General features: G+C 45.2%; 5 protein-coding genes and 1 long non-coding RNA gene across 60 annotated transcripts in view; 5 read left to right on the top strand and 1 right to left on the bottom strand.

The window, feature by feature from the left end:
• Positions 1 to 2,984: 2,984 nt before the first annotated feature.
• On the top strand, positions 2,985 to 118,141 carry ULK1 (unc-51 like autophagy activating kinase 1). The gene is made up of 28 exons (XM_083476420.1): positions 2,985 to 4,350; positions 5,744 to 5,836; positions 5,943 to 5,984; positions 29,632 to 29,664; positions 31,573 to 31,609; positions 41,654 to 41,827; positions 42,322 to 42,395; positions 54,423 to 54,524; positions 64,735 to 64,793; positions 73,212 to 73,294; positions 74,541 to 74,591; positions 83,099 to 83,187; positions 84,482 to 84,635; positions 87,114 to 87,174; positions 88,658 to 88,747; positions 89,812 to 89,940; positions 95,664 to 95,821; positions 96,875 to 96,961; positions 97,066 to 97,328; positions 98,182 to 98,363; positions 101,398 to 101,501; positions 101,744 to 101,887; positions 103,333 to 103,520; positions 106,810 to 106,988; positions 107,124 to 107,242; positions 109,668 to 109,825; positions 111,413 to 111,548; positions 113,557 to 118,141. Exons 1-28 carry the CDS (start codon positions 4,261 to 4,263, stop codon positions 113,610 to 113,612), a joined length of 3,135 nt encoding a protein of 1,044 aa, XP_083332546.1. The 5' UTR covers positions 2,985 to 4,260; the 3' UTR covers positions 113,613 to 118,141.
• A 3,810-nt stretch (positions 118,142 to 121,951) lies between these two features.
• LOC310693957 (uncharacterized protein) lies at positions 121,952 to 133,033 on the bottom strand. 4 transcript variants are annotated; one of them, XM_083476500.1, is made up of 10 exons: positions 132,747 to 133,033; positions 128,313 to 128,392; positions 128,167 to 128,198; positions 127,901 to 128,017; positions 127,682 to 127,761; positions 127,453 to 127,561; positions 127,286 to 127,369; positions 126,945 to 127,049; positions 126,584 to 126,635; positions 121,952 to 126,481 (listed from the first exon to the last, which is right to left on the bottom strand). In XM_083476500.1, exons 1-10 carry the CDS (start codon positions 132,755 to 132,757, stop codon positions 126,456 to 126,458), a joined length of 696 nt encoding a protein of 231 aa, XP_083332626.1. In that variant the 5' UTR covers positions 132,758 to 133,033; the 3' UTR covers positions 121,952 to 126,455. The 4 variants fall into 4 exon arrangements, with proteins under 4 accessions (XP_083332626.1, XP_083332625.1, XP_083332623.1 ...); XM_083476499.1 differs by having other exon boundaries at positions 132,279 to 132,750; XM_083476497.1 differs by having other exon boundaries at positions 128,167 to 128,392; positions 132,279 to 132,750.
• Positions 133,034 to 137,978: 4,945 nt separating this feature from the next.
• On the top strand, positions 137,979 to 146,257 carry PUS1 (pseudouridine synthase 1). Its single transcript, XM_083476882.1, has 6 exons — positions 137,979 to 138,283; positions 139,063 to 139,302; positions 140,034 to 140,171; positions 140,550 to 140,652; positions 144,550 to 145,247; positions 145,486 to 146,257. The coding sequence occupies exons 1-6, from the start codon at positions 138,191 to 138,193 to the stop codon at positions 145,531 to 145,533; spliced, it is 1,320 nt and encodes a 439-aa protein (XP_083333008.1). The 5' UTR covers positions 137,979 to 138,190; the 3' UTR covers positions 145,534 to 146,257.
• A 1,673-nt stretch (positions 146,258 to 147,930) lies between these two features.
• On the top strand, positions 147,931 to 151,603 carry LOC310694122. Of its 3 annotated transcripts, none has more exons than XR_014519552.1 (3): positions 147,931 to 148,353; positions 148,476 to 148,724; positions 150,713 to 151,603. It is a non-coding gene; the product is annotated as an uncharacterized lncRNA (long non-coding RNA). The 3 variants fall into 3 exon arrangements; XR_014519553.1 differs by having other exon boundaries at positions 147,932 to 148,370; XR_014519554.1 differs by having other exon boundaries at positions 147,932 to 148,374.
• A 2,413-nt stretch (positions 151,604 to 154,016) lies between these two features.
• Positions 154,017 to 231,863, top strand: EP400 (E1A binding protein p400). 50 transcript variants are annotated; one of them, XM_083476305.1, is made up of 56 exons: positions 154,165 to 154,298; positions 156,857 to 158,196; positions 162,148 to 162,258; positions 165,345 to 165,432; positions 165,787 to 165,894; positions 166,746 to 167,140; positions 168,822 to 169,124; positions 171,096 to 171,281; positions 175,717 to 175,857; positions 176,384 to 176,465; positions 177,047 to 177,099; positions 177,843 to 177,900; positions 180,436 to 180,525; positions 182,036 to 182,137; positions 184,205 to 184,398; positions 185,066 to 185,243; positions 185,379 to 185,515; positions 189,332 to 189,501; positions 190,272 to 190,446; positions 190,577 to 190,713; positions 191,645 to 191,831; positions 192,746 to 192,912; positions 193,678 to 193,835; positions 195,403 to 195,660; positions 197,193 to 197,357; positions 197,761 to 197,925; positions 198,765 to 198,850; positions 199,982 to 200,280; positions 200,501 to 200,703; positions 200,830 to 200,999; positions 201,741 to 201,937; positions 202,510 to 202,621; positions 203,438 to 203,581; positions 205,194 to 205,355; positions 206,331 to 206,414; positions 207,602 to 207,736; positions 208,532 to 208,576; positions 209,168 to 209,321; positions 210,746 to 210,987; positions 212,724 to 212,897; positions 213,381 to 213,428; positions 213,824 to 213,859; positions 215,833 to 215,969; positions 216,654 to 216,710; positions 217,359 to 217,437; positions 219,369 to 219,560; positions 220,692 to 220,737; positions 220,839 to 220,948; positions 221,874 to 222,078; positions 223,219 to 223,373; positions 225,053 to 225,262; positions 226,326 to 226,521; positions 227,900 to 228,033; positions 228,491 to 228,649; positions 228,882 to 228,959; positions 229,141 to 231,863. In XM_083476305.1, the coding sequence occupies exons 2-56, from the start codon at positions 156,883 to 156,885 to the stop codon at positions 229,408 to 229,410; spliced, it is 9,441 nt and encodes a 3,146-aa protein (XP_083332431.1). In that variant the 5' UTR covers positions 154,165 to 154,298; positions 156,857 to 156,882; the 3' UTR covers positions 229,411 to 231,863. The 50 variants fall into 50 exon arrangements, with proteins under 50 accessions (XP_083332456.1, XP_083332431.1, XP_083332468.1 ...); XM_083476342.1 differs by having other exon boundaries at positions 217,359 to 217,476; positions 223,216 to 223,373; XM_083476300.1 differs by having other exon boundaries at positions 198,753 to 198,850; positions 223,216 to 223,373.
• A 2,658-nt stretch (positions 231,864 to 234,521) lies between these two features.
• The window catches only part of NOC4L (nucleolar complex associated 4 homolog), a 23,053-nt gene continuing 13,781 nt past the window's right edge, over positions 234,522 to 243,793 (top strand). Inside the window, exons 1-5 of the mRNA XM_083476461.1 lie at positions 234,522 to 234,715; positions 235,896 to 236,016; positions 238,477 to 238,583; positions 239,489 to 239,590; positions 241,620 to 241,769. Coding sequence (XP_083332587.1) covers positions 234,587 to 234,715; positions 235,896 to 236,016; positions 238,477 to 238,583; positions 239,489 to 239,590; positions 241,620 to 241,769 — 609 coding nt within the window. The 5' untranslated portion in view covers positions 234,522 to 234,586. The remainder of the gene's footprint in view (positions 234,716 to 235,895; positions 236,017 to 238,476; positions 238,584 to 239,488; positions 239,591 to 241,619; positions 241,770 to 243,793) is intronic.

Below are 243,793 nucleotides of genomic sequence, written 5' to 3'. Positions count from 1 at the left end.
GCAAGATTCCAAAGGGTCTTGACACTAAATCAAGATTTGTGTTTCCTTTGGAAAAATAAGGCACGGTGCAGCAGAGACTGTAGTGTCTTTAAGATGCATGGTTTTATTTACATATACAGTGGTACCTCGAGTTACAGATGCTTCAGGTTACTGACTCCGCTAACCCAGAAATAGTACCTCAGCTTATTAACTTTGCTTCAGGATGAGAACAGAAATTGCACGGCGGCGGCTGGAGGCTCCATTAGCTAAAGTGGTGCTTCAGGTTAAGAACAGTTTCAGGTTAAGTATAGACCTCCCGAACGAATTAAGTTCTTAATCCGAGGTACCACTGTATATACACCTGAGCCTTGATAGGGGGAGTGCAGAATATTTCACCTCAAGAGCAGAAGCCAGCCATGCTCTGGGTATAGCCTCTCCCATTCAGCCTGCATGCAGTTCTGCCTCACCTTTCTTTTTAGTCTTGCCAAAAACCTTCTGAAAATGACACTTTTTCCTGTGATGACATCATACCCCCTGCAACCTCCCAGGGGAAGGATAGTATTTGCCTTGTCAATCGCCCTTAATGGCCCAGAACTCTGCTCTCTTTGTTTCTTAATGTCACCTGTATCGGCTGATTTCCTGAACACGGAAAACCAGTATAGTCTGTATTTTTACACTGCTAATTTCAGTATCTGGCACCTTTCCTTAATACTCCAAATATTAGCTAAATTCTAACACTTACTACATTTAAGAGTTTGGGGGAATCTGCCCCACCTCACAAACTGATAGCCTCACTTTTTGAAAGACACATCTGCTTCCGGATGTACTATTAACAAAAATACTTCTCCTATAGAAAAATAGCAGAATGTTAATAAAGACATTTCGTAAAGCACAACTACACATTTCTCCCAACCCAGCATGGTGCTGATTCCTTTTACTATTTCTATCTATTTCCTTAGGGATCTTCCAGCCTCTTCCTTCCTTCTGGGCACACACTCCAGACACATCTGCATTTCAAAGACAACTTTTACACACAATGATTATCTGAGCAATTTTAATAAAATATTAATAATTAACCAGTTCTGACCATGAGAAACATGTAAAAAGTACAATTTGGCAGCATTACAATACCACTGCTAACTTGCAGGAAAAGCAAAGAGCCCCCATAGACCAAACCCCTCACCCACTCCTCCAGGCAGCTGCCTGAGTGGTCCATTGGCTTGGGGTTTCCACAGAGTTTTTTGTTTAAGTAGTTTAACACAGAATTCCTCTTTCGTTGGATCTTCACACTGTTCACAGTGGAAGCAAATTAAGAAGCAGGCTGCGCCCAGTCCCTGTTGGAGGGAAACTTCTTCCAAACAGATTGATCCAGACCACCCCCAACACCCCTGTCCTTGGAGGCCAGAAATTTCTCTCTCTGCCTACTCCCAACTTCTCTGAACCCTTCAGGGGGCCCAACCAGGGCCAGATTTAGGTTTGATGAGGCCCTAAGCTACTGTAGGTAATGGGGCCCTTTATATGTCCAGCTAGGGACATGGGTGGCGCTGTGGGTAAAACCTCAGCACCTAGGACTTGCCGATCGCATGGTCGGCGGTTCGAATCCCCGCAGTGGGGTGTGCTCCCGTCGTTCGGTCCCAGCGCCTGCCAACCTAGCAGTTCGAAAGCACCCCTGGGTGCAAGTAAATAGGGACCGCTTACTAGTGGGAAGGTAAACGGCGTTCCGTGTGCTGCGCTGGCTCACCAGATGCAAGCTTGTCACGCTGGCCACGTGACCCGGAAGTGTCTGCGGACAGCGCTGGCTCCCGGCCTATAGAGTGAGATGAGCACACAACCCTAGAGTCTGTCAAGACTGGCCCGTACGGGCAGGGGTACCTTTACCTTTTTATATGTCCAGCTGTCCTTTGTCAACAACAAATTCTCACTGTTTTTTGTGTTGAATATATGCTATATGGTAATTTATGGACCCCATAGATCCATACACAACACAAAACACTGTGCTGTTGTTGCTGTTTAGTCGTGTCCGACTCTTCGTGACCCCATGGATTAGAGCACACCAGGCACTCCTGTCTTCCACGGCCTCCCGCAGTTTGGTCAAACTCATGCTGGTAGCTTCGAGAACACTGTCCAACCATCTCGTCCTCTGTTGTCCCCTTCTCCTTGTGCCCTCAATCTTTCCCAGCATCAGGGTCTTTTCCAGGGAGTCTTCTCTTCTCATGAGGTGGCCAAAGTATTGGAGCCTCAGCTTCACAATCTGTCCTTCCAGTGAGCACTCAGGGCTGATTTCCTTAAGGATGGATAGGTTTGATCTTCTTGCAGTCCATGGGACTCTCAAGAGTCTCCTCCAGCACCATAATTCAAAAGCATCAATTCTTCAGCAATCAGCCTTCAGCTCTCACTTCTATACATCACTACTGGGAAAATCATGGCTTTAACTATACGGACCTTTGTTGGCAAGGTGATGTCTCTACTTTTTAAGATGCTGTCTAGGTTTGTCATTGCTTTTCTCCCAAGAAGCAGGCGTCTTTTTAATTTAGTGACTGCTGTCACCATCTGCAGTGATCATGGAGCCCACGTAAAATCTCTCACTGCCTCCATTTCTTCCCCTTCTATTTGCCAGGAGGTGATGGGACCAGTGGCCATGATCTTAGTTTTTTTGATGTTGAGTTTCGAAACATATTTTGTGCTCTCCTCTTTCACCCCAGGGGTAGACCCATCGAAACCCATGCGCCTAAATTGCCACCGGCCATCCATTTCTTCTGCAAGCCCCGCCCCTCTTTCTTTCCTGCTGACCTTGCGAACTTCAAGAGGCAGGGAATACCACCGATCGTTTTCTCATCGCCACACAAAGCGTGGGTTAAAACAAGAATCTCCTTGGGCTGGGGAGGGGGGAGGGACTTGGGACACCCTCCCTCTTCCAGCTCCGGCATGTGGTGTCTCAGGTGATGCTCGAAGCTGAGCGATCCCTGACTCGTTGCAGAATGCCCAACTGCAACCACTTGCGCGCGCGCGCGTGTGCCTGCGCGCTTCGCTCTGCGTGACTCACGACATCTTTGCTGTGCCTTTAAAAGCCGCCCGGCTTATCCCTCCTTTTTGCCTTTAGGTGGCTGCTGCTGCTGCTGCTGCTGTCTCCATTTATTTAGTCTCTCTCCGGTCGCAACGGCGCCTGCGCTCCCAGGGAAATAAATAAATAAGGCGGAGAGGCAGAGCTCAGCTCTCCTGCGCCCTGAGCCTCGCAGGTCTTTTGTCTGAAGCTGGAAACAGCAGCGGCTGCTCCGCGGATCCTCTCCTCCGCCAGCCAAGCCAGAAGGGAGCCTCTGCTTGGACCCCCCCACACACTTAATTCTTCTCCTTCTCCTGCGAGAGACAACAAAAAAGGGATTTCCCCCCTCCGCAAGAATCCCAGAAGAAGAAGAAGGAAAGAAGGAAGGGCATCCCCGGCGCGCATCTGGGCAGCTGTTTGTAGAAACAAAAAACTGGTTGGAAGAGGAAGGGGGGGCAGAGAGAGGGTGAAAAAACACAACAACAACTCTTAAGGTGGACTTGGTCTTAAGGTGGATGGTGGTCTTTTTGCTGGGTCTTTCTTTTTAAGGTGGATTGGACGTCAAGGTTGGAGAGGCTGGTGTGTTTTTTTGGTGTGGATTTACGCGTCTTGCATCAGCTTGCGTTTTTGAGCTCCGGATGGCCGGAGATGGGTCGTTCTTCGTAGCCGGGCGGCCCAACGGAACGAGCTCTTTCTAGTGCTGGGGCTCATTCACAAGGTCTTTATTTTGGAGACTTGATACCTATTCTATCTGCACATTATATACGCGTTTTAAATATTGGTTTTAATTCTCTCCCCCCCACCCCACTTTCCTGGCTGCAATAAAAATGGGGAAAGTTTGGTAGCCGGGACTCGAACTCCCTCCCCTCCCGTCCCTTCGTAACAATGACTAAATCCCGGCCTTTTTACAGAAAAAGACAGCCGATGGCCGAAGAAGAGGTGGGAGTCCAAAGCCAGAAATTTAACTGCCGAGAGCTGGACAGGAGAGAAGTTTTGCTTTTTCAAGTTTCTAGTTCCTCTTGATTGTCCTTGAAAGAGAGGGCTTCGGTGTCTTTCAAAACTTTATTATTATTTTTATTGTGTGTGCTTAGGGTCCCACCCCTGCTTTAATAAAGAGGGTTTGGGGGAGGCCTTCGACTCGCCTTCCCACCCCCACCCCCTTTTCAACTATACATATATTGTTGCTGTTGCTACCAAGCTCCTTCTCGCCATTCACACTTGAGGCCCAAACGTGGAAAGGCATGGAGACGGTTGGGAAATTTGAGTTCAGCAGGAAGGATTTGATCGGGCATGGAGCTTTCGCCGTCGTTTTCAAAGGGAGGCACAAAGAGGTAAATACAATGTTTATTCTTCTTTCCAAACTTTTTTTTTAGTGGCTCTACTCATCTGTACTTGGGAGATAAGTAGCAGTTTAACACACACACACACACACACACAGCCCTCTCCCCCTCTCGGGGTTTTATATTAAAACTATTTTGTTCCTTTTTGTAATATGTATGCCACACACACACCTTCCCTACTGCTCTCTTAGGCAATACACGTATCTACTTTTGGAAGAGCCTAAATAAACACACAGCTGAACTAGATCACTTTGCTTGCTCGTCCTGTGGGTCCAGGCAACACTCTGTTGTAATAAACAGGACTCTTGGCCATGCAAATCGGGTCAGGATGAGACCAGTTCTAAACTAGTCAACTCAGAAGACAGACTCACTTGACTTCAAGGGATGCACTTCCAAGAAAAGGAGCTTAGAAACTCCCAAGTTGTTGCTGTTGCTGTTGTTATTTTATTTGTTATTATTATAACAATTTGGATCTATTGCTACTATGCTGCAAGTTAACTTTCGCAGGGAGTTGATCAGCTTTAGGTTCGATGCAATTTATTCTCAACATGCCAAGAAGAAATCCGAGACTTTGGATAGGCAAAATGAAAACAGGCCTTATCGGCTTGGCAACCCTGCCTATCTAAAGCGGCCACAAGCTAACAAACACATTTCAGTACTGGAGGAACTATAAATACTCGGCTATGTGGCTCTGCAGCTTTGTATTTAAGGCACACTAGCCTGGTAGTCCATAGGCGACAGAATAACTGCATTCAGGCTGGAATCCAAACAGGGTGGCGGAGGAGGGAAGGCTCTCGGACCGGTAACCTTGTCGGCTTTCTTTACCAGGCCATTGTACTGTCTTGTTGAACAAGGGGGTGAAAGTTCCTGGGAAGCTGGACTGACTTCTGTAGCATGGTTGCTGTCTGGCTTCCTTATCCCTAAAGATTAGCCCATGTCTCCAAAATGTCCTTGGCATTGTTAAATATGTCTCCTACATCACTTAATGATTAAACGAAAGAAACACACAGTCCATTGGTGGGCACCTTTTTTCACATCATCCGTAAAGCTGGGGATAAACTTCTACAATCCAAATATTTGTATTGCTTAAATTAAGAGGATAATGGCAGTGTAAAGAGCCATTTGAAATGAATATCTCTTCCCCCTCTTCCCGGTGCCGGACAAATGCAAATTCAATAAAGGGCAAGCCTGGGCATGTGCTCTATATGGTTTGGGATAGTGAAACAGGGTTTTCTGAACACTTCTCTTGTGGTTTAAAGCATATGGACTCATTAGAGAGACGCGCATGTGTGTTTCTGAGCATGTGAAAATAAAATGCGAGCTTCGCCACTTCCAACTTACATTCTGCATCTGTTTTATTATTATTATTATTATTAACTTTCAGAAACCTGAAGTGGAGGTAGCAATAAAATGCATCAACAAGAAAAACTTGGCAAAATCCCAGACTCTCTTGGGAAAGGAAATCAAAATACTCAAGGTAAGGGGCGGAAAATGTTTTTGCTGCTATTGACATTTCGATTTAAGGCGACTGTTTGCGATTTTATAAATGCTTATACCACCATCTCCTCTCTCTTTCCTTCTAGGAACTGAAGCATGAAAATATCGTTGCCTTGTATGACTTCCAGGTATTAGTTTACTTCTATCTTGGAAGGATGTTGTAGGGAGGGGGAGGGGTTAAGGTGTGATACTTTAAAACTTTGCTGAGAGCTGTGGATTATTGGAGGTTTTGGAGAGTGACGGGAGAAAAGTCTGTACACTTTGTAAAAACTATATATAACCCAATATAAGCAAGGGAGCACACAGGCTTAACTGCGGGGCAGAAAGCTTTAACTGTAGGCCAGGATCTCATCAGTGGGGCAGTACCTTGAAATGAAGGAGGGTTCTTCATCTTCAAAATATGGACATTGCAATGGAGTGTGCGTCCAGTAGATGTGCTTAACCTAAAGTCATCTTGTTAGGCTGGCTGTTTGCTTTTGCTCCCTTTGGCATGTTCTGCTACACAGTTGGATTGTATTTTGAATGTACAGTATATGCAGACAAAAGTTAGGAAGGCTTGGCTGAATCTCACTTTTGATCCATTTGGCCTTGTTGCTGTCAGTCTGCGATGTACTATGCAAATACTCATATGCCGGATTCTTTTCTGTCTTTGGGGTTTAACTTTTCCTCTTGTGATGCTTCCCAGACTGAGAACTAGCTCACTCTACAAAATCTGTAGGGACATTTGTCACTTTACTGCTGAAATTAGTTAGCCCTCCTTTCCTATCCCCCCATCATGAAATCTCCCTTTGATTTTTTTAAGCAGGTTTTATTTATCTATTTACATGACAATGGCACCACTAAGTTGTGGCAGACCAAGGTGTGTGCCCAGAAATCCTGTTTTGAACTGGATCACAATTTCCACCTTGGAGTCCTCTTGTTGTTTGGGTACGAACAGCCTTCAGTTGCTTTTATAGCCACAGGAGGAGGAGTTCCAGCTCTGAACCCTGGTTCTCCCTGTTGCTTATCTGAGCTTTGTTGCTGTCTGGTGTCATGTGGCCTCCAGACCTCCTTGTTTGTTGACATTCCTCCTGCGCTCTGGGATTGGTTGAGTCAGGGCTTTGCATCATCAGTGCAACCAAATTCCTGCCTGTGTGTTTGGCGCAGGCTGCGTGCAATGCTTTCTGGGAGCCGTAGTCTCTAGTTCTGGCTTCTGTTTCCTTTCGGTTCTGGGTTTCTCCGGTGCAAGGACTCTTTTTCCCAGTGTACCTCTGCAGTCTCAAAAATAGGGGCTGGATGTTGCTGGGGGTGGGGTTATCTCAGGTCAAATAATCAGGAAGCAGATCGGTTTTGCACAAAGCAGCATGTTTTCCCCCACCCCACCCCCAGTCTTTAATTCTCTCTCCTCCCCTCCCGCCCTCCAGTTGCCCTAAGGAAATGCAGCAAGGCCTTTTCTCTTGCAGAATCAAAGGATAAATATTCTGATTTTGTTCCCTCGAAAGCCTTGCGAAAGTCAACACCCTTGCTTTTGTTACCTTGGTGTGGCAAAACACCATGCTATGCATGCAAATTCCAGAGGCCAGCTCTTGTGTGTAAAAATCTGCACATGAGCTACTTTTCTTTCTGCTTAGTGTTAAGGAAACCTCGGTCACCCATCTGCAGTCCAGAATTTACACTTTGTAGTAAGACCCCGTTTATTATTATTATTACAGTGGTACCTCAGGTTAAGTACTTAATTCGTTCCGGAGGTCCGTTCTTAACCTGAAACTGTTCTTAACCTGAAGCACCACTTTAGCTAATGGGGCCTGCCACTGCGCCGCCGGAGCGTGATTTCTGTTCTCATCCTGAAGCAAAGTTCTTAACCCGAGGTAATATTTCTGGCTTAGCGGAGTCTGTAACCTGAAGTGTATGTAACCTGAAGCCTATGTAACCTGAGGTACCACTGTATTATTCATTCCCTTTTGATAGATGCACCCATGTGGATTAGGCAGATGGAATAGGTGGGAACATAGGAATATGATTTATACAAGGGTCCATGCAGCTCAGTATCGTCAACACTGACTGGCAGCAGCTCTCTAGGGCAGGCTTCCTCAACCTCAACCCTCCAGCTGTTTTGGGACTACAATTCCCATCCCAAACCACTGGTCCTGCTAGCTAGGGATCATGGGAGTTGTAGTAATAATAATAATAATAATAATAATAATAATAATTTTTATTCATACCCCGCCCTCCCCAGCCAAGGCCGGGCTCAGGATGGCTAAAAAGCAATAATAAAAACAAGTTGAATGAATACAACTTAAAAACAAGATTAAAATACAACAGTTAAAATATTGAAACATTACAATATTAAAATGCAGCCTCATCACAGGAGGAGAAAGGAAAAAGAAAGAGGGGGAGGGAATCAAATTGGCTCCAAGCCAAAGGCCAGGCGGAACAACTCTGCCTTATAGGCCCTGCGGAAAGAAATCAGATCCTGCAGGGCCCTGGTCTCATGAGGCAGAGCATTCCACCAGGCCGGAGCCAGAGTTGAAAAGGCCCTGGCTCTGGTTGAAGCTAATCTAACTTCCTTAGGGCCCGGGACCACTAGGGTGTTGCTACTTATGGACCTTGAGGCTCTCCGTGGGGCATACCAGGAGAGGTGGTCCTGCAGGTACGAGGGTCCTAAGCCTCGTAGGAGGGCCGAGGTTGAGGAAGCCTACTCTAGGGTTTCAGGTGAAGTCTCTCTCAGCCCTACCTGGAGATGATGATGATGATGATAATTTATTCCTTATACCCCACCCATCCACTCAGGGTGTTTTCCAGAAACAGTACCTTGTGTGATGCATCAGTTTGGCTATTTGTGAGTTATCTACACCTGATGTGGGATGCTGCCAAAATCTGCCTCCAGGGGAGAACCTGACTAGTGCCTCCAGCATTTAATCTGAATCTTAATTGAGCCCCATTGGGTGGTGTTCAGTTAAATTTTACTCAGACCAGAACCACTGAAATTAATGAACTACAGTTAGTCATGTTTGTTGATTTCAGTGGGCCTACTCTGTGAGTAGAGCTATGAGTTAATAAACATGTGTCTCTGGAAGGAACGGACACGTTGGTTCTTTCGCACCAACAGTTAATCCTTGCATGTAGAAAATGAGCATGTCAGGGATGGTTCCAGCCCAGCTTATTTTTCTCCCTGCCATGTTAGTTCTCTAGTTTTGGGGATATCCTGTATCTTAACTGGCATGAAGGAGCATTCCATCATGCGAACTCTGGAGCGGCACAGCCAAGACTCGTGCTTTTGTTGGCAGGAGCTAAGCCCAAGTCTGTAGACTTGGTTCAAGGACCTTGGAGGTGGACAGCAGTTTCTGTATCTTACCCCACTGACAGATAGGTAGCCGTGTTGGTCTGCCATAGTCAAAATAAAAAAATTCCTTCCAGTAGCACCTTAAAGACCAACTAAGTTAGTTCTTGGTATGAGCTTTCGTGTGCATGCACACTTCTTCAGATACACTGAAACAGAAGTTGCCAGATCCTTCTATATAGTGAGAAGGTGGGGAGGGGTATTACTCAGAAGGGTGGTGGGAATGGGAGATTGGCAGATAGCTGAGATGAACCTGTTGACAACTCTTATTCTTATCTCATTATACATGACTAAGCCATTTTTCACCTTCTCACCCCTTGCCTTTTCCTGTAAGACCTATTGCAGTCGTTAAGAGTCGTCAACAGGCTCATCTCAGCTATCTGCCTATCTCCCATTCCCACCACCCTTCTGAGTAACACCCCTCCCCACCTTCTCACTATATAGAAGGATCTGGCAACTTCTGTTTCAGTGTATCTGAAGAAGTGTGCAAGCACACGAAAGCTCATACCAAGAACTAACTTGGTTGGTCTTTAAGGTGCTACTGGAAGGATTTTTTTTATTTTTACCCCACTGAGTCCTGCTTAGCTAGTATCTTTCCACACCAACTATGTTGTTTTACTAGATGAGGTGGCGGTCATATTTCTCTGTGTGCATCTGTGTGCATGAATGTCAAATCACAAGATGCATGGATCTGCAACATCATGAGATTCTCGGTTTTCATTTTGGGGTGGGTCTCAGTGGCACTTGGGCTTGGATTCCTTGGAAGCCACAGTTTTGGAGGGCCTTTCACGTAGCAGGTGTTGTTATGTAATTCAAGACTCTGGTCTTACAGCACACCAGCTGAACGTGGTAACGAATATTACTTCAGAATGCAATAAGTATTTGTTTGTTTGTTTGTTTCACAAGTTTTCCAAGCTGCTTGATTGCAACAAAACCTCAAAGCTGGCTTGCAAAAAGAGCAGAGCAAGAAAATGATCAGTCAAAAACAGTTTAAATCCACCATTTTTAGTTCAAAAAATAATAATTAAAATCAACAGAAAGCTAAAAGCCAGACTAAAATACACGTTGACGTTCCACATGTCTTCAGAGTCACGTCCGAACAAAAATGTTCTTAGCAGGTGCTGAGAAGAATACCGTGAAGGTGCCTGTTTGATTTCACTAGGCAGGGAGTTTCAAAGTATAGCTTTGCTGTGTATCATACTTTATAGAGGACAGTCCTTTATTTCAGGGGTGCAAAACCTTTTGGGGAGGGGTGAAGGGCCTTATTATGGACAAACATACCAGGGCCAGAGGCAAAAAGTAGGTGAAAGGATGGATATAGCTCTCGCCTTTGCACACCGGGCTGTATTTCAGTAATGGAAAAGCCAGAGGTCTCTTCATTCTACATGCAGTCAAACAAAAGGCATTATCAGAATTCCAGTATATGTCCCAGCTAAGCCAGAGCACATGAGTGACCATGGGTAGGGTGGTCTTGGGAGCAGGTGAGGCCTTGGAGAAAGCGACAGAGGTGAGGCAGAAGGCCTGGAAAGGCCATGTTGGACCCTTGAGCAAGTAGTTCCCCATCTCTGCTCTATTTGCAGGGCTGCCTGGTCAACAAAACCAGAAAGAGAAAGATTTAGAACCCATGAATTTTGCTTTCATATTTATGAAGAGGATTTTGAAGGGTCTTTGTGACCTGTTTTGGCTGGGCGAGATCTGCCAGACCTGCATTTTATTTGTGGAAATGAAATTGTTTGTTTGTTTATTTTAAAAAAGGCTTTTATGGGTTGTGTTTATTGTAGTTGGTTTCAGTGTTTCGGTTTGTGAGTTGCTTCGAGCCATTTTTTTAAAAAATAAGTAAAGCAAGTAATAAATATTAAGAGTAATATTTTTGATATTGTGGTGAAACCTCACAAAGGCTTTAAAAAACATTTTCAACGTTTATATAGCACGATCAATGTGCATGGCTCTGTACAGAATTAAAGTGAAAGGGACTACCCTGAAGGGTGCAGAGTCTAAAAAATTAACAAGTGTTTGAATTCCATAATAATCCAGAACAGGATTAAGTGGGCTGTGTACACCCCCACCCCCACCCTTGCCTTGAGCCTGAGGCCCTGCTGGGCCTCTTTCTGACACACACACAACACACAACATGTGAGCACTCCCACAAACCACACAAAGCCTGCATCAGTTGTGTTTTAGCATCTGAATGGGACCTTTCTGCTGTTGCTTCCTACTGGGGTCTTTCAAGAGCTGCTGCTGGTGAGCTATCAAATGGCTTTTGTGGGTTGCCTCTTGGCCAAGACTGCCTTGCAGCCATTGCCCAGTGAGGACAAACCAGTTTGAGGGAATCCTAATTCCTTTCCTGAAGCCAGATCTGCCAGGGTGCTAAATGTGTCACCGGGTCTCCGTTCTGCATCATAAAGCATCTGCCTGGGTGTGTCTATGTGACAAAACGTAAATCACTTTAATGGTTCTTGGCTTCCTTGTTGTTTGGAATTCCGGGAACTATATCTCAGGAAGCTGATGGAATTATCCCTTTCGATTTCTCTTATAGTTTCCTGTGATGTAGTCTTCTCTAGAGCACCGCTTTTGAAATGCATAGTATTGCAAAATAACTTAGGTAGTCAAGTCTATTAATCTCAGTGGGCCTACTCGCCTCACATTTCGTACGACCCTTGTGCTTTTATTGTTTTGTTGCTGCGTTGTGATTTTTAAACATAAAGCTGCAGTCCCATGCACGTTGAACTTGAAAGTAAGTTGCATTATATTTGGTGAGGTTTGAATTGCAGCATTAAATCTGTCTCTGATACACAGAGCTCTTACGGAGAAAATGATAAATAAACCTGTTAGGCTGTGGTCTGCAGAGGTTCATCTTATGGCAGTTTGAAGGGCCCTTTCCGTGGTGGCCCCCGGTCTGTGGCCTGAGCTAGGCATCTGCCAGGGTGAGCTTCCATCAGCTTTTAAAAGCATATCTATGTACTCAAGCTTTCCCTTGGCCTCAGATACCAGTGGAGTGATTCGAGGCTGCTATATTTGTGATACGTTCTTTTTTTATTAGATTGGGGTTTATCATATTTGGGATTCTTTTGTCTTGAATTGTGTTATTGTACACAGCCTTGGTATTTTAAGAGGCAGTATATAAATTGGAGATGTTTTGAGCGCCCTCGCAGGACTGAAATTCAGGCTAGTTTGTGGGCTTGTTTGTGTCTGCTTGTATGTGCATAGTAGCTGCAGCAGTGTCAGCCCTGGTACTTAAATCGAAAGTGAACCAGTTGTAAACCGTAGGCCAGGGATGGACACTGTGTGTCGGGACAGATGTTGTCAGTCCACAGCTCCCATGATCCCTGACATTCAGTGCCCCCAAATCTTGTTCTCCCACAGAGATGCCGGGATGGTAGTAATTCAGCTGGTTCAGAAAGCTGTTTGGTTTTTTTAAGTGGCAAGCTCCTTGTTTACCTTTTTCTTTGTTCAAATGCAAAAGAGAACCCCTTGCAGGTCTTATTGTTTTGCCTTTGAAAGCTGTTGCATACACTTTGCTGTTAACGAGATCCTTTTAAGTACAATTTGGTGCGACTCCCCCGCTCCCAATCTTTTAAGATTGATTGTCGCCTAAACTCTCCCACCTCCCAACTGGATAAGCAGATACCACCTTAAAATATTTTGCTTTTTCTGTGGTGCTGAATGCTTTTAATCTGCTGCAGCAGATACAACACAGCTGCCACCCTGGAAGCTGTAAACATCATAGCTTCTTTTGGAGGGCTGATGCTGCTACCTGTTTTGTGGTTTCTTCCCTCCCTCCCCCTCCAAATCTTTCTGTTTCTGGCTTTATTGGGAATCTCTCTGTAACTCTCCCTGCCCCCCACCACACAAAGGAAATGGTTGATGAAACCACAGTGACTGTAGACTGGTGTGTGCAAGCCTTCAGGCTTGTTGTGTTTATGACCTTAACCAATAGAATTAGACTGGGGTACATCTCAGCACATTCTGATCCTTGGAATTTGTTTTCAGTGTCCAAATGGAGCTGAGCTTGCAGTCCTTTTACACACCAGCCAAGCTAACCCGGTTAGCTTTCTTCCCCAGCTTAAGTGGGGAAAGTAGTTTTGCTGTTGTCCATTAGGAAGTCAGCCTTGCAGATCTACCTCATATCAGTCAGCAGTTATCTCCATAGGTTCAGGGGTGTACTTCTTAACCTCCCATGCTTGTAGACCAGTCTCAAGACCACCCTTGACTTCCAGCTTGCGTCATGGGGAGAGAGACCCGTGAGTTGACCCAAACCTGTTTCAGGTTAAAAGAAGTGAGGTGATCCTGATGTGGAATTCCTGCTCCCTCTGAGCGCTCTCACTGCCATCGCTAATCCCAGGACCCTCATTGCTGCCCTGGTGGGCAACCAAGCTAATCCTAACTAACCCACCGCAGCTGAAATTTCCGCATGCCAGTCCCCTCTGCAAAATTCCATTTAAGGAGAAGCCTGGAAAACGATAGACATAGACTCAAAAGTGAACAGAATGCCCCTGCTCCAGAGAGAGCCCCCTCCCTACAAGCCTAGCTATAGGAAAGAGGGGCATATGATTAATTAGAAATATGTATCCTATTGAAAAGGGCTCGTGCCTTTTCCCTGCCAAGTTGCAGCGCTCATGGAAATAGACAAAAGGAGTGTCTCATCGGAAGAATGCTTCTCAGCCCAGTAATGGCATATGCTGCTCCTTTGGTTCAGTAAGCCTTAGCTAGAGAGCCATATGGTGGCAATAACTTGGCTGCAACCCACCTGGAATGGCCACTCGCTGAGGACCTATGCTGTAGACCACCACACAGCCACTACTTGCCTTGCATTTAATTTCTAAACGGGGAGTTTTTTATTTGTTCGTATGATTTATTTATTTTTTAAACAAGCCATGAACTGACATAATACTAGATTTAATTTGGTAATAGAACATCGGAAGATGCAATACCCAGTCTGCCATTCTGTTGAAATGTTGCTGTTCTGTGCCGCAAGAAGTTGCTTCCTCTTCCATTCCCAGGAACATCAACAACAACAAAAGTTTTGTATGCGTTCTTCCACTGTGTTGTAGTTTCTCTCTGTCTTATGCAAGTCAGACTCAGGCCATTGGTCCATCTAGCTCTTTATCATCTGCCAAAGATGGAGAAGCTATAGGCTTCTGTAGTCTGGCCCAGCCAGAATGGCCAATGCCCAGGGATGATGGGAGTCCAACAGCTTCTGAATGGGTAAAGGTAAAGGGACCCCTGACCATTAGGTCCAGTCGTGACCGACTCTGGGGTTGCGGCGCTCATCTCGCTTTATTGGCCGAGGGAGCCGGCATACAGCTTTCGGGTCATGTCGCCAGCATGACTAAGCCGCTTCTGGCAAACCAGAGCAGTGCACGGAAACGCCGTTTACCTTCCTGCCGAAGCGGTACCTATTTATCTACTTGCACTTTGACGTGCTTTCAAACTGCTAGGTGGGCAGGAGCAGGGACCGAGCAACGGGAGGTCACCCCGTCGCGGGGATTCAAACCGATGACCTTTTGATCGGCAAGCCCTAGGCTCTGTGGTTTAACCCACAGCGCCACCCGTGTCCCTTCTGAATGGGTACATGTTGCCCAATCCTGGCCTGCATAGAAGCAGTTCATGCTCTCAGGGGTGGGAGTCTTTCCCAGCCCTATCTAAAGAAGTGAGGGTCAAAACCCAGCAACTTTTCCATGCACAGGGTGTGCCCCTCCCCATTCCACCTGTCCACACAGCTTTGTAAAAATTGCAGAACTAGACCTGCAGCTTGACTTGTGGGCGGAGGGAGAAGGGGGTGTGTCATGTGCTTTGCCCACTCCTGTTAACCCTGTGCTGCCCAGGTGTCCATATTATGTGCAGTAAATACAATTTAATAATTGGCAAGCTTTTATGCAAATGCATTTGCCTGATTTGCAGCGATAAAGTGCCCTTACATGTCAAAGGTATTATTAATCCAAACTTGTATTTAAGCACAGGCTTGGTAGCCATAGGCAATAAGGAATTAACATGTGGGTGAGTGTACCCAGTGTAAAAAGCAGAGCAGGCTGTTGTTGAACGGATATGGTTCACTATCAGGCTAGTAACTTTTGTGGGCTTATTTGCAAGGCTGCAATACTCTGAGCACAATCTGCGCATGTGAGTGAGCACTCCTTTTAAAGGATTTCTTAGAGCAGGGATGGGGAACCCTTGTCAGATGTTGCCAAACTGCAATTCCCATCATCATCATCCCTTGTCCACGGCCATGCTGGTTGGGGCTGATGGGAGTTTGTTGTCCAACAGCATCTCGAGTGGCACATGTTGCTACCTGAGAGGAGTGAATGATTTCATAGCAGGAAGCTATGTTTGAATTTCGTGAGAGTTTACAAAATCTAAATAGTGTTGAAACCAGGATGGCATGAACTAGCTGTCCGCTCACCACAAATGACAGCAACAACTTTACCGCAGCCAGAGATTGAAATAATCTTGAAACCAGAGAGCAATGCTATCGCAAGATCTCAAAGGAACTCTTTCCCTAATGACCTGCCTGCTTCTACACTGTAAATTCTGTAACTTCCATGTCTACCTCAGTTCATTAACTTACAAGACCCTTTCTACAGTTTCTTGCTTTCTTTCCCATCAGAAGTATTCATCCCTTTTTTGTCCTTGAGGACATTTGCAAAGTGGCTCTCTCGTTTTAAGTTGACCTTTCCCTTTCCTCACAGTTGCAGTTCTGTTTGTCAACATTCCATGGCCATTACCTTCGGCAGCTTGAGGGCTTGTCCACACTTCTTCTGGTCTGCTGCTCTACCCAGGGGAAAACTGCTCTTTAGTGCTCAATCAGAGCAAATGACAATTCTGGTTTTCTCCAGATTGAAATTTGCTCCCGTTTAGAGCTTCAATGGTGGGGTTTCCTTGGGAAAGATGCTGGGCAAGGGGAGAACCACTAGGGCAGGCATAGGCAAACTCGGCCCTCCATATGTTTTGGGACTACAACTCCCATCATCCCTGACCACTGGACCTGTTAGCTAGGGATTATGGGAGTTGTAGTCCCAAAAGATCTGGAGGGCCGAGTTTGCCTATGCCTGCTTTCTAGGCATGAGAGAGGCAGAGTGTGGATTGAGCCCTGAGCATCCAAACAGTCCCTTGACATCAGAGATTTTAAGCAAGCGACTCTAGGATAGCTGGTTGCCAGTGTTAGAAACTCAGCTAACAGCTAAATGGTACCTTAAACCAAGGTTATGGTCACCACAATGGAATGTCTAGGTTTCTGTTCCCCCCAATGGAAAGAAATAATAATAATAATAATAATAATAATAATAATAATAATAATAATATCTATACCACTTTACATTTTAAAGAACAATTCTCAAAGCTGTTTACAGCACATTAAAACATCAAATAAGACAAGCCCAGAATAAAATAAATCCTAGCTTCAAAAAAAATATTTCAGATCTTTTTAACCGGCTTTTTGCTTTCCTCAATCTCCCAGCCCTGCTTAGGGATGGCGGCAGATGGAATCTGGGACCTTCTGCATGAGAAACAGGTGTTCTCCCACTTCGCTGGGGCATGTTAAAGTTGTGTTAAGGGGATGAGATACAAGAGCCAGCCCACCCGTGTCTTGTTTCCTATTACAGTGGTACCGCCGGTTTTGGCTTTAACATGAGGCACGCTTTCGCTAATGGCGCCTCCTGCTGCTGCTGCTCGTCTTCCACTTGCATCCCAGGGCAAAGTTCATAACAAGGGGCATCTACTTCCGGGTTAGCAGAGCTCATAACCCAAAGCGTTCTCAAGGAGGACGTACAGTGGTACCTCGGGTTACATACGCTTCAGGTTACAGACTCCGCTAACCCAGAAATAGTACCTCGGGTTAAGAACTTTGCTTCAGGATGAGAACAGAAATCGTGCTCCGGCGGCGTGACAGCAGCAGGAGGCCCCATTAGCTAAAGTGGTCTTCAGGTTAAGAACAGTTTCAGGTTAAGAACGGACCTCCAGAACAAATTAAGTACTTAACCCGAGGTACCACTGTACGTAACACGAGGATCCACTGTAACAAGTCTTCTACATGATCTTTAATGGTGTTTCAAAAGCTTTGGAAATCTACCGTGTCCCAGTTAGTTTGTAGCTATGTATTATTGAGTAGTGCTAATGGGGCCAGCAGTGCGCAGAAGACCTAGTGAGATTGACCCCGATGAGGGTGGAATCGAGTATTTTTAGAAACTGTTTTCAAGCTTGCTGTGAATGAGTTTGTGCTGCAAACCTGCATCAAGGGCAAGGCGGGAAAGAGAAATGTTGAAGGTAAAAGGCTGTAACTCGGCAGTAGAGCACCTGCTTTGAACTAGGAACGTCTTAGATCAACCTAAGGCCCAGGGGCCGGATGCAGCCCAATCACCTTCTAAATCTGGCCCGTGAATGGTCCAGGACTCAGCGTGTTTTTACATGAGTAGAATGTGTCCTTTTATTTAAAATGCGTCTCTGGGTTATTTGTGGGTCCTGCCTGGTGTTTTTACATGAGTAGAATGTGTGCTTTTATTTAAAATGCATCTCTGGGTTATTTGTGGGGCATTGGAATTCGTTCTCCCCCCCCCCCAAAAAAATAGTCTGGCCCACCACAAGGTCTGAGGGACGGTGGACCGTCCCACGGCTGAAAAAGGTTGCTGACCCGATCCAATCTCTGCCGTCGCCAGATAGGGCTGGGAGAAACCTTGAAAAGCAGCTGCCAGCCATGGCAGGCAGTACTGAGATAGATGGACCATGGATGCGACTCTGTATAAGGCAGCTTCCTGTTTTCCTAAGGCTGCCATTGTAAGCATAATTTCCAGGGCTCAGGCTCCCACTTAATTCAGTGGGACGTGACTTCTCAGTAGAAACTGTAACTAACTTTGGTCTAAACCATTTCAAACACTGTTGATGCAAGGTTGTCTTCCAATAGGGCTAGCGAACTGTGGTGGTCTGATGTAGTCCCTGAAAGCCATGTACCGTATACAGTGGTACCTCGGGTTAAGTACTTAATTCGTTCCAGAGGTCCGTACTTAACCTGAAACTGTTCTTAACCTGCAGCACCATTTTAGCTCATGGGGCCTCCTGCTGCCGCCGTGCCACTGGAGCACAATTTCTGTACTCATCCTGAAGCAAAGTTCTTAACCTGAAGCACTGTTTCTGGGTTAGCGGTTTCTGTAACCTGAAATGTATGTAACCTGAAGTGTATGTAACCCGAGGTACCACTGTACCTGGTCTCTGTGCACCCGCCCCAACAACCCAACCAGCTTTTTTCATTGAGACATGCTTTTAAAAGCTGGCTGGGTTTCTCCTGCTATAAAGAAAAGAGAACTGTTTTGTCAGTCTGTAAAAAGGAGGGAGGAAGCAATTTGGGTTTCCTGTGCAATGCACTGTTTACAGGAAGGGCTGTAACTCTGTTGCGGAACATGTGCATGGCATCCAGAAGGGTCCCTTCTTAGTTCCCAAGTATCTACAGGTAGGGCTTGGAAAGACCTCCGCCTCAAATTTTTGGCGAGCTGCTTAAGGTTCCACACTAGATCTAGAAAGAGTTCAGACTTGGTTTACTTAACTGAATTGGGGTGGGGAGAACAACTTACACTCAGGGGTCAGCAAACTTTTTCAGCAGGGGGCTGGTCCACTGTCCCTCAGACCTTGTGGGGGGCTGGACTATATTTTGAAAAAATAATAAATGAATGAATTCCTATGTCCTACAAATAACCCAGGACGCGGGTGGCGCTGTGGGTTAAACCACAGAGCCTAGGACTTGCCGATCAGAAGGTCGGCGGTTCAAATCCCCATGACGGGGTGAGCTCCCGTTGCTCGGTCCCTGCTCCTGCCAACCTAGCAGTTCGAAAGCACGTCATGTGCAAATAGATAAATAGGGACCGCTCTGGTGGGAAGGTAAACGGCGTTTCCGTGTGCTGCTCTGGTTCGCCAGAAGCGGCTTAGTCATGTTGGCCACATGACCCGGAAGCTGTCTGCGGACGAACGCTGGCTCCCTCGGCTTATAGAGCGAGATGAGCGCGCAACCCCTGAGTCGGTCACGACTGGACCTAATGGTCAGGGGTCCCTTTTTACCTTTACCTTTACAAATAATCCAGAGATGTATTTTAAATAAAAACACACATTCTACTGATGTAAAAACACAAGGCAGGCCCCACAAATAACCCAGAGATGCATTTTACATAAAAGATGCATTTTACATAAAAACACACTGATTCCTGGAACGTCCGCGGGCCGGATTTAGAAGGCGATTGGGCCAGATCTGGCCCCCGGGCCTTAGCTTGCCTACCCATGACTTACACTGCTTCTGCAAAGCAGCGGTGATTTTGATGAACTCCTAATAGTGGCTGCTTTCACACACAACATAAAACCGTGGCTTAGCACTAATGCGCGAATGTGCTGGCTCTTGGAGATGAGATTGCTGGCTGCTTTGCTCCCCCCTGGTTTTTTTAGGTTGGTGTGGTGCAGCAGGTAAACTCTGTTTCGGCTTAGGGTGTTACCCAAACAGTTAAAGCTTTTTCTTTCTTGACCACAATCTGAGCTTAAAGGTTGGAGAAGGAAGAAAGTTGGTTTAACTCCTCCCTCTCTTTGTGAGCTAGCATGTTCTTGTGGTCCCAGTAATCCAGATTTTTGGCTTACTGTTTACATTGAACCACGCCATAGTCTAAGAGAGGTTTGTTTGATGCAGTCTTAGGCTTCCTTTATTCACCAGGTGGCAGAATGGATATGTCACCATTTTAAGACTTCAAGTGGGAGGGCAGTTTTTAAAAATGTTTTTCTTGTGCCATGAATGGGCAAACTTTGGCTCTGCCAGATGGTGTTGGACTCCAGCTCCCATCAGCCCCAGCCAGAATGGCCAATGATCAAGAATGCTTGGAGTAAGAGTCCAGCAACATCTGGAGGGCCACTTTTAGCTCACCAAGGAGCGGGTGGTTTGAGCCCAGGCTTGTCCTTGTTTGCTGGTTTTCTCCTTGCGGGGAGAGGATGTTGGTGGGTTTGTGTTCCTGCAAAGGAGAGCACTATGCGTTCTCATGAATGAGTTGGGAGAGCCATACTCAAATATTCACTCTACCTAACCTCCCTCACAGCTTTGTTGTAAAGATAAATCGTGTGTATGGGAAGAACCATGTAAGCGAGTTTGAATCCTTTGAGGAAACAAATAGCATAAGCAAAACTTATGGGATTATTAAATCAATTCTGTGGGGGTTTTTTTAATGTGATTACCCTATAGTCTGAAGTGCAATGCCTTATTCCACCCCGTCTTTAAAAAATGTTTTAAAATACATTGAAAATGAATGTCAAAACGTTGAGCGAGGGAAGAATTTAACATCAGCTAAAGTCTCATTGAGTGAGCACATCCTTCTAAAATCTAAATTATCTCACGAGGGCAACGTGACGTGATGATTTTGGAGGGTGTGTCCATTTTGTCATTTTCAAAATGGTGATTGTGCTCTTAGTCAGGGTTGTGGATTTGTCATGTTTGCCTTAGCAGGCCTCATATTTCTCTCCTCGTCACCTGATGGTACATTGGAGAAGGGGGTGGTGACATGGGCTATTTACCATCCTCTAAAACTTCCTTCTGGAGCCGAGGGCAGCATTACTCAGAGCTCTTAGTAAGGTGGCTTCGTGGCTGTTTCCCAAGAGTAATTGGAGACTGGCATGTGGTTGTGCTTCTCTGAATGCAACGGTGGATCATCTCCAGTTACTCGTGTGTTGTTCACACGGCTGTTTTCTCCAGGCCCTGTCAACATCTCCATTATGAAAGTACCCACTTCAGAAGCTATTTTATGACTTGCTTCTTGTCTCTCTCTTTCTCTCTCTGCCCAAAGCTGGTCTGCGTGGGGTTTTGAGGGATGACATTTGCCCATGGTGTAAGGTTTCTGGGCTGGGAATAAAAAAAAGAAGAAAAGTGGGGGGGGGGAAGAGTTCACCCTTATTGAGAGAGCCGTGAACTCATGTGCAGTCAGTCTCTCGGTGTCTTTAATAGCATTTACGGTAACTCCTGCTTTCGTTGTGTCTGAATAGTATTTCCTCACCCCTCTATGCTATGGTCATGCAACTTTTGGTTGGTTCACATCTAACATGAAAATCATGGTTTGGCATTTGCGTAAATAAACCCAGTCCTCACATATTCCTGGCCTTCAGCCTCAGATGCTTGCTTCCTTAATGAGTTTCTTATGCTTTTCGCCGGAAAATATGGATTTGCTGTTACGTGCAAACTTGCAAACTCTGGTTTTGCAAGCTTGTTATGCTAGTCGTTGTTCAGTGCTTCAGATATTATAGGATGACCACGTAAGCATTGGACACTCAAGAGAAGAAGTACAAATGGGGGTACCAGGTTGCACAATATCAGTATATGGTGATTTCAGTGTAGAAGAGGAAAAGCAAAATTGCTATGTTTTAAACAGAAATGCATTAAATTTCACTGTATAGTTAGCCGTAGTGTGTCTTGTGTGCCTGCTCACTTTGCTTTTTACAACCCCCACCTGCTGTCCCTTCCTAGGGTTCCCCCCCTTTAAATTGGACTTGGACTGGACAGACCTTCCAAGCAGAAGACTCTTAGAAACAGGAGACTGTCCTCAGGAAAACCGGACAGATGCCCTGCCCCCCCCCCCGCAGACTTTGGTCGCTTCTGTAACAGTGGAAGCAAATCACAACAGTGAAAGAGGCTTGCTCACCTGTGACTTTTGTGTTGCCCATGAATTCACTGTTTGTGTTTGTGCGTATAAACTTGAGTTGGCAATGGCAAATGGTCAGGGATGATGGGGAATTTTAGTTCTGACCGCATCTGTAGTGCCGCAGGTTTGCAATCTCTGTGCTGCCCTATAGTTTAAGCCAGGGGTGGGGAACATCGGGTCCAGGGGACAAATGTGGCCCCGCAACCAGACTGGCCCCTGGGGGCTTTCCCTGTGCCAGGGCGTCCCAAACCGTGGTCCATGGACCACCAGTGGTCTGCGAACTTTATTTAGCATGGCCACGTTAACCGTTCATATTGATTTCTAATTGTATTTCAACTGTATGGAGTGCGGATTGTAATGCAGTAAAATAAAATGAAAGAAATGAAAGAAGCCATAGAGATGCATGACTGAAAACCATGCAGTGTCTATTGCAGTTGCTGTAACCTGTGGAAAAATACATTGGTCCACTAAGAGCACCAGCAATTTTCAAATGGGGAGAGAATATTTGGGAACCACTTCCCAAACTGTTCTGCTCACTGGTCCAGCTCCATGTTGTCCTCAAGCGCTTTTTGTCTGCTTGAAATGTGTCTTGGAATGGTGAATGCCTTTTCTTTCCTGAATGGATATCTGTCTGTCTAATTTTCTCTGTGCACATGGAAACCCAACTTATTTTTGCATGGCTGGAATGTAGCCTACTGTGCAAAGGTAGGCTACCCATTGTGCCACCCACTTTTGCCTTTACTCTGCCCATCTCTGGGATGTGGCCCCCTGGAAGACCCCTCCCAAGGGAATTTATTTGGCTCTCAGATGGAAAATTGGTTCCCCTCGTTTAAACTGATGTTCAAACACAGCCTGTGTTTCTCTGCCCTGTCCTTTCTCCTTTCCCAGGCACTCCAATCTTGCTGCAGTCCTTGTGTGTGGCAGGTATAGATTAGATTAGCTGAGAAATCCTGGACACCTTTCATGCAAACAGCTAGATATTCCATATCTTGGAATATTGGGTTCTTTTCAGTCTGGTGTAATATGGCGCCTTTGTACCTTATTTGGCTCGATGTAAAGCTAATCCACGGAATGCAGAATGTCTTGTGAGCCTAATCTAGGTCTTGCAAAGCAGGCAAGGTCATTCTGCCGCTGCTCTAAAAATATTTTTCTTTCTCCTCCTCTCATAAGATTAATTTTGACCTGCTTCCAGGCTTCATAATTGTGCAAAGAGCCTTCATTGTGTGGTCTACTGAAGGTTAAATATCCCTGTTTCTTTTTCCCCCCTTTGCTTTTACTAGAACCGCTTATGGTTTTAAAAATAGCAGCAGCCGTTTGTTTGTATTTCCCTGTGATCCCCGAACAAACGCTGTGTTTGCAAAAGCCAAGCGGATGAAACGAAAGCACACAGACACAGAAAGCAGTCACCTCTGCTTCGGAACAGTTTTTTTGGTTCCCTAGACAGAGCGGCAGGCGAGTTAGCATCAGGACAACAGGCAGAATTAGGTCATCGGAGCTGGCAATCCCTTGATCGACCAGACGTTAAATATCACGCATAAATAGTGAGGGGAGCTGAATTTAATGCCTCCTGGGATCCAATTAGCAAAGCGTCTTATAACTCCCAAGAAAGGAAGACCTTTGCAAATCCACCTTGGTCTGTCTCTGTTGCTGTGAGATGCTGACGCCGTTTTTGCTGCAGGTGTTGCGGAGAGACACACCATAGCTGCATTTTCATGGGCAAGGGAATATGGCCTAAGAAGTTGGCTTGTGCCTTCGCACGGCCGGTGGTTTGTTTCCAACAAAACAGGCACGTGCCATCTTGTGCAGCAAGCTTGTCAAATATGCCACAGTTGTGTTTTCTTCATTATTTAAAATCTTAATAAATAAATTAAAGTAGGGAAGCTGCCTTATTATGCCAGTTGACTATTTCAGTCTAGCCCCAATATTGTCCGTTCTGACTGGCAGCAGCACCCCAGGGCGTTGGGCATGGTTCAGTCTGTCCCTTTGCCTATCTGATTCCTTCGAAAAAGGAAAAGAAACGAAACATGAAAATCTGTTTGCCTCTCACTTTGGGACACAGCTGGAGATTGGAGCCCAACAGATTTAAGTGTCATCAACAACAACCTGTGCTAAAAACTATATTTCAATTACAGTATTGTTTATTATGGTTGTATACCTCCCTGTTAATTGCAGTGTGTTCAGTGAGGCTAACTTCCTGCAAATCAAAAGGCCTTTCCAATTAATTGGGTAGCACATTATTTAGTACGAAATGTTAATTTTTAAATATGATTATTTATAAAGAAAATTACAGGCAGGAGGCAGCGTCTGAGAAAAAGCATTCCGCCTTCGCTGTCACATAGGAGGTCATGGTTTTCCAAGCTTTGGGGCCTGCCATGACATCAGTAAACAGGAAGTGTTGAAATTAAAGCAACAGAAGTATCTGCTCTTCGCTTCCGGTATTATTTCTAAGCTTATGCTGAGTTGATCAAACAGGCTGATTTAATATGCCTTATTTCATTGGGTGGCGTTGGAAAGGCAAGCTTAAGAAACCCAACGTGGTATCCAACACCCAACTTCTGTGACAACTGCTTTTCTTGGTTTACAGCATGCATGGCCAAACTTGGCCCTCCAGATGTTTTGGGACTACAGTTCCCAGCATTCCTGACCACTGGTCCTGTTAGCTAGGGTTGATGGGAGGTGTAGTTCCAAAACAGCTGGAGGGCCAAGTTTGGCCATGCATGGTTTACAGTATTAGGGCAGGGGTAGCCAGCTTGGTGATCTCCAGATAGCGTTGATCTTCCAATTCCCATCCAGCGGTCAGGAATGATGAGAGTTGTTTTACGATGACATTTGGAGAGCACCACATGGGCAGTGCTGTCAAGTGTGTTCAAAAAGCGCTTTGTATACATTACCGAGTTGGAATTCCTAGCTGCTCTCCTTTATGGGATATCAGGATTATTATCCCACACATTGCAGTAGGGTTGTGAACAGAGGCTGAAAGACTGGTTTGCTTAAGCCCACCCAATGAGTTTGTGGTAGAGCCAAGATACTGGGTTCTTCCTGATTTTCTCCAGCCCATCTCTTAGCCACTGTGTTTATTTGTTGTTGTTGTTTAGTCGTTCAGTCATGTTCAACTCTTCATGACTCCATGGACCAGAGCATGCCAGGCACTCCTGGTTATGAACCTCTCACCTTGCCCACGTACCCTGAACTCTGTTTGTGCTTTCACTATGTTTTATATATGCTGTAAGCATCCCAGAGTGGCTGGGGAAACACAGACAAGATGTTGTTGTTGTTGTTTAGTCGTGTTCGACTCTTCGTGACCCCCAGGACCAGAGCACACCAGGCACTCCTGTCTTCCACTACCTCCCGCAGTTTGGTCAAACTCATGCTGGTAGCTTCGAGAACACTGTCCAACCATCTCATCCTCCATCGTCCCCTTCTCCTTGTGCCCTCCATCTTTCCCAACATCAGGGTCTTTTCCAGGGAGTCTTCTCTTCTCATGAGGTGGCCAAAGTATTGGAGCCTCAGCTGCAGGATCTGTCCTTCCAGTGAGCACTCAGGGCTGATTTCCTTCAGAAAGGATAGGTTTGATCTTCTTGCAGTCCATGGGACTCTCAAGAGTCTCCTCCAGCAACTGTGTTTATACCAGTTCTCAATAAATAATGGTGTCTGCCTTGCAGTGGCTGTAAGCCCAATCCCTAGCATTTCCGAAGTAGTGCCTAGCAAGAACCCTCTCTGAAATCCTGCCAGTCAGTGTAGACAGTACTGAAGTAGATGGACCCATGGCTTGACTCCACATAAGGCAGCTTTGTATGTTCCTACTTCAGTGGCGTCAACCCATGCTGCCATTTGAATCCCACCCCTCTCCCCATTTGTTGGTAGAGTCAGTGGTTGTCCTAGATCCATTCTATAGCCACAGGTGTTGAAAAACCTGGTTCCTGTTTGGCTTCAGTACATTTTTCCCACCCCCTCCACCCATCCTATTTACGTGGGTAGCAGAAGGCCTGAACGAGCAGTCAGGAATCAGGATGGCAACAATCATCTTGTTATAGGGAGCCCAGACAGGAAATGTTGCTTTGGTGTTGGAGGGGGGGGGGAGAAAAAGAAAAACAGGTTGGACCACCTTTTCTTATCATAGCAGTCATAGCTCAGCAGCTAAGCACCTGCCTAGCAGCCAGATTGGTCACCACAGGCTTACTCACTGTCTAAAGTATTGGTGATGGGGAAAGAGCTCTGTCCCAAGAGCAAAGAGAGTTATTTCCAATTGAATACTGGGTTAGATGGGTGAATAGTCTGTCCTGGTCACAGCCACTGAGCCTCTTGGGCTTGCTGATCGGAAGGTCAGCGGTTCAAATCCCTGCGATGGCGTAAGCTCCCGTTGCTCTGTCCCAGCTTCTGCCAACCTAGCAGTTCGAAAGCACACCAGCGCAAGTAGATAAATAGGTACCGCTGTGGCGGGAAGGTAAATGGCGTTTCTGTGCGCTCAGGCACTTGTCACGGTGTCCCATTGCGCCAGAAGCGGTTTAGTCATGACCCGGAAAGCTGTTTGTGGACAAACACCAGCTCCCTCAGCCTGAAAAGCGAGATGAGCGCTGCAACCCCATAGTCACCTTTGACTGGACTTAACCGTCCAGGGGTCCTTTACTTTTACCTTACCTGTTCATAAGGCAGCTTCCGATGGTCTCATAAGAAGAGCCCTGCTGGATTAGGCCAAAGGCCTATCTAGTCCAGCATCCTGTTCTCACAGAGGCCAGCCAGATACCGTATTTTTCGCTCTATAGGACGGGGAAGAACAGAAAAAAAAATTCTCCCCCTCTCTGCTCAGTGCCCCTTCAGCGAAGTGGCAGGAGAAGCGGAGTCCCTTCCATTTCTCCTCCCGCTTCGCTGAAGGGGCACGGCGCAGAGAGGGAAAACTGTGAAGCGCCTCTCCAGCAAAGCGAAGCCTGGAGAGCAAGAGGGATTGGTGTGCAACGACCCCTCTTGCTCTCCAGGTTTCAGGCGGCTATCCGCAAGCCTTCGGAGTGCAGCGGGAACTCCTGCTGTGCTCCGAAGGCTTGCGGATAGCTGCCTGAAGCCTCCAGAGTGCAGTGGGAGTTCCCACTGCGCTCCGGGGGCTTCAGGCGGCTTCAGCGAAAGCAATGCGAAGCCTCTGGAGCACTTGCCTCCGGCAAGGCTTGGGGACAGAGGAAGGGGGGCTGTTTTTGTGGGGAGGTGGGAGAGGGTGTCTTTGCCTCTTCCCGGCAACAGATCCTCCAGGCTGGGGAAACTCCTCCTGCTGGGGAGCGACCCGCTTTGTGCTTTGCCCGCTATCCCATTATAATACAGTACCAGGGTGCATCCGTGCTTCGCAAGATGAAAAAATCCGCAAGACGAAGAAACTCGCAGAACGGATTAATTTCATCTTGCGAGGCACCACTGTACTTAGATAGGTGAAACTGATACTTTTCAGCCGCTACAGACAGTTCTATCGGCTCAAGGGTTTTTGCTTTAAATACCTGACCATTGCCACTGTTGTCTCCCAAAGAACCCTGGCGCTAGCTGTGCTTTTGGGAGAAAGGAAGACTTATTATTATTTTTGCAAACTTCTCCCAATCTCTGCAGAAGAGGCAGGAAAAACATATAAAGCCTCTTTCGCAGAGAGTGGAGATTTTCATGCATAAAATAAAATAAAGTAGGATTTGGCAATGACCCCTGCTGAGAAAGCACATTTGCCCTGCTTTGTCTAGATTCATAGAATATTATCTTCAGAAATTGGGAGAAAACTGATTGTGTGTGTTTGCGGCAGAAGCTCTGTGCTCAGCAATGAGTGGTTAAAAACAGTGACGTTACTAACCCACTTTCTGCCTCCTCATCGAAACAGGGTTACAGTAGTTTTAGAACCTTGATTCTGTCTTTCTTTTTTTTTAATGACTGGGGTGGGGGGTTGCTGGGAAGTTGGCGTGGTGGGGGTGAGTAGGGCAAGCCACGGTCCATTTGTCAGAGGAAAAACAAAACCCCAAACTGTATGGATGTTTTGGATACACGCAAATTCCTTTCCTAGTCTCCTTCCCTATGAAACAGCAGCTGCAACAGCTAAGCTGGCCAACAAACCATTTATTCACCTGATTATCAGCTCATCTTCCTCCTGTTTCTTTCTACCCCTCACCCACAATGTTTTCTAGAAGAATAGAGGAGAAAGCCTCTTCTAATTCTGTGCAGTAGACACCCTGGCTGATTAATTTTCAGTTAGTAAATGCAATTCAGATTTGTCTGACTCACCCATCCTTCTGCACTTTAGCCCCATCTCGGGTTCCCTTGCCACAACCAAACAGAACTACAGTGATTGCCAATATCCCATAACCCACATTTCTCCTTCAGCATCCCGGTTGCTTGAACTTTCTGTGCAATCACAACAGCTTGGCTAATGGCTGGTGGAGGGTCTCTGGCTGCTAGCTGGCAAGTAGTCCATTATCCGCCTCCATCACCTGAGGTTCTTATTATATTTAATGGTCCATAAAAGAACTGTGTTAATCTTTATGCAACATTCACTTCCTGAGAGATGCCCTGGCAACTTGGGGGAAGATATAAGGAGCCATAGAACTTAACGGCATGCAATTTTGGATTTGTGTCAGAATCCGTTGTATGCAAAGCAGTTGGCTTCCACATTTGCATAGTACTTTGACTGCATGCTGACAGTGTGACTTTAGCTGGTCGGTGTCGAATGTGATATTTCAGGGATATACACAATTCCTGCTCTGTGATGACGGCCACTCTATCAATAAATATTGAGCAATCACCTGCAAGCTACCTGCAGTTAGTTAAGGCATAATGTGATAGGCGCTTAAGCCTAAATGCAATTTTCTATTATGTTTTTTTCTGCCCAAATGCAGACTAAGTAACTTTAAAAAAAAAGAGTAAAAATGAAGCAGAATGAGAATTGGTAAAAGGAAAGACAGCACACACGGACACACACCTTGCAAAATTTTAACAGGAAATAGCGCTACCCCTCCAGAGAATTCAGGATGGGGGTCTAAGGTCTCTCCAACCTGCTTCCCTCCCCCTTCCTACAATTATAACAACCCTGTGAGTTTTTTTCTGCTAAAAGATGGTTATTGACACATGCTTATATATACCATAGGAACAGGGAATTGTTGGCGATCTAGATGTTTCTGGCCTCTGGCTCCCATCGCCTCTGACCATTGGAGGTGCTGGCAAGGGGTGATGGGAGTTCGACAACATCTGGGGGTGGGGCACAGGCCCCGTCTCTCCCGAATATTAGGGGTCAGCCTTGTGTAAGGTGCAAAATTCATGTGTGTTTATTTTTCGTTGAAAGCAACTACTAAACTAGTCCTGTTATAGATTCACTTTTATAAATTGTAACTGAATTGCGCCCCCCCTGCAAAAAAATAATAATGTGGAGGTTTAGAAGTTTTCCAGTTTCTAGTCCTAGTGGTTTGGTTTTTCTGTCTCTCCCAATAATCCATGGTTTATTTCTTAAAAATCTCCCACCCTCAGTTTCCAGCGCACACGTTACTTTTACAGGAATTGTAGTTATGAAGCCTCAGAAGGCTGTGTTAAATTGGAAACGGCAAAGGCTTTTGATACTGCACTCGAGCAAGTGTGTTTGTTAAATGTGCAGCTAGGAGTACCCAGGAGCCTCCAAGGAATATGGAAGGGGGCCTAAATGATTTAGATTTATTAAAAGGGAAAGGCATGTAGAATTGAACGCCTTGGTAAACTCTGCATTAAATTCTCTGGCACCCACAGTGTATTCTGCTTTGTTGACTGGATCCAAACCTTTTTTTAAAAAATAATAATAACTGATTCTCCCCCATCCCCTTTCTTTTCTTTTAGGAAATGGCCAACTCTGTTTACTTGGTTATGGAGGTGAGTAATTCTGAACTCTTATCAAAGGTGAAGGTTATTCTTAGGTCTCATCTGCACTAGACACTAGACATCAGCATTCCACTTTAAACTATAACGACTTCGTCCAAGGAATCCTGGGTGCTGAGAGTTGCCAAGTGAATCATGTTCTGCTCAGAGAGTCCCCTGGGAAATGGGATTGAGTGCAAAACCATTCTGGGAATTTTAGCTCTGTCTGCGAGGGGTATAGGGGTCTCCGAACAACTCACAGCACCCTCAACAAACTATGGTCCCCAGGATTCTTTGGGGGAAGCCATGACTGTTTGCAACAAGATGTCAGAAGCAACTGATGGAGAGCACTCCAGAGTGCAAGAGCAAAGAAGGGAAATATTACTATTTTTTGGTGACCAGCGTGATACTCTGTAGGGTATGGTTCTGTAAGTAAAAAATTCTCAAAGTGATCTATGTCATCTCAGATGTCCATACAGTGTCCTGAGTTGTCCAAGCATCTTGGGAGTACAATAATACATGAAGAGTCACAGTTTCCCATGCCTGTATGTAAATAATTAGTCAATGACCTATATTTTAAGTGTAAGAGTAAAATATGCCTCTGGTTTTAATTCAGAAAAAAGGATGCACTCACATTAAAAAATCATCATGTTGCCTGCAAGGCTATTGTATTAAAAACCACTATTTGGGAAGGGAGAACAGGAAGCCAACCTATTGCCTGGGTTCAGCGGCGTAGCGTGGGTTGTCAGCACCTGGGGCAAGGCAAGTAATTTGCGCCCCCTAACCCGGGGCAAGGCAAGTAATTTGCGCCCCCTAACCCCGAACCTGCCGCCGCTGCTTCTTCTTGCTGCTGCCTGGGCTGGTGTGGTTCTCTCCCGCGCTCAGCGCTGTGCTGGGCGGCCGCTGCACTATCCCTCCCCCAGATAGCCCCTCGCTCTCTCTCCGCACCGCACGCCTGGCACCCACCCCCTCCACAGTGGGCGGCGACCCAGCGGCTCGGATCGGATTCGCACAGCCAGCACTGCAGTGAGAGAGAGTGAGTGAGCCAGGTAGGGGCAGAGAGGTGCGAGCGCGCACCCCCCCCCGATGTTGCGCCCGGTGCGGCCGGGCCCCCCCCCCTGCACCCCCCACACTACGCCACTGCCTGGGTTACTATCTTGGTGCCAGCATAGACCTTCTAAAATGAAATGCTTGGCTCTTGTTGGAAGGCTTCTGCTGTTTTGGTCTCAAGGGTCACTAAATTAGCCATGGACATCCTCTTGAAAGCAACATTGGAGAAGGAACAGGATTGGCTCATATTAGCTGGACTATGTCAGTGCGGCAGAACTTGGGATAATATATTTGCAGTAGAAGGAGGCTTTTTACTCGAAGGTAGGGAGAGAGGGATTGTGGTGGTGCCTGCTGGGTCCACCCCAATCTCTGTGAATGCATAGGCATGCAGACTTTCTGTTCAGGCCCCAGAAGCAGAGGGTGGGCTGGGGGAAGGGATCGAGTGGAAACAGTGATCCACACTCACATGTGTCCAGAAAGCCCTAACCTGAGACCCCAAACTCCCTCTATCTCTGACCATTGCTTATGCTGGCTAGAGCTGGTGGGATTTGGAGCCCAACAAGATCTGGAGGGCACTGGCTGATTACCCCTGCCCGAATGTCTCCCGCATTTCAAGAATCAATACTTGTAAGATGAATAAATGAAGGAAACAAATCTACACTGCACTTACCAGATCCTAAGCTCTGGCATTTTGCAATTAGAAAAGGCCAGTCTCCTTCGTTTATGAAGTGGCCAGAGTTCTGTGAATTGCCGCTGGAGGCAGGAAACAACTAGAGGATTGTTTCTGTGCTTTATTGTAGAGCCTTGGTGAGACAGAATTTTTAACTAAACTCTTGCTTACAGACTTCTCTTTATCTCCTTTCCCTGATCTAGTACTGCAATGGTGGAGACCTGGCAGATTACTTGCACAGTAAGTATCATCCCTGATGTCTCTTCTCTTTTTGGCAGAACCTAAATAGCATGTTGAAATGTTTGCCGCTCCAATGTGGCGCCTGGAATATGTAAGTGGCTCACTGTTTGTTTGTTTTTTTATTCTGCAAAACTTGTGCTTAGGGTTTTTGTGCTGTTGTCCCTGTTTTGGGGGAGTTCTGATCAGCTTTCAGCTCTTCTAGGGGTTTAGGGAATTTGGAAGTGTTGCTGTGATGTGCCAAGGTTGGCTTGGACCTTGCCCTGCCCCCTCACGAGGGGCGTGGCAAGATAAGCTCCTCCTACCACTTTGCCTGGTATATGGAGAAGTTCCATGCAACTGTGCTGACTCAAGCGGTAGGCTCAATGATAACAACAACTTGGAAGCTGCTGAACGCTCCTTCATTGGGTGTTTTAAAACAGAGGTTGGATGGCCGTCTGTCAGGGATTATTTACCTGTGATTCCTACATTGCAGGGGGCTTGATGAGCCTTAGGGTCCCTTCCAACTGTGCAATTCTATGACTCCATGATCCCATCCACATGCCAGAAGTACTTTTCTATGGCTTTCATGTGGAGGCATGTAATGTTATGAAGTACTCAGAGGCCCTGAAGGTTGAGACCAAATATTTGCCCAACTTTCTCCATTGATGGACCATGCTTTGGCAACGTCACTGGACTGTGACTTAGGACTGACCCCAGATACCGTGGAGATTCTGCAGAAGCAGGGACCTGACCTTGCAGATCTTGACTTTGGACCTTGCTCATTGTGTTGGACCTGGACTGGTATTTGACCATTTGCACTTTCTGACCACTCTTGGGACCGTGTGTACTATTAGGACTTTGCTTCGGGTATGCTGTGGTTCAGTATAATTAGAAGCCCAGCCTGTCACTAACAATGACCTCAAGGGAGGAGGTGGTCCTGCTTGGACATCTTTAACCTGATGACAACCCACCACAAATCAAAACCTAGTGGTGCCCCCCACCCTCCCACCCAAACACACAACTGTATGCAATGGTGAATGTGTTTAGGAGGAGTGGGTGGGTGACTTGGTGGGGGGACATAGGAAGCTGACATCTAAGGAGTTGTTGTTGGTCCGTCTAGCTCCAGGTTGTCTCCACGGACTGGTGGCCACTTTCCAGGATTTCAGACGGTTCTCTTGCAAGTTTATCTGAAGTTGTCAGAGATTGAAACTTCTGCATGCAAGGCAGATGTTCTGACTCTGAGCTATGGCTTTTGCTTACAAAGGAGGTCCACTAAAGTCTGACATGGACCCTGAAAAGTGCAGCATTTGTTGTCTTCTATTGTGAAAGCAAAGTCTGGAGTAACACTACTTATGCTAATGACTAGTTTGCAGCCTGTCATCTCTGCTCCTTTGGACATTACTTCCTCATTGATAATCTCCAAGCCCTGAGCCCTCTTTTACCGGCTGTATATAATCTAGGTCAGTAATGACTGGTTTTGTTTGGACTACTTTTCAACAGTTGGTTTTCTGTTTACAAGACCATTGCAATTAAGTCCCGCCCCCCTCCTTTTGCTGATTTGGTTGTTTGTTTTTAAATACTGCAAATGATTTGCCTGAAGCAAGGTTTAGCAATCCAGGCTCATTGAATGAAAGAAATTAGGAAATGTTTGTCTGCTCAACAACCACATCTTGCCCTTTAATCTCATGTTTTAACCTTGGAAAACCCCAAAACAAAACCCAGTTTTAATACCTCTTCCCCTACCCAATTTGGGGGGAAGGAGATAGGACTCTAGGGGTTTTTTCCCCTCCTTGCAACAAATATTCCTCTTTTATTTTTATTTTTTAAAAAACCTCTAGTATTAGCTAAAAGTCGCAGTAAGTTACATGAACCCCTGCTGTTTGACCCTAAAATAAGCCCGCAAAGTGACGTATAATAACATTGAACAAATACAGAATTAATATCCAGTTAAAGAACATTTTGAGGGACACGGGTGGCACTGTGGGTTAAGCCACAGAGCCTAGGGCTTGCCAATCAGAAGGTTGGCGGTTCGAATCCCTGCGACGAGGTGAGCTCCCGTTGCTCGGTCCCTGCTCCTGCCAACCTAGCAGTTCGAAAGCGTGCAGCACAAGTAGATAAATAGGTACCGCTCCAGTGGAAAGGTAAATGGTGTTTCCGTGCGCTGCTCTGGTTCGCCAGAAGCGGATTAGTCATGCTAGCCACATAACCGGGACTGTACACCGGCTCCCTTGGCCAATAAAGTGAGATGAGCACTGCAACGCCAGAGTCGTCTGTGACTGGACCTAACGGTCAGGGGTCCCTTTACCTTTACCTTTAAAAGAACATTTAAGAAGAGCTGTGCTGGATCACGTCAAAGGCCCATCTAGTCCAGCATCCTGTTCTCACAGTGGTCAACAAGATCCCTTTGGGAAACCTGCAGGCAAGACCTTTGGGGCAATAGCACTCTACCTGCTTGCGATTCCCAGGAACTAGCAAAACAAAGCCACATCATTGAGTTCTCCCACACCATCCAGGAGGCCCTGTCCACATCTGCTTCCTCTGCAGCAAAGCTTCATGTTATGGGCAGTACGATGATATAACCCAGGGGTAGTCAACCTTTTTATACCTATTGCCCACTAATGCATCTTTCTTGATGGTAAGATTTCCTTCCCGCCCACCAGTGCTTGATGGAAGGAGGATTCATCTTGTGCCATAGAGCCCCCTACCGCCCACCTAGAATCCTGAAACACCCACTAGTGGGCAGTAGGGACCAGGTTGGCAACCCCTGATATAACCTTTACTCAGAGGGCTGGTGGCCTCTTCCTTGTTGGAAGTCCTCAAGAGGAGTGCAGGCAGCCAAATGTCGGGGCTCCTCTGCATTTCCTGTGCAGCAACTTAGGAAGCTACCTTCTACTGGTCAGCCTGAGACCTTCTACATGCAAAGCAGGTGCTCTCCTGCTGAGAAACAGCGCTTCCCAACCCCACCTGCATGGAGAACCTTCATGCGTAGGAAGCCACCTTGTACCAAGTCAGACCACGGGCTCATCTAACTCAGTATGGTCCTCATGATGACAGGTTTCCAGTCCTACCTGGAGATGCTAGGGAGAGAACCGGGGACCTTCTGCTTTCAAAGCAGTTGTCCCACCACTGAGCTGCAGCCCTTTCTCCTCCATTTTGTGGGGAGTTGCACTAGCTCATCTGCAAGGCTCCCTCCATCTCTGATACCAGGGAGATAGTTCCTATAAAACGCCTCCAAAAACTAGCTGTCCCAGTTACCCCAAACAAGAAATGGACCTATCTCCTGCTGTTCTCCTTCATCCCAGTAAGTCTTCCTTTAGCAGTAAAAGTTTAAAAACACACGCTAACTCCAGATCTGCAAATGTTTGTGATGTCTTCCAAATGGAGACAGCCTTCTATATTTCTGGATTTTAAAGTAGCCACTCTTCTGAATGCACAGTGAATTTAGAATGTGTTTCCCTTCACTTCTTCCTCCTGCGGCTAAACACTCTTCCTTTTTAAAAGCCTTTAGTCTCCCGTGCTAACTTAAAAGATTAAAGCTGTCTCTCCATGTTTAATCATCTCTCAGAATGTTTTTTTCGGCCATGTTTAAACAAAACAATATTAATCAAGGCTGTCATCCTCCTTTTTGTTAATTTGGTGCTAAGTTGGTTCATGAGCAAGGGGAAAAAAAGATGAATTCTCCTATCCCAGCCCCACTGATCATGGCCGCTTAAACCTCTTTCATGTTGAGCTGCTGGAACGGAAATATTAAAAAAACTGGATTCTTATTTCCCCTCCGGAGCTAGCGTTGTAAATGTTTTATGAATGATGAGTTCAGATCATTTATTTGGCTTTTAGCAGCCGGAATGCAGAGGAGTCTTGACAGCAGAAGTGTGCATACCACGTGGCTTTTAAAAATATAGATAAAATTATTACTTTTAAGATCGGGCCATTATGCTCCAAAATGTCTCAGCTGTGGCAAAAAAACAAACAAAGGGAACAACACCTGTCAGACAGGGCCTTCTATATAGATCTGCACAAACCATAAGAATATTAGTCTCAGATGCCTTGCAATCTGGCATGTCCCCACTGCAAATACAGGGTCTCTCTGGTGGTGGTGCCCAAACTTTGGAATGCTTTCCCTATGGACATCAAAATAAAAAATTCCTTCCAGTAGCACCTTAAAGACCAACTAAGTTAGTTCTTGGTATGAGCTTTCGTGTGCATGCACACTTCTTCAGATATCTACTACCTATGGACATCAGTCAGGCAAGTTTCCAAAGCTCAGGTTAAGTAGAGGAAGCCTCTTTAGCTAGGGACTGAATTGTGTCTACGATTTCAAATATCAGAATGGGATTACACGAGTCCCAGACAAGATGTATAGAGGTCCTGCAAAGTGAATTAACTATTGACTTCCTTCTTCTCCACAAATTTGCCTATTCCTCTTTTAAAGTGAGTAGATCTGGTTGGTTGGGCGCCTACTACATTGAGTCCATGCCAGGGGTCAACAAACTTTTTCAGCAGGGGGCTGGCCACTGTCCTCAGACCTTGTGGGAGGCCGGACTATATATATATATATTTAAAAATGAACGAATTCCTATGGCCCACAAATAACCCAGAGATGCATTTTAAATAAAAGCACACATTCTACTCATGTAAAAACATCAGGCAGACCCCACAAATAACCCAGAGATGCATTTTAAATAAAAGCACACATTCTACTCATGTAAAAACACGCTGATTCCTGGACTGTCCGCAGGCCGGATTTAGAAGGTGATTGGGCCACATCCGGCCCCCAGGCTTTAGTTTGCCTACCCATGGTCTATGCTCTTACCTCGAGCATGCATGCATCTAAACTCCTATATGTGAACACTAAGGCACCTAGCAGTGCGCAACCTGCCTCTTCCCACACTGTAGCTGTTGAGTTATTGCTGGTCCCCCCAGTAAATGACAGCAACAGACAGAATTGAGCGTCCAGTGGGGGTGAAGGAAGGACCTTGGGTAATGATCCTTGCGGGTGAGAATAGGGGTCTTAATGTTCCCATTCCCATCTGTGGAAATGGGAGGGTTAGCTTCTGCAAGGTGATTATTTGCTGCCACTTGATGGTGTAGTTATTTTGCTTCCTGTTTCACCTGGTTACTCTGGCACGCTACATCTGGCCCCAGATCTTTGTACCAAGAATGCCCAAATACAGTGACCTGGATAAATTATGTAAATTTGCTTACATTATTCAGCTTTTGCTTGTCAATAGGGGGAGGGGGGAAATGCCTCCCTTTGAAGGTTGGAATTCTTATTTTGGCTTTCTCTCTGGGTTCTGAAATCTCCACCTTTAGACTTCTCTTTCAAGTTTATCCTTACACCAACAGGACTAGAAACTTCCTTTAAATTTAAAAAGAAAAGATGGGGGACTGGGAAGCTGTGGTTTTTCAAAAGACAGTTGTTCAGCCGAGTACCATATTTTATGTGTTTTATTCATGGACATAGTCACAGGGACACCATTCTGCAAGATTTTTGAAAAATGTCACTGATAGAGGAATTTTGACAATTGTTTTTTTAAAAGTGGTTCCTAATTTGCTTACTGTTTTGTAATGCTCTTTTGTCTGCCCCCTCACTTTCTCCATTAGTTGGTAGCTAATCTTTGGTCTTAATGGAGTTATGTTTCCTAGAGCAGGAGCCAGCCAATCTGAATAATTGGTTCTGTTCTTAGAAAACTTTCTTCTTCTTCTTAACAACAGAGACCTTTTAAAGATTAGCTACGCTTCTTCGGTGTGGCATTTAAAATGACAGCTACTACCATCCAGATTGTGTTCCCTGAGGCTGAGTGTGATAGAACAAGGTACAAAGGACTGCATTCACAATACCAATGTTAGGGGCTGGGATGCCACCTCTTTGAACATTTTTAAAGCCTGCAGTTAGAAAGTTAGCATATGAGAATGGTAAAATATGCAGGAATGATAAGTAAATTGAACCATAGAAGGAAAAGAAGGGAAGTCAATGGATATATGGCATTGTGCAAAATGTTCATTTTGAAACGTATAATTTGAAAATTTAATTAAAATTACAATAAAAAGGTTATAACAATAGCAATAATAAGAAATTATTATTTATACGCCGTCCATCTGGCTGGGTTTCCCCAGCCACTCTGGGCTGCTCTCAACAGAATATTAAAAAGACAATAAAACATCAAACCTCCCTAAACAGGGCTGCCTTGGAGCATATGAGGAATAGTTTAGGCCAGGGAGAGGGAGTGCTTTTTGTGGAAGAACAGTAAGTCTGAAATTGTTCAATTCCATAACCTACAACATTTCTCTGATGAAATTAGGGAGGTCCCCTCCTCCTCCTTCTTCTTCCCCACCCATCTGACTGGGTTGCCCCAGCTACTCTGGGTGCCCTCCAACATATATAAAAACATAATTAAACATTAAAAAACCTTCCCTATACAGGACTGCCTCAATACCCTCCAACATTTCTCTGCTGAAAATAGGGACGTCCTAAGGTAAAGTGGCACGTTCTGGGATAAAATCAGAAACCGGGGCGGCTTCTGTAAATCCGGGATTGTCCCTGGAAAATAGGGACACTTGGAGGGTCTGCAATTCCAACACCTCAATCTGTAAAAAAGATAGATCAGCTGGGAATGATAAGAACATTACATACTTGTGTATAAGAAATAGAACAGACACTCCTTGATGTTATTAGAAGGCAGGAAAAATAGGAATGAGCTGGAAAGCTGTGAGCCACACTGAAGCTTCCTTCCACTTCCCCAAATTTGCCAATAGCTCTGCCACATAGAATCCTTCATCTTCATTTCCCAGCTTTCTCTCCATAATGTTTGCTCTCTACCTGTTTTGAAGCCTTTTCTGAATCAACGAGGACTAGAAACGTGTTTCGTTTTGTTTTACAATGACACCAACACAGTGCAGTGAGGACCAGATTTTGAGCAAGCATGCTGCAAAACAACTGCAAATGTGGGATGGCATTGCTGCAGTGTATGTAACCTTGGTGCCCAGCAACCGTTTTGCCTCTGGATTTATTGGGCAGGGAGAAAACAGGAGGAGCAAGTTGAGCTAAGAAAGCTTGATTGTAATTTTCTCTCAAGTTCAAATTGATTATTTTGAACTGATTTCGCAGGGCCCCTAAAAGGTGTGGGGCCCATTGTCCGATGCCTACTCTGCCTGTTTGGTAATCCGGCATTGAGCCTGTTCTTCAGGCCCTCCGTCCTTGAAATGGCAGCAATTCGGCGCTTGTAACTTTGCCCCGATTCCTAGATTCCACTCCTGTTCTGGACTCCCTTTATCCCTCAACTGCAAGGCAATGGCAGGTTTTGAATTGTGCTGCCCCCCCCCCAGCCCAGGCACCTGTGTGTTTACTCCCTGACCCAAATGTTGAGGATGAGCTCAGCTTGTCCCTCCACGTGGCGGAAGAGGAGAAGGGTTTGCTTCTTGCCAAAACGTTGTCACGGCATTAGTCAGCATGCCTTGGCATTGAATGCCTTGGCAAGCCCTTGCAAGAAGCACCCAGGGCTGGCATTGGCTCTGTGAACAGGTGAAGGGGTTGGTGATATGCTACTGACTAAGCTTGGTTTTGGATGGCCTCTGCCCGCTCCCCTTCCTCCTCCCGTGTTTAAAACCTCTCTCTCTCTCTCTCTCTCTCTCTCTCTCTCTCTCTCTGTGTGTAATATATATATATATATATCCCAATTTCCTCAGCAAAAGGGCCTAGTCCTGTGTGTTTTACCCAGTGGGACGTGTGTTTGTTTGTGTGATGGGAAGTCCAAAAGCAGAACCAAAGTCCATCTGCAGCTCCCAGCAAGTGGTATTGAGAGGAGTTCTGCCTCCAGCAAAATGTAGTAGCCAAAATGGCAAGTCGCCATGATGAACCCGGTAGCCCTCCATATGTTGTTGGACTCCGACTCCCATCAGCCCCTGCCAGCTTGGCTGGGAGTCGGGGATGATGGGCATTGCAGTCCAGAGACATTGGTGCTTGTGTGTGTGTGTGTGTGTGTGTGTGTGTGACCCACTCAATCCTGTTCTGGATTATTGTATTGTGCTTACTGTATTTTATGCCGCTTTATGAGGCCTTTGCCTCCAAAAGTCAGCCCTAAGGAGTACATTAAAACAGGGGTGAGCCACCTTTTTCAGCCATCCCTCAGACCATGTGGTGGGGCCGGGCTATATTTGGCGGGGGGGGGGGCGGAGAACGAATTCCTATGCATAGCTGTCAACTTTTCCCTTTTCTAAAGGGAAATTCCCTTATTCCGAATAGGATTCCTCTCAAGAAAAGGGAAAAGTTGACAGCTATGAATCCTACGCCCCACAAATAACCCACAGATTTGTTTTAAATAAAAGCACACATTAAAAACACGCTGATTCCCGGACCATCCGTGGGCCACATTGAGAAGGCAGTTAGGCCGGATCCGGGCCTTAGGATGCCTACACCTGCGTTAAAGCAAAGAAAACTAAATCCTCTTAGGAGTCCTAGAGAACCGAGTTATTAGGCGGCAGGCCGGCCATTAGGCTGAGTAAGGTGTCTCCCTCGGGGATCACATCTTGAATGGTGTGAAAATAAGGCAAATCGTTGGTTAATTTATTATTATTAATAATAATAATTTTTATTAAATTTTCCTTTTACAAATTTGCCATCCCTAACAATATTCACAAATTTCAACTTTTTGGTCTTCCACTAGCTTTTCCACCAATCATCCATATTTTCTATTTTGATGCATTTTCTAATATTATATTGCCATTTAATATATCCTTTTCAGATCTACTTCTTTTTTACAATACATCTTTTACTCTCACAAAGCCTCTTTAAATCCTACTAGCGTTGTCTGTTCATCACATATGCTTTTCAGATAATCTGTAAACTTTACAATCTGTAAAGTTTACAAATCGTTGGTTAATTTGACTTTTACTGAGTGCAAGAGGGAACGTTGTCTACCGTCCGCCTGAGGGGATGGCGAGAGGGTGACTTGTGTCCGAGGAAGTGGCTAAATCCCCCATGATGTATTATGTGTGTGTGTGAGCCTCATCTCGCTCAGCTGCTCTGAGGTAAACGCAGCAAAAGCATGGCGTGCACACACACGCACACAGCTCTTTAATAGCTCTTGAGGTATTTTCTAACGCGTCATGTCTCGTAACTCGTGCCCATTTCCCCGAGGGCTTTGGGAAACGGGGCTCTGCTCACTTCTGTCACTTGACCTGAACTTGCGGCTCACAGGCTAGGACTGACCAAATGATAACAGATTCGTAGTTGATTTGTCACCTGCATTTAAGACAGTTACAAAAATAATAATGTAAATGTTCATTATGGAGCCGAGGTGGCAGGAGTGTTGGATGGTGACTAGGAGACCCCGGTCCAAATCTTTACTCAGTCATGAAGCATGGGCTAATCTCCACCTTAAGCCTACTTTTCAGGGTTGTTGTAAGGATAAAATGAAGGGATAGAAGTGTTCACTCTTCTGAACTCTGAGCCTTTTTTGGGGATGGGGGGGACATAATATGGAAACTTATGTGTTTTTATTGCTACTGCTGTTTGGGAGGGGGCTATGATACAGTGGTGCCTCTCAAGACGAAAAGAATCCGTTCTGTGATTCTCTTCGTCTAGCGGTTTTTTCGTCTTGCGAAGCAAGCCCATTGACAGATTAGCACTATTAGCGGCTTTTATCGGCTTATCGGATCAGCTGATAAGCGGCTTAGCGGCTTAGAAAAAGGGGGGGAGGGAAAAAACCCGCAGGAACTCGCAAGACGTCTTGCGAAGCAAGCCCATAGGAAATTCGTTTTGCGAAGCACCTCCAAAACGGAAAACTCTTTCGTCTAGCGAGTTTTCCGTCTTGCGAGGCATTCGTTTTGGGGGCACCACTGTATTATGCCGCAATGGCTTTTGTAAATTGCATTGACTTTGGGAGAAGCAACAATTTTAAATAAATTGTACCATGCTTATCCCTATTGGCCCTTGTGCCTCGTATGTATTCCTTGCAACGCTAGATATTTATGGGTGATATTCGCTCCTTATCATAGATGGTTATCAGTTACTATAATAGCTGGTTTTGCAGCTATTAATCTCCCCCCACCTTTCGCCCTCTCTAGGTATGAGGACCCTCAGCGAAGATACGATCAGACTCTTTCTGCAGCAAATTGCCGGCGCCATGAAGGTGCTACACAGCAAAGGGATAATCCACCGGGATCTGAAACCTCAAAACATCCTCCTTTCTTTTGTGGGGGGCAAAAAATCGAACCCCAATAACATTCGCATTAAGATTGGTAAGCCCCTGGAGCTGTCCATTGATTTCTTTAAAAAAAATTAAAAATGTTTGCTGGTAATGTGTAACAGATATTGTAGTTGAAACTGGTTTTCCAAATATTACAACTGGAATTCCAAACCAGGCCAAGTAATTAGCTTTTTTTAAAAAGTAAAAAAAGTCATGCATTTTTATTTATTTTTGTCCGCTTCACTCAGTGGATTGTTATATTGCAGTTCTGTGTGAATTTACACAGAAGTATTCAGCTTACTCTATAGTAAGTGTGTTTGACAGCTGAGTGCAACTATTTCCTCTGTTAAAATATATTCTGTGTTTTGGGGTGGTACAAAAACTATTGTCTGCGCTCAACGACAATTGTTTTGGCACATGCAAGTGCGCCTTTGTCGTCACCAAGTGGTGGTCACTCACGTACGTGTACTGTGTTTGTGAGCTGTCATTTATTTTAACCTTGCTCTTTTTCCCTTTCTTTTTGGCTTGTTTTGGTTCTGCGTGTAGCTGATTTTGGATTTGCACGATACCTGCAGAGCAATATGATGGCTGCGACTCTCTGTGGCTCCCCCATGTACATGGTAAGTCCATTCTGGTTATCATTTTGCCCGCAGTAGGAACTATTCTTTATCACTGCGGAATGTGGGGAGTTAAAAACAACCATCCGTTAATGAAGCTTATTGAACGTGAATGTAAGGCTCTGTTCCAATTGTGTCTCCTCTCACTTCCTGCTGTATGATGTTCCCTGCCATGTCCTGTTTTGTATCTCTGCTGCCATGTGCCTTTAAATGCCTGATTAAAACAAATCAACCCTGCATTTTCCTGTCAAACCACCACAGTGGTGATGAGCGGGGCAAAGAACAGTTCTTGTATTACAGCTCCCCGTTAAAGGTGTGGTGTCTCTCTGTTACTTTGCTTCTGGCAATCTCCCATTTTGTGGGATCGCGAGGAGGTAGGACATAGGGTCTGACCACTTGGCCATCTGCCGCACTGTTGTGTAGGTGGCAATGGTTCTCTAGAGTTTCAGACAAGAATCTTCCCCATCTCTCTCCCAGGGATTGAACCCAGGACTCCCCTCCCCAGTCTTGCCTGTGCTTTGTACCATAGAACTTAATGGAAGCCACTGAGAATCTAACCTGTGCTGCTCTGCATTGCCCTGTTCCACCCTGTGATTCTTTGCCCTCATTGAGTGTGATGAACTGTGCATGTGTGAGTGATTGATATTTACTGTAAGAATTCTGCACTCTCTGGGCAGCTCCCATTCAAAAGTGGGTCGTGTTGGTGAGGGGCCTTTGCACACTCCTTTGGCCCTCCGCCAATGCTCAACTGAACTGATAGCTGGCTCTGGGCCTGCGGTCTGTGCCAGTTGAGTGTGGATTGATGTATTGATTTTAGAATCCTGATTGCAAACGATGTATCTCCCCATAACTTACTATGCAAAGGGATGCTGTTCGGGGTCATAAACCAATCTTCATTGTTGCTGCTGCTTTGTGTGAACACAGGTGGTCTTCTGTTGCTCTGGCCTATTGTGTTTTCTGCTGTAGTGCAGGCAAAAAGCCATAGAGTAGTCTCATTCAGAGGTTAGCTTAGCCAGGGCTCAGCTCCAGGGCCTGTACTCCATGATGAAGCTTGGCTCTGAAATTATCAGTTGGGCGACGATTGTATTTATTTACCTAGACCTGCCTCTCTTTTGTTGTGGAACTCAAGGTGACATGAACCGATTTCGGGGGGGGGGGCGTCTCCCATCTAGGCACCAGATGCAGGCCTGTTTAGCTTCAGCAATATTACAGTATAGTGTGCCTTCAGACAGTGCTTTGTATTTGTGAAAGGGTTTTTCTTCCTGCTTTTAGGGTTTATATGCAGCAGCAGAAATTAACTTCAGTTAAATGAATCCTTGCTTGGAGCACACCTTTAATTGAAAGGTATAAAATAAGTATAAAATATATACTTGGTAGGGACGCGGGTGGCGCTGTGGGTTAAACCACAGAGCCTAGGACTTGTCGATCAGAAGGTCGGCGGTTCGAATCCCCGTGACGGGGTGAGCTCCCATTGCTCAGTCCCTCCTCCTGCGAACCTAGCAGTTCGAAAGCACGTCAAAGCGCAAGTAGATAAATAGGTACCGCTCCTGCGGGAAGGTAAACGGTGTTTCTGTGCGCTGCTCTGGTTCATGGCTTGGTCATGCTGTACGCCGGCTCCCTCGGCCAATAAAGCGAGATGAGCACCGTAACCCCAGAGTCTGTCACGACTGGACCTAATGGTCAGGGGTCCCTTTACCTTTTATATACTTGGTGTAAAATAAGAAAGCTTATGTTAAAGGAAGTATATTCTTGATAGGAAAGCATTCTGTAGTCCTAGCTAACAAAGAAGCCATGCTTGCCTCTTAGTACTCAGGAGAGGACAGGAGTGATTGAAATCTGCAGGCACAACAGCCCCTCCAGAGTAGAGAGAGCCTACCACTTTACGGACAAATAGGTTTAGGGGCTTTTCTGCTGGGCCCCATTTGAAGTTGATTTGGGGTGAGACGATCTGAAAGGGAATCACTTTCTGACTAAAAGCATTCCTTCTGATTCACTCATGAAGGAGCTCCCCCTCTCTACTCTGGACCCTGCCATGTTTTCAGCTGGAGACGGAAGTTTTGATTTTTGTAAAACTGCCCCCTCTCCTTTGGGACTCAGCTGGATTCTTTGCAAAATAATAAATAAAAAATAGCAGTCTAGGAGAACAGGCAATGAAGTCTGAGATTGAAAGCAATCACAATAAGTCTGTCTCCTTGCTCTCTTTACTTTCCATTTGATGGTAGTGTTTTGCTATGAGACAGAAATAGAGCATCCATTTGGTAATGCCTCCAGTTCTATCTCCTGTCATTAATATATAATCCTGTTCCACAGTAATAGTGCTGCATCTTCTAATGGAAAGAAGAGGAAAGAGAGAGACTTGTCTGGTTTGAACAGGATGAATTTGCGGGGTGGGGTGGGGTGGGGTGGAATCTTTCCTCATTGCCATGAGATTGGCTACCAAGCTTATGTTGGAAAAGACAGTTTGTGTATGGATGTTGGGCACTTGATTCCCACCTGAAGAGTCTGCCTTAGGACCTTTACATGTTAAGTAACAGCAAGCCTGGTCTACTTCTGAAAGTGCACTTGACAGTCCCAGCTTTACAGTTACTGTGACATGGTTCACAAGTTCTTGTGTTTCAGTTGGCAGTGAAGTGATGAATTGCATGTGTGAATAGCCTACATCAGGTGCCATGGACTTATCATGACTTGGTTTGTTTGGACTATGCCTTGGTCTTGAATGCTTCCTCCTTCCTCCTTCCACTCTCCCATCTCCCTCCTTTTTCTTTTCCTGGCTCACAAGAGCTACAGTTGATTTCTCTGTGTATATGAATCGGGCAAACTAAACAGTGGTGTCCAGTTCTGACTTGGTTTGCAGCGCTCATGGTTTGTGTGAATCGGACATAATGACAAGCCGTGGTTACGGTGGACCTGGAAGTGAGGAAGAATGTGAGTGACTCAAACCATGGCTTGGTCATGACATCCGAACCTGGACCTGCTTTTTCATAAATCCAATTTGCACATCAAGCTGCAAATCACCAGGTGTACATTAATAAAATTACAAACACACTGAGCATCATATATGTGCATGATGTGTGTGTAAATCCAGCCTCTGTGTATGATGAACACATTCTCAAAACTTCAAGTTTGTCCTCATGTGTAACTGCTAAAGACGTGCTAACAAAATGCTAACTTTACCCCCCCCCCCGCCCCCACATATCCATGCCTAGCTTGCTACCCTGTGGTGTGATCTTTAGCTCAGCCCTGGGGAGAGATGAATTCTTGTTCCATTATGCACTGCCTCAGAAAGGGAGAAGTTCCTTGAGGTCTGTTGCTGCTGCTTCTGCCAAGGCCTCATTTTCAAAGGATAGCCTTTGATGGCATCTAATTCTTCTCTCTGGCCTCTTTGTTGTTATGACTAGGTTGCCTGCAGAGTGTTTGCTAAGATTGCAAAGATCAGCAGGGGGAGGAAGTCCTGGCGAAGGACCAGGCTTAGGGGATGCAGCCAATGGCTTGTTTGTATGAGGTTAGCAAACATGCAATAGCAGCTTGGTGCACAACCCAAATAAAGAATAACGGGAATCGAGTCATGGCGACTCTTTACGTGTGTGCTTTAGTTTCATGTGGCGGTTGAAAAGAAAACAGTTCACAATCTTCCCACGCAACTCTTGTCCCTCTGTTCCAGCTAATAAGAGACCATAGTTCAGTGGTGCAACTCCTGTTTCTTGTGCAAAAGATCCCAGGTTCACTTCTTACCATCTCCCAAGTTTTTGCTTGCTTGCTTTTATAGGATCAGGTAGTAGATGATGGGAGAGACTCCCTGTCTTAAACCCTAGAGAGATGCTGCCAGCATGAGCAGACAATACTGGACTACTTTAGGTGGTGTCGGCTGGGCTAGACCAGTTTGTTGTGTTTAATGCCTCCCCCTCCCCCTGCAAAAATCAAATCAAATCTGGTTTTCAGATTAGCCTTTCCCACAGCAGTGTTCTGCCAATGAACTTCTAATAAGGCAAATAAAAACCCGGCACAGCTGCACACAGGAGATACCTGCAGGTAACCTGGCAAATGAGCAGTTGCCTTTGACGTCTAATTCACCGAGGGCATTGGATAGACCTGTCATCATGGCTCCCAGTGTGAATCAAGACCTAATCACAGCATACATGGTAAAAGGCTGCCATGTTGGAATGGAGTGTTCCACTTTGCATTGCAGGTGGAGGCAGCAAACTCCCAAGTCTCTTCTTTAAGGCATTTAAACATCTCAGTCTTCTTCCAAGGAACTCCGAGCATGGCTTTGAAGATAAATTGGCACTATGAGGGATGCAAAGCTAAGGGAGGGAGAGAGGGAGAGAATGGCTGAAGGGCTCCTGGCTGATGACCAAACTAGATGTGCTGTGTAAAACAAAGGGTTAGATAGGCTCCAACATCATACACATTTCGTCTAATGCTAAAAACTTTTTATTTCTGCAGGCTTTCCCAGAAGGAAAGCGTTGGCATGCAGGCAATATCTGATTGCTTTTAAGAAAACTGTTTCTGTCCATTTTATTGTGTTGCAGGCTACTGAGCTTGCTATTGTTTTCCTATGGCCCTCCTGATGTTTCTGGGCCTTAGTTCCCATTTGCCTTGATTGTTGGCCAATGAGGGTTGAAGTCCTATGCAGATGTGCCCACAGGTTCCCCAACCTAGATTAGTGTCAATTGCAGAAATGTTGGAAATGGAAGCACTGGCTTATGGTGGAAATGAAATGGTGGACTTCTTGGAGCTCCTTGGGACAAGGGTGGAATAAAAGTGTAAGAAATACAGTGGCACCTCCGGTTGCGAACAGGATCCATTCTGGAGGTCCGGCCGCATCCCAAGGAATTCGCAACCGGAGGACCGCTTCTGCACATGCGTGCGGGGTGAAACCTGGAAAAATACTTCCGGGTTTGCCGCGTTCACATCCTGAAGCTTATGTATCCAGAGGGATACATCCAGACTCTATAAGGAAGGATACCACCCACCCACCCACACTTAGAAAAAAAACCCACTGCAGCTTTTGTTCCACTCTTTCTCACAGCCAAATTTGCTTGGATCTTGTTTGAAGTGGGGAATATGCATGGGAGGAATTGCAAAGAGATTATTCAGGGGGAGGTGGGGAGTTCTGTAATAAATATTGGGCCCCATCCCCCCCCCTGTTACTCTGTGTGATCAGGACAAGTCTAGGTTTATGCAGACTGGTCTGTTTGCCCTCATCTGGTGCAGCCCTAAAGCAGGGAGCTGACTGTGGGTTTTTCACTGCCAAGGCCTAGGGGTGGTTGCCAGACTTTGGGGAGCTTTCTCCGCCATCCCTGGAAGCTGTCCTCACACTCTCCTTTGTAGTAGGCCATATTCTTGGGAAGCTTGTTGTAGATTGTCATTCAGGCTGTGAAGTCTGGTGTTACCTGTCCTGGCTTGACTCTCTTGTTCACCTGGGTGGCAGGTGGTAAAAGATGTTGCTGTTTTTCAAACATGTGTGCAGATTGGTTTTAGTTTTTTAGGGGAGAACTTTGCTTAGTGTGGTGACTTATGTGTGTGTGCAATAGAACAGGGGTCAGCAACCCTTTTCAGCCGTGGGCTGGTCCACCGTCCCTCAGACCATGTGGTGGGCAGGACTATATTTTGAAAAAAGAAAAAAAAATGAACGAATTCCTATGCCCCACAAATAACCCGGATGTCAGGGAACTGCCATCAGAGCATCAGGTGGTGGAGGGACTCAGGCAGGATGAAAGAGACTCAACTGCTGAAGCAGGGACCAGCAGGGGGAGGAGTGGGTCTCTGAGGGAATGCGAGCAGGAGGGAGGGCTCAGGGAGGCTTCCAGCGAGAACAGTGGGGAGGTATCGGAGTCTCCCATAGGGAGACCCACACCTCGCAGGAAACTGTCACGCCGTGAGTCCAGGAGACGCGTTTCCGTTAAGGAACTTCTTTGCTGGAAACGCTTCCGCAGACAGCCACTGTCGGACTCTACTAGTGACTAGAGCAGACATGTCTGAGGAGCTCCGTCACACACGGAGGTTTGTGGGGTCGCACAAACTCTGAGGGAGCACGTTTTCACGCACAAGCAGCTAATCAAACCCTCACAGCAGTCCGACAGTCTTTGTACGCTGCCTGTGCAAGAGAAGGCATCATGAGCGAACCAACCGGAACCGGAGGAGCAGGGGCTGGAGCTGGTCCAAGCTTGGAAGATAGATACCGAGCGTTGGAGGTTCAACTGGCCCTGCAGACGGCGAGGTTGGAGGAGAGAAGGGCTCAGGATGCAGACAAGAAGGGGAGAGCCACGCAATTCCCCAGAAAGGTACCAGGATTGGTGCAGAAATTTGGGGGGGACCCCAAGGACTACCATGCTTTTAGGACAGAGATGCAATATGCCCTTAATGTGCAGTTCGATGAGTTCCCTGATGAGGAATCGCGAGTTGCTTTTGTAATTGGGCATCTTGAGAAAGGGGCTAGAGACTGGGTTCGACCCCTAATGGCAACGCACAATGACATACTAAAGGACACAATGAAGTTCTTTCGTGCAATGGATATCATGTTTTCCAGCGATATTGAGGAAGGGGTGGTGCGCAGACAGCTAATGGCTTGTAAGCAGGGAAGTCGATCTGTCCGTGAATATTGGACTGAGTTTACCATGCTGATTCACAGACTGAGTTGGGATTTATCGGCGGCACCCGTTCAAATGCTATTTGAAGAAGGTCTTTCTTCGGGGGTGAAAGACGAGCTGGCACGGAGCCCCAGGGCGGAGTCTATGGATCAGCTGACCAAATCTGCGCTGACCATAGGAGCGCGGCAGGAGGCAAGAGCCTTGGAGAGGCGGGAAGGGAGAGGGGAACGTTGGAAGGAGTTCCGCATTCCAGACATTCCTGAGCCAGCTTTCCCGCCGGCAGAGCCGATGGAAATCGGAACAGCGCGCGCGCGCGCATTTTCAAAAACCAGCGAGGGAGCTAAGAAGGAGGGAAAGGGCCCCCGGAAATGCTATCTCTGCCAACAGCCAGGCCACTTTGCCAGAGTCTGCCCCCAGAGGAAGGAATGGCAAGGGATGGTGGGAGCTGTTGAGGGGGGAGAAGAAGGGGGAGCGGAGCAGGTAAAAGCCAACGCCTGGTTGCCACAATTGGGGCACTGCAGCCAGGCCAAAGAGCAGTGAAAGTGCCCGTGCCAGAAGCTCCTCGACCTGCTCTAGTGATTGAAGTGTCGCTAGAGCTGCAGAATGGGCACCCCCTAAAAATAAAGGCGCTATTGGACTCAGGCAGCTCCTGCAATTTTATGAGCAAGGAGTTTGCTGCTGAACACCAGATACAGACCATCCCTTTAAGCAACCCCCTGCAGGTGACCACGATTGATGGCAGGGAGTTGTTGGGAGGAGGAGTCCGCTTGCAGACTGTCCCAATGATAATGAGGGTGGCAAGGCACACAGAACTGATAGCGTTTAATGTGGCCACCCTGGGAGGCGCTCCCATTATTTTGGGAATGAGCTGGCTAGCTCTACATGATCCGCTGGTTGGCTGGCATCAAAGAGTGGTGTCCTTTGGTTCAGCACATTGCCTAGAACACTGCAAAGGGGAGAAGGGTTCAGCAGGGGCCCAAGCCACCCTAGCAGGGACTGAAGTAATGGGGAAGGTGAAGGTACCACCACAGTATGCAGATCTCAGCGACGTGTTCAGCGAGAAGGAAGCTGACCAACTACCACCTCATAGACCCTTTGATTGTCAGATCAATTTACTCCCAGGAGCACAGCTTCCCGTGGGCAAGTTGTATGCCATGTCAGACAGGGAAATGCAGGAGTTGCGAGGGTTCATTGACAAGAACCTGAAGAGAGGCTTCATCAGAGAGTCCAAAGCAGCAGGGGGGAGCCCAGTGTTCTTTGTGGACAAAAAAAATGCGGACAAGCCGAGACTTGTATGTGATTTTAGGCGGCTGAATGCAGTGACTGAACCGGTGGCGTTCCCTATGCCCAGAATTGATGATATTTTGACCAGGGTGAGGAAGGGAAAGATTTTCACAAAGCTGGATCTAAGGGGGGCGTACAACCTGATACGCATAAGGAAAGGGGATGAATGGAAAACCACCATGTTTACCCCTTTGGGGGCGTTTGAATACCTCGTTATGCCATTTGGATTACAAGCAGGCTCCGCGTGTTTTCAATCTTTTATGAACCACGTGCTGGGCCCTTTGCTCTACAAGAATTGCGTTGCCTTTCTAGATGATGTGTTGGTGTATTCTGAGAATGAGGAGCAACATGTGAGAGACGTCAGAGAAGTGTTGAGCAGACTGCAAGCCAACAGGCTGTGGGTCAAACTGGAGAAGTGTCGGTTCCATACCAAGGAGGTGGAATTCCTGGGGTACCGCCTGTCAGACAAGGGATTGGCCATGGATCCCGGCAAGGTACAGGCAGTGCTGGAATGGAAAACACCCAAAACCAAGAAGGATGTGCAGAGGTTCCTAGGGTTTGGAAACTTTTATCGTAAGTTCATCCGCAACTTCGCCCATCTGACGGCGCCCATCACTGACTGTCTCAGCAGTAAAAAGAAGTTTGTATGGACGGCGGAGGCGGAGCGAGCGTTTGAGGAACTGAAAAGGGCCTTCGCCTCTGAAGAACAACTTCTGCATGTGGATTTACGAAAGAAGCTAAGGGTTGAAACAGACGCATCTGACAGAGCCATAGGGGCGGTGCTTCTTCTGCAGCCGGGGAAGGAGGAGTCAGAGTGGCGTCCGTGTGCCTTCTTCTCGCAGAAGCTGAACAAATCCGAGAGGAACTACACGGTGTACGACCGAGAACTGCTTGCTATTCATGAGGCGTTCCGGAGATGGAGGCATCTGCTAGTTGGTGCACAACATAAAGTGCAAGTGTGCACGGACCATAAAAATCTAGAGTACTGGAGAACGGCGCGAGTGCTCAACCAAAGGCAGTTGAGATGGGCCCAAGAGTTCTCCAAATTTAACTTTGAGATTTGTTATGTGCCAGGCCCAGAGAATGTTAGGGCGGACGCTCTCTCACGCAAACCTGAATATTTGGAGGGGGAGGGAGCACCCGAAGAAACCCATATCATTCCAGAGGACCGCTGGGTGTGTGGGGCGACTTTGGTGGGGCAAAGGGAATTGGTAGAGGGTACGGTGCAGGATGCATACGCCCAGGGGAAACTCAGGGATCTCAGAGGGGAGGAAGACAAATCCGGTGGTTTTGAGGAGAGAAATGGGGCATTGTATTATAAGGGAGCGTTATATATACCTGAAGGGGAATTGAGGGAGAAGGTACTCAAGCAGCTGCACGATAGCCCCACAGCAGGGCACTTTGGGCAACACAAAACCATGTGGCTGGTTACCAGGGAATTTTGGTGGCCCAAGGTCAGGGAAGATGTGCGGGAGTATGTGAGAGGGTGTGAACAATGCCAAAGAGCCAAGGGGGAGAGGCGGGCGCCGGCTGGTTTATTAGAACCACTGCCCACACCTGAGAGACCGTGGGAAGCAGTGGCAATAGATTTCATGACTGATCTGCCAAGGTCTAGAGGGAAAACAGCCATCATGGTTGTAGTAGACCTGTTAACTAAAATGGCCCACTTCATAGCCTGCTCACATGCGGTTACAGCAGAAGAAACCGCCAAATTGTTTGTAGAGAATGTGTTTAGGTTGCATGGCGCCCCCTTGAGGGTGGTTTCAGACCGAGGGAAACAATTTACTTCCAGGTTCTGGAGGAAGCTCATGAGCTTACTGCATGTAGAGGTTAATTTCTCGACGGCCCGTCATCCCGAAACCAACGGGCAGGCGGAAAGAGCAAACGGGGTTCTCCAACAATATTTGAGGTGTTATGTTAATGACAGAGAGAATGATTGGGTGGAGAAGTTGGCGTTGGCAGAATTTGCCTACAACAATGCAGAGAACGTGTCCACGGGGATGAGCCCCTTTTTGGCTAATCACGGGTGCCATCCCAGAGCCTTCCCAGGGGGGGAGGGGGAGAACTGGAGCGTTCCAGCTGCAGAACAGTTCGTGGAAGAAATGGAAGCGATCCATCGCCAGCTCCAACTCAATTTAAACAGGGCTAAGGAGGAATATAAGAGGCAGGCAGACAAAAACAGAAGGGAAGGTGAAAGCATCAGGGTGGGGGACCAGGTGTGGCTGTCAACCCAAGGGTTGCCATTCAAAGGAGGTTGTAAGAAATTAAGACCCAAAAGGCTGGGTCCGTTTGAAGTCATACAGCAGGTCAATCCAGTGGCTTTCAGGCTCCGGTTACCGAACCACATGAAGCTGCACCCAGTTTTTCACAGGTCGTTGCTGTCACCGTATAGAGGAGACAGTGAGGGGAGGGTCACTAGGGGACCAGCAATGGAGGAGAAGGAACACAGCTACCATGTAGCGGAGATCCTCGATTCCAGGTGGAAGGGAGATCAAGTAGAGTATTTGGTAATGTGGGAAGGGGAACCGGAGTCGGAAAACACTTGGGTTAGGGCAGAGGATGTCAATGACGAGGTTTTAATAGAGACTTTTCATCAGAGGTTCCCACGTAAACCTCAGCCGGTAGCGAGGTTCCGAAGGGAATACTTTGCCACCACCGACGAGGAAGAGGAGTTGGAGGGGTTCCCAGATTCTGAAGAGGAAGAGGATTCAGCGGGTCAGGACGACGATCGATGGAGAGAATTGTTCGAGACGTCAGAAGATGAGGAAGATTCGTTTCGGGGTTTTAGCCCTTCACCTCCCAGGGGGGAGGAATTGGGAGGGGGTGAGGGGGGCCCTGGAGGGGAGGTGGATGTCAGGGAACTGCCATCAGAGCATCAGGTGGTGGAGGGACTCAGGCAGGATGAAAGAGACTCAACTGCTGAAGCAGGGACCAGCAGGGGGAGGAGTGGGTCTCTGAGGGAATGCGAGCAGGAGGGAGGGCTCAGGGAGGCTTCCAGCGAGAACAGTGGGGAGGTATCGGAGTCTCCCATAGGGAGACCCACACCTCGCAGGAAACTGTCACGCCGTGAGTCCAGGAGACGCGTTTCCGTTAAGGAACTTCTTTGCTGGAAACGCTTCCGCAGACAGCCACTGTCGGACTCTACTAGTGACTAGAGCAGACATGTCTGAGGAGCTCCGTCACACACGGAGGTTTGTGGGGTCGCACAAACTCTGAGGGAGCACGTTTTCACGCACAAGCAGCTAATCAAACCCTCACACCAGAGATGCATTTTAAAGAAAAGCACACATTCTACTCATGTAAAAACACGCTGATTCCCGGACCGTTTGCGAGCTGGATTGAGAAGGCGATTGGGCCACATCTGGCCCCTCTGCCTTAGGTTGCCTACCCCTACAATAGAACATGGGTTAGCCCACATGATGACCTCCAAATGTTGTTGTTAAACTACAACTCCCATCAGCCCCAGCCCAATGGCCAGGGATGATGGGAGTTGTAGTCCAGCATCATCTGGAAAGCACTGTGTTGGCTACCCTTGTAATACAGAATGCAGATACATAATGGATGCAAGTACATATGATGAGTGAAAATAGGCTTTATTTCACCCAGGTCAAAGACCCAATTTGGCACCCACATTTGCGTACACACATACAGAGGCTGGGAACATCAGTAACGCCCCTTTGGAGGCTTCACCCGGGACAAAAACCCTGGTTAGCATCCCCAGCCCCCCCCCCCCCGCTATGGCTCTGTATATGCAAATGTGTATTATATATTTTCACAAACAGAAACATGCATGCATGAGAAGGGCATGGACCTCTCCCCCCCCCCCCATCTCCAGCAGGTCAGGAGATAAGGTGTTAGTTTCTTTATCTCATTAAAGCAAAATCATGCCTGAATTAACATGATTAGAGTTATGAAATAACCTTCTCCATGCCTGTATAACTACATCATTCTGAGCTGGGAACAAAATCTCTAATCTCTTTTGTGGAATCTTGGCCACTCTCTGTGTGTGTATATGCTTATGCATGCTGTTTGGAAAGGGACTCACTTTCTTTCACAGTTACCAAGAAAAAGGTTTTAAAAATAAAATAAAATAAAATAAATCAGAAGCTGAGGCATTAAAACAAAATGTAATGTTCCCTTTCTTCTCCTATTGCAGGCCCCAGAAGTCATTATGTCCCAACACTACGACGCCAAAGCTGACCTGTGGAGTATTGGCACCATCATTTACCAGTGTCTGACTGGAAAAGCCCCCTTCCAGGTGAGTTACTTTGTGGTTTAGTTTCATGGCTGCTCATTAGGCCTTCTGGATTGCTCACCTGCCTCTCCTTGGAGGTTGTTTTCGTTGAAAAAAAGAATTCCAGCCTCCAACTTGAGCATCATCCATGTCACATGGGGAGAAACTTTGGGTTTGGCCCAAAGGGACACAAGCCGTCTGTTACAAATGCCACAAGTCTCGGTGGATGGTAGCACTGTTTTTCTTCCTTCATTTCATTTACTCTGTTTATTGTATCTGTATGCCGCCCTTCATCCAAAGATCCCAGAGCGATTCTTCCCTTGCTGTACTTGGAGAAAAATGAAACCAAGTGTGAGGAGATTGGGGTCAAGTAGCTGCGATTAGTGCCTGTTTCCCAGTTTGCAACTGTCTGGGCAGGCCATTGGCCTGAGGGGAAGCTTCTTTGGGGATTAGCAACTGTATGGGGTAGAGCAGGGGTCAGCAAGGTTTACCTCGCCTGAGCTGGTTCACTCCCGCAGAGATCGCTTCGTGGGCCGGATCAATTTCTGGCATCTGCGCAGACGCGATTTCCGGCACCGTGGAAGCGAGTCTTTACTCCCCACTATGCCGGTTTAGCTCAGCATATGGGGACTCGCCAAGCGGGCAGCTTGGTTCGGAGGCAGCTTGTGGGCTGTTTAAACGACCCCCGTGGGCTGCTTGTGGCCCATGGGCTGCAGGTTGCCGACCCCTGGGGTAGACTATAGAACTTCCTGCCCAGGTAGGAGGCACCATCCGCTGTGCAAGGACTGAAACGGGACACTTTCTCTCTCCCACTCTTGACTTTTAATGCCATCCTCCTCCACACCGTTTTGGGAGAAAAGGTTTTAGAAAGCCTTTTCCCATTTAAAATACGTTCACATCTCCTCTGGATAATGCAGCTTTCCAGAGTGGCTTGCATCAGAATATAAAAATACAAAATGAAAACGAGCAAACCCTAAAATCAATACCAGCTCCTCCTCCACTCTCTGAGCCCAACCGCTTTCCCCTCAGATGTAGCAGCAGTGGAATGAATCAGTAGGTAAGAAAAGTAGAGGGGGAAACCCCAAATGCTGCCACAGTTAAAGCCTGTCTCTGGTAGCCACCCACCTGTTTCTGAAGACAGGCCTTTTGATGTCCTCAGCAGGTTCCTACAGGAGAAGGCAAGCCTTCCGATAACCTTGCCTTGGGCATTGGAGCTTTTGTAGGTCAACACCAACACTGCCCAGAAACAAACCAGAAGTACTGAGTAATATCTCTTTAAGTAGTTTAGTAATCTGTTCAATACAGAGGGCCAGCCCAACCATTAGGCAAAATGAGGCAGCTGCCTTAGGCAGTTGATTTTGGATGATCGTTGCTTGAATTTATTTTTACTGCCAGGAAGTGGGAGAGGCATTTGTGAATCTTCTGCCTCAGTTGCCAAAATAACTTGACTGGCTTTGACCCTTGTGTCTGTGTCTGTGTGTTCATGTGCCATTGGCTTTTCTGTCTCTGCAGCAAAAGGTTTTGGGCTGTTCCACCAAGGTCTGCCTAACAATCTGCCCACTGTGTTCTGGATGTTTTTGAAAGGCAATGCTTGATTTTGCAATCAGATTATGCTCGGCTTTATGCTTGCATACTGTAGCTGACTTTACCAGCTACCTCTTATCACCACGTGAGGGATAGTTAACCAGGAAGTGTTACCCATTCTGCTCTGAGAGACTTAAGAATGGGTGTAGAGAATAATCAAGGGAGTGCAAGTATTCTTTTGAGCATGGCAAGTTCAACCTCAGGGAGGATTGCTGTACTGCTGAGCATGGAGAAGAGCAGGAAATCTGCCTGATGGTGTCCTAAGCACTTGGAAAGAGCATCAAAACTACCTGTTGTGTTTTTTGAGACTCTGTGCAAGAGGGGTGAGCCATCTTTCCCCCTGCCTTCTAGTACCCCAGCTGAGGAGGGCAGGGGCTTCTTGCTCCCCATCGCTTCAAGCTTTGAGCATGGCGTAACATCGAGCACATCCTTTGCCCCTTTGTCTGCAGGCTGTGTGTGTGGCAAGCATACATTTTGGCTGGATCCCAAGGCCAGCTAAGATTTGTGGACCTCCCAAAGTTTCGGCTTCAGCGAGCAAGCGAGTGATACCAGCTGCCAGTATGATTGCCATAGACAGAAAGGACCTGGCTAGGAAGGATAAAACTGATTTGGCAAGCTTTCTAGAAAATCTAGCATGGCGGCAACCACGTTATAACATTCAGTACTTTTTTAAAAGCCGCTTCCTCTCTTAGATGATTTCCCCCCAATGCTCTTTTTTTTGTGGTGGGCAAAGCTCAAATAGTGATCACAAACAAGACTTAACTTTTCTAGTCTCCTTGTCTGTAAAACCCCAGGTTTTACAAAGATGCTTGGGGTGTACATATTTAAATGTGCTGCCTCCTACCATTCCTGGCTCCACCCTGCCCCGGGATTGCTCTTTATATCTTGATCGTGAGAGAGGTCATCGGGAGCAGGAGGGAGAGGAGGAAGTGGGATTTTGTGTGGTTTTTCTTCAATTGTTTTTGTTAATTAAGTAGTAAAATGAGTTGCAAGGGCCCCCTGGAGCATTCTAAAGATAACAGGAGATCTTCAAAGGTCTTCCTAAACAAATATTCTTTTAAAAAACATAATAAAGTAGTGCAGTCAGGTTTTAGCAGATCTTGAAGATGTTTTGACTTGCACAACAGCAGTTCTCTTCCAGCCTTGAGAAACTAGAATTGGAGTTTTCATGTGGGCGTGATTTTTAATAATAACCGAGAGGTGTCTGGGACTTTCGGGTCTGATATAATGATTAATTTGGGAGAACCAGATTAATTAGGCCCATGCTAAGTGGTGATGCAACTTCCAGCCAGACCACTTTTTGAGGTCTTTCCTTTCGTAGATCAGTGACTTCCTTTCTCTCCTTTCTAAGGCGAGATTTACACCTAGAGACTTCCTGGTTCGTACACTTAATCGCACTTGCTACACCAGCTCAGTATGTTCAGGTAATGGCGACTGGTGCCGATTGGGACGGAAAGCCAGGGAGACCAACCGTAGTTGAGGCCTGACCCAACTAACTCCAGCTTTGGCCTCATCCTTCTCCCTGCTGAGTTCTACAAGGACAATGCTGAAACTGAGCAAGAGGAAACTGATAAGCAGTCCTGTCCCCTTGAACTGCTTATAAGAAAAAGGGCAAGCAGGTGGGGGCTGGCTGAGGGTAGAATGAGGTTGATAGGTGAGTGGCCCCCACAGCCTCCACTGTACACCATCCTTGGTGAGCTCTTGGAAGAGCTCCGTGTGAATATAACACACGATGGTTCTTGTTATCACAGGTCATTTTTTCTACTGTTAAGCTGCTTTATGTTTACGCATCGCTGCATTGGTCCATCGCTGGCCTTCCTTTTTGCCCAGGGCATTTGGAGTAGGTGTAGGCCCCTGGGTTGATAATCCTTCAATCTGTGTCAACACAGTTGGTGTCTGGAGTTGTGCTGATTAGACAAAACAGAAAACAGAAAGGGTGCAGAGTTGGGCCAACTTTAGATTCTGTGCAAAGAAGCAGTGAGAGTGAAGTAAAGGGGGTAATGATAATGCAAAGCTGATAGGTTTGCATGCTCCTGAACGTCCTCAGTTTGCTTCTTCATATGGTTATATTTTATTACTTACTCTTATGCAAACATTCATACACAAAAATATTCTTTTTTTAAAAACAACAACAAGGAGACCCCACAATGGACACTGAAAAGCACAAAACACTCATTATTCTGAGAAGGGCACATCTGGATTCATCATCTTTATTTATCATTCCGGAATAATTTATTTATCATTCCAGAATAGTAATAATACATTGAGAGTCTGCCTTGGCTAAAAAAAAAGGGGGGGTAACTATTATGGGCATAAACTTCAGTTGTTTCCTTTATAAAGTTATTTTGTATATTATGCCTTTCCTGAGCTTTTATATAATGCTTGAGCTTTGTCATGTAGAAAGATCCCCGTCTTGTTCTTCTGTCCAGATCTTGCCCAGAACCTTGTCCATTTTTGGCAATCTCTCATCGCTTAATTAGCCACTCTTGATTATAGGAGTAATTGTTCTGACCCCACAGTGGAAAGCAGCGATCTTGGCAGCTAATAAAAGGGTTTGAAACAAGTTAATCCAGCAGCCCGTTGAAAATGGTTGTCTAAAAAGTTCAGCAACGATGGTCAGTTGATCACGGGAGCAAAGCAAAAAAAACCAACCAGATTGAGAGACTGTGTCCCTTCAGTTAACAGGTGTTGGGGGACAAACAGATGGTGGCAGTGGGGTGGAGGTTTACTAAAGCTTCTTGGAAACACTGCTTAGCCCACAAGTCACCAACCCAGCACCACGTTGTTCCTGGACCGGTGCCTCAGACTCTTGATCTTTCATTTTGACAAAAGTCTCTATCTCTCCTAGAAAGAAAGTTATGGAAGAAAATGTGCATTTACTTTCTAAGTAATTTCTGTGGCGCCTTGTATATTTTTCCTGGTGCTGAGGAATGCTTTCTGTTATGACAACAGTTTGTGTGATATCTCAGTAGCCAGGACCAGCTACATATAGCTGACTTTCCATGTTAAGCCTAAGGTTGTCAGGGGTGGCTATCCCTCTAATTTTTAAATTATGCCATGCTTCGCCATGGCAGCCATTTTGTGACTGGCACCCCCAGCTCACTCTCAAAATTCAAAATGGGCCCATAGTCCAAAATGGTTGGTGACTCCTGGCTTAGCCAAGATTTCCTTGAAATGGGAAGCTGCAGTAGATGTACTTTAAGACTGCGAGCAAGCAGGGCTTTCCTTAAGTTCTCGAGGGAGAACCTGCAAAAATCCCTTTTTGAAATTCTCCCCTCCCAATCTTAAGGATCAATATGGAAATGTATTTGTATCTCGTTACATCCAGCACCCTCTGTAACGAGATATAGATTCCTTGCTCTCAAATGGTCCTCCTTGCATTTGAGCTGGCACAAGGCTTCCTGGTGCCTTGCAGTGATGTCTGGCAGGTGCAATATGTGTGCACGAGGATCCAGTTATCGGGGATGTGGGAACGGCGGCAGCATGGCCTTTGCAAAACTATTGCAAGGGTGTGCCTGGCTTTTTGAAAGACTGTCCTGTAAGTTGTGCGGGGCGAGTTGCAGCTGTCTTTATACTTCCAAAGCATATGAAACCTGCTGGAAGTATTTTTCCATCTGAATGGATGTGAGCTGACAGTCCATCTCTCTTTAAGCCCAAATTTTAAATCAACTAAAATAAATGTGCCCCTTCCCTTGTCCCTTCTCTCTCCCAAGCAAGGCTCAGCCAACTGTGACATTTTAAGTACAGGAGAGGCTGTCACGACTGATAATCAACAGTTGAAAGAAGTACCTCACTTCTTTAACAACAACAACAACATTAAAAACTTCCCTAAACAGGGCTGCCTTCAGATGTCTTCTAAAAGTCAGATAGTTGCTTATTTCCTTGACATCTGATGAAAGGGCGTTCCACAGGGCGCCACTACCGAGAAGGCCCTCTGCCTGGTTCCCTGTAACCTTGCTTCTCGCAGGGAGGGAACCGCCAGAAGGCCATCGGAACTGGACCTCCGTGTCCGGGCAAGATGATGGGGCATACTGGGCCGAGGCCGTTTAGGGCTTTAAAGGAAAGAGCACCACCCAGCCCATGGCTGCTACTGAAAATGGTCTCCATGAGCCATATCCTACTGCTCTCCTGTAAAATCTGCATCCACCCAGTTACTCTTTATTTAATGTCATCAGGTTGGGTGTTGCCATGCTCTGTTGGCAGCTGACAATGTGAAGCGGTGACAGCAAAGGGCACACATAGATTCCACATTAATGGGAAGAGAGAAAAGAGCATAGTCTGCTACGTTATAATGTGTAGCATGGTTCCCCCTTTTTTTTAAATAAAGGAACACACTTCCATACTTGTGCTGCGTGACACCCAGCATGTTTACCTCCCCCACCCCCCACATCCTAAATAATAGCCAGATGTCTGACAGGTCATTTTATTTTAATTTTAAGGAGCTTTTTGTGCTCACCAGTGTCTCTAAATTAAAACAATGGACCCTAACAGAGGGATGAGATTAATGGGATCCATAATCCTTGTAAACAGATTGTATGACAGTTTATTGAGTTGTTAATTCAATTTCCGACCCTGCCCCCCCCAAAAAAAGCATGCCACTGAAGGGCTTTTTAATGACGATGAGGAACGGAAGCATAGTTAATATACTCATTCTAATACTTGTGTAAACATATAAGCCATGTTTCTTGTCTTACACACTGACTCCTTAATATCACTGGTTTTGCAGTTATGATTGGCCAACCCTGGCATATTAGGGTGCAGGAGTTGGAAATACTGGAGTATGTACAGAGAGACAGAAGAAATTAATCTGTCTTCCCTCTAAAGCTTGCCTTTCATTTTAAAATTTATTTAATTTATATCCCTCCCTCCAATAACCTCAGAAAAATGGAATCTATTTTTATTCTCTGAATAAACCTGTGAGGCAAGCTATGCTAAGACCTGTGGGTTCACCCAGGGCTACTTCTTGAATTTCAGGGCTGACTAGAGATGAATAATAATAATAATAATAATAATAATAATAATAATAATAATAATAGATAATTTATTATTTATACCCCGCCCATCTGGCTGGGTTTCCCCAGCCACTCTCAGAGGCTACCAACAGAATATTTAAAATATGATAAAACATTGAACATTAAAAACTTCCCTAAACAGGGCTACCTTAACTCTGCTATCCTCTGATATCCTCAGTACACAACTCAGGATCAGTTTGGAAAATCCTTCAAAGCAATGCCAGGATTTTTACACAGCCTGCCTCCTGCTCCCCTCTTGCAGATTTGTTCTTCTGTTTCTTGGTTGCAATAACCATAGTTTTTTGCAGTGACCATCTGAGTTGGGCAAACTTAAGATAGCGTTAACTTCCAAACTAGGGTTTGGAGCAGGGATGAGAAACCTGCACATGCTGTTGGGCTCCTAACTCCCATCAGCCCCAGTCATTATGGCCAATAGTCAGGGATGATGGGAGTTGTAGTCCAAAAGGTATCAGGATCTTCATCCCTAGTGCATGGACTGTCACAGCACAGTCCAGGTTTACTCCAGAAGCAAATTCCACTATACTGAATGGGGCTTACCCTCTAGTAAGTGTGCTTTAGGATTGTAGACTCAATGACTCTTGGCAGTGGTGATTGCCTCTGATTCCCAGCACTGGATTTGGGAGTTAGCACTAAGCATAAGTCGCCATATTTTGAACTTCGTGACAATGTGTGGTTTTTGCAACCTGGAGTTGGAGGAGAGAACCCACTTGTGAGAGGAGTGGAAGAGAGTGAGATCATGCAATTGAATTGACTGTCCCATTCTTCAGGCTTTCCTTAATTGAGCTTTAGCTTCTGTCTCACCCAGCCAAGCGGCTCAGGTCATGTTTTGTAATGGTGGGTGCTGTTCTGTGGTGTTGGGTGAACACTTTACAAGCATTTGCTGCTATTATTGTGGGGCCAGCTGCCCAGCCAGTCTCTGGCTTGGTTGCCGCAGCAACAGCTTCCACCTGTTTTCTTTCTCCCTCTGCCCCTCATTTTGTGTTTTGAACTCTCTCTCAATCTCCTTTTTGGTTTGTAAGCATTTTAGCTTCACTGAAGAGCATCTTGTTTTGAAAAAAGGTGGTGTTTGGGGTCCCTGGCTCAGGCTGCACTTGGCGATAGTGATACCTGCCAAGGGGGCAATATTCTGGGCATGGAGGAAGATTGTGTCCTGGTGAATTGTATTTTTAACATCAACTATTATCCCCTTTTCACATGTGGCTCTTGGTCAGTTAATCCTCTTGTCTTCTAGAGTTGGTATATTTATGTTTCCCCTTTTTTTGCTGTCATGTTTTTGTAAGAATGTGTTTGGGGCCTTTTGTAGTTTACTTTTGTTAAAAAAATGAAGCACTGTACGAGACTTATAGGATTTAGCTTACTTATTTTTATCTGTTTTTAATTTACCCATTTCCTTGACCCTGACCCCCTGTAGACCTTACTAAAGTTTTACTCACCACTGCCAAAGCTCCCCACTTCATTTTTTGTTGTTATATTGTAAACCACCCTGATATCCTCGGATGAAGGGCTGTATATAAATTTAACGAATAATAATAATGCATTTTTAATTGTAAAAATGAACAGGGACTCTAGCACGGCGGCAGCAGTGTAAAACAATGAATGTGCTTATTTTAAGTAATAACTGTAGACTAATTAATATACTACCTCTCAGTAAACTTCAAAGGGCGCTACAAAAATAACAATTAAAAATAAAAAGTATCACTAGAAGTATCTGGGATATGTATGTTTTGGAATTCACCCTGGGGAAATTTAGCTTTGGTTTCAGCATTTGGCATCCAAAGGATTCCTTTTTTTAAAGAACAGAAGCTTCTAGTCCTCAGGGCTGTAAAGTCCAAGTATGTGAATTATGTCTGTTGCAGGGTGTGAAGCCCGATGGGGATCAAAGTGGATTTCTAGTGGCTGGACTTCAGGGCTTTCCTTACTCTTTTCCTGCCCTCCTCCACACGCCATTAGCAGAATGTACACTAGAGGCCAAAATGGTGGAAACCTTTTGGAAAAAGCATATTTCTGAGGTTTGATGGCTCATAACACCACTTTTTTGGAGTACTACCATAAAATTATATATCAGTGGAAAGATAATTTAATGAAGAGTGTAATGCAACAAAGTTTCTTCAATTATCTGTTTTCTGTTAAAAGTTAGAGCCAAATAACCAGAAAAAGGAAGCACAACTTGCTTGGGTTGATTTGCAGTAGGTTTCCTTCATTTGAATGTAGTCAATGAGCATGAGTGTTTAGAGCAGGGGTCAGCAAACTTTTTCAGCAGGGGGGCGGTCCACTGTACCTCAGACCTTGTGGGGGGCTAGACTATATTTTTTTTGGGGGGGGGGGAGATGAATGAATTCCTATGCCCCACAAATAACCCAGAGATGCATTTTAAATAAATAAAATTTTCTCATGTAAAAACCGCTGGTTCCCGGGCCATCCGCTGGCTGGATTTAGAAGGTGATCTGGCCCCCGGGCATTAGTTTGCCTACCCATGGTTTAGAGAGCCAATCGTGTTATAAGCCATCAAACCTCGGAAATACACTTTTTTCAAAAGGTTTCCACAATTTTGGCCACTAGTGTACCTGGATGCAACTAAACATGCAAATATATTCTTGATTTTCATAATTTACACATCCTTCCAAGGTGCAGCTTCTTTTAGAGCACAGTTTTAACTTGAGGCAGCCCTCAGATGATAAAATTTGGGGGCTTATAATTTTTTAAAGGAAAGATTCAGTATAACAACAGAACGTTAATGTGCGAAGAGCCCGTTCTGGGCTGTAGCCCAGCTAATTCTCCTTTCATTTCCCCCTATCCCACTAGACACTCTGCATCCTTTGCCAAGTAATCATGTTAAGTCCTTACTGAGCACTTTATTCTTTGGTGGTAGGAGATTGCACCATTGAGGGCTTTTCGCTAAAAAAAATTTTTTTTAGCATGTGTGTGATTGTGCACCTCTGTAAACATCTGAGTTCCTCCCCAGTTGTGTTTGGAGATGGCACTGCTTTAGCCGCAGAAGAACCAGGCTTTTGGAGAATTGAGATCGGATATGATAAATAAAAGAGATATGTACAAAAATATACCAGAGGTTTTTCGTCTATGGCAGCATTTAATTGACCTTGGATAAAGAAATATATGAGAAAGAGCAACGGTACGAATTGCTGTAAAACTGTATTAGAGAATATATAAAGAATAGATTGATAATGGTAGGTACATTCACTATTAGAATAAAATCATACAATGGGAATTGACGAAGTCCAAAGTCTTTATGATATTTTTGTTAATATTTTTTGTTAATAATCGCATAAAAAGTAGCATAAATACAGCTGAAGCTTAAGGTTCATAATTATGTAAGAAAAGATAAGTATATGGGTTTTTTTCTCTTTTTTGTGTGTACATGATTGAAATTTCAATTTACTTTAAGAGATGTACTATATATATGTAATGTATTGGAAGACTATTAATAAAGCTTGTTACATGTTTTTTAAAAAAAGAGATTGCTTGTGCGAAATAGATAGATAGATTGATAGATGATAGACAAATAGATGATAGATAGATGATGGATAGATAGATAGGGTTCCAGATGGCTGTATGAATTTGCTGATCACCCTTCTCCTCTTTCTCCCACTCCTTCACAGGCAAGCAGCCCTCAAGACCTTCGGCTCTTCTATGAGAAAAACAAGATGCTCATGCCCAAGTAAGCATTCTTTCGGTGCTGCTATTCTCTGCTTTCTCTCTCCCTCGAACTTCACTGCCACTTGCTCTACTCTTCTCAACACCTGTCCCCTTGTGCTCTCAGCTGGGCATGTTTAGAAATAACTTGGCAACCTGATTCCTCCGTCTGTTAGCCTGGAATGACAGAGCCCAGAGGCTGGCAAGCTGAAACTTGGTTACCTCGGTTGACCCCGTCCAGGAGCGCAAAAACAATCCAAGCAGATTCTTTTTCGCAATTGCTTCATTCTTTTTGAGGGAGGGAGGAGGCTTGGACAGCTTTAACAGGCAAAAACATCCCCAGCTGAGCTTAGCAAAATACGTCCTTTTCACCCAAGTGCCATTCGCACCATCCCTGATGAAAACAGGTCCAAACCCTTATACCTATAATATAGCATTTTATAACCATTATCTCGGGGAGAACCCTGTGTGGTTGTGGGTTAGCATTCATCATTCCTAGACAGCAGAGGCTGAGAGGGGACACAGAAGAGGGAGCATGCTTGTTTTCTCCTGATCTGGAGGGTAGGACTCGAACCGGTGGCTTTCAGTTACAAGAAAGGAGATTCTGACTAGGCATACGGAAAAACTTTCTGACAGTAAGAGCTGTTCAACAGTGGAACTGTCTCCCTCAGGAGGTGGTGGACTCTCCTTCCTTGGAGGCTTTTAAGCAGAGGGTCGATGGCTGTCTCTCATGGATGCTTTAGCCGGGGCTCCTGCGTTGCTGGGGGTTGGACTGGATGACCCTTGGGGTCCCTTCCAACTCTAGAATTCTATGAGACCAACTGTCTCCTCACTGGGAATTCCAGGGTGGGAACTGGGGCTGCCAACATTATTAGTAGTATTACTATTCACTCATTAATTCACTCATTATATGCCTATAGCACCTAAACTGTTCTAATTGATGGCTATCTGACAGGGATTCTTTAGCTGCAATTCCTTCATTGCAGGGGTCAGACTACTTTTTGAAACAGCTGAGCTTCATTAATACTGCACAGGAGCTTTGAATTCCTTCTAGTGTGATGGCTTTTATCACTGGAGAGCTGGATTTCATTATATTCTAATTTTTTGGCCGGGGTTGGTGGTGGATCCACCTGCCATTTCCAGTAACTGGCTAAGAGAGTGTTATGAATGAATTAGTGTTTCTCAAACATGGTTCCTCCCAGCTGTTGTTGGGCTACAACTCCCATCATCCCTAGGTAGCAGGACCAGTGGTCAGGGATGATGGGAGCTGTAGTTGAACAACAGCTGGGGAACCAAGTTAGAGAAACGCTGAATTAAGTGTTTGACCGTTCTTGGAAACCAGACTGATTTCTGGTTCGTTTCACATGGAATGGTGATCTGAGGAATCTGTTGGCTTTCATGGTTGTAGGAGAAAGACAACTCTGCAGGATGTGCTTCAAGTAAGCAAGGATTTCCCAGCTATGTTGAAACCCCCCAACGCATTGCTATTCAAACTGTGTTTGTGAATCCTGGGGGGTTACACAGCTCTCTGAAACCATGGTAGTAGTGAAGAAGTTTCCTTTTGCTATCATCTTCCTGGATGTACACTCATACCTCTTGTGAAGGTGACTGCCCAGTCTGTTTGGGCCTAGTCATTGTGTGTGAACCAGGGTTCACTGTAGGATACTTGCCAGAATCCTCTGCAAAGCTTAGGTGTTCCACAGTGGGCGAACCACTGACAGTGTTTGGGTGTCACAGTAAACCATGGGTTGTTGTGACACGAATGAGCCTTGGTGAGCTTTTTGTTCTCCTCCTAGACCGCAGGCTCAAGGAAGAATGTACAAGCTTTCAGTTCCATTTTTAATTAACCCTGTAGCTCATCATGTTGTCCATACTTAACAAACTGTGGCTATTTTTAACTTGGTTTCTTTGAACGAAGCCAGCTTCAAATGAAGCTAACCTGTTGGAGCAAGACATAGTTACAGTTAGCCACAGTTTGAAGTTTGGATGCAGTACTAAAGTGTGGTTAGTTGAAATTGGAAGCAAAAACTCACGGGCATGTTAGGAGAGTGACCGGGGAAGAGTGCAGAGATGTGAGACTTGCCTAGATTCACTTCCGTTACAACATAGCTCACCGCAATGCCAGAATTCAGGCAGTTCGCGGCTTGAACCTCCTTCAACCCATCCGATCCCTAGATTTGATTCCTAGGTGTCCCTTGTGAGGGGTGCAGGCCATGCTCCTTGCAGGATTCAATATACTTATGAAGCCTAAAGGTTGGGAGAAGGAGCTTCTCTTAGTTTTAGCCACTTTAGTGCCGAGAAAATATATTGTGTGTGTGAAACACAGGGATGCCGCTGGCAAATTGCATCCCTGGGTTTGAGATATCCTCCTATGCCGCCCCACTGTTGTGCCATCATCATGCTGCAAGTTTCATTTTCTTCACACAATTTCTGGTCTTAAACAGAGATAACCAAGCTTTTAATTTCACTGTGGGCGTTTGATTCAGCTTCTCAGTGCAGTGCCAGGCCAGGATGTTTGTGTTAACGTCAACATCGCTTTGTGAATGAGCCAGTGTGCTTATTTTACATACTATATTTATTTACATCCTGCATTTTTCCCAGACAGCGACTCAAGGCAGCTTACATATAAAATAGAAGCAGCCTAAAATGTAGAAAAAGCAGTCATTAAGAAGCAATTAAACAGTAATAGAATTAAAAGATATATATAAAACATGCAGATAATTACAATAAAATTTGCATCACCAGCCCTTTGCATGCATATAAGCTCTTTATATTCATTTAAGATTTAATGTAATTAGCACAATCTATACTTTTTATGCATCATTTCCTTCTGACCTCACAGCTTACAATTTCCTGCCCAGCAATTTCCATACGATTTCCATACAAACTTCTGCTTGTATGCCTGCATACCTGTTTGTATACCTGCATAACTGTGCGCACACAGATCATTCAGTAATCTTTCCTGCATTTGACTCTAGCCCATGGAAGCTGATGCCATTGTAGGTGCTTTAAGTTTTCAGGGTTGCAGCTAGTAGCTTGAAGCTTTATTGCTGCAATACTGTGTTTGAAGCTTAACATCTGTCTCACATGATTAAATCTCTCTATACACTTTATTTACTGGCCCAGTTTGCACATAGCAGTAAAACAAAGTTAATAGTTTCCTGCAAAATAAAAAAAATCCTTCCAGTAGCACCTTAAAGACCAACTAAGTTAGTTCTTGGTATGAGCTTTCGTGTGCATGCACACTTCTTCAGATACACTGAAACAGAAGTTGCCAGATCCTTCTATATAGTGAGAAGGTGGGGAGGGGTATTACTCAGAAGGGTGGTGGGATGAGATGAGCCTGTTGACGACTCTTAACGACTGCAATAGGTCTTACAGGAAAAGGCAAGGGGTGAGAAGGTGAAAAATGGCTAAGTCATGTATAATGAGATAAGAATCCAATGTCTCTGTTCAGACCAGGTCTCTCCATGGTTTTAAGTTTGGTAATGAGTTGCAATTCAGCAGCTTCTCTTTCCAGTCTATTTCTGAAATTCCTTTGTAGTAAAACAGCTACTTTGAGATCTTGTATAGAATGTCCTGGGAGATTGAAGTGTTCTCCTACTGGTTTCTCTGTTTTGTGATTTTTGATGTCTGATTTATGTCCTGCAAGCATGCCAGTCTTGGTCCCTCTGTTCCTCCCTGCTTGTACACTGAGCAAGCCAGCCACTATCCCCTAGGTTGGTGTTACTGGGGTGGGGGGCCTTGCCTCAAGACCCTGTGCTTTTTTCCTCCCCCAGCCCCACCCCAGGACCCTCATTTACATCACCATTCCCCTACAAGTGATGCAAACCTGCGTGGAGAAGGAGGGAGCCTCAACCTGGGGACGCTATTTTGGTGGCACCCCCTTGTCTCACGTAGCATGCCATTTCAAGCCTAAGATTTGCTGACACAGGTGAATGCCATTCTGAGGCGGGGAAGCCCGTGCTCTTGGCTTTGACCCAAAAGGGCGTGCTATTTTAATCAGATGGTGTGAAATAGCTCGTGCTCGCCTTCTCCCTTTGAATAAGCTGGCTTGCCTACCCATAACGCTTTGGGCGGCATGCTTTTGTTTTTAAACAAGGTGACTAGGAAACAACACTGTTCAGCAGAGACTGGAAATGTCAGATGAACTGGGTGTGGAACGGAGACAGCCTGTTTGTCAGCTCTTTTTGAGGGCTTCGACGTGACCCCTGGGTTTGCTGTGGGCTCTCCCTGTTTCTTGGCTGTGTAATACGCCTAGAAGCTGTATGAAGGAAGGGGTGGGGTAGGAGGGTGGGGAGCAGCAGATAAACAAAGCTATTTATGTCCTCTGCAGTGAGGATAATTAAATTAGGGTTGCAAGTAGGAGCTGAATACATATCACACAACCCAGAATGTGACGTCCAAGATCTATTTCAGATGTGTGTGGACAGGAATAAATTTCCTTGCACTTTAAGTCACTGGCCCAGTAAATCAGTTCTGACCACTTTGCTCCTTCCTGCTAGTACTTAGCCTGTTATCCAAACTGTTTAGAGCCAGTAAGCCATGAGCAGTCAATTAAGAACAAACCATGGTTTGTTGGGAGCCAAACCAAACCATGATCAAGTGGATTGGGATTAGTTTCTTGTGTGTGCTAGTAAAGAGGAGCAAAGTGGATAGCAAACTCAATATCAGCCGTTACCTATGTGCCTAGTGTTAATTTCATTTATAAATGCTTTTTAAATGAGAACTCCCAAAATGAATTACAATATAATAAAACTGTTACATTATATGAATCAGTTAAAACATTTGCACATATAAAAACCAACACTGAACCATTTATACAATGCCCTATTGCAAAACATCAGGATGGTGTATAGCAGGGGTCAGGAAACTTTTTCAGCAGGGGCCCGGTCCACTGTCCCTTAGACCTTGTGGGGGGCCGGACTGTATTTTGGAAAAAAATATGAACAAATTTCTATGCCCCACAAATAACCCAGAGATGCATTTTAAATAAAAGGACACATTCTACTCATGTAAAAACCGCTGATTCCCGGACCATCTGCAGGCCAGATTTAGGAGGCGATTGGGTCAGATCCGGCCCCCAGGCCTTAGTTTCCCTACCCATGGTGCACTGTACAGCAACATTTAAAAAAAAAATGCAGTACAGAATTATCTTTAAAAGGACTGGCCTCTCAAGAAAATTTTAAATAGCTGCATAGGCCTGATGTCTGGTTTAGAAAGATGTCTGGAAGTCAAAAGCGATGAAGCTTGCCAAATCTTTGCTATAGAGGAGGTGCAGCACCTTTTAGGGCTGGGAACATTAAATGCATGATGTCTGGTTTACTTATTTCATAAAATTTATATACAAACAAGCTTCAAAGCAGTTTACGAAAAGAATAAAGAAATAAAATTATTTGTAACAACTGTTTAAAACGTTCAAAAAACTAAAAATGGCAATGAAATAACGACACATCAGGATTCTAGATATCTGGGTATCCGAACAAAAATGTTTTTAGCAGGCGCTGAAAATGGTACAGTGGAGCTGCATTCCTGATAGCTATAGGCGAGGCGGACTTCCATAACACAGGGAACAACCGGTATTCTGGTCTCAAGTTGCACAAGGCTTTCTACACCAACACAGTTTAAAACAGCATAGCGCACACAGAGTCCGTTCAAATCCTATGCATGTTCCAACTGGGGAAAGGACCTAGATTTTGGCAGGTGCCAAAAAATGTTTACCATCGTGTACGAACGTCGTGTGCGAACCTGCTTGGGCTCAGGTTCAGGCATTGGTTTCACTGCATGGATGAAAAGTCCAAGTCTTCCTGTTTGGAATCCCAAGGGCTCCTATTCATCCACATTGGAAACTGTTAGCGGGACAGGATGCACAACATGTCTTGTGTTCTCTTGGGAAGGAAAAACTGCATTTGTGCCTTTTCATTGTGAGCCATTGTGGCTAGGTTTTGCAGAGAAGATAACAATCCGTGAAGCTACCGTCTTACACCAGTGCAGACTATTCGTCCCTCTAGCCAGCCTTCCAAATGTTGGTGGATTCCCCATCAGCCCCAGCCAGCCAGCATGGGTGATGGTCAGAGATGATGGGAGTTGTAGTCCAACAACCCATGGTGCGCCCCACATGTTCCTCACCCCTGTCTTGCACCAGCCCTATAAGGCAGGCCAGGTATCCCTAAACTATTTATTGGTGGCTTGCATACAGCTACCAGAGAACTTGAGCAGGGGTAGAAATTTGAACTGAAGGCTTCCTGGTTTTGCATCTCGTGATCTTAATATATTTATGGTCTTGGAGAGGACAGGAGAGGGTGAGATTATTACCGGCTTTCAACTATTTTCACTGAAAGGAGCATCCTCATTCGGAGGCGGTGTGCTTCTGCAATACATAATGCTGGGGTTCCATGCCCTGTTTGTGAAAGCAAGTAATGCATCATCAACAAAAGGACCAGGCAGCTAGCGATGCAAAAGACCGTTTTTGTCTGCCACTCACAGTAAACCAGGGACTGGGGGCCTTTCATACATGCTTGGACTTCTACAAGCCCCAGCCAGTGTGGTCAGTGGTCAAGGATGATGGGAGCTGGGCTCTAGCAGCCTATGGAGGTTACTAGTTTTCCAATCCTGCAGTATTTGAGCTAGGTGGAGAAATAGCCTGAGTTGTGAAAAATGCAGCTTCTGTGTTCCTGCAATGTTGGGACTTGATGGGATTTTTTTACCTGATTTGGGAGACAGGTCTTAATCCCTCTGCCTTACCACCTGGGGTGTTTTGATGCAGCTGTCCTTAAGGAGGACCACACAGCATTCAAAGTGCCCAGCACTTCCTGTCCTGACATTCCACGTGCCTCCAGCACTGCTTCTCACGTGAACATCCCAGCCAGCCAAGCTGGAAAATTCCTGTTTGTTGACCCGCCCGGATCAGACGTTACTTGCAGCTGCTGTTGCTTTATGATTTCTAGGAAGTGACTGTAAGAGAGGGCTGTGGATTTCGTAGAAAACCTAGATCATTTTTCAGAAGGTGCCCCTGCACAACAGCTCCTGTTTTGCACTGGGCAAGAGAGCTCTAAGGAATGTCCTGTAGTTTTCCATACTAGCCCTTTTCTTTCTTTCTTTCTTTCTTTCTTTCTTTCTTTCTTTCTTTCTTTCTTTCTTTCTTTCTTTCTTTCTTTCTTTCTTTCTTCCTTCCTTCCTTCCTTCCTTCCTTCCTTCCTTCCCTCCCTCCCTCCCTCCCTCCCTCCCTCCCTCTCGCATGTGTGCCCCCACCTTCGGTTTTACTGTTTTCCCCAGCATTGGAATTCAGCAGAAAGTTGATAGAGAGAGAGAGAGCAGTTTGGAAATGCTTCCCAAATATTAGCCCCTAGCACACAGTTGTTTACTTAGACATTTCTGAGTAGGCATCGATGTGGGGAGAGAGGGCAAGCCTGCAAAGGTAGCGTTAGTTTTAAAGATCTGGGATGTTTGCCGTGAATATGCCATTACCTGACCTGACCTCTCCAAGCAAACCTGACAGGCGGCAGGCACCAAGTTGTGTACACAGCAAATGCCAAGACGGCCTGGTTTCGCCTGTGCAAGAATTTTAAAACTGCTCTGCCAGGTTTTTCCTTCCTCTGCCCCCTCCCTTCTCTCTTCTGAATGTGTCTCTGCCTGGTATATATTACCAGGATTGGCGGGTGTGTGTGTGTGTGTGTGTGTGTGTGATCATTTTTGCTTTTTTCAAATTGCTGCTTCAAGTGTTGTGAAAAAGAAAATGGGGGACACTTTGTGTTGAAATTGAACATGTTGGAAAGAAGGTTAGATGAAAACCTTCTCCTTGCAAAGCTAGTTTTTTGTGTGTGCAAGGAACAAGTTCTGTTCACTGCAGGGAAGCTTAAGGTAGTTTGGTACCTGAATTGGAAAAGTACCTGTGGTTTCCAGTAGGGAAGGGTTAGCCAATGTGGTGCCTCCAGATGATGTTGGATTCCATCTCCCATCTCCCCCAGCCAGCATAGCTAATGGAGTAAAAATGGCATTTTCCCTCAAGTTAGGTGACGGAGTAGCTTCTCTTCCATTTAGTTTCTCTACGGACAGCACTGAGCGAGATCCAGCCAACAAGGTTGTTGGATCCATCCCCACAGCAGGATAGAATATCAGGTTTTCTATGCCTTATGGATAGAGCCCAAGTGCTTTTTCTTGAGATTATTAAGCAGTTGTAAAAGCTAATGCTTCCATTAAGCTTTTGGCTAAACTGGTTTCTCCTCACCCCATCTGGTTGCCTTTGATTTTCCCGTTTTTAATTAGCATCTGTCATTTGTGTGTTGTTTTATGACCATTCATTGTACTGCGTTTGATCTTGTAAAATACTTTGAATCTCTAGTAGGAATAGTATAAAAGTAGCTTTTTTAAAAAAATAAAAACAACAACAACAACCACCACCTGTGTGGCACAATATAAGATTTCTTTCTTTTTTCTTTTTAAGCATTCCAAGGGAGACATCAGCCCACTTGAGGCAGCTGCTGCTAGGACTCTTGCAACGGAACCACAAGGACCGCATGGACTTTGGTAAGGAATTTTGCCTTCTGAGACACTTCGTAATCAAGCCAGACCAGAACCACACCAAAGAAAGAGATGCCCTTTAATAAAATTGACTCTGCCCTTACACTTCAGACACACCGACTTTCACACTTTGGCTGTGCCCCCAGAGGGTTGACAATAGCTCAGTGCACCCCTTTGCTTGAAGGAGGTTTGTGGACATTGTTTTAAGGTATCAGCATCTCGCATGGCAAAGTTTTGCTGATTGTTCTCTTCATTCAAGTTTGATTCAAGCCCCTCCCCTCCCCCAGCACCACTGATCCTTTGCAGACATCATGCTGTCAACCCCGGCTTAATCCTAATTGGTTTGCCGTCTGTTATTCTTTCCGATTATGTTTGTCAATGAAACTGGGCTTTAGAGAACATCCCCAAGCAGCTGGCCAAATCAAGGCCAGGGATTAACTGATCCCAGTTTTAATTGTACATTTATAGATGAAGCATGGCCGGATTTAGCAAAACCATTGTGATTTATTTATTTTTGAGGGGGGTGGGGTGGATATGGTCATTGTACTTTAAACTAATAGGGTGACCTAATAATGCCATTTTGTTGGGCGGTGGTAAGCTTCTGTCAACTAGCTGTCTGTGGTTTTTCCCAGGTGGCTGTAGGATGCCTCAAAGCAAGACACTCTGTGGTCTTGGAGGAGTAAAGACATGCCACTCCTGAATGTTGGTGCTGTCTTGCATTTAAGCCTTCCTTCGCCAACCTTGGGTCCACAGCTGAAGTTGGACTACAGCATCCACCATCCCTGACCATGGGCCATGCTTGCTGTGGCTGATGACAACTGTAGTCCAATCACATCCAGGGACCCAAGGCTGGGGGAGGCTGAATTAAGGTCTAGCCTGGTAGCCACAGGCAAGAAGGAACTGCATGCAGGCTAGAGGAGAAATACTGTGTTCAGTCCTCCCCAGATCAAGGTTGGAACCACAGTAAAGGGCAATAGGTTAAAAATCTCCTGTTCTCAAGGCCTCTGTCCTGTACCTGATAGCTTGGCTCTTGAAGAAGATTGCCAGGACTGTTTTAAATGCTCTCAAGCTAGACTTGGCACATTACCCAAGAGCTTTTTGAGGGCTCAAAAGCAGGATACAAATCCTGCTTAAACAAGTAAGATCATTAAACATTGTTTGGTTTATGTTTTTTTGTTTTTTTTTTTGCATGATTGAACTTGAACTTTGTAAAACATCGATATTGACATTTTCTTTCTCTTTCTTTCTTCAGATGAATTTTTCCACCACCCTTTCTTGGATGCAAGTGCCTCTATGAAAAAATGTAAGTTTGTTTCGTTATCTCATTCTCTTTTTTGTAATATATACACGGACCTGCGCTGTAGATTTCAGCTTGCACTGTGCAAGCTTAGAAGCACATTATTGGTGGTTCTCTCTTAGGCTCATTCAGGTGTGAGAAGATGTGGCAGAACTTCCACAGCCCGACCATTCCATTCTGTAGATGACTTGGCTTTCTCTGTGCTAGAAGGCTGCCTCTCTTGAGAAGCAAATTGCACCTCCCAAGTCAAGTTACTAATAAACTTGACTAGGTGCTGACAAAATCTCAGCCTTCTAAAAACTGTGGGAGTAGCTTAGTTTTTTGGAGGGTGGGGTTTTTGTTACACTTCAAGACCCTCTTTCGAGGGACAAAATTACATGTAAGTATCCTTTCAACTGTGATAGCCAGCGAGTCGGTGAGACTAAAGCATCTTTATAAATTGACACATATCATCTCTTGCAGTGCTTCAGAAACTGGCAGTTTTAATCATGTAGCTGAAATATGTAAATCCAATTCCCTTTGGCATTTTTAAAAGATATGTAATCACTGCATAGGAACAATGTTTTGGCATTGAGTTTGTCACATTAATTCTGTCTGGGGTTTTTTTACGATGATAAAGGGAGTCATGTCATCATGACTTTGTCTGGCCGCTTTAGATTTAATCTTTATAATGGTGGTTTCTGCTTTTTGTTGAGCTCATTTTTGTGCCTGAAGTAATGGGCTGTAGCATACACTGAAACAGGACAGCAATCCATTGACTTATGAGGTCTAAGGGATGGAGAATTTTGGAGGGGTGGAAAGTGGAACAGTTCCAGAACTGAAAGTAAATAGAGGCTTTCTTACATGTTGAGGACACATCTAAATGACACCTGAGAAGTTTCTTCTTAGGAGAGAGATGAAAAATTAAGAATTTACCAAAGAACACATGCTATGACTTTTGCGGTAGAATAGATGCTTTGTATGCAAAAGGTCAAGGTTGAGTTTCCCACATGTTATCACTGAAAGAATCTTAGGGCACAAATCTGGGAGTCCTTGGAAAGCCACTACCACTTTGAGAAGAAGCAGTATTTAGCTAGCCCCAACCAGATGTCCTCCAGTTGTCTCAGAACTATAACTGTTGGCAATCGTGGGTCTAGATGGGGCTCATGGGAGCTATATTCCAAAGCATGTGGAGGGTACCAGGTTGGGGAAGAGGGGCTTGATGAACCAGTAATCTGACTCTGTGTATAAAGTGGCTTTGTACAGTGAATTTCAGAACTTAAATCAGGCATGGGGTATGCTATAGCATAATCCATCTGCAACAGGATTAGTTCAAGGGTGGAGCTAGACATTATCTCGGCAAAAATGTGGGTTCTGACATAATAGGAATGTGTGGGGTGAGAACCACGTGCAAGACTGGGTCAATGGGGGCTGGGTGCTTTTACTTTTCCAATTCTCACCTGACAAAGTGCCCCTTCACTGGAGCGGGTTTACCAAATAGTGTTTTTGGAACTACGTAGTGATAGTTGTAGCCTGTGTGTGTGTGTGTGTATGTGTGTGAGAGAGAGAGAAAGAGAGAGAAAGAGTGTGAGTGCAATTATCATGGATCAATTCTCTTATCAAGTCAGCCAGTCAGCAAACGATGGGAGACACTGGGAACTTCTACATTCTGCTTTAAACCTGTCTTAAGCCTGCCACAAAGTGTCCTAACATTGGATGCCTGTAGGGAAACCTAAGCCTTGGGTCACCATTGCTTCAAAGCAGGAGAGTTATGATTTCATTCCCTGATCGTAATTTTAAATAATACAATCCCCCCTCCCTTAACTATACTTAGGTGTCACTCCCACGGGCAGAAAAATATTCTCCTGGTTTAGGGGCGCTTCCAAGCCCTCCCGGTCCTTACCTACAACCGCAGTGTCACCCTGGGGGGAAGGCCACCGTCGAAACCGGAAAGCGTTTTCCCGACTCAAGGGCACTTACAGACCTGCAGACTTCCCTGCTCCCACCACGGTGCCCCAGTGGAGAAACATTTCTACGAAATCTGAGCCCCTTGCCAACCAGGAAGGATCTTCTGCGCCCCAGGCAGCCTGGCAGCCACCGCGAACAGTACCGCCATCGGCTCCGGCATTATGGAAGCCGAGCTGCAGCCCGCGGGGATTCCCGCAGAAGCAAGAAAGGATTTTCTTGACTTGGCCTCCGTTTCCTTCACTGCCAGCCTCCTCACAACCGCTGCGTGGGGTGACCCCGCCAAAACGGCCAAGCCAAGAGAGGCAGAGAAGAGCTCCCATCTTCCGGCCACTGTCTCCTGCATCGTCCAGCCCACTGCCTTGGGACACTGGTCCCATGAGACGCCCATGCCAACAGGCGCTTGCACGCCCCGGGTCACGGCACAGCTACATCTGGGTGTGAATCGGGAAGAAAGCTCATCAGGTCACAGCCTTCAGCCAGAAAAGAAAACTATGCTGCACAACCAAACTGAGAAGAGAAGCTCGAGTTTTTCATCTTTTGGTGCTTGGTATACGAGAGGGCTTTTGTCCAGAGGCTTGTAATCATGTACTTCAGTCCTAATACTTGTCTGTAGGGGCCCCAGGCCCAGTTCATAAAGAATAGTAATATGGTAGTCAGTCGAATAACAGAAGGCAGCTGATCATGTGACTCCAGCAGTTGTGTCCAAGTTATTCATGCTTAGGGTAGACATGACTAACTTAAGGTCCATTAATTTCAGTGGGTCCACTCTAAAAGTTAGTTGGATGTAACCCACATTCCCCCATTCCCTCATCATCACACCTGGACAGGCCCTCCAAAGATTTGTGGTGTTAGGTTTGAAAGGCTCCAGATCCATGTGGCGAGTGACTCTTGTGTGGTGAGTGGCTGCCAGGTTGATGCTTGTGTGTGTGCATTAATCAGGACTCTCGAGAGAAGAACCAGAAAGCTGAAGGTGCCTAGAGATCTCAGTGTTTAGGGGAACCATTTTGAGGAAAGAGGTGGCTTCTTCATCCTCTGATTTCTTGTTACCTGTGCTGTGATGGATAAATGACAGGAGCAGCTTGCTTGTGCTTCTTTTAAGAGTCTTATTCATACGATTCCCTGAGCACTTGCTTTATCTGTGGCTATTTGCCTGGTCTCCTGGTGATGTTATTGGAAGACACCGTAACTCAGTTAGTGCACAGTGCGGACAGCCCTCTAGTCAGAAGGGTGTCAGGACAGGAAAATATCTCTGTGAGACCTTGGAGAGATATTTGTCAGGATAGATGCAATGGAGCTGGGTGAAACCAATGAGCTTGGCAACAGAGAATGTATTGTGTTGATCATGGTACCTTCTACCAAGATATGGTCAGTAGTTTCTGCCTCATACAATTCTCTCTTTCCTTGATTTTTTTTTTAATCTTCCTTGGCCTGCCCAATAATGAAACTGGGCATGGTGCAAGTTCTTTATCTTTTCTCAGCACCACCGAGTCCTTTTGGATGCCTTCATTCTGTTAACTGGAAACTTGTTTTCTATATGTTCGTTCCAGTTTTATTTATTTATAGCCTATTTATATGCTTTGTTCCTATTTTTTTCTATTTATATATATATATCTGTAAAGTGAGACATCTGTATTTCTGAATTATGAAAAATAAATATTTTTCTAAAAACGAAACTGTATAACTTGGGCAGAAGTGTTTGTGTTTTGCCATAAAAGTTGCTTAGTGGATTTCCTCCCCCCCCCCCATTTAATGATAACTAATGATATTGCATGGCAACAATAACCTGTGTGGGGTCATATTGGTGGTACCGGCAGTGGTAAGGCTAGAGCTGCAGCTCAGTTAAAGAAGTGCCAGTTGCTAAATCATGACAGTTTTAATTCAGTTTTATCAGTTAATCTATTGGGCAAAAACAGTTTCTAAAGCTCTTGGCATGTTTCCTTTGTGTTCAGATGTATTGTAGCAGGCATCATCCTACAGCAAGGGTCGGGGATGCTACAGCCCTTTTTATGAATGCTGGACTACAACTCCCACCATCCTTGATCATTGACTATGCTGGCTGAGGCTGATGGGAGTTGGAGTCCCACAAACCTATGGAGGAACTCAGGTTCCCCGCCATTGTTGCTAGAAGTGTTCCCTACCATGTGTAAATAATGCCTCTTCTGTGATGATGCCTTCTATAAGTAGCGAGACTGCCTCTTTTAAGATAGTTCTTTCCACTTGCAGTTGTTTTTAAATAAACTCCTTTATATTAAAAAAAAAACAACCTGCACTGCTGATATAATATTTAGCACTGTGTTAGTGGATTTAAAAGTTCTTAAATCAAATAGAGTGGTACCTCGGGTTACATACGCTTCAGGTTACAGATGCTTCAGATTACAGACACTTCAGGTTACAGACTCTGCTAACCCAGAAATAGTACTTCGGGTTAAGAACTTTGCTTCAGGATGAGAACAGAAATTGTGCTCCGGCAGCGGGAGGCCCCATTAGCTAAAGTGGTACTTCAGGTTAAGAACAGATTCAGGTTAAGAATGGACCTTGGAATTGATTAGAACCCCTTTAAAATACCTCTGTGTGTGTGTGTCCCCCACAAATCCCACCCCACTATCACTTTATAAATTCACCAATGTAATTGTTGCTTAATGCAGAGCCCTTCACTAGGCAAGAACCACCGCAGCTCAACAATTCAGCTGTGGTGTTGTTCATCTAAGGAAGATTTCTCCCCCAAGTGAGCTGTGCTGCATTTTTAGAACAGACTGTGGTGGAGAGAGCTGGGACCTAATCTTTCTCAATTAAGCAAGGACTTGGAGACTCAGCAGGCCTCCTTTTGCGAGGAGAGGAATTATATAGGTAATCTGAAGATTTGTGGGTGGAGACACCTAATTCAAGTTTAATATCACTGTCTCTCCAGGCTCAAGGTGAAATAATCAGGTTGGTGGAGCTAGTTTCTTTTACAGGATGCCAGATCTTCACCTAGAGACCTTTTAAAGCGCTTTAAGGAATCAAGGCAGGAGACACCAGCTATCCCCTCTGTCTCATTGCTCCACCGATCCCTTTGCCCCTCTCTTCCCACACCTGCTTGGGGGCAAAAATAATAATCTTGTTCATCTCCTGTTCCACATGCTACTTCCTTTGATTCACCAGACTCATTCCTGTTCTGCCCAGACTCTTGCTTTTGCTGAGTCCTACTTTTTGCCTCTTGCTTGGCACTAAACGCCCTGGATTACTTTCTTCAGCCTGGCAGAGGATTTTCCTTTGTGATCATCTGCAGTGGTGCAGAGTCATATGCAACATGAATCCTCCAGTCCTAGGGAACCCTGGCAGGGGTCGAGTGTGTGTGAGCTCCTGCAGTTGTGCTTGTGAATGGCCCCTGCCCGGAGGAATATGTAACCCTGCTCATTTATACAAAAGCAGTTCCCTGGATGGTGCCCCATCTATATCCATATATACCTGCAGTGTAAATAGTTTGGCAGTTGTAATGAGCCATTTGTAAATGCTGTGTGGATTTGTGAGTCCTGGCTGAGATACCAGCAAGTCTATGCTGAATTCCCCTTAAGATTTGGGTGGGAATAGCAAGATCATTTTTGTATAGACGTGGTTCGTCATGCACTCTCAGTGCTGCAGTTTGTGTAGCAGAGTGCTTGGGCCTCCATTGCTCCATCATGTACACACAATGAGGCAAGCGCTCCGTATGCAATCATGCAAGTATGAAATCTTCAAACACTTGGTTCCCCACCACCACACATGGGTGTCACTGAAAGCAGAAGTTCTTTCCACCACATAGGAAGGAACTTACCCTATTAGCTATTTTGGCCATCTAGCCTTAAGACTGTCTGTTTGGTCCAGCAGTGACTTTGTAGAACCTCCAGAGGAGGCTGTTCTCATCACCCAGTACCTCATATTGTTTTAACTAGCGATTTCGGGGACTGGAGCATGAGCTCTACCTCTAAGCTCTGGCCCCCTCCCCTGTTCTCTTCTTTTAATTTTTTAAAAAATAATTTTCCATTTCAAATTTTCACATTCAAGCCAAAAGATAACCATACGATAGTCATTGACTTCCCTTCCCCGCCCCCCTTCCATGGTTCATTTTAGTTACCCATTGCTACTGCATATCCTGATTAATCCCTCTTTCCCTTTCTGAGCATATATCATCCAGGCTTGCATAGACAAAAATCCTGCTTTGTTTTCTCCTTCCCTTGCAGTGTACAAATAATTCCCTCCCTCTTTTTATTATTGGGTTATCCCATTGGTTTCCTCACACCAATCCAACCAGTGCCTTACCTCAGAATGGTGCTTGTCTGCCAAAATATGCTAAGCAAGCGCAGGCAGTCAAAACATGGTTTCACAGGGCAAGTGAACACCTGGCTGTTAAAACATCACCAATATGATGTCATTTTATGGTAGTCCCCAGGGATGTTTTCATTAATTAAATATGTTTTGACTTTACTGAGAACATTTTTCTTCTGTGTGCAACCACCATCGTCTTAGCCTTCTAGTTATCAGCTGGAGAAAAGTACATCATCTCATTCTTTTGGAGTAATAGAAGCGATAGCTGGACAGTAATTTTCCTGTTGCTGTTGTACAGAGAGAGAGAAAACAGCTGCAGCTGGGGTGTGTTAATTAATTACAGCTTTACACCCTTCAAAATTAATTATAGCCTTCCACCCTTCAAAACAAATAGCAATGCTTTAAAACGTTTTTCACACATGATGTGAAAATTCAGAATCAATCAGTTTCACTGTGCTCCAGCGCTCAGTTTTCTTTATATTTTCTCTCGCGCTTTATTTATTTAATTGAAAGTATTCCAGTTCTGTTTTTCTGCATCAATGTGAGCTACTCAAGGCAGCTCAGAAATTATTTTAAAAACAAACAAACAAACCATCATTGAATGCCTACAAAACCCAACCCAACCCAACACAAAACACAGAAACACAAAACAATAATAAATTCTTCAAATTGTGTGAAGAACCAGACACAGTGCTTGAGATACCTCTGAAATGTCTGATAATGGTAGGAAGCCTGCCAAACAATATCTGTCTATCTTTTCCCCACCCTCTCTTTTGCTTGGAATGTCATTCGAGGAAGCCATACCGATAGCTCTAGGGCAGGGATGGAGAACTTCACCACAGTTCTCCATGTGCTGGTAACTTCATGGGTGGATACCTGCAATGCTCTCCATGTGGATCTACCTTGGGGCTGACCCAGAGGGAGCAGGTGGGGCAGGACACCATAGCCAGGCTGCTTGTGAAGGCAAGCTGCCACCAGGATGCAGCACCTCAAAGGCTGCAGGATTTGGACTGTTTGCCCGTCCTCTACTGGGCCAAGTTCAAACATTTTGGCACTAAGACTCTAAACAGCTCAGGATCAGATTTCTTAAGAGACCAGCTTATCCACCACTGCAGTTTATGGAAGAGCTTCTCCTCCAACTTCCAAAAAAATTGGAAGCTCGCTCTGCAGTAACTTGGAGAAGTGCTTTTATTGTTGCTGCCCTTGTTCTGTGGAACAGCATTCCTGCTGAGATACAACAGATGCCCATTATCTGCCCTTTCTGGAAGCTACCGAAGGCATTTTTTATTCCAACAGCTTTCCCAACAGCATGACTAGGTTTCTGCCATTGGTATATTTGGTGTTGTTCAGAAATTTATCTGCTGCTGTTTATTTATTTTTTGGTGGTGTTTAACTGTTTTCAGCTGGTTCTGCTGCATTTGGTACATTGCCTTGAGGCATGAGTGTAAGGTGATCGATAAATTAGAATAAGTTGTGACCCTCTAGATATTGCTGGACTCCAGCTCCCAGTGGTTGGGAGCAATGGGGATTTGAGTCCCAACAAGATCTGGAGGACTCCAGATTATCTGGGTAAGGAATTCCAAAGGGCATTTAGGGAAGGCTCTGTCAAGTGTACTTGACCACTGTCTGCATTATTTTGGACCCTGCGCTTTGGCTCGGAGGACTTTCGGAGCGGCTTCCAATTAAAAACCGCCAACCACATCCTAAAAAATACTTAAAGCAACAACACCACAAGAATCTGCGCATGAGGACGGAGAAAGGACTCCTGGTTTTTTAAGAAATATATTAGACCTGAGTCATGCCACTGTTGTGGTGCTGCAACAAAAAAAGTTGTTTGCGTTCTAGAAGGCAGACAGCAGGTTGGGCCTATCTTGTGCCCTCCGAACGATGTTGGCCTGCACTCCCCCCCCCAACCATTGGCCATGCTAGCTGGGGCTGATGGGAGCTGGGAGTCCACCGTCTGCATTGACTACCCCGACAGAGACCAAAGGCATTTAGAAGCCAGAAAATGGCGCCTCAGACTTCAGAATCTGCTGCGGGGTGAAATAAACGACAGCTTCACAGACGGGGGGCAAGCGAAAGAGCACCTGCCACATTCAGTTGCACTGAATGCCAACTTGTTTCTCCCTCCCCCCTCCCCTGCCTCAGTTCAGTGACGTCGCCTGGCACCTGAGATAAATCCGTTAGCGTGAGGAAGCCAAGAAAGCTGTTCTAATCCCACTGTTGACAACCTAGAAAGCATGACCTTTCTTTCTTCTCTCCCCTCCCCCTGCCCTCTTCAGCTGCTTCTGTGCCAATGCCTTCTTATCCGAGCTCTGGGTCTGGGAGTTCGTCCAGCAGCTCTTCCACGTCCCATCTCGCATCTCCTCCCGTAAGTACAATGCACGCCTCTTAAGCGCTGTTGGTTTTCCTCCTCCCTCTTGTTTGCCACTGGGTCGTTCTGGTGGCTGCTGACTACGTCTTCCTCTGGGTGCCCACCACACCGCCAGTCCACCGTGCAGGGTGGCATTTTCAAGGGAGAGAACCACCTTAAGCTGTGTGTGGCAGATCCCAAGTCAGCCCACGTAAGAAGCACTCAGATCGAAGGCTCGTCTAGTCTAGCATCCTGCCTCCTCACAATGACCAGTCCACAAACAGGGTATGAGCACAGCAGCTTTCTGCCCACTTGGCGCCCCCAGCAGTCTGTATTCAGATGCAGGCTGCCTCTGGATCCTGGAGGCAGCATATGGGTAGCCTTATCCTCTATGAATGTGTCTAATCCCCTTTTAAAGCCACCTTAGTTCGTGGACTTTATCACATCTTATGGAAGTAGATTCCACAATATAACTGTGCGCTTGTGGGGGGAGGAGGAAGAGCCCGTCCTCTCTGTCTCTTTGGTCTGCCCTGAATCTTGCTCTATTCGGTTTCATTGGGTGAACCTGGGTTCTGGAGAGAGGAAAAACTAGTTCGCTTAATCCATTTTCTCTGTATTGTGCATCAGTTTCTAAACCTCTATCATGTCCTCCCTTGCTCACTTCAAAAACAAACCCAAAAACTCCTCCTAAGGGAGTTATTGCACCTCTTCTGTAGCTTTTCCAGCTCTACAGTATCCTTTGCTTGAGATACAGTGAGCAGAACCATGTGCACTATATTCTAATTGCGGTTGTACCATTGGTTTCATGGCACCCTCCACCCAAAGGGGCTTAGTGTGTAGGGAATAAAGGAACAATGAGTGACCCCAACTCAGAATATGGCTCTCATTTCCACCTGCAAATTTGAAGGTTTGTTCCTTCAACCCTCTAAATATCGTAAGAAAGCAGAGACTAAAAGCAAATTTGGTGGCAATTTTTGTATTGTCACAACATTGCTAGCCCCATAAGCGGGACTTCTGTAAGGTAACAATGGGATAACAGCCACCACATACTGGGGGACTTTCTGTGTCAAAGAACCGTCCCAATTCCCTGCCGACTGCACCACTCGATGGTTCTGGGGCCACTGAAATGGCATAGTTTTGTCTTGGGGCCTTTGGAGAACTGCCTTGAAAGAAGCAGCTGTTCCATAGACACCATGTGCTGGCAGAAACTCCTTTTCTGGGAGTGCTTTTTGGTGTGGAAGAGCCTGCAGAATGAGTTGCTTCCGAGGTTTGCGTTTTCACTCCTGTTTCTCCTTCCCCTTCCCTCGAACAGTCCCTTGGAGAGATGGCACATCTCCCTGAGAAGGTTTTAGCCTCTCCTACCCAGCCCGGCTTCCTTCATGGGTCGAAGGAGTCAGCTGGCGGCAGCAGCAAGAACTCCTCCTGCGACACCGATGACTTCGTCATGGTGCCAGCCCAGTTTGCAAGTAAGCAGTCTGGTTTCTTTTCGAAGCAGAGGCATGGCTGATGGTGTGGCGGAAGAGGTTGTGGGCATGCCTGAATGGCAGGAGACAGCAACCATAATCTCACGAGCCCTGCTGGTTGCCAGTTTGCATCTTGGCTGAAATCAATATGCTCACCTTAGTGTTTAAAGCCCTAAGAGACTTGGGCCCCAAATATCTGGAAAACCGCTCTCTGCTGTTGAGATCAGCAATGGCAGCCTTTTGAGTAGTTCCACCACTATCAGAAGCTCAGGGTGGCAGCAGCCCAGGAGAGGGCATTCTCTGTGGCAGCCACAAAGTTGGGGCATTCCCTCCCTACAGAGGGGCATCTGTGCCGTTTTTCTCATATGAGCCTTTACCCCGGTGTATGTTTTTAGGACCCGTCCTATTCTCGCGGTTGCGATTTGTTCTTAAGCTGTTTTTAATGTTGTATTTCAAATTGCTGTGACTTGCACTGGGACTTCGGGAGGTGAAGGGCGAGTAATATATCGTTATATTTAGGTACTCCTCTTCCGTGCTACAGCAGCGCATGAGAGACAGGAAGGAGCAGGGATGAGTGCAAGAGCTCTGCCCCTCCCCATGGGTCCTTCCTTCCATTGTTGTGCAGGGAGGGGTAACCCAAGCAGAGCAGGCAGCCTGGGACAGGCAGCTGCCCTCTAACTGCAGAAAGGGGGCAAACTAGCATGGTTAGCCCCACTCTCCCCTTTGCAAACAGATTTATTTGGGCAGATTAATGTCCAGATAGCGTTGCATGCTTTGAACAGGAGAAGGGGAACAGCTTCCCGGTTCACAAAGCTGCTGAGATTTGAAATTGGTTGTTCTTCAGCTTGGGGTTTTCTGTAGCGAGAAGCCATGGTGGGGAGATAGCTGAGCAGGCAGGCTTGTTGGGAACCAGTGTTTTAGGTCCGTGTTTGGGAGCTCCTGCCATCCAATTACATGTCCAGGAACTGGAAAAAGGCACACTGGCAGGACCCACTATTTGTAGGCAGGTGCTGGGGACCCAGCTAGTAGGGAGCACACTTCATGCTTGTCCAGCCCCCCACCCCAGTCCTTTTCCTTGTGGTGGGCCTCTATTTAAATTCCTCTCCTTGCCCCAGAGTGATGCCGTATTGGGGGTGTTTGGGGGAATGAAAATGGTGCCCCCCATGCCCACACTGATGATTCCCTGTCCCTCCTTGAAGTGCCACAGTTCTCCTCCATTCAATAAGTTCCCAAGAGGGACCAGAGATGCTGGAAGCCTTCCAGAGAACACTTTGCCCAGGGTCCCCTGAAACCAGTGTTACCGGGGAAAGAGGCACTGCAAGTTGGTCCCGTTTTTGATGTTTGAACCCTCAGTAATACTTATCCGCTGGGATGAGCTACAGGCACCAGGCAAAGGGTGCTGTGGTGTGCATATGTGTGTGTTTCAACCTTGATACATTTTCAAAGGGATGTGACACAAGCACACCATGATGCCACAGAGTGCTGGAAAATCTCCTGTCTTCTGCAAACAGAAATGAAATCACACATGTATTAAAAAAAAACAAAACAAAAAAACCCCGAGGATTTGCAAAACTGAAATTGTTTCTTTGAAAAAGACCCTACAGGCTTCCAATAGGAAGCTCATTCTCTGAATGCCAGTCTTTTATCTAGCCAAAATGAGACCCTCCACACACAAAAGCAAGGAGGTGGCAGTAGGCTTGGGGAAGTTCAAAATGTCATTGAGGGATTGTGCAGCCCACTGAGGGCTGTATATGCTCAGAGTCATAAGGAAAGGCTGTAGTATGCAAGAAAGGGGCTTGTTTGGTGCCTTGAGCAGGAGCCCTCTGCCCCTGCTGCAGGTCCAACTTTTCAGATATTACAAGCCTTGGGCCAGTGACACCTTTTGTGTTATTTGCGCAATCATGCCTCTTCGCATATGAGCAAAGTGTCTTCACTCCCATCCTATCATACAAGCTTGTACAGAAGGGCACACAAGACCTGGTTATTGCATGGCTAAGGTCTAGTCAGCCTCTCACTGTGTGAATAATGGGGTCGTCACAGGCATGAATGTCCGTACTGAATCTCTACTTGCAGCCTCCAGGTGTTGCCAAACTACAGGTCCCTTTTCCCCCCACCATTGGTCATGCTGGCTTAGGGCTGATGGGAGTTGGAGTCCAGCTATAACTGGAGAGCCACAGGTTCTCCACCCTTTCTTTTTAGCCTAATTGTGGGAAAGGTCACATTAGTGGTGTTGAGAAGAAGCCGTCGTTCCCAAAGAGAGGAAGCAAGAGAGGTCTCCGTGGCTTCAGTCTCTTTTCTAAAAAGAATTCTATAAAAGCTCACACAACATTTGAGGGCCTTCAAAGACCTCTCCTTTATGTGCAGTTCTCACATGTCCACAGACCTGGGGGGGGGGGGAATTAATAGTGCATGCACATGCTCTTTATGTATTACTGAAGCATGGGCCTGAAATTAATCTTTTCAGAACTTTTTAAAACTTAGGTGATATCGCTGTGGAGGCTGCAGGAGGAAAAACTATCCAGGACAGCCTGATGTGTAGTGGGTAAGGAACTTTAGTGTGTGTTTTCTTATTTTATTTATACTTTTTATTTAGTTATGTATTTAACTGATTTTACAATCATTTTAACATTTTAAAACTTGACTTTTCCTTCCCCCTCTTTCTGTGGTTGCTTGAATTTATTTTTAATATCTTCTGCATATCCAAATTAACTTAACTTACTCATTTATTTATCTTCTTTTAATATATACTCTTATGTAACTGCAGGTTATTACAATAATCCTGCCAGTGTTTTCATCGGTTTACAATTTATCTGTAAATATTCAATAAACCATTTCCATTCTTTTATAAAAAGTTTGTTAACTTGATTTCTTATTCTCCCAGTAAGTTTCGCCATTTCTGCATATTCCATAAGTTTTTGTATCCATTCTTCCTTTGCTGGGACTTCTTCTTTCCATTTTGGGGCAAGTAGCATTCTTGCCTCCTGTAATCACATACATGAATAAGTTTCTATACAATTTAGGTAGTTCTATCCTTATAATTCCCAAGAGAAAGGCTTCTGTTTTGTTTTGCTTTGACAAATGTTATTTTAAACATCCTTTTCATTTCATTGTATATCATTTCCCAGTAAGCCTTAACCTTACTACAAGACCACCAGATATGATAAAAAGAACTTCCTTTCTCTTTACATTTCCAACACTTATTTGATTTAGACTTGTACATTTTTGCCAGCTTACTTGGTATTAGATACCATCTTGAACAGTTTTATACTGAGGCCATTTAACACAGTATTGTCTGCTCCAGGGATGAAAACATGTGGCCTTCTAGATGTCTTTCCCCTTGTCCTTGGAACTCCCATTGGCCATGCTTGCTAGAAAGTTGAGAGTTCCTGTAACATGGTCCCTGACCTAGCAACAGCTCTCCAAAGTCTTTCCCCTTGTTGCTCTCTTGAGACCGCGGCTGGAGATACCAGCAACTGAACTCTGCAGCTTCCGTGTATAAATCATGCGCTCTTACCACTGACTTGTGGTCTTTCAGTAAAGAGCCCATGGATCCCTTGAGGTAGCCTCCATAGAGGCTCAGGAGAATCATGGGGCAAGCTGTGTACAGTGGATCCAGCCAATTCTGTTCCTGGCATGGAACAGTTGCGAATAAATCATTTGTTGCAAACAACAAATGTGACTAAGAAGCTTGCAACTTGAGAACACAAGAGCAGCCGTGCTGGATCGAGCCAATAGCCCATGTAGTCCAAAATTCTTCTCCCTCATTGGCCAATCAGGGGAAGCCCACATGAAAGATGTGAGTGCAAAAGCTCATGTTCCCCGGCAACTATGATTCAGCAGCATTGTGCATGACTAATCGCCATTGATAGTCTTACCCTCCACAATTTGTCTGATCATCCTTTCAGGCTGTCCAAGCTGGTAGCTCTCACTACAACTTGTAGTAGGCTTGGCAAGGTTCGCTGAAGTACTGGCATCTCCCTCTACTGCAAATAATGTTGCTGTTGTTTTTTCTTGCCTTTTTCCAGGAGTTCCCTGGTGGCTTCAGCAGGCTTGGAAAGCCAAGGACGAACCCCATCTCCTTCCCCTCCTTACAGCGGCTCTCCGAGCCCATCAGGGTAAGAGGAAAATCGGATGAGAGTGTTGGCACTCCTCATCCCCCTAAAAAAAGAGGAGTGTGTGACTCTGTGTGCAGATTTGATTTAACTCTCATGGAGTATCTCTGGGGCTTGGCTATATTTTCATGGAGCTTTTACTACTGGAGGAAAGGGAGAATTGAATTCCCCTACCAGCAGCAAAGAGCAACCAGAGTTGTTGAGCTTACTGCTGCTTCTGTACTCTTATAGGGGTGGAGAGAGGGCACTGAACAGAAATGAGCTGGAAAGCCAAATCTAGCAGAAGCCACATTTTTTTCCTAGGGTTGGGTGGAGGAGACCTCATATTTTGATTTGGGGGAACAGTGAGTTCCTTCAAAAAACGTTGGCAGTCCTAATGCACCACTTTCTACAACTTCCCTACCAAAATCCCTTCACTGGCACCACCACACCCTCCAGTTGCCAGCTTTCCTTCTCCCTCTCTGGGCCCAAACAGCAATCCCACTGTGTCAGTTACCATACTGTTCTCCAGTATAACTTCGTTCTCCCAGGTCCAGCATTGGGGTCAGTATTGGTGGGCATTTGACAAGGCCCACAACCCCCGGAGGTTAGGAACCTAGGAAGCTGCCTTATACAGAGTCAGACTGTTGATCTATTGAGCTCAATGGGACCTTCTTCTGCACACGGAGCAGGTGCTCTACCATTGAACTGCAGCCTGCAGGGCCACCACCCAGAGCCTCCTGGCTGCTGTTGCCTCCTTTGGTGCCCTCTCTGAGCATGCAAGCAGCGAGGCAACATTCTCCACTTGCATCAAGGAGAAGAGAGGGCAATTGGTGTCTGTATCAAGGAAGGAGTGGGAAGCCCACTGAATGTATCTTCCCTGTCCAAAACCTGCAGCCGGTGTTCTGTTTGCAAAAACAGTTCCCAGCTCCCCTGCCCCACAGCCGTAAACATTTCTGTGATCCAATTCTCCACTGCTCCCAGGCTCCTACCACCCATTTCCTAGTGTTTCCTCCTCTCAACAGACCCTTCCACTTTTCCAAGTACCCACCCTCCCCTAAAAGTGCTCTGTACTTTTTGTCCTGCAGCCGGCCTGGGCAGTTTTCATCAGGCAGCAAGCATGGGCAGTCGGTCCCCATCCCAGTCCCCACACAGATCCACAACTACCGGCGGATTGAGCAGAACCTTCAGTCTCCTAATCAATACACTTCCCCACGGTGAGTACTGAGGCTTTGATAGCACTGAGATGTCCGGAAGGCTGTATTCTTGTCTCGCTGCCAATGTTCTTTGGTATAATTGACTCGGCATCAATCAGTGTCGAAAGGTAGCAACCCTGAGGGTTGTTCATGAGCAATCTAGAGAACACCTGGGTGCAGTCTAGAGAATGTCTGGTATGCCCCATGGAAATGAAGGAGGAGCACCAGGCGGCAGGTTGCAGAATTGCATACTTGTCCAGTGGCATGCAATTAGCCTGTCTCCAACATCCTTTTCACAAGCTTGTCTGAAGGCTCATTATGATCTCACCAGGATTAAGAAATGGTCTTGCTCTGAAATAATTTACACGCAGATTAGGGATGCCTTGGGAACCTGTCTTGCCGTTTCCTCATCTGTGGGATCTCATTTTGGTGCTATGTCACAAAAGAACTTTTTAGTAAATGACTATAAACATGCTCTCAAGGCTACTCTCTCTCACTCCAGTGAAAGCTCTTAGGTTGGTGTGTACCAGGTCAGAGCCTTTTCTGTGGTGACCCAGGATCTCTGGAATACCTCCCTCCCCTAGAAATGAGTGTGGTTCATTCTTAGTTGGACTTCAGGAAAGCTTTGAAGATCTTTTTATATCAGCCTGCATTTGGGTGACTTTATGTTGGCTTTGTTTTTAAGAACTGTTTGTTTGGGATTTTCATATTATAGCATACTAATAGGTTGCGTCCTGCCTTCGGAGCATTGATGCACTAAAAGGCTAAAAATGTGTGCAATACAAACATGGGCATTTTGATAGGCTTTTTGTTCTAGTTGATTGAGGACATTTAGCCAGCTAATGGTCCGCTCTTGTAAATGACTCTGCACTTTGTTCATTGCTGTTCCTTGTGCTCAGAACTCCATCCCTGAACATCTATGCCTTTCCTTTTTTCAATCTGCATAACAAGTTAGATTAACAATAAATGGTCCTGCTGTGAGGAAACTGCTAACTAAAATTTGATACAGAGGAGACAACAGGGAGAGGAAAGGGGAGTCTAAAGGGGGGAAACTGTGTTCGTTTCACTTATTTCCCCCCTTGATGCTTCAAACTTTGTCTCTCAGTCCTCTTCCTCCTCATGTAAAATGAGCCTTACGGTGCAATCCTGCCAGGAGAGTTGCATACCAAAGGGGAGCCTTAAGTATTATACATCTCCATTTGTTCACATAATTCCTTTGTCTCTTCTATTCCTGCCGTCTCTGTTTCTGCTATCTTCACTCCTCTTTCTCCATTGTTGTCAAAGGAAGTTGCCTTATACCAAAGACAGACTTGGAGTCTGCTACAGACTGAATGGCAGTGGCTCTCCAGGGTTTTGCAAGCAGTGGTCTTTTTGAGCCCTAGCTAGAGATGCGAGAGATGGCATGCACAAGGTCCCTGGTTCAAAGCTTAGGCTGCTTAGCTACCTACCCTGTCAAAATTTGGACTGGGAGATCCTTGAGGCAGGGAATTCTTTTTAAAGCTGGTTTTACTCTGCGTTGCGCCGTTTAACATGGTTCTTTTATCAAAGTTGTTGAGCTTTTTTTCCCCGATTTTGACTTGCCTAAGATCCCACCGCCTTTCGGATATTCTGCCTTTGAAATCCCGGCAATGTCCAGGAAGATCCAGACGTATGGCAGCCCCTAGATATCATTCAGTGAACCATATCGGATTTGGGATACAATCCTAAGCAATCTTACTGCAGAGTAACAACCATGGAGCTGTGTAAGACAGTGCTTACTCAGAACAACTTGTTAGTTGATTTAATAGCAAAGTTAAATTCCTTGGAATTTGCATAATAATGTGGCAATATTTCTGAAGGAGAACAAAGCATACTTTCTTGGGGGATTTCAGGTGTTGAATACGTGTGTCACTGCAGGTGCATTCTTAAGAGAAGCCTTCCCTCCCGTGTGTGTGTGTGGTGGATAAAAGAGAGGTCGAAGTGAGGCACAAATACTTGTTTTCAGACTCTTGTTCGTCATTTGCATTTTTTAAAAATTTGCATCTGTGCATTGGAAAAGTTATAGATATGACTTCCTGATGGAACAGTGGCATTTTTCTAGTCAATCAAAAGGCTTTATGTTTATTTTAAACTCAGTCAGGGGTGAGGATCATCTGGCTTTCCCGATGTTACTGGACTCCAGCTTCCATCAACCCCAGCTTGCCTGGTCACAACCGGAAAGGATGCTGGGAGTTGTAGTCCAAATACACCTGGAGGGGCACCAACTTACCCACCCCCCCTGATCAAAGTGATTTGGCTCATCTTGCGTTTCTGTCCTGTTCGCCTTCTGCCAACAGTAGTCAAGTGAAACTTTCCGTAGGCTAGTAACGTTTATGAGCCTATTTACAAGGCTGGATTAGTTGCCTGAACGCTGCGGCTGTAATTATTGCGCGATATCGGCCCTGCCAGAGTGCTCCTTTCTTTAATGTATGTGTTTATTTACATTTGCTTATGTGCTTAGTAAGGCATCTCAGCCGTGCGTCTTAGGCCTCTCTGCCACAGTCACATGATCCAGTTGCCGCATGAGCAATCCATGCCTGTGGCTTGGAACTTCAGCTGGGGAGCAGTCAAGTTCCACCGGATGTATGGCCCCAGGCTGTGTGACTGACTCCTTCCATCCTGTGCGGGCGGATCTTCCTCCTCTATGAAATTGCTCGGCTCTCACACTCGCTGTTCTAGCGGCAGCGCTCCGGGATTCCAGGCTTCATTTCCTCCTCCATGGTTCTCCCGAAACACGAACAAGTGGGGATGGGGGAGTCATACGAGAAATACAGCCTCTCTAAAAGAGTGGAACTGAATTATTTGGGGGCCAAGTTCCCACTGATAAGTGGAAGCAAAGGAGAAAGCAAGGCTCCTCAAGGGTGCAGTCATTTGAAGAGGTGAGTTTCTCTTCAGACTTTCCGCAGCGTGTGCCTGCCCGCTAGTATCACGGTCAGCACTGGGTCTTTCTCAGGGGAGAGGAGGTGAAGCCAGGAATTAGGCCTTGGCACCAGCAGCCAGAACTGAAACATGCCCAGGCAGATTCCTAGAAGCCTTTATAGTTCTTCTAAGTCAGGGAAGCAATGGACCCCTTGAATAGGAAGAGTCACTGGTGTAGTCTCCTCCAACCTGTTGCCCTTCTGAATTCTTTTTATTTATTAGCCTCAGCCAGTACAGTCTGAAAATGTCTGTTCAGGTGTCTTTTTAAGAAACCTTGTTCTACAACATAGATCTTTTGATTGCCTAACCTGTCCTTTATTTCCTGTGTTGTTGTTTTTCCACACCTTTATTTATTTGGTTTTTCAGATTAAAGCTTTACAGTCACATATCGAACATACAACATAAAAAACAAGATTCCAAGGAATCTCTAGGACTTCCCTCCTGCCCTTTGTGGGTCCTATTGTTAATCATTTCCTCCTGCATCTTTTATGATAATCCCAATCTTTTACATCTCCATTGCGTCCAACTATAAGTGATATTCCAATCCTCCTAACGATTTTAACTGTTTACAATGGTTTTTAAGATAGGTTATAAAATTTCCCCATTCCTTATTAAAGTTTTGGTCTTCCTGATTTCTGATTCTTCCGGTCATTTTGGCATAATCCCATCAACTTGATCTGCCATTCTTCTCTGGTAGAGACTTTTATCATCTTACCATCTCTGTGTTTTCCATGTCAGCCCTCACATTCCACGCAGTCTTTGGCAGCTGTTGCATTACTGGTGTCGGGAAACCACTGGTCAGGGAAACCACTGCACACGTTCCTGTGCTGCAAGCCACCAGTGCCTGGCATCGATTGCCACCTGTGGTCAATCAACCTCCCCTTCATGCCCCTCTGCTTCTTGTGTACCTGTCTGTGCACTTCCTTGCTGTGTGGATTCCTCCCCCGCTTTCTGGTTCAGCCTCTGAGCTCTGGACAATGGTCTTCTCCTTAGAAGAGGTGTCAAGCAGTTAGACCCCAGTCCGTTGCCAGCCAACAGGCTCTTGATGGCCTCTGCTGGTGCAATGCTTCTATCCAAGTTGCCAGTGGAGTTGGGTGGACACAATGCACATCAGTCTGAGCCCGAATCGCCAAAGGGACCGCAGTGTGCTAGCTGCATTTGAACAGCAGCTTTCTGAGGCTGTGGTCTGCCTTCTCAGTGCAACCACAGAGGCTGCCAGCAGCGTGATGCTTTTCTTTTGCTGCGGTTGTGTTCCCGCTGCAGCTGTTAAAGAGTGAAGGACTTGGAAAAACAACTGAGGTTCGTGCTGTTCCCTGAAGGATCTAGAGCAAAAGCTGTCAAGAAGTGTAAACAAATAAACCAAAAGATAAACCTGTTGTGAAGAGCATCCTTTGGATTGTTCTTCCTGGTATCCTTTTCCGAGACATCAGCTCAGAGGGCTTTCGCCCTGATTCTTCTCCAGTCAGGCTGCTGCTGTTGCCACGGAACCCGTCCTGTCAGTTCCATCTTAGGTCTTCCACATTGGCCTTTATGAAAAGCATCTCATGCCGAGCAGCCGCAAAGTCTGGTGTCACATGAGTGTCACAATATTTCAGTGACTGTCTTTCATCTGGAAATAAAGAACTAAGATGGCATTTCTTGTGTCTGCTGCAAATGTCTCCCTGTCCCCCCCTTTAAAGCCTCTCTTGCACCTCTGTCATTGGTCGCGCCACTTTGTGGTGTTGCAGGTTCAATGGGTCTCAGGCCCATTTTTCCCATTGATTTGTGGATGTTATTGATATGATTCTGTAGGGGCAAGACTCAGAGGTAGAGCACATGCTTTGCATATTACTATTATTACTATTATTAATTATACCACCCTTCATCTGACAATCCCAAGGTGATTTACAGCATTAGAAAAGTTGCGTAGCAAGGTCCCACCCCACCCCCCTTAGTAGAATAAAGACACATGACTCAGATATTTAAGGTTAATGGGCTAAAAAGGCCACAACTTTATTGGTTACAGATGATGAGCGGTATTGGCTTAGGCATTAGATCTAACCAACTATATCTGACTCCAGCCCATCTGTAAGGAGTCCAGGAAGGGTTAACCACCAGTAGGGGAAGTCCTGCTGGTGCACATCAACTAGGAGCTCCCCTGGGGGTCACTGATAGGGGTCGTGCCTTAGGCCCTCACCTCCCTAGGCTTTGGACAGGGCCACACCCCCGAATCCTAATACCCTTCAATATGCGGGGGAGGTGACCGCCAAACCTTAAAAGTTGTGACAATTTGCTATGAGGTAGGCGAAAGCCAAGTGGAAAAATTCCTACCAGGCCCCTCAATGGCAACCAGCCGAAGTCCATAGCAAGCTCAAAAGAGATGAAAACCTTAAAGGGCGGGAGGGTGGGAAAACCAGAGCAGCTGGAAGCAGGAAAGAGAGAGATCTCCTGGCTGTATCCTACCTTTAATGGGCAGGCCACACCCCCAGACCAACCAGATTGGTTGGCCTGGCCAGTGATGCCAGCAAAAGCACCTCCTCCTTAAGGCAGAAGGAAGCTTTACTGTTTCTGGCCATGGAGGCATGCATTCAATCATGAAAAAGATCTCAGCTTCAGTCCCTGGCCTCTCCAGGTAATGTCCCCTGCCTGAAGCCCAGGAGAGCTGATGCCAGTCAGTACAGAAATGAGTAAGCTAGATGAGTGAACTATTGGCCTGACTCTGTACCTTCCTATGCTTCTGAGCTTGTTCACCATTTGCTTTTCTTAAAATCTTGTCTGCCTACTACGTTCCCCGTGGAATAATGAGAGATCAAATCCTTTCCCATTAGGTCTGGAACAGTCAGAAGATCAAGCAGCAGCAACAGCCCACTTGGTTTCATGAAGGCCAGCCCTTCCCCTCCTTTTGCTGCTGGGGAGCATGGAGCTGTCCCAACCTCCAGAAGGTTCTCCTTTGGGGGCGCGAAGCCTTACACGCCATCCCCACAAGGTAAATTATTGGGTTTGCTTATTCCAAATTCTAGAAACCTCAGCGATTGTGTTTGTGCGTGTGTGTGTGTGTTTGCGCACTTTCCTTAATTCCAACCAGCATTTTGTGGGTGAATGCAGATATAGTAGCATAATTAGAGCAGTGACTCTGGTTTGGAAGTGTCCTAACTATACTTGGTCCCGTATGTGCCTGTTCCTCCCCAGGACTGAGAGGGAACTGTTTGAAAATGACAATGGTTTAAGGGAGGGACTACCAGTGAGAGGTACCACAATGCTCTCCATGTTGAGGGTCCAAAATTCAATTCCTATCATCTCAGTTGAAAGGATCTCAGGAGGGGAGAGCTCAGGAAAAGAAGAAGCCATCACAGCAGACTATGCTGAGCTATTATATATGTTTATTTATCCCAGGGTTGTGGGGTGGGGGTGGGGTCTGTCACTCCTCTGTGTATTGCAGGACTCCATCTCCCATCGTCACTGACTGGGGCTGATGGGAGTTGGAGTCCAACACAAGTGGAAGGCCTCAGCTCCTATACTTTTGTTTTTACTAACACACACACGCAGAGAGAGAGAGAGGAAAAAAAACCTTTTCCAGTTACTGAGTTGTTTGCTGTGAAATATAAAGAGATAAAAATAACACAAAATGCAGCAATATCAAAGTTCCAAAAACAAACTAAACAGGTGTAAGAAGTCTTCAACTGAAACCTTGCTGGAAGAAATAAATCTTTCATTCCTTTCAAAAAGAAACCAAGAGTTGAGGTTTCTAATTAGATGTCCCAATGATTTGACTTGATATAAACCAGCTTTACTGTTTGCTTCGAACATCTGAAAGCACTCATAACCTAAGCGAGCTTATGAACCTTTGACTAATTGTGTCTTGACAAAACCTCATTGTTTCCTATGTAGGTTTTCAGAAGTTTGACTGGTATAACGGTGCCCCAATTTGATTTTAAAAACAACAGCAATATTGCTATAAGTAATCTAAACGAAATGTTTGCTATAGGGAGCATTCAATTTATTGCCTGTCAGTGCATTGATGTGCTTTTTAATTTTTCAGTTGGAACAATTCCAGAGCAGCCTGACCAGACCGTTCTCCCTTCTCCTCCCTTTGGAACAGAGATGAGAAGTCGGGTGCCCATACCTGGTAGGTTGCCCTTGGCACTATCTTGAGATTTTTGCCCTTCCCTTGCCATTCTTTCTTACTGATGCGTAACTCTGGGCATCCTACTTCCCCTTTCGTCCCTCCAGGTGCCTCAGTGCCTGACCCTTCCCCTCGAGGGATGGGCTCCCGTCTCCACAGTGCTCCCAACCTGTCAGATTTGCATTCCTGCCGGCAGAAGATTACAAAGCAGTACTCTGATCCTCTGGTTCCCCATTTCAACCAGGCCGCCGCAGGCCAGCCAGCACAGACACACGGCCTGCAACCTTGCCGCCCACTGAGGTCCTCGCCAAAGTTCTCTGAGTTTATGCAGAGGAGCCCCTTGCCAACCATAATGGGCTCTCCAACAAAGGTATTGTTTTCCCCCTGCCTTCAATGGGCTCTCGCTTGTGGTCTCCTAAAGCTGTAAATCTAGCACAGAGATTTGCAAATGAGCATCAGGTGCAGGCATATTAAGCAGTCACGTTTATGTTTAATAGCGCTTTTGTGTCCCATATTTATTGTATTGTGTTTTGTATTCTAAATGATATTCCATGGAATTCAAATTGCATTGCAATATAACGGAATATAAGAACTAAAAGACGCAATTAAAAATGCAGTTAAAAACCGTGTGTTATCTAGCGCAGCTCATGACAGTTGCCACAACAAGCAGGAAAATATATCCCCAAGTTTTAAAGTGTGTGAGGGGAGAGGTTTGGGTGCCCACTGATCTTAGGAGGTTGTGTAGAGGGCAATGTTATGAAATGGTGGGGGTCGCAGATGCAGCCCCTGTTTGTGGTTGCATTTACCGTATTTTTCGCTCTATAAGACGCACCAGACCACAAGACACACCTAGTTTTTGGAGGAGGAAAACAAGAAAAAAAATATTCTGAATCTCAGAAGCCAGAACAGCAAGAGGGATCGCTGTGCAGTGAAAGCAGCAATCCCTCTTGCTGTTCTGGCTTCTGGGATAGCTGAGCAGCCTACATTCGCTCCATAAGACGCACACACATTTCCCCTTACTTTTTAGGAGGGAAAAAGTGAGTCTTATAGAGCAAAAAATACGGTAATGCCTGTTTATGTGTGTATGGAGTGGGTGGGGGCTTTTATTAATAGCGGCACAGATAAGCCATGGTGCAAACAGTGACACTCTCTCACTGAACACTAGTGAACCACCTCTCTCCACTCCTCCCCCACTTTTTGTTTTTAATAAAAAAAAAAAATAGGTCATGCCTCCTTTTGAGTTCAACAAAACCCCAAGCTCCCAAAACCTGCTCGCCCTCCTGGCGCACCAGGGCGTCATGATCCCGACAAGGAACAAGACTCTGCCAGACTTGAAGGACATGGGTCATTTCCACTGCCAGCAGGCAGGCCTAGGATTGAGGCCTATGGAAGAAGCCAAGGGCAGGTACGAAGCTGACCAGAAAGGCATTCACAATGCACACAGGTTTTACTGTTATGATGGGCTGGGCTGGGGCGTGGGACGGATGCAGATTTGCCACTCTCCTTGCATCCACATAATTTTTAATTTCGCATCAAGGAATCTGCAAAGCGCTTCAAAATTTCCTACGTTGGTTATTTCTCAGGCTAAATAGGATTCCCAGCAAACCATATTCACAGTCCCTTTCTGGGAGTTCTGGTGGCTCCACGTGCCAGCAACCCTTTAATCTCCTCACTCCCAAGGTCAGGTATAGCAGGGGCAGGTAGAAAACTGAGTCAGCCCATTGGTTCGCCTAGCTTCATAATTGTGTGCATTGACCAGGCAGGGGACTCTCAGCCCTGCGTGGTGATGTTAAGCCTTGTACTTGGGACTTCCTGTGTGCCACTTAGTTACAGCCCTGCCACCTCCATGGCTATAGGCTCCTGTCTCCATGATTCACCTGCTTCAAACCGCCGCCTCCATCTCCATCCTTGTCTCCACCCTGGTCCCCTTTTCCTGTGCCTCATGGCTTTTGTGCAACACACCAGCTCCCACAACTGCCTCTGCTTTGCCCATGTGTCAAATAGGGTCCTGTGAAGCAACAGGATGAAGGCTCCTTTTATCAAATAATGGGGGGGGGGGAATGTCCTGTGCTGGACATGTGGGGCAAGGCAAGAGAGTGTGCTTCGGCCCACTGCCCTATATCCAGCAACTGTGGTTGGTGATGAGTAGCTTTGGCAGCAGAGGAAGCCCCTGGTATCGTCAGTTACCAAGGATAAGGTGAGGGGAAGGATCCTGATTCAGAGCCCAGAGATCTGCTGGCAATCAGAGTGGGCAATACTGAGCTAGCATGGCCGCTTTCCATATTCCTTAGGATGAGGAGCACAAGCTTAGCAGTTAGGCATGTGAGACACTCCTTGCGCAGCAAGTGCACACAAGAAGTGCTGTCTCAGGCAGGCTAAACAGGTGCATAGCTTAGTTTGCCAAAGAGATGCCACACTTTTCCTGCTTTAACTGCTGAGAGGTCCACACTAATGGCTAGCATCCAATGGAATGACTCCATAATTGCTCTCTTCCTCTCCTCCTCCTCCTCCTCCTCCTCCTCCTCCTCCTGTCATTTCCTCTGATGATATCCTGGATTGCCCAACATGGGGAGGCTTGGTCCAGCGCCAGATCTAATCTATTTATGATTCTATTCCTTGGTATTCATCTAGGCCAGGCATAGGCAAACTCAGCCCTCCAGATGTTTTGGGACTACAACTCCCACGATCCCTAGCTAACAGGACCAGTGGTCAGGGATGGTGGGAATTGTAGTCCCAAAACATCTGGAGGGCCGAGTTTGCCTATGCCTGATCTAGGCTCTCGATTCTCAGACATTTCAGGGGACGGAAATTCTTTCCTTGAAGCCATGGGAAGTAAAACAAACAAACATACATCATTTTAAAAAAATATTTTTAATAAGTTTTACATAACAAAAATTCAAACACATTATTCATCTCCTCATTTAGGATTCTCTGAATCCCTTGACTTCCCTCCGCCCTTCCGTGGTTACCATTATCAATCTTTCTTTTTCATCTGCTTATCTTATTTTCTATTTATTTATTTTTTTTAAAAAACAGCTCATTTTAAATAATTTCCCAGAATGCTTTAGTTATCTTGCACGTCCACCACATATTTCCAGCAAACATTGGAAGCAGTTCTATACATTTTTGCTAGTTTTACAGGTGTTAAATACCACCAATACATAATTTTCATGTAGTTTTCCTTCAATGCAAAGCACGCTGTAAATTTTAAGTCTTCCCTCCATTATTTTCCCCAAGATGAAAATTGAATATTGTGCCCAGTGTCTTGTGCCCACTGATTCAACTTATTCGTCCTTAGTATGCCACTTTAGCAACAATTTATACATTTTGGAAAGTAACTTCACATTATAATCCAATAATTCCTTTTCAAACCTTGAAATTTCTGTACTAAATCCATTTTTCTTATCTATTTTCAAGACATCATTTCCTTGGTGGTGTTGCAGCCAGTCTGTCACTAACTGTCTTACATCTTCAAAACTAGATACATCAATTTTGTTTACTGTTATCGAAAAACTAAGTGACGAGCTTTCTGCTTCCATTTGTTCTGAAACTACCCAGGAAAAATAGGTGGGGAGCAGTTTTTTTGAAGCCAGGAACAATAGAGAGGAAGGAAGGAACTCCGATGGGACAGGAGAATGGGATGGTTTCAGGAGGACTTTTTGGAGGTGGGCATTGCATAAAAGGAGGCTGCAGATTGCCCACCTGTGCTCTAAGAAACTGGCTTTTTTAAAAAAAACAATTGAGCAGTCTTTTCCAGGCTGGCATCCTTCAGATGTTTTGGACTACAGTTTCCATCAGGCTTAGGCTGATGGGTTACCTCATGAGTTGGAAACCCAGATCTGCTGCCTCATTGGCAGGTCTGAGGCAACCCTTGCAAATCTACCCTCTTGGGGGCTGAGGCTGAGCTCCATTTCAAACATTCAGTATAGCTCTCCCCAGCCAGCAAGCCAGCTTGCATCTGCTAGATAAGGTGGGCTCCATTTTGCCTTAAATAGAGCCCTCCCGGCCTGCAGGCTTGATGTTCTATAATAATAATAAAAATGATAATTTATTATTTATACCCCGCCACTCTAGGCGGCTTCCAACAAAATATTAAAATACCGTAACACATCAAACATTAAAAGCTTCCCTAAACAGGGCTGCCTTCAGATGTCTTCTAGAGCAGGCATCCCAAACTCTGCCCTCCAGCTGTTTTGGGACTACCAGTTCCCATCACCCCTGACCACTGGTCCTATTAGCTAGGGATGATGGGAGTTGTAGTCCCCAAACAGCTGGAGGGGCCAAGTTTAGGGATGCCTGTTCTAGAGAGGCCTTTTGTCCTTCTTTAAAGGCCACTGCGCTTTTCACTGCAATCAGCCGTTAGGGAGCAGAAATCCACAACAGCTGTGCGTCCGTCCGCCCCCTCACATTCACTTGTCTTGCTTCTCTCCTTCCTCCAGGTCGCTCAGCACCGGTCGCCTCACTGATCTCCTCCTCAAAGCTGCTTTTGGGGAAGCTGGAAGCAATGACAGTTTGAACAATGAGAAGCCCATGGAAATCACAGGTACGGGGAGATGGGAAACTCTGGGGTTCCTTTTTCATTGTGCTCCTTTTTTTAGTTACTCGAATTGGAGGAGCTATACATAGGGTTCTCTTACCTCACCCTCTCCCACAGATCCATAATATCCAGTTGGGGGATTTGAACCTTAGTCCCAGCCCAGCACTCTTAACTTCTAGGCTGACTGTGTTTCTATCTTGATATCTTTTATGGCTCTCATAAAATCTTAACTCATTCTTTCCTCGTAGCTCCTTCTGCTGTCTGTGGAGGAAACTTACACTCAGGGGCCAGGGATGGCGGCTCTGCAAGCCCTTCTCCAGTGGTCTTTACTGTTGGTTCCCCTCCCAGTGGGACAACCCCACCGCAGACCACCAGGACCAGAATGTTTTCAGGTAATGAGCGCTTCCTGCCATCTTGACACTGCTGTCCAGAAGGAAATTGGAGTTATCTTCATAGTTACTGTCCTGGCTTTGTGTCCTAATTCAGGGATGTGTGTATTCTAGGAACAAGGAATCTAGTGTCTCACATGCACATACACACACTGTGAGCCGCCTGACAGACTTGCTTCCCTGTTATGTCACAGATCTTGAGCTAGCAATTATACAGACACCTTCCTTTTTTAAAAAAAATAAATGTGAATTTTTGAGATCTAAGGAAGCTCAGGGGATTTGCCCCACCCCAAAGCTTCACTAAGTTCTGGGTACCCACTGGAGTACTGGTGCACACATGGAGACTATTTTTATTTTGGGAGAAGCACCATAAATGAGGAAGCTCCTGCTCACATGGAGCTTTGCTTACAAGCACTGCCGTTCTCATTGTCATTGGGATGATAGTCCTATGAAATAAGGCTGTGTTTGGACTTTGCTTGGTGGAAAGGGATTAATAAGGATAGCTGAGGATTAAAATGTCACAATTAAGGGCTCATCCACACTTACCTTTCACCCTGCTTTAAAGCTCCTTGTCTGAGTGCACCCCATCTAACTTTCCCCAGGAAAACCTGTTCTTTAATGCTGATTCAGAACAAGCAGAAATTCGGGTTTCCCCAAAATTCCTGAAATTCAGAAACATGGCACAAAAGGAAGCCTGGATGAGCCCTAAATTGGAGCTTAATCTGAATCAACAAATAAAACTGTCTGTCTGTTTTTCTCCTTTGGCCTGAAGAGTCATGTCTAGGTCAGTGTTTTTCAACCACTGTTCCGCGGCACACTAGTGTGCCGCAAGATGTTGCCTGGTGTGCTGTGGGGAAAATTGAAAAATTTGAAAGATTTTTTTAAAAAATAATGTCACATTTTCGCCCACTAGGCGGGCACCGGACTGTGTCCACCCTATTTTCCATCCGTCCTGGGTGGGGATCAGATCGGATGGGATCGGATGAGAGCGGACAGGTGGTCCGCTCTCATCCGATTCCCCATAGAGAGCAGCGGGGCTCTGACATCTCCCTCTCCGCACACAGTGCGGAGACGGAGCTGTCATCCGCCGGCTCAGCGGGGATCAGCGGATCGATCCCCGCTGAACAGAGAACAGTCCGCAACGTTTTTGTTTGCCATTAAAGAAAAAAATATTAAACCATGCTTGAATGTCGGAACTGGTTACTAAAATTTTTGAATCCCACCACTGATGTTAAGTGTTTGTGTTTATTTGATTTGTGTTTATTTGATTCCTATTCAAGAGAATTACTTTATATATAGTCAATATAGGCACAGAGTTAAATTTTTTAACATTTTCTAATGGTGGTGTGCCTCATGATTTTTTTCATGAAACAAGTGTGCCTTTGCCCAAAAAAGGTTGAAAAACACTGGTCTAGGTAACTTTTGCTTCTCTGTTTCAACCCTTTTAGTGGGATCTTCCAGCTCTCACAGTTCGGGAGGGTCTTTCAGCGGGCGGCACTTCATCATGAGCGCTGGCGGGGATGTGCTTGAAGCCCCATCAGGTGTCAGATACACTTTTGCCGACCCCATCACTGCCAACCTGGAGGGAGCAGTCACCTTTGAGGCACCCGAGCTACCGGAGGAGACGCTCATGGAAGTGAGTTGAAACCCACCTTCCCACCCACCCCAGAGACCCAAGATTAAAACATGAGGCTGAAATTCATTTGGTCCTCCACAGGTTCATCAGTGTTCCTCGCATTTCTCACCTTGTCAGACACAGACACAGTTTGGGTGCGGAAGTTCTTGGCCTCCCTGGGTTTTATTAAAAGCAAAATGCTGGTCCTTGTGACTGTTGGGAGGTAAAAGAACAAAAATACGTTGTCAGTGTCATGGGGGGTTCAGCAGCGCTGAGGTGGGGCTCCAGTCCCTTATGTAGCTCAACACAGCAGCTCCCCATCCTGTCCCTGTTTGCTACTTCTGCACAAATCATGAGATATGGAATCAATTGCTGGAAAAAGATTCTAGCTACCCCACTTTAAGGTGTTGTATTGTAAAGCTCTCCAGTGCCTCCGCCGCTATGTGGCTTTCCGGTGTTCCTGATCTAGGTGAATATTTAGCATCTTTGCCCTCTGAGGTCTTTGTTCAGGATTTACAACCCTATGAGATAGGTTAGGCTAAGGGAGTTATTTGCCACTTAAAAGACCTTCATGTCCGAATGGGGATTTGAACCAAGATCTCCATGGTTCTATTCCGGTATTTGATCTGCTATGGCACACTGTCATTTAGGGCATCGTTTTATGGCTGCCAGTTTGTTCTTTAACTTTTTATTATTATTAATTGACTTGTGCTTCCAGGGACTTGCAGGCAATACTTGTAGCTTAGAAATGTTAAATAAGGTCAAGTGGGAGGGAGTTCCAAAAGTCGTTTAGGCACCACATCTGGGGATAATACTCTCTCTCTCTCTCTCTCTCTCTCTCTCTCTCTCTCTCTCTCTCTCTGTGTGTGTGTGTGTGTGTGTGTGTGTGTGTAGAGCTGCAGTGTTAATTATCACTGAATACTATGTATTTGCGGTTTCTTTCCTTCCATTCATCTTTGTGATATATGCTGCTGCCACTTGACTCCCAGCTGCTTCCTTTTCCAAGCAAAAGAGGCCTTTTTAAAACTTCCCTCCTGTATTATTAGAAGGCTCTCCCTTGGCTCAATTTGGTTGCTATGGACAGTGAAGGAGAGGCAGCATCACATTGGGGCTTGTGTTCCCATGAATGGAGCGGAGGGTTGTTGTTGTTTGGCTACGGGAAGCCTCTCAACTAAGCCAGGATCTCGCTGAGGGATAAAGCCAGCCTCAGTTTTCCATCTGTATACAGGAAGAAGAGAATGTCTTTAGAGGAAGCCTGCGAATCTGGAAAGGGGAGTAGAATTGAAAGCTCTGAACCGTAAAAGTTGAGACCGTTGCTAGGTAATAAATACCTAGTGAAATGTTAGTGGAGTGTTGTCAGAATGCTGTCTCGTCAGTAGTGAAAGCTTGAATTACACCTGATATTTGGATCGCGCCGGTGCTTTCTGAAGGAGACTGAATGTCAGGCTCTTGGAGTCACAGCAGCCTGATTCCCACCCCCACCCCCAAGCGACCAGGGCATTGCATTCTTACCATTTCCAGTTCTTGAGTCAGATCTGCTCTTTCGCATTGTCTGCAAAGCTGCACGCGTGTTTAAAAATAACCAGTGATCCTGGCTGAAGACGTGGTTCTCCATGTTCCAAGCTGCTATCTCCTGAGTGTGCAAAGGAGTTGGGCTAGGGAGACAGATGAAAACAAAACCCATGTGGTTGGCTGTGTTGGTGCTCAGAGAGATGGGATTCCAACCCTTTAAATTTTTTTAAAAAACTCACTCGGTTCAGGTTGCTGTTGAGCTCAAAGACATCAAGCCCTCCCACCCACTCCTTTTGTATGTGAATTGAACAAAAACCTCTGGCAAATGTGCACCTAGATGAAAGCGATGGGAGGGAGAAGAGGGGGGAGGGGGCAGTGAAGGAAAGTAGGTCACTGTTTCATCTCTATTTATAGACTCTCAGCAGTTTCTATAGAGCTGTGCAAACACAGGCTATGCACAAGTCTCAATCCCAGCTTTTTAATTTTTAAAGTCATTAATTCCGTGAGTGGACAGGCCCGTAAAGGCGGCTGCTGATTTGGCACCGGCTCCCTCTGAATGAGAACCACAGTGGGAGCCATGGGAATGTTCCTCACCTGTGGCTCCCCTTGAACTACAGGTGAAACTCGAAAAATTAGAATATAATGGAAAAGTTCGTTTATTTCAGTAATTCAACTTAAAAGGTGAAACTAATATATGAGATGGACTCACGACATGCAAAGCGAGATATGTCAAGCCTTTATTTGTTATGATTGTGATGATGATGGTGTACTGAAATAAATGAACTTTTCCACGATATTCTAATTTTTCGAGTTTCACCTGTAGAGCTGCGTCGGGGGCCCTAGGAGCGTGCGTTCATGTTTTCCACCCATCCTGCCTCTTCCTTCCACTTTGCTTAACCGTGGCCAGGGAGAGTGTTGGTATAGGCCTTACCCCCACAGCCATTCCTTCTCGGAGCTCAGAGGGGCATTCCTAACTCTCTCTCCCTTCCCCCAGACTTATCTTCCCAATAACCAGTGCTTTTTTTAGGGTTTACTCAAGGTTATGCAGTACTGGCACCTCTTTTTTGTTTGTTAAAAAGGGTGACACTTACCATAACAACTTCATGAGTACCGGCACTTCTTTTTCTAGAAAAAGTGCACTTACAGTAACCCTATGAAGCAGCAGAAACAACAGATATGTTTCTGGCATCTTAAATGCAAACCAGTTTATTAAAAGAAGCCTGTGGACTGTATTGGATTCTGAGTGAGAGAGCAACTGGCTTGGTTAAAGGCCATAGAGCGTTGTTGTTTTTTAGAGCATTTGTATCCCTCTCTTCAGCCAAAAAGGCTCCCAGAGTGGCATGCTATCAGTTAAAGCAGGACAGTCGCTGCTCTCAGGAGTGCAATCCTCAAAACAAACAGAACTACACACAAAGGGAAATACACAGGCAGGGAAGAGGCAGGGGAAAACGGATTATTAAATAATGACCATCTGGCATAGGAACAGTTCAGGGGCAGAGGAAGTACCTGATGGAGCATGTCTTTCAGTGGTGCTGATGGAAGGAGGCCCGCTTCCCTGCTGTCCCAGTGAGGCAGCCTGATGCCAGGGGGAGGTTGAGGGAGAGAAGGCCTGCTGGAGGCCCCCTCCCCAGATGACTCCCAAGGGCATGCAGCCCTCGACAGGGGAAAGGTTGCCCACCTGTAGTGTAAAGCTCACAGCCTAAGACAAGACGTTGGTCTTTCCGTGAATCTGCTTCTTTCTGCATTCTAGAGCTGGCTTGCTAATGAAGCCTCGTCTCCCTTTGTTTCCCCCTCACAGCAAGAGCACACGGACATCCTTCGCAGCCTGCGGTTCACCCTGGCCTTTGTCCACTACGTGATGGAGATAGCGGCCATCAAAGGGAACACCAGCGAGATGAGCAGCTCGGTGGCCTCTGAGTACCAGCTCCAGGAAAGCGTCGTGGCTGACCAGATCAGCCTGCTCAGCAAAGAATGGAGGTAAAGGGTGATGTTTGGGGAGGTCCCCGAGAGAACTGCGATGGCCTGGCTTGGGCTCAAAGCAGCTTTGTGCGCCTTCCTTTGCAGCTGTGTGGATGGCAGCTCCATTCATCTGCTGGTGCTTTCTTTTTTCAGCTATGCAGAACAGTTGGTGCTGTACTTGAAAGTAGCAGAGTTGCTGTCCGCAGGCCTGCAGATGGCCATAGACCAGATCCGGGCAGGCAAGTTGTGCCTCTCCTCCACCGTCAAACAAAGTAAGCACTCTTCTTCAATGCACACACACAGGGAGATTCCTGATTGTGGGTTGTATCCCATGGTAGTCCTACTTAGGTTGGACCCACTAAAAATAGTAATAGATATGAGTCAACTCTGATTAAGACAACCATAGGCTGCAACCCACTTCTCTTTTAAAAAAAAATTATTTATGCACTTTCACAGACTTAGTATACACATCTTACGTTTTCATTCTTTAATCACACTTCTGTTAGCTTGCTATGCCCCTATATTTTTAGCATCTGTCTCCTGTGATGCTGATAGAATTGTCCGTTTCTCTCACCTTTGCAGTGAGCAATACCTGCTCAGAAAAATAATCCTTGCATCCAGTGATGGCATTGATCCATGTCCAGCCCCCCGCCCCCGCCCCCCCTCTCAGAGGTCTCGAGAGGCATTGGCCACTTCTGGCTTTTGAAACCCTGAGCCATCATACAAATACAAAATGGCAACTTGCCAAAACAAAATAAGGTATAAAACAGACAGACACCAAGAGAGAGAAAGTGGTTTGTTTATATTGAGAGAACGTGTTCATCACTGTCAACTCCTGTGCCATCAGAACTGATACATTTGGTACATATAATAAGACACAAGTGTGTTGTCATGCTGCAGTTTGCTTGGCCACAGACAGGTGGCGATGCCGACCACAGGGTGACAAGAGGTGGTGTTTAGGTGGTCCAGGCTGTGCGTGCCAAAGGTCCCCGGCACCTGAAATTAAAAGGATACAGTTGCAGAGGATGAGAGACCCTTGCCTGAGACCCCAGAGAGGTACTGCTGGTTTGAGCAGTATTCAGGCAATACTCAGAGAGGTCCTACTTCTTTTCTCCCCCGGCCCCCCTGCTATTACATTCCAGGGTGAAGTGAAAATTGAGTTAGCCAAGCATACAAGATCAATCTGTCCTGTGCGTACTTGTTTTTATCTTCCTCTATCTCTCTCAAATTAGGGACAGCACTGTTTTGCACTCTGTAAAATGTGATCGGTGCTACGGGTCTCCACATGTATTCCAGTTGCCCGTCTGGAAAACACGTTGCCTGATCTGAATGTTTCAGCTCTTAGCTATGTGCAAGGGCTTAACGATAATTGATGTGGGTGCAACTTAATAATTACATGTTGTGCCTCTGCTGTTAAATAACACACAGTCACTCAGCAGGCTGAATCATTTTGTTCCTTGGCACGGGATCCTCTGCGGGTACTGGAGGCAAAAGCAGAGTCCACAGAAAGGAATGATGTTTACATATACGTAAGCATCGTATTACAGCACCATCTAGGGCACAAGACCAGGGGTATTGGTGAGCTTGGGGAACTCAGTGCTTTGCATACGTATCAGAAGTCTTTGTGGAGCGCAGCCTTCAGCAGTAACCCTGAGTTGGCCCAATGAGGACAGGGCAAGCAAAGAATTTTGGCCACAGAATGCTGACTGGCTGTTGGGCGTGGGCAGAGGGACAAATCTTGGAAGAGTGTATGGCTGAAAAGGATTATTCCTTGCTGCAACTCTCTGGGTTCTGCTGTGGAAGAAGATTCTGCTTGAGCATGCAAATAAAATGATGATGTTGTTGTTGATGATATTTCAAGATTGCACAGCCCCATTCTCAGTTTTAAATTATGTTTCCAAAACTGCACACAAGAAAAGCTTCTGGGAGGGGGAGCTTAGCATTTTTATTTTTATTAGCAGCATTTTTAGCAGCTGCAGCAGAGGTAAGGTTTCAGATAATAAACCACAGCAAATAAAATGAACATCTGCTGTTAATCATCATCATCATCATCTTAGGCAAGTTGAAAGGTGCCTAAAATTTAAGAGAGGAGATACCCGATGGACCAACCTCTTTATGGAAGGCATCTCATAAATAGGGTATCATTATCATCATCATTGAAGTAGCCCTCTTCCCAGATGTTGCATGCTGTACCTGGGACAGTGAGGTCACTCAAAGAAGGGCCTCTAAGGATCTCAGGGCTCAGATAGGCTCAGGCACCTGGGAGTCCTTCGGATGCCCCAATTGGAAGCCATTCCCCCAATAAGCCAGTTCCCCAAACCTCCATCAAATGTTGGGCAAATGATGGGCAGTCGGATTTGCTGAATTAATAATTGGAAATTGGAATACAGAAAGGGGAGGTATGAGGAAGTCGGGGAAGTAAGTTACAAGAAAATAGGGGATTGAAACTATACTTGTTTTTGTTTTTTTGTCTGTTTGTATTATTGTTTTGTCTTGTTTTTATAAAATTTTTGAAACTTTAATAAAAACCTTTTTTTAAAAAAAACAAATGATGGGCAGTCGGTTGACAACGTTGGTCTTGGTCACCCTTTGCAAACACTGTGGCAAGAGACTGTTGATGTGGATAAGGAGTGGCCAGAAGCGGAGGCCGTCCTGTAAAGTAGTGTCATTCACCCCTTCTTCTTCTCCTTCTCCTAGTTGTGAGGAAGCTCAACGATCTGTATAAATCCAGTGTTTCCTCCTGCCATTGCCTGAACATGAGGTTGCAGAGGTGGTTATTGGACAAGCAGAAGCTCATGGATCGCATCAACAGCATCACGGCCGAGAAGCTCATCTTCAGCCACGCTGTGCAGATGGTAGGGCGAAATGCTTCTCATGTATACTGGGTTGCATGTGTGCAGTATTTGGGGGTTAGTATGGTGGCATTTGCTGAGCCCCAGGGATGGGCCTCACCTCTCTGCAGGATACGAAGGGGCCCTAATAAGAGTTTTAACACATAATCACCTTAAGTAGAAGTAGCAGCAAGGGCCGTGCAAACCGAAAGAGAACCCCACAGTTCTCTGGGAATGCGTTCTTTGCACCGAGCACAGCCCTTTTGTGGGCTGTGTGTATTCATGGTGGTAGAATGCATGTAGACAGATCAATCCTGGGCACCCACAGGGATAAAAGGGTCTCCAGTAACTTGGGGAAACCTTGGAATGGACGCAGTAGATCTAGAACTAGCCTAGATGTACCAGTGACCTGATGAGATATAAGGCAGCATCAGATGGTCACTTTGCATCCCTCTGGCGTATCTTTGGGGTTTTTGCACTCCCTCAAACCACAGAGTCCTCTTTGCACAGAGTACCCCAGAGAGATTGGAAGCAGAACTAGACGGAAAAGCTCCCTGGGTGCTCTGAGTGAAAATGGTCTTCAGGGAGGGATTTTTACCAGCCTCTGGGCTTTGGCAGGTGCTCAACTGTACCAATCCCTAGTGCCAGCCATGCCTCCCCAGTCACATCCCTCTGCTGTCTTCAGCATATTTTTAAGCATCCTTTCTGGGTGCCTCTTCTGAACGTACTGAATCCCGCTGCCCCCCCCCCCCCACGGCCAAAGCAAGAAGGAACTCCCTGCTATTATCAGTCTCCTGCTTTCTGCCTAGACCTTTTGACGATGCTCTCTGTCAGGGAACTGACATCGGAGCTAGAGGCGGAGGGAAGGCTCTCAAATGATGCTGGAGAAGGGCCCAGCAGGGAGAGAGGCAGCTCCGCAGATGGGGAAGCAAATCAGCGCAACACCAGGGATATAGAGGGGCTGATGGGGGAATCGGCGAGAGGGCTCCAGGACTCTTCACCGGACACCAGCGGGGAGAGCACGGGTCCTCCGCTACCCACGCCCACCCTGCGCAGAAGACTTCCGCGCAGAGAGAGTAGGAGGAGACTGGGTGTCAAACAACTTTTATGTTGGAAAAGATTTAAGAAACGCCCACTGACGGATTCTGCCAGTGACTGAGGCAGCCACCATGAGAAGGGGCTGTGCAGTCAGAAAGTTTTAACAAGGCAAATTAGCCGAGAAAGGCACCAGTTTACGCACGAGTAACTCATACCCATTACACTCTCCTTGGGCAACATCCACATGAGAGGCACATTCCTAGTTTGAAATAGTCAGGTGATGCTCCCCATGATGCGTCAGTGCACAGGATCTTCCTGCAGGAGTGCAGCAGAATCAGCCCCTTTTGCCCATCCCTGCTGGCAGCGAACTGGAGTCGGAAAGCCACAGCAGAGAGATGCGAGCTTATTAAGAGGGCAGTGTGAAAATGCATTCTACGCTTTTCAGCAGCCGTGCAATGCGGGGTGTGTGTGTGTGTGAATCTTTGCTTGTGTGCAGATCCAGTCTGTTGAGGCAGAGTTGCGCAAGCATTATATTCGTTGGCAGAATAACCACGGAAGGCATTCTCTCTCCAGGTTCAGGCAGCAGCGCTGGATGAGATGTTTCATCACAGAGAAGATTGTGCACAACGATACCACAAGGCACTGCTGCTCATGGAGGGGCTCCTGAACATCATCACTGAGCAAGGCGACATTGAGAACATTAATAAATGTAAGGGTCGGGGAATGCTTTTTTCCTTTTCTTTTTTTAAAGTAAAAAAGTGTAGATGTGATGGTACAATATGGCCGTGCCATCCGTATTCTTTTTGTGGGGCGTTCCCTGATGCTAATTGGTAAAGCACTGCTCAGAAATCACCTTGCTTCTTTTCCTGCATATGGGGTGTGTGTGTGTGTGTGTGTGTGTGTGTATGCAGTGCTTGTGCAGGTGCATCTATTACAGAGGGGAGACTCTGAGGAGCTGAAAAACTAAAAGGCACAGCAAACAATTCCATGTTAAATTCTCCTAGCTTAAAAGAGAATGCAGGTGGAGTGAGTGGATCATAGGCAGAGCAAATGGGAGGAACAATAAAAGAGCAGGACAGTAGAAAATCAAATGAACCGTAGCATTGTAGAGTTGGAAAGGGGCCCCAAGGCTCATCTAGTCCAACATTAAAAAAAACCCCAGCAGTTGGCCAGGCAGCCTCTGCCTAAAAACCACCAGTGAAGGAGAATCTGTAATTCCCCAGCTGGAGGCACATCAGAGTTCAGGATAGTGTAATGCAAGGAAATTTCATAACCTCGTAACACCTTTACAGTGCAGTCCTCTAGCTGCCTACTCAGAAGGCCCCTTGGACTTCATCCCAGGACAGGGTTATAAGAGTGCAGTCTTGGTTGTTACATTTCAGTTTCTACTAGATTCTAATCAACTCCGCACACCTTAGGGATTGATTTCTTATGTTCCAACTCAATCACTGAGATCTTCGGATGGAGCACTTCTAATGGTTCCCCGCATCCTTGAGGTTTTTTTGGCTATCACTAGGGACCAAGCCTTTAACGTGGCAGGTTGTGCCCCGTGAAACTCCCTGTCAGCAGTGATTCAGCAGGAACCAATCCCTGCTTTCATTGGAACATCTGTTTTTAGCCAATCAGTAATCAGTATCTGTTGGTGGTTTTATGCTGGTTTTTTTGTGTGTTGTACTCAATGTGTTAATGTTAGACACGGGTGGTGTTGTCTAAACCGCTGAGCCTTTTGGGCTTGTCAATATTAAGGTCGGCGGTTTGAATCCCCACGATGGGGTGAGCTCCCATTGCTCTATCCCAGCTTCTGCCAACCTAGCAGTTCGAAAGCATGCCAGCGTGAGTAGATAAATAGGTACTGCTGCAACAGGAAGGTAAACAGCATTTCCGTGCATTCTGGTTTCCGTCACTGTGTCCCGTTGTGCCAGAAGCGGTTTAGTTATGCTGGTCACATGACCCATAAAGCTGCCTGCGGACAAACGCCGGCTCCCTCAGCCTGAAAGCGAGAGGAGCGCCATACCCCCATAGTTGCCTTTGAATGGACTTAACCATCCAGGGATCATTTACCTTTACCTTTTCCTCTGTCTTGAAGTATGTTTATAAAAGTGTGGATTATACATCCATCCATCCATATGCATGCCTGGTTCACCAATAATGCTAAACTCCCCACCCCCAACATCTGTGCAGCTGAGACAAGGAATAAAGCCATCTTCTGTTTCACTTGTCTTGATTCCTGGCTTTATCATTAGATATGAACCAGGATTTCATGATTCCAAATGCATGCAGTTGCAAAAGAAGCTACCTTCGAGCTATGGGTTACAAAGCTGTCTAATTCAGCAAACTAGAGTTTACCTTAAACTACAAGTCTTGGTTTGCACATCACGGCAAACCAGTAACTGGGGAAAGTGAAACTGAGAGTGCTCAAGTCCAAACTTTTGCTCAGACTCCCAACAGCTCTTGCAGATGATGCTCAAACCAGCCTTCCTCAGTGTGGTGCCCTCCTGATGTTCTACTTCCAGCTCCCGTTGCCTCCAGCAAGCGTGGCTAATGGTCAAGGTAGATGGGGAGAGGACTCCATCCATGTCTGGGGGGCACAGAGTTGAGACAGCTGTGCCAAACCATGGTTTAGTGTTGTGTGTGAACAAGGACAATATTGATGTTGCTGCAAGGACAGCTGACCCCCCCAAAAAATCTCATTTTCCCCATTTGCTTTCTCTTTCCAGGTAAAATGTGTATTGAACGCCGGCTGTCGGCTCTACTATCCGGCATCTGTGCATGAGGAAAATAGCCCTTAACTCTGCAGGTGATCATTTTCCGTCTCTAAGCACCTGCTACCAAGATGGCAAAGCACGGTATGAGCAAGCCCGTCGGCAACGAATTTATCGGACGTCCATGGCGGTTTCCCTGTTTTGGCATCCTTCAAGGAGAACTTCCCCTGGGTCGGACATGGAATTGCTACAATCTTTTTTTGTGTGTGTGTATGTGGCCACAATACAAACCAGGGAAAGATGATGATCCAGAAGGCTTGTTCCCCTTGCCGCAACTCACCATCTGGTGGGAAACAGCTGGGTAAAAAAAAAAAAAGAAGGATCAAGCCCTCCTTTCATGCCTGTTTTCGGAGAGCAAGGTTGGTGCTGAGTTGGCCTTGCCTGGAGCACTGAGGTCCACTGCTGGCGGTGAATGATCCAGACGTTTCTGCTCTTGGAATGAAAGAGGTTTCTCCGGAAGGGGGAATGTCTCTGTTGGCCAGTTCTGCAATCCAAACCCTCGTCTGCTGATAGCCAATCACTTGGGAGCACTGTTCCTACTACGCCTCTCATTGCTCGCCGTACGGGAAGAGCAACAGCGGTTATGTGGCAGGCGTGGAAGCCAGAAGCTCACCTTGCTCTGAGAAATCGTGGCTTCTTACGTTATTTTCCCCCTGCTGCAGTGCTGGAAATCTTGAGTTCAGAGTCCCTCACCTACATGACAGACAGAAGCAGGGTGGGTTGGGGTGGGAAGCCGTTCCTCATTTCCTACGTGGACATGGGCAGAGCTAAAGAGAGCTTGTCTGTCCAGGCTGGAGCACTGGGACTTGGACTCCACACTCTCTTGCTTTGGTCTCAAGCAGCCAAAATGTTTTTTCTTCGCCCAAAAGGGAGTCGTTCAATAGATGCATGCTTGCAGCCCTCTCCTCCCATGGCCTGCGTCTAAGCATGAGAAAGCATCTGTGCTGCTTTTGGCTGCTGCCCAGATAAGCAATCCCTCCTCCCAGAAGGGTGGGAAGCAATATAAGAAAAACACACCATAACACGCATACTAGCTTTGTGAATCAAAGGAGCACTTTACGGACAACATGAACCTGAGCTTTGGATACTTGGCAGCCCCGCAGTGATCCAAAAACGTCGCAACTTCTAGGAATGCTGTTCCTCTGCCTTTCGCCTGCCCTCCCATTGCCTCACGCGTTGTTGGTTGTTTGTCTGTTGGGTGGTTGTTGTGGTTGTTTTAAAAGAAATTGCACTACAAGTGTGTATGTGTTTTTGTGCGCGTGTATATACATATTCATATATATTACCACGTTAATATATATTAATATGTATATGGTATATAATATATAATGTCACTCTATGTGTTAACTGTACTGTATTTTATGCTTGTGAGGAGAAAAAGAAAATTAACAATCAAGCAGTCTATGTCCTTTTCATGACCAGCGGCGCTAGCGTGAAAAAAATTCAGTACTATTTTGTCTTTTCCTTTTTTAAAAAACGGATGTGCTGTTTGGAGGTCCAGGTTTTTTGAAAACTCAAGGATGAGATCTCGATATTGTGCATGCTTCATTCCTGCCCCCTCCATTGTTTATAAAAACAAATCCCCCCCCCTTTTTTGGCTGTTGTTGTTAACCTCTTCAAAGTTTTCTCTCTCTTCCCCACCTCGATTTAAGGCGACTAAGCAGCCAAAGAGAAAGAGGAGGCACACACTGTGTGTGTGTTTCATGTAAGGCTTTGCTTTGTGTGTGTGCATTTAGGCTTGGGGGTGTTGTGGCTGCAAGCAAATGCCTGATAGGCTACCTTTTTTGAGTGATGTCCTTCACGCCCCGCCCCCCGGCCCTTGTGCATGCTTTTAATGCAGCTGATCCAGTCTGCAGCTGTATTTTGTCTGTGCTGGGCAAGAAAGCATCCTTGGCAAACAAAGCCTGGATTTCAGGCTTTTGTTTGGTTTTGTTTTTCAAAGAGTGGGTCAAGTATATCTATTTGCACATGGTTTGCTTTTCATCACTTTTGTGTATCCCCCCGAAAATATGTAAGGAACAGCCGTACTGACTTTGGAAACCCTGTTTCAAAGCTCCTTGCAATAGGTGTCGCCCAGTGGGTGGGGAATCATTTCTCACACTCACCCCTCCATGTGTTCAATCAGCACATTTTGATGGAATCTGTCGCTTGCCCCAGCCCTTCTGCATGGCTTCTCTTATCTTCCGCTTCTATGGCAACTCAGCAGTGCCTAGCACAAAGGAAAGATCCTCTGTCCTTCTGATATGATGCCAATTTCATAAAGGCGTGTCACTTTATTGTTATGGATCAGGTGGTTGCTTGTGAAAGGGGTTCTAGGCTGGTACAATTCACCCTGTAGTATTCCACACACACACAACCCAAGATGGATTTGAAGTTCCTTAGGGTTTTACTGTGCACATACAAGTCTTTCCTTAGCTTGGTAATGCATGTAGTAGGAATACTACGCGAAGTATTCCTACGCGTCCTCCTTTGCAAGGACTGCCAGTGGCAGAAGGGAGATCAGAGGCCTCACAAGTTGTCTCCCAACAGCAAACGGGCCACTTGGGCACCATCTTCCCTCTTATTGTGAGACCCGTATTGTATTTCTATTTAAATTAATCATTTCTAGATTTGCATGTATATTACCCCATGCAAATGTTATGTCCTCTATTGCCCTATTGGGTTTGGTACGGTTGGCAGTGCATTTTATCTTTTTGGCAATGCCACAGTGATCACACACACACACATACCCCCCTCTTGGGCTCCATTCATTCTGACACCTGCCTGCCAAACAAAATATTAACAAAACTGGTCACGACGAGTGCCTGCAACAATGCCAGAGGCAGATTGGGGGAACAGAACCAGTAGATAAAAGCAGAGACTCAAATCACCCCCATGATGTGTTTCTTTCTTCCTTCGCTCCTACTTTTATCATTTGCATCCTTTCCCAGGTTCTCATGTTTCCCCACTGCCTGATAATTCTGCTTTTCCTCGCAAAAACATAGGCTGCTAATGCTGGGCATTTCAAGTCATCCCAAGCTGTTGCTTGATCAATTGAGTTTTAAACCATTCATCTGTTTGCATCTGTTTTCATATAAACAGGATGGCAGTTGTGCACGCGTGTGTGTGTGTGTTGCAATTAGCACCATCTTAGAAAATGCATGCTCTTCAATTTTTTAGAAGAACTTTTTAAATAATAATAATAATAATAATAATAATAATATCCCATGTTGCCCAGTGAATTTGAGGGTGCTTTTCCCCAGTCGATCAAGAGGTTTTCAAGCTGTTCATCTAGCTGCTTGACTAAACACTGCATCCCTAATCAGCCGTCCCTCTTACATACCTTGCGACGAGATCTCTGATAGCCTTGGAGTTGGTTCTGTAGAAAAAGGTCCACTGGACCCAGGTGAGAGCGAAACAGACAAGCGGAACCATAACAGCATGGCAGCCTTAAGAGAAAGAAATTGGTTCACACCACTGGAGATGCTTGTGAACTAAGCCCAGTGCCAGCATGGAGGATCCTTGAGATGCTGCTGTGGTCCTCGCCTGCTCAGGCCTGCTCCCATCTTTCCTCCAGTCAGTGCCAGGCACTCAGGCCCTTGTGGGGGCTGCCAAGCTTAATTCCATTGGGTTCACCCTCCTGCGTAGGGACCCACAGACCTAGGAGAGGGTCCCATCACCCCAGCCATCGCTTCTTGCTCTTCCGGATTCCCCAGTACTCAAGCCAGTAGCTTTGCTCCAAGGTTCGCTTCGCAAAGAAACTACCTGTTCCTTCCCAGCTGTTTCTGAAAGGCAGTTCTTTAGAAGCCAGCTTTCAAAAGCCGTGGGGTTTAACACAGCCACCTATTCTCTGCCAGCTCTGCATTTAACTTTCCAGCTGTATGTAGTTACTTGAATGTATCAAAAGTTGTCCACAACCATCCTAGTTGCTCTCCCCATGTCCTTCACATCACACACAAAAAAAGATTATGTGGTTTACAGAACTTAGATAGATAGATAGATAGATAGATAGATAGATAGATAGATATAGATATATTTTCCTCAATACTTGAAATTTAGCCACTGCGCTTGGATTGCAAATAGTAGAGGCAAGCTATCTCTTTTTGCCGCCATGTGGGTGATTTTAATTTTATTTTTCAATCTTAAAACTGCACGCAAGCATGAAATGTCAGGTGGGTGGGTTTGTGTGCTTTTCTTTTGCTTTCGGTGGGAAAACTAGTATTTATTGCTTTGTTTAAGGAATAGAAGAGAGGTTTGGGAAAGAGAGCAAGGAAACCAAGCAGAAGTGGCTAATCCAGTCTATTCACTCTCATTCATGGATTTGTTACTGTCTCAGCGTCCCGTTTGTAGCGTCCTCACTAGATTTCAAGGAACCTCAGCCCTGATAACGTGTATGTGAGAAAGTGTGCTGTATGGGGGTTTTTTCCCCACATGGTTATGCTTGATAACTTTTGTTGGTTGTTATTTTTTAAAATTTCATGTTGTGTGACTTTTTTTTTGTTCGTTCTTGCTTTAAATTGTACAATGCCGACTTAAGAAAATAAACTGATTTTTAATTGTTCGTTCTTTGTGCGAAGACCGCTACTGTATACCTTTCCATCAGTTCACAAAAAAGGGATGTTTTCTAAAACACGTATTCAGCTACACTGGCATGAGGACTTTGAGGTGCACAAGGACTTTGAGATGCCCAAAGGAACTAGCTAGCTCCCCTCTAAATCTGTTCTGGAAGGTTACACCAACACCCTGTCAAGCCTAGATCCAGGAAATGCTCATAAGCCATTGTTTCATTTTTATATGCAGTCTTGTATAACCCCCACCCCATCCCACCCCCATTAAAATTCTAAAGTGATCTTAGACATGGGTGTATTATGCCAATAGCTTATCAGCAATTGCCTCTTAATATGGGAGCACCTCTGGTTTAAATGATGCCAATCGGATAGCAGCTTTTTGGGTACTCTGGATGCAGCCTGTGTGTTTGTGTGTCGTCATTGTCTTCTTCTGTAAAAGTACTTTCCCTTGGCCAAAGCTGAATAAAACCAGTGAGAAATGTGTACAGTTCAACCGCACACATATCTGCAGACCGAAGCTGACGTACAATCTGACCTCTGGGGCAGCTTAGCTGCGATGGAGGAGGCCTGAGAAGTTTGCCGGGAATCCCAGTATGGGAGCCTGTTTGGCTTGAAAACCTAAGCAGACGTTTCCCCTTCAGAAGTGTGGGAAGAAATCTGGAGTAAAGGAGGGGCTTGTCTAAGGTTACCAGATTCCCCCCCCCCAATGAATCCAGGGACACTTTTCAACTTCAGTAGGAGTGATAGGATTTTGTATGGGGACTGATTTGTAAATCTGAGGACTGTCCCGGGAAACGGGGACACCTGGTAACCTTAGGCTTGTCGTTTTCGTGCGCTGCATCCCAGCAAAGAGTATTCCGTGGCAGACCAGTACTGGCAGCGGAGCCTTCATATAGAAGGAGTGCCAGTTGCCATAGGTAGGTCTCCTTCCCGTGAATTTGTCTGGCCCCCTTTCAAGGGGCATCTACATGAGCGGCCATTGCCACCACCTCTTCTTTTCCAGAGAATGCGACCCAATTGCCTTCTCAATCCAGATGTGTCCCAATTGCCTTCTCAGTCCGGCCTGCGGACGGTCCGGGAATCAGTGTGTTTTACATAAGTAGAATGCGTGCTTTTATTTAAAATGCACCTCTGGGTTATTTGTGGGGCCTGCCTGGTGTTTTCACATGAGTAGAAGAATGTGTGCTTTTATTTAAAATGCATCTCTGGGTTATTTGTGGGGCATAGGAATTCATTCCAGCCCCCCCACAAAATACAGTCTGGCCCACCACATGGTCTGAGGGACGGTGGACCGGCCCATGGCGGAAAAATGTTGCTGACCCCTGAACTATCCTACTGTACAAAAGTACATTTTGCAATCATTGCTTTACCCACGATTGCCCCTGGCGTGTGGCGGCTTGTGCAGAAGGGAAGGCACCCCTCAGGCTCAAAGAGGTACCCCAGCCCTGGTTCACAAAACAGGAAATGAGCATATCTCCCTCACCCACCTGCTTTCTGGGAACTGTGGCTTACCCAGAGCTACAGTTCCAGCACCCTTAAGCAAACTACAGCTCCTGGGATTCTTGGAAGAGAGTGGTATACACTACGCTTGGTACCCATGGCAGGCTTTGCAATCTCCCCTAAAAGCTTCCTCCTCCTGCAGTTCCACATGTCGGTTTGGAGGTGCAGGCTGCCCTCTGCTGCTCAGTCCTAGCACTTTGGGGAAAGAAGATAAGATTCTTGCAGTGGCAAAAGAAGCTCCATCTGCACCAGTCTCAAAAACGGCCTCTTTTTTCACTTGCTCCTTCAGTTTTTTCAGACAAACCATAGGATGTTTATACTGATCGGATTACATGCCGATTACATATGAAATCCGCCTTTCTACTAGCTGGCACAGTGAAGGTTACACAACCAATTAGAATAGGTGGCGATTTGCTTGGCCATATGGCTTTGGGGTTATCCAATTTTCCCCCTGTCTCTTAACTGCAGTTCTTTGCTGTTTCCTATGCCCCTTCCAGCTAATCTCTGCCCTGCTTTCTTTTCTGCCTCCTTTCTTTTATGTTGCTGCCGCCAATCATTTCTGGGTGCAACTTTCCTATCTGAGGGCAATTTACTTGGAAGAAAGTATTTTTGCACTTTGTGGGGTATGCTTCTGTGTTGGAGTGCCTGAAACTAAGGAACACAATCTGGAATATCCTTTATTATTCACTTGTAGGATCGCTGATCAGCGAAGCGCATTGCTAGCTGCATTCAGAGGTGAAGTTTAGCTGGAGTGCAGTAGCAATCTAACGATGCTCTGAAACCACAGGCATTTTCCTTATTTTCAACAAGAAACAATGATAGAAGGAAGCGTCAGCAGATTTTATGCAATGCTTAAACATTGAGCATGGGCTTTTAAAAAAAATGAGCAACATGACTCTAGATCTGAAAAACTAATAGGCAGAATATGTGGTCCTGGTCTAATGATAGGTGAGAACAGTGAACAGACCCTCCGTAGTTCTACGCTTCAGGGTTTCAGCAGGCAAAACAGATTTCGAAAATGTGTATTTTCAGCTGTGGTGCAGGTGTGCCTAAATTGACTGTGGACATTTCCTCCCACTTGTGGTGAGCCAGGGCGGCTCAGCAACGCAACTGCTTGTCTCCAGTGGAGGCAAGCTCCTCTCTCATGGGGTAAAATCTACCACAGCACTGACTGCGACATGGTCACTCCCTGGTGGTGAGCAAAGAGGACCTGTAGCCAATCTAAGGTTCAGGAAAAACCAGCTGCACCAATATAACATGAGGGACACCTGGTTTGCTCGTAGGGAAACCTAGGGATCTTAGTGGACCACAAGCTTAAGATGAGTAAACCTGAGAGTGATGCAGCAGCAAAAAATGCTAATTCTATTTCAGGCTGTAACAACAAAGGTGTCCCAATGAATGGAAGACAATAAGACAATGAAATTCAAGACAGTAACAATTTATTGTGCATTTATTCATAATCCATTAAAAATATTTACAGTGGTGCCCCGCAAGACGAATGCCTCGCAAGACGGAAAACTCGCTAGACGAAAGAGTTTTCCGTTTTGGAGGTGTTTCGCAAAACGAATCTCCTATGGGCTTGCTTCGCAAGACGAAAATGTATTGCGAGTTCCTGCGGGTTTTTTCCCCTCCCCCCTTTTTCTAAGCCGCTAAGCCGCTTATCAGCTGAGCCGATAAGCCGATAAGCCACTAATAGCACTAATAGCGCTAATCCACTAATCCGTCAATGGCCTTGCTTCGCAAGACGAAAAAACCGCTAGACGAAGAGAATCACAGAACGGATTCTTTTCGTCTTGCGAGGCACCACTGTATTTTTATTCCATTCTCTTCCAGTTCTTTTTCTTCTTGACACGTGGAGTTACACAGGGAGTAGATCATATATCCTAAGGAATGGAAAAACCTAAAATTCCGTGAGATCTTTTGAGGCAAAATAATGTTAATAATTTTCGGATCTCTCTCTGCCCCCTGCCCTGCCCTGTCTTTTGCAAAAGCAAAGGTGTCAGCCCTGTGCCCAGACAGCAAGACCCTCCCCCCTCGGCCTCCCTGAGGTGGTCCAGAGGAAAGAAGAGCAAGGCATAAGGCCCCAGCTGGGCTGCAGGAGTTGCCAGGAGGAGGCCTACAAAATGCCACCCAACCATCATAGGGACTCCACTCTGCATCTGTGTAGGGTTTACTCGGGAGCCTTGTCTTCCCCTGAAGCCATCCGATGGGATCCCTGTCAGTAATTGTAAAAAAAAGGAAAGGGTTCTGACCTCCCTTTGTCTCCTCAGACCCTTGTCGGCATAAGAGAGTCCACAAGAATATCCTTGCAGAGTGCTTTCTGCTTTTATTCTTAAAAGTCTTTGTGCAAAAGCGACTGGCCAACTGTACACACCTCAACACTACCAGCTTTCACTAACCAACCAACCAACCCAACACCAAACTAACATTTCTCTCTCTATATACAACCCGGTGCAGACCGCTGACTTATGCTGACCCAGCTTTTTTAAGCATTAAAGAAACAGCGGCCATTTTAGCCGTGACACCCCTTCTGTTTCTTAAATGCGAAAAACCCCAACAGGTCAAATACATACATACATACATACAGTACACTATATACATAAACCTAGTTTTGTCATCAATTAATTATGGCATGTTGCTGGCAAAGGCTTGGTAAACAAATCAGCAATGTTATCCTGTGATTGACAATACTCCAGTTTGATTACCCCATTCTGTACACAATCTTTAACATTTGCATGACGGATAGCAATATGTTTTGATGCGGATTTCATTATTTCCAAGCCTGCTAACACAATGCACGATTGGCTATCTTCATACACTTGGATAGGCAAATCTACTTTACAATCTAGATCTTTTAGTATCTGTATAAACCACATGATTTCATTGCATGCTAGCGACAGGCTCCCATATTCTGCCTCACAGGATGAGGTCACAACAAATCCTTGTTTCTTTGACCTGCATCCAATTATGGAATTGGCAAACATCATAACCATTCCACTTGTAGATTTTCTAGTAGCTACACAGCTTCCCCAGTCCGCATCAACAAATACTTCTAGTTTTCCGTCTTGTGTACTAGATATCTTCAAACATACATTTAATGTCCCCTTTAGCTATCCGATAAGCCTTCTCAAAGCACACCAATTGGCAGTACTGGGTTTAGATACACTTTGGCTCAGAACATTTGTAGCACATGCAATGTCTGGCCTTGACCACTGGCTTAAATACAGCAGTGATCCTATTTTTGAGTGATACAACTCAGGCTGATCAAATTCATCCTCACACACTGTCTTTGGGAAATCTGGTGTCATGGGAGTCTGAACTGGCTTGCAGTTTTCCATGCCAAACTGCTCTATCAAACGAAGAATTTTCTCTTTCTGGCTCAATAAGAAGCTTCCTAACTTAATTCTACTCCCAAGTAATTGCTTACAGGCCCTAAGGCTTTAAGCTTAAACTTCTTTCCAGTTGACTTGTGAGCTTCTGGATCTCATCTGTGGAACTCCCTGCTACAAGCAAATCATCAACAAAGACTAAGAGCATTAGATATTTGTTGCCTGTCCCCTTGGTGTACAGGCATGGATCAGCCACACTCCTTTTAAAACCAAGTTTTACAAGGGCTTCATTTAAACACTGGTTCCAACACCTTCCACTTTGTTTGAGACCGTAAACAGCCTTTTTTAAAGGCCAGACTGCACCATTCCCTCTTCAAACCCAGGGGGTTGTCTCATTAACACTTCATGGTCTAAATTTGCATGCAGATATGCAGCATCAACATCAAAATGGTGCACTGCTAATTGTCTTGCAGCAGCAATAGAGAGCAATAAACGAAAAGTTTCACTCTTTACAGTTGGAGAAAACACTTCATCATAACTCTCCCCTTTAATCTGAGTGAACCCTCTGGCTACTAATCTGGCTCAAAAACGTGGTTCCCCAGATGCAAGGGTTTTTCTTTTATAAACCCACTTGCATGACACCACTCCGCCACCAGGTGGCGGCATTATGACCTCAAACACTTTGTTACGTTTAAAAGAGTCCATTTCTTCTTTCATAGCTTGTTCCCACAAAGCACGTTCCCCAGGGGATAAGTCTAAGACTTCATCATAACTTTGTGGTTCCACACAACTCACACTGCATACTTTCATTCCTCCTAGGGTCAAACACTGAGGAGGTACACCTTTGTTTGAACGCTGGGAGTGCCTAGGCACAACTACTTCTTCTTCATCCTTCCTTATCTCTGGCCCTTCTTCCTCTTCCTCTAGAGAAGTATTATCTATTGCCACATCTTTTGGGGAAATCTGTGCCTCCTCCTCATCCTGCTCCTGTGTTGCCAATGGCTGAGAAGAAGCCTCTTCTCTTACTTGCAGAAGCAGTAGGCAATCTGGGTTGGCATGGATCGCAGTCCATCTGTCCTGGTCAGCAAAGTCTGCACTTCGTGACAGAACCACGCGTTCTGGGCGTAAATTGAAACGCCACCCTTTGCCATAGGGTTGATATCCCACAAACCGCAGTCTCTGCGCTCTAGCGCCCCCTTTCTGGCGCTGAGCTTTGGGGATATTTACATGTGCCCAAGAACCCCAGTTATGGAGCATTGTCCACTCTGGTTCTTTCCCAAACAACACACGATAAGGAATATCTTTTATAGAGCTAGACTAGGTTCTATTAATCAAAAAGTTTGTTGTAAGGAAAGCCTCACCCCACAGCCTATGGTTGTTACCCAATCCTGCATCCACTAGCAGGCAATCTTTTACTGACTGTATTACAGCCCCACGTCTTTCACACAGACCATTTTCAGCAGGGCTATAAGGGTTAGTCAAACGGTGAGTGATCCCCTTACGTCGCAACCATGCTCCAAATTGTTTGTTCAGAAAATCTCCACCCCTATCTGTTTGCAACTGCACAACAGGGCGAGCGAAGAGCTTTTCAGCTTGGGCAACCCATTCTCTGAATGTGGGGAAACACTCCGATTTCTGCTTTAACAAAAACAACCAACTAAAACGTGATTTATCATCTGTTACCAGAAAAACGTATCTGGCGCCCCCTTCAGTCTTCTGTGGAAAAGGGCCTATCACGTCACAATGGACAAGTTCTAAAACCTCTTTAGATACTCTGTCACTTTTAGAAGCCACAGGCTTCCTCTTAGATTTGGCCATTTTACATACATTGCAATCTAGGAAACACTTACAGCTATTTACTTTTAGGTTCTTGCACACCTTTTGCATCTCTGAAAGCACATGGAAATTGGCGTGACCCAGTTTTCTGTGCAGTTCATGCACACACCCCTTATGAACCGGCAAATTATCCTGAACCACCTGGGCTGCTTTAACAGGCTTGTCCTGCATTGCATATAACCCATTTTCCAACTTTGCATGGCCACATACCTGAGTTCCATTCTTTATCAGACAACCATCCTGCGTGAACTTAACACTATACCCTGCGTTAATCAAACAGCTTACAGACAGTAAACAATAGTCCAAACTGCTGACAAACAGAGTCTCTGGTAGAGTAGTGTTGAAGCACTGCAGGAAACATGTTCCCTGGCCATCAATCTTGCTTCTATGACCATCAGCAAGATAGATTGAGTCTTTTCCATCAGCTGGCTTCCCCAGGGTCTTAAAGTCCTCCCGACTGTTGCAGATAATCCTGCTGCTACCAGAGTCCAGCAACCATGTTCCTCGAGGTATCTTCCTCTCCTCTCGAGAAAATGCAGACACAAGATGAGCAGAACGCGTGTTCTTCTTCCCTGAAGAGAACCCCTTCTGCTTACATTTCTGCATCAATTGCTGTCTCTGCTCCATGTCGTCTCCTGGAGGTCTTGCCCTGCATTGACATTGGAGATGCCCGGCTTGGCTGCATCTATAGCATCTCCTCACCGCCATGGCCAAGTCCCAAACTTGGCGTTGCCCCATTGGCAGATTCTGCTGCTGGCCCCCTCGGCTGTAACTCCTCCGCTCTTGGAGTTCAGCCTGTCTGTCTGACCTTCTTTCTGCTTCTTCGGTCAATCTTCCAACCACATACTCAAGGGTCAGATCTCGGGGACGCATACTCTATGCTGTTAATCACAGGCAACCAGCTTTCAGGCAAACTTGAAAGGATAATGTAGGTTTGATCAGTTTCATCCTAACGCTTACCTCTCTGTTTCAGTGTTTGAAGATGAGTTGCCAAACTCTCACCTTCTTTCATAACAGTCCTGAACAGCCTTTTGGTCAGAGAAATTATAGTTCCAGCAGTTTCTCTGACATGCATTGCCCTTAATAAATTCCAGCACTCAAACGCTGTGCTGGCATTTGCTACATGCAATAACTGAGAGTTGCTCAAACACAGCATAATTTGGGCACGAGCCCTTTCATCCAGCCGTCTTTTCTCAGTAGAGTCCCGTCTCAAAACCTCAGTTTCAACACAGTCCCATAGTCCATCTCTCCTTAACAACTGCTGCATTTTTATTGACCAACTCAGCCAGTTGCTTTCTGAGAGAAGTTCAAAAGGGATGCCTCCCCCAATATTTACAACTTGGGAAGACTGGAAATCTGCCATCTCTGCTGGTGCTTGCTGAGCCCCTTCTGTGGGGTCTCCAGCAATCTCTCCTGACTCTCTCTTTAGAGTCCGACTGGACAGTCCTGGCTGGCACTCACCAGCTTCTAGCTGCTGCCTCTGTTGACCCTCAGGTCCCGCCTGGCTCTGCAACTGGTGTAGCCGCTCTGTGAGTCGCCTACTGTGGTCCTCTAGCAGTTCAAACTGTTCCAGTAGCCGACGCTGAGTGCTTTCCTGATCCTCAGATCCTGGCCGCTCCAGTGTCGCTGCAGACAGTTACGGCTATAAATCCTCAATGATGATGTCATCTGGATGGAAGAGAATGAGAAGAGAATGCAATTGCAAATGAAAATGAGATTTCCCCACAGGCCTCTAGTCAAAGGGCGCTGTCTCCAAGGTGTGGGGCTTACCTTCTTTTGGCTTCCGGCGGAAGCACGCCAGTTCCGGCCGAATGACTGTCATCTGCAGGGGAGAGAAAAACCGGGGTCAGATGGGAGCAAGAGAGCACAGAAGCAGCGCCAAGCCAGGAAGGACAGGTCTCCCTCTGTCTTGGGCCCAGTCCCTTGTTCCAGAGGACCTCCCTGGGCCCTGCAGCCTCCTGGGCAGAGGTGGAAGGGCAGCAGCAGGAAAGGGGGCAGTAAAAGCCTCTGGCCTCATCCTGACCCCCAGGGACACCCCCCGCAAATTCTGCACTAAAGATCACTTGGGGATGTGATCTTGGGGGGGATGGAAGTAACCAAAGAAATGAATAGAAGAAGGCAAGGTACTTACTCTGAGTTTGGGATATTTCCTGGCAATGGCCAGCAGCAAAGAGATGCTGCTGGCCGCAAGTTGTTGTGCCTCCCCACTTTCCCCCAGGGCGTATCCTCTGAGGTCCTGCAGGAGGAAAGAGCATTTCAGAGTCAGGGGCCAGTCTGGGCCAAAGCGGCCCCCACTGCCCCCACCACGGAGTCCCTGGCACTTCTGGACCATGAGGGGTTGCCAGCTTTGGTCTTGGACCAAATAGGGGGCCAAAGAGGCTCTGTGCCCCAGAAATGGGGCAGTCCATTGGGTAAGGGACGGGGGGGGGGGGACAACCCTAAAATCACCCCGGATGCCATAGGGACACTTACACTGAGGAGTTGGAGGAGGGTGCCAGGGTTGGGTGTTTCCATTAGAAGACTGCCCAGCAGAAGCCGGTAGTGCCTCTTCAGTTCCTGCGGGAAAAGAGAGAAGAGAGTTGGATTCTGCAAGGGTGTGACGAAGAGGAAGAAAGAGGCTGTGAAAATAAAGGACATACTTCTCTCTTCTCCTCCTCCTCCTCCTCCTTGGCCCCACACAACACAGCCTCCAACATCCTGTGCAGGATGGCACTAATAATGTCTGAGGTGAATCTGGGCCTCATCGTGCTGCAGAAATGAAAGGGAGAGGGTTAGAGTCTCCCTTGCCCCTTTCTCCCTCCCGCCTGCTCTTTCCCCCTAGAGTTCTCCCCCCCCCACAACCCCATCCACGCCAAAGACCCCACTCACCTTAGCTGGAGGAGGGCCTCCAAGGCAAGGGCCAAGGTCAGGGGCCGATCCCTGAAGTGCTCCAAGGGCCCCAAGATGTCCTGGAAGAGAACAGAGGAGGAAAATCAGCTCCCACCCCAAACACCAGGCTTGGCTTTGCAGGGGAATGGCAACCCCATGGCCTAAGCCGGCAGGGTCCTCCTCCCCACAGATGCACAACCCCTTTCCCCCACCACTCACCAGAATTTTATGGGCTGTCTCCTCCTTGGAGCACATCAGGGATCGGCGCCCCCTGAGCTCAGCTGCCTGGCAGCTGTTGATGACCCCCAGGATGTAAAGCTGTTCATCCTCTAGCAGCTGAAATGCAAAAGTCAGGCTGTCAGTTCCTTGTGAGGGGAGGGCTTCTCCGCATCTGAGAGTGCGGAGTGAGGGGCAAAGAGCCCGGGGGACAGCGGGGGGCAGGTCTGAGGGATCCAGTCCCTGCTCTTGTTTTCTCCAATACTCACCTCTGGGGCTGGGATACTGAACCGCAGCAGCACTGCAAACAGAAGGACATGGGAAGAGGTGAGTCCTCTTTTGCATCCTTGGACCAGTTGCCCCCCATGCCCATCCCTGCCCTCCTCTGTCCAAAAAAGGAGGGCCACTGGCTTACCTGGTGCCACGGGCTGCTCTGTGTCTGGCTGGGGGGCCACCCTGTGGCAGCGCCTGAAGAGGCGCCTTAAGCACCTGATCCTAGAAGAGATGAGCGGAAAGAGTGACTCAGATGCTGGCAGCCCCAATTCTTGGGGGGTGTTTGGGGGTGAGGAGGGGAGTCTGGAGAAAACAGTGAACCACTGCCGAATTGGCAGAACAGAAATACGTATGTGGAGCCTAATTGATCCTTGCCGGCCCACTCTGACCAATTCCTTCCATCTCTCTGCAGTTCAGTGACCTGAAGGGGCATCACCAGAGCCTGAAAGAGGCAGCCCAAAGCATGAAGGGCTGGCAGAGAGAGAAAGGAGGTCCCAAGTGCTCTGGGTTCAAGAGCTACCGCCATGTCAGGGCCCAGAGAGCCTGGCCCCCTCATTCATGCAGTCAAGCAGTGTATAAATTTCATGAAGCATTGTTACCAGAATTTTTGGAAAGGGTGGCGGGGGGTTTCGCCCTCCAGCAGGCACCATACCCCACTCCGACTGTACCCCAGATCAACACCTTCACGTCTGCAAATGTCCCCACAAAAGACATCCTGACACAGTCCTTTCCTTTTTCTATTCCAAAGGCTGCCATAAATAAGGGTAGAACATTTGCCCTAATGAAGGCTGAGCCTTTCGCTCACAAGGCGCTCAGCCAATCAGCTCAGACTACCCAAATATCCAATAGCAACCAATGAGCGCCACGAAACAGTGCCCTCCAGCACAAAGCACTGACAACAACAACAGAACAAAGCACACAGGCACTGCAGCTGCCGACCAGCCATGGCCTCTGCTCTACAAGTAGGAATTCCCACTGGGAAAAGGGGAAAGTCAGAACCAGCCATGAAAACCATTCTTGGTCCATTGAAACTAGTCTTTCAAGTTTCAGTCTAGGCTCTTGAACTACCAACCCAACTGTACGCTTGTGAAACATGGACCACTTATAAACGCCATCTCCAACTCCTTGAAAGATTCCATCAATGGTGTCTCCGAAAAATGTGACACACCACTTGGGAAGGCAGGCGAACTAACACCAGTGTCCTGGAAGAAGCAAAGATCACCAGTGTTGAAACAATGATTCTTCAACACCAACTTCGTTGGACTGGTCATGTGGTGCGGATGCCTGATGATTGTCTTCCAAAGCAACGACTCTATTCCAAACTTAAAAATGGAAGGTGTAATGCTGGTGGCCAACAAAAGAGGTTTAAAGACTATCGCAAGGCCAATCTAAAAACATGTTGTATAAACAAAACATGATACAAAAAAGAATAAGAGAGGCTAAAATCAAGCATTTACAAGAAGAAATAGGCAAACAAGAAAAATTATTAGCGAAAACACCAAAAAAGAGATTGCAAACCAAACCATTAAAATATTACAAACACAGCTCTCAACACCCTTAAATGATGAAACAGAAAGAAATTTAAAATGGATGAACAAAAATCATTTGAATTTGGAAACAGACCAGGTAAATTACTTGCGTGGCAGATAAAGAAAAGACAAAGAGAAAGACAAATAAAGTAGTATATGAAGGAAAAACAGTGGTGGCAGAAGAAGGAATAAATAAATGCTTTGTAAAATACTTCACCAATCTATATAAAAAAGGTGCAGAAACTCGACAACAAATTATAAAATATCTTCAAGGAAAACAAATCCCAAAAATAGGTGAAACCAAACGGAAGCAGCTAAACGCTGCCAGTAACAACAATGGAGATACAACAAGCCATTTCCAATCTTAAACTGGGGAAGGCTCCAGGTGCAGATGGACTATCCGCGATACACTACCAAAGGTTAGAAGATGCTATAACAATGCCTTTTAAAAAATTAATGAACGAGATCATGCAAGAAGGAAAAATACCAAAGTCATGGCAAGAAGCCAATATTGTATTAATTCACAAACAAAGCACAGCTAGAGAATTAGTTCACAATTACAGACCCATATCATTATTAAATAATGATTATAAATTGTTCGCGGGGATATTAGCAAATAGGCTGAAATCGGTCCTAAAGGATGTAATAGACCAAGACCAAGTAGGATTCCTCCCAAATAGGCATATAATGGCAAATAGGAGAATAGTATTTGATCTAATTGAATATTTGGAAATGAGACCCAACAAAAAAGCGGCGTTTATGTTAACAGATGCCGAGAAGGCTTTCGATAACCTATCAAGATCGTTCCTTCAGGAAGTAGCAGAAGCAGTAGGACTGCTGAAAACTACTGCAGAGCAATAAACACAATATATGAAAACCAGCAGGGATGTTTAATAAGAAATGGTGAAAAGACGGATCCTTGAAATCTAGAGAAAGGTACCAGGCAAGGATGCCCGCTTTCACCGTTCCTTTTTATACTAACTTTGGAAATCCTGATTTTAGAAAGAAAGAAAAAGAGATAAAGCGAATTACATGAGGCAAGGATGTTTTCAAAAGTAGAGCTTTTGCGTACAATATTATATTAGCACCTGAGGAGCCAGGAAACAGTCTAATGAAAGCACTGAGGATAATGAATGAGTTCGGGAAAGTAGCAGGCTTCAAGATAAATGTGTCAAAAACAAAACTTATGGCAAAAAACATACAGGAATTAGAAAAGAGCGAACTACAGGAGAAATTGGGTTTGGAAATTGTTACAAAAGCAAAATATTTTGGTATAGAATTGACGATGAAAAATATTAATCTATTTGGAAACAATTATGAAAAAGCCTGGAAGGAAAATAGAAGCGATCTAGAAACCAGGAGTAGATTAAAGCTGACGTTACTGGGGAGAATATCTATAATTAAGATGAATGTTTTACCCAAAAAGATATATTTGTTCCAAACAATACCAATAATAATGAAAGAAAATTGTTTTGATGAGTGGAGAAAAGATCTAACAAAATTCATATGGCAAACCAAAAAAACCACGCATAAGGTATAAACTATTAACAGCTAAAAGGGAGAGAGGAGGACTGGCATTACGAAATCTAAAATTATATTATGAAGCAGAATGTCTGGTGTGGTTAAAAGAATGGATTATATTGGAAAACACTAGTATTTTAAATCTAGAAAGTTTTGACAATAGGTATGGATGGCAGACCTACCTAGCATACGAGAAGGTTAAGGTACATAATGGCTTCAAAAAGCATATACTCAGAAATTCATTGTTTTAAGTTTAGAATAAACTTTAAAGTTTTAAAGTTTAGGAATAAACAGCTATTAAAGCCACAAATCCCTTTATGGATCTCTCCATTAGAAGCCCATGCAGTTAAAAAACACAATATGAATCCGAACTGGGCAACATATAGACAAATACTGGAAGAAGACCAAGGAAAGTTAAAATTAAAAACATACGAAGAATTAAAACAATATGGGATGGATAATTGGCAATATATACAATTAAAAAGTGTGTTTAAGCCAGATCAAAGGTTTTGCCAGAGAACAATTGCTATTTAGCACCATTATATTTCGAAACAATAGGAAATTATTATCAAAAATTTATACTATTATTGGACTATGATTTGATGAAGAGGTAAAAGAAATAATGGTCAAATGGGCACAAGATATCGGCCATACTATATATTTAGAACAATGGGAGAAAATCTGTCGTGAAGATATTCGCTTTGTCCACCAACCCGAACAGATAAGCTTCGGGATTTTTTTATCAAGGGTTTGTTTAGCATTTTCTTAAGTTCCTGATGTATTATTCCCCAAAACTTCTTTATTTCCTTGCAACCCCACCACATATGAATTATCATTCCAGGTTCTTTGTTACATTTCCAACAAAGGTTGGATTTGAATTTATAAATTTTGGCGAGTTTAACTGATGTTAAATACCACCTGTAAAACATTTTAACCAAATTTTCCTTTATCGTATAGCAGGTGGTAAAGCGAATATCCTCGCGACAGAGTTTCTCCCATTGTTCTAAATATATAGTATGGCCGATATCTTGTGCCCATTTGACCATTGTTTCTTTTACCTCTTCATCCATAGCGATTGTTCTTTGGCAAAACCTTTTCTTTGATCTGCCTTAAAACACTCTTTTCTGCTCAGAAGGAAGATGGCGACCAGAGGAGGCACTTGGGACATGGCTAGGGGCAGCCATCATCCCTGAAGCATGAGACCACGTACACAGCAACCCTTCTGCCGGGGTGATCATCACTGCCCTCCTGGTCTCTGAGTGCCAGACAGGTAGCCATCTCAAGGACCAGAGTGGATCCAACCTATCGTACATGGATTGGGGACTTGGCCAGTACAATAGGGGGTACTCAACTTGGCTGGGAAACAGGACCATGTATATATTTTTCTTTGTTTCACTGAATGGGTGTAAGGTGGAGGTCAAGGGAGGGACAGGGACAAACCTGATACTCAGGTGTCCGCCAGAAAAACCTCCCAGTTTGTGACACACACACCCCCCCGTAAATGAAGAGAAAGGGGTGCTACTTACAGTCTGCCCATGTCCACAAAAGCCCTAACTATACAGACTATGCACAAGTGTGCACAAAAAACAAAACAAAAAAATTAAAACAAAGAACAAAAAATAAATTAAAATAAATAAAGGTGTTAAAATAAAAGAATAAAAGAAAATCAAAATAAATCAAATCAAATAAATCAAATAAAAGTAATAAATGAAACCAAAATCAAAATAAGAAAACAAAAAAGAACAAATCACTAATCCTCTGCCACCACCAACTGCCGCCACCACCTCTCTCTAAGTTCTCCTCACTAACCCACAATGGCCGCCTGCAAGTCAGTGGCTTTTAAAGGAGAAGCAAGAGATGTCACAAAGGAGGGCGGAGCCTTGTCACCGTGGCAACCCCCCCCCCCAGGACCTGGCCCCACCTGGGCCTTCCTGAGTGGTGATGCTCCTCTGTCAGAACTCGGAGGCACCTGCTGTTCCGCCTGCAGAATGCTCTGATCCCAAACTCTCTAGCCCTACGACTGGCTCTGCCACGATAAATCCATTTGTTTCTAAGGTGCTTGGTGGCTCTCTTTTTCTACGTTTGCTGCGGGGGGCTTAATCATATCACTACCCTTCTGCACTCTGTGGATTAAGCAGGGCATGGATTTGAAAGCATTTGTAACTTCTGCCACATAATTTTCAGGTGGAACTCAAATCGGGAGAGAAAAGGGCAAATGCAGCCTGCTCTTTCCATGTGGGGGGCACATTTCGTGGTGCATGCAAGTTGAATGGTGGGCCATAACATTAAAGGCAGGCATGTTGCGGACCTGTCTGGCCTAAGTGGGGAAAGGAACCATCAAATTCGCTCATAAAACCTCTCTGGCATGGGAGCACATGAATTCCAGAGCCATGGGCACATGAATGCTTCACAGTCTGTTGTTTTTCTGCGGAATTCACATTTGGAAATATGCCCAGTCGCAAAGAGCACATACCTGCTTCTTTCCAAAGGAGTGCTAAAATCAATTAACAAGTCCCCAAAGAGGCAGGCCTGTTCCAGTCCCCACCTCAGATAGTCTCAAAGGGCGAGGAAGCCAGTGCAAATTTACCTGCAATTTCAGCAGAAGTTGTGTCTCAAGAGTGCAGAAGCTAACTTTTGGCTGACCAAAATTCTGTCACCTTGGCTGAATGTCCTGGAGCATGCACAGAAATCCTTAACCTCCAAGGGGGATGTAGCATTTCAAAGACCGCAGGGCAAATGTGCTCCTGAGCATATGCAGAATCCTTTTCCTCTGGTGAGGTGCGGGGAACCTTTGGCCACCCCAGCTCTTGCTAGACTGCAAGTAGACTCCTGTTAACTCCAGCAAGCAGGAGTTCAGCAACATCTGGAGGGCCAGAGGTTCCCCACACCTGAGCTGGACTGTGCAGGTATCTGTGGATTCTGGAGTCCCAGAATTCGCCTTAGGTATATATTTTTTATGTTAGTGACTTCACCTGCCTGATGCTGCATAGGAGGTGACCTAGGATGAGATGGCTGGCAGGTACTCATGCTATGGCCTGGCTGACTTGCTTGCACAGTAAACGGGAGACGAGTACTCAGTGTGTAATCTGATCACAGTGAAGAACGGTCACAAATTCCCCAAATCTCTTGCTAAGCAGCAGAACTCTGTATTGCTGCGTCTGCCTGCTGGCATTCGCAGCAGAAAGCCATTCGTACTTCTGCCTCTGTTCTGGTCTCTGAATGGAAGCATGGTTCGTATCCCACTACTGACACCAGTTTCTGTTGACCCTCAGCTGTGGATTCCAGAGTTTTGCAGGAATGGCTAACTTAGCAGCATTTTAAACAGCTCTTGTAAAGTTGGAAAGGACCACAAGGGTCATCTAGTCCAACCCTCTGAAATGCAAGAATCCTTTTGCCCAACATGGCACGGCTTCCACCCTGGGATTAAGAGTCTCATGCTCTACAAACTGAGGCGTATGTTCTGGTATAAAATAAAAATAAATTCAGCTGCTCTTAAGAAAGACCCTCAGCTGTGGATTGTTGGTTGACACTGCAGGGGTGTGTGTGAGACAGTACAGATCCTCCAAGCGTCATTCTGGTTTCTGATTTGATCCCGGAAAGTCCCGCTTTTCCTTGGGACACCCCTATTTTCATTGGAGAAATGTTGGAGGATGTGGTATGATGTCCCTGTTTTCATCAGAGAAACGTTGTGAGGGCATGGAGTCGTGCGATCCTGGAGCCAAGAAGATCAAGTAACTATGCAACCTTTAGAAGGCAGCTGAAGGCAGCCCTGTATAGGGAAGTGCGTAATGTTTTCTTATGTTTTTATGTATGTTGGAAGCCGCTCAGAGTGGCTCTGGCAGCCTTAGTCAGATGGGTGGGGTATAAATAAAATAATTATTATTATTATCATTATATTATATCATTAATATTATACTATTTTTATCATCCAATATTGTTGTTGTTTAGTCGTTTAGTCATGCCCAACTCTTCGTGACCCCCTGGACCAGAGCATGCCAGGCACTCCTGTCTTCCACTGCCTCCCGCAGTTTGGTCAGACTCATGTTTGTAGCTTCGAGAACACTGTCCAACCATCTTGTCTTCTGTCGGCCCCTTCTCCTTGTGCCCTCCATCTTTCCCAGCATCAGGATCTTTTCCAGGGAGTCTTCTCTTCTCATGAGGTGGCCAAAGTATTGGAGCCTCAGCTTCACGATCTGTCCTTCCAATGAGCACTCAGGGCTGATTTCCTTAAGAATGGAGAGGTTTGATCTTCTTGCAGTCCATGGGAATCTCAAGAGTCTCCTCCAGCACCATAATTCAAAAGCATCCATTCTTCAGCGATCAGCCTTCTTTATGGTCCAGCTCGCACTTCCATACATTACTACTGGGAAAACCATGGCTTTAACTATACGGACCTTTGTTGGCAAGGTGATGTCTCTGCTTTTTAAGATGCTGTCTAGGTTTGCCATCGCCTTTCTCCCAAGGAGCAGGCGTCTTTTAATTTCGTGACTGCTGTCACCATCTGCAGTGATCCATCCAATATTATTATTGTTCTAAGGTCTTACATATATAAAATAAATGTTCATAAATGTACCAAGCACACCCCCCATATATATATACCACATGTCTGAAGCCCACAGAAAAAGTCCTGAAAGCATTTTAATATCAATTAATATTATATTATTATATTATTAATTAATATCATTAATATTATATTTTTATCATCAAATATTATTATTGTTATATGAATTTTAAGGTCTTACATATATAAAACAAATGTTCATAAATGTACCAAGCACACCCCCCATATATATATACCACAGTCCTGAAAGCATTTTGTCCCTTCCAAATTTACCTCAAATATTGTCTCCCCATTGTCTTTTTGCTCTCAAATCCTGTCTTAAGGGCACATTTAAGATTTCCGAAATTAAGTAGTTATCATCACAAAAGAATAGCCAGGCTCTCCAGGTAAACCCTTGCAGGGGTTTCCTGCTGGCCCCTTCTCTGATTTATGAGGTATTGGGGGTGGTCTTGGGTTACACCCCTTCTGTGTTATATGTATGGGGGTGGTCTTGAGCACCAGGGCGGGGAATTTCAAAAGTTAATACGTATAGGAGTTTGCCCACCATTGTTCTGGGTCCCTCTCCCCCTTTGTGTGTGTGTGGGGGGGGGCACCCTGTTGCAACAGCTTTAAGAAAGATCAGGCTTACGAGCTGCTTTGCTTCTCTTTTTTTTATAAAATATTTATTGAAATTATGCAAAAAATTACACATAAAAAGAAAAACAAACACTAACAAACACAAGCTAACGAGAAAGTTAACAAAAAAAAAACAACCTAGAAAGAAGACGAAAAGAAGAAAAAAAAAAGATAATGGTACAAAATACAAAAACCAGATAACTAAGAAATAAAAAAAAAGAAAAGGGAAAAAATATTTTAAAAAAGAATAAATCCATTTTTCAGTCTTTAAGCTCATTTGCTTATTTCCTTGACCTCCTCACACCTCCCCTTTTGTATTCCCGTCTTTTCAGCAAATCCTTACCCTCTTTCATTTATCTTTACTCTGTATCTTAACCTATTGTAACTATTTTCATCCGTATATCTATATTTACCTGTTCTTATTAACCTTATTACCAAAACCAATTCTTTTCAGTCCAACATCATTTTAACATTCATTAGTTTTACAGTATTTCTGCAAATAGTCTTTGAATTCCTTCCAATCTTCCTCCACCGTTTCTTCTCCCTGGTCTCGGATTTTGCCAGTCATTTCTGCCAATTCCATATAGTCCATCACGAGCTGCTTTGCTTCTCAACATTCTCTGCTTGGCCTCTGTTAGTTCCTCCTACCGATAGAGAACCTACCAAAGGACTCTAAGCAGGGAGAAGAGTTGGTGAAAGAAGACTGGAAGAAATCTAAAGACTATTTACAGAAATATTGTAAAATTAATGAATGTTAAAAGGATGTTGGATAGAAACTAAGGGGTTTCCAGCTGTAATGCTTTAGGAGATACAAAAAAAAAGGTTTATAAATGGGTAAAAGCTTAATGGTAAGGATTTGCTGAACTAACAAATTGAAATAAAAAATTCCTTCCAGTAGCACCTTAAAGACCAACTAAGTTAGTTCTTGGTATGAGCTTTCGTGTGCATGCACACTTCTTCTTTCTGAAGAAGTGTGCATGCACACGAAAGCTCATACCAAGAACTAACTTAGTTGGTCTTTAAGGTGCTACTGGAAGGAATTTTTTATTTTGACTATGGCAGACCAACACGGCTACCTATCTACTAACAAATTGAAGTGGAATACAAAGAAGGGAGGTATGAGGAGGTCTGGGGAAATAAGCGTAAGGAAGATATGTTATGGAAAATTATCTGTTTTTTAACTGTTTTTATGTTGTATTTTGTTTCTTTTTATTTTTTCATTGTTATATTTTAAAAAACTTTAATAAATATCTTTGGGGGGGGGGAAGAGAACCTACCAAAGGACTCTAGATGAGCTCTTGGGAGCCCCATAAGCGAAAAGGAGTTGTTCTTTTTCTTATAACAATATCACGGGATAGGACGTCCCTATTTTGCGTGGGAGAAACGCTGGAGAATATCTGAGCGCGCACCACCTTTGCCAACGCTGCTGGACGGGTCCCGCTCCCCCGCAGCTCCAGCCGCTTCGCCGGGGGGACGATGCCCGGGAGCGCGCATTCCCCCGCCCGCCCCGCGGCGCGCTCGCCCTCCCCTCCAGCTCCGGGCTCCTCCCCTTCGCGAAGCCGGCCCCGTTCCGCCCCTCCGCGGCTGCCGTAGTCGGGCGCCGCCGCTGCCGCTGTCCCTTCCCTTCCCTTGGCTCCCACGTGGTTGCCGGGCAGGAGCAGCTGCGGTGGCGGCGGCGGCGGCGGAGTAAGTGGCCGGAGCGGCTCTTGGCGGAGGGCAGGCGCGGGGAGCGAGGGGATCCCTTGGTGGAGGAAGGAAGGAGAGGGAGAGGGACCCCGGCTGCGCCCCGCTCGTATGCCCTTCCTAGCCTGGCTGCGGTCGGGGCGTCTGGCCGCTCATTCCCTCGGGAGACCAGCCGGTGGCTGGCGGCTGAACGGCATGGCTAGCGTAGGTATCGCCTCTTGATCTTCGTCCGGCAAAGCTTCCTTACAATATGACTTTGATCAGCTGGGGCTTCTTAAGAAAGGTGTTCACTTCAGGGCGCAGGAAACTGCCTTGATGCGGAGCTAACTCAGGGCTGCCGCCTCTTGAAGGGTTTGAGAGAGGGGACCTGGAGATGCCACCGGGGGGGCGTTCGGCATCATCGTCATCCTTGTTCTTACTATGAATTAAATTTCTATACCGCCCTTCATCCGAAGATGACTGGGCGGTTTAGGAAGACACAAAGTTTCATGCGGTAATAACAAACCCAATCCATACAGAAAAAGAGATTCAGTGCAGATAAAAAGATAAGATGCATGCCACTGGGCTACAGCCTTTCCCTATGCAACGTGGTGTTTCTGTTGGTTTATATTCCGTTCTTTTTAAAAAAGTGTAGTTTTACCTCTTTGTCCCCTGAATTGCAGGGATTCTTCTGTTGTTGATGCGTTACCTGATCTTAAGAGATGTGCCTTGTGAGCTGCGCCAAAGTTGCTCGTTTCAGCTCGGCGTATGGCCTTGCGTTGAATGATGATGTCTGTATACGTATCTATATGTGAAGCAGAATTAAAACGCCACCAAAACCCCCAGTAGCTCCTTTTGGACTTACTTGCTTAGTTGCCTTAAGAGAACTGTCTTTTGTCAGTTGATTTTGAGTGGCCGATTCAATATCTGTGTAAAGAAGGTTTCTATGGCTGACGTGCCCTTTAAATGAAGGACTTCATTAGCTTTCGGATGATCTCTTCTAGTGCTTTGCAATGGCCGAGGAGTTGAGAACCGTGGCCGGCAACCAAGCCAAAAGGCTGAAGAGTAGCTGCAGCAACATAGAGGAGGCAGCGGAAGAAGTTGGAAAGCAGGAGGAAAACGGGCATGAAACGAAACGGATCAAGACCAGTGGGGAAGAGGTGGAGGACGGGGTGAAGAGGTTCCCCAAAAGGAAGGTTGTGATGCTGATGGCATATTCAGGGAAAGGCTATCATGGGATGCAGGTGAGTGGTTCAGGTACTTATGCTTGGGGAGTGTGTGTGGAGTTGCCAGGCTAATTTGTCATTGGCCTTTGCGTAGGCATGTAGGTATGAGATGAGGATGGGGATTGGTGGTCTTGCTGCTGCTGCTCTGTTTTGTTCACCTATTTAAAGCGGTGGGGAACCACTGGCCCTCCAGATCTTTGAGGCTGGTGGGAATTGTAGTCCAATGACATTTGGAGGGCCAAAGGCCCCCACCCCTGGGCTATGATTCTCACAGGTGAATACCACTGCTTCCCCCTGTGCTATAGGGAGCCTTCACTGCCTTTGTGACAGTAGAATTTGAACACAAGGCTGCAGAGCGGAAGAAAAGCAGGGCGACTCCCGTCTTGCCTCCCTTGAAAGACCATGTGCCTTTGGGTCCCCTCTTAGCCACCACTTTTAAGACTTGATGTCTGAGTTTGCTTTCCTCCCTTCTGCCTCTCCATTACTTTTCCCCCACATGCCATGTCTTCTAGATTGCAAATCTGAGGGCAGGGACTCGCCCACTATTGATGTTTGCAAGTTCTTCCTTTTAGCTAAAGGGCAGGCTAAAGAAACCAGACCAGATACCACATTAACACCTTTCTTTGATCCATCCCAGGCGCTTGTACCTGGGCTGACTTCCTGATCCTTAGCTCATCCTTTGTAGCAGCCAGGCAGCTCCAGCTCTGGCGAGTGAGATGCATTCAATCTTTTCTTCTTTTTCATTCCAGCGCAATGTGGGGAATGCTCAGTTCAAGACGATTGAGGATGACTTGGTGACAGCCCTCATTCGATCAGGCTGCATCCCAGAGAACCACGGTGAAGACATGAAGAAGATGTCTTTCCAGAGATGCGCCCGGACAGACAAGGTGATGCGGTTTTGCGTGTGTGAATGGGAGTTTCAACAGCATGGAGTGTCGGTATTGTGGATTGCAGCCCTGGGGAGCTCCTGCCACACAGTTTAGAAAATACTGAGCTTGATGGGCCAATGGTCTGACTCTGTATAAGGCAGCTTCTTATGTTTCTATATGTGGCACCCTAACACATATGTAAGATACATGGTCCCCAGGTTATGGTTCGGCATAGAGACCCTTGCATTCTTCAACTCAGTTCCATTTTGTTTGCTTTCAGATTATACTAACTTCCTGAATCCATGCTTAGGACCCTCAGCCCATCACTGTCTGATGGAGACTTTTCTGTTTCCCTCCCCACTGTTGATTTTAATCCTTACCTGTTGATCCACGCAGGGTGTATCTGCAGCTGGGCAGATCGTGTCGCTGAAGGTCTGGTTGATAGACGATATCTTGGAAAAGATAAACCACCATCTTCCTCCTCATATACGAATTCTAGGTAAGGGAGTAAATAACAGGAGCTTTTGGTTGTGGGCCTTGATCTCGGTGATCTCACCTTTCAATCTTTCATAACCAGAGCAATAGGGATGAGCCCTTCTCGCCAGCTTGTAAATGCATAGGCGAGGTGGGCCTTGGTGTTGAGGGTGCTTTGAGTTAAGCTCTGTGACATCAGAAGACCCCTCCTGTCCCCCAGGTGCAGGAGTAGCCAACCTGGAGCCCTGCAGATGTTGGACTCCAGTGTCTATCAGCCCCAGCCAACATAATCAGGGGTTAGGGATGATGGGAGTTCTCATCCAACCACTTGACTACCCGGCTCTTCTGGATAGACTCCAGAAGGGACCTACAATTAATTAGGAACACCACGTTTCCTCATTGGTATCCACATGAGAACAGAGCATTTTAGAGCTCGTTAGATGACCAAAATCCTTGCCAGCTTTCTTAAGAAATGCCTTTACTGAGTTGCGTTTCCAAGTGATGCCGGCCGCAGTCTTGGATGGCCGCTATAACTAAGGTCCCATTCAAAGACAGACTTTGCATTTGTGGTCAACCACAGGTGAAAGACAACACTCATTATCTGTTAACCTGCCCCTTATATAGGTTTCTGAAACTTTGGTTCTCAGGGACAGCTCAGTCGGTAGAGCATGAGACTCTTAATGTCAGGGTCGTGCGTTTGAGCCCTCTGCTGGGCGAATAGTTCCTGCAATACAGCGGGTTGGACTAGATGATCTTCGTGATCTTTTCCAACTCTACAATTTTATGATTCTGTAAAAGCATCATAGCAGAAAGGGTTTGGTTTCTTTTGAGTGACAGTAATATCTTTGTAATGCACAAAGTAACCTTTTCTGCATTGTTTACAAAAAAAATCAGGAAAAGGGGGTTAGATAAAATCACTATACATTGTTTCCGTGATTCAGAGGTTTAATCTGAGATATAAGCCTCTCTTACATCATGGAAGTCCGCTTATATTATGTAGGTGTGTGTGTGTGTGTGTGTATTGCATTATTTTATTAATCCTATTGCTGCAAGTTTGTCATGGCCTTTGGCTAGAACAATAAACTTCTGAACTGGCTCCCCATGGCTCTGGAAGGTCAGGAGAGGCAGGGTCATAGAATCATAGAATCATAGAGTTGGAAGAGACCACAAGGGCCATCGAGTCCAACCCCCTGCCAAGCAGGAAACACCATCAGAGCACTCCTGACATATGGTTGTCAAGCCTCTGCTTAAAGACCTCCAAAGTAGGAGACTCCACCACACTCCTTGGCAGCAAATTCCACTGTCGAACAGCTCTTACTGTCAGGAAGTTCTTCCTAATGTTTAGGTGGAATCTTCTTTCTTGTAGTTTGGATCCATTGCTCCGTGTCCGCTTCTCTGGAGCAGCAGAAAACAACCTTTCTCCCTCCTCTATGTGACATCCTTTTATATATTTGAACATGGCTATCATATCACCCCTTAACCTCCTCTTCTCCAGGCTAAACATGCCCAGCTCCCTTAGCCGTTCCTCATAAGGCATCGTTTCCAGGCCTTTGACCATTTTGGTTGCCCTCCTCTGGACACGTTCCAGTTTGTCAGTGTCCTTCTTGAACTGGACACAGTACTCCAGGTGAGGTCTGACCAGAGCAGAATACAGTGGCACTATTACTTCCCTTGATCTAGATGCTATACTCCTATTGATGCAGCCCAGAATTGCATTGGCTTTTTTAGCTGCCGCGTCACACTGTTGGCTCATGTCAAGTTTGTGGTCAACCAAGACTCCTAGATCCTTTTCACATGTACTGCTCTCAAGCCAGGTGTCACCCATCTTGTATTTGTGCCTCTCATTTTTTTTGCCCAAGTGCAATACTTTACATTTCTCCCTGTTAAAATTCATCTTGTTTGTTTTTGCCCAGTTCTCTAATCTGTCAAGGTCGTTTTGAAGTGTGATCCTGTCCTCTGGGGTGTTAGCCACCCCTCCCAGTTTGGTGTCATCTGCAAATTTGATCAGGATGCCCTTGAGTCCATCATCCAAGTCGTTGATAAAGATGTTGAATAAGACCGGGCCCAAGACAGAACCCTGTGGCACCCCACTAGTCAGTCTTCTCCAGGATGAAGAGGAACCATTGATGAGCACCCTTTGGGTTCGGTCAGTCAGCCAGTTACAAATCCACTGAGTGGTAGCATAGTCAAGACCGCATTTTACCAGCTTCTTTACAAGAATATCATGGGGCACCTTGTCAAATGCCTTGCTGAAATCAAGGTAGGCTACATCCACTGCGTTCCCTTCATCTACCAGGCTTGTAATTCTGTCAAAAAACGAGATCAGGTTAGTCTGACATGACTTATTTTTCAGAAATCCATGCTGACTATTGGTGATCACAGCATTCCTTTCTAGGTGCTCACAGACTGTTTGCTTAATGATCTGTTCCAGAATCTTCCCTGCTATTGATTGTCAGACTGACTGGGCGGTAATTATTTGGGTCCTCTCTTTTCCCCTTTTTGAAAATAGGGACAACATTTGCCCTCCTCCAGTCTGCCGGGACTTCGCCTGTTCTCCAGGAATTCTCAAAGATGACTGCCAGTGGTTCTGAGATCACATCTGCCAGTTCTTTTAATACTCTTGGATGCAGTTCATCTGGCCCTGGAGACTTGAATACATCTAGTCTAGCCAAATATTCTTGTACTATCTCCTTAGTTATTCTGGGCTGTGTTTCCTTTGCTGAATCATTTGCTCCAAATTCTTCAGGTCGGGCATTGTTTTCTTTATCGGAGAAGACTGAGGCAAAGAAGGCATTGAGGAGTTCAGCCCTTTCTGTGTCCCCTGTTTGCATTTCACCATCTTCTCCTCTGAGTGACCCCACTGTTTCTTTGTTCTTCCTTTTGCTACGAACATACCCATAAAAGCCTTTTTTGTTGCTTTTAACCTCTCTAGCAAGCCTGAGTTCATTCTGTGCTTTAGCTTTTCTGACTTTGTGTCTACACGTGCTGGCTATTTGTTTGAATTCCTCTTTGGTGGTTTCCCCCCTTTTCCATTTTTTGTACACATCCTTTTTTAATCTTAATTCAGTTAAAAGTTCTTTAGATAGCCACCCTGGTTTCTTTAGGCACCTTCCATGTTTCCGTCTCATTGGTATTGCCTGACGTTGTGCTTTTACTATCTCCCTCTTAACAAACTCCCAGCCATCATGAACTCCCTTTCCTTTTAGTATTGCTGTCCATGGGATCTCACCCAGCACTTCCCTAAGTTTTATGAAGTCGGCTTTCTTAAAGTCAAGAAATTGAGTCCTAGTATGCTTGGCTGCTACTTTCCGCTGTATAGTAAACTTCAGAAGAGCATGATCTTTGGCAAGCACAATTTTTTTGCTTTTCCCCACCAGTACCAATGTTCCCCATGACCTGGGGTGAGTTGGCATTTTTTAAGTAGGCCCTTCCACTTAGATGGGAGAAGCTTATGTGCCAGGCCAAAATGATATAATTGCTGATTGTGGAAAGTGAACAGCGCAGCAGTCAAGACAGGCCCCAAGTTGTGCCAGACACGATGCACTTCCTTGTGTGGTCAGTTACACACACACACACACACACCCGCCAACGGAATGTGAATAGTTTTGCCACCTGTACATTTTGAAGCCTCGGTGTACTGAGAAATTTGAGAGTTCCATTAAGCCAAAACTGTGGACCCCTGAACCTAAAGCAGGTCTGGGGGAGCCTGTGATCCTTCTGATGTTGGGACTCCAGCTCCCATCATCCTCTGCAAGGATGGACAATGGTCAAGGATGATGGGAGCTGAGCTTCAGTGACATTCGGAGGGTGACAAGTTTCCCCCCATCCCAGTGGTGAAGTATCCTGGGTCCACGGTTCACCTGAAACTTACTTGATGGGATTGTACAGATCCTGTTAATAGAACATGCGTGTTTTAATCTAGGACTGAAACGGGTCACAGGAGGCTTCAATTCCAAGAACAAATGCGATGCCCGGACATACTCTTACATGCTGCCAACTTTTGCCTTGGCACACAAAGACTGCGACCTCCAGGATGACACGTACCGCCTGAGCACGAAGACGCTGGAGACCGTCAACAGCCTTCTGGCTTGCTACAAGGGGACGCACAACTTCCACAACTTCACCTCTCAGAAGGGGCCCAAAGACCCCAGCGCCAAACGCTACATCATGGAAATGTACTGCGAGGAGCCCTTTGTGAGGGAAGGCATGGAGTTTGCCGTGATCAAGGTGAAAGGGCAAAGCTTCATGATGCACCAGATCCGGAAGATGATTGGGCTGGTGATCGCCATCGTGAAGGGCTTCGCTTCCGAGGCCATCATGGAGCGTTGCTGGGGGGAGGAGAAGGTGGACGTCCCCAAAGCCCCGGGGCTGGGCCTGGTTTTGGAGAGGGTTCACTTTGAAAAGTACAATAAGCGTTTTGGGAATGATGGGCTCCACGAGGCCCTGGAGTGGGTGGAAGAAGAAGAAAAGATTGCTGCTTTTAAAGAGCAACACATCTACCCCACAATCATAAGCACGGAGAAAGAAGAGAAGTCCATGGGGTGCTGGGTGGAGACGCTCTCCAACCACGACTTCAATTCCACTGTCTCGAGGGCACCGGTGGACAACAGGGATTCAAAGGTAACCCAATTGGTGGCCATCACTGCATTCCAAAGTTTAACTATGCGCAGTGTGAAGAAGTGTTTCTTCCATCTGTTGTGAGTCTTGTAACGTGTAGCTTCATTGTTTTTCCACTATGAGAGTGGGAGGAAAACCTTCCTGGATCCACTTTCTCCACGCATTCCATAATTTTTAAACCTGTGTTTATGAATGCCACTGACAGTTGTGACTACGCTGTTTCTTTATCTCCTTTTTCCAGAGTGATGATCCTGAGGGCAGCGATGGATGCGGAGATGACTCGGACTGAACTGAAATCCGCTCCAGAGGGCAGAAATATAACAGTACGTGGGTTGCCCCACACCGTTCTGGGAAACTTCTGCCCGATAACCTTGGGGTCATCTCTCAACTGGTGGTGTTTATCTGCTTGGGTGATGAGCATTGCCCACCAGGCCAAGCTGTGGGAGGAGAAGAAAAAGGACCTTTAGAGCAACTTTGTCTACAGTGGGAAATAATGTCAGCTGGAGCCAATAGTGCATTAATTATGCTTTACAAAAGAATTATGTCATTTTTACTGTGTCCAATGCACAATAGAAAGTAATTAATAATCGGACTCTTAAGACAATGGAAAGGTTTTTTAAGTATCATTTCCCCCTCCTTTTTAAAATGAAGGCCAAAGTTTCTTCCTCCTTTCTTTTGGGCTTTTTCTGATTGTACTTCATTCCAGCTCAGCTTGCAGAAGGGGAGATACCCTCTTCCTTTCCTTAGCTTGCCATGTCTTTGCCTCTGGTGTCCCAAGAGACAAAATAGTTTCTCTGAACAAAATCTGACTGTGGAATATCAAACTTTTCGCTTTCTCTCCCCTTTAAAAAATGAGCTACTTGTTTCAGAGGGCTTTAAAAAGAAAAGTTTGTCTCTGGTTTTTGTTTTCTTTTTTGAGAATAAAATAAAGACTTCTCGTGGCACAATTAGAAAAGGAAAAATCATACCTACGTTTTCTGTGTACGAAATAAAAGAGCTTAAGATTGTGAGAAGAGCCATAATCCTGTTTTTCCTGTGGCCAGCCAGACTCTTTTGGGAAGTTTGAAAGTAGGACCCGAATGCAACAACACTCTCTCCATTTGTGATTCCTAAAAACTGGTACCCAGCAACACATTGCCTCTGACAAAGGAGAGAGAGAACATTGCCATGACACGTGTGTGTAATAATAGTAACAATGGGATGCTTTCCTGCCCTGATCCTAGGTCTGCAATCATATAGTGCCCGGGTCAGTGACTCTGGGGTCATAGTTCTGTGTGGATCTCCCCCTCCATGGGCAGAGAGGGGCAGTTGCATTTGGAGCGACAGGTGCCTCCATCTTCCTTTACTTCATCAGATGAACACCACATCATCTTTAAAGTGGGGTACACGGTTCTCCTCCCTCCAAGTTAAATCCTTGCAACAATGCTGAGAGACAGTGACTAGCCCAAGGACACAGTGAGCTTCCTGGCTTGAGTGCAGATTTGGACCCTGGTTTCCTAGATCTTAGTTCAGCATCCTAACCGCTACACCACACAGGCTCTCAGTGGGATCTTGCTTTAATACTGGCAATGGGGCAACTTCCTCCTTGACACCTGAAGGCAGAAGGCTTTGCACACACTTTGTGACTGTATCACTAACTGCTAAGCTGCAGAGGTCATATACACAAAGCACTCTTAACACAACTTGAACAGTCACCCTAAGAAGAATACTGAGAACCAGTGCTCCCACCCCAAAAAAGGGTACTCTCATTTTCCTACTCATATTGAAATACTGTCCCTCAATGAGACCAAACTTAGATTCACAAAATGTTTAGGGGTATGCATCCGCCCCCCCCCACCGAAAAAAACACTGCTGGGAACTGTAGTTTACCCCACAGTGCTACAGTTCCCAGGATTCTTTTGTAAGGTGCTGTGCTTTAAGATTGTGCTTTGCAAGGCAGCCAAAATATGTTTTCTCATTTATATGCGCGACTTTCACTTCGGAGGAGGTAGGGATCTGTGTCTGAAAGTGAAGTGTGGTGTCGTGGTTTAGGCTAGGTTTGCAGAGACCCACGTTTAAATTGTTCTTTGTGGTGGACAGAGTTGATGGTAGTAAAGCGGGGGGTGGGGAGGAATTAATGGCCCAACTTGAAAGTTTGCTTTTCAAAGGTTTCCCAAGCAGCCTCACAATAATTACAACTCCCATGATTCTCTCTCTCTGTGAAATAGCCCTGTCAGTTGTTTTTCATCTGAATATATACCTGAGCAGGCATTCAATTGCTGCCAGGTTTCTTTATTAAAGAGTTCCTCTTAAGGAGCGCAAGACAACTTATACTGTATAGTTTTTAATAGATTATAAATATCTATATGCTTTCAATTGTGTCAATGTTTGATACTTTTTTAAAAAAAGTTTTGCTCTGTGTTTTTAGCAGTTCTTATTTTTTTGTCTGTAAGCAGCCTTGACTCTGTCAGGGTTCAAACAAACAAATGTATGTATGTATGTATGTAATAATATGGTTCCTATTTCTTCCCTCACTCATTTTATCCTCACAAGAACCCTGCTGGGTAGACTCAGGCTACACTGAGAGAAAGCTGCTGGCTCAAGGTCACCTTAAGCCTCTGCCTTAGCCCAACAGCCTTAACAGCTGCACCTCAGTGGCGTAAAAGCCAGTTCTGAGAGGGGGAATTTAGTGTGTGTGTGGGGGGGGTGACTTGTGACGTAATATGACGTCCCAAGCGTCATGGTTCAAGGCTTCCGAACCGTCATGCATCTTGGGAAAGAGAACGCGCATCGCGTATAACTCTCCTTACTTCGTCCCTGCTGGGTTACCGTACCCTTGCTCGCCCGCCCGCCCCGCTATTTGACCGCTGAGCTTGTGATAGGCGGGGCTGCTCTAACAGTCACTACCGCTTGCCCAATACCGCGAGAGCTCTCGCGCGGCGCCGGCCAATGGCACCTTGAGCTCGCGCAGCCCCTCCTTCCCGAGCTCGCCATAGTATCTTGTGAAAGGGGAGAGCTTGCGCGCGCGCGCGCCCTACCCCCCCCTACGGTGTCCCTCAAATGGCATCGCCCACCGTGGATCCTCCGCGGGGCGGTGGCAGGACAGACCAAATGCAGTCTTTCGAGAGGGGTGAGCGTGTTTAATGGGTAGGTAGGCTTGGTGCAAGGGCGGGTGAGGTATTTAATGTTAGATACTGAGGTGGTATTAGCATTATTAGCTTGACTGCCTATTCTTTTCTTTTCCCTCGGCAGGAAGGTGGGGGCACACACGACTTCTGCAGTTGGTATGGAGCAGGCTGAAGTTCCACCGGGAGAGTTCCCCCCCCCCCCCAGCCTTGCATTCACTACCCAGAGGACACGAAGTGGCACAGAAGCGAAGATGTAACCTGCTGTTGGAAGCCCTCTTCCATCTTAATCAAGATCTCTGTTGGGGCCTTCTGCGTGCATTCCCACTGAGCTCCTGTCCTTTCCGCATGGCGCTTTAAAAATGCAATAAAAGAGGTAAAGTGATTAAAGGAAGCGATCAAAACCACCTATGTGTGCATGTGATGGTGGCCTCAATATCTTTATTCCTTGCAGCATTCCAGTGTGGTGGTTGTATAAACTAACAGCACTGAATTTTGAATTGCATTCTGTTATGTTTCTGTATACGCTGGAAGCTACCCGGAGGGGCTGGGGCGACCCGGTCACATGGGCAGGGTGCAAATAATAAAATTATTACTATGATGGTAATATAATCTACCAGTCCTGTGGTGGGTAATTAGTCTTGAGCGTCTGTTTTAGCACTTGTTTTCCTCTACCTTACTCCAGAGGCTCTCTGACCAGTAGAGTGCTTTGGCATTGCCTGAGGATATATTGAAGTCATGCTCATATCCCTCCCCAGTAGGATGTTTGGTTCCCATTGGGGTCTACAATTTGAGCAAACATTCATCTGATGGTAGGTACTTACAAGACTCTGGGCGCAGGCATGACGCAGCACATGTACAGAATGCATACAGTGGTACCTTGGTTTATGAATTTAAACCAATTCCGGAGGTCCGTTCTTACACCGAAGCCGTTCTTAAACTGAGGCGCGCTTTCCCTAATGAGTCCTCCAGCCACCAGTGCCCTTCCACTGTTCGTTGACCGAGGTAAAGTTTGCTAACCAGAACAATACTTCTGGTTTTGCAGAGTTCGTAACCCGAATAGTCAGTTAACAGGACTGTCCGTTGACTGAGGTACCGCTGTATTGGCAAATTACAGTGATGGATTGCAGCTTTACAGCATACCCAACCTCTCTGTGAGCAAAATCGGGGGAAGGGGCATGAGATCTGGGGCTTAGCAAAAAAGTACTCTTTAATAATTATCCCACATCTTGGCAGTTGGTGGTGGTTGCCAGGTTGGCTGACTGCCTTTGAGAATGTAGCGGGTTGAAAAGTTGATTGGTTTATTTAATGCCGCTTTGTAAGGAAGCCCATGATAGCTGATTAGCTTAAAGCAGGCATAGGCAAACTTGGCCCTCCATATGTTTTGGGACTACAACTCCCATCATCCCTGACCACTGGTCCTGTTAGCTAGGGATCATGGGAATTGTAGTCCCAAAACATCTGGAGGGCCGAGTTTGCCTATGCCTGGCTTAAAGGCTAGCAGAACAATCTGCAAAGAGGCTAGTGTTGTGTGTTTTCATACTGGCTGCAGAGGAAGGTGACATCCAGCTAAGTCATACTTGGATAAGAATAACCATTTAAATAAATGTGCTTAAATGGGTCTACTCTGAGCATGAGTTACATCGTATACTGCAAGTGTCCCTGATAGTGAAAAAGAGAAGAGGAGCACCAGAGTAGCAGGAAAATTCAGGCACTAATTCTTCATAGAGTATTCCCCAGTATCAACCGTATTGGGTCCTAAGATTGGCAGGGGATGCCCTGATGGTGCTGCTGCAACTGGATGTTGCCCAGCTGGTGTTGACCTATGTCAGGGCCTTTTTGGTGGTGGTTTCCCATTTGTGGAATGCCCTCCCTGGTGAAACGCATCTGTATCCCTCACTATTCACTTTCAGGAGGAATTTAAATATATTCTTGTTTACCCAGGCACTTGATGACTGAAATATACTGTTCTTGGCAACCATGAAAATGATTAGCTTCAAGAGTATGTGGTTGTTTTTAGACAACTTTTTAATTTTACTTTTAGTTGAATTGTTTTATCACTTTTCTGTGTCCTGCTGCCCTAGGTCCCCTTGGGAGATAAATTTAATAAATGAATACATAAAGTTATATATGTTTATTTTATTTATTAAATATCTATTCTGCCCTTCATTTGAGGATCAAACAGCAGTTTACAATAACCCCACCCCACAAAAATACATACCGTAGTAAAAAAAAGAAACAATACCTCACAGTTTAAAAGGCCATAATTTATTTATATATGGAGACAAAAAAACGTGGTGTTTTGATTTTCTATTCATATATAGTTAATACTCCTCTGTTGTTTTTTAATTATTATTTCTTTAGGCACTTTGATCACAGCTGCGGTATTCATGCTGATGAGAGATTATGGCTCCGTATCATGTTCAGCCATAGCAACCCTATTCGTATGATTGGACTCATTCTGCAGTTAAGCCAAGTTTCCAACACACCTGCTAGAAATGGAACTTCCTGGTGGCATCTAAACTCTGAAGTTTGTGAAAGGAACAAAGCTTTAGTTGAAGGAACCATTAGTGCTGTTCTTGTAATTAGTGCTGTTCAAGCCAAGCAGCTGTAAATAATTTGTATGCATCTAAGGCATTACCTATAGGGATGCGGGTGGCGCTGTGATCTAAACCAAAGAGCCTAGGGCTTGCTAATCAGAAGGTCGGTGGTTCGAATCCCCGCCACGGGGTGAGCTCCTGTTGTTTGGTCCCAGCTCCTGCCCACCTAGCAGTTCGAAAGCACATCAAGTGCAAGTAGATAAATAGGTACTGCTCCAGCGGGAAGGTAAATGGCGTTTCCGTGCGCTGCTCTGGTTTGCCAGAAGTGGCTTAGTCATGCTGGCCACATGACCCGGAAGCTGTCTGCGGACAAACGCCAGCTCCCTCAGCCAATAAAGCAAGATGAGCGCCGCAACCCCAGAGTCGCCCGCGACTGGACCTAATGGTCAGGGATACCTTTACCTTTAAGGCATTACCTATTAATGTTCCTATTTTACATTCATCCACACTTTATTAGATATTTTTATATAGATACATATATAATTTCTGAACTTTGAAGTCTGAGATGGTGCTTTTTAATTTTTTTAATGATGTGTCTGATGTAATAAAGTAGATCATTATTTGTTAATTGAATACAGTAATAAAAAGTTTGATAGTTATTCATATTGAATATTATATTAATATATTATGAAATAAAGCATACCTTTGCACAATTCTCCTTGAGTCTTTGGTATTTTCCTCATCTCACCCTGTTTATTAATATAATCAATAAAGCAGAACCTGTTTCATAAAATGAATCCATTTCCTGTTTTTGTCTTTATGCCAGGCCTTGATTTAGTTTGTTTTTCTGCTAATATAAAAATGCGAACTTTATTATACCAAGCTTCTAACGATGGATCTTTAGAGTATTTCCAGCATTTTTCAACCAGTAAAAACCATGATACCCTGATAAAAACAAGAAGAAGCATTTCCTTATATAGGATGTGGACATTTTGACAATGAAAGATTTGATAATGATATTAATTTTGGAGCCATCTGTATTTCCTTCTTTACAGTAAGACTATACAGTATTTTTAAAAGATGCCCTGTCAAAACCCATGCACATATTGGCATTCCCAGCACATGTAGGAAATATGCCTCCCATCCCTTGCATCTCCTCCAACAAGTTTTGTGCCCATTATTCTTTTAAACTTTGGGCTGTTCCTATTGTCTCATTGTAAATGTTTGATGCCAGAACTTTCATTGTACAGTAAAGTCAAAAGCATCAATTGCTCAAATCCTGTTAAAGACCTAGTAGCCTGATTCCTGCTCTTTTGGTTTGAGATAAAGAAAAGACTGATGTAACTGGGACCAGTTTACTCATATCGTACCCAAGCGGACCTAATTTGGGAGCTGCCCCTTCAAACAGATCACGTATAAAAACTATGCCCCACATTTGCCACTGGCTTAAGTATTGAATTTTGCTCCTCCAAAAATAAAATAAAAAATAAAATAAAATAAAAGGGAGTAACAGAAAAGAAAATGGAGTTTACTCTGTCAGGAGTTTAGCCTACACTTGAGTAGGACCCTCGCAGAGACATGCTTGACTGGCATGTTCCCTCCCTTCTGGTCTTTCGTTCGGGAGCTTCAAAAGCTTTCTTCAGCCCGAACATCGCAACGACCGATGCCAACCAACACCAGCACACTTAGGGATCTGCAGAGTTTGCGCGTGGCTTGCATGACAGACCTCAGCAACTCAGCATTTTGGCTAATCTACTTTATTTACATATAAACACACACCGAGCACTGCAACATGGCTCCCTCTCTCTCTAGCATCAGACAGCAAAGAGATAAAGAACAAGGGACAATAGTCCCACTTCACGGAACACAGTAACACAAACATCCTGTCTGTAGTGGTTAAGAGCAGTAGATTCGTAATCTGGGAAACCGGGTTCGCGTCTCCACTCCTCCACATGCAGCTGCTGGGTGACCTTGGGCTAGTCACACTTCTCTGAAGTCTCTCAGCCCCACTCACCCCACAGAGTATTTGTTGTGGGGGAGGAAGGGAAAGGAGAATGTTAGCCGCTTTGAGACTCCTTCGGGGAGTGATGAAGTGGGATATCAAATCCAAACTCCTCTGTGGAGTCAAAACATACAGTCATGTGAAAGACAACAATCCTATGACTGCAATCATGGAGCCAGGAATTCTAACATATTCTGCCCCCCTCCCAGGCTATAAGCATGTAACTGAGGGAGGGATTATATGTAGTTTCTGGATACACCCCCTAAATTTGTAAGGTAAACTGTGCACTGCCCTGTACTTAGTCAAACCCTGCAGGGAGACTCACCTGGTACCATAATTGTATACTGTACAGTGTTTTTCTTCTGGAAAAAGTGCTGGAAATACCTATCCTTCAGTACCCCCAGAAAAAAAGCACTGATTATATACAGATTTAGGTGCCAGACTTTTGGCTCTGAATTCTGTGGCCTCCTTTTGAGTGGCTGGGAAGTTTCAATCTTGCCTCGTTTTTAAAGGATTGCCTTTCAGATTTTTCTTTGTTTTTCTTCGATGCCGGTTTTGAATTATAATATAATAATGATAAAAAAATATTATTTATACCCTGCCTATCTGGCTGGGTTTCCCCAGCCACTCTGGGCGGCTTTGGGTTATCACAGTAAAAAAGAAAGATGAATAAATCCAATAAATAAAAATAATTGAGAATTTATTATTCTCCCCATTTCTTTTAGTGGATTTATTGATCGGTTTTCAATGTTCTTTCAAGTTGGATGATTATGGGTGATTATTTATTGTATTTGACTGAAGTGGTGTACATCGCACTCTTAAAAATTGCTGGCATTTATTGCTTGATTTTACAATCAGGAATTATAGCAGATTTTTTAAAATGGCTATTTAATTTTTAAACCCGAGTCTAAAATTATGCAGAAAACAACTAGTGCGCATGTACCAATTCAGATTCTTTCTCTTCCTCCTTCCCGCTCCTTCCCTCCTTCCCCCTCCTTTTCTGTCACACTTTGGCACATGCGCCGTCAGGGCCGTCCCTTCCCCGCGCCTAGAGAACGTACTTTACGTTCACGCTGGGCGGAGCCTCTATTCGCATGCGCATTTCTCCAAACCGAAGCCAACTAGCAGAGCTGGGCGGGCGGGCGGGCGAGGGTGGGGTGAGGCTGGCGTAAGCGCGCTTACCCGGGTTGACCGGCGCGACGTCCCACGAACTGACCCTCACCGGCGCCCGTACAACCAGCGCATGCGCATGCGTCTCTCTCTATCTTTTTTTTGTTTCCTCCTCCTCCGCCAGTTTCCTGTCAGGAGGCGGATGGCAGAAGCAGGGCCCGGCTCGGAGCGGGAGGGACGAGTTGGGGAGGCGCCTTGACTGGAGCGCAGCGGGTTGACGCCTCGCCGGAGAGACAAGGTAGAGCCGGCCGGTCCCGGGAGGGCTTGGCGGCTTGTGTGTGAGGGCCGAGGTGTCTAGGCCGCTCTAGGCCCGGCCTGAGAAGCAAGCCAGGCCTCGAACTCGGACCTCCCCCCCCCTTTCTCCTCTCGCGCGCGCCTGAGGGAGTTAACGGGCGCCGGGAAGGGCCAAGAAGGGCCGGTCCCGCCGGCAAGAGAACGCAAACGCCACTCCAGGAGCTTTTTCTGCCGGGGCGCTTCCGCGACAGGGTGACGGGACCTTTTTCGCCCTGCCGGATCGGGCCCCTGTATCCCCAGCATCCTAGTCTCAACAGTGGTAGGGAGGGAAGGACTGTGCCGGTCCGTGGCTGCGGTTTAGGGCACCCGCTTTGCACGCAGGGTGTCCCAGGATCAGGCCAGGTTGGCTGGGTGGAGAGGAGCCAAACTGAAACCCTGGAGAGCCAGTCATTGCATTTGTTTTTGTTTTATTGCAGGCACCCGCAAACTCGGCCCTTCAAATGTTTTGGGACTACAACTCCCATCATCCCTAGCTCACAAGACCAGTGGTCAGGGATGATGGGAATTGTAGTCCCAAAACATTGGAGGGCTGCGTTTGGGGATGCCTGGTTTATTGCATTTACGCCCCACTTTTCTCTCCCCAAGGAGCCCAAGGTGGCACACATGGTTCTCATTTAACCCCCTGCAACAACCCTGCGAGGTAGCCTAAGCCGAGAGACCGCAACTGGCCCCAAGGCCAAGCCCACTGTGTTTCGTGACTGGGGATTTGAACCCAGGTTCTTAGTCCACTAACACTAACCACCACACCACACTGTAGAACAGCCTTTCCCAAGGCTAGGGTGTTGTTGGACTACGACACCCATCACCCCTGGTTAGCAGGACCGATAGTCAAGGACGATGGGTATTGTAGTCCAACAGCACCCCAAGTTTGAGAGGTGCTGCTGTAGCTGTACCAAGCTAGATGGAGCCAATTGTCTGAGTTGTTTAGGCATAGAAACACAAGAAAATTCCTTGGTTTTTTTTGTATTGTTGTTAATATTGATATGTTATGGGCGTAGAGAGCTGCCGCTTTGGGTGTCATCGATCATTCGCCTCTCACAGCCAAACCCTTATACAATGACTTGGAGAAATAAAAGTAATAGAACCATTCAGACAAGAGTACAGATTTATGTGATTCATTTTAAAAGCATCATGAACTCCTTAATCAAATAGATCTTTTAAGTGCCATGCATAATAAAATTGTCGATAAAATACAACTAAACTCCACCAAAAAAAGTATGCATACAATAATTTTTAAAATTCAGATTTAATTTGTAAAATGTTTAAAACAAATGTAAGTAATTAAATTACATGCCTGGATAGACTTGTGAAAGTGCTACTGGGTGCAGAGAAAAAGATACTGTACTGGATTAAGACACCAATTCTTTTTTTCCTTAAGGAAAGAAAATTAGCAAAAATAAGGTTTTAACTCCTACAGTGAAATTTATTTTAAGTTTGTTTCAGCAAAAACCTACAGAGAATCTTGTGGCTCCTTAAAGGTGGCCAAATTTATTATTGCACAAGCTTTTGTGGACTACAGTCTTCTGTATCAGAAGCATGATATTTTTAAGGCTTTCCTGAATACTAGAACTGAAGGGGCCACACAAATGTTAACTAGAAGGGAGTTCAGTAGCTGCAGAGCTACCACCTGGAAATAATTTATTAATTAAATATTTAAGAATTTTTATTTTTATTAGTGCTTTGGGAACCTGCTGCTATTATTCAGAAGCAAGTGAATGTGGTTCTTCTCCCTCTCCCACTTTTTAAAAACACCCACAACAACCCTGTGAAGTAGCAAAACAATAACAGATGTATTATGACATAAGCTTTCAAGGTCTGCTAGAGTCCTGTCCTTCAGATGTGTGAGGCGCTGCCCTGAGTTGAAGCGGGGAAAGATTGTAGAAAGAGGTTAGAGAGAAATAAAATTCTGAATAAGCACGTTAACAGCGGCAGTTCCTACACCCAAGTTATTAGCAACTTGAATAAGACTTTGTGCATCATATTGTCCACAGACGTGAAAGTCATAATAAATGTGTTTGGTTTTAAGATGTCATTTCATTCTTCTATTTATGTTTCACATCATAAAAATGAGACAGTAACTACAGAAAACAATTTTAATCCTTCTGTTGTGGTTCAGCATAAAACATTTAACAGAGTATGCAGTACTATCCAGGAGAATATTAACCTTTCTTTTCTTGTCTTACACTTGAAAGGTGCAACTAGTGGTAATAGATCTAGTAGCAGTCAGGCGGAGCACATCTGCTTAAATAATTTGGAAAAGTTGGAAAGAAATTAAATACATTTATTTCTATAGTTCCATCAAGGTACATACATGTATTTCCCAGGGTAACATAAAAAAGCCTGGACTGGAAACTTGGGGAAATCTTTAAAAACCCCTCACAATCATTTAATTTCAAAAGTGGTTGAGGGCACAAAGGGAATGGAAAGACAAGCCTGACAAAACACTGGAGGAATGCTGTCTTTACTGTGTTGCTTAATGAACTCTTCTAAATTTCCCTGTAGACATTGAGAACATTAAAAAGGTGATAATGCACCATGGCAATGGTCCTCAAAATGCCCAACGCCAGCTCCAAAGGTCCCGCTCCTTCACTGGCAGCGAGGGTGAAGACCAACAGGCGAACCTGCCCCAGTCCCCAGCACCTTCGTTTGCTCCTTCAGCAAGCCCATCAGCACCACAGTCTCCCAGTTACCAAATCCAGCAGTTTATAATGAGCAGAAGCCCAGTCACTGGGCAGAATGTGAATATTACCCTGCAGAATGTTGGACCGGTTGCGACAGGAAACCAGCAGATCACGCTTACTCCGTTGCCGATCCCGAGTCCGACCTCCCCGAGTTTCCAGTTCAGCCCTCAGCAAAGGAGGTTTGAGCATGGGTCCCCCTCTTACATTCAAGTTACTTCGCCGTTGCCAACACAGGCTCAGTCTCAGAGCCCCACGCAGCCTAGCTCTATGCCAGTGCAGTCCATATCAAATGTTCGGGCGGGCACTCCAGGGCCTGGCTTGGGGATGTGCAGCCAGAGCCCGACACGAGGCTTTGTTGATGCGAGTGTTCTCGTGAGACAGATTAGCTTGAGCCCTTCAAATGGTGGGCACTTTGTGTATCAGGAAGGCTCCGGCATCACCCAGATATCTCAAGGAACCACAGCTCAGGTGCAGCTTTCATCTTCCGGAGCACCTGCTGCGGTTCGAGAACGTAGGCTGTCACAGCCCCACTCGCAAACCGGTGGCACCATACACCACCTTGGACCACAAAGTCCCGTCGCTAGTGGAGCAAATATCCAACCTTTACCTAGCCCTGGTCACATTGCAACAAATAACTTGCCACCTCATATCAGCAACATCATCCAAGGCATGCAGCAACAGCAGCAGGTTCTCCAAGGTCAGCAGTTGAGCAGATCCCTGGGATATGACCGGACTTCTAGTGGGCTGATAGCTGGAGTTGGAGGAGCTTCTGCTTTTGGAATGACATCGCCGCCACCTCCCACAAGCCCTTCCCGGGCCAGCATGCCCCAGGGGCTGACAAGCCTCCCTCTTGCTCCTTCAGTAAGTGCTGTGGTGAAAAAAACAAAGAAACTGGAAGAGATCCCTCCAGCCACTCAAGAAACCGCTCAGCTGAGAAAGCAATGTTTGGACCACCACCTCAAGGAAATGGAGGTGTTGAAAGACGCTTTCAAAGAGTATTTGATTGAGTTGTTTTTCCTGCAACACCTGCATGGAAATATGATGGATTTCTTAGCCTTCAAGAAGAAGCCTTGTGCGGCGTTGCAAGCATACCTCAGGCAGAATGACTTGGATTTGGAGGAAGAGGAGGAAGAGGAACAATCTGAGGTTATCAATGACGAGGTAGGAACTTGCTGTTCCAATAATTTAGAAATCTACTGGAGCCTAGAATTATTTATACCAGTTATTTGATTTCTAATTTTCTGTAGTCTGTAGCGTGCATACTTGGAACTCAGTACATTTGAAATCAGTTAGTTTTGCACTGGAGTACGAAGCATGATTGGGTTGCAAGATTTATTAGGCCAGTAGGTATCCTGCAGCATTCGTCTTTAAGGTTTGATGTTTTGATGTTGCAAAAAGATTTGCTGGACTTAGGTTTAGGATCTTAAATTTTGCTGTTATTTGTAATTCCATTTGATCTTATTTGTGGTTTTGTTCATAGATTGGTTATGGTGTAGTAGGTAGAATGTTCCTCTTTGATCAGGAAGATGCGAGTTCAAGTCCTGTTCTTACTTTAGCCATGAAATCCAGTTGGTGACTCCAAACAAGTAACCATCTCTCAGCTTAACTTGTCTTGCAGTGTTGTTATGATAAAATTAGAAAGTGTGGGAAATGGAGAAAATTCCTATGCAATGTTGCCCTCAACTTTTTAGAGCAAGTTCAGGGTACACATATGAAAATGATACGAAGTTATGATGTGCTGGCTTGCAGTGTTACAAAAATAATGGCAAAATCCTTCGGGAAATATAAATATTTTCTAGTTGTAACCAAAGTGTCAGAAAAGCTGGTTTAACATGGTAGCAGAAGTTGTAGGGCATTTTTCTGTTTTCTGTTTGCTTGCTTTCTCACCAGTCATGCTCACACAGGAACCTTAAACTTGAGTATAAATTTGCACAGTAGGTTTACTGGCACTCAGCTAAAATGGCAAACTTAGCTGTCAGTTAAAAGAAGGTTCAGCTATGTAATTTGTGGTTTATCCAGTGTGTGGTTACTCAGAAGCAAGTCCCACTATGTTAATTGGGGCTTACACCCAGGTAAGCGTGCATAGGATTACAGCCATGATTTTGTAATAACATCAAGTGAAAACTTGAAGCAGGCTTAATTTAGGGCTCCACCAGTTTCTCCAAGTATCACTGTAGTGCAAAATAATAATAAAGGCCTGGATACAAAGAACCCGGTAGCTCGTTCCACATTAGCAAATAATACACTCTGGGGCTATGTTTATCAAATAGCTTCCTCCTCTCTTGCTGCATAGCAGAGTTTGAAACTGAACTTCTCAAGCAGGCTCTGGTGTCTGCTGTTGAAAAATGGTTTGTTTGTTTTTTATAATCAGCCCTGGTGAAAGAAAGCTACTGGGATCCTGCTCCACGTGCTTAATTTTGTTACATTAAAAAAAGTGCAGTCTAAAATAAATTTAAACTCTTCATTATCTGTAACTATCTGGCGTAGACACCACTTTCTGTTGTTATCTTGCAAAAACTGTCAAGCCTAAAGTCTGTGTCTTTTTTTTTTATAAAAAGCAAATTAACAATGCAATCTTATACATTCATACTCAGAAGTCAATTCCATTGAGATTTGCAACTTGAATGGTTTTGCAAGCTTAGCAGTAAATTGTCTAATACTTATACAAATGTTTACTGGTAAAACACAGGTATAAACAGGATTTCTGGAAGTCCCATATTTCAAAGGGGTTCATTCCAATTTATGATACTATTGATTCTAAAGGCGATGTTTATCTACTTTAAACTTCCAAATAATGTGTTTATTTTTTAATTTAAATAATTTATTTACCAATTAACTACAATAGTCTCTGAGTGGTTCGCAAAGATACAATACAAAGAATAAAAATAAGTTAAAATTATAAAATCAAGCTTCAATTAAAATGCCTGCTGGAATAAAAAAAGCCTTCAGTTCAATAGGTGACTCTTTACTTGTTCAATAGGTGATTCTTTACTTGATGCCAGATCTCCAAAGTGTTTCCTTTTGTGAAGAGTTGGAGGCCTTTGAATCCCTCAGTTTGGAACAAATTGGTCACTCACATAATGGGAGCGTGTAATGTCATGAGTGAGGCATATAGCGCTTATATGCAGGGAATACCTCTGAAACAATTTCAGGACTGAGACCTTGTAATAGGTGAAGGATGTATAGTTGCTGACTTGCAAACTACCATTTCCAAAGAGCCAGTCTCTTCTTCCAATTCAGTATTGTAAATATGTTGACATTTTCAATACTATCTTGATTACCTATTTAATGGCAGTTGTTAGTACTCTAATGACCTATTTGCTTCCATCAAAATGGTGGGGGCTATAGTTTTGTGGTCTCACAAAACTATAGAGTGGAAAGCAGGTGAACATCAATTTGAAATTATTTTTAATGAATAGTGACATAATTAACAAAACGAAAAGAACAGCAAATAAAAAACAAATCAAAAAGGACAACAGGCACTTGACATAAAACTCCTTATTGCAGCTCAAGGGGTTTCAGAGTAAGACACTCCTCCTTCAGGAGCTTGAAATGCTTGAGAGTTCTTAAAATTCAAGAACTCATTCTTAAATATAACGAGCTCAAGCTTGAAAAAATAGTACGTACAACCAGGGCTTTTTCCAGCCAGAACTCACTCAAACTCAGTTCTCAGGTGGGCTCCATTGCCATTCTAACGAAGGAGGTGTTCATGGTGAGCTTCAGCACCTCTTTTTCTAGAAAAATAGTACTGAGTACAACTATGTTTATTTAATTCATAAAATTTATGCACTGCTTGACAGTAGAGGACCTCAACATGGTTGAATCTCTGCAATTATAATCAAAGTGATACTACCGTACTTTGGATCAGTGTTTCTAAGTTTTACAGAAGTGCTTGTCAGGCATGATGAATACTCAGAACACTAAATGTGGAATCAACTCTTGCTTGTTAAACAAACTCAGATATGTTTTCCTGCAGAATCAATTCTAATGAAAAATGCAGCAAAAAGCTATTTCATTGGTGTTGTGCATCCCTTTGGTTTCAAACTTTTGCTATGAAGACAGATGCTCCTAATTTTCGAAATGGTTATTCTTCAGAAAGTCTTTCCAAAATTCATTATAAAGGTTGAGTAAAGGCATTTAAGTTCATCTGAGTAGGCCTGGTGGCATGGCACATAAAATCAAATGTATCACTTCTTAAATTTTGATAAAGTACATTCCTTTCTATAGACAGTATTTTTTAAGGAGACTGATTTTAACCTATATCCCCCCAACAGTATATTATTTCCCAGCCCTTTACTTTTTGAATGGTCAAAATTATTTATACCTGCTTAACCGGTCCTGTGTGACATAAATGGATGTTTAAAGCCTTTCACTTAAATTTATAACAGTTTTGCAGGTATCCCTATTTAACACTCAATTTAAGAAAACCTTTTTCCCCCTTTGTAAAAAATAAAATGGACTTATGGAAGACGTTTGAAGAAACAAGTAATAAACTTCCAGGAACATTGACAATGTTACATTTCCTTTTGAAAAACAAGGCACTTTGGGGGTACCTCCTTCTCTTTGTATTTTGTGCATTTCCTCACTCTTATTCCCCCTTCCTTTTATCACCTTCTGCTAAAGCAATGCAACTTCATCCCTTGCCTGGGTGGGCTGATTATTATGGGAGTTTGGGGGAGGTTGCGAGGAGGGGAGAGAATGCAGGCTATGCTCATTGCTTAATAAATGTTGGGGCTCTTCTGAGTGTGAACTGTCTGTCATGCTAATTTTGTTGTCTGTTAGAAAGCCAATATCTCAAGTTAACCCATGTTTATTTGCCTATTCTAAATTTCAGTGAAGACTTTAGGTGGCGAGTGGTTGCAAGTAGCCTGTGCCTCGCCCCATTCTGCTGTCTATAAAGACAAAGCAGAACATCCTATTTATTTTCTTTTTTCTTCTTAAAAAAAAGTGGGTTCAAGTCCCATCACACCTATGGGCCTTTTCTTAAAATCCCCTCTTCAGCGAGGAACCATCAATACAATGCAAAGTGGAGTGTGTTGATCAGATTTTTTAAAAACGGAAGAAAAGAAAATGATTTCCCTTTTTGTTTCCCCCCAAAATATCTTCTCTCAGGTAAAGGTTGTGACAGGAAAGGATGGGCAGACTGGTACTCCTGTTGCTATAGCAACCCAGCTTCCTCCAAATGTTTCTGCTGCTTTTTCATCCCAGCAGCAACCATTTCAGGTACTTTTTCAATGGTTCTAAACTTGTAGTTTCATCCCAGGTGATTATTACTATTCCTTTTTCCCCTCATTCAGATTTGGTATTTGAAAATAGAACCTGCATTTCCCCACCCCACTCCCTGAGAGCCCATCCCTTTTCATCTAAAAAACGGAAATGAATAGTAAAAACCTCTTAAAATTTCAGATGCATGAGTGTTTATGGAGCTTTGAGGAAGTTACTTTTTCCCACCTCTTGTTTCAAAGTTGCTGGCTTATTTCATTAACTTTCAGCTTTTGATGTGTTCCGCTTTGGTTTGCTTGTCTTTGGTTCCCTTGTGCGTTCTGCCTAGTAACAGTGTGGGTCTCTGTGTCTGTGGAATATGACTGTGGATTCTTTCTAAAATTCTGTTCTCTCTCTCCTCCCCCTTTTGTCCTTGATTTTGAAGGTTTTTGAATACAGATACAAAAAGGGGGCAGAACTGCCGCTGCACCTTTTCTCTTTCTGATGCAATTTAAATTACCACACTTTACAAATGCATAATAAAATACCTTGCTGTTTAATAGTCAAATGTATGCACAACAGACCTTATGAATTGTTGGATTAAATTGTGGGTGCCAGAAAATAGAGTGAAAGAGTTATCATGCCCTGCGCTGAAGGGTTGTGCTCGAAATAATGGTCTGGTTCAGATGTAATGGCAAACCATGATTGATTGTAAGGTTAGAGAGCCTAACTCACATACTATTTTTCTCTCTCTTTTTCTCCTGAGAGGAGGACAGCTTCTGCTTTGACCTAAGCACAGTTGTGGGACCTCCTGTGGTCTGCTATAACTATAGCTTGTTCTTCACAAACAAGCTGTGGTTTGGTATCTTGGTTTGCTAAACTAACCACAGTTAGAGCAAACCATAGCTCTCTGAGTTCAGAAATAATGGAATTGTGGCTTAGTTCAAAACTGGAAGTTTTTGATCATAGGAACATAGGAAGCTTCTTTATACTGAATCATGTCACTGGTCCATCTAGCTCAGTATTTACAGTGATGGGCAGCATCTCTTCTGGGTTTTAGAGAAACAGGGAGGGCATAAGTCTGAGCCTTTGGCCAGCTCATTCTAATATAGTGGTACCTCGGGTTACATACGCTTCAGGTTACAGACCCCGCTAACCCAGAAATATTACCTTGGGTTAAGAACTTTGCTTCAGGATGAGAACACAAATCGTGCTCTGGCAGCGCGGCAGCATCAGGAGGCCCCATTAGCTAAAGTGGTGCTTCAGGTTAAGAACAGTTTCAGGTTAAGAACAGACCTCCAGAACGAATTAAGTACTTAAGCTGAGGTACCACTGTAAAGACAAAATAGCTTTTTTTTGTTTCTCAAGCAGGCCATTATGACAGACTAGGGTGCCTCCTAGGCAGAAAGGCAGTTCAAAAGATTGTGTACAGAAAATGTCATCTACAATTAGTGTGTGGGACATTACTTTAATGATATTTTAATTGCATATATTCAAATATTAAGAACTTGTTTTGTGTTCCACACTTTATTTGGTATTACAGTTCCTTTTATTATTTTGTTCTAAACTATATCTTTATGGCAAGCATCAATTCTTTACACAAGGTGAGGTTTTCCCCCACCCTTACCTGATTTATCATATGTGTACCAGGTATTACCTCCTCTGTAAACAAAACAAAACAAAACAGAAACCTAATGTCTACAAGTATATCTCAATCTGTAAATCTAAATTTATGTAAAGCTAAATTTCATATTTACCTAAAGTGTACATTTTTTAAAATTGCTGCCTCTATTATAGTTATAGTTACAATTCTGAAGCCATTTGGTGGACCTTGATGAAACTCTCCAGCCTTAGGCTGTTATGCCAACACACTAACGCCAACGCACACATTCAAAGCAGAATTCAAAGTAGGAGTTGCTTCCAAATAAATGTGCTTAGGTACTGGTGGTAATGGTAATACGTACAGTTTGTAGCAATGTTAGATCATATTCTTAGACACTCTTACCCTTTATTTGTGAGTAAACCCCTTAATTCAGACTTACCGCTGAGTAGACATGTGTAGTGTTGCACTGTTAGTTGGGTTCTTTCCATTAAACATTTTACACTATATTGACATGTCCATTGAAATCTAGATGAGCTCTCCGACGGCAGCAGTCTAATGACCTGTTTGCTCCCATCAAGACAGTGGTGGCTATGCAGCTTCAGAGAACGAGAGACACTGACTACATGAGCAGATATCTGCCCAGCCTCCTGCCCTCCAAGCGTTTTGTACTACAACTCCCATCAGCCCCAGCCAACATAGGCATGTTCAGGGGTGATGGAAGTTGTAGTCTGAAACATCTGAAGGGCACCAGGTTGGGGGAAACCAATGGGGGAGGCTTCTTCTCCTGCCAGGGGGAACTACAAGCCCTCCCTTCACTCAACAGGCCTATAATAATGATGGACTTTTTGCCCTTGTATGGTGATTGGATTAATGAATCACTTTTGCTGGTACCCACTTCGTTTTCAGATTTCTGCCTCCAGTATCTTGAGGATTGGTCTGTCCTAGCATTGTTGTTTCTTGCATACATTGGCACCTACTGTTTTGGGGAAATTGGATGGTCCCTGTGAACTGGGGGTGACGGGAAGGGCACAGAATCTTGGTGGGATTGGTTGTAGCATAGAAAGCACCAAATTCTTGGTGTCTCCATGCGTGAAGCAAAAAAGGTTATGATTTCATTCCAGGATCAAGCAAATGAAGGTTTTCAGCTGTGGGGGATGAAGCCTTTACCTTAACTTTGGTTTGTTAGGAAAGAAAGAAAGCTGCATAGATTTCACTTTCTGTAGCGTTACCTATGTCATATAAAAATGAGTATTCTTTGTAAAATAGATTCAGAATCATCTTTAATAACAATCATTGAAAGCTAACAGGTAAGTATATTGCAGTTGCTTTACATTCCTTCATTATAGACATGTTTTTAAAAATGGCCAGCAGCTCTTAGATTTTTCCCTAGATTTTCTCATGCACCATTTTTCTTATTTAAAGAAGGGTTCGTGCATATAAGGTTCTGTCAAAGAAGTTGAGGATTTAATTGAATTCTGAATGCTCTGTTTTTGTTTTATAATAGCAGGCGCATGCAGGGACTCCAGTAACAGGAACTGTGAATACCATAGAAATTGAAGCTTTTAAGAGACAACAGGCACTTACATCAGCAGGTATGGTTCCTTTCAGTGGAACTTTGATCATCCCTTTCGGCTATTAACACCAGGACCATCTTAAATCTAGTGCTTACTTTTTAAAAAGCGTGCTTCAGTGTGACCATGTGGCCTGTTCGTTGCGATGGGAGTTTTGGCTTATGCCATGTGCTCCTCCCACAGCCAGTAAGCTGGATTTCACATGGGCATGGTGTGCATTTCAGCCAACTACTGCCCTGATGCTGTACTTTTCCACAGTAGAGCTGTAGATAAACAGAAAGCCGAATTTAAAACTCACGGGGCATCTTTTTAAAACACTGTAACCTGAACCCCTTCCACTATACCCTGCCATAAATGGAATTTGAATATCACCAGATTCGTCTAAGAGACCCCGAATTGAAGTGGGCCGTCATGGGATGGTTTTTCAGCATCCAGGTGTGACTTCAGGAGTCCCTCTTCAACAACTCATGCCAACAGCACAAGGTACTGTGTTGCCACATGCCAACCGCAGATTAATTTAGCAAGGGGGGGCGTTGGCACCAGAAGCAGAAACCTCACAAAACACAGCCTTTCTGAGATCTCTGGTTCTGCCCTATGCTTTCCCCTTGTAAATTAATATTTGGTGTGAAATGCCTCGTTCCCTTCGAAGGAGCTGAGCGGTAGGCTCCAGTAGTGCATGTGGGCCTGGAAAATGGCCACGCGAGTTGATGCAGAATCATTCACTTGGGAGTTTTCCAGTTTGCAAGAAGGGTGGTTCTCTTTTAGACGTTTTTCATTTTAATTCCACATTAGTTCTTGCATTTGTGCGTATTTTGTTTTGTTTTTGCTTATAATTAACCGTGTCAACAACATTTTAAGACCATAGGACATGTAGGTGACCATTTAATAAAGTTGTTCATGTTGTGTTGTGTTGTGTGTACGTGACTTGTGATTGGAAAAAAACCATAAGATTTTGTGCATGGTAGATTGATGTTGACCGAATTTCTTACTGCGGTTCACCAATGCTAATCTTATTTTAAGTGATGCTGTAAGTGTGTCAAAGTAAGTACAGTTGTACCTCTGCTTACGTATCCCTCCGCTTACGTAAACTTCAGGATACGTAAGTGGCAAACCTGGAAGTATATTTCTGAATTTTTGCCACATGCGCAGAAGCGGTCTCTCCGGTTGCAGAAACCTTAGGATCTGACCGGAGCTCCGGAACGGATCCCGTCCGCAACCGGAGGTACCACTGTGAAGAGTTAACTTTTATCTCCTTGACATGCTCTGGTGTCCTACAAGTCCAAAAGCCTTGGCTTGTGTAATTCAGCTCTTTCCATTTTTCTTCTTGCTTGCAGGTGGAATGCCTCCCACCCCTCAAGCGGTACAGCTCACTGGGCAGAAGCAGAGCCAGCAACAGTATGACCCCTCCAAAGGGCCTCCTGTGCAGAATGCGGCAAGTCTCCACACTCCTCCGCCTCAGCTGCCTGGGAGGCTGCAGTCTAGCAATGTCCCCCTCCCGCCTCTCCCAGCGACCCTGCAGCTTACGCAGCCGCCACAGCCGCCGATCACAGACTCTCTGGCGCAACCTCAGATTCACGTGAAGGCCCAGCCGCAAAGCGTATCCGTTGCCGCTGCCGTGCCGCATGGCCAAGTTCAAGTGCCACTTCAGCAGCAGGTTCAGTCAGCGGCACTTGTACAAGGGCAGATAACGGCCCAGGTATCCCAAGCACAAGCTCCAGCACAGCAACAGGTATTTGGGCAGGAGCATGTGAAAATGTAGCCTTGGTGGAAAGTCTATCCCAAATGTTTATTTATCTTATTTATCTGTCTATCCGTGCAGTCTCAGGAACTCCAGCCTGCACTTCTACAGGCACCACACTGTTTCCATTCTGCATTTGCAAGAAGTCATTCCTTTGGTGTGGTAGCATTTGTACTTTGCAACTCCCTGCCTGTTGATATCAGGCAGGCACCATCACTGTATTCCTTTAGACTCACCTGTTGAAAAAACATTCTCTTTCAGCAGGCCTGTTAGACACATGATTTTTTAAAAAATCAGATGTTTTATTGTGTTATTTTTAGACTTTTTTTACAGCTTTAAAATGTTTCAAATGTGTTATCATTTCATTTTTTGCTGCCCTGCATATAACTTGAATGAATACATGGAAAAGTAAGGGGCTGGCAGGTCCCGTCTAGATATACATAACTGGCCAGTCAAACGTGTGTTTTGCAGCTGACCAGCTTGTTCCTTTTTATGGAGGGTAAGCGGTCATGCAAACAGGCTTCAACACAGGGGTACCACTAACAGAATTATTTTCTATTCAAGTGTGATACCAGGATACCAGGGTGCACACATGTGGAAATGCGCACATGTGTGATGTCAGCTGCTTGCCACCTTAAAAATATATGCAAGATGGGCAGCTGATCATTTTCCAGTCACTGCTCACATCAGGAGAGAAGCAGCTAGAATGCACAGGCATTCATTTCGGATACACGACTTGCATACTTTGTTCTTACACATCGTAACCAATGCTTATCTAGGTGCTCATCGGTGGTCTAGATTTGAACATTCCTTGTGGTTTGCTTCCCCCCCGCCAGGTGAAAGCTGAAGTTAGAACGAGGAGATTTATGGGGGGGGGGTGTAACTGACATTGTCTCCCAACACTCCCCTGCTTTTCATGTTTTATGGTTACAGTTGCAGATGTTAGAACCCAAACCATGTAGTCTGAACCCCTGAATTGGCAGAGAGTTTCAGTTGGCATGCTTACTGCAACTTAAAAAGCTATAAATGAATAAATTCATGAGAACAAACATCTTTAAGGTGAATTGACATTTGATGTTTTATCTTTTATATTCTGCTGGAAACTGCCCAGGGAAACCCAGCCAGATGCGCAGGGTATAAATAAAATGATGATGATGATGATACTACTACTACTAATAATAATAATAATAATTTGTGTTACTTACATGTGTATATTTGTGCACCCAGAGTGAGGCTAATCAAGATTAAGGATGTCTCAGTTCTCAGTGGCTTCCATTGACTTCCATAGAACAAGGAAAATGGATGTGATGGGTGCTGCTTTTAGGGATGATGAATGCAAAGGCTACCCTCAGTTTCTGACATTGGGTGACATGGCCTTTACTTGTAGGTAAACTGTAGCTCTTCAAGCTTGGGATGGCGCTTGCTTGTTTGCTCATCTTTGCAGTACAAAGGCATCGCACCAGGCACCTCACAGGCTAAAACAGCTGGTGTTTCCTATGTGCTGTTGTAACTGGCTACAGTAGTATTTTCTTTGAAACAGCCTGGTTTGCATAATTAGGCCAATATTTGGTCGGTGTGTCTTTGTATCATACTGTATTACAAATGGCAGCAGTGTCTCACTGCTGAACCCCTTTCACTTGGTCTTTTTAACATGGATGTGTGCCTTTCACAGGCAGTGACCCCAGCGCGACCTTCGGCAGACACCGTCCAAAATTCCCAGCGTCTTCCAGCAAGCGTGCTTCCTCCTACCTCATCCAACCCACCAGCAACTGTTTCCAGCGTGGCACCACAGCCCACTTACCCGACACAAACCAGTCGAACTTCGCCAGCGACAAATAAAGCAACTTCTCCTATTGCTTCCAAGCCCCCAGGCTTGGCTGTGACAGCAGCACCAAAGATTCAGAGTCCGGCTCAAAATACAACAGTTCTAGCACAGGACAGCTCTCAAGAGAAGCTGGCAGAACAAGTTAAACTGGTAAGAAAACCCACCACACAATCCAATGCCAGAATTCCCAGTATGCACACAGATTATTCATTTTTTAAAAAAAGAGTAGCTTTGAGGTGATGGCTGGATTCTTTTGCTCCTGTATGAGAATATTTGCAATATCATCTGCCTTACGATTAGCGGTAATGAACAAGGAGACCCTTTGTTAGCGTTGTTGAATTTCTCAGAACAACCTTCCCTGATTGCAGATCAAAAGCAGAACTTGGGTTTGTCGTCTAGCCGTGATTTGATTCCAGACAGTTGCAACGGTTTCTTTTACCATCCCAGTTAGACATAGTTCAGGAAAGATTACTTTAGGTGCCTCTCTTTCCACAGGTTTCCTGATCTTTCAGATAGCGGCTAACCACAGGGCACCCATCTCAATCCTGATAAACTGATAAGTCACCACAGATGCCAGTCTGATGGGATGGGGCATAAACTGCCTAGATCTTGCAGTGTGGGAGGTGTGTTCTTTCTAGGTACCCAGACATAGCACCAGCTGACTGGAAGTCAGAGCAGTGAACCTTGGCCTATGTGCCTTTAAACCCTTTCTCTACTAATGCCATGTCCTGGTGAGGATAGACAATATAACAACCAAGGCCTGTGTGAACAGACAGCAATACCCAGGCCCAATACCCTAAGCATCCAGACCGAATCCCTTCTCATCTGAACAGAGGCCAACCTGTTGCCCATTTTGGCACAGCTCATAGGACAAATTTTATTACTTGAGTTTCTAAACTATGGATCTGGGAAAGTGGGCCTTGTCTCAAGAGGTACTTCAAGTGTGCTTCTGCCCTCCTCTCTTGAATTTTTTTTGCATCTCCACCTTACTCTCCAGAAAATGCAAAACCACCTTACTTTCCTATGGTACCTTTTCATTTGAGCAGAGAGCATAGATGTGTTTCACTCTACTGGGCTGAGGGGCCTCCTGTATGTCTTTATTCCCATCCTCTCCGCCTGTCCAGAGTGCTGAGAGAAAAAAAGCTGGAAAGGTCTACTCTGTGTTTCTGGTTGCCCCTCAATGACTGAGGAGGCCTTAGATTTCAGAAATCTCTGTGAGTGTGACATCTCCCCCAGTCCCACTTTCCTAGGGTCCAGTACTGCTCCCAGATCCTAGCTGGCTGCATCCTGGTGACTGAATAGTAGGCTCTCCTCAATTTTGGAGGTGTAGCCTGTGGAATATATGAGACAACCTGGAAGGCCTTCATAAGGTGCTTCTGCTGAAAAAGCCTAGATTACTAAGATCTCTTCAGGGTGGCCTGGACCGGGGACTTGAGCCCAACAGCCTATACAAGCAGGCTTCATCTCCCTCTTCCGTACTGTGAAATAAAGGAATCCAGTCACATTTACAACCCTCATGTAGTCCATAGGTTATCTTGGAGTCTTGAGAGGGTCCTCTGAAGCTCTCACATTCATTTTCTTTGAACCTGATAAGGAGGTGCCACTTAACTACTTACTTTGAAGGTAGCTTTTCTGGTGGCCAATAATTGCAGCTCACAGAATATCTGAACTGGGGGTCCTATCCGTGAGTAGTCTACACTGACGGAGCCATCCTGTGGATGTATTCCTGAGGTGACCTCAGCCATCCATTTTGTGTAGGAGCTGATTCTTCCATATATTGCACCTGATACGTCATAAAGCTTAACAATATGGTATATTCCCTACTTTTCCTGGGCAGAAGGATTACTTAACCCATTACCTACTGAAAGTGTTCAATCCAAAACAGAAAGGTCATTCATGACAGGTGCCCATTGTGCCTTTTTATTTAAGTGGGCCTTTTAATCCAACTTGTTTCCATTCAGTGAGCTGTAACCCCTCCACCCCCTGAAATATATTACATGACAATGCTTCAGGTAGCTGAATTACCTTTTCACCTGTTGCTGTTGCTGTTTTCTTTGGCCTATTGGAAGCACAATTTATTTCCAACAACACCCATTTTTATTGCTTGCTTGCTTCAATAAGGAAAACCAAGTCCATCAACGAATAGCAGAGCTGAGGAAGGAAGGTTTGTGGTCTCTGAGACGGCTGCCCAAACTTCAAGAGGCTCCCCGACCCAAATCTCAGTGGGATTATCTCCTGGAAGAGATGCAGTGGATGGCAACAGACTTTGCTCAAGAAAGGAGGTGGAAGATGGCCACTGCTAAGAAGGTATTGTTGTGTTTCATTTGTGCTGTATTGGCAAAATGTTGTTGTTAATTAAATTTATGTACCTCCCTTCATCTAAAGATCACAGGGCACATTACAACATAAAAACTCAAAATAAAACCACAAACTACTTAACATTATAACCGAAACAATAACACCCCCCAGACACATTTAAAAGGCCATAGATCGGGGTCGGCAAGTTTTTGTGGCTTGGGCTGGTTCCCGTTCCCGCAGATGCTGTGGTGGGCATGCGCAAATGCTATTTCCGTTGCTCCTTCCGGCACAGAGGAGGTGTGTACAGCTTCCCATTGACTGAAGGAGCTTCCTGCAGCCAATGGGAAGCTGGCAAGCATCGCGGAAGGTGGGCTCTGCTCTGCTCCACGCTGGTTTAGTGCAGCGCATGGGAGCCGACCGAGTGGGAGTCCATGGGCCGGTTAAACGACCCCCATGGGTCTCTTGTGGCCCATGGGCCTCAGGCTTCCAACCCCTGCCGTAGATTGTTTCATCAACCAAAGGCTTGGTTGAAGAGGAACTTTTTTGCCTGGTGCCTAAGGAGATGTAATGCAGGCATCAGGCGAGCCTCCCTGGGAAAAGGATTCCACAAATGGGGTCTCCACCACATGTCTTCTCATGGAGTGGGCACACGAAGAAGGATCTTGGGTGATGATCACAGAGTATGGGTTGATTCATATGGGGAGAGGCAATCCTTGAGGTATTGCAGTCCCGATCAGTTTTAAGGCTTTATAGGTCAAAACCAGCACTTGGAATTAGGCCCGGAAACTGATTGGCAGCCAGTGCAGTCAGGTCAGGATTGGTGTTATTTGCTCAAACTGTCTTGTGCCAGTGAGCAACCCAGCCTCTGGCCTTCTCAGTAGCTGTTTCCAGACTTAGGAACTTTCTCCCTAGAGCAGCTATAGACTGATTCCCTCCTTACGTTTCCTTCTGCTTTTAATGAAAGTGCTTTTAATGAAAGTGCCGGTGCCATGCTGCTTTTTCGTAATTATTGATATGGTTTTAATAGATTTTTAAAGTATGTATATAGTTTTCATTTTATCAGTGTTTAATTGCTTTTTAACTATTGGTTTTTTTACTACGTTTTTAGAGGTTCTTATTTTTATCTGTAAGCTGCCTCAAGTCCCATCAGGAAAAATAATAATGGTAATAGTAGTAGTAGTAATAATAATAATAATAAATTTGCACCAGCGTTGGTTTCCAAACCATCTTCAGAGGCAGCCACATGCATAACATGTTGCAGTAATCTAACCTAGAGGTTACCAGAGCATAGACAACAGAAGTTAGGCTATCCCTGCCCAGCAGAGGTGCAGCTGGGCCACCAGCTAAAGCTGATGGAAGGCACTCTGTGCCACCAAGGCCACCTGAGGACCTCAAGTGACAGCATTGGATCCAACCTCTACAGCTAGAATAGGAATAGCCAAGTTCTGTTCTGAGGGACTGCACTGTTTCCAGACTATAGGCATGGTGGCTCTTTTGCCTCGCAAATTTAGGTTTTCTGTTTTTTATTTTCTTAAAATTTCTCCTGTGCTTGAGTATAATGGAGGTTTTCCTTTCTGGTTGTGATATTGAAATTCCTGGTCTCCCCTAACAAATGGTTAATACGATTGTTGTTAATATGGCGTGCAAGCCCTCAAATGGCTTTTGTTTGAATTGAAATCAAACCTTTATTAGGCATTATGCAAATAAAACCATAAAAGAAAAAATAACATGTAAAAGCCTTGAAATATATATAAAAGGCAGCAGTTGGCTACATGCATATATATATATATATATACATATAGAATCAGTGGTTTTCCTTGTTAACCTGCTCCTTGGAGGACTGCTACCAAAAACTCGGCTACCCCCGCCGTTACCCTTTGGTCAACGTCGGATAGGCAGAATCCCACACATTCACCTTGCTGGGGTTCCAGACCACCCAAAAGAGGGGACAGCACGCGTTGACGGAGCGTACTGTACAATGGGCAATGAAAGAGAATATGCTCTACAGTGTCCGGGACATTCATAGAGCATCTGCAAAATCTCTTGTTTCTAGGGATGTTTTGATATCTTCCCCAGACAAATGCTGAGGGAAAGACATTCAACCGGGCCAGCATAAAAGCCCTACGTTGGGCTGGGATTGTTAATTTAGTGACGTAATTGGCTCTGCTATTTAAGATATTTAAATCATAGAATATGGGGGAGCAAATTTTGTTTACAGCTGCCATAATATTTTGTCTCTCGACATCCTTTAGTCTAGTTAGGATATTATGGAAAATGTATTGCTCATTAGAATTGTACAGGGGCTCCAGCTCGATGCCTAAAGATTCAATCTTTTTTTCGAGGTACTGATACCATCTTGATTTATAGGAGTCTTTGAGCAAATCAGCGAGCAGGCTTGATGGAGGACAGCAAAAATGGCAGCGTAACCAGTACTTTATTGAGGTGGACCAGGCCCAGTATTCCATTGTGTGTATGCCTATTTCTGCACACATTGTTTCATATTTGATCACAGCTGGGAGTCCAAGAATACGTCTCAAAAAGCTGGAGTGAATCTTTTTTAAATCACTATTATATGCTTGGACCCATAGCGGGATTCCATAGAGTATCTGGGCTTGCACTTTTGTTTGAAATATCTGATTGGCCGCAGGAATAAATTGATTACCTTTCTGATAGTAAAAACGGGCAACAGCTGATGAGGTGCACTTTGCCTGTTTTATGGCATTTGTGTGATGATTTGCCCACCCTAAATTGCTCTGGAATAAGATTCCCAGGTACCTATAGATTTTCACTTGTTGGATTTCTTGCCCTCTTATTTTCCATTTCTCTAATTTCCAACCATTCGAGAAGACCAAAATTTTTGTCTTCTCATAATTTATAGAGAGTTTATTACATTCGCAGTAAAGGATCAGAGAAGAAATAAGACGTTTCAGACCTAAGCTCGTTAATGATAGTAGGACTGCATCGTCTGCGTATAATAAGAGAGGAACTGGTTTCTGATTAAGTTTAGGGGCATGTGATTCTATTTTTTGAAGGTGATCTGGCAAGTCTGATAAAAATAGATTAAATAGAAAGGGGGCAAGAATACACCCTTGTTTTACCCCTTTCGAGTTTGGGATGTCTGATGAAAGGTGACCTTTGGTGTTAAGTTTGACTTGACAGACATTGGAAGAGTATAGATTTTGTATTAGAATCAATAAGCGCTGATCAATTTTTAATTCTGCGAGTTTCCTCCACAGCTTTGGACGGTCAATTGAGTCGAATGCACCACGAAAATCTACAAAAGCAGCATATATCTTAGATTGCCTTTGGGATCTGTATTTTTCAACCAAATGCATAAGTATAAGGCAGTGGTCTAATGTAGAGCAACCTTTGGAGAAACCTATTTGTTCTTTCCCTGGTAAATTTAGATTTTTCATCCAGGTAAGGAGTTTAGATAAAAGGTGCTTAGCGTAGATTTTCCCTATCACTGATAGTAAGCTTATCGGTCTATAATTCCTTGGTTCTTTTGGGTCGCCATTTTTAAAGATTGGGATAATTATTGATCTTAACCATATCTCAGGTATGATCCCATCTTTGTCTATGAGAGTGAACAATTGGGCTAAGGGTTCTGCCCACCAATCTATATAGGTCTTAAATAATTCTATTGGTAGACCGTCTGGCCCAGGAGTTTTCCCCGATTTGAAATTTTTAACTATCTCTCTAATTTCCACTTCTTCTACCCTTGGCCACTCCTGGAATTTATTGATTTTATTTTTAGTGGTCTGTTTTGTTAACAAAGAGCAAAGCCTGCAGTAAGCTCTTAATGCTGGGAAAGCTTAAGTGACAAGGATGGCTCAGTGTCCTCCATGCTAGGGAGTTTCTGTTTCAATTTCAGAAGTAACAGTGAAAACCTAGTTTTGGTTTTTCCGCATCCTCTTATGTTTGATAAAGTCTAATTCTTTTTCCAGAAATTTCCTGTTTCTGCCTTCACTTGACAGTTTGCTTTTCAGTCCCACAAAAGTGGAGCCCATAACCCACCCCCAGTCTACATGAAAGCTCCCGGTTCAGTCCCTGACATTGCCAGTTTAATTTATTGGGTAGCAGGTGGTGTGAAAACCTTTTGCTTGGGACCCTGGAGAGCCACTGCCAGCCACAGAAAAGCAGCCTTCCTCAATTTGGTGCTCTCCAGATGTTGTTGCACTCTGCGCTCCCATCAGTCCCAGTCACTGTGGCTAATGGTCAGGAGTGATGAGAGCTGTGGCTCAACATCTGGAGGGCACCAGGTTAGGAAAGTCTGGAGCAGACAGTACTGAAATGGATGAACAAATAGGCTAACCTTCAATACAGCAGTTTTCCTGGAAGCTGGCTACTCGATAATTACATATGCTAAAATGGCCGTAAAAAACAAAAGTGTATTGGCATGGAAGAATCCTTTCTCATTGTCCGGTGATATTATTTTTATTAGATGGTCCGGACTGTGGCTCGATACCATGAAGAAAAGAAGCTTAATGAAGAGAGGGCCAGGAAAGAAGAACAGAACAAGCTGAGGCGCATTGCTGCGACGATCGCAAGAGAAATAGAGTATTTCTGGTCTAATATCGAGCAGGTAGTGCTTTCCTTTTCCTTTGCCACTCAGCAGTCAAGCGGTATTGGTTTTTAAAGCCTTATGCCACAATCCTTCAAAATAAAACCTTGCGTGGAAATAAGTCCTGTTGTGAACCCAGTGAAACTTAACTTCTGAGTAGATATGCAGTATATATTGCGTTGCACGTCATGTTTAATTATTTAAAATATCAAATACTTCATTTAAAGCATTTTAACCTCCTATTTGAAGGCTCTTTGAGTGGCTTCCAGCAATTAGCAGTAAGGCAGTCTCTTTTACCACCTTGGCTCTCTTAAATCTTCTCCATATCTTGTTGTTTTTTTCACTGCCTCCTGAAGGGGGGGAGCAGAGTGAGCTGCTGGCAGCTGCTCCCTTGCTGGTGTGAAGGGTTGCAGTATATAGAGGAGTACAAGTAAAAATCGGATGCCCTGAATTGTAGGATACAACCGCCTTATCTCCACTAAGATAGTTTTAAGGTCTTCAATGTTAGCTGATGGTTCTGTCTGTCACATTTCATACCCACCTTTAGGTTGTGGAAATAAAGCTTCAGATTGAATTTCAAGAGAAAAGGAGAAAAGCGTTAAATTTAAAGCGACGGCATTCCAGGAGAGGTAAGAATTTCTACTTTTGGATTGCTTTCTGCAAACAAGGCCGCTGCATAAATTGCAGGATGTGTGTTGTTGCTCAAAGATAGAATGCCCGCTGATAACTACGGTAGTATACTGAGAATGGTGTAAATACCTTTGCATTCTGCAGTACATTTGGAGATGCCTTAACTAAACAACTACCCTAATCTGCTTGCTCTCCATGCTGTTCCTACTAGTGCTGCCTTAATCTTTGTTTATTAAAGGGTTAAAAAAATTTTTAAATACAAACTTTACAGGACAGGCAATGCTAAGTGTTTCCCTTACATTGCAAGTTATAGACAGTTTTTTATTCTTCTATATTTGTTTTAACATTTTATATTTCTTGTATTTGCATTGCGAATTGCGAAAGGTTCACAATGAACCCTATGGTCTCTCAACGAATAGTCACCTGTTCTTCTTTACTGTGCAAGAGTACGTAGCATTGGGTCCTTTCTGTTTTTATGTATTTATTTTCCCCTTGTTTCTAGGAAATATAAATGTTAGGCTAATAAATGCAGGAAGTGTTTAGTGACTTATAAGAGACATAACACCTAACAATTTTACAGGTAAAGATGCAAGACATTTAGAAGATATTCTTATGGACAAAGAAACAGACGTGGTAAGATTATCTATAGGTTAATGGCTTTTGCAAATAGCAAAGTATATCATGGAGTCCCCTAACTAAATCCCATGGGATGTCAGGTGACACAGTTCTTGTACACTGTTTCCCTAGCGCTGACAATCAGCTGATCGTCAGTGCTAAGGAAGCCCTGCACACAACCCTTCTCACCCAAACCCGACCTTTACCTGCCCTGCATCTGATCATATACAGTGTCAAGTGTAGGGCAGGTGAAACAGTCTTGCAGGAGTCCTGGTGGGCCTCATTAGGCCTGCAGGTGAGTGGTTTTCCAACTCTGATTTATAGAGAGAGGCCCATATAGAAATATATCTTTTTCCTGTCCTCTTGACCCATAGAAGCAATGTGTTTCAATAGCTTGGTTAAGATCCTCACAAAGTTTTATTTGGAATAGTGAAATGTAGCAAGAAGCAAGAGCTATGTCGATGTCTCTCTTAGTTTTCCAGCTGCCAGTCATGGCATAAAGTTGGCACACTTTATGGATGGGGCTTGGATCTTACAAATACAAGGAAATATGCCTGAGTTGTAGGAATCTTTTGTCTTCCCTTTGATGAAATTAGCAGGAAGAAGTAATTGCATTTTGACTTTAAACTTAGGGACCCTTGTTTCAAACAGGAAGTGTTAGGTAGAGGTCTCCTCTAGATATTACTGTGTGTTTGGCATGTATACCAGTAATTCCCTTGCTGCTTTTAAAATTTATTGGAAACATTTATATGTATTTTCAGGGGCCATGGGCATCTGGAAGAAAAAGAAAGGCAAGCACTTCATTGACAGATGATGAAGGTTGGTCACTTAATATACAGTGGTACCTCGGTATACGAACTTAATCCGTTCCTTAAGTCCGTCCTTAAACCAAATTCATTCTTAAACCGAGGCACGCTTTCTCTAATGAGGCCTCCTGCCGCCGGTGCCCTTCCACTGTTCGGCTTCCATTCATAGACCGAGGTAAAGTTTGCAAACCAGAGCACTACTTCCGGTTTTGTGGAGTTCGTAAACGGAATAGTTTGTAAACAGGACTGTTCGTAAACTGAGGTACCACTGTAGTAATTTTCAGCTCTACTGTTTTAATCTCAGCTGATCTCACCCATTTCTCTGTAAATCTGATAAAACAGACGGGGCCTGCAGAAAATGGTGAGGTGTGGAAAGCTCCTGTTCACGATGCTCCATTGCATCCCCCTTATCTCTAGGTTCCCCACCAGGTCAGTCAGAATTCTGTGGCTACTGAGCACGCTCAGTGCTCACTGGGCTCTTATAGGGGATGGGGATTGTCACCTCAAGGTATTCTTCCTAAAGATTTGTTGGTACTTCTGCAAACCTCGTGAGTTCCCTGACCCTGTCAATGCCTCCCACTTGTCCATGGATGGTGCCATTTTGACTTTGTAAAGGATTGGAACTCACATAGCTGCCTTTCAGCCATGCAGTTCCCAAGGGTGGCTTAGAATAATTTAAATTGCTATCACAATGGAAAAACCACACCAAACCCAAAGGAATTAGTGAATTTTTAGAGTGGAAAGAAAGGGAGAGAAAAGTACAGCTTAAAAATACAGAAATCTGTTAAATGCCACAAAATTACTGGTTTGGAAACTTCAAGAGGTGCAGAATTCAGCGGCTAGTTTGCTCACTGGGGCAAGATGGTTTGACCATATAACTCCAATCCTGGCTCTGCTGCGCTGGCTGCCAATTAGTTTCTGGGCCCAACTCAAAGTGTTGGTTTTGACCTCTAAAGCCTTAAACGGCTCAGGACTGCAATACCTCAAGGACCATCTCTGCCCATATGAATTGACCTGGACCCTGTGATTATACTCTGGTCCTTCTACACGTGCCCTCTCCACGAGAGAATGGGTGGTGGCTCCCCATTGTGGAATGCTTTCCTCAAGGAGGCTTGCCTGTCACCTTCATTACATCTTCTTAGGCGCCAGGCGGAAACGTTCCACTTCAAACAGGTGGAACAATCTATGGCCTTTTAAACGGTGTGTGTATGTGTGTGTGTTATTGTTTTGTTTGTCGTTATGGTATGTGGTTTTTGTGTTTTTCTATTTTAAACTGCCCTGGGATCTTTGGCTGAAGGGTGGTGTATAAATTTAATTAGATGATGATGTAGTAGTATGTAGAATATGACCATGAAGAAGGTCATGTCATGTCTGGTAGCTGCCTGCCACATCTTTGAAGGCACGAAGTCCTGGAACAGGTCCTCGAGTGAAAATCTTGATCCAGGTGTCCTCACCCTTTTTGGGGCCTGGTGGCACATTATGAAATAACGAGAAACTGTTATAGGCACCACATAGTGCCCATTTCACTTAAAGGAATACTGGTCATGCTCAGAGAGACACCCCTCAGCAGGCAAGATACCACATGTGCTCCCCCACATAAGCACAGGCAACTCCCTTTGCAGCAGCTAGCTCCTCTGAAACAAACCAACAATATACACACTACTGCCGCATTCATAATAAAAATAAATAAAAGTAGCCATACACAAAAAGCAGGAAGCATCCCTTCTCAAAAGGCAGCAAACAAAAGTTCAGGGGAAAAGCCACACCCTATTTTTGCCTCCATTTCTCAAACTTACTGGGTAATGGCACCTTTACCAGGAGTTTCAGCAGGAGGGTGGAAAGTTCTCCAGCTGCCCCACTCTCTCCGTTTCCTTTTAAATACATGAAGGGAAGAAGGCAGGGCAGCTTAGAAGAAGAAGAGTTTGGATTTGATATCCCGCTTTATCACTACCCGAAGGAGTCTCAAAGCAGCTAACATTCTCCTTTCCCTTCCTCCTCCACAACAAACACTCTGTGAGGTGAGTGACGCTGAGAGACGTCAGAGAAGTGTGACTAACCCAAGGTCACCCAGCAGCTGCATGTGGAGGAGCAGAGACGCGAACCCGGTTCCCCAGATTACGAGTCTACCGCTCTTAACCACTACACCACACTGGCTACATATTGTTTTCCAGCCAGTCCAGTTGTTGCCCAAGTTTAAAAATAAAAAAGTTCCAAACTTTAAAAGGTTTCAGACTTAAAGGGAATATCAGCATCTTAGCTGGTGCTAAGGGTAAAGTGTGTGTACGTATCTGGGGGTGCCGTGGGGACCCCAGCTCTTGGAGTTGGAGTCTACAAGAGATGCTGGTCCCTGTTAATGGCAGTGCAACTTAGGTGCATGTGTTATGAATGGGTGCATCTTTAGCACTATGTTTGATTTTTAGTTCTTTTTACAGGGGCAGGGTGGGAAGGCTATATATTGTAATGCTAAAGGTGACAAGCTGAATCTTTCACCAGCACCATGCAGCTTCCTACACTCAACTTGATACATTGAATTTGTGTTGTCTTTTAGTTGAAGATGAAGAGGAAACTATCGAAGAGCAGGAAGCTAAAGAAGGCAATGTCAATCATCAAAGTGAGCTATCCACTTTGGCAAAGGAAGGTGAGTCCAAAGACTTCTGAATAGCATTTCCACTGAATGACTGAGAATATATGCCTGGAATATATGCCTGAGAATATATCCCTTTCTCTTTGCACGCTGCTTTCAGCCTTAGGTAAAGGTAAAGGTACCCCTGCCCGTACGGGCTAGTCGTGAGTCGTGTCCGACTCTAGGGTTGTGCGCCCATCTCACTTAAGAGGTCGGGGGCCAGCGCTGTCCGGAGACACTTCCGGGTCACGTGGCCAGCGTGACAAAGCTGCTCTGGCGAGCCAGAACCAGCGCAGCACATGGAAACGCCGTTTACGCTTTCAGCCTTAGCATCACTGATATTCTTGTTGACTTCTTATATATTTGGAGAGGTGGTAGGCTAGACTCTTGGAGTTCAAAATGCTTTCCAATTCATATGTTGGAACATGGCACAGATAAGAAATGCATGATGGTCTGGTTCACACATAGCGAATGGTTTACTGTGAACACGCTGATCTTTATGTTGTTTCATTCCTCCCTGCTAGTGCGCGGAGAAACAAACCACAATCCTGGGCTTAGTCTTTCATCTGCACCAGTGAATTCTGGTTTGTTTTGCTCCAAACAAACCATGGCTGGCAACCCAAGAACAAACCTTGACTTATCACTATGGTTTGTTTTGTGTGAAACAAGCCATAGCCTCTGGTTTGGTCATAATGCTAAGTTATTGTGTGTGTAACGAAGGAGGTTAGTCCGGATCAGGAGTCTTTCTCTCTACCCTCCCCCTCCACTTCCCATCATCCATAGATGCTCCTTTGGTTAGACTTGGTCATACTACTCCGTATTGGTTTGAGCACTTATGAGACCAGCTGTGGAAGGAGCATGGAGATCCATTTGGAAAAAAACAAAAACTCAAGAGAGGTGATAGGGAAGGAGTGGTGTGACATACTCAGAATGCCCCTGTAGCTGAGAAAAAGAAATCCAGAAGGAGGCTGAACCACCTTCCCCCTGGTCGGACTCTGCATCTGTGAATGAGTCCTCTTTTTCCTCTCCCAGCCCTCCCAATGTCTGTGGGAACTCTGCTCTCTGGTGAGCCTGGGCATTTAACCTCATTTGTGATCTTAATTAAATTGAAGCTTGAGAATGCAGACAAAAAAAAAAAGTCTTTTCTGCTCTAGAAACGAATACTTTCCTAATAATAATAATAATAATAATAATAATAATAATAATAATAATAAATAATTTATTATTTATACCCCGCCCATCTGGCTGGGCTTCCCCAGCCACTCTGGGCGGCTTCCAAAAGAATATTAAAATACTATAATACATCAAACATTAAAAGCTTCCAAAATGACACCGCTCCATCCATCTGTGAAACATTTTTTTAAAGCGCTCTGTTGATGTTAACATGAAAGCCTTGCGTGGATGTTAATTAGGAAGTACCCTTTTAAAAATAGCATTGTCCTGTCTAAAATGGTTTTCATCGTGCTCTGCTTTGGTGCTAAGTAACTGCAACGGCATCACACTTTGCTTTTTCAATCTCATTTAGCTGAACTGTCGTTGGATGATTTGGTGAAGATGTATGAAGGTGCCTTTGCCGAGAATTTTCACTGGCCCCAGCCAAAACTTGAAGAAGAGACTAGTGAAGAAGGTATATTTTGGTGGCATTTCATTCCAAAATGCCATTGAGCTACTCTGACCTTTATAGGGAGAATGTTTTGCATCCACAGTTCCGCAGATGTGTTTTTTTTCTTTTAAATTTAAGTAGCCTACCTTCATCCTGTGTCCTTGGGATGGTTAATATAATAATACTTCATATTGATGTAGATCTTTAGAATTTTCAGAGGATTCTGTCTAGGAATCCGTGCAACGGCTCTGTCAGCATTATAATCTTATCGCAGATGATGGGTGGAATTAAAGCTGAGTATGAGAGTTTGTTTAAGACCACCTAATTGCAACCTTGTAAATTTGAACTATAAGGGGATATTCATTCTTAAACTGCTACAAGGGCATCCTGATCAAATTTGCAGATGACACCAAACTGGGAGGGGTGGCTAACACCCCAGAGGACAGGATCACACTTCAAAACGACCTTGACAGAATAGAGAACTGGGCAAAAACAAACAAGATGAATTTTAACAGGGAGAAATGTAAAGTATTGCACTTGGGCAAAAAAAATGAGAGGCACAAATACAAGATGGGTGACACCTGGCTTGAGAGCAGTACATGTGAAAAGGATCTAGGAGTCTTGGTTGACTACAAACTTGACATGAGTCAACAGTGTGACGCGGCAGCTAAAAAAGCCAATGCAATTCTGGGCTGCATCAATAGGAGTATAGCATCTAGATCAAGGGAGGTAATAGTGCCACTGTATTCTGCTCTGGTCAGACCTCACCTGGAGTACTGTGTCCAGTTCTGGGCACCACAGTTCAAGAAGGACACTGACAAACTGGAACGTGTCCAGAGGAGGGCAACCAAAATGGTCAAAGGCCTGGAAACGATGCCTTATGAGGAACGGCTAAGGGAGCTGGGCATGTTTAGCCTGGAGAAGAGGAGGTTAAGGGGTGATATGATAGCCATGTTCAAATATATAAAAGGATGTCACATAGAGGAGGGAGAAAAGTTGTTTTCTGCTGCTCCAGAGAAGCGGACATGGAGCAATGGATCCAAACTACAAGAAAGAAGATTCCACCTAAACATTAGGAAGAACTTCCTGACAGTAAGAGCTGTTCGACAGTGGAATTTGCTGCCAAGGAGTGTGGTGGAGTCTCCTACTTTGGAGGTCTTTAAGCAGAGGCTTGACAACCATATGTCAGGAGTGCTCTGATGGTGTTTCCTGCTTGGCAGGGGGTTGGACTCGATGGCCCTTGTGGTCTCTTCCAACTCTATGATTCTATGATTCTACAATACACCAACAGTGTATTTGCTCATGCTTTAACGTTAGGAAGGTTGCAGGGGAGGAAGACAAAGGAGAGAAGAGAATTCAAAGCATGTGTAAACAATTAGCAACATTTCCTCAGTTGTGCATGTTAACAGGTATCGGATGTACTCATGTGCACAGGATCCCTACAGTCAGTGTGCATTTGTCCCATGCGTTTTGGTTTGTTTGGTGGCCGCCAAGGATCAGGCTGCATTACTTAACAAAGCATGATTTCTTCCTTTTTTTCTCAGCGGTGGGGCAGTGCGAATGTGCTGGCCTTTTCCAAAGACCCTTTCACAATTCTGCTGTTTAATTTTTATTTTGTTCTCTTGACTGTTTTGTTTAGAAGTGCAGCAACTTGTAAGAGGTGGGTTAGTCTGAGAAACACTGACTTTCTCAAGGCCACCCAGTGAATCCAAGACCAGCTCTACACTATATTTCCTGACAGTGGAATGGCTTCATGCTGTCTCCTGAAAGCCTGCATGCTGAGATGAAATGCCATCTAAACCAGGCGGGGTAGATAACCTGTGGCTCACTTTTTGGGCTCCCAACTTCCACTAGCCTTGCCTATTGGCTGTGCTAGTTGAGCTGCATATGGAAGTTGGTCTCTCCAAAACATCTGGAGGGCCACAGGTTACCCTTTCCTGATCTAGGTCACTGGGTTATTGTTTATGATCCCATTCTCATCTGGATTCACTGTCTTGGATTCTAGTATGTGCAGAAATATTTTAATGTTCAGGTGTCGCTCTGATGATTCTGCCTGTGCAAAATTGATTATTTGGTATATCGTTTTGACAGAGATGGAAGACCACACAGCTGAAAGGGAAAGTGTCCAGAAGGAAGTTATCCTGATCGACTCTCTCCTTAGCATTGATCAGTATAAGGGCGCTGAGAGAGCAGTTCCTACTAAGAAACACGGGAGGGACATCGCAGAGGTAGCGGCTGCAGCAGAAGTGCTTTTGCCAAAAGGCAGCGCCCGGATCACAACTTCGGTAAGTATTTTCTGTTCCATATGTGGCAAACAGTTGACTGCATGTAGAGATGTCCCCACCGCATTCTTGCAGTGCAATTCTAAACTCATTGGCTCAGAAGTGAGACCTGCTATGTTTAACTACACTTTCCCCCCAGATAAGTATGCACAGGATTGCTGTCTTAACTGCTCCTATCTGCTGCCTTCTTCTTGCAACCCCCACCCCCGAATCCATAGTTTTACAAGTGCAAAAGTGATCTTTAGTTTGAGTGCTCAGCAATCTTACAAAACTGTTTCCTCTGTGGAAGCCTAAGAATTGATATGAAGGTGTCATTTTTGTTCAATTGACCATTTGAGTGCCCCTGGAATTCCTTTAACATTTGTATTATGAAAGAATTCTGCAATGGTGGGGTTAATGCTGCTAGATAGAAAGTGGCGGTGGGCTAAACAGAATTACCCCATATTTTTAAAAACAAATATCCACCGGCATCCAGGACAAGTTCTTTGTGAACTGCTCTGAGATCTGAGGATGAAGAGCGGTATACTACTACTAATTCTGTTTGAGAAGGGGAAAACTTGTCTAGATCTTTAGAAATAAACTTTACTACTTTAGTAAAAAGCTGCTGGTTGTCCTGTGAAGGAATCTTGGAAGTTTTTAAAGTGTGGGGCTGCATGTCATTTTGTTGCAGGTTAAATACAACACTCCTCCCCTCTTGTACGGCTCCCTTCGAGAGTACCAGAAGATCGGATTGGACTGGCTTGCCAAGCTGTACAAGAAGAATCTCAATGGCATTTTGGCAGATGAAGCCGGGCTTGGCAAAACGGTGCAAGTTATTGCCTTTTTTGCACATCTGGCGTGTAATGAAGGTAAGCCTGCCCTCTGCTTTGCGGCTACTATTTACTGAAATGGGAAATGGTTCAGGGCTGGCTTTCATGCCAGCGTTGGGCTCCTCAGAAGTGAACAGTTCTCCTACATCCTGCTGCTTCTCTTCCCTTTGCCAGGTGACTGGGGCCCTCATCTCATTGTTGTTCGGAGTTGTAATATACTGAAGTGGGAGCTTGAACTGAAGCGATGGTGCCCTGGGTTGAAAATCCTGCTCTACATTGGCAGCCAGCAAGAACTTCGAACAAAAAGACAGGTACAGCACTCTGTAGATATTTTTTAAAAAATAATTCAACATCTGACGGCTGAGCAAAATTCCACCTATATTTCTCATTCACTATAGCTATGCCCCATCTTCCAGCTGTGGCTTAGCAAGCAAGTAGCTTACAAAAATTAAAATCCAAAACATATGTGCAATATATTGGAAATAGTGTATGTACATTTCAGGCTCTTTTGGCCCCTGGCAGTTGGATGTCATACCCCAGGTTCCAGGCTTTTGCCTGTAAAGGAGGAGTGGGGGGAGCATCAGACCTGGCAGACAAATGTGTCCCTTCAGGCCTCTAGCCTTTGGAAATCTCCGCAGGTCAGATCTCCTTCCCAGGGCTCAATCCTTAACTGGATCACTATGTAGTTTTCCTTAGCTGGAATGTCTCCTTGAAATCTGATAATGCCCCTTGCTTGCCTGGCTAGAGGATACAGAAGGGTGTGTAAGTATGTGTAGAAACTAGCATGCTGTACAAAGGCAAAAATTCACATTTGTTGCCCACTTTTGCCTCTGGCCATGCCCGCCACATGCAATTTGCCTGCAGAGGATTGCAAAGAAGGAAAAGTGGCCCCTTAGGCTGAGACAGGTTCCCTACCCATGCACCAGAGGGATGAGGCAGACCTGGGCTGTTGAATAGCAAATGGTGCCAACTCACAGAGATAACTGCCTTCCATTGACCTGAAGGCCTCTTCTGACTCCTGTTGTGAGACACAGTCCACATTCCTTTTTTTAAAAAAATTAATTTTTATTAACTGGCCAATCACATCAAATTAAATCACATCATATAAATTCCAAATTACAAAGCCAAATTTTTAAATTTTGTTGGGGGAACCCATACTTCAAGATCCAAAGGGGGATTCAGATCATCTTCTTATTACTGCGTTAATGTCCAAATCAGTCCCAATCAGTCCAAACAAAGTTCATAATTCTATCCAGTCTTATCTTGGTGTTTCCACATCATATCTTATTCATATAATTTCTCTTTTTCCTTTACGATCTCTTCTGTTGGTCTCCTTAAGCCGATAGCAAGTATAATAATCCTGTGTGGATTTCCCGTTCCTCCACTAAGTCTGGTTTCCATATATCTCCTTTGTAGATAACATCACTCTTTCCATCATAAATTTTGGCATTTGTCGCTCTTAAGTCCCACCGAGGAGTTGATCCACGATATGTAAACAACTCTATTTCTCTCTTTCTCCTCCCAGACCCAAGAGCTCCAACAATGCCTCCCAAAATGGCAACGGCATTTTTAACTGCGTCATTCCAAAACTCTTAGCTTTCCAGCTTCATCTTGAAACATTGCTTTGGATCGAAAGTTTATCTCCACACAGCCTTAAATCCACAGCTTAAGTCCTTAGTTTCTGACTCATTAGGGGAGGGGATTCTTGTTAAATCACATAAAAAAGGAAGGCAGGTTTTCTCCCCCCTCCCCCATTTGTCATACCGTATCTTGATGTATCTTCTCATATTTTATTCTTGTCTTGTTATCAGAGATCTCTTCTGTCAGCAGTCTTTACTCCCCTTTTTCCTTGAAGCATGTGCAATTAATCTTGTCCAAATTGTTTCTTTTAAAGATCATTGCAACTAGTGGCGCGAATCAGGGACGGCGTTTAGGAGAGCCGGAAATCCCACAGGAGGGCTTTGTGCCTAGTGCCCCCACCCCCACAAATTCGGGGGTGGTATAGGGCACAGCAGGCAAGGGCCGTCCCCCCCACAATCCTGGGGGGGGTTGTTACGGAGGCTAATTACCCCCATCATAGCCTCCAAATTACCTCGTGTGGTTCGGAGAGATGTTATTGTCAGCCATCTTCCGATGCGCCACCTAGTGGCCCCCACAGTCCACATTCCACAATCTGTGGGTATGGATGGTGTGGCCGTGAAGCTCACAGGGTGACTTTGGGTCAGCACTGCCTCTCAGCCTAACCTACCTTGCATGGTTGTTGTGTGGATTAAATGAGGAGCAGGAGAACAATGAGATCCTTGGAGAAAAAGGTGGGATATAAGTGCAGTAAGTAAATAAATTGGTTGCATTTATATCCCCCCACACCTTCCTTAGAGTTGCTCAGAGCAGCACTTAATTCAGTATTGGTGGATTTGGCTCCTTGCAGGAGATCCCCTGTAGTAGTTTAGACCAAGAGAAAGGGTCAGTAGTTCAGTTGTAGAATTTTTCCATTGCACGCAGAAGGCTTGGAGTTCAATTCACAGCATCTCCATGGAGGGTTCCAAAGGTCTAAAACCCCTGGGAGCCCCTGTGTGTCAGTATAGACAAGATTGAGGTAGATTTTGATGTTGTTTAGTCGTTTAGTCGTGTCCGACTCTTTGTGACCTCATGGACCAGAGCATGCCAGGCACTCCTGTCTTCCACTGCCTCTTGCAGTTTGGTCAAACTCATGCTGGTAGCTTCGAGAACACTATCCAACCATCTCGTCCTCTGTCGTTCCCTTGTGCCCTCCATCTTTCCCAACATCAGGGTCTTTTCCAGGGAGTCTTCTCTTCTCATGAGGTGGCCAAAGTATTGGAGCCTCAGTTTCACAATCTGTCCTTCCAGTGAGCACTCAGGGCTGATTTACTTAAGAATGGAGAGATTTGATCTTCTTGCAGTTCGTGGGACTCTCAAGAGTCTCCTCCAGCACCATAATTCAAAAACATCAATTCTTTGGCGATCAGCCTTCTTGATGGTCCAGCTCTCACTTCCATACATCACTACTGGGGAAACCATAGCTTTAACTATATGGATCTTTGTTGGCAAGGTGATGTCTCTGCTTTTTAAGATGCTGTCTAGATTTGTCATTGCTAAGGCAGTTTGGTGTAAGGTAGCTTCCCATGTTCTTGTTTTATCCATGGAGCTGCACACCTCAACAGGGATTTTGATTTGGGTTTGCAAGCTTATTTAACAACAAATTATTTAGCCCCTGAGGTAGCCAGGACTTTTCCTTGCCCTCAAGTCAGAATCTTGAGAAGGCAGGCAAGATGGGCATGATTTCTTGTCCCGAATCTGGATGTTTTTTGCGTACCTTACATTCGCGAGGGGCCTTAGCAAGAAAATACAATACAAACGTATGAAGGTGCCTTTATTCTGTAAGACGTAACAGTTCATTACTGTGATTGGCAGTAGCTCTCCTCAAGAGCGCTGGCAAAGGTCTTTCCTAGCCTTGCTGTCTGGTATCTTTTCAGCTAGGGAATCAGTTTGCAATCAGATTGCCAAACTTGTTCTCTTATCCCTGGGCTCAGTGACCCCCTTTGCCGGGTAGATCCTGCTTATTCGTTGTTGCCTGAAGAAGCTGCAGTTCATTGGGAAGGAGCTGCTGCAAGAATTCCCCATCCCTTTGAAGAGTCTAAACAGGGTAAGGGCCAGGGGCCTGCCTGAGGGAAGAAAGTGTATTGTGTGCTGATGGATATTTATTTAAATGAACATCCTCAAGGCAGCTTAGAACAGAGCAATAAGATGCAATAATAAAAACCAGTGAACATTGTCAATCGCATCCAAAGGGACCAGTAAAAATAAAAAATTGTTACTCTCTCTGATGCTGTACTAAATCCTTAGTGGTTTAGCAAGTATGCTTTAAAGTACAGTGAGATTTCTGGAAAGAAAAGGCATGGGGAAATCCTCAAGTTGTCTCAAAGGGGGAGCAGCCAAAAGACTGATATTCACCACCCCCTTGCTCTTCATCCATCTTGCCTGCCTGGTGCCACACGTATAACTGTATGAATGCCCTTATTTTGAATAAAGCCATAGGCTTGGGAAGTTCTGCCTTCTGCCTGAAAGTTTTGACAAGTATAGTCATCTCCTTCCCTCGTTTTTTGCAGGAGTGGATGGAACCCAACCGCTTCAATGTGTGCATCACATCCTACAAGCAGCTCTTCAAAGGCCACCATGCCTTCACGAAGATGCGATGGAAGTACCTCATTGTTGATGAGATGCAACAGATCAAAAACATGACGGAGAAACACTGGGAAGCACTTTTCAGTCTCCGCAGGTCTGACACATGTAGAAGTTTTGCACCTTGCACTTCATAGTGCTTTATGTTGCTCTAGGACAGTGGTGGGTAGCCTGTGGTCCTGCAGATATTGTCGAACAACTTCAGTTCCCATTATTCCTGACAGTTGGCCATGGTGGCTGTGTGATCCTTGTTTGGACCAGGAAGAAATCTATGGGTTGAAAGGGGGGTGAAATTGCTAAATGGGACATCCCAAGTACAGGTGAGCACAGTATTCAGTGGTACAGGGCACTACTGTCTTACATGAGAGGTTGGAGTGCAGATGAGCATAAGCTGAAGACTTGCTCCCATCATACTGAGTTCTCAAAATAACATCTAAGGCCAGGGCCAGATTATATCTTTGCCATGTGATTGTCTGTTCTGAAGACAGCTGCAGGGAGATAGATCTGGACCACAGCATGTAGAGAGGGGACGTGTTGGCACCTTTGCAGTCAAGTAGCAGCTGGGCAGTGTAATTTTTGTTGAGAAAATGGGAGTAGTTGTGTTAGAATAATGCCCACCCCACTTCAGTTCTAATTGGGGAACCCAACTTCAGTTGCTATTTCTAAGGGAAACCTGAGCCAGGCATAGATAATCACATGACAACTTTATTGTTAATTCCTGGTCTTAACTGGGACCTGAATGTGTTTCCTTTTTACCTGTGTGGGGTTTTCCCCCCTCTTGATTTTATTTACTAGTTCTAGTAAATTGCTAGATGGACACCAGTGGGATAACTGTCCCTTCATAGCATTTTGAACTGTTCTTCACAGCCAGCACCGCTTGCTCCTAATTGATACACCTCTGCACAACACATTGATGGAATTGTGGACCATGGTGCACTTCCTGATTCCAGGAATCTCCAAACCTTACCTGGATTTCCCAGTAAAAGCAGCCAATGAGGAGAATCAGGATTACTGCCACAAACTTGTCATCAGGTTACACCGAGTGAGTGACCTGACTTTTGTCTGAGTGCATGCATGGCTCTCCCAGCTTCGCTTTAGTAATATGGTTTAATATAATGAAGACAATATTTATGTTAACTTGGTTTTTCTATTTTCACCGCCCCGCCCCCCAGATGATCCAGCCGTTTATTTTGCGAAGATCGAAACGAGATGTTGAAAAGCAGTTAACCAAAAAATACGAGCACGTGCTTAAGTGTCGGCTTTCAAACAGACAAAAACTGATGTATGAAGATGTCATTCTGCAGCCAGGGTATGAGATATGCAACTTGCTGAACATGTCGGTTATGCAGTTCACAATGCAGAAATTTCAGATTGCGTTTAATGTGCTAACCAACTCTTTAGCCACCTTCAAATAATAGGATGTAGTTTAGTTGTAAGCACCTGCACAAAAAGCCTTGTTGCTGCTTTATTCCTCCTCCTGTGCAAGCTGCAAAATGAACCAGGAATCACAACTTCATGTTGCATTCAAACTAGGAAGTGTGGTTGAGGACTTCTAAATGAGCCAGATTCAGAAACATGGTTTAAAAATTGGATTCTGAATCTTGCTCATTTGGGAAGCCTTTAACCAAACCTAGGTGGTTTGCACGTAACAGGAAAGTATGATTGATTAGTGGGTTCCTGGTTTGCTTAGCTTCTTGTGTGAAAGGAGGAACAGACTGGCTGCAAAGAGCACACATAACTCATGTATATTCTGGCATATTAAGTCAGGATTTAGTCAGTGTATTGTAGCAAGGGTTAGGGGGGAAAGGAGTCCTAGCTACAATTTTAACGTCGCTTTTAGAGCCATAATTGAATCGTGTGAGTCCTGGTCAACACATGCTCAGAATGAGGTAGAATGGGCTGCATCTCTTCAGTTATCAGGTGTGGAGACTTGCAGTATGGAATGTGTGTACCTGTGTTAAAAATGCTGTCACTACAGATCTAAGAAGAGTGCCCACTGTTGCAGAATTGCTTAAGCTAAGCTGCTGTGGATCTGATTAGTGTTTTGATAGGAGACTGCCTTGTGTCTCATGTAAGCTTCTTTGAGCTTTCCAAAGAAAGTGAGATACAAGTACTGTGTAATAAATTAGCGTTTGAGAATCTGCACCACAGCCATAAAACACTGGTTCAAGTGATGAAGGATGTTTCACGGGGCTTTCTTAACATTTGATTCAAGCTGACATGCTTCTTTCCTTTGGCAGAACCCAAGATGCTCTAAAAAGTGGGCATTTTGTCAGCGTTCTTCACGTTCTGATGCAGCTTCAGAAGATCTGCAACCATCCTGATCTGATAAACCCTCGGCTCTCCAGTTCCTCCTATGTCTCAGAGACACTGCAGTATAGAACTGCTTCGCTGGTCTTAAAAGCACTTGAACGTGACGTTTGGAAGGTGAGTCAAACAGTGGACAGGGATTGGGAAGCCGTGGCTCTGCGGATGTTCTTGGACTCCCATCAGCCCCTGCCAGTATGGGACAAGGATGATGGGAGTTGTAGTTCAGCAGCATCTGAAGCAGGGTGGTCCAACTTTTCATACCAAGTGGACTGCAAGAGTACTTTGACATGGACCCTGCAGGCCACATACTGCCTTGCGTGTGCAGTGACGGGAGGGGAGAACAGCAAGACCAAACTTTGACAAGCTTGTAACTCTATTTTAAAAGAAGAAGAAGAGAGATTCATCTGGCATGACTTGTTTTTATGAAACCCATGCTGGATTTTAGTAATCTCAGCATCCTTTTTTAAGTGCTCACAGACCGACCATTTAATTATCTGTTTTACGACCATTCCTGCTTTACTCAAGGGCATTGTAGAGGGTGATCTTTACAAGTCTGCTTCTATCTGCACAGAACAGCATGGCATCTTCATCAGATAGTTAGTAGCACAGTGTTGGGAACTGGCCTCATCTATAGAATTCAGTGGCAGTCACTCAGAGATCAGGATCCAGCACTCTCCCTGTGAAGATTCGCATTTGCTTTTAATACAGAAATTGAAAACAATTTCTATTCAGGCAGCCTGTCACTTTTTAATATTTTTAATTAGGCCGTTCATTGACTGTTTGAATTTTTGAATGTGTGGAATTGTAATGGTTCTTCATATAATGTGGTACGCTGCCTCGACAAGTGTGTCTGGAAAGGTGCCCCCCCAAATACTTCAAGTAACTAACTTGGTGGGTTTTTACCATTTAAATTATTATTTCATTGATGTTTCTTGGGTTTGTTTTGTTTTGTGAACAGAAGAGTAGGCTATAAATGATAATGATCGGATGAGTGGTACTAATGCTTTAAATTTCTCTTTGTCTACCTGTAGGATACGGACCTGAGTCTCTTTGATTTGATTGGGATTGAGAATAAAATGACTCTGTATGAGTCACAAGTGCTGCCAAAGCAAAAAGTGACCAGAAAGCTCATTGAGGAAATATACACCTCTCCTCTACCTCCCCCAAGGCCTAATCCAGTGAAGTTGAAGCCAAGCAGGTATGCAGGTTTTAAAACAAACCTTGACAACCCATTTAATTTGAGCAGCTATTCAGTTGAGGCATTGAGCTGGGCATTTGACTGTTTAATGGCTTATGTCGCTGCTGGTTGGAAATTATTTCTGAACAGAGGGAACACCCCCCCCCCGTGTGTGTGCCCCCCAAATGTACTCCAGAGTGCTGGGGGGGGGGGAGTCTTGTGGAGCAGATGCAGAGGGTGAGGTACAGATGGGAGGAGAAGAAAGGGAAGCTAACATTGGGAGTAATGCAATTAGTTTACATGGGTTTTACTGAGTGTTCTGCTGGACTGTGAAATGATTTTAGACTGCTGTTTCTAATGGTTTAGTTTTATTGGAATGAGGTTTTGGGTTTGTCTGTTTTTAATGTTTTATTTATGTTTGCAAGCTGCCTTCAGAAGTGTTTTGCCCTAAAAGGCAGTATGGAAAAATGTTCTAATAAACTGGGACTCAATTGCACATATTTTTCATTGAGGGGGGCAAAGTGGTGTCTATTCCATTCTTTAAAGTTTATATGTTTCTTGTGCACTGCCTTAAGTGCCCTGTGACTGAAAGGTGATTAGTAAAAGCTACTTTCAAAACATTCTGTTTACTGTGATGATAACCACGTCCCATGCTGTACTTTTAAGCTACGCAAGTGCTTCTGTTCTGTTGTCCAAAACTGTAATTCAGAATGAGGTTTTGCTCAGTTTTGTTAGTGTTGTGCTTGTGGGAGGAGGTAATAATGAAGTGATGCCCAACCTTTTCAGGTTGTTCCAACCCGTTCAATATGGCCAGAAGCCTGAAGGCAGAATTGCGGCTTTCCCCAGTGCTCAAGTGCAACAACGCACAGTGACGACAGCTACGGTGGCTCAACAGGGGCAAGTGCGTGGAAGGTCACCTGTAGCTACAGTGTCTGCAAATCAAGGTACGAAAGGTATTGCCACTCTAGTTTTCTTCTGGGTCTCAGATTGTCATATACCAGTCTGATAAATTGAAATTGTCCTCCCATCTGACTACAAGTATGGCCATTTCTTTACAACTAAACTGCCAGGTTAAAGCTGTGCACTGAATGGATCAGGGTGAAATTTAACACAGTTGTGATGGTGTACGTGCTTCCTCTCAAACACTGTTCATCACTCTTACCTGTGTTTACCACGCCATCAGAAAGCCGCCCAAAATAGGTTGACGGGGAATTTTTGTGTGTGAAATGCGAAGTATTTGTCTTAGGTTTGCTGCCTTCCAACCTAAGCAGGGTCCTGTTTTAGCGGTTTGAAATTGGCTCTTAGTTGCATGCAGTTGTGGTCCTCAAAATGTGAGGTGAGCCTCCCTGAGAAGAGATTTAAGCTATGTCCTGACCACACCACTTTTTTGTGGGTGCTGACCTTTTCTGCCACCTGAAAAACGATGCACCGTAGGCCTACACAACAGTTCGTTTTGAGATCGAGTGGAGACCACTCCACGATTTTTCACGAGCTTCTCTCTGAAAGCTTTTGAACCAGTTAATGGGACAAACTTACTACTATGGTAACAGTTCTTTGGGGGCTATGCCAATATTAGGATATGGTTAGCGAACTGTGTGTTGTTTTTTTAATGCTTTCCCATGGCAAGAGCTCCTTGTCACATTGAGAAAAAGGATTCTAGCCTAGTCTGTTTGCTGATGTGCTAGTTTTCCATGTGCAAGGAACCCTTGAGGTGGGAAGAACATTAAGGCCTCTGAATACCAGTCGCTGGGAAGAGAGTTGTTGTGCTTGTGGGTTTCCCATAGGCACCTGGATGCCTGCCACGAGAACAAGACGTTGGACTAGATGGGCCTTTGGCCTAATCCAGCAGGGCTCTTCTTAAGATGCTGATCTTAAGTATGCTGTTTTCACCTTCCCTGCCCTGGGAAGGATGATACCATATGCATTTGGGGCGGGGGGAGATTTCTAATGCAGGATATTCATATTCTTTTTGCTTGCAATGTCCTGGAGGGCTTGCACCATATTCCTCCACTCCTCCGGTGTTTCCATCAGTTCGGAGAATGAGCATTGTAAGATTTTATCAGCCTTAGTTATACTGGCAGTGGGGCGGGGGCATAATTCCAATTTGTTCATCGGAATCTTTGATTTTTGTATTAGATTTTGTCCGAGCAGCTCATCTTTGGCACAGCTCAAGAACCCCACGTCCTACAATACTAACGGCAGTGGAAACAAACTAATAGCCGGTTGATGATTTTGTGACCACCTAAAGTTGCGTGTATGTGTATGTGTGTGTGTGTATAATGAGCAGGCGGGCCTAATTGATAACACATGTAGACTTCTGTGACCCAGTTGGTATTTACGTTGCTGGTTGTTGTTATAGCCTGTGAAAACAAAGGATTTTGCAGCACTTCTGTACCTAAAAGCTGTTTTGTTTTGTTGTTTTTTTAATTACAAAAAAAGTCTCCAATGCTATAACCCTTAAAAAGCGGACTGAATCTAACAGCTTGCACAACCCAACCTTATTGATTGCAGCCTCCGCAGCCGTCTCCTCCGCAGCTCCACAGTTTCAGACAACTCAGTCTTCCATCAGTGCTCCTCCAAGACAGCAGCCAGCAGTGACCTTCACAGCAGCAACTAGCCCGGCCAATCCTGCGAAACTGCGGGGTCAGACCACTGTGCAGGCCTTACAGCTAGGCCAGGCCCAGCCACAGGCCCCCCCGCACACCATCCAACAGAGTGTGCTGCCTCAGAGGCTGGTATTGACCTCTCAGGCTCAGGCACGGTTGCCTAGTAAGTGCCCCAACTCCCCCACCCCACCCCACCTCCCCTCTACAGGTTTCTCCCACTTTTTTATTTTTATTTTGTTTCCAAAACTTCCCTGAGGTTAAGTTATTAGGCACCCTAAAAAAAATGTGTACAGAATGATTTTGTTGTGGTGGCTTGTTTTGTGGTTTTTTTGTTTTTGTTTTTTTAAACACAACTCCCCCCCCCTCACTCCGAGTAGCCTTGCTCACTGTTTTCCACTGCTTATATGACCACGGAGAAAGGTCCCAAATTTGGATGAGAAAAAAATAATAATAGAAGAAAAAAAATTGCTGTGGACATAACATTAGCGGTGTCAACTTAATCTCTTCATTTCTGCATGTTTCCTTCGCTGGCCAGACTTCTTTTGGACCCGGAAACAACTTCTACTCCCCCTGCCTTTTTTCTTTCCTGCAAAGCTCTCCTCTTCCTAATTTGACTCTCTCTTCTTTCTTTTTCCCCCTTTTTTTCTTTTTGAAAACACTAACTTCATCCTGCTAAGAAGGCCTCTCGACTTCCTTGGAGGCGAAAACTGCAGCTGTTAGGTGGAATGGGGAGGGGAACGGTTCAGATTGTATGTGCACTGCCTACAAGCATGTCTAGAGATTATTGAGCACTGATATACTAATGTTTTCATCCCTGGGGGAATAAACTGCCTTAGCAAAAGTTCAAAGATCCATGGTGACTCGGATCCAGAAATTCAGGTGAAATTTTTATTTGGAGCTTTCTCAGTACATTGAGGCACAGAGCTATGCTTTCAGATTTAAAAAAACCTGTTGCGAATATTTTTCCAGTTGAACTAAATTATTTTATGATTGGTGTTATCATTACTTTAAATCTGTTCTGAGACACCCTAATCACCTGTTTAAAAAAAACCCAACAACCATACCTTAACAATGCAATTTTTTGAATTAAGTAGATCATGGAACTGATGTGAAACAAACAGCACATTTTGAAAATGCATTATAAAATGCTTTCAGTGGAAGTTCTACCACTGGCACAATAATGATTTTTTATTCTTGATTTGTTACCTTCCTGTTTGTTTCTTTCTATCAAAAAGGCTTACAGGCAGGGAGTACTGGAAACAAAATTGCTTCAGCCAAGTCAGTAAACACTGACACAGTCCTGCTGAAATTCTTGGCGTCCCTTGAGTGCGTTTTGCTTTTGAAAAGGCAGTGGAGTCCCGCTTAATGACTTTCTACTCTCTGGTTTACAAAGTGTCACATGAGTTTTTTCAGGTTGCTGTTGTTTCCTGCAAAAATGGAAGGGTAACTTCTACACACCGCAACCCCCTGCGTTATTCTACATTAAAACAAAACAAAAGAAACCTATTTGTTCACTCCCTGTATGCAAACAGTACCTGTGGAACTTTTATATGACACTTTCCCCCCTCTGCACTATGTATAATTCTGCATGGGAGCAGCTTCAGCATCAGTTTTACTAACTGGAGTGAGGACAAAGACTGTTTGGAAGGCAGCCCCTCCCCTTAATGTGTGGTTCTGTTCCTCCCCCTCCTCCAGGTGGCGAAGTGGTAAAGATAGCCCAGTTGGCATCCATTGCAGGAGCACAGGGCAGAATTGCTCAGCCAGAGACTCCTGTGACGCTGCAGTTTCAGGGGAATAAATTTACTTTATCCCACAGTCAGCTTCGCCAGCTCACTGCAGGACAACCTCTGCAGCTACAAGGTATTGTACAAACCTCTCTCCCTTTCCAAATGCACACTCTTCTCATACACACAATATATCCACGTTGGGTATGATGGCTTGCACCATCTCTGTTCATTCCCTATGCCGTCTGGGGCTGTTGGGAATTGGAGTCCAAGAACTTCTGAAAGAGCCACAGCTTACCCATCCATGGGCTAAGAAAAGGAGTTGGATTTTTTTTCCACCGGGGGGAGGGGGAGGAGAGAGTCAGGTGGCATTGTCACTTTTATTACCTGCATTTTAAGGATAACTCAAGAGACGTGGAAGGTTTGGCTTGCCTGCTTTCGCGGTGCATGGTGTAAAAAGAAAACCGGTGGCGGGTTTTTTCCTTGTTAATTTTTGGATCAGTTTATGACCTCTTATGTTTAAATTTCTACCAATGCAGGCAGCGTTCTACAAATTGTGTCAGCTCCTGGGCAGCAGTATTTGCGGCCTCAGGGCCCGGTAGTCATGCAGACAGTGTCTCCGGCAGGGACTGTTCAAAACGCTCTGAACGCTTTGGGAAACCAGCATCCAGCTGGCTTGCCAGCTCCGGCAGTAGCACAGCAAGGTAGGGGCTCTTTCCTGCATGTCTACCTCTGGCGTGTTTTAAGAAGCAGATTTTTAAACCATATGGGGATTTTCTGGCCTTTCTGCCTTCCTATGTTCCCTCCCCCTCCCCATCCCATAAGTAAATAGGAGAAATGATTTCAATTGGATGAAGCAGATGCAGTTACTTCCCCATCCCTAGACTTGCATCTGCAGCCTGCAGGGCTCTCAACTGGAGCTGTTTCTCTGCGGCCAGCTTTTTACATCCCTTGCAAGAACTCCCACACCCCAAAATTCAGGAAACAGTTGAGCCTCTCTCCACCCTTGCCCCTTTCTCCCTCCTTGGTGTCTTCTGCAAGCTGAATACCACCTCCCCCAGGTAATCATTTGCCCCCACCACAGAAGCTGTGTTTGGACATCAACATAAACTATGGTTTATTCACGACAGGAGTGGTCCCCCAAGGGATGGTACAAATAAAATAAAATTGCATGCTAGAAATGCAGTGGGCTGGCAGAGGAGAAGTAGAGTATTCTGCACCTCTTACAGCAGCTCATTTAGTTTCCTACACCAGGTGTGCTGCAGGAGCAGACTTTTTCTTCTCCCCAACACAGCGTCTAAACGAAGTAGGCTAGCTAGCGGTAGAAGAGGCACAGAATGTCTGCCCTCCCACCTGCCAACCTGCACGGTCTACAATTCTTTGTCCCCTATGGCAACCAGGCATGTGGTTAAATGCAAGGCTGGCCTTGGGATTGCCTTGGGTGGGGCATGGCATGTTACGGCTTGTAGTAGCTTGAAGTCCTTTGTAAAGAGTGTATTTGGGATGTATAAACACATGGTTTATCTTTAAGTGTGTGTTCTAGGTAGAACAATGGGTGGTACTAATTTAGCTTCGGGGGACTCGGCGTCATCTTTAAAACCTGGCCTTATTCACGGAGGACACTCACAGGTACTCTTACTGATTTTTTACTGTGTGTGTTCAGTTGTCAAATGAATAACTTCCCTTTCAATTCCTTCGAGGACTGAAAAGTGAAAATAAATGAAGTTGCAATATTTAGCTCTTTGATTTTTCCACTTTATTTTGCTTGTCTGCAAAGTTGTATGTTGTAGCTTCTACTCCCCAAGTGTGGGGTGTGTGTGGATATAGATACAGATGCACTCCTGCAGGTGAATTACTTTTGAGATAAGTTAGGGCTTGTAAAGAAGTGACCTCCACCTTTAATTACGTAGAAGCAACTTTTGGCACATTGGAGAGGTTATGAACATATTTTAAGTATGGAGAAGGAAAAAATGCAGCTTGGCTCACTTTCAAAAATTAAACGGTGAAATTTAATTTTTGAAAGAGGGACAATGAAAGGTACCCACAGAAATATGAAAGGGAAGCTATGTATTAAACAAAAAAATAATAAAGGAAAATACCTTCTGTCTGATTTGGAAGCTGTATAATGTTCAATATGCAACAAAATAGATGATTGTAACAAGCTGCCTTTTATACTGTTAGACCATCTGGCTCAGTATTGTCTGCTCTGACTGGCAGCAGTTTTCTGGGGTCTCAGGAAGAGTTCTTGGCCCTTCCCTTTTCCCTGAGACCTTTTTTAAAATGGAAGGTGCTGGGAAACCAAATCTGGGAGCTTCAGTATGCTATGCATGTACACTGCTACTGAATTGTGCCCCCACCTGCTAAATTTATGCTTAAGACTAAAATGTAGACTATAACCTTACAGAATTTAATTTAATAGAAGTAGAGCAGAATGGGGGGATTTAATTGATTATTCTGGAACAGAATCTGCAGAGCGCTCCAGTGGCGATGCTAGCATACAGCTGTATGAATCAGAATTGTTTTGTTGGAGGTTGTGCCAAAAAAAGGGGGGGGAGATCCCTTTGCCTTGGGGTACATATGCAGTTGCATTCTTATGCATCTTTGCTTGGAATTAAGACCCATTGAATTCAGTAGAACTTACTCTGGGGCAAGTGATTTTAGGATTGTAGTCAAGTAACAGTCTTTGAACTCTTTATAGTTCTGATTTCAAAGCATACACTTTTTCTCGTGTTTCCCCCCCCCCACATTTTTATTGCAAAGGAGTCGTTTGAGGAAAAAAACAGGATTCTAAAGGAGCGCCTCGACCGCATCTTTTCTTGCAATGAGCGCCGCTGTTCCAGAGCACCAGTGTATGGCCAGGACCTCATGAGAATTTGTTCTCTGGTGGGGGACAGAAAGATGACCCCTCAGTTTTCCGCTGGAGGCAGCAAATGGAGCTGGGCTGGTTTTGCAAACTGTCTCCTCTCGTCGAATCCCTCTTGGGACCACAGTGATCCACTGCAGGGGATGACACGGACACTGGAGCAGCAGCAGGACTCTCTGAGGGATGCTGTTAACAGGTGATCACTGGAATGTTTCCCTTGCTCTTGATCCTAAACAGAATCTGGAACAGAAGACTGCCTTCAGCCACCTCTCACGTTCCTCTTCCCCAGCCATGCCACCCCTTTGAAAGGGACCGGAATGAGAATCTAGGCTGCCGGCTCTGTAGTTAACAAGGCCACCATGTAATGATTAATACATCCAAAGTACTTAGCCACGTGTCTGCTTTTTGTTTCCTAGGCTGCTCTGTGTGCTGCCATCTGCAGTGGCTGCTCCTCCATCTTTGCACATGGCAAGGCTTCCTCCTTTGTACAGCCATAGAATGAAACTACTCAGGCACCGTCTGAAAGAGGCGGCCTCACCTTACTTGAGTCAGCTGCAGCAACTCACCACCCCACAATTGCTTCAGTTTCCTGATCTCCGACTTGTTCAGTACGATGCAGGTAGAGGAGAATCTTTTTCTATTTTCTTTTCTTTCTTTTCTTCCTTTTGGTTGGATTGTGTAGAACCTGGAATCGGGCAAATGTTCTGTGGGAAGGCTTTACACTTTCTTATTTTCCAAAATTTAGGCAAGCTGGAAGCCCTGGCGGTCTTGCTTCAGAAGTTGAAGTCGGAAGGACGCCGGGTGCTGATCTTGTCCCAGATGATCCTCATGCTAGACATCTTGGAGCTCTTCTTGAATTTCCATTTCTTCACCTACGTGAGGATTGATGAGTGTGCTAATCAGGAAGAGCGGCAGGTAAACTTTACTTGGAGCAATCCCTCCATCTCATTCTTTATACGAGGGGTGACTAACCTGGTGCCCAACGGATGCTGCTGGACTCCAACTTCCAGCCTGCATAGTGAATGGTTAGGGGCAATGGGAGTTAAGTGGGTTAAGTCCATCCCCACTTGCCCAAGAGAGACAATGAATCATGAGATTTAGTATCTATCCAGCTCCGTGGTAGCTCCTCATCGGTTTAACGCTTTACCTTGCCCAGTAAAGAGCACTTCACTCCTTCTCTAAATAGTTTGCTATCACTTTTTATTTATTTCTTGCTTCTGATTTTCAGTCTCTGTCTTTGTTTGTTGTTCATTTGTTCTCAAAAGCTATTTGGTGGTTCTGAGTACTTCATCACTTTTCCCACAGGGAGGAGGGGATCCTCGGATGGTTTGCCCCTCCCACTTGTTCCACTTGGCAGGTCTTATGTAAAGTGTACTTACTGTACATCCACATCGGAGGGAAACCTCTCTTCAGTTCCTTCCTGTCTGGCTCCCTGTGCAGCCCGGGTAGCAGGGATCTCTGTACGCTCTGTACATACGTTTTTTAGATTCTGAACACCACATCCAATCAGATAGGGTGGCCCAGCACTTGATCCCATGTGTGACAAAGCTGTCTGCTCTGAGAATAAGTAATGTGATACTTGTCATCTCAACAGTGAGTGCTAAATGCCTTACGGTTTGTGATGCTTTTCCTCCCCACCCCTCTTTTCTGATCAAGGAACTGATGAAGACTTTCAACAGAGACAAGCGCATCTTCTGTGCAATTCTTTCTTCACACAGCCGCTCAACAGGCGTCAACCTTGTGGAGGCTGACACCGTTGTGTTTTATGACAACGATTTAAATCCAGTGATGGATGCTAAGGCTCAGGAATGGTGTGACAGAATTGGCAGATGCAAAGACATCCATATCTACAGGTGATGCTTGCAAAGTAGCTGTTCTACAAATAGAAAATGGTTCCTCTAATGAGATTGGCAACATGCAGCCTTGGCCATGGTAGGCAAGACAGAGGCTATTTGTGCTCCGGAGATTCCTGATACCATAACTTCATCATGTCATCTAAAGAGGGCAGGGGTTGCCCATATTTTGTTATAATCTTAACAGATTTGCACACACCATCACTTGGGAGTTTTAAGGAAGGAAGGAAGCAGTGCATTTTTGAAAGATTAGTCTGTCATGTTGATTCAATATGGCATCTGTTTGTATTCAAACATAGAAGAGAACCCTGCTTCTTGATCCCAATAATCATGATGCAAAATTTGGTTGTGAAGGGTGTCCATAGTGAACAAAGAACTTTTCAAAATATGTAGTAGATAAATGATTATGTCCTAGAGCAGTCAACTTTGCTCTGCTAACATGTCCAGCAATAAAACATTGCCTAAAAACCATTTTCTGATCTTGACTACTCAGTAAATTCAGTCTGTTCTGGCTATTCTCATTTTGCTCTCAGCTTTAAGGTTTTGGTACATCTCCTTGGTTTCTTCTCTAGGCTTGTCAGTGGAAATTCAGTAGAAGAGAAGCTCTTAAAAAATGGCACGAAGGATTTGATCCGAGAAGTAGCAGCTCAGGGAAACGACTATTCTATGGCCTTTTTAACACAGGTATATATATTTTTAATAATAATTTTATCAAGAAACCTTCCTTGTTTCCCCAAATACTTTATACCCTTTGTTTCAAAGCATCGGCTCCTAAGGCTTTATTGTTGTCTTGCGACACAACTAGCAGGAATTCTAATTGGCTTTCATCATGGAGGTTATTTAGGATTGGGCTGCTCCAACTTGGCTTTGAAAGGTGGGAGGACTATGCAAATGTATTTGTGCTTGACCCCTCCCAGTAGGCGGAGCCTCCTAGTCCTGCCAGCTTCAAAGCAACTGGGACTTCATAGCAGATTTGGTGGAGAGTGTTGATCATGGTATCTGATGGCTACAGCTTTTCTTCTACTCTCCACCCACATAGTTTAATCATAAGAAAGGAAATGGAGAAAAAGATGCACTTATTAGTTTGACCTCATTGAGGAGAGTTTCTGCTCATTGTGTCTTTTGTGAATCTGAGAAAATGCTGAGGGTACTTTGCACAGTGCATCAGTAGCTAGAGTGTCTCGGTGGTGTCAGGTTTCAGTCCCAGCCTCTCTGATCCCCTCTGAACTGGTTTCCCAAATCCTGGCCAGTAGCAGCATCTGTATTTTGTTAATGAATGAAGAAGGAGTAGGTGTGTCAATTTTTATTTCTTTTGGCCTCAAATCCCTCCCCTTCAAAGAGAACTGTTAATGGAGTGCTGTGGGGTGAGGAGACATTCCTTTTGTTCCTCCTTCGGATAGAAATCTGGCCCTGAGTTAAGTTACAATGGGGGGGGGGGCGTAAATAAATTGACACTTCTTCAGGAGCTTGATATGAGACGTATTTCCCCTCCTTCCGCAGCAAACGATTCAGGAACTCTTTGAGGTTCATTCTCCAATGGAGGACTCTGGCTTCCGCGTGAAGGCTGAAGAATTTGTCATGCTTACACAGGAGCCCTCCCCGGCTGAAACCATATCTCCTAAGGTTGCAAGACCTTTTATAGAGGTAATTAAGCACAAATAATTTGAACAGAAATAAAAGAGGATATATAACTGTGTGGCAGAACTGTTTTGATTGCCTTTTTGGGACTTTCCAAGTGCTCCCTTCAGAATAATCATGTCGTCTTCTTTTTTTAATCTTCTGAATCATTTCTTTTAAAGGTTTCTTGAAAGCTTATAAACTATTCATGTAGGTAATACACTACTTCCCCTGAGAGCTATTTAAGCCTTTTAATAATACATATATTCTCTCCTCTTTCTCTGGGTGCAGCATTTCAGCACATTTAGGAGATGAATAGGGTATTTGCATGATGCAAATGTTTACTGGTTCTGCACAACATTAAGGTTGCCTGCAACTATTTTGACAGAAACGTAACATGGGATATACTGGTTACACCACAGGAGGGATGTCTGCAACTTGGCTGCATTTTATGCAGCCTCCTACACCCCTTGAAGCTGCCTCATTCTCCCATCCCATCAGAGTTCCTCCCTCCCTTATTTTTCATGCCTCTTTGATGTCTCCCCCCTTATATAGTTTGAGAACAACTGCATGCCATAGTATTTTATTAAATAAAAGCATACAGCCATTGATAACTGCCATCATCATCATTTAGCTGTTGATCTCCTTCTATACAGTCATCTTAAGGCAACGTACAATAACAACTGCAGGAACCAGTTGAAAGCTTAGAGACAGCAGATGCATTTAAGATAAAACTAAAACCCTATGGAATAGATACAGCAAGGACTCATTTATCCAGCTGGGAAAGCCTGTGGGAACAAAAATGTCTTCCAGTTGTTTCCAGAAAGCCCAGATAGTGGGTGCCTGTCATATCTTGATATAGATTCTATTTCGTAGATCAGTGGCAGCAGTAACACTAAAATCCCTGCTTTAGTTACTGCAAAGTGGGCTTCTGAGATTTTGGGGTTTTTATAAATGAGATTTTTAAAAAAATGGGGCTTAGTTTTGAGTAGACCTGCATCGTATTAGGGGTGTGAGGGAGCCACAGTGAAGACTGAAATGGGATGTCTTTATCCTGGATTAATTAGTCCAATTACAGACAGATTACTCTCAAGGGAATGCAGCCCTTGTCTAGGGTGGAGTTGGGGAGGTTGTATGCCCTTTAGTCAAAGCATCACGTTTCCCCCAAATTCCTAATTATTACTGCAAAATCTAGAAGGCCCTTTCTATGCAAGAATACTTCCATATAACCCAAGTGAATAGTTCACTATTCAACAAACAAGTGCCCTGCACATATCTGCCTTGAGAGCCCATGTGGCACAGTGGTTAAGTGTTAGACCAGAATGTTGGAGACTTAGGTTCAGATTCTTCCTGAGCCTTGAGACTTGCTAAGTGATACTGGACCAGTCAGTCTCTCTCACCCCACCTATCTCACAGGTAAAGTGAGTATGAGATTTCCATTGCTCCGAGTGCCAGGCTGAACAATCTCTTACAACTTCCTTACCTATGAATAGCAGTAGAAATTGCCTTAATTTGCTCAGTTTATTTAACTGATAAAAAATTGGTTTTCTTATCAGAATAACTTTTTTAAAAATGTGATGGATGTGCCGCTGCATTTATACAAAAAAAACACAAAACACCTTTTGTGTGTTTTAAAAAGGCTCTCAAAAGTACAGAGCGAGAAGAGGAGGAGGAGTTGTACACATGCATTCAGGTCTCAAAGACTGAATCAGCTTTGGAACCTCTCATTTCTGAAATCGGCAAGTCCCAGTATCTTGATGAGCCTTCTCAGCTGCAGGAGTTGGTTGCTGTTGTGGATCAGGTACACTTGCTTTACATTAACAGTTGAAGGTATCTTTAGAGCATTGCAAACCAACCTTCCACAATGTGGCGCTTCCCAGGTATAGTTCATTCCCAGCTCCCATCAGCCCTACCAGCATGGCCAGTGGTCAAGTGTGGTGGGATCCAACAGCATCTAGAGGGTACTAGCTTGGGGAAGGCTTGTTGTTGTTTAGTCGTTTAGTCGTGTCTGACTCTTCGTGACCTCATGGACCAGAGCATGTCAGGATAAGGCTAGTGTAGATGAAATCAGTTAGATGGATCAATAACTTTGACTGTGTATGCAGTAGCTTCCTGTGGACAATGCCAACTGTACCTAAGTTGTCTGAATCGCTTTGGAACTTATTATTATGGCTGTTAGTTAATTGAGGGAAATGACAGCTAATTTGATGAATCATTTTCCAAATGAGCAGAAGCAACCGTTTTGAAGCAGGAAGCACACTTTTGTTTGTGAGATACACATTTGTCTCTAATGCCAGTGTGGCGTAGTGGTTAAGAGCGGTAGACTCGTTATCTGAGGAACCGGGTTCGCGTCTCCGCTCCTCCACATGCAGCTGCTGGGCGACCTTGGGCCAGTCACACTTCTTTGAAGTCTCTCAGCCCCACTCACCTCACAGAGTGTTTGTTGTGGGGGAGTAAGGGAAAAGAGAATGTTAGCTGCTTTGAGATTCCTTCGGGTAGTGATAAAGCAGGATATCAAGTCCAAACTCTTCTTCTAAAAACAAGAACAATCTTAGAAAAGCCTTCTGCCCTTGACAAGAAAGAAGGAGGAGAGGTTCATTTTCTAAGATGATTCTTGCCATGTTCTTTTTTTTTTTTTTTACAAACACATCTGTTAAAAATAATGCACTTAAATCTGTTGGCTGGTTAATTGGACGTGCTTATTGCATTTATGGTCCCTAGAAGAAGCATTGACGTACTCTTTGTCGGATAATTACTTCTTTGTATCTTCTCTCAGCTCACCCCAATTGAAAAGTACGCTTTGAATTACCTAGAGCTCTTCCATGTTTCCACTGATGATAGTGAACTGAAGGAAAATGAGGTATGGCATGTATATGCAGTCACTTCTACAGCAGTAACCTTTTGGGGGGTTGGGGGTGCATGCCCTTGGTGTGTGTGTGGCCAGACATACCGCGCTCCCCATCCAGGCAAGCAAGAGGGCTTACCCCAGTTCAAAGACACATTACAGCCTGGCCACTGAGGGATCCGGCCTGAGCAGATTCTTAAGGGCACATAAAGTACTGTGGGAGGCCTTCTTCTGCTCTTACAGTATTATGCAGCAAAGTATCTGTAAGGACTTCATGTGAACGAAAGCAAAAAATACAGAAGATGCTTAGAAGACCCAGGATTTTTTTTTTTAAAAAAAAGAAGACATGGGAGAGTGACATTTTTATTTCTGTAGCCCATGAAAGCTTATGCCATGGTACATCTTGTGGCACCTAAATATGCACACACACATACTGTATATAAATGTAATAGTTATTTCCACCCTGGAAATCATTGCCTCTGAAATAATTAGCTCAGGGGTGGGCAAACTTGTGGGATCTACTTTGTTGGGCTTTTGAGGTCCAGCGCCGAGGGCCTTCTTGCGGTTCCCTCATTGTGAGAAGCAAAGCTACAGGGAACCAGGCAGAGGGCCTTCTTGGTGGTGGCGCCCACCCTGTGGAACACCCTCCCATCAGATGTCAAAGAGATAAACAGCTACCTGACATTCAGAAGACATCTGAAAGCAGCCCTGTTCAGGGAAGTTTTTAATGTGTGACATCTTCGTGTATTTTTGGTCTTTGTTGGAAGCCGCCCAGAGCGGCTGGGGAAACCCAGCCAGATGGGCGGGGTACATATAATAAATTATTATTATTATTATTATTATTATTGTTGTTGTTGTAGCAGAACCTGGATATCCACCAACTGGTTCTTGATGTAACAGCTGTGCACTTAGAATTAAAGGATTCTGAGCCCACAAGATTGTTTTGAATACCAGAACGGAGCTCTCGGTCTTTCCACGCAAAAATCCCCTCCTAATTACTTCAGCCTAGTATAATTTAGATTGCAGGGAGGTCATTTTATTGCTGCTATTGTTAAATAGTATATGGGGTCAGAGATCCTTATCAGTCTACTGCAAGTAACCCAGAAATTTATGCCTCCTGCTGATTCCTGAGTTAATTTTGTAATTGATCTTAATACATTACATTTTTCTTTTAAATATATAAAAATATATATCTTACCTAGATGGAAGTAAGAACTGCCAAAAAGGTGTGGGAAAATCATCACCTGAAGTCGCTGAAAGAACAAGAGGAGAAAATGCTTTTGGATGGGGAAGAGGAGGAACTGCTCACCTACACTCGGGAAGATGCATATAACAAAGTAATTTACCTGCCAGCTTTTATGCACTTCTTAAAACATTTGAGGGAAACCTGCAGGAAAACAACACTTATGTCCCTTCATCTCCAATGGATTGCCAACCTAGCTCTCCTCTAGGATACTAGAAGCTATAAGAACCTCAAGCAGGGCAGGCCATCTCTTCCACTCCAGAGTTTTTCCATTTTTCTAATATTTCATTGGGTACTGGTCTTTAGTTTTCATTGGGCTTTTTTAATTTAAGGGGGGTGTATTACCTCCCCTTAGCGTTTTCTTTTTTTTAAAAGGTTGTATCCACTGTTAATCCTAGATGCATTGAAATTAATGGACCAAAGGTAGAGACATAATTTCATTGAGTATACTCTTAAGTAGGACCACCACGGGGATAAAACCCACAATGAATTGTGCTTCTCATAGATTCTTGGAAGAAGTTGGAAGGCATTCCGAGGGTCGTCTAGTCCAACTCCCTGCAATGCAGGAATCTCTACTAAATCATACATGACAGGTGGCCACCCAAACTCTGCTTAAAAACCTCCAGGAAGGAGAGCACACCACCCTTTGTGGAAGTCTCTTTCACTGTTGAACAGCTCTTACTATCAGAAAGTCCTTCCTGATGTTTAGTCAGAATCTCCTTTCTTGTAATTTGAATCCATTGGTTCGGGTCCTAGCCTCTGGAGCAGGAATAAACAAGCTTGCTCCATCCTCCATGTTACAGCCCTTTAGATATTTGGAGACAGCTATTTTGTCCTCTGGTTTCATCAGAACTAAGTGTGTCTCTCTTCCCCCCGCTCCCTGCTCCAGGAATATATTTATGAAGGCCCAGATGGACAAACTGAAATAATGCCGGTAAGTCTGTATTGATTTTATTACCTCTTCAGCGTGGGGGTGGATGTGGGGCGGAGGAAAACGCATACGCACACGCTGTATGCAGAGGGGCAGTATGCTCTTGAGTACCAGTTCCTGGAAACTGCAGGAGGAGAGATTGCTGCTGCACTCATGGTCCTGCTTGCAGGCTTCCCACAGGTAGCTTGTTGGCCACTATGAGAATAGGATGCTGGACTAGATGGGCCATTGGCCTGATCCAGCAGGGCCTTCTTATGTTAGTGCATTCACACCTCTGCTTACGTATCCCTCTGGTTACGTAAACTTCGGGATGCGAACACGGCAAACCTGGAAGTATTTTTCCAGGTTTCCCCGTGCGTGCATGTGCAGAAGCTCTAAACCACGCCACGCATGCATGCACAGAAGCGATAAACTGTGCCATGCGCATGTGTCCTCCGGGTTGCAAAAACCTCGGGATGCGGCCGGACCTCTGGAACGGATCCCGTTTGCAACTGGAGGTACCCCGTACACACTCTTTCTCTTCCACACGCACGCACACCCTCTGCTTATCCAAGAACACAAAGCGAGGTAACTCTCTTCTAATGCTTTGTACAGCTCTGGACTCCCCCAACGCCACCTCAGGATGACAACGACATCTATATCGACTCCGTCATGTGCCTGATGTATGAGAGCACCCCGATCCCAGAGTCCAAACTGCCCCCCGTGTATGTCAGGAAGGAGCGTAAGCGCCACAAAACGGATCCATCCGGTAAACATCGGGTTTTTATGTAGGATATACATTGTCAGACACCTCCCGGCGTTGCTTCTGTGGGTGTGGAACTCCTTTGTTGCAGGAAGCCCAAGCTGAGAAAGTTGCTGTTATGTCATAGGCTTTCCAAAGATTATTTTAAACATGGAGAAACCGGCTGGGAAGTGGGGTTGTGCTGTTGTGAGGTCCAGCAGGAGGGGGCTCCTCAGGCAATTAGGTTGTGGGAGGGTGCTGGTGGTCAGTCCGAGGCAAGAGGCAGGCATGGATCAAATTCTGAACATTCCAGGATAGGCAAGAGATAAAATCAGAGCATGTGCTTTTCAGAAATTCCCGGTTCAACCTGTGGCATCTCCAGTTTGTTTGTTTTCTTTAAAATAAGGTATGAAGTAGCTGATGATGCAGAAGACCTCTCTCTGCGTAAGACGCTGAAGAGCTGCTGCCAGTCAGCAGACCAGGGATAGCCAGTGTGGTACTCTCTGGATATTTGTTGGACTACATCTCCCATCATCCCTGACCATAGGCTGTGCTGGCTGAGTCTGATGGGAACAACATCTGGAGCGCATCACATTGGCTACCCCTGCAGTAGACAACCTTGGGCTGGGTGGACAGTCTGACCTCACACAAGTTTCTTACCCAGAAGTCTCAGGGCCAGAGGCAGGGAGTGTAAACCAAGGCAGACAGGAGGTGGTGTTACAAAACCAGCAGTATAATGGGATGGAGAAGGAGAGGTTAGGTTTTCTGAAATGAACAGGTGGCTCAGGTTGAGGAGTCTGTGGCCCTCCAGATGTTTGCGACCTTCAGCTCCTGTCAGCCCCAGGCAGCATAGCCCAGTGGTCAGAGATGATGGGAAATGAAGTTCAACCTGAAGAGCCCCAGGTTCTCTGGGCTCGAGCTTTTGCGGGGGATGTTCAAGGATTGACTGTTATGGTCAGCTGACAAAGTGCTCAGGCAGGTGATGACGCTTCTGGTACTGCAGCCTAGGGGGCACCTACGGAGCACAGAGCTCAGTCTGCCAGGTTTGTGGATGATACAGCACATGGGTGGCAGAGGTGCTAAAGCATTAGCGCCTACTGGCTGGTTGCAGTGGCACAAGTGCTCTTTGCCCCTCATTTGTCTTATGGCTGTGGGTCTCCCCCTGCCCTCCACATTGGTACAACTAGTACCTGCCCAGATCACTAAATTTATGACGGTGTTAGGGATTTGGTTTTTTTTTAATTATTCCCCAGCAAACAGCTCAAAACCTCCCTGATCTGCCAGAGTACCATAGGCGTTGTGGTGGATCAAAGCTTATTACGCCTGTGGCCTTTGAGGGCTTTGGAAACTCTCTGATAATTTTTAACATCCTTGCGTAGTTTGTATGTTCATTGCCCCTTCCCACTCCCCGCCACCAACTGCTTCACTGAGCCCAGCATCCCTCTTCCCAGCTGCAGGAAGGAAGAAGAAGCAGCGCCACGGGGAGACGGTTATCCCTCCCCGGTCACTCTTTGACCGAGCCACTCTGGGGATGCTGAAAATGAAGCGGGAAGGCAAAGAGCAGAAGAAGAACATCCTTTTGAAGCAGCAGACCCAGTTTGCAAAGCCGCTCCCGACTCTTGTGAAGCCGGCTGCAGAGGCGGGCCAAGACAATCCCGAGTGGCTCATCAGTGAGGACTGGGCGCTCCTCCAGGTGAGATGGCGTCTGCAACACTGGGTTCACTGCAGATGCAAGAAGTTACACTCACCTCTGGCTGTACTCCGAATAGACCCATAGAAACTGATGGGCATAGCCAACGTAGGCCCGTTGATTATCAGTGAGTCTGCTCTGAGTAGAATTTAGTTGGCTAGAACTCCATTGCTGAATAGCTAAATGTGTGTTTCTCCCAGTTTGTCGCCATCTGGCGGTCCTGGGTGCTTGATGCTTTCCCACTCTATCCACTAGGTGCCAGGTACGTTCCAAGAAAGACTTGGCCAGAACTGGGTTCACTTCCAAGTCCTTCATCTGCCTCTGCAGCGTACAGACATAAGGTCTGGCGGGGGGGGGTGCGCGCTGCTTATTTATTGAGTCCCCTGTGCCCCCTCCCAATAAGAGTATTCCCAGGGTGGTAGACATTGCTACATGAAGTCATTTAAAAGGCAAAGACAACAGAATAAACCACTGCAAGAACGGGTGGATTTGGTTGCAGCATAAACTAGCATCCTCAGAAGTTTTAAAAGCCTTTTAAAATAGAAATTAAAAAAGTGCAACACTTTCATTTTATTGCCTTTCTTGGAATGTCTAAAACTACAACCGTTAGCCACTATTTTTCTTTATTTTCTGTGCAGCTACTAAGCTCTGTATTCCTTGTATGGGTATGTTTCTTACTTGAAATTAAAAATGAGTTTAAAAGCTTAAAAGTAATAATTTGTTGAGTGGGATGCCAGGTAACCCTCCCAGGTGGGGGTATTCCATAGGCAGAGCTCCCCCTCTTACCCCGCCTACCAGAGACACTAAGTGGGGTGTGTGTCCAAAGATGACCTTGTATAGGTTGATTCATCTGGCATGTGTTGTGACTTTTGGGATCCCGCTTGGTGGACATAATGGCCAACAAGTATCAAGCCAGTTTTGCTTCAATCACAATGATGACCTAAACCTGTAAAGTAAACGGAAATACACTTGCTAATTTTGGAGAAAGTTAAGGAGACACCAGTGGGGTGTTGAGTAAACCTACCCCAATGCCCCCAGTTAATATGGAGGAGTCAAGTTTTCGCAGTTGTGTTGGTTTTGTTTTGCAAAACTGCAGCCCCACTCTGCATACCCCATTCCTTCATGTATATAGTCCTCACTCTCCACAATGGCTATCTTCTGCTTCCGCTGTCAGAGGCAGTGCGCCTCTGATTATCATTTGCTGGGGGGTCAAAGGAGAATGCTGTTGTGCTCATGCTCTGCTTGCAGGCTTCCCATGGGCGCAGAATAGGATGCTGGACTTGATCAGTTTTGTGCTGATAAAGTGTGATAAAATAGTGAGTTCAGCTTCATGTGCAACATACTAACCTGCAACATATTTTATTAAGCAAGTAGGACCCGCAACAAAGTCTTGCAGTGCTCTTGTTCAAGTACCCCAGAAAGCAGCTCTGTCTCTCTGGTTACTTCATTCCATTCCCCTTCTCCTGTCCTGTTTTCTGGGTCCTCCACTCCAACAGATACTCCACATTCTGTGGCCACTGACCATGTGTAGTCCTGTTTTGTCTCTCACACACCTCAGGTTTGTGGGGTTTTTTTCTGTTGCACTGCTGCAAACCTTGTGTTCCTCCCAAGTGCCTCCTCTTAGGGAACCAGAACTGGACCACCCACACATCAGAATCAGCACTCACTCCCCAGATATCACTAGTGAAGAGGATAGCAATAGAGTCTTACTTCGTGTCTGTCCTCCCCCTTCTTTGCAGGCGGTCAAACAGTTGCTGGAGCTGCCTCTCAACCTCGCAGTCGTGTCCCCGGCTCACACGCCCAACTGGGATCTGGTCAGCGACGTAGTGAACTCCTGCAGCCGAGTTTACCGCTCCCCGAAACAGTGTCGCAACCGCTACGAAAACGTCGTCATTCCAAGAGAAGAAGGGAAGGTGGGTGTAAGCCGAAGTAGGCAACTTTCTTGCACACGCTTTAGGGAGTCAGAAGCATAAGCAAATCCTTATGAAATTTGTAAAGAGAGGACCCGTACTTGTGATACTTTTCTCTTTTGGATCGTTTTACGTGGCACTCTTTTTCCTCCCTTTTTTTTTGTATTTGGAAATAAAATAAAATTTGGCAATGTGCTATAGAGTTCTTGCAACAGCCCTGTGAGTTAGGCCAGCATTTTGCCCGTTTTACCAATGGGGAGTTGAGACTGAGACATAGTGGCTTGTCCAAGGCCTCCCGGCATGCGTTCCCCCTCCCCCTCTTTTTTTTTTGGGTTGATCAGGGTACTGACCTCTGATCTCCTGGGCCTTAAGCCTCACCCTCTGTCCACTTGTACCACACTGGCTCTTATAGAGACTTTCTATTTATGTCACTAATCTAAATCCAAACCCATCGCAGAAAGTCAAACTTTGCTTCTTATTTTACAGCTTATGTATGAAGCGAACCCTAAGAAGAAGACAAAAAGCATTTATAAGGTGTGCACTTACAAATTGTTGTTCCAATTCAGACAGTCTGGTATCTTAAGCATCAGCAGAGGTGGACACAAGATGAAGTAGGAGATCCATATTTGAGTCCTGATTTGAACGCTCAATCAGCCATTTAAAGCCTTCCCATCTATTTCGCGTTGACGCAATAGATTGTGGCGCCAGGCGACCTTTGTCTCAAAGATGTGATTTGAAGAGTGATTTCTCACACTTTAGCCAGCTTGAATTAAAAAATAAAAAGTGTTTTGTCCACCTCCCAGAAATGCCACCTCATTCCGCATGATTATTATAATTAGTACCTTTTTTTTTGGTTTTTTGTTTTGAAAAAAAATGTTTTGTTACTAGCTTTTTTTTACTTTTCATTTTGAAATCTGATTGCTTTGCAGACATTTAATGAATTAATCCCTGCAACGCCCCATCAGGTAATGTATCACCCCCAACTTAACAGCTGCAGAAGCGTAGTTGTAAATTAGTTGTAGTAGGGTTAGAGGTGATAGCAGCAAATATAAACAGCTTTCCGGAAACCAGACCGCAAAGGGGCAAAGTTGGGTGCCATGGAGAAAGAGCTTTTGGCCTCAAGTTACAGCTCCTGCTAAACTTCTTCTTCTGACCAAGATAATCAAATTTAGGGAAATATTTGGGATGTTGCCGATTAACATGGCATTTGTCGGGAGACCAGTATTACAGTGAGTGTGTGAGAGAATGCACATGTGCATATTTTTATGTGCACCTGGTGAAGGAGTACCTGAGGAAGTAGCATCACTGAAGACAAGCGGGTGTGCACCTAATCAGTGGCTCAGCTACTTCAGACTTCTGAAGTCTCCCATGCATGCTGCTCTGTGCTTTCCACAGAAGAGCAGGGTTAAGTAAGTACAGGAAGCAAATTAGTGCTAGCAAGTCCATCTGGCAGTGTGTGGCCAATATGGTCTGATGTGACGGTATGGCTGGTAGGCAGAATAACTGCCCGAAGCTCTCTGGCCCACTGACTTGACTGCTCTGACGTCTTAGGAGCCCAGGGTAGGTGAGCTCCGGGGCAGGGTGGGGGGACCAAAATGGGGAACGAGCCATTTTGTAAAAACAAAACAAAACCCGACGCCAAAACAAAACCTTTGGCACTTAATCAAAGAAAGGGAGTTGTGGGGTACCCAGCCAAGCTGCTTCTCAGTGGTGCAATTTGACTGGTTCAGGCCAGGTTCCCTGTTTCTGGTCCCAGTCAGCCCAGAGTTCCTACCTGCCCCATGGAATAGGGGGGTCAATAATGAGAATTATTCAGCTGCTCAGCCTTAATCTTCTGGCAAGCGGGAGAGGCTTGTGGGATTGGGGAAGAGTGAGGGTGGGCTGGAGAAGAGGGAAAGAGGAGAGTAATAAGAAAGGGGGTGGAGATGAGACAGAATCGTTTTGGAGTGTGGGGATAAGAAGTCAGTTGTTTCAGGTTTGTGTACACTTCAGAAATACTACCCACCAGGACCTCCCAAGTGTTCCTAATTCTCCAGTCTCCATTTTCATGATTATATAAAATGGGAAATTAATCTGGTATTATTTTTCTTTCCCTACATTTCTGACACTTGAATCGGCAGCTTACAAACTTGGTACCGATGCAATATTTGGCATAACCTATTAGCCATGGTTATAAGAGGGAAAGCAAGCCACATATCCCCCTTTGCCTCCTGCCCATCTCTTACACATGCTCTCTCTTCCTTTTCTGTTTCACGGCTGTTTATAGAGCAGGTTTGTCTCTGCACTGATGACAGCGCTAACCATGGTTGGCTTTAACCAGAGTTTGCAAGCCTCCTTCAATCTCTGTATACAAAGCTAGCTTGAAGCCAGCCATGTTGAGCAATAATGCAGATATTCGTTTGTTCATTCATTCATTGAATACATCTGTACAGTGCCCTTAATTCAGTAGATTCCCAATAAATCCCAATAAATCCAGGAACCATCTACCCACACCGTGTTTAGCTCTGAAAAGCAAAGGAAGAGGGACAAACGTGAGAAATGGAACATTCAGATCCATGGATCACCCTGCTATTGGGATTAAGCTCTAGTAGTTTATAATCGTAGTTTGTGCTTTACTTGTTTCTTAGTATTTGTATACTTAGTATACAGTAAGCCTGCAACTTATGCATTTAACTTGTGTGCATTCAACTTCATGTGCTTGGCAAAAATAGCAAATTAAAAGGGGGGCAGAAAGGGAGTGAATGTCGGGGGGGGGGGAGACTTTGGCAGTCCCACCTGTCATTGAATTAAATGCGATTTTGGCTTTAGGCGCAGTCCCTGGAACAGAAGCCCTACATAAGTTGCAAGTTTACTGTACCAGATCTCTTACGTAGGCAGAAACATTACAGAGTCTTGTATTACGCCTTGTAAAACTTTGTTGTTGTTTGTTCATATTTAGACAAAGAATAGCCGACCACTTCGAACAAATCAGCTCTATGCCCAAGATGAGGGCTCCACGCACACCCAGCTTTACACTAATCATTTTGAGATTATGAAAATCATTGCTGGGAAGAGAAGCCCACCGATCAAACCCTTGTAAGTTCATAGGGAAGACGCTCCTCTTGCAGCCACTGCAGTAAAACTATTCTATCCGAAAGCCATTTGCTATGCAAGTCCATTGCAACAAAAACAACAGAGGCTTGGTATACATTGCAAGTAGCTTTTTATGGCATAGCCTTTTTGTGGACCCTAGTCCAGTTCATCAGGTACATGAAGTGCTATCCTTGAGTTAACAGGTCTTGAATCGGGTGGATGTGACTTAATAGCAATGACATGAGAAAAAAACTTCATCCAGTGATTATTCCATATTTAATTTGGTTAGTTCAGAAGACAGCTGTTGATAGCACAACGTTGTGGCATTGGGTAGCCAATTAACACATGTAATTGACAAAAATCCCATGTGTTTTCATATTGTCTCCAATGGCAGTTCTTCATATACAGTGTATTGATTGTAAACAGAATAGAAATCTGAATTCCACTATATAATTCTCCCTTGGGGTTCTTTGCCAAATGCAAATACGTTGTGTTTTCTTAAGGTCAAAAAGTGTTCTGGTGGATCTGTCAGTGCATGTGTTGGTGCCGTGACTTTAGAATATACAGCACTGCTCCTCTCTTCAGGAGTATTCTTTCTCCCCTCCCCTCCTCGGCCACCTTTAAATAAAGGGGCATTTTGGAAATGTGTTTCTTTGACAACAAATGTCCTCTTGGGTTGTATTTCAGACTTGGTATGAACCCTTTCCAGAAGAATCCAAAACACACTTCAGTACTTGCAGAAAGGTAAGAAGCTTCAGGTAGGAGGGAGGGGTTTCTCCAAGCACTTTAAGCAAAGAACAGGGAAAGGATGGAATTGATCAAGGGTCAGCAAACTTTTTCAGCAGGGGGCCGGTCCACTGTCCCTCAGACCTTGTGGGGGGCCGGACTATATTTTGAAAAAAATAAATAAAGAAAGAACAAATTCCTTTGCCCCACAAATAACCCAGAGATGCATTTTAAATAAAAGCACACATTCTACTCATGCAAAAACACCAGGCAGGCCCCACAAATCACCAAGTGATTCATTTTAAATAAAACAACACATTCTCCTCATGTAAAAACACGCTGATTCCCGGACCGTCCACGGGCCGAATTTAGAAGGCGGTTGGGCTGGATCCGGCCCCCAGACCTTAGTTTGCCTACCCATGGAGTTGATCTTTTTAGCAGAGACACACACATACAGAGAGAGATGCTCTGCATTGGGTGCAATCCAGCTAAAGCGAAATGCTTCTAAGTCCTTGTTGATATTGCTGGAAGTGATTTTAAGCATGTGCTCAACTCTTCCATCAAAATCAGTAGGCCTTAATAAAAGCTCTGGACTTTTGACCAAATGGTGCCCCAGTTCTTCCCCCTTCATAATTTCTAATTTAGTTTGTTCCTCTTCATTCCCAGCGGCATCAACTACGACAAGCCACTTCCTCCCATTCAAGTTGCATCTCTCCGAGCAGAGCGTATCGCAAAGGAGAAGAAGGTACGTTGCGAAGGAGATTCCAGTTCCTGCGCCGAAACAGTGAGTCGGGGGATGTTGTTTGGTGATAGGTCCAGTGTCACTCCTCCCCCTCCATAGTGGGGATGAACTAATGTATATGGTATGCTGCAGCTATTTGAAATATGTGATATAAAGGCTTTGTATTGACACTGTAGGGGCTTTATTCACAGTCTAATCTGGACTTAGTTCATTTATGAAATTTGTTGTTTTACCAGCACGGCTGGTCTCTCATTGTGTTACCAGTTCGGGTTTTTTAGGGCATGTTCTCACGTTCATTTTGCCAGTGCGGCTGGGGCAGTAATATTGAAACTTGGGAATAGCGTCATGGGTGTATCTTTCATTCATCATGTGATAAGTGTCTCCCATGCTTCTTATTTTGTTTAGAAACAGAAGCTGAAGTCGGGTGGTGGTGGGAGGGTATGATTCAGACTGGGACAGCAGTGCATGGGATTGATCTTGTCTCCCTGCACCGTTATTTATTTAAATATTTGGAAACCACACTTCCATACTGTCAGGGAACTGCCATCGGAGCTAGAGGCGGTGGGAAGGCTCCAAAGGGATGCAGGAGAGGGTCCCAGTAGGGAGAGAGGCAGCCCATCGGCTGGGGAAGGAAATCAGCATAACACCAGTGGAGAAGGGGGGCAGATGGGGGAATCGGAGAGGAGGCTCCAAGACTCCTCGCCGGAGAACAGCGGAGAGAGTACGGGTACTCCGCTGCCCACACCCTCCCTGCGCAGAAGACTTCCGCGCAGGGAGAGTAGGAGGAGACTTGGCGTCAAAACAACTTTTATGCTGGAAAAGGTTTAAGAAACGCCCACTGACGGATTCTGCCAGCGACTGAGACAGTCACGATGCTGGAGGCTGTTCAGTCAGAAAGGGTTTAACCAGGTAACCTCGCCAGCAGGGGCGGCAACGTACGCACGAGCAACCCCTAAATCCATTACACATACATAATAATCAAAGGTGCCATACAGGCTAAAGACACAGCATTGCAATAAAAATGCCAGACAGATCAGTAAGAGCGGGTTGGCAGAGAATATGAGATTTAAAAGCATGCGGGGGGCAGGCTTTATGTTGGGGGGCAGAACTGAGTTATCTGTGAAATGATTGGTCAATTAAGTATTTTTTATTATTTTCTTAATGGGAGGGGCAGCTGCCCCCCTGCACCCCCTGACTACGCCCATGCTTGAAAGGCCCGTCTGAATAATACAGTTTTTAGAAGACATCAAAAAAATGAACAGGGATTTCTCCTGCCAAACTTCTATTGGCAAAGAGTTCCACAGGGCAAAATATGCCACACCAAAGACTCGGTCCCTGATTAGGGCAATTTGAACCTCAGGGGCATGTGAAACAAACCAAAGTGTCCCAGGCCTCAGTGGCCAAGGTGGACTGGAAGGAATTCCTTGCTGTAAATCCCCCAAATCTCAGCTATTTACCCCTCAAGTAAATTCGTATTTTGGGGCAGGTTGGAGGAAAAGATTATTGGGAAATGGCACATGGAATTTTTCTGTACCACAGTCCCAAGCAGGATTGGGGGTTTCTCTGTTGATTCCGAGGACAGGAGAGACTATCCTGTGATGAACCTGTTGCTTGTTTGGGGCCAATGGCGCTGCTGTATATAATGGGGTGGAAGAGGCATCTGAACAGCTATTCCCAAGTCGTTATATATTTTTCTCCCCCTGCCCCCCACCTACATTGGGAAAGGTAATATGAAGATCTGCCCTAAAGAACTGACACAAAATGAAGGGACTGGACCTTGTATATAAAGATGTCAAGTCTAGGCAAATTCAACATATCCACCTGTTCACAGCCAATTGAAGAGAGGAGCGTGAGAATGGCTCGCCTTGTTCGGGATGCTTTTATCTGCCCTTTGAACAGGAACCAACCGCTTTTTCTCCTTCCTTATTCCCCAGGCTCTGGCTGAGCAGCAACGGGCCCAGCAGCAAGCTGGACCTCAGCAGCAACAGCAGGCCGGCCAGCAACAAACACAGCAAGCGGCAGTACAGCAAGCCCAGCCTCAGCCCCAGGCTCAAGCCCAGGTAGTCCAGCAGCCCCAGGCTGTGGTGCAGACGGCTGTTACCACTGTGGCAAACACTGCAGTGCTGGTAAGACACTCTCGAGGGGTTGCAAATAGCCACTGGCCCAGATGCCTGTGGGGAGTGGAGAGCGTGTCCGGACTGATGCAGCAGTTAAGCTATGCGAGAATCTCCTCTTATTCCTAAAACTCAAAGGACGCATAGCATCATAAAGTGTGGGAGAGGCAGGCTAAGAAGTGTCATGACAAGCCACATTTGCAGGGGTTCTTGTGGGCTTGTAACTTTCACAGGCAAAACTGTGTGGCTGCATTCTTGTTTTAAGACCAGCATCCTGTAGCGCTACAGGCACAGGCAGTGACCAGCCTTAACATCAGGCACGTCCATTTATATGCTGACTGTTTGTTTGACCCGTGGCAGCAAGGATGTTACCTGCTATAGGCTGGAAATCATAACCCTGATTTTCTGTAGGGAGGGAATCAGATGGTTATAGGCTAAATTCATGTTTGGTACTTCTCCCCCCCCCCGCCCCCCCCCAAAGAGGACCTGTTATTTTTGAAATAAGTTTTGGATTTATAAGCAAACCCACTCTGTTTTTTTATTTTTATTTTTACTTTTTCACTTGTGCTTTCATTTATCGTTGTGTATTCTGCGCTAAATCCTTAAACCAGTTAGAAACATAGCTTGAATATCCATGGAGATCATTTGGGACTCTGGCTAATTCTCAGAAAGCTGTGTCACATATGAGCAGATAGCTTCACGACTCTTACATGGTGCCCACATTCACACATAATGCTGTAATTTCTGGCTGCTTCAGCCAGAGCACACACAAATTTCCATGGCCCTTTTCCATTCCCTTCACTTCGCCTGAACAAGTCAAGATTTAGCACTTGACTGTATTTTCCAGCTGCTTCTGAAAATAGGGCTAATGTCTTCCAAACAAACCAGGATAGGAAGCCATCATTTAAAGTTTGCATCATATCCTGGCTTGTTTGGAAGGCATCAACCACAGGTTTGGGGTTCATGTGCAATGGGGAACTTTCATTAAAATGCCAGCTTTTTAACTAACTGCCGGCTTCAGAGGTTTGCGAAGAAGTTGTGTGCAGCTGCACACAGCTCCTGCCACATCCTGGCCACATTGCATGCCAACCCTTCCACGTCCCGGTATGTTTCTCTCTTTAACCAAAATTATCTCTTGGCCAGGCTGGCACAATGAAGACCTCGGTGACTGGGACAAGCATGCAGACAGGTAAGTTGCACCTCCCGTAGTAAAGCATTGTGGGTGGTGGAGAAATGACTATGCCCGCCTCCATTGCAGGCCCAGACTGACCTTTTGGTTTTGTTTCTCAGCTACAGTGAGTGGGAACGTTATTGTAAATACAGTGGCCGGGGTTCCTGGAACGACCTTTCAGCCAATCAACAAGCGGCTGGCTTCGCCCGTGATACCGGGATCCCTGGCGGTGAGTATTTTCAGATGCCCAGTGTGTCACTTTCAAGCTCCCAATGAGGGCAGTGATTTCAACCACAAACTTGACATGAGCCAACAGTGTGACGCGGCAGCTAAAAAAGCCAATGCAATTCTGGGCTGCATGAATAGGAGTATAGCATCTGGATCAAGGGAAGTAATAGTGCCACTGTATTCTGCACTGGTCAGACCTCACCTGGAGTACTGTGTCCAGTTCTGGGCACCACAGTTCAAGAAGGACACTGACAAACTGGAACGTGTCCAGAGGAGGGCAACCAAAATGGTCAAAGGCCTGGAAACGATGCCTTATGAGGAACGGCTAAGGGAGCTGGGCATGTTTAGCCTGGAGAAGAGGAGGTTAAGGGGTGATATGATAGCCATGTTCAAATATATAAAAGGATGTCACATAGAGGAGGGAGAAAGGTTGTTTTCTGCTGCTCCAGAGAAGCGGACACGGAGCAGTGGATCCAAACTACAAGAAAGAAGATTGCACCTAAACATTAGGAAGAACTTCCTGACAGTAAGAGCTGTTCGACAGTGGAATTTGCTGCCAAGGAGTGTGGTGGAGTCTCCTTCTCTGGAGGTCTTTAAGCAGAGGCTTGACAACCATATGTCAAGAGTGCTCTGATGGTGTTTCCTGCTTGGCAGGGGGTGGGACTCGATGGCCCTTGTGGTCTCTTCCAACTCTAGGATTCTATGATTCAACCAGAGTCCAGTGGTTCTAAGCAAAGTGTGTGTGCGGATGCAGTTTGATTATAGATAGGGTTATCTGGAAAAAAATCCTACCCTGGAAGTGGGATTCTTTACTACGGCGAGGACAAAGCTTGGTTTGCCAAGATGTCTTGAGCTTGAGCCATTTGGTCAAGGATAATCTTAACTTGAGAGCTGTGACAAATTACATCTTTCTTCCTTTCCTTTAGACCGCAGGAGGAACGGCTACAGCCCAGGTGGTACATACTCAACAGAGAGCAGCTGCTGCACCTGCTGCACCTGCAGAACTGGTGACCATAGCATCTACCCCAGGGGTCCGAGCAGTGACATCGGTGACAGCGCCAGCGGTTGTCACTACTAACCTGACCCCGGTCCAGACCCAAGCAAGATCCTTAGTCACTCAGGTTACGCCAGGTAAAGAGTGTACATTTTGCATAGCCTGATTTTTTTTTAAAAAAAAGGTTAAATCTTACCTATGGGATACTTTCCCAAACTGGTAGTAACATCTGCTTCTTGTTTCTAATCCTCTGCTGACTTGACCTTGCGTGGGTTTTAACACCAGCAGCAGCAGCAACAACAACAATTTATACCCTGTCCATCTGGCTGGGTTCCCCCAGCCACTGTGGGCGGCTCCCAACAGAATATTAAAAACACGATAAAACATCAAACATTAAAAACTTCCTTAAACAGGGTTGCCTTCAGAAGTCTTCTAAAAGTTATTTATTTCCTTGACACCTGGTGGGAGGGCGTTCCACAGGGTGAGCACCACCACCGAGAAGGCCCTCTGCCTGGTTCCCTGTAACCTCAATTCTCGCAGTGAGGGAACCGCCAGAAGGCCCTCGGGAAGTTAGACCTCAGTGTCCGGTCTGAAGGATGGGGGTGGAGACGCTCCTTTAGGTATAATGAGCTGGGTATATTATATTTAGCCCATGGATGGGGAACCTGCGGCTCTCTAGATGGTTTTAGACTCCAGTACCCATCGTGCCTACCCACTGAGCATGCTGGCTGGGGCATCTGGAAGGCCAAAGGCTCCCTGCCCTCAGTTAAATCTGTGGGGGCCTTTTCAACTCGAAGGGCAACCTCCCCGGAGCGGGGAGCGCACGACAGAGTGCTGAGGCAGAGACGAAGGAGGGCACCAAGGTAAATGCTGCCTTTGTACTTACCTCATTTCTGCACCCACTCCCACACCCCTCTCTATCCCATATCAAGGCAAGCCAGAGGCTTTATCAGAGTTCAAGGACAGGTTCTAAGCTCTCTCAGAAACTAGAAACTCTCAGGCAGGGCATGAAGCAGGGCCAAGCAAGAGTGTGGCCTGGGAACAGGGCTGGCCGAGTAGGGGGGGGCTGTTAATGACTTGTAAATTGTGCCGCTGAAGTTTTTTCCTGCTTGTTACTGGGAATTGTTTTGTGAAATCTTTATGAATTGCATGCTGTAGGTTTTATTCCTTAAAAACGTTGCAGGTCGCTTGGAGGTGAGTTTTTTTGTGTGTGTAATGAATGGCTAGGAAGTGTAATCCATCTCCTTTTCTTCTTCTCTTCCCCCTGCCCCCAGCAGCTCCAGCAGGTGTGCAGTTGTCGGGGAAGGCTATCAGCCCGGCTCACTTCCAGCTCCTGCGGCAGCAGCAACAGCAGCAGGCGGCAGCAGGCCAGGTCCAAGTCCCACAGGCTCAATCACCAGCCCAGATTAAAGCTGTGGGGAAGTTATCCCAGGTGAGGGAGAGGCTCCTCGATTTGTTAGCATTGGTCGGAGCGCTGCATTGCACCCTATCCGCACTATGCATTGAAAGCAGCACCATGCTGCTTTAAGAGCCAGGAAAATCCTGGTGGCCCTCCAAGACCCACAGCAATTTTCAAGTGTTCAGGGGGTGGGAGTTTGGGGAACTCTGTAGCTTGGTAGAAGAGTGGTGTAAATTGGGCATATTTGCATCATGGAGTTGCGGGGAAGGGCAAGGAGTTTGCCTGAGTGCTGAAGCCCTGCCTCCATCCCCTAGAGATTTAACCTCATCCTCTCTCACTTCTGAGATGCTTTGCCCATGCACAGCTGTCAAGCATATCTTTACAGTCATCAGAACTGGAAACCTGCTCTTTGAAACAAAAGATAAAAGCAGGGGCTCTGGGAAAGGAGGCCCCCGCTCTCAACACCAGATTCTGTTTTTTTAGCTCTGTCGCTTCCATGGAATTCTAGCATACACATAGCCTTCATGTATTTTTGATAACATGGCATTTGATTTTACACCTGGACCTAATATATATATAGCAGCTTTCTCCAACCTGGGGCTGATGGAGTTTGCAGCCCAAAGCATTTGGAGGGCAACATACGAACCTGCCTTTTATTGTGTCGGACCTTTGCCCTGTCTAACTCAGTTACTCCCTGTGTCGACTGGCAAGCGCCTCTTCGTGGTTTCAGGCACAGACTCTTTCCCAGCCCTATCTGGAGAAGCCGGGCATTGAACTAGGGACCTTCTGCATGCAAGGCAAAGACTCTACTGCCGAGAGCAACCCAGATGGGGAAAGGTGCAGGGCATGACGTAACATGCACTGTGTTTTGAGATCTATACGCTCAGCCAGGGTGGATAAAAATCAAGGATTAATTTTTAAAAATAGTAATAAATAAATCAGATTTTTTAAAATTTAAATCGGATTTTTAAATTTAAATCGGATTTTTAAAATAAAATGCTTTTGGATGAGAAATCTTTCTAAAGATAGTTTTCTCTTTAAGTTGCATTATAGTCCAAAGGCTATTCATCAGGAAATAAGGGTTTGTTTTATGTTTTTCATGTGTGCTAAAACTCAGTCTACGTTTTTTTTAAAAAAAACAACCGTTTAACCACATCAGTTAACAGACATGGATACATATGCTATAATGTTATTGTTTTAGTTAAATAAATTGTTTATTAAGGAAATGGTTATTTTTCTCCTTCCAATAAAGTACAGCAGAAAAGTTGTCCAAATATAAACAGTTAACTTATTAAACCTCACAATAATTTCATAATTATCTGTCTAGGTATTTATAATAGTATAACCAAATCAGTAATTTTTTATATAACTGTAAAAACTACTCTGAAAATTTATTATTCCAAAAACGAAACCTTCATCTGGTTGTAAATATTAAGATTATACCAGCAAGAATGAATCTTTCTGTAAAAAAATATGATTTAAATCAAGTCTTACTGACTACTGATTTAAATCAGGTCTTGCTGACTAGTGATTTAAATAGTGATTTAAATCGATTTGATTTAAATCAAATCCACCCTGCGCTCAGCAAATCTTGCTACTGTATCAGAAAAGAAAAACTTTGGCTCAAATTCTCTCCTGGTATCAGAAGCCGTTTAGCAGAGCCAAAAGTCGTGGTGGTGGTACGATGTTGTGTTTCTCCTCTCTCTCTCCAGGAGCAGCTCATCAAGTTACAGAAGCAAAAGATGCAGCTTCCCCAACAGCAGGCCGCCCAGCAGCAGGCCCAGCCTGGAGCCCAGCAACAGGCCTCTCAGGTCCAAGTGCAGCAGCAGCAGCAGACCCAGCAACTCACGGCCGTCGCAGCACCGAGGCCAGGGGCGGTCCTCACTGGCACCACCGTCACGAACCTCCAGGTTGCTCGCCTTGTAAGTCAGCCTTGGGGATCCCGCAGAGGTTAACAAGCCAGCAGAAATTTCAGTTAGCCTGGCACTGGTGGGACGGTTGGCAAAGAGGAGAGACTGGGCACAAGCCTTCTCCTCTCTTTCTTTTGGCTTGGCTAAACGCTGCCTGCTGTGTGTGTGTGTGGCCCTGCCCTTCCTCTGCTGGCTCATTCGCTCTCCTGCATGGTCTTCTGTACTGGCTGGGCAAGTTCTTTAAATGCATTTAAGCCCTGGACTGGCAGCCACAGAATTCTGCTCAGCTACAGCACTCTTCATTGTGAACACAAGGTGAAAAGTCTTTCTGGAACAGCTGTCTTCTTTCTCACAGACAGTATATATTTGGGAAGCAGACCGTTCCCCACTGTTGACCCCTAAGCGACTGACATTTAGAGGACACTGCTTCTGAACACCAGGGCTCCATTTAGCCCTCATGGCTTCTGGGGGTCAATGGAGCCTGCCCCTCCTCCATGGATTTGTCTTAAGCCCCATTTGAAGCCATCTGGGCCAGCCTTCTCCAACCTGTTGTCTACCAGGTGTTTGGGACAACCACCATTTGTTCCTGTTCATTGGCCAGTTGGGCTGATGGGTGTCATGGTACAAAACTTCTGGAGGCTGCTGGCTGAGAGTTGGAGTGTAGCAGAATCCGGAGAGCCACAGGTTCCCCATCCTGTTTTAATCCAGGGGTGGGGAACATTTTTAAAGTTGAGGGCCACATTCTCTGGCAGAGAACCTTCAAGGGGCTACATGCTGGTGACGGGCAGGGCCAGAGGCAAAAGTGGCCGGAGCACTTCGTACGAACACTCACAAACCTTTCTCTGTTCTGCAAGCAGGGCAAGCGAGAGGCATTATCAGAGTTCAGGGAAACGTTACAGACAGGCAAAGTGTCCCGAGGAGGGTGCGAAGCAGGGCCAATGAGGGCCTGAGTAGAGTTCCAAGGGCCAGATAGGTTTCTCGTTCCTGTCTCATTGCGTTGCCGTTCTGCATTCCACCAGAAATAGTCAGGTCTCCTCTCATGCTTGTGCAATAATCCCAATTCCTTACTGCTCAGACTCGTGTTCCTGCTTCCCAGCTTCAAGCGCAAGGCCAAATCCAGGCCCAGGCACCGCAAGCAGCCCAGGTGGCCTTGGCGAAGCCTCCGGTGGTGTCTGTTCCAGCTGCTGTAGTGTCATCTGCAGGGGTCACCACACTCCCTGTCACAGTTGCTGGGATTAGCGTCGCTATTGGACAGCCACAGAAAGCAGCAGGTGTGTCAATCATTATTCTTAACCTGTGTGTGTGAGAGAGAGCATATCAAACTTCCAGAAGAAAAAACCCGAGCTTTCACTTTAAGTCTCTTTTCTCCCTTCTCTCAGAGTGATGTTCAATATGTCACTTTCTATTTCTTTCTCTTTTTAAAATCAGAGACTTACTAATGCCTAAACTGTACCATGCTTGTGACAGTGAATTCTCCAGTTGTCCAAGGACTTGGGATATTCAGTGGGTCAGGGAATCAAACAGATTGCAGACTTGCTTCTGTGAAGCAGAAGGAAAGCTGTCGGTTTAGCTGTAGCATAGGAGCTGGTGGAGAACTGGCAAGAGGTTTTATTTCTATATCAAAAACTTGCCCCCTGCTTCATCCCAAGATGATTTAGGTCAAGATATGAAAACAGTAAGAGGTCGAAACAAAAAACACAGCAGCAGAATAAATACATCCCAGCATAAACAAAAGAGCAGAATAAATGCAAGTTGCACAAAACACCTGTCCATTTCAAAGACTTTCCTGAGGAACTATATGTCATCTTGGTACCTGAGGGACCATAGCTTCCCAAAATAGCCCTCCTCCTCCCCCTCTCTCTAAAACCACCCCACTTTGGGTTGTGCTGCGTGCACACAAATTGCTGCCCAACACATTGCCTGCAGTCATCCTGCTCCAGTCAGGTCGGCAAGAAGAATTTGGATTTGATATCCCACTTTATCACTACCCAAAGGAGTCTCAAAGCGGCTAACATTCTCCTTTCCCTTCCTTCCCCACAACAAACACTCTGTGAGGTCAGTGGGGCTGAGAGACTTCAAAGAAGTGTGACTGGCCCAAGGTCACCCAGCAGCTGCATGTGGAGGAGCGGAGACGCGAACCCCGTTCCCCAGATTACGAGACTACCGCTCTTAACCACTACACCACACTGGCAAAGTTGTGGGGACGTGCTAGTGGAGGGCAGGAACAGCAGTGCTGAGAAGGATGCTCAGGTTCACAGTGCTTTGGAAAAGCCCCTCCAAAGCACAGCTGCTCCAGAAACTTGGAAGGAGATGGGTAGGATCTTCAATGGGCATCAGAGGCACTTACCTCCAAAATTCAACAGGACCGCAGGTGAAGGCCTCATCCTTCTGGAAGCTGGCTTGTGTGGCTACCACAAATGTCAAGTTTGTTTAGTAGCCAGGACAGGTGGGTCTCTGACTACTGATAAAAGAGCAGTAATGGGGAAAGATATGTTGAAGGAGGAAGGACTTCAGCAGGCACTGAAAACACAACAGTCTAATATTTAACAGGAAGGAATTCCAAAAAGGTATTTCGGAGCATCATTGTAAACAGTGTCTCAGAACTTGCATTGTCCAGTCTTTTAGTTCTGTCCTTCATATCCTGCACAGGAGGACAGACTGTGGTGGCTCAGCCACTGAACGTCCAGCAGCTCTTGAAACTCAAGCAGCATCACCAGGCAGCCCAGCAGCAGAAGGCCATCCAGCCTCAGGTTGCCCAAGGACAAGCTGCTGTTCAGCAAAAGGTACCCCTCTCTGTTCCTGTTACTGCCTTTGCAAACGCTGCATTACCATTAAGGTGGGAGACTGGATACGTTGGCTATTAGAAGCATGCTAAAGATGGAGGAATGGCCTGCTGTTATCACCAACTCATTGTCGCAGTAGAGCACAGCTGCATAGGGCAAAGATTTGCACGTACTTAACCGTGTCCTGGATTCAGAGAACTCCATTCTGTTTGTTACATTCCATATCCTGCCTTTCCCTGAAGGAGGTCAGGGCAATGTGCATGCTTCCACACACCCCTGTATCCTCTAAGGAAGCCTGTGAGGTAGGTTGGGAAGAGAGGTTGTGACTGGCAAAGGTCACCCAGGGATTTTCCTGGGGGAAATGGGGAATCGGAACCTGATTCTTCCAGTCGTAATCTGACATTTTTAACCAGTGTGCTGACTCGAAGAGGTTGAATGCCCTATTTTGCCCTTTCAGATAAATGCCCAGCAAGTCACCGTCCAGGCCCAACAGCAGACATCACAGCAGCAGAAAGTCTACGCTACGCAGCCGGCCATTAAGGCACAGTTCCTACCAACGCCGATTTCTCAGGCCCAGAAACCTGGTGGAGCCCAACAAGTCCAGACCCAAATACAGGTAAGGCTACTGTGCCTCTTCCCCTCTCTTTGACGAGGATGTGATATTGGTACTCATACAATAAGAGCCTCTTCCGTTTCCCTGCCGGTTGTTCAGTGTCTGTTTCTACCGAGTTCATCCCTACATCAGTCGGTGTGGAACCCACAGACACTGGCTTAAGTCAAACATTTGCAGAATGCTGGATACTTTTTAAATGACAAACCCCTTCTCCCCCAATGTGTTGTTCTTAAAGGTTGCAAAGCTCCCACAAGTGGTCTCACAGCAGGCAGCAGTAGCCAATATTCAGCAGGTGGTGTCTGTTTCCCAACAGGTAAGGTTTGTGGGAGTCCACATTTCAAACTTGCATACATTTTTTAAAAATTATTGAGCAGGGAAGTGTAACTTCTGAAATTGCCTTTAGAAAGGATTGAACCCTTAACAAAGTGTGATGTTCACTAGCAAGCATTTCTGTTTACCTCTTCTCCTTTTTCTCCCTCCCTGCACCCCTCAAGGTTCAAGCTCAGCCGCAGACGGTGACTTTGTCCCAGACAACAGCAGGACAGCATCAGGTCCAAGTCATCCCTGCCACCACCGCCACCGCTCAAGTGGTCCCACAGAAACTGGTCCAGCAGCAGGTTGTCACGGCAGCATCTCCCCAGATTCAGGCAGCCGGCGTACAGAACCCATCTCAGGTTCCGGCATCGTCCGACGGCCAGACTCAGCAAGCGAAAGTGCAAATGAGGACTCCGGTCAGGATAAAGGCGCCCAACAAACCCAGCTGAGTCCATGGTGACCTCACAGCAGTGAGCGAAGGAGGACACGCTGTTAGTGCTTCCTGCAACCTGGCAAATGCTGGAGCCTGCAGACCTGTTTGCACAGGAAAAACTTTGCCGGCAGTCCCTTCACCAGAGAGCCTCTCCCCAAAAGCTGCAGGCGCACTTTGTGACTCTGATCCTGTGAGAAGTTCCCCGGAAGGCCGCATGTTCAAACCATACGCTGTGTAAATATTTAAAGACCTGGATCTCTGCTTGTTTTCATAAGAGAGATAATCGAAGAGGTTGCTCTCAAGTATCCGTAGAAATCTGCATAGTCTCGCATATCACCATCACTGCCGTAGGGAAATCCTCTTTGAGTGGGTTTCAAAGGACTAAAAGGCAATGCTCAGTCAATGGCTGGCAGAGGAAGAGTCCTCTCCACTTGTTTGGAAGTTGAGTTGTGACAAGCCCTCCATAAGTTGGCTGGGAGTAGGGATTTGTTAGAAGCTCTCTCCAGAACATTTAGCCAATAAATGTGAAGATTTGTAAGTATCTGTAATTATGAACCATATTTCAGTCTCCATTTTTGTAAGTCCTTTTTTAAAAAAAAACATTTGCTAGCTGTGTGTCAAGTTGTGTGTCCTGTTCCCTTCCCCACTCTGTACAGTGTTTTTTAAAGCACTCACCCATAGGCTTTCACTCTCATTTTCCCACTTTTAAGGCAAATAATAATCCAGGCATGTGTCTTGGGGAAATAAATACTATGTGATAGTATCTGTGTGTTTAATTATTACCCCTTGTTTCTCTTCCTACCCCACTTAATTTGTAAAAAGAAAGGTTTCGTTAACAATTGATAAGCAAAAACGGTTCATTGCCCTTATTTCTCGCCTGGAGCAGCCAGACTAGGAGAATGCTCCAGTATTTTTTTCACTCTTGGGATCTGTTTTAAATGTCTCTGCTTTATAGGAAGAGGAACTTAAAAAATTCAGTCTAAATTCTTTAGTTGTGTAAAGAATTGGATCTAAATGTTTTTGTGCTCTTTTACCAAACGATAAGAAACGAAATCTTCATGCGGGGCATTTGTGGGTTGCTAATTTGCAAATATCGCCTGCCTTACTAATTTTTGAGTTCCTGAGCAACTGTGAAACAATCAGGGACAGCAGCTTCTGACTCCCTCAACCCCCCCCCCCCCCCAATTCATGGCAAAATATCTTTGCCATGTGTTAAAAACTGACACTGCTTCCGGAACCTCAGATTGTCTGCTGTTTTAGTTACTATGCTGCACAATGTGCCATGAGAACAAAATGAGATATTATTAAATGCTAGAAAGAGGACCATGGTTTGCAGGGAAGTGATATATCTGCATGCTACACAACTGGGACCCCATTTTTGGCGAGGTGGGGCTTCTGCCGTACTTCTCAGACTACAGAGCCTGCCCAAAGCTTGTGGGTCACAGTGGGCTCTGTGCTAAGCTCTTGTGGATTGTGGCCAACGTAGATTCCTGTTCTGCATACGTGAATTATTGGACTGCAACTGTTAGAGAGCACAGGCAACGTTTTGAACCTGCAGAGCCCCTGGCCCTTTAATTTAAATTCAGTTCCCTCTTGCAACATGCCTGCTTTTCTTGGAACCTCAGTTTTTACAATTGTCAGTTGTGTGTGTTTGTTTGTTTTGGGTTTTTTTTATAAAAAATAAGTGTTTGTACATAAAAGAAGTAGAGACAGATCAACCCTCCCTCAATAGCTTTGTACTATTACGTTCGTTGGTTTGTGTTTGTGAGAGCTGCTATTACACAGGCAGTGGAAGAATTAAAATGCAAGCTGAAGGCAACGGCAACACACAAAAAAAGATGGTTGGGAACCACTTGGAATGTCTCTTGTGTTAGCAGAGGGCTCGTCAACCTGGTACCCTTCAGATGTTATGGACTACAACTCCCATGAGCCCTCACCAGCAGAGTTGGCTGGGAACCACCCAAAATATTTCTTGCATTAGCCTCTTTGGAGATGAGTGGGTCATGCATAGAAGCTGGTTCCTAGTAGATCATTGCACATATTTCATACTGTATACTGATGTCCACCCCACCCCCCTCCAAAAAGTGTAGTTAGTTCTGGTTTTACTTCTGAAAAAAAATGTTTATATCTTTATTATGTGTATAAATGCAGTGGGGTGTAAATGTAAACAGAAAAGAAAAAGTAAAGGTTTCTCTCCTCCCCCTGCATTTTTTTTGACAGCCTCTGTGTTTGGTTTTGATTGTGTCAGCAGAAGCAATGTCTATTTCTACAGACAGTGAAGATGAAAATTAGACTCTTCCCCTCTGTCTCTCCCTCCTCTTCCCTCCCTCTCACAAAAAAGTGTGTTAGGAAGCCGGTCTAATTTGTAAATATCTTTATGAACATAAAACATTTGTACTTGACCAGTAGGATTGTAAGGACTTGTGATGTATCCTACTTGAAGGTGTAATAAAGTGTACATTTTTATAACACATGGCTGCCATTATTTCTTGGGACTTTTGTATTTTGCATTGACCCCTTAGGATCTGCTTCTTTGCTACAAAATATTAGTTCCTTCCCCCCCTGGAAACCATGAGGGAAGGGGAGGCTGATAAAACCCCAGAAACTTTAAAACAGCTTTGCAGGTTCAACCTTTTATCAAGATGTATCATCCTAGAGGTGATAAACAGGAAGAAGTTGAAATTAGAACTCCATGTGCACTAATGTCAAAACAGAGACATCTCCCCTGTCTCCAAAATAAATAGGGAGAGCGAGTCTTGAAACAAAAGGAACAGTTGCAGTATAGGCTAAGAGCAAGACTCTGACACTGATCTAGAGAAGGAAAAGTTGCATTGGGTACTTTACATAAAGGTAAAGGGACCCCTGACCATTAGGTCCAGTCATGACCAACTCTGGGGTTGCGGCACTCATCTCGCTTTATTTGCTGAGGGAGCCGGCGTACAGCTTCCGGGTCATGTAGCCAGCATGACTAAGCCGCTTCTGGCAAACCAGAGCAGTGCACGGAAACGCCGTATACCTTCCCGTTGGAGCGGCACCTATTTATCTACTTGCATTTTGACGTGCTTTCAAACTGCTAGGTGGGCAGGAGCAGGGACCGAGCAACGGGAGCTCACCCCGTCATGGGGATTCAAACTGCCGACCTTCTGATCGGCAATTCCTAGGCTCTGTGGTTTAATCTACAGCGCCACCTGCGTCCGTCTATTGGGTACTTTACCAGGGAGTAAACATCACTTGAGTTTGACCAAACTGCGGGAGGCAGTGGAAGACAGAAGTGCCTGGCGTGCTCTGGTCCATGGGGTCACGAAGAGTCGAACACGACTAAACGACTAAACAACAACAAATCAGGGCTTTGAACATGATTCACCCAGGTCAGAGTCAATATTCTAGCCAAGGCACCAGAGTGCAGGGCATATGGGGCTTGTCAACCTGGGAAGGGAGCCCACTTAGGAGGAGGAAAACTCTGACCCTAAACCTCTGCTTCCTTGCGGGATATATTTGGGGGGAGAAAAGGCTACCTTACACATCTGGAGTGGAGTCCCTAAGATGGTTGGATGGCACCTTGTACACCTCCTGGTGCCAAACGTATTTTCCCCCAGTTTTCAGGGTTTTTATTATTTGCTTTTATTAAAAGATTTTCATGGATAACAAAGATACACATAACATCTCTGTTTTCAGTTCATAGAGTCCTTTCTACATGTCAGTTACACTCTGTGTGAGACTTTGCTGTCAAAGGGGAAGGTATCCCCAATATACGAAATACTACAAAAGTATTGCTCTGCTGTCCTTTGGACCTTATTATCAGTGAGGCCGAGAGGGGGTTATTGTCATCTGGGGATCTCACGGGGAGGTCACTTTTGAGTTGCTAACACAGCAGTTTGACTTCACCTCCAGAGGCTTACTCCATTGTCTGCGAGACAGATGTCGAAACGATAGCCTCCTACCAGCCAGGCCAGATCCCTGAACTCAGAGGAAAGTAATTCTAACCATGTGTGGCCATGTTTTTCCTATGCTTTTGGTGTCTAACCTATGTAATGTCTCTCAACTTCTGTCAACTTACTGTGGTAGCCCTGAACCTGAGATCAGGATCCCTGAAAGACCAGCTGAGTTCTTAAATCCCAGCCTGGTCACAGAGCTCATCCTGGTCACAAAGGCCCAACTGGCCTCACTCACTTCTTTAAGTGTAGCTTGATAAATCTCCCCAAGTGTGACAGGGATGCATCCTGACACACTTTTATTTTTAGTACATGAAAATTGTTACACAGTATATACTACAAAACTGTAGAGTTGGAATTGACCCCTGCCCCGGCAATGCAATCTTTATTGTTGGGGTTATAAGATAAAAGGAATGGGTTGGAGGATATTTTTTATTGAATTTATACACAGTGGTACCGCGGGTTAAGTACTTAATTCGTTCCGGAGGTCCGTTCTTGACCTGAAACTGTTCTTAACCTGAAGCACCACTTTAGCTAATGGGGCCTCCCACTGTCGCCGCGCCGCCAGAGCACAATTTGTGTTTCATCCTGAAACAAGTTCTTAACCCGAGGTACTATTTCTGGGTTAGCGGAGTCTGTAACCTGAAGCGTATGTAACCCGAGGTACCACTGTACCGCTCTATATCCGCAGGTCTCAGGGCTGTTTCCAGTATAAAATCAGAATTATAATACCCCAAAGTACATAATCAAAATAAAAACAACAACCCAATAACACACGCTCATTTTAAAATTTAAAATTTCCAGCTTAGGAAAACAAGTTTGCAACATTACTGTCTAGGCCCCCCAAAAATCTGATAAAAAAACAGTGTGTAAAAATGCACGTGTTGAAGAATCGCTTTGGCATCCACCTGACCTACAGTATTGGCAAATCTTCCCCATGACCGCTTTCTCTGTTCGGCTTCGGGCGGATCCTCGGCTCTTTACGCGCGCCTTGGCTGGGGCGCTTCGCTGCGCATTGCGCTTGCATCTAACGGAGCCTCGTGCGGCTTCCTCGCGAGGAAGGAAAGAAAAGCAACATAAGGAAACACACTGCCAGGACTGGCGGTCGCTGCTGCCGCTGATCCGGAGCGGAGGCGGAGCCGAGCGGAGTCTCTTCCCGCCCCGGGGGCGGAGGAGGAGGATCGGCTCTGGAAGGCGGCGCCTGGCCGGGTTTCCTTCCGCGCACGTGGGCGCCCGGGTCCCCGAGTTGAGCAGAGAGCCATGGCGGGCCGTGGGACCGGAGGGAAAGGCGCCGCCGACGCCGAAGCCGCGCTGGGGACCTGCCTGGAAGCGGTGCTGGGCAGCCGGAGCAGCGCCAACCGCGTCTTCGAGATCCTGGAGCTGCTGCAGGTGAGCGAGGCGCACGGGCGCCGCCGGGGGGACCGGGCGCCCCGGCACCTCTTTCTTTTTTTGGGTGGTGGTGGGGAAATCCCAGGAGCCGCATGACCCGAACCAAAGAGGATGGAGAGGAGGAGCCATGTTCAGGAAGGGCAGTTGCCTCTGGCCACGAGTGGACACCAGTCTCAATGCTTCCCATGCTTGGGTAGATGGATGGATAGATGGATGGATGCTGGGTTTAACTCAAAGGAGAAGCCGGGTTCGCAGGTGCTTACTCCCTGGCAAGTGTGGTTCACATTGCAGCCTTGGGCTGGTGACCCCCCCCCTCTCTCTCTCTCACACACACACACACGGACACACACACGCGCAGGCAGGCACACATACAGTCCAAGCCAGCACCTCCCATAGTTCACCAGTGCCAGATTTATGTATAAGCTAAACAAGCTATAGCTTAAAGGTAAAGGTAAAGGGACCCCTGACCTTTAGGTCCAGTTGTGGCTGACTCTAGGGTTGCGGCGCTCATCTCGCTTTACTGGCCAAGGGAGCCGGCGTACAGCTTCCGGGTCATGTGGCCAGCATGACTAAGCCGCTTCTGGTGAACCAGAACAGAAACGCCATTTACCTTCCCGCTGGAGTGGTACCTATTTATCTACTTGCACTTTTACGTGATTTCGAACTGCTAGGTTGGCAGGAGCAGGGACCGAGCAATGGGAGCTCACCCCGTCATGGGGATTCAAACCGTCGACCTTCTGATCAGCGAGCCCTAGGCTCTGTGGTTTAACCCACAGCTCCACCCGCGTCCCTTGTTAGCTATAGCTTAGGGCCCCACTTTCTTGGCTTCCCACACTTTCCAAGCATGGAATGTAAACACAGACATGTGATATAACAATCACACATCTAGCAACGGGAGAGAATGAAAATACTGACAAACCATTCATTATTCCATTATTGCGTTCATCAAAACCTATTTGCACTGTTGAATTTATCTTAATGCTGCCAGTGTTTTCAGCTGTACACAATTATTTCCCATATATTCAATAAACGTTTTCTAAATAAACATTTTCTAATCTTCTCTATATGTATGTTCTTCTTGTGCTGTTATTCTATATGTTAAGTCTGCAATCTGAGCATATTCTTTTTTGGTTGGGACCTTGCTGGTTTTCCATTTTCCCTCCTTCCCATTCCCATACAGGATGAGCAGAAGGAGATTGTCTTGTGTGCCATCCGGACCTGCAGCCGCCTCTTTGGGTCTTTGCTTGAACGGGGAGAGCTCTTTGTTGGGAACCTGCCTCTGGAAGAGCCATCTCTGCAAGGTGATGCAAGATATTCATTGTGCAGGAAACTGGTCTAGGGGGGAAATTGTGATGGGCAACACTGGTATTTATTTATCTATTGCTTGCCTGCCATTCACACTAAGGTCCTAGGGCTAGGTCACATCATTAAAACATAACATTTAAACCAGTTTAAAACAACTCTGTGGTTGAGCCACAACCAGCTGAAGACCAGTGACTCCTTCTATTTCTGATATACAGGTGTAGCTGCCAATACAGTGGTACCTTAGTTCTCAAACTTAATCTGTTCCGGAAGTCCGTTCCAAAACCAAGGTGCGCTTTCCCATAGAAAGCAATGCAAAATGGATTAATCCATTCCAGACTTTTAAAGACAACCGCTAAAACAGCAATTTAACATGAATTTTACTTTCTAAGGAGACCATAAAATGAAAGCGATAAACAATGTACTGCAGTCACACAATCAATCAGTAGCTGAACTGGGTTCCACACAGTCACCAAAAAAAGAGCTGCAAACAGAAAAACCCAAAATAAATAGCAAAAACAGACAGACAGACCTCAGCGTAACACTCAAAACAGAAGCACTCAAAACGGAGGCACTCAAAACGGAGCACATTCGGCTTCTGGAAAAAGTTCGCAAACTGGAACACTTACTTCTGGGTTTGCAGTGTTTGGGTTCCAAGTTGTTTGAGTACCAGGTACCGCTGTATTTATGCAGTCAACACAGCTCTATCTGAAATGGATATTGAATAACAGTATCCATGAGTTTTAAAAAAACATGTATAATTAAAGGACTCTCAGACTTATCTAATGTACAGTGAAATAGGTGGAGCACTCTTTCCCTGGGAGAAACACTCAGAAATTGTTCAGCAAAATAAAAAACCCAAACAAATTCCTAACAAGAGAGGTCATCCATAGAATAAGGTTGTTGAACTTGAAAATCCTGACAAAAATCTGTTTGCTCATTTGTTTTTTTCTTTCTTTCTTGACTATAACCTGAACTTGGTTGACCGATACACATGGCCAAAGATGCTTTCCACCCCCCCAAATTAGCAGGCCGATCTCTGAATGTTCTTCTGTATGCGGATGACGCCGCACTTCTTGCCAGATCCCCTATTGGACTGAGGAGAATGTTGCAAGCTCTACATGAATACTGTGATCAGCATGAGCTCCAACCCAACTATGCTAAGACCAAGATCATGGTCTTCTCTGCCCAACCGAGACTCCATCGATGGTTGATGAACGGGATCCCCTTAGAGCAGGTTAACTGCTTTAAATATCTGGGACAAGTAATACGGTCAAATAGGTCTTTTCTGGCTCATAGAGACTATATAACAACCAACGCATCTAAAGCAGCCATCCAGATTAGATCCCTATATGCTAAGAATCAGGCTCAATCAGTGAAGATAGCCTTGAGACTCTTTCAAATGAAAGTCCTCCCCCTTCTTTTGGTGGGCATCTCTTTAGGCTCCCGTAGGGATTTTTTGAAACTGGATTCTATCCAAACGCGATTCCTTAGAGCCATCCTTAGGATTCCCCCCTCGGTAGCGGGTGCGGTTATGAGATTAGAGGTCGGCTGGCAAGCTCTACGGTATGTGGCCTTGAAGACGAAGCTCTGGCTATGGCTCAAGCTTTGTTTTAAACCAGTGGGTATTGCCCCCTTGATATTGAGGGACGATTTCCAATCATCGTGGGAAAGGGAGGTCACTAACGAGGTTCAATCCTGCTTATTGTCTCACCTTTACCTTGAGTCTATGACGTACAATCAAGCTAGAGCTGTGATCTCCCGGAGATTGAGTGACATTGCCAGACAAGAGGACATAGCCCAGGTAAAACCAGGGATGTTCCTAGGGGACCAGATCTATCGGACCATACCAGCCCCCTACCTTGCAGAAATTCACTACGTGGAATACCGTAGACTTCTTACAGCGGCTAGATTAAATGTCCTTGACTCTGCGATATTGTGGGGAAGGTACAGGGGAGTACCATACGCCCAGAGAACCTGTCATTGTGCCATGGGTGTGGTTGAGTCCACCGAACACATTCTCTTGACTTGCCCTTCTTATGCAGAGCTTAGACAAAATTTTATAGACCCACTCCTATGTCAATCTAGCTTCCTACCCGGAGAAAACCAGGTTTTACATTTGCTGAATAACGTCACTAGAGCTATACCTTCCTTGGTGGCCAAATTTCTTTTTTTAGCTTTTAAGCGTCGCAAGACTATAATTGAATGTATTGATATGGGGCTATCTGTTTAGCCCATTTTAGTGTTGGCTAAGTTCTAAAATCTTCCTGGAGTTTTAACTGTGTACTGACAAATGTATTTTTTTTTACTGACTGACGGTCGAATAAAATGATTGATTGATTGGTTGACCGATAAACATTTGATTGACAAAACCCCCGTTTGTCATTCCCATCTGCCTTCTCTCTTTTCTCCATTCCTACTGGGCCCACATCCCCATTTTCTCATCTCGCCCCCTCCAGAGAGTTACAGTGCAGAAGACAAGTACAAAATTTGGATGAGGCATCGATACAACAGTTGCGTACATTGTTTGGGGGAACTGATGGGCCATGAGTCTTTCCAAGTCCAGGTGAGTTTTGCTGGGGTGATGAGTTTGGCTACATGACTCTGCTGTCAGGGAGAAAGGCGGGGTATAAATAAATGTATAGGCAGCCCCATTTACGCAAGTTTATAGCTTTGTAAACAAGCATTTTGGTTTCCCTGCGAATGTCCCAGTCCTCAAACACTCTGCACTTCAATCGGGAGAAAGCCGCACTCGCAGAGCTCAGGCAATGCTGGATTTCGGCATTAATGTTGGCCCTTGTGGAAAGATAACTGCTAAGAGGAAGGTACACTTGGCAAATCCACACCGTGATCGACTCCTGCCTGGAAACCAATGTCCTCACTGTGGAAGGATGTGTGGATCCAGAATTGGCCTCCACAGTCACTTACGGACTCATTGTTAAAACCGTGTTTATGGAAGACAATCTTACTTGGCTATGAGTGGTCGCCAAAGAAGAAGCAGCAGCAAGTTTAATATGTGCACAACCGTGTATATGCTCATCGCTCCAAACCTGGAAGAGACTTGGAAATGTCATAAAGGCATCACTGGAAAGGGTGGAGTGGGGTGTTTGCAGGCTTTTTCAATGGGTTTCAATTATACACAATTTCACTGGTGCGTGCGGTGCCTTGGAATATAGCTCCTGCATGAACGGGGGGCTGCCTGTAATAAAAATAAAAATAAAAAATAATTTATTTATACCCTGCCCATCTGGCTGGGTTTCCCTAGCCACTCTGGGCGGCTTCCAACCGAATATTAAAAACAATACAGTGTCAATAATGCTTGGGGAGGAGGCCGGGCAGTCTTAAGACCCTCACGACTTAAGACTGTGGCTGCATTCGCACGTGCATTGCATCAGTTTAATTGATTATAAGGCTAGCTCTTCAGTCCTGTTTCCTAATGTTATCTTTCCCTCTCCCCCTGTTTATTTTAAGGAATCTGCCCTCTGCACCCTGATGAAATTTGTTGAATTGGAAGCCAAGCACCCTCTGGTCAAGAACGAGTGGCGGTTTAACTTCCCGCGAGAACTTTTGAAAGTAAGTCGCACTTTTGATACTATCGACCATGACATCCTTCTGGAATGTCCAGGGGAGCTGGGGGCTCTGTTATGCAGCGGTTTCGCCCCTTCCTCCTGGGCTGTGTGGCGGTGGGGGATTAGTGTTCAGGCCCCTGGGCTCTCACTTGTGGGGTGCCTCAGGGCTCCGTCCTCTCCCCCATGCTTTTTAACATCTACATGAAGCCGCTGGGAGAGATTATTAGGGGGTTTGGGCTGGGTGTTCACCAGTATGCGGATGTTACCCAGCTCTGCCTCTCTTTTAAATCAGAACTGCTGAAGGTGGTGAATGTCCTGTGAGGGTGGTTGGAGGTGTTTGGAGGATGGATGGTGGTTAACAGATTGAGGTTGAATCCAGACAATATTGTTTTTTGGGGGGATGGGGTGGGCAGGTGTGGGGGACTCCCTGGTCATGACTGGGGTAACTGTGCCCCTGAAGGACCAGGTGCGCAGCCTGGGAGTCATTCTAGACTCACAGCACCCTTTTTGCCATCATTTATTCCCTCTTTGTCTCTGAAGATTTGTTTATGGTCCAATTTGGGATTAACATAAAGTATTCCCCCCTTTTTTTCTTCTTCTTCAAGCATATGAATTCCTGTCCTAATCCTTTATTTAACAATCATCTTCTGTGTTGTCTCTTTATACAGGTTGCTTGGTAGCAAATAACAGCTAGTTTTTGTCTCGCCAAAATATGTGTTATCCTAATTCGTCAGTTTTTATTGTTCAAACCATTAACATTCAAAGAGAGCGATTTTAAATCCATCATTGATTCTTTTTATACAGCTTAAAGTCATTTTAAAAACTTGTAATGACCTTATTTACTATCTTCTTCTTCCCGCTATTCCACCTGCTTATCTCATAGTTCCTTTTTGTATTTCCTCCAAAATTCTTCTGCTTTTATTGGCTCTACACATCTTTGCTTTATATGTAAAAGAAAGTCCTTCTGGATATTCCCTTCTCACAGATCATACTTTGTCCTCTATTGGCCTGTTTTAGGGTTCTTCCCTCTTGGCGTATTTTGTTCCCTTAAGCATCCTTTTATCACCCTCTTTTTTGAGGGAGCTTAAGGATTGGCACTAAGAAAGCAAGTTTGTTGTTTGTGTATCGCAAGCCAGCTCACACGTGGCTCTCCAGATGTTGCAGAACCCCTAACATCCATAAGTTCTGACCATAAAGGTAAAGGTAAAGGGACACCTGACCATTAGGTCCAGTCGTGGCCGACTCTGGGGTTGCGATGCTCATCTCACTTTATTGGCTGAGGGAGCCGGCGTACAGCTTCCAGGTCATGTGGCCAGCATGACTAAGCAGCTTCTGGCGAACCAGAGCAGTGCACGGAAACACCATTTACCTTCCTGCCGGAGTGGTACCTATTTATCTACTTGCACTTTGACGTGCTTTCGAACTGCTAGGTTGGCAGCAGCAGGGACCAAACAACGGGAGCTCACCCCGTCGCGGGGATTCGAACTGCCAACCTTCTGATCGTCAAATCCTAGGCTCTGTGGTTTAACCCACAGCGCCACCCGCGTCCCTCCCAGTTCTGACCATAGCTGTCAACTTTCCCCCTTTTTTAAGGGAAATTCTCTTATTCCAAATAGGATTTCTTGCAAGAAAAGGGAAAAGTTGACAGCTATGGTTCTGACCATTTTCCATGCTGCCTGGGAATGATGGGAGCTGGACTACATCAACATTGTTGGACAGCCACACGTTTTGTGGCATAGCTAAAGGTCCATTTGGGTTAGCATTTTTGTTCCAGCTAACCAAATGGTCTGGGAGGTATGCAAGCATCTAGGAAGGCCTTGCTTAGCGTGGTTGCTTGTTTTCATAGTACATGGCATTCAGAGATACACTGTCTGAAAATGGAGGTTCTGTTTGAGCAAGAAACTGCATCTCAGTGAAATGGGTGGAGCGTTGAGTGAAAAGGGATGGGTAGTATGATGGTTCAGCTGATCTTGCCTGCTGATCTCCTGGCTTCCTTTCCTTGCATTTTTCTTTTAAAATTTATTTTCTGCTAGGTGGTTGTGGACGGCTTAATCCCGGTGGAAGATAATTCTTCGCTCTTGATTTCTCGCTTCCAAGAATACTTGGAACATGACGATGTCCGGTTCTTTGTGATGAAGTCAGCGGCTGAAAACGTGGCTAGCGTCATGCAGAAGACCAAAAAGGTACTGGAAAATGTCAGCCGGCTTCAATGAAGAAGCTGAGCCCAGGGTGGAGCCTTGTAAATGACGAGGCATGTCCATATAGATGAACAGGTGGTGCTCATCAGATACAGTGGTGCCTCGCAAGACGAAAAGAATCCGTTCTGTGATTCTCTTTGTCTAGCGGTTTTTTCGTCTTGCGAAGCAAGCCCATTGAAGGATTAGCGCTATTAGCGGCTTTTAGCGGCTTATCGGATCAGCTGATAAGCGGATTAGCAGCTTAGAAAAGGGGGGAAAGGAAAAAAAAAACCCGCAGGAACTCGCAAGACATTTTCGTCTTGCGAAGCAAGCCCATAGGAGATTCGTTTTGCGAAGCACCTCCAAAACGGAAAACTCTTTCGTCTAGCGAGTTTTCCGTCTTGCGAGGCATTCGTCTTGCGGGGCACCACTGTAAGGGTCAGTCTCCAAAGTCTGCAATCTCCAGGAGCAGAGAATAATAATAATAATAATAATAATAATAATAATAATAATAATTTATTTATACCCCACCCATCTGGCTGGGCTTCCCCAGCCACTCTGGGCGGCTTCCAACAAAATATTAAAATACCATAATACATCAAACGTTAAAAGCTTCCCTAAACAGGGCTGCCTTCAGATGTCTTCTAAAAGTCTGGTAGTTGTTCTTCTCTTTGACATCAGGTGGGAGGGCATTCCACAGGGTGGGTGCCACTACCGAGAAGGCCCTCTGCCTAGTTCCCTGTAACTTGGCTTCTCGCAGTGAGGGAACCGCCAGAAGGCCCTTGGAGGTGGACCTCATTGTCTGGGTAGAACGACATTATTATTATTAGTAGTATTAGTAGTAGTACGCTGCCCATCTCATTGGGTTGTCCCAGTCTCTGAGCGACTTTCAACATATATAAAAACACAATAAAGCATTAAACGTTTAAAACTTCCAGATAAAGGGCTGCCTTCAGATGTCTCCCAATGCTTTTTTTTTTTTTTACTTCTTTCTTTTTTACATGCACAGACTACTTATTATAATGATGAAAAAATTCAGCTTGGAGAAATTCACTAGGAAAGCATGGTTCTAAAGCAGCAGTAGCATGAAATCATGGTATTAGTAGTCTTATTACTTTTACTATTATTACTACTACTACTATTTAGGATTAATGGCTTCTAAACAGTTCACAAATTAAAAAAACCAATTGCAGATTGGCAACACCCCTTCACCAAAACACCAGATGATTCTCAGCACATGGTAACATGGAGGCAGGCTTTTTGCATCAAGAGAGGAAGATGTAGCCTTCTCTGAGTTGGGGAGAAATTTAACCGCTCATTAAAATAAATTGCGAGAAATGTTTTTGCCAGCTCTGTTAGAAATAAGGAGGGACATTTTGCTTGTTGCCGGGAAAAGATTCCCCATCCTGCTTTTTGGTGCTTGTGATCACTGCCCAAAGCAGGGGACTCGTGCAACACCCTCACCTTGAAATCGGATATTTTTATTGATTTTCCATTTTTAACAATATTATAACATCATATTACCTTTTACAAATTTTAGCTCTGCTGATCTTTTGACTTCCCTCCGTTCCATCATTTGGTTTTTATAGAACACAACTTAAATCCGCACATTTATAACCATCAAAATTCTACATTTATCATTTATTCTACATTTATTATTTAAAACCTAAAGCACAAGTAGAAGGTTTATCGCTGTCCTGCTAGTGTCTTTATATGGTTACAATGATGGTCTGTGTATTGAACAAATTTACTCCACTCTCCCTGGAACGCTTGGTCCCTCTGGTTTCAGATTCTCCCTGTCAGCTTTGCCAATTCCACATACAGTGGTACCTCGGGTTAAGTACTTAATTCATTCCAGAGGTCCATACTTAACCTGAAACTGTTCTTAACCTGAAGCACCACTTTAGCGAATGGAGCCTCCTGCTGCCGCTGCGCTGCCGGAACATGATTTCTGTTCTCATCCTGAAGCAAAGTTCTTAACCTGAAGCACTATTTCTGGGTTAGCGGAGTCTGTAGCCTGAAGTGTATGT

Source organism: Podarcis liolepis (genome assembly GCF_965112155.1).
Source record: "Podarcis liolepis genome assembly, chromosome: 15".
NCBI classification, from domain to species: domain Eukaryota; kingdom Metazoa; phylum Chordata; class Lepidosauria; order Squamata; family Lacertidae; genus Podarcis; species Podarcis liolepis.
This window is presented reverse-complemented; position numbering and strand designations above follow the sequence as displayed.

Bases quoted from the DNA above. Each gene is read 5' to 3' on its own strand.
- ULK1 (XM_083476420.1), top strand. From the start codon at position 4,261: ATGGAGACGGTTGGGAAATTTGAGTTCAGCAGGAAGGATTTGATCGGG. The intron at 31,610-41,653 runs GTAAGTATCATC...CGCCCTCTCTAG, and splicing joins CCTGGCAGATTACTTGCACA to GTATGAGGACCCTCAGCGAA. The intron at 95,822-96,874 runs GTAAATTATTGG...TTAATTTTTCAG, and splicing joins TTACACGCCATCCCCACAAG to TTGGAACAATTCCAGAGCAG.
- LOC310693957 (XM_083476497.1), bottom strand. From the start codon at position 132,388: ATGTCCCAAGTGCCTCCTCTGGTCGCCATCTTCCTTCTGAGCAGAAAA. The intron at 127,762-127,900 runs GTGAGTGGTGGG...GTTCTCTTCCAG, and splicing joins AGACAGCCCATAAAATTCTG to GACATCTTGGGGCCCTTGGA. The intron at 127,562-127,681 runs GTGAGTGGGGTC...TCATTTCTGCAG, and splicing joins GAGGCCCTCCTCCAGCTAAG to CACGATGAGGCCCAGATTCA.
- PUS1 (XM_083476882.1), top strand. From the start codon at position 138,191: ATGCCCTTCCTAGCCTGGCTGCGGTCGGGGCGTCTGGCCGCTCATTCC. The intron at 140,653-144,549 runs GTAAGGGAGTAA...GTTTTAATCTAG, and splicing joins TCCTCATATACGAATTCTAG to GACTGAAACGGGTCACAGGA. The intron at 145,248-145,485 runs GTAACCCAATTG...TCCTTTTTCCAG, and splicing joins TGGACAACAGGGATTCAAAG to AGTGATGATCCTGAGGGCAG.
- EP400 (XM_083476298.1), top strand. From the start codon at position 156,883: ATGCACCATGGCAATGGTCCTCAAAATGCCCAACGCCAGCTCCAAAGG. The intron at 213,429-213,823 runs GTGTGCACTTAC...ATTGCTTTGCAG, and splicing joins AGACAAAAAGCATTTATAAG to ACATTTAATGAATTAATCCC. The intron at 215,970-216,653 runs GTAAGTTCATAG...GTTGTATTTCAG, and splicing joins AGCCCACCGATCAAACCCTT to ACTTGGTATGAACCCTTTCC.